At 32.0% G+C, this 274,896-nt stretch overlaps 3 protein-coding genes across 4 annotated transcripts; 2 read left to right on the top strand and 1 right to left on the bottom strand.

The window, feature by feature from the left end:
* Positions 1 to 51,312: 51,312 nt before the first annotated feature.
* On the top strand, positions 51,313 to 54,427 carry LOC131847872 (uncharacterized). Its single transcript, XM_059197561.1, has 2 exons — positions 51,313 to 51,415; positions 52,723 to 54,427. The coding sequence occupies exon 2, from the start codon at positions 52,731 to 52,733 to the stop codon at positions 53,994 to 53,996; it is 1,266 nt and encodes a 421-aa protein (XP_059053544.1). The 5' UTR covers positions 51,313 to 51,415; positions 52,723 to 52,730; the 3' UTR covers positions 53,997 to 54,427.
* A 19,689-nt stretch (positions 54,428 to 74,116) lies between these two features.
* On the top strand, positions 74,117 to 261,150 carry LOC131847919 (autophagy-related protein 16-1). Of its 2 annotated transcripts, XM_059197634.1 has the most exons (15): positions 74,117 to 74,428; positions 75,516 to 75,626; positions 77,450 to 77,615; positions 78,581 to 78,743; positions 80,166 to 80,254; positions 80,859 to 80,912; positions 83,671 to 83,830; positions 84,446 to 84,551; positions 84,902 to 85,044; positions 230,104 to 230,224; positions 232,371 to 232,550; positions 238,485 to 238,569; positions 239,276 to 239,422; positions 249,635 to 249,770; positions 259,861 to 261,150. In XM_059197634.1, exons 1-14 carry the CDS (start codon positions 74,335 to 74,337, stop codon positions 249,726 to 249,728), a joined length of 1,713 nt encoding a protein of 570 aa, XP_059053617.1. In that variant the 5' UTR covers positions 74,117 to 74,334; the 3' UTR covers positions 249,729 to 249,770; positions 259,861 to 261,150. The 2 variants fall into 2 exon arrangements, with proteins under 2 accessions (XP_059053617.1, XP_059053618.1); XM_059197635.1 differs by lacking the exon at positions 80,859 to 80,912.
* Positions 92,602 to 156,280, bottom strand: LOC131847918 (uncharacterized). The gene is made up of 12 exons (XM_059197633.1): positions 156,076 to 156,280; positions 139,608 to 139,653; positions 129,926 to 129,965; positions 104,272 to 104,655; positions 103,783 to 103,943; positions 101,632 to 101,833; positions 96,097 to 96,191; positions 95,364 to 95,605; positions 94,919 to 95,163; positions 94,511 to 94,760; positions 94,253 to 94,423; positions 92,602 to 93,951 (listed from the first exon to the last, which is right to left on the bottom strand). The coding sequence occupies exons 4-12, from the start codon at positions 104,646 to 104,648 to the stop codon at positions 93,451 to 93,453; spliced, it is 2,244 nt and encodes a 747-aa protein (XP_059053616.1). The 5' UTR covers positions 104,649 to 104,655; positions 129,926 to 129,965; positions 139,608 to 139,653; positions 156,076 to 156,280; the 3' UTR covers positions 92,602 to 93,450.
* Positions 261,151 to 274,896: the final 13,746 nt, after the last annotated feature.

Raw genomic sequence — 274,896 nt, 5'->3', positions numbered from 1 at the left:
AATCTTTCAGACTGAAACTTACGCCATAACAAGATGTCTGGAAGTAATTCTTAGCCTTAACTAAGCTGCTCTACTAGCACTTCACTTGTACGAAATCCGATCTAAACTTTATAGAAACTGTATGTTGCTACTAAATGAAGTAGGATGCCGAAATAATATTATACTGAGATTGGTCCCCGGGCACTCAAATATCGAAGGCAATGAAAATGCCGACCATCTGGCAAAGTTAGGTGCAAAAGCCGCCCAACTGGGCCCCGAACCCTTCTGTGGCGTGCCAGGATTGGTACATTCAAAAGCCCTAATATCGGGCTACTCGAACAAATACTCCAATGTACTACTGCTATTAAATAAAAATTACATATGCATGATGACTAGGGCCGTTACAGGACACTGCAAATATATGGCAAAACTAGGCCTACAACAAAAATCTGCAGATTATGTCAAATTGAAGAGGAAACACCACACAAACATACATCCTTTGTGGTTGTAGCCCACTCATGCATAAACGAAATATATCCTTTGGAAAGTTTACACTCTTTCCCGAGGATATAAAAACCAAAATAGCTCCTAAGAATATCCTTTAATTCTTGTCCCTGACGGGTCTAGGTAGCGCACTCTGAAAATGGGCGAACACAATAGATCTATGTAGGTCGCAGTGCTACAGGTGCTACAAGCACCTGACAATAGCCCAAACAACCCAAAAAAAACACATGACTACGTATATGTCTATTTTGACTTCGTACCCATAATTGTTTTACGTACGTACCTTCAAATAGTAGATTTCCAGATAAGCGAAATAGGTTATAATGGTACCAAATAACGTACAGGTATAGTTCAATCATGTCTATTTAAATACACGTCATCATTACCTGAATTTAATGCCTACATATAATTGGAACAATGTATAAATCATTAAAATATTATGTCCCAGTGCCTTAAAATTAAGCTTAATAAAGTGCGGGGTAACATAACATAAAATTATAAAGTTTATATATCATGAAGTTAATGCCTTTATAAACCTACACGTAATATTTTCATAAGTAGAAGTAGTCTCTATAACTTTATTGTAGGCTATAAATTATTATTTACACATATTAACCGTACAGACGTACGGATAAATTATTTACATTCTATTCTGGATATATAATGTAGGTAATATATTGTTTTTTATCCTTGTAAGAATGCCACATACATTATAAAATGACGGCCTCGATGGTGTAGCGATTTAGCACCGTCTTACTTCCGACGGTTGCAGGTTCGAGTAGGTATGTATCTAGTACCCATAACACAAGCTTTAGTTAGCTTTACTTGGGTCTAGATGGCTCTGTGTGAATTGTCCTGAGATTATTATTATTATAAACTATAAATAAGAATAAGACCTGTATAACAAAAATAATCATCAAAATTAACTTGCCAAATTAATTTGACTTGCAAAAGAGAAATATTTAGAATCTCCTTCTTTTGAAGTCCGCGTAAATATGGCTATTGATTCACTTACTGTCACGTAATAGGTAATAATAATATACTTTTTACTATTTCAGGATTCAATGAATGAAACAATGTGTTGAATCTGAAATATATTCATTGAACAAATTCTTAAAGTGCTATTCCATGTACTTTTTTCTTTCTATCCGCACGTACAGACAATAATAAAATGTAGTGTTAATTTTGAAGTGGAGGGACTATGTTAGTGAGTAGAATCACGTGACTCCTCCTTGGAATTTGCTATCTGACAAACGAAGGATAATTTAGTTACGCTGACCTCCAAAGAAAATTCTTTAATCTCAGGAAATAAAGCTTTGCCACAATTAAGTCAATCACGCCTGTTTAACTCGATTTCCTTTTATGAAAGCTATTACAGCCCGCAGGGACCATTCTAGGGAAGAGCTACGAACCAAATTACTTGGAGGTAGAACCAGTCAATTTAAATGTTAAAAGAGTTTCATTACAAAAATTGACAATGTAAATCGCAAGAGGGGGTTTCATAGAATTTATGAAGACATAAAAAAAGAACTGAAACTTGAGCAAATTACTTCATTTTTTCTTTGTATAATAATAGTGCAGTTGTTACGTGTACGGTGCTATTTATTCTCTTTTTAGCTTTCATAAAGACATATTATCTGCTTCTTCCTTATCCCATTTATTTAGGGTCGGTGTAATGTTTCATATAGACGTAGATCACTCGTAATAAATATATTTCATTCCTGGTTTTAATAGGTCCAAGAAAATCAGGAGAAAAAGGTTAAATTTCCATGATTGAGTTCATTACACCATAGTAATAAGCTATATTTATTAAAAGTTAGGAATTTTCTTTATAAGTACGTCTAACGAAAGCCTTTAATCAATCGTAATCAATACTTCTATTCTTTCAGGGTTCACTTTCAAATATTTTTGGATGACAATGTAATTAGTAATCCTGAATTGTTATATTATGTCGCACAATATAAAAAAATATGTCAATGACAAATAATTGTCATTTACTGAAATAGTACAAAGTAGTATGACTTTTGCCTGGCAACTTTTTAGATCCATTCTCTATAGACAGAAACGAACACGAACGAAGAAAGCACCATCTACGTTAAAAAATACAGTAGTAATGGCAAATATATGGCATTAACTATTGCTATTTCTATAAACGAATTATTATTATTATTTGCTATTTCTATAAACGAATGTGTTAAGCCACCATATTCAATAGTTTAATCTTACAAACATTTCAAATCGTTATATACATTATACACATAATATTCATTAATTTATTATACTGAAATAATTCAGCAGGTAAGCTATTTATTAAATTATATTAGAAATAATTTAATGTTAATAGTCTTAATTTTACTATGATGATCTTAAATTATCATAATAGTGAGGATATATAAATACTTTGTTTTCACTTCGCTTTTAGTTCTAAGATATTACTCGGTCCAAGTCCACTAAAGCAAAAAGTATTTTATATATTTTTGTAAAATTTATAAAACATTTTTTGCTTTAGTGGAATACAAATCTAATTTATATTTACAGCAAACCTTCTAAATTGATTTTGGAACTGTCTGCTTGTGATTAATCAGAATCCTTTGAGAAATTCAAGCACAACCCTCATTTTTTAACAGAATTAATAAATTCCTTCATCTTAATGCTTTTTGGGTCACAGTAAACAATGTCTTTCTTAAGTTTAGGGCCTGTCAAATGATGAGACAGACAAGATTAATAGAAATAATGTAGACAATATCTTTACTCAATAGGGAACCTTAATTACAAATTTATCTTAGACTGAGATTGTGGACTATAGATCTTATATTAACGCACAATCTGAGCAATTTATCCAGACAGAGATGCCATAACTGTGTTATAATGTAAAGCGCTCAAACCACGATAGAATATTAGGTACGTCTTTTATTTCAAAAGTCGATAGAAAGTTACTACTAAAATATAATATGTTTAAATTTTCTATTAATTCATTAGAGAGTACTACTAGTACTAGTTACTAAGACACTATTAATTCTATTAACAATACAAAGAAGTACAGTAATAATATTTATTAAAGCATATATAACGTTAATATGATGGAAATAATTCTCGTACCCTTTCACATATTTATATATAAATTCATAAAGATTTCACATTAAACAGAAATCAGCATTTAATAATACGGTTTCATATATAAATCATTACTTTATTATGACATCAAATAGTTGAAGGATATTGCACCAATTTTATCAGAAATAATCTTTATAAAATAGACATAATAATATTTAAAGAAAAGATTAGACTACACTTCCGAAGTGAGAAAAAGAGGTGAGGCTTCATTAATTTGCCACTTTGAAAATTGAATCGCTTAATCGCTGCGGAGCCGAGTAAGCAGCAACGCACTGGTGGGGAGCCAGTAATTGCGCCGGGACACCTTTGATGTTGCTTCGAAAAAGAGCAATTAAGTCCATCGACCTGAAGTGTTTAACTTCATATTTTAAACATTCCTTTATATACGGTAATTTCATTTTAATGGTACCATATAGCTTTGTACCTATACCATGTATTACATATTTTTATCACTTACCACTGCATGGCAAATTAATTCTTTTTTATTAGATTGCTTAATAAATGTAGCCAAAATACATATATTCAATATTTTAAGTTTCTGACTAAAATATTTAGTAAATCAATTGTTAATACTATCTTTTAATTCATACCATAAAGTTTCGCCGGAGTAACTAAAACGTAACCCATTACCCATCACTTGAGTCTGACAATGCATTATACATTTTACTCGTAAACTCCGGTAACTCTCTTGGGTTTTACCCAAAATCTAGTTTACAGAAAATCTAAACCAAATATTTCTATCTGGACAGGAAATCCTAAAACTATTTATTCATTTTCTAAAATTACATTATATTTTTTTAGTATATTTTACAGCTGTCAAACATTTGTTTTCACGTTTACAATACTCTGAAGAACATTATGTAATCCGTGTATCGCGTCTCATCATGTTCTCAATACTCAATAGAAAGGTATATATATTTCTGATGATATACCTACCTGTATAATTTTATTAAAAGTGTTGTACATTCCTATCTAGGCTAATCTGTGAATTTACAATTATCGGCCAGTTCTATATATTTTTTCTGTCATAGATAAATCTGTTATCCTGTTACACACACACTATCATTATTACTGCAGTCATATGTGTTGGTAAGTACTGTATAAAATTCGCAATTTGTTTAAATTGCAGTGCATAATTATCGTGTTATTGTCAATCACTGTTAATATTTAACACAAACAGCGCTCATTTGGTTTTTACGCTGGAGTAATTCCATTGTTATTTCACCAAAAACAATATTATATAAACAAATAAACGTTCTATAAAATATTTAGCTGACAGAACTTAATAATTACATGAAATAAATTCACTTTTGACATGCAAAAGCATAACGATATACGTGGTGTTGCATATATGTACCTATATAGACGACGGTTGCCATTCACCATCAGATGGGCTGTTGTGAGGTTTGTTTAAGTTGAACTTATCAAATAGCAGTATACGTAGTTACAGAGTACATTCTATGACAGCTATGAGTTCATGAAGCAACGTGATATTCGTGTATAGTATATAGACCGAAATGCTTTAAGCTTAAGATAAGGCAGTAACAATACGGGTTAAGAGTCCTGACTCTTGGTCCACCGAAATGACGAGTGAACGGTTTCACGGATATCACGTTACGTAAAGCATGATATTGTATGTAGAAACCTATATCTATCTGTGTTCTTTTTAATCTCATACTAAGTACTTATACCTATCGTAGCTAAAATATGTAAGAACAACTTCACAATTTAAATAGACAGGATAGTTCCTAATTTTCGTAATTTACATATATACATACGTATTAACAAAGCCATTAGAAATGTTAAGTACAGAACTGTAGTTAAAATCAAATATTCTCACACCGTTATCGTTTATAGCTCTTATAAAATCAAACATCTCTTTCAGTCCAAGCGTTTTATGTTCATAGCCATATCATATATTCGTTCGCTGGTACGTGGCCGTCCGTGTAACATTTAATTAACTAAGTAGCTTCTAAATGTGGTCGGACGGTCATCATAGCCCCGATCTAAACAGCGAATAAGTAAATGTAATAAAATAAATCCAGTAAGCCGGAGTAACACCCCGGATTTAATGTGGCTTACTGCCGCTTATAAAGCTGTGAAATGCTTCCCATATGCGTACAATCACAGAAACGCTCCTTTGGCTTACGAGCTCTACTGTGAATAAAACAGCCAGGTATGTACATATATGAAATTAGCAAACAAAATTTATACATTAAGTTTGAAAAGTGAAATCATAAAATTGATTATTTACGAACTCGATTTCGTTTCGAGTGTTTTAAGCTTTTAACTATAATTTACCATAATTTATTTGCAAATGATTTTTAGTTTGTTCTTCAAGTAGTGATATTAAAGTATGTAGACAGTTTTAATTAAACACAAATTGGAAACCTGCTATTTTGCACTTTTGTATGTATTTATTTCATAATTGGATTTACTCGTATACCAAAAACCGATTTATGAACCGATTACTTACAGACGTGAAAGTACTTAATATATATTATGGCTACATACGAGAAATTTGTAAACTCAAAATGTATTACAGGTTAAATTCATACCAGTCTTTTGTAGATACTAATCATATTTGTAGTCTTATAAGAGGAAACTAATCGTAAGTCTGCCAATGGAGTAAACCAGGTAGTTACTAACACATTTGTAGAAGAAAATACAATATTTACTTCGGGAAATTAGTGCAAAATATTTTGAAGAAGTTATATTAATTTCTTGTATCCAGACCTTCATCTACATTATTCAGAAAAAAATATACGAACTGTATAGCACATTTCATTCAAATCCGACTATACTTCATTGAGTGACAAAAATGTAATCAACAAATAGTCTCTTTGATATTTTAACCGAGTCTATTTATGGCCCAATCATATTAAGTGCTGCAATCGGGAAGTTTTCTTTATCCGATTGAAAATTAAAAACGCAAAAAATTGTATTCGAGTAGCATGCATTTTATGCTATTATATGCTGCTATATTTTATGTTATAATATACTATTATATGTATCTACATCTATCTATAAACCTCAAAGGCTTGATAAGTCGATTGATAACATACATCGACATAATCGAATTATACAATTATTCGTTCAATTTCTAGAACAATGAATTAATTACTTACATCGTTAATTTTTTTTGCCACACCCAACAACTAAGAAAGTCCAAGTACAGATGTATCCAGATCTAGTTGAAGCATATATATTATTTTGATAATGATGAACACGGAATAACTATATGTATATATATAAATATATTTATACTACAAACATACGGCCCATCTGATGCCCATATATATGATATATCATTTGAGATGTTATATACATATTATAGAAATAAGGTAAAACTCCAAAATTACTTAATGGAAATGTATATTACAAATTATAATTACAGGATTGCAGCAAATGATCAAGGGAGGTTTCTCTTTCAGGCATCAATATTAATGACTAGAGGGAAAGCGGTGATGCTTGTGCTCGCTTTGAGACAATGGAACCCCATTAGCAATAGCTGTTATAAACGAAAAAACATTTGATTTGTTTGCAAATAAAAATACTTGAGTTAAATATCTTGCACGGAGAGTAAGCTGTGATATGATGGCTAAAAGGGATCAGTATAAGAAAGGCATGGCAATGATGATTTAGATATATTGCAATCAGTTATGTGGACTATGTACATGTATGGCGTTCAGTATATGACAGGTAGAGTGCTGCTCCCAATAGAGCAATCCCTCATTCCAATATGTCAGTGTCCTGTCTGTCTATCTTGGTCAAATATATCACGTTTTTTCTTTAATCGACACACGTTTTCGGGTATATTCTAAATAATTTAAAATTAATACTACAAACACGTGTGATTAAAAGGCTTGGAGTTGAAATGAATAAAACTTGAGATTCAATTCTAGTGGTAAAATTTAAAGTAATGAATTTTCTTTAAAGTTTTAACACTAGAATTAAAGCGTCTTTCTTTATTTTATTCTCTTTTAAGATAATAATTCAAATAAATTAAGATTTTATTTGTTTAATACAAAGTATTCTATGTCTATTTCGGGACATGTGATAAAGTTTCCTTAATATCCGTTCAGCTGTTTAGTCCTTATAAAGGTAACCACATTCATTCTCTATAATTTTTTAAACAAACTAATAGGCAGACACAATTATGGCTTATTTCTAGTATTAGCATGTATGTCCTTGAAAAAAAATTATGCAAAATAATTAACTGAGTTCGTCTACTTGATCTTTTTTTTAGACTCAAAAGGGATGATGCCCAGTGATTGGAAAGTGTTTGTCATAAAAATCACGATTTACCCGTCATAGTTAAGTTCAGTTGCAGTTCAGAGCGATAAAGATAAACGATAAATTAATTTCTGAAGCCTTGTAATGCGGATATATGCTTTAATAATTGCAAAAGAGGGCCATTCGCTCCATTTATGGTATGGGTTCCAGGGAGTCATTGCGAGAGTGTTTTAAGGAATCAAATATCCTCACCGTTGCTTCTCAATACATTTATGAAAATATCATCTATGCCAGAAGGAATATAGACAGTTTCAAAAGAGTTAGTGATTGCACTAATAAAACAAAGCTTACGTAACAATAACAAACTAATTTTACCTAAATGTCGTTTGGCTAAAGTTAGTAGTTCGTTTTATGGCAATTGCGTAAGGTTTTACAATAAAATACCAGAGTCTGTTATAAATCTGCCAGAAAAAAGATTTAAATGTCAAATAAAACAGTTCCTTTGCAAAAAAGCTTACTATAAAATTGAAGAATTCGTTAACGATAATAATGTTTTTATAGAAAAACTTTAAATCCATAGCACTGACAATATTATCTGATTACATTAATAATGAGTGCGTAGCGACTTCCATGTTGATTATCGCATGCCTCTTACTTGTTATACTGTAATTATTTATATAAAAAAAAAACATCTATTCAAAAGAGCAACACACAAGTTTCTTGCTCATTCTTCTTGTGATGAATCTGCATTCCGAATGAGTGGTAGAATCAAAATATGACTATTAAAAGTGCTTGTAATGAGTGTATTTGAATAAAGATTATTTCTATTTCTATTTCTATTTCTATTTCTAATAATTGTTAATGCTTTAATATTTGCTATAACCATTTCGGGGTTAACGATTTTTTTGTTAAGTCAACATATTTTATAAGTATGTAGTTTATATACGCAATAACGTTTACACCAGTAATATATTTTATTTTCATAACAATAAATCAGTTTTCAATTTTCTTTGATATAAATTTTAATAATATATGCTATATTTAACGCCATAAACTCATAGTTGAACTCAAACTCTTAGTAATAAGTTTAAAATTATTCCTCGAGGAATATACACAAAACTTTTTTAGGGTTCCATAATTTCTTTGGTATTGTTCTGCCAAATATTCTCTGGCCTCTATATTATAAACAAAGGGATATAAGGAGTTGAGATATGCACATCGTGTGTTATTACGACCAAAACAAGTTGACTTATTGTAGGAAGCGCCCTCATATGATAAAGAATGGGGACGAATTTAACATAATTGCATTCTATAATCTGACAACAAGTATTAAAAATACAAAAATAATTATACAACAGGGTTATCCCTATTCAATTGATATAAATTAAAATTATCATTATGTTTTGTTGAATATCCTAAGAAAACTACAATAAAGACTAATCCTTAAGTTTTACTTTAATTTACCTATCTAAAATACGGAACCCGGCTTCAGATAGTAACATTGCTAGAACACTAGAGAAAACTAAATAAATAAATACATTACTGTGAAATACACTGCTACATACTAGCCACCTTATTTATTACACGAGAAGTTTTTTGTGTGTTAAAAATAGCATTATTCGAGATAAACAGGACTGACGGCTATTTTAAGTGATATTCGTTAGTATGGATTACATATAAAACTATCAAATTTAATCTTATGAGAATGTTTATTTGATGACAATGATTTTACTATGTAGTTTTTTATTACATGAAACTTCGCACTCTACATAAAATACAAGAAGAAAAGACAACACTTCTCGGATGTGAAATTAAGCTGGTACGCATCAGGAAACGATTTAATATATGAATATTATATATTGAAATACGATACAAAGAGTATTTTAATATATTTTTCGTATATATATATATATGCATACGCATATATATAAACACCTCTTTGGGCACTTTGTTGATCACGCCACAACCTACACACTTGCTGATTCCACCTTTTGCACTGAATAACTTGACTCCTATCGCGTATATCTCAGGCGGTATGGCAACGTCGCATTCTATTTTGCGATGCGGCCATATATATTCGTCGATAGTACGATATACTCGACACTTTTTTTACTAATAATTCGTGACTGAATGGCTCCGAACGGCTAAATTTTTGGTATACACAAAGACTTTTTGGCTCTGAATATATTCCAAAAATCAATTAATTATGTTGATCACTTTATATACTCGTCCTTACTGCGATACTTACTTTCATCCGAATATATATAGATACCGTAACGGTCTATCAATTATGACTTTATTAATTTACTAATGTAGATATTTTATATTCGCAATGCTCCATACATGCAAGCTCCAGCAACGGTGGAGGCAGGGTCCCCCTGCACCGTACACCACCCCGCGCACACAAACAAATTAGATATTTTTTGAATACACAAAGACTCTTTGGCTCTGTATATATATTTCAAAAATCAGTTAATTGTGTTGATCACTTTATATACTGGTCCTTACTGCGATACTTATTTTAATCCGAATATATATAGATACCGTAACGGTCTATCAATTATGAATTTACTAATCTAGATATTTTATATTCGCAATGCTCCATACATGCAAGCTCCAGCAACGGTGGAGGCAGGGGGGAGCACCGTACACCGCACCCCGCGCACATAAACAAATTAGAATAAATTAAATTCATAAGATTATTTATATATTTCGACTGCCTCGGTGGTCACACCGCTTTACATCCGATGGTCGCGGGTTCGATTTCTCGCACGATGCAAACATTTGTACTCATCGGTCATCGATTGTTTTCATCGGTCGGGGTGTTTTATATGTATATTATATATGTATTTACAAAATAAAAATATCTATTTATATCAGTTCAGTATCAGTCTGTGTTAATTGTCCAGGGTTATTTATTATATTTTTATAAACGGTTATCTTTTTCCATCGCACCGCTCGCTATCGACAGTGAATTCATAGAAATGTCACTCTAAAAAAAAAAATAGTTTTGTGTTTTGTATTTCAAATACTAAATGCAAAATAGGTATTTTCAAAATACTTTTTAAAAATTAAGTACCTTTTGAATTTTTGTCCAAACCTCAGATATTTTATTTATTTTAGGTATATCAATCATTACATAGTAATATAAAAACAAAGTCGCTGTCGCATCTAACAGTACATAAACAAAGAAAGAAGACTATACCGTAACGGCCTATGAATTATGAATTTATTATACCTAATCTAGATATTTTATATTCGCAATGCTATACATTGTAATATCCGCCTCCATTCATTGTAACGGTGGAGGGACTAAATAGTTGAATAAAACTGAATAAGCAGTTGCTCCTCTCTATAGGTACTGCGTCGTCGTCGTATGCTGTTCATTTTTTCACTCGTTTTGGCGCCAAGAGAGGGTCACATAGTCGTGGTCAAGTTAAGAACTTATAATTTAATTTTGATAACAATAGATACAAGTAAAAAGTAGGTATTATATTAATGTACGTAAGTACTGTACTTAAAAATATTTATTCTTTACTGTATGTACATTTGAAAAACTTAACACTTAAGGACTTGTACATATACACGTACATACTGCCATTTTCTCTTAAAGACATCCAGAGAAGCACTATTTATCAAAAACGCGGGGTGCACCGACCTTTGACCTTATAACACCTGATTCGCGCGTAACGAATTACATTGCTACTTTTTATCGTATTTTATAGTGGATATGTCAATAAAATATTATTATTTCTTTAGATTATGACATAATAACATAGTTTACATGATTTTAATGGAAACATACGATAAAAAAAAATCCCGTAAAATGTAAAAGATAAAAAATGGTTATTGTTGGTTATCCTTAAGAGATAGACATATACCATCACGGACTTTTTTGTTGACCTTATTTTGATACATCTCAAAGCACTAGACAACACGCATTTTCATTAAACAGTATTGTATTTTTTTATTTCTTTAACTTTAATGCACAAAAAAATTTGTACATGTGGCGGACTTAATATTTTGCCGCGTTATTTACCAGGCAACCATGAGTGGTGCAGCGAAAGATTATTGGCGGTGCACTAATATAAATAAGAAATGTCAAAAAAAGATTTATAAAGATAATAAAGATAAGCAAAATATACATTTCTATAAAAAAATAACAATATACATACATAAATATATATCTAAATATAACCCATAAATGTATAAATATTATATATAAGTAAATACATAATGATCCGATAATCAAGTTATAAGTACAGTCTCAAATTGAAAGTAAGAAAATCAGAAAATATAGAGAGAACTATATGGATATAACAGAAAGATGTGAAAAAGGAGAAGGACAGTAAAAATTACAAATTTAAATAATGTTCCCGCAATTTCTGTTTAAATGAATTTATTACATTATTATATATATTAGGCATACGACTAGCCTTATGACTGTTACTTTTTTTTTAATCTATACATCTATACATGTAAATAAAATTGGAGTGTCTGTTTGTAATATTGAAATAACCGTTTTTTACTACTTGCATATGAATATAAATACGGTACATACACCAAAATAACATATTTTACAAGTTTTGTCTGTCTGTCTGTCTGTTTGTTCCGGCTAATCTCTGAAATAGCTGGACCGATTTTGACGGGACTTTTTTTGTCAAGTAGCTGATGTAATAAGGAGTAACTTACGCTACTGTTATTTTAGAAAAATAAAATAAAAATATATCAGGTTAAATTCTACCAGCTAGTCTATAGACTACTAATCATATTTGTCCGTTATAAGAGATTTAATGTTTAAGTTGCTATTATGTTGTTGACAAAATTTTACTGTAATGTTACTATTACGTTATCCTACACAATTTGTATTATTTTGGATGAATAAATAAATAAATAAATAATAATCTATACATCTATACATTTAATAAAAATTGGAGTGTCTGTTTGTAATATAGAAAAAACCGTTTTTTACTACATGCATATGAATATATATAAGGTACATATACCAAAATAACAATTTTTATAATTTTTGTCTGTCTGTCTGTCGGTCTGTTTGTTCCGGCTAATCTCTGAAATGGCTGGACCGATTTTGACGGTTTTTTTTCCGATTGATTTAAAAAGTAAAATTGTATTTTTATTTTAGAAAAATAAAGTTAAATTCCACGCGGACGAAGTCGCGGGATCTACATCTTGTTTTTAATAAAAACATCTTTTTTGTGGTACTTGAGAATGTTGAAGCCTGTTGTTTGTAATATTGAAATAACCGTTTTTTACTATCGCATATGAATATAAATACGGTAATTTCTAGAACAAAATAACATATTTACAATTTTTTTTTGTCTGTTTGTTCCACTAATCTCTGAAATAAGAAAGTCCAATTTTGACAGACTTTTTTTGGCAGGTATCTGATGTAATAAGGATATATATTTATTTTAGAAAAATAAAGTTAAAAACCACGTGGACGAAGTCGCGGGAACATATGTATATATATATATATATATATATATATATATATATATATATATTGATGACTACAAACATACGGGATTTGATGTCCGTATATATGATATATCTTTATTTTTATATATATATATATATATTAGTTAAATTCCACGCGGACAAAGTCGCGTGTACAAAGTTGTCGGTATTCTAAATTTAATTAGCACACTGCTTTGATTCCTGCTTGAGCAAGGTCGAGGGTTCGATTCCTCGCACGCTGCAATTTGTATTCATGAGTATGATTGTTTGTAACGGTCTGGGTGTTTTCTATGTATAGATAATATGTATTTACGAAAAAAAACCTTTGTATTTATATCAATAACATAATCTTCAGCTAGCTTAACTTTGGTCTAGATGAAGCTGTGTGAATTGTCCTGAGATTACTATTATTACTATAATAAATCTTTTCAAATCAGCCGATGTTTATTTTTGCCATAATACGTGCTGTTACCATGTGATAATATTACGTACGTACTTATTAAACTATTAACTTTATTATTAAATTGTTTGTAACGGTCTGGGTGTTTTCTATGTATAGATAATATATATGTATTTACGAAAAAAATCTTTGTATTTATATCAGTACCCATAACATAATCTTCAGCTAGCTTAACTTGGGTCTAGATGAAGCTGTATGAATTGTCCTGAGATTACTATTATTATTAATTGGTACACAGGTAAACTACTAACCATACTACTAGGCCATATTGGTGTTGTTTGTTATGGTGAAAAAACTAGTAGGTATATATATAAGTTACACGTAAATAATTTAAAGACTTATTTCTTGAAAACTACTGGCTATTCTGAAATAAAACTTTAGTGTTTGTATATGTAATGTTTGCATATAAAATATGATTAAAGGAGTTGTTTAATACTGAAAATATTGTATGGAAGGCATCAATTACTTTCAGTGCATGTATAGCTTTTCTCTTTTCCTAATTATTATTATTATTAAGTTCAAAGTGGTTGAATTTTACGTAAGGGGTTTTTATACATTATTTCTAATGTACCATTTATTTTAAGTTTTTTAAACTCTATTCATCGAGACCTATCTAATGAGTCCAAACACGATATTTCTGCTGTAAGTTTTCGAAGAGTATGTTCATCATCTGATAATACTGGTGCCAGCATGAAGTCAAGGTTAACAGATAACTAATTACTTTTATTTCGTCAAAATCTTTAGATTACGTATAATAAATTCATAATATCGCTACCTATTCAAATCAAAACAAGTATTAGGTACTTCATGTACTAGTATATAAATTCATCAACACACAAGTAAATGATTTTTAAATATATTCAGAGCCAAAAAATCTATGTGCGTTTATGCCGATACGGATTCACTATTGCAGGAAATTGTTGAAAAAATATATATCGAGTATAAGTATCTACTACTATCGACGAATACATTTGGCAACAACGCATGGTCTCGGCCGGAACGGCAACATCGCATATTAGAATACAAAGATAGTGATAGAAAGAGAGAGACAGTGGATCAGCAATATCTACGGATCGTGGCTGGATCAACTAAGTGTGCAAGTGTATATAAATATATATATATATATACATTTGTCTTTAATTCAAAGGAAATATAAATAATGAACGCATCACATTTAAAACAGTATAAATAGTTAATAATTTAATAATAAGTTAATAGTTTAATAAGTACGTACGTAATATTATCACATGGTAACAGCACGTATTATGGCAAAAATAAACATCGGCTGATTTGAAAAGATTTATTATAGTAATAATAGTAATCTCAGGACAATTCAATTTCATCTAGACCAAAGTTTTAATAATATGTTATGGGTACTGATATAAATACAAAGATTTTTTTTCGTAAATACATATATATTATCTATACATAGAAAACACCCAGACCGTTACAAACAATCATACTCATGAATAATGTTTGCAGCGTGCGAGGAATCGAACCCTCGACCACCAAGCAGGAATCAAAGCAGTGTGCTAGCTAAATCGCTAGACTACCGACAACTAGCTGTACACGCGACTTCGTCCGCGTGGAATTTAACTTCTATATTTTAGAAAAATAAAGTTAAATTCAACACGGACGAAATCCCGTGTACAGCTAGTCATCAATAAAAAAACACGTAGGTATCTCTAATATATTATACACTAGCTGTTCCCGCGACTTCGTCCACGTGGTTTTTAACTTTATTTTTCTAAAATTAACCTAAGTTACTCCTTAATACATCAGCTACCTGCCGAAAAAAATCCCGTCAAAATCGGTCCAGCCATTTCAGAGATTATTAAAATATGTTATTTTGGTGTATGTACCGTATTTATATTCATATGCAAGTAGTAAAAAACGGTTATTTCAATATTACAAACAACAGGCTTCAACATTCTCAAGTACCACAAAAAAGATGTTTTTATTGTAAACTAGCTGTACCCGCGACTTCGTCCGCGTGGAATTTAACTTTATTTTTCTAAAATAAAAGTAGCCTAAGTTACTCCTTATAAATCAGGAATGAACAAACAGACAGACAGACAGACTGTACTATGCTATACTATGTATTGATTGATATACCTAAAATAAATATAATATCTGAGGTTTGAACAAAAACTCAAAGGGTAATTTATTTTGAAAAAGTATTTTGAAAATACCTATTTTGCTTTTAGTGTATAACTTTAACTGTTATGTTTTAAGTAACAATGTTTAATTATAATTAATACCACTGCGCCAACACTCCGATAGTGCAAAGAAGTGAGCTGTTTCATTATTTTTTAGTTCAATTAGTGGTCTACCTAAGTTCTGGGCTAACTGACGCCCCCATGACTCCCATGACCTCCATGACGCTCCCCCCTGGATCCGCCGTTGCGTCTTCTCTTTATTCGCTCAGTAACGTTGTTACAAAAGAAAAGATTCCCATCCAAAAAATAATATATTGAGGTTTATATATATATATATATATATATATATATATATATATATATATATATATATATATATATATATATATATATATATATATAAGTATATTAGGGAAGGAAAGTAAATTATTCTAGTTTTTACTGTTATAGTACAAAAAAAATGTGACTTTGGGACAGAATATTCACAGATCATTGGCCAAACATGATCGATTAACGATTTAGAACTTTATGTACGGGGAGTTTATCCAAGCTGCTTAGAAGCGCTAAGTAAAGTCGGTGGAGAGTGTCATTGAGACTTCCAGTTAGAAGTCATCTATCAAATAGTTTCGGACTTACTAGGTTTTTATAATATATTAAAGATATCGGATTCGCCCGAATAAATCTATTACTCAGGATAATAATATTTCCATTTTTCAACATTACTGCTTGATCCTACAAAGATTAGTTTTGTCATCTAATAAACATAGTGATAAATTATTTCTGAATTAGATATTAATATCAGTCAATCTTTTTACTGTTTGATAGGTACCTCTATTTAGAAGTACAAAGTTACTTGATCATTTGTTTTATGGATAAAAAATATTTAAACGTTGCTGTAGTTGTGCATTGTTCTTATGGATTTTCTTACAATAAATTTATAACAATCCCTTAGCTATGCGATGACCAAGCTTCACAAGGTCAGGCTGACGTTTTGACTCTGTGTCCATTGTGTATTCGTAGACGAGGGTTCGTGATTTATAGGGGGCATCGACGACAAACAACCGTGGTTCATCCATCGATTCGACCAAATTTAGCAAGTTACATCAGATTATTTTGAATATATTCTATATTTTTATAATTTAATTCAAAACGAACCTAAGACTTTACTATATCATAGTTAATATTTCTTACGAATAATATTTTTATTTTTTTCATATACTACAGACAAGATGAATCAAAAATACTATATTTAAGGTAAAATCAGTAAAATATAACTGTGTTTTAAAACAAGGTAAAGAAAAAGATTAAGTATATCTTTTTCTTAAGAAAACAGTTAAATTTCAAATTATTATATAATAAATAGTAAATTATATTTATATTTTTCATGTGATCCTTATTATTATTTATTATACTAATAATAATAAGGATCACATGAATAACAAAATTAAATTTTAAATAGAAATTCACAAAAGGGAACATGCATCTACATGTATAGTTCTTAATATATTTATATATAGGTGGTAACTGTAACCGAATCGGTAAATGTAAGCCCATAGAATGTAAGATATATAGCTTATTGTATGAGAAGTGAAAACAAACCCTAGCTATGGGAAACACAACAAATGGGGTAAAACTAACAACTTAGGGTGCAAGTGGTTCCTTGTAAATTGGCTTTGGTACAACTTCTAAAATAAGAAAGCATTACACCATTTTCTTTGTTACTTTTTATACTGACTTTGTGCTAATGAGATTTCCACGTTCTAATACAAGAAAATAATCATAAAAAACCAAATAAAAGTTATTTTTTTCACTAAATCAGTTGTATACTGATTAAGTGAAAAAAGGAACTTTTATGTATAACATAACTTCGACTATGCAGTTATTATAACTCCATCCTTGTACAGCATGTAGAGGTCTACAAATTGTTGCTCCAACAACTACTTACAGTGGGCACACCTAAAGACATAAATTCGAAGAACAATGGTTTGTTTTAGTAATTTGGTGCAAGGTGGCGGGGAGCCGACAGAGGCAGTTGTGCCGGCTGGAGGTTATGCAACTAGCGTGGTAGTTTCGTCCCACTGCTAATTAATTGGATTACGCAGCCTCTCCCATTATGTGAAATAGCCGAGATACGGCTATTTAGTGAACAGATTTTGTACGCGTGAAAACAAAGTCGATTGTTGTGGGTGTAATAAATATAATTAAAGCGAACAGTTAATTTTGGTTCAGTAACATTGATTATCATTTATATTGATGCTCTCATAGCAGAGTTGGTTAATGTTAATTTTCTTTCCCAACATTGTAAACGTGATTATTTTTTATATGTAATTTGAATAGCAAACGAGCTCACATCCCGCCTGATGGTAAGTGATAATCTTTGTCTATTTAACAGGACCATGGACGTGCACATGAACACCTTATCATGTGACGACCGTGACACCACTCAACTCATTAGAATCAAGAGTGTCACATATGGGTGCTGATTCTTGATACGGTCGTCCTCACTTCCTTATCGATTAAAACCTATCTTTCAAAACAAGCTACTTAGCACCTGAAATAGTTAAGTCCACCTCAATAGACCTACACGTAGCTACAACAATGCAAAACTAAGTAAACCATTATTATCTCAATGTCTAAAAGAACTGTCCAGTATGATCTCAATGTCTAATTGAAACCAAATTTAAAAGCGTCTTTCTTATTACTAAAAGTACAATTAATTGCTTCGTGAACAACATTCAACTCAAAGCATTTGGACTTAATTTCTATCTCGTCATTAAACACCTACCAAAATATTCCCTAGACACGGCGGAGACCTTCTAAATGAGCGCAATATCGGGTCCATTATTTCATTCAGTGTAATGGTGTGGCAGTGAAATAGGGCAAAGGACGAACAACCCGGTGCTGGAAATGAAGACGCCGTTTGTTCATAACCAGCTCGTTAATTCCATTATTACAAGTCAGAGGAGCGAGTGAACCGGTAACAGATGTGCTACTTCACTCGTGAATCTACAGTCTTCATCTTTTGACGATTCTGCCGTCATCAATTTTAACGCTCGAATTATAATTCCATAATATTAAAAATGGAGACGGTATTACCTACCTAATAAACCTTTGAATATTTAAGAATAAAATGAACTTTTCCATTTTTATAATTTTTTTTCTAGATAATAAGAACCTACCAATATATTATTAAGAAATCTGAATGGATAGGTACTCGAATATTGTAAAATACATACATTGCAAATCTTACCTATGTAATAAGATACGTGGGACATCATCTGTCATAAAAATGAGATAGAGAGAGGGGGTTAAATTTTCCCTGTATCGGCAACATTTTTCATTGACGATGTTATATAGCCTTCCTCGAAATAATAGACTCGAAATAACATTAAAATAATTATTCATATTGAACCTGATTTTTGGCGTATGCAACTTACCAAACAAACTCTCTATACTTATATTAGTGCAGATATATATTAAAATAAAAACAGTATTATTAAGATATATATTAGTTAAGATAAATGATTCAAAGTGCTATAAACTACTATAGTTATATGCATAATTCAAATAAAGTTGGATTTACGAGAATGTTACGTGCTACAGCACACGGCTTGCAAATGAACAGCAATAGGAGTAAAAGGTAGTAAAAAGTTCACTTGTGTGCTAAACGCCTCACGAGAAATGCTCTAGGGTTTTGGAATGGTGAGTAATGGTAACCGTCTGATACCATCAACACTAATTGTTTGATGGGAGGGCTGTTTGACCCAACGGTAATTACAACGTTCGTTATAGATATAGAATTTTTAATATCACTTTATTACTGCACACTATCTAAATTAACACGGAAATCGCAAATAGCGCTACCAACAGCTATGGCAGGCCATTTTATATCCTCATTGCTACTGATTTTGAATTATAGGAAAATTAATAAAGCAATACAGTTACTGCAATCAAATGTTTTAATTAGATTTACATTTATGAAATGAATTCAGTGACTTTATCGACAGTATACGTTTATGTATACGAATGTTTTTTTACATAATACCTATATTTTAGATACCAACTAGTAAACACGACATCATTTGCCTTTTCGATATATCGCGATTACAAGGATATTTCGGATGTTTTCGAAGAATATAATATGATAATAATAAATACCTCAGGACAATTCACACAGCGCCATCCAGTCCCATGGTAACAAGATTTGTTTTATAGCCAAGTGATTTAAATAAATAGATTTTTAAATACATACTTAAAATACAAAAAAACTCCCATGCTGACAAATAGTGATCATAATATACGTGATTACAAATGTTTACCCTGTGCGCGGAATCGAACCCGCAACCATCGGAATTAAAGCAATGTGCTAAACCTGAAAATGTGATATTTCTAGAATAGAAAAATTCTATTGTAGGCCTTTTTGACGGGATTGCTCGCTGGCCGGTTATAAGACATAAATAAGACAGGCAGAACAATTGACTACGGACTGATACGAAAAATACGACGGACGATAGAGACGATTTTAGAAAATATATCTTTATTATCAGGAAAATTCTCATTTCAGTTCATACCGACGACAATCTTAACAGTCCCGACAACCACCAGATTTTTCAGCAGAGTCGGGTGATCCTATACACCCGTATCACTTAAAACTATAAAATTAGCCTACAATTTATTTTATATATTTGATGTAATTTAGGTATCTTCCTATACCATATAATATACTGTTACTAAATATCATATTTTACCGAAACAACGCTAATGATAAATATAAAAAAATTGTGAGTTAACAAGAGGATTCCATAAAATAAAAAATAAGAAATGAATCTAGTTAGACAGAGAAATCATTTATTTGGTTATTACCAATTATGTATTAATAAATATGGACAATGTAGTTCGACGTAAGATTAACAAGTTGGCGTAATACAACTCTATTAAAAAGGTAAATTTAGTTACATTTAATATAATTTCTGTATGTGTCTAAATATGTAGACTATAATAAATACACTCACATTAGTAACTTTTCTTAATTTGTACCTGTATCGTTTTAAATAAATCCATTATTGGTTTTATCAATTTTATAACACAAAGAATAAAGAATAATCTATCTAGATTTACCCGCACGTTTCGTACTGTGTAAAGTAATGAGAAGCATATGCCACAGGCAACCTTGTACTAGAGACAGTATTAACCTAAGAACATCACCTATATTGTTCGTAAGTATTAACTGCCAGTAATATGCCTTATTATAAAAACATTTAGTATTATTCCAAATTACTTGTATATTTCTTGTGTATTTCCTTATTTATACAAAGCAACTATAACTCTACAGAAGACTACTCTCCTTTGAGACAGACTAGTGATAAAGGCTACCTCATTTCAAAGACATTACGAGGGAAAATTACTATTACTAAGCAATTGTTGCTTATGAATCCGTTTCAGAATATAGAACTATAAATACTTTCAGATCAGCCAGTCTACTCTGAAAACTAATTTAGATCAAACAACATTGGTTTGCACTAGCAACGTATTATAATATTTTCTATTATATCTTGTGATCAATAAAAAATCTAACTGATATTATTATAGATCTATTAAGTTTAGTCTTGTCTTTTTGAATTCTAATTTATCTAATTAAAATGACAAACAAGATGACACACCATCTGATAGTAAGCGCTAATCTTCCTTTATAAATATCCTTATAATATCGTCATGTATATGAACAGCACGAAGGTCATTATTATTATCATCGTATGTCACCGGAGATACTACTATTACCACTTCCTACTACTATTCCAGAGGACTAAACTATCATGCCTCTTATCCTGTCATTTTTGTCTAATCTACACCCTACAACAGAAGCACTATTAACGAAGCAGCTTCGCGGCTGAAAAGGGTGCATTGCAGACTACTTTTTAGTCTGATTCATCACATTTCAAAAGCACTGTAACGACAACGGATTACATTAAATTAATATTAAGATTAGATTTCAGAGTAGATATGCAGGTAGATTTGAGCTAACCCTAAGAAACTTTTTCGCGCCACCATTGTCCATAATAATTATCTGCTTAAATTAAACGGCCTCGTACCCATCTGCAGTATTAAAATAATCGTTATTATCATTGTTTCTCCCCATTCCCATCCACTTTCTCAAAACTGATTCTTATGATAATTTATAAGGGTACGTATACTGAAAAGTGCTGCCAAACTTTAGTAATAAACACTACAATTAATTGGTAATTGCTGAAGAATAGTGAAGGAAAAACTAGTTACACTTCTAACTAACATTTGTTTAGTTTTAATAATTGAATCTTGTAATATTTTGTGAATATAAACAAAAAAATGTCCTTTATTAAAAATAGTTAATAAATATCATCAGTGTAAAATTTAAAAATAGATTAAATAATTATTTTGTCTATAGATTATTAAACCCTGATAAATCTCATATTAATTTGATAGGTGTATAAACAGTCTTAACCATTGAGGTATCTGCGTCTTCTCACGAGACATAAATCCTTAGGAGATGAGGGTACTTGCCTACAACAATATCTGGATGAGCCAATTAATTTTGATCTGGGGTTCTGCCCTGCCCTTAATCTGATGGTCACTCACGCCCAAAACTTGTAATTGAATTTCAGTTTAGGAATATTCGCTTAACTTGTCCATTGTCCAATACGATTGTTCTACTTTAAAACTTTTAGAAACATGTTATTTGGTTTTTTATTTACTTACGTGAAGGCAACTAACATTTATTTTTATTGACGGTGATTTTAAATTTAAACCTTTTACTCATTATTTATACCTTTATATTCATAACTTGAAGTATCAAATTACTATCAGATTGGATGAAAACCAAAATTATGAGTTCTTAAATATTTTATTAGGTTCAATCTTATTTAGTATCCAGTTTAGAAATTACTATGGAATATATTACTTTTAAAAGAATATATGAAAATATATTACTTTCAAAAGTGGGTGGATTATTTTCGAAGTTTACTAACTTTCTTGTAAATTGTTAAGCTGTTGTTTTTTACTATAGCTAATCCAATATATTTCCTTTTTTTTATTGGGAATAGGGCCATCACATATGGGACTAGTATTCTGGAAAGCAACGTGAGCGTTTGTTATATGAGGGCAGGGACACTGGTCAGTCCCATGGGAACGATAAAACAGGAACCGAACAGCTAGATGGTTTGAATATGAATTTAGTTTTGTTTTGAATAACATTTCATGTATTACGTGCTGGAATGTAAACATAAAAATATCGTTACATAATTTTATAAAATTACAGTTAATTTTTCCAATTTTCCTCAAATAGTTCATCTATAGAAATATTTAACTAGCTCATCAGCGCAACCTCATCTGCGTCAAATTTTTCCTCGTTTTAGCAATTTTTTTTTTTCAGCTCCACTACCATTGACCATACTGTTAAATGGCTATCCGAAATAAAAAGAATATTTAAAATCGGATCAGTTATACCTACCGGAGAATACTCCGATCCTTACTCACAACCTGGACCTCTGTGGCGAATTTACTAACATCGTGCGGCAACACCGCTGCCTAGTTACGGTCTGTGTTAGTAAAAATAACAAGTCATAATTGGAGCCCGAATCTTTCACTTGTAATATATTATTGTAAATATAATTCTTATGTACGTATCCTACACCTTCCATCTAGTATATAAATATGTATATAGCCACAACTGGTTTCTCTTCACATCCCTATTCCTGGTGCTGCTGCTACGAGTACAGACGAACAAAATACATAAATATTAACGGTCTCATTATATCCGCTAAAAATATTAGTATCTTTTATATAAAATTTAATTAAATGTTTCACCTATTCTCAACTAAGTACATACTTAAAATCTATTCAAAGTCGGGGTCAAATTAGGCCCTATATACTTTTCCGGCTGGTCACGTCTATCGTTTATGCGAAATCGATTCCAACGTTTTATGTGACGTTTCCGACGAATTTAATAGCCAAAGAGATGACTGGACGAAGAGCAATAAACGGGAATAAGTATTCTTACACATTGGCCGATAAAACTTTATTCCCTAACTACTCGGATCGTCTATTAAGTTTCAGTCATTATGTATCTAACTTTACTTGTTCAAATGGCTCAGTAATAACGTCTATTTCGTATATTAATTGGACTTTAATTTGTACATTTGTACTTTCTGACACTTAGTAAACTACGTATTTAAGACGCATATAGGAGACATATGAATAAATACGACCTAATCATTAATTGAACATAATTGTCATATTAATTAGCTCTTGTAGTAATTATAATAGAGTCTATTGTTTGTTGCATACGGTGTAGAGAAGCAATATTTCAATCCAATAAGGTAGATAGTATCATAAATTATTCATTGAGTTGTAACGGGTAAGTGGCACTCGCGCGTTACGGTCGCTCTGAGATCTGGAGAGAAATCCGCGCACACCACTCACGAGGGTGAATCACATACCTAGCAATTTTATTTCGTAAAATTAATTTTTAATTCGTGCGTTACTACCGCGGGGAACACGAGTGGAGGACAATAAAACCTTATTACCTGAACTCGTCTCATTCTATTACATCGTACAATATGGGTAGCTAACCAATGATACGCGTTTGTGTGTACATAACAAAATAACAATAAATATATACCAAATTTGTGTAAGTATAATACTTAAACTTTAATATATATCTGAAATTATGAGAATATTCGTTTTGTATTATATACATAGTAATAAAATATTTTAGGTAACTTGTTTTTATTAACTAAAACATTTGAAGCATTCTTGTTATTCTTTTTAACCCACTATCTATGCCCGCAGTTTTACCCACATGAAATTTATAACCTACGCGTTAATCTGATGTATAAACTATATAACTGTAAATTTTCATTAGAATCTGTTCAGTAGTTTTTGCATGAAAAATCCATCCATCCATCTATACATTCATACTCACAAATTTTCGCTTTTATAATATTAGTAAGATTTTTCATTTACCATCCTATTTAAGAAACGGTTCTCAATTACAATTAAATTAATTAATTTGACTAAAATAGATTATATTATTATTGCTATAAATAACCATCTAAATACCCATTGAAATATACACACAAAATTTCATCCAAGTATGTCCAGCCATTAAGAGAAGTTAAATAACAAACATTCGCACTGAAAAATGGTTACGATTCTTTACATATTCATTTTCCTGTACCCGTTATAACAATTGTCTTCCATTATAATTACATATTTCGAATTACAGGATGTAGAAAAAATTAGGTAGGTACATATGATTATTACTATTATATTCACATTATCACTATTACATGACTTTGTATAAATAAATAATTCTTAATGGAATATAGGTATTTTTCTTAATGTATGTACATGATATTCATAATATTACACATAGTTTGTAAACGCACGAGGTTGGTTAAAGTCCATTTTGTTATATAGGTAGCTATAAGATAGCAGTGGCTATGATGGAAGCAATCTAAAAGGTCTTGCAAAAAGGTTTCAGTTGTTCTCATAAATCCTGCAAATGCAAGATTCTGTCACGCTCATACAATATTAACGCTAGGTGTCCTGTTATAGGTACTTACGCATAGTAGGTACCAACTATAAACTTACACTTACATCGACAGGAATCTTTCTTGAATAAATCAACTAAATGTTAGTTTATTTTATCTCTATACCAGGTATTATATTAAAGGTATTAGTTTAATATTACTAAGTTGAAAAACCTCTTGGTGAAGAGTTTTATTAGTGTTCCAATTTGTTATAACGACAACTATGTTTCATTCGTTTATTCGCCTAGTCTACTATTACAATCAACCTTGTAGAAGGGAACTGTTAATGATAAGGAATATTAGCACCATTGCCAGCAATATTATATGTCAGGTCCCCGGGATATCATAGTGATGATTCCTGGTGATTTCACCACCATAGGCTGATTGATCTATCTTCATACTTATTCAATCATCCTCTACTGATAACCGTCCAACCTATACTACTTATATGAAAATAAATAATGGTATCTGTTCCATAATTGCCTTATTAATTTATTATATTAAGATAAATCACTCAATCATGTAGATTGTCTGTTTTATAAGCAACATCAAACTCCTTTTATGTCGTGGCAGGCTGTAAGTAATGCATCGCTTTGAAACGTAACTTTAAAGTCTAGACTAAGTTGTCCTATTTTAACTTAATAATAAAAATTGACTCATAAATAAAGTAATTCAGAAATTAAAATATAGAAATTATAATACATTAGTACACAAATATATTTATGACTAGTATTTACATAACCTAATTGTACAAGTAAGAACCTAAATTATAATCAACTGTCTTTCTTATATCTTCAAAAAATAGAAAATACTAAATTCAACTTTGATCCAGTTTTTATTCGATTGTCTTTTTAATCTGAATCTTTTTTTAATTTATTTAAATACGTTATTTTAAAACGTTAAAATAATTTCAAAAATATCATTAAAATAATTTCAAAATACTGATCGAGATTATCCATAGGTGGTTTCTTGAAAGAGCTGCAATACGTTGAGATTAATGGCCTAAGATCCACAATATTAATCCGAGAATAGATTGTTGTAACATGACATCGATGTCTGACTTAGGGGTATTATATTTCACATTATTGACAACATAAGATAGGAGCTGTCGTGTTAATGTAGTATAAATTGTAGTATTTAGGAAAAAATAACCAAACGCATACATGGACGCATATTGGGGCTGACTATGCAAAATATTTTATTCCAATGTTTCGGAAAATACACTAGTATTCAAGAGTAATGGATTTCAAGCTATTGACATATAAAAGTTCCACGTTCCGATATGGTTTTCTTCACAAAATCTTCTTTCACAATACTTTCCCCTAATCTATGCAAAAAAACATTTTTATATCTCATCAGATGCGAATGTTATATTTACAAAATATGGGTATATCTCGAATTCACATACAGTGTTTTGTGATAAAATTCCTTGACGGGACTCATTATATTTTAACATCATTTATTTAAAAAAAACATATGCTGTGTTAGATATTTTGATAATAAGCACAAATCAACTGAATTAGTAGTTCATGCACAATTTTCCAATTGTAGGAGAAAATTAATCTAAATATACTAATCGACACATTAAAAACATCATTAGTACATTCAAGTTTGGACAATAAACGTCAGCATCAAATCATTAACACACGCACTTATTAAGGAATTAGTCGGTCGCTCCGACGTTACTCAACTTAGATAGGATTATCCCATGTGCCGATACGTAATTTAGTGGAAAAGGTTGCGACCCCTCTAGTTTGTATTACCCCGACAGTGATATAGGGCATTAAGTTCCCATCCCTGTCTCTCTTAACGCGTAAACAAGACAAAACCTTTCTACGTATCACCCTACCAAAGGTTAATAATTTAAGAGACTAAGCGCGGGACTCTCCTCTCCTATTTTCTACTTAAACTAAAATTGTTTTGTTTCCATCACCATTGCAATCCTCGTAAAATATGCATGTAAGTATTAGGGAGAATAACAATAAACACAAATTTTGTTTACTAACAGAATAACTAATTTACTTTAAGAAGTTAAAAGCATTCATTGGATTAATAGGAGACTGTTACTTTTCATAATATTTTCGTGAATGTGAAACTACATACTATAGAAATATTCGGATAATATTTACTCAATTACTTATGGGGACTATGAAACAGATTACATTTAAATAATTTATGTAGTGATGGACCCCAATTAGATAAGTAAATTAATACTACCACACTCCGAGCGTCTAATTTTAATCACTTGTTTCTTAAATTAGACCGAGAATCGATCCCGTTCTGCGGAGTCTCAGACGTCATGCCTACACAAAACACCAATATTAAAATACACAACTTATCAAGTTATAGAAAAACATGTTTATACGAAGTTTATATTTACGTATTAAGGTAGTTAGGCATAAAGCAAAAGTATATTTAAAATTCCTGTTATATGGAAATGTATGAATAATTCGTTCATTTTCTTAAATAGAGCAATAAAGTCACCCGCAGTAACGAATAATAAAATGGAATTACTTTATTCCATTATTTTTTCGTATATAAAGTTTGCAGACTTATACAATAATATAGTAATAGTTAACGAAGTGTAAGCGGATTTGCAAATTCGATAAGTTAGGTGAAATCGCGTGGACACGTCCCAAATAAAGCCCGGTTTGATCCTATTAACGTACGGGTAATGGGCAGAATCTTCTGACAGTGTTCCTAGTTGATACTTACATGTCGATTCGATATGGCTTATTACATTATATGTACTATTATGTCTCTTTCAGATCAGATCTTATCAGATTTTAAACTGCTATTAATTAGAGTAGATATTCATATTACTCAAGCGTATACACCGCGGAATTCATTTCCTTGTAATAAATAGTATATATAGCTTCTTACTAAAAAATGAATTCCCCGGAAAAAATGTATTTTCGAGGTTACCTATGTAGTTTAGAAAATACATATTTCTAAACTACATAGGTAACCTCGAAAATACATAAATTGTTAATATAAACTTTCAATAGTTATTGGATTTTAATATTTACATGTTTTGTAAATGTAGGTATCAATTTTGTAAAATCATGTAAAGCGAGTGGTCAGTCTATTCTCTCGTTTATGTTACGATACTCTTTCTTTTTCTCAATAACACGTAAGGATCCAAAGAGGAAAAACACATTCAAACATACACACCAGGACTTTGACATCTCGTCTTACACGCTTTTACTGTCCCTTCCAATCGATCCCCCGTCCAATTCAAACAGGGATCGAAAATGTGTAAATATTAAAAACTTAAAGCACGAAAATTAAAAAAAACAATATTTGGTCTCACGCGTGATTTAGTGATTTCTTTGTATAGTTAATATTCAATAAGACCGTTGTTATTATTATGTTTATCACAAATATTATATTTGTCAGAATATATTTGTACATTATAATGTTAATAATATTGTATAATTTCTATTAACAAATGTATTATTATATATATATATATATATATATATATATATATATATATGTCATAATGGAGAGAGGTATTGACTATTTCGAATTGGTATAAAAAGGAGGATATTTGGTGTATTAAGTCTATGCACAATGCCGGAAGTCTTCCTCTAAGCATAAATATTAAGACCGTATTTGTTTCTCCGTCCAAGCAAACTTTGTAGAAAGGTATACGAAGTTTTTATTCTCATATTAATATATATAATACATATAAACTTGAACTACGTTAAACGTAAAAACTTATTTGAACGAATTAATATTCGTTCAAATAAGTTTTATCTATAGATATATTGTATCATCATCTCTCATATCAGACCATACGAATTTAGATCTGTATATAGCCTATCCATCCATCATACTAATATTATAAATTTAAAAGTTTGTGTACCTATATCTATTTATTCATCAAACATTACTGAGTAGATTTTAATGAAATTTTAGAATAATAAAGCACAAACATCAGAATAACACAGACTATAAACTTCACGTGGGTGAAACCGCGAGATAAAAACACGAGTTCCACTTTTACAAAAACAATAATATACAATTTTTTTTTCTATCAAGACGTAGGTAATATAAATGAGACAAAATTAAGAGAGTAAGAACTATCCATTCCTAAAAAAAACCTTTCACATGGATCCAAAATTAACGTAAGTATCGAATTTAATTCTTCTTAAAATCTATATAACGTAGGTACTTAGTTGATTTTATTTACTGAATTATCAAAAGTTCTTACAACATAAACACAATCTTAAAACGATAAAAGCGGTTATTACCCAATAATATTACCTTAACCCAATTAAATTCACGTGTTAATATTGTTGGTTCAATAAACGTAAATAAACTTTGCCTATTAACACATCAAAATTGCTATTTAACAAGAGGGGAACACGTTGAATGGAGATTAAACAAGACGATACTGGTACCAGGCAACCTTCTTGATGACTTTATGGAATTAGTTTGACGAGAAATATTGGTTGGCTAGTTCGAACATCAGAAACTGTAAATTGATAACATACCATATTATAGTAAATAGCGATCGTTAAGTTATTACTTTTATATAGTTCTCTCAATTCCCAAACATACTATAACATTAAAACTTTCTAAGAAGGAGTAAGTTAATGTTATTTTTAAAATTAAATTGGTCTTCACATACAAATAGTTAAGTTTCATATTACATTGTAGTAAATTGTACACAACAAACTAGACCTATTTTGCAGTTTTTAAAGATTAAGTTATAAAGTTCATTAAGAATATTCATATTGAACTTACCTAATAAGTAAGATACGTATGCAAATATTATAAAGAGAAAGATTTGATTTATGTCTATGTTTTTATTTGATTGTTTGAATGCCGCCTTTAAAAGAGCTTAAACGTAGATACTCATACTTTTATTACAAGAAACATAGACTGTTCTATCATTTTTCATAAAATAACCAATTAAATTGATATTATCATTATATTTTCATCTACATACGTATGCTGCATTATAGGTTTGTATTTGGATGTAGATAGCAGAAATTATAACAATAATAAATATCAATCAATCAATTTAAAAAGAGATCTTACAAACATAAACATAATTAAATTTTGAACCGTTTACGTACTCATCACATAATGTAGTTACCTATTTCTTAACCTAAAAAGGCTAATTTTGTAAGATCTTTTGTGTTTGGAAAAGCAATTATTGTTTCATTAAATGTTGTAAAGTATAAAATTGCTAATAAAGGGGCTAATTATATAGGAGTCTGCGGTAGCGCCTCATTCTTTATGCATTCAGCTCGCCTTAATGCCTTCATTACCAGTTTAAAGTATTAAGCAAACTTCGTAGCTGGAAGACGTCTTGCCGAGATTTGTTTAAGTGGCCGAGGGTCTACTCTAAAATCGCGCACCGGAAATATTGCACGAAAAACAATTTCCCCTTTGTGATGAACCAACAGAATAAATACAAAATAATCTCAATCCTCTTGTGTAAACTCATTGACATTTGACTTCAATTGTTAAACTAAATATTAAATACATGTATAGGTGATTGGTGCCTAGTTAATAATATATCTATAATTACTGCCAAAATAGCTTTGCGCAAACTGTATTCAGTTATACTCCGTAAGATCATAGTGTACACTTTATTTTTAGAATATGCAATTCTGATATATTTATTTATGATTCATATTGTGGGAGCGACGTGATAATGCGATATCTGAAGATAATAATGAGAAAAGAATCCAGAAATCGTCTACAACACAATGAAAGGTATAGGTGACATAAACGTAACACTAAATAGACCCAAAATATCATTGTATCCATGCAGTGGTTACGATTCTTTTAGGGTCATTAAACCGTTAGAATAAGTACTATGGATATACAATAATTTCCTTAAGTCAACCTAAGCACAGAAACACACAACCACAGCACAGAATCTAAAGTACTTAATATGACTAAATGAATCGTCATTTTTCTAAATTAAAGCAGTAAATGCATTGATCTAATATATCTAATTCCTCCACTTCCTAAGCGTAAATTTATTAAAAATTATATATATATACAATTTTCTAATTATAATATAATAAATAAAAATTTTATAATACAATTCAATGGACAAACAATTGAAAATGACAAAACTACAAAATTTTTAGGATTGATTTTAGACAAAAACTGTAACTGGAAAACCCACATCAATATAATATACGTACAAATATAAATAAATTTATATACCTACGCTCTAAAAAAAATAAGCTGTACTGTAATTGAAGGTCTCTTCAATTCATCGTAAGCAGTCAGAGCCGTCTGGCTCTGACTGCTTACGATGAATTGAATCTGATTGATCTGGCTACGTGGGATCAACTCTTAGATATGGGATCTTACTGTGGGGAAACTCGACACTAATAAACAAAGTCTTATTAAGGCAAAAAATGCATACGCGCTATATGTAGAGTTAGTGAGTTATGTCGAGTAGAGACCATTGCATTCATGTAGACCATTATTAAAAAAAATGGGTGTATTAACGGCCATATACATTTATAAACCAGGTACGTTTATAAAAAAAGAGAATAAATTATAATAGCAAATTTACACAAAGAGAAAGGGTCTCTTTGTGTAAATCTACCTACTAAACTAAAAATGCCACCGTGTAGAACTAACTTGCACAAAATTAACTCACACTTCAGCTCCATATAAATATATAATAAAATACCACAAGTAATTCGAGAAATGCCGTTAAATAGATTTAAAAAAGAATTACACCAATGGCTCGTTAAAAAATGCTGTTACTCTTTGCAAGAATTGACCTAATATTTAATGTTCTTATTGTAATGTAATTTAATTGTAAAATGAATTGTTTAAGAATAATAATTTGCATGCCTCCTGAATATGAGCCGAACTGTTGTACCTAACCCTGTAAATGTTGAAGCAAATAGATTATCTATTTATCTATTTTCAATAGTCGCGACTCTGACACATTTTATAAACAAGCGTATTAATTACTACATCTGTATTTAGTTTTTTTATGTATTACCCTATAAAGATTTTTTATTTATTTGAGGTGGACCAAGGAAGATGAGCCCTAATAAATAATATTTTTAAAAATTGGCCTTACACTCTTATTAGCCTTTAACCAAATTATTAAAAATATTTTTTAGTAAAAATGGAGTGTTTTGTAATGTCTACACCTTAATGTAATATCCACAGTACACACAGTGGTTATTTTAGGAAAAGATTTGTATAAGCCTATTTAACATTTTATTTATTAAGCATATTAATAATACTTATAAATATTTACTAATACTACTTCAAAATACAATAACAAAAATTTAAATAAACATTATAATATCTTCCTATACGACAAAATTGATCAGTAACAATGTTAATTTCTCTGCATAAAATAACTACGAAACAATGTTAAGTTGAACATGAAATGTAAAATACTTAAAACGACCTGAAGACTCCTTTGTCATTTTGTGCAAATAAGTAAATTACGGTAACAAGCCTTATTTCCTGTCTCTTTTGCGTGTGGAACTAACGTTTCAGTTAATTTGTGTGTTAACTTTAATGGTACCTTAGAATATGACGGCATAGCTTACAAGGGGAGTTTTTCTCCCTCCGAAACAGCAATTGGGAAGTGTTAATGGCCCAGCATTAGAGGCATACTCATGACTTTCATTAGTACTGAAGCCGCAAGCGATCATGTAAGTACGTGCTATTATTAAACGCAACGTGATTGTATTGAAAATTGTTTCATAAACGTAAAGTACAGACCGCTCTCTAAGGTGACATTACCAGGTTTTTATCAATAGCTTCATGCGATCTATCACAATTATATAAAAATATACCTTATATTATACTTATACTGATAATCCCATTATTTTTTTCTTAGGACTCCAATCGAATTGCATTGCTTGTTTCTCTGTTTCTAATCTGTTTAGAAACCTATAATGCTAGGAGAAACAAGCAATCAGTTTAATTAAAATGAGTCTCACAATTCTAAAGAACTATAATCATATCTAATCTATCATCATAGTTGCAATGTAAATTTTGTGTATACCTGTGTACTGAATTTCCAATAGGCACTGGTTATGTGACACATTCTCGACGGCTACGTAATTACAGGTTTGAAAAACTGAGTTTTAAGGGAACACTGATCTATTTTTAATGCCAGTTTTATTACATTGTATACTAATATCATCATCATCATATTAACAAATGAACCAGAATATACACCTGGTCTAGTAGTAGCGCCATATGGTTATGCCTGCTCCAGTGGGTTCTGTAATATTTTTCTCATATTTGACTTGTTTTCTAAATCTAAATTTTGTCATAGGTAAAATAACTAACTATAATAGATTTGCCAGTTTACAATCTCATACTTTGCCTGTAATTTTTTGTAAATTATTGCAAGGTTTATTAGAGTGTAATTGACTTCGTATATGTTGCATTGATAAAAACATAATTACAGATGACATTTTAGAAATAGAGAATCTTTTTTCTGTAATACTGAAAAAATTGTTTTGTAATATCTAAACAGGTGGTTTATTGATGACAGAAACTATATAAAATATCTACTATGAGTCCACTTACTAAGAGAAAGTGTAATAGACATATTTTAGAAACAATATTTGATTTTATTACCTGACTCTATTAATCAAAATTATATTTTATTAACAGTAAAAGATTTTACATAGAAAGTGACTGCAAAAGAACTTGATTTTCTACGCTCTCTTGTAATTTATGTATGACGGCGCAAATGCCAATTTATTGCTGAGTAATGGCACCGTTTGCAGATCTGCAAATGGGCTAGTCGAATACGAAGAGAAATGGTTCCAGACGTGCGCACCTAAATGTATTTATAATTTATTTATCGGGCATGTTACAATCCGAATTGTTATCGCCAGAGCTACCACGCTTCATACCCAACTCGACTTTTGCATTTGAATTATGTAGTTGTAATGTTCTTGTTGCCTACTCTGATTTCACATTTTCTGTAACTGCTACGTAATCGTGTTTTTTTAAACAGCTGGTATGGCACACAAACTGACGTTCATCTGGTGAAACGTGGAAAGTGATAACCGTCGTAAAATTATGTATTTTTAGGCGACGTATATATATATACTACTATGTATATACATCGGAGACATCAACGTAATGTCCCTATTTAACTCAAATATACATTTTTTTTTTCAATCTGATTAATAAGAGACAAAATTTATGATCCATAAATGAAGTATTCATAAAGATAGATAACTATGTAAAAAACCTGACACTGTTTAACAGACTTACCATAATACATGTGCAAAACCAATTAGATTTCGTTCATTTATAAATTAAATAATTAATATACATATAGGTACTACTTATTTTTTGCGGCGGAGGAGCTACTTTTCGCTAAACCTCAAAGGTATGGAATGAGTTCTCTTTGGAGACTTTCTCATGAATACTGAATTAAAAAAAACCTTCCGGCTAAACTCAAACTTGTATCCTAATGAATTTTTTTAACACACATCGAATTGCAATCAAATGCTCATGTACCTAACGTTTACAATTAGTTTATTTTGACAATTCTTTTCAACTCAAACTACACTTCGAACTTACAATAAAAGTAATATTGACTTATTATAAACTAGTTGTGCCCGCTACTTCGTCCTAGTAGAACCTTGACCAAACAAAGGAAAATATTTATTAATGGAATACAAAAATGCCAAAGAAAAAAGTTTCTTTGTTGTAACTTCATAAATTACGTTTTTTTATACAAACTACCACCCTCTATTTTGTTTATCCCTTTTGGGTGTGTTAGGGTGAATCTCATATTTATTTATATTTAATCAATAAGCCCAAAATATAAGTCTCAAGGTTCTAGCTTTAAAAATAACAATACTTCCAAACAAATTTTCAACCCTTTTTTCGCATTAAAAAGTAGCTTATGTCGTTTCACAGGTTTAAGACTATCTGTGTATCTTTCAATCTTTCATTTAAATCGGTTCAGTAGTTTTGGTGTAAAAGCGAGACAGACAGACAATATTATCCTTACTAATATTATAAATACCTTTGAATTTATAATATTAGTAAGGATAATAATGCTGTCTGTAAGAGCTTTGCATGAACATGAATAAAAAAGAAAAACAAATAATATACCGTTATCGTGAAAGTTAAACTATTAGGCCATGACACTCATTCTCAACAAAACTATTTATTTACCACGAAAAGAAAACATTTATATAATATATTCAATAATTGTAGTAAAACCAATTGCTGTAATTTTTTTTAAATTTTAATTCTACATTTTAATTGAAACAACTATATTTATATTCCATTTAGATAACAAAACATAATAGAAACATAAACAAATGCAAAGGTCCCCAATTAAAACACGTATTCTATTCTCTTGAAATTTTACTCTGTACACTTCATTCAATGTTAACTTCATTTCTTGTATTATAGATATATAATTCTGAAACAGAAAAATACTACTGCGAGAGTACTGTTATAGTGTTTTCGCCGGTACGTACCTACCAATTTTCATTAATAATTCCACGATGTAAATTGAGCGAGTCCTGAAATGTCTAAATTCTTACTTCAATAAATTCGAATAAAATTTTGAATATTTAATCCGCACATAGCTATTTAGAAAGATATTTATAATATTTTATATTTAATTTAATAATTTGTATTTTAATTATAGACGTTTTAGTAGCTATATGAACTAAAATAATATTATATCTAAGATTTTACGTTAAGGACAAGAAAATCATTGCCATTAGGATATTAATTAATTGAAACTTTTCCTGAACTAGTAAAACACATTAATAATAACGTATCTCTCATTACAATATATTTAGGTATTTTGCTGATTAACATAAATAACTATTATTTAGCTTTAATCTTACATATAATAAACAAACATGAAATCAAAAAAATATCAATGGATATTTACCATACCTTAATTTTGTGGAAAAATACAACCAACAAACAAGGAAAACATTTCTCTGAAAAATTTGTTTACCTAAGCGGTCCCAGATTACGGTCTGTATTTATCTTGAAGATAGCCAAAGTCAAGAAGCAATTTATCCGGCAAAATGAAGTTTCAAATTTTAATAGACGGTCCTTGGCAGCTTACAAAATTCGGTCCTTTGAACCACTGGTCGATTACAAATTGCTTTTTGGAAATTTTCATTCCTTTTTACCCAAACGGTATAAAATTAAGTAAGCAACTTAAACAGAGCAATATTTTTAATAAAAACTATAAGGTATATTCTAGCTAGATTCCGAGCAGGTTACATTACGTATAACTTTACTGTTCTCTTTTCGTTCATTTATTAAACATGTGTGTTTCAACCATCGTGAAATGTAATAAGCCAGTCCATTAAGTCACTTTTTCTTAGCTCGTATAAAAACTACAGTTAGGGGAACACAGTTCTATCCACGTTAGAACGATCCTGCTGCTCTCTGCTGAAGTGACTACATACAGAAGTATCACAATGGCTGAACAATGAGTCTCGTTTAATCTAACTTTCTTTTCCCTTGGCGTGCAAACAGGAAGAATAGCCACACCCACACAAGGAAAACACGGTAGACTCTAATTAATTAGTGAACATTTCTTTATTATGATTGTGTCGAACTTCGCACAAAGTTTTGGTGATTAATGCAATAATATTCTTCAAAATGAAATGCTCCCGCTTTATCACAAATTAAAATTATTAATTAAAATGAAAAGTTTTTAAGCTCAATTCAGGGAGAGTTATCTCAACTCGGTGTACTCAAGTTATCTCAATCCAATAGAATCTTATCTTGTATCTTTATCTATACTTATTGCACGTAATAAAATCCTGTTTCTTCATATTATCAATAGTTGATTTTTATAGATTGATAGTGATAGTGTTCTATAAAAATAATAAATAATTTATTTTACTAACAGCATCTGCAGATATTTTGAGAAATATATTAAGCATTTCATTGCAATGTAACTAGAAGTAATAAAGGCAAAACTTGCATTGTGTGAATGAATAGGATTTTAAGCTCGCATCGACCACCAGCAGAATAAATATCTACAATACGAAAATGGAAGGATGCAAGTTATAAAGGAGACACATAACGAACTGTCATCATCTATTTATGTTATTATTTTTGTAGATTTTCGTTGTTATTCTATAGAAAGATTTCAGACAGCGAAGTCATAAATACAAAGTTATAGTTTGAATAAGTCATCTGCATAAATTGACGCGTTGTCGTCTGAAAACTTTCGATTCTCCGACATAAAACACTTATCTTGTCCTTTGTGAGTTACATAAAACAAAAATAAACGTAAGTTTTGTTCGAATATCAGATAAGTTTGTAGTTATATCTTAGAACAAACCAAATATATTCGTATTGGAAATATTATTCGCAAAAAATCTTTAGTAAAGATTGTCAGAAAAGTCACCTAGATAAAGTTTATCTCAAACAACAAAATCTGGGAGAAGAGATCAAGTTTTCAAGATAAAAAGACAAATAGGTAAATGTGAGCATACGTACAAGCTCTTGTAGAGAGACGACCGGCGTAAAGCCGCAAATATTTGTTTCTTTGAGGGCCGTTGCTCTTTGCTCAAAAATAGGGTTGGTATGTCAGATTTTCCTCTCCTGTAACATCATAATAAAGCGTCATACAAGGTTCCATTGTTTTAGACCAAGAAATATGCTACTACACATTTATACCTAAAATAAAAGTATTTGCGCAAAATATTACTCATTTATTGGTCCTTGATTAATAAATACTTGAAAACATAATATGGTAGAAAATACAATGGTATTAAGTCCACCAAAGGGTAACACTTTTGTACTGTGTGCATTAAATTTACGTAAATATAAAAATCCTCTACGAAAGTAATTCCTAATATAAGCTGAAACAAACCATTTAGATGACTTAATTAATCACTCTCTCATTTCACCATTTGAAAGTCATTAAACCTAACGCAGTCACTATAGAATTCATCAGGTTCAACTACAAAACTAATTATAACATATGTAGGTTTTGATATATTTGAACTATATGAATTCACTCCACTGATTATATCTGGTTAAACAAATATAATAAAAAGCTTAGATGGGTATTTAAGCATTTAGGAATCACAAATAAACACTGAATTTAAATGCGCTACTCTTTACAATTTAAAATTTTAATACTCAAAACGTCTTACTACCTGCATAGCATTTCTAACCTCCACATAAAACTGAATTGTAGTTTGATTGCACACTGTTAACTTACACAAATAGAATTTAACTTGTACTATGTTTTACTTACCTATAAATTCTTTATGATCCATCATATAACTCTGTAGGTCGGGGTGCGGGACTCCGAACTAAAACTAGTGTTTTCACCTAATCAATAAACGTTCCGGAGAGTGCATCAACGCTTCTGGAACCATTTTTCCACTAGCTTGCAATAAGTGTTGGTGCTTCTGGAAAGCAATCGATCACTAAGGAAAAGCTAGTTTAACTTATTCACTGCAAAAAAATCTTTTTATATCAAAAATTGTTTTTTTCAATATTTATATTCTGTAAACTAATGAACAGTTGCCTTATTTTTAGTATTTGAATAACAACATTAAATATGAGATATATTTTGATTAAAATTTCAAAAGTTTTCATGTTTTCTGTCTATTTATTACCACTTAGTACTTTTTTTTTGGCGGCCTCGGTGGTCTAGCGTTTTAGCACACCGCTTTACTTCCATACGTATTTACAATATATGTATAAGTATTTATATCAGTTGTCTAGTACCCATAACACAAACAGTGCTTATTGTGGGACTATGTTGGAAAGGGAAATGGCGCTATGTTGTAGTATCTATTAAAGTCGCGAAATAATTGTAATAATATTGATAACTATAATAGTAGTAACCAAAATTATTAGTAACATAAATTATCTTTCAGCAGTAATTTATCAGCAAAATAGTATTATATGGCCTGTTTTCAGTAGATTATTGACCGCGTTAAAAATCTTGCATTAGTAGAAAGCCTAAAATTAGTATCTATTCTTCTTTAGTGTAAATGTTACTATTCCAATTCTCATGACGACTGGTTTAACTATACAAGCACCAAAATTAAAACGTCTAAGAACCATTTGATCACGCCAGCTTCACACAAAAAATCCTATAATCACCAAGTCGTCGTCGTTCAAAACCTACGATACCACAGACAGACAAACAGACGACCAATTTATAATATCCTTTTTAGAGTCGGGGTTTAAAAAAAATATTAATTAAATTTTTACACTAACATCAAAAAGATAGTACGTTAGTACGGTAGTAGTAGTACGATAAGTAGTACTACCAAGATGTTCCACTCATGTATGCCTCCATCCATCAATACCGTTGCAGTTTTAACGAGCTCAAACGTCCGGAACTTGGTTTTATTTGCCAAACTGCTGACTAGATGAATTGTTTTTCGCTTAACTGTTCAATACCTATGTTACAAAGTTCAATTATTTACATAGCTGGCTACACCAAATTTTGATAATAAAATAGTAGATATCTGTATAATTTTCAGTTTTGAATTAATTTATTCCGTTTGTTTAATTAATATAGGGTATATATGATAATTAATTAGCATTTACAGATGTTACAATAGTGCATGCAACTATATTACTGGCTATTAACAATATGTGAAGTAGCACGTGACCTGTGAACATATCCCATTAAATATTGAAATTTAATTTGAATTAGCATAAAACTTGCAGTTTGCATTAGTTCAAGGGTCCAAGGTATGTAGGTATACCCACCGAAAACAATCTACTTCTTTGATTAATCTGTGTATACACCGATGCCAAATTTCATAAAAATCGACACATATTTTGGTCTTAGAATTCAAATGTACCTTACTACTCAGGCATTGTATAGTAATAACTTAATGGAGTAATATCATATTGTAAGTCCCAAAACAACCAGTCCAATGCATACCATGTCATGATGCAAATTTATCCTTTGCTGAAGGGTTGCAACAATACGGAAAACTTGTCGGCGACCCAGAAGTTTTATGCATAATACAAGCACAATTAAATTTTGAAAACATTCCAAACAGAAGTTTGGAAGCATATTACATGTTTAATATTTAAACACATTTATCTTTTAACTATCTATTCCTATATTTACAATGATTAATTCAACGGTTGACTGACGAAGTTCTCTGATCATATCGTAATTCGAACAGCCAAATATATTTTCGAAATGCCAAATTAAGAACCTATAGAGCATAACACATATCTATGCAATAATGTGATACAGAAACTAATATCAACTAAATCTTATTAAACCCGGTTAAATCTTTAAAAACTGGTTATATAAATTTTAATAGAAAAAGCTAATTTAAATACATTTTCCAATTAAGTAAATATACTCAGAATATGAACAGAAATGTATTCTTGAGTTGCAGCAACAAAGTGACTTACAATATTGTCAAAAATATTGTCTCTCAAACGTAACAAAATGTAAAAAAGTTGACTATTTTTCTTGAGAAAATAATTATATTGACTGCGTTACACTTTATGAGTGCAAAACCTCGTCATAATCATTACAAAATATTATTACACTAACAATTTATTATTTTAATATTTTTTTTAATCTAGCAGTGAAATAAAATTAATGAAATAAAATCATGAATTCACAAAGCACACTATGAACGTGCATACACCGAACCAAAACGGCACCAAATTACATTTGAGTTGCAAAACTACGAATCAATATCACTAGTAACTTGATTACTAGATTCGTCTATTAAAAATGTGTTCATAAAAGATAATGAATAGCGTTCTTTATTCAATGGATACAATCATGCTGAGCCAGACCAATGCGGGTGGGTCGATATCTTGAAGTCATTTGCGATAATTCTACTTCATCGTATTTTTAGCCTCGAAAATCAGGCTTTTCCCTCGAGTCTATAGAATAAAGCTTTGACCAAGCTCATCTATACTCCTCTAAAATCTAACCGAATGTTGTTCAAATAAGCATTTGCAGTTGTTACCTAAAATTGTTGCTATATTTTCGTAAAGTACAGACATATATTTGTGTGCACACACACATACCTTTGTGCCAATTAGGTATATATAGGTATAAGTATCAAATGTAAAATAACGTCAAAAAATATGTAGATAAAATTTAGTAGAACGCTGGGTAAAAATTCCCGGAGTGATCACTTAAAGTTAGTTTGACCTGCTAGGTCATCTATCGTCCAGCAATATGTACGTATGTGAGACGTTGAAGAGAATGTTTAAAAATTTAAAGTGGAGCTCCCGACGACATACATTGTGAGGTTTCCCGATAAACATCCCCGGGCGTCAAGCCGCTTTGTTTACGTTCTACGCGCGGCTACGTGATGTATTAGACCGAACGCGACTTCCCTAACTGAAAATAATTGTCTGTATACCACTTCATGTATTAAGTACACTACCTAAATTGACATTGTTCACAATCTTTGCTTAATTGACAGGTAACATATTTTAAAATCACTAGTATCCTGACGACTTAGGCGTAATGCCGGTTAGTCAGGGAGAGAAACACCTCAATGCCTACAATATTCACAATTATCTATCTCTTATTTGTTTTTATAATAATATCAACACTTTCGCTCCAAAACTCCCGCTGCCTCCGTTCAATCGTCCGTCATCCACTTGTCAATGTCACATAGATTACTTTGGCTCTGGCCTCTGACGTTCCGTTTCAGGTTACATGATTATTGACTTTACCATTTTTAATTAATGGTGCGTCACACGATAGTTAACAGTCGGCCATCCTGCAATAGTGTCTGGCCCAGACACATAGGTAACTGATGAGCGTAGTCATGCTTATCAAAGGATATAGTGTCTACAGGATCATATAACAAATACTTAACTAAATAAACTAAAGATACACATTACTTTCATAACATTGACTATCTTAGTATACTGTCAAAGGTTTACAATCTAAAATCAATACTAACAGAGCTAAGTTTCGGCATGCATTCAGAATGCACAAAATATAACATAACATATATTAATTTACATAATCCAAATCACCCAAAAACATGAACAACCTTTTAGAGTATCAAACAATTATTTGGCGGTGATTGACTTCTATGAGTCAGACTGTAACATATCACCATCACAATGTAAGTTTCCGATCTTATGAACATTGCATTTTTTTTTTATACCTCCAAAATAGAACTTGACATTTCTCATCATGAATATTTTAACGGATAAATTTAACATATCACATTACAAAAGGTAAAACTTAATTACCTACATATATATAGAAAAAAATATAAAGAGAAAGTAATATTCTCGTGACATAAAATTAGAACAAAATCGCTGCCTGCCTTCACCTAACCAATAGAAAATAACAGGTCAATATTATTCAAGTGGTTCTAATACCCTCAATACTACTACTACTATTTTACTTCGACGATACTCTTGATTTACCAGAGAATTATTTTAATATAACATAATTCATTGAATTTCAGTTATGATTTACTTAACAATACCATCAGCTCACTGGTAAATTAATCTATTGCACCCTTTGAACCCTGTACATTTAGGGAACTATAAATGATTGTAGATACTGATCTCAATTTTCTTTACAACACCAGTTTAACATAAACCAAAACCCACTGTTCCAGATTAATGTGAAATAGAAATAATCTTTATTCAAACAAACTTAATATAAGCACTTTTGAGTAGTCAAGATTTTTGAATCTATCGCTTATTCGGAACGCAGATTCATCACTAGAAGAATTAATAAGAAACCTGCGTGTTGCTCTTTCAAATAAATGTTGATTTACTTATATTTAATTAACAACAAGGATTAGGCGTGCGGCAATCAACATAAAAACCGCTACGCACTTAATCTCCGTTCAATCAGACAACATTGACAGCGCTATGAATTTCAAGTTAGATATTTTCTAAAAAAAAAACACTGATTTATAAATGATGACATTTATAAATTTTTCAATTTTATAATAAGCTTTTTTTTTTTTTTTTTTTTACAAAGAAAATATTTTATGACACATTTGATTTCTTTTTCTGGCAAATTGAGTACAGATTCTGGGAGTTTGTTGTAAAACCTTGCGCAATTTCTATAAAACGAATTACTAACTTTCGTCAAACGAACGTGAGTTTAGTAAGCCTACTATTCACTTTATATTTAATCGATGGTATTCGTAGCCACTTCGGCCATCCAACGTTATCGAAGGGCCTCATTCGATATTATCATAACAGTTAACATCGGGTAATATAATAAAATTAAAATCATATAAAATTTAGTTTGAGATACTTTACATACTTAAAATATGAAAGTTGCCACTGACAACTACACATTACATTTCAACATCATGAATTCAGTCTTTGTTATATTTTTCCGCCTTAAGTTGTATCACTTAATTTTTCACACCAGGTACTAGTCAGCATCTCTGCAAACACGGCTGCCTAGCTAATTAGTGAAATACCTGTTAAAACAAAACATTAAAAAAATGCCACCGCTTGCCCACTATGAGCTACGGTCTCAACAGATCTGGATTTTATTAGACTCAGCCACCGCTTGCCCGCACAAGGAGCTACGGCCTCAAACTGGTCAAATTCTCATTAGACTCAGCCACCGCTTGCCCACACAAGGAGCTACGGCCTCAAACTGGTCAGATTCTCATTAGACTCAGCCACTGCTTGCCGCCACAAGGAACTACGGCCTCCAACTGAAACACATCAAATATTTAACAACTGGTCATTTTCTCAATGAGGCATTCACCGCTTGCGCACGCAAGGAGTTACGGCCTCCAACTAGTCATATTCTTTATGGTACTATGCTATTTTTACTTCAGCCTCAAGTGCTCTACATTGCAACTCAACTATGGGTTATATGCACTCCCATCAAAATTTACTATTACTTTTTATTCTATTACATATCTTTAAGAACTGGATTTCCTGGTTCCATTTTACTATTTCTCCAACGCTTTAAAGGACTTTATAACATTTAATCATAAGTTAATTCAATTTAATTATGTACCAAATTCGAATTATATATCTGGTTGATATATATCTAGTATCTACCAATTTCTGAACGAACATGCAATATATTACTACCACATACCCTACTCCTATTATTATCTACCAAATCTTGAGTAGCATCAACAAAAAGCGAGTCGTTCGTTGTACGTCGCATTGAGCACACGCGGATCCCATTTTCTCCGTGAACTAACGTATACGGAACCATCAGCCGCGATCTCAGCGCAATCATCTCATCAGTATATCATCAAATCTAAATCACCATTTTACCTTAAAATCCATAAATCGTATTCATAGTCATATGATTATTATATTAATCTCATAATTTCATCAAAGTATTGCAAATCATTTTTCATTGTCATATCACCCGCCCGTTCTATTAGCCATTTTGCTCATAATTCAGCTTGTCATCGATTGTAACTCATCATTGTATCACTAGCATTCCTTAATCTTTCAGATCTATTCGTTCATGTACAACTCTTCACCGCGTATATTTACTGACTATTTTCCATAGAGGTGTATCAAATTTTACCTTGTGATCGTCCTTACTACAATCTTGCAGTGTAACTATCTTGTACACCTCGAGCGCTTTATTCATAATATTTCTAAAGTGTCTGTATACGGTGTCTGGGTTCTATAAATTAGCACCTCTTCTAATTTCCCATTAATTACAACAGACACATAAAATCAATTCTGAAAGGATTAATTTCAATTTAAATTATTTAGTTAGTACAATAGTCAATCCGATTTCTCCAAAGGGCGTTCAGCCACACATACAAGTGCATATAGGTGCTCAGACTAATCTATGGAATCAAATGCCCAGCATATGATTGCGTTGATCATTACTTATAAAAATTTTAACTTCCGTCGTCGTCAAAGACAACGCTTTAAATTTAATTCAATCTTATTTATCTGATCAATATCAACCAAATATTTGAAAACAACATCACCGTTATTTTTATAAACTTCCAATATCTCTACACCTGTAATTTTGTACAATTCAACATTAAAACACCTTCACTTATTTAGTACATCCGTTCTCGTATGCTATGCAAGTGACAACATCAATTCTTATATGTTGATGAGTTTACTATTAAAAGCCTTAGTTAACATTTTTTTTTACTTCAACTCAACAGTTATGTCAAAAGTGACAATGGTCTAAATACAACACATCCAATCTCATATTCCAGTCAATTGAGTCAACATGTATACCAACAATTCTTACATGCTCGTTAATTTAGCATTATACGCTTCGATTATACTCTTTTTTTTTTTTTCAACCAATTAAAATCTTAATAGATACAATATCTCAAGATTTAACAAAGGTTAACTAGAAATTAATAAAATTGGCAAAACCATCTACAACAGTAATTTATAACTGTAAACTGTAATCTATTGTTAACAATATTTAACTTTCTTATATCTTAACTTTCATTTATATCCTCTAGTAACTTTTCTTATATATTCCTGGGATTAAATTGACAGATATAGCCTTACTTCCACAACTTATATTGTCTCTCATTTTATTTGCATTGGATATAAAGGTCTCTTAAAACAGTTATAGGTTCAATAGGATCCTTTCAACTTAAATCTAGTATACCCATGTACACTTTTCAAAACTTTAATGCTCATACATTTAACAACAATCACTTGTCCTTTTGTTTTTGTTTTTCTTTTAACTACCTGTGCTTCTTAAATTTGTATTCACTATAATACCATTATAATTAAAGAACAATGGCTCAGCTCGCTAACATTTTCTCAACAAATAATTCTCTATAACATGTAAAACTTACAACTTAGACCATGCAGTATTTATTTTTCATTCTACATATATGCTATTCATAAAGTAGTTTATTATCCATCAGTAAACCATATAAAAATCTCATAAATTACGCCAGTATCCATATTCATAAACCAGCTCGTCCATACTGACTATCCATGTCTCTCTCTATGGAAGTTTGCATCCAGTCTTCTCCTGCTGTTTCCTTTTTTTTTTCTTATGTCATCTGCTTATCTTTTTTTCTGCTGTCCTACGTTTCTTTTGTCTGTCGTCTCTGCCATTTTCTTATATATATATATATATGGCTTATAAATTTTTCATTTCATTATATGGCGTCCTACAATCCAATCAATCACAATACTATTTAAATGTTAAATAGGCATTACTATATGTATTTATACCTGTACATATGATACAATTTTCTTTTGAATCATTACTATTTATATATTTTTTTCTTCTATAAATTATACTGATACTGTGCTTGTGAATCACTGTTCATCCCAACGGATACCAACATCTCACTTTCAATCTAAGTTACATTTGCAGTGATTAACTTGTGTTCACAAGATATTGAGGATTTTTCCTATTCTTTTTTTTTTTTTTTTTTCTTATATATTCCTGTCATAGCTATACCGAAATCACCATGCACTGTCCTCTACAGTACAGTAGATTCACAGAAGATAATTGGAAGCTTGCCACAGTATAAAAGTGCTATCTTCATAAAACCGACTAACTTCAGTCTCATCCTCTTTGGTAACAAAGTTATATTAAATAAAACAAATCACATGCTTATAAAGGCATAGCATAAAACACCAACAATCAGGAATTCTCATAAATATATAACGGTTGTATAGAATGGGAACGAATTTCCATGCATGGACAATTATGCAGCCTATTAATAACCACATTACCAAGGTCATCAGCAAAGTTTTCTAGAATATCCATATCTCTTTACTTTCCTAACAATCTTGTCTGTCTGTGTCTCATAATATTCCTCTATAATAATTTTAAAGCTTATGTACTTTGAATATCTTAACATTGCCTCCCACAGAGACTATTTAATAATAACTAATTAATATACAGAAACTTCATTAGTCAAATCATAAAATATTTTATAATCCTGTAGTCTACAAATACATAGAAGGTAAGTTACATAAACCATTTAAAAATAGTATCCAATTTTTCCTTTCTCCTCTATTTCACCATATCACAGTTTACATGTATTCACTTAATTCTCTCCCATCTGTCCATACCTATATACAACAAAAGAGTGCTATGCACTCATTTATTTCCATTTTCCTGCCATAATATCTGAATTATAAAGTTTATTATCCAAATTTCACAATTCTAGACCACACTGTTTGACACAATCCATGTGCTAACTTCAAGATGAGTTCATTATTAACTCATGAATGCTTTAAATCAGTTATTATCTTCTGATATACATTTATTTATATTAATATTCAATAATATACTCTACTTGTTTTTTTTTTTTTATTATCTGTACTTCACAAATATATAATACAATTTGAATTTAAACAATGATTTCCTCCTTGGTTCACATTTCAATTCCAATACAGATTTAACAATGAATCTGTCCACTTTATAGTTTCTTAGTACTGTCATTCTACAAATGACACTAAATAATAAAACTCAATGGATAACTTAAGCTCAGATCCTTGCAGCAAATCTTCAGTTCATTAGCTTATGCACTACACAAGATTGGACAATATAGCAATACATTGCAATATATTACAATAGTCTATTTTCATTATTGTGATAACAATTGTCGTATGTTGTGCATATTCATATTATAAAATCATGACATTTTGTGCAATTTACTGTATGGAGAGTTATAACTCATCAAAAGGCAAATACTCTCACTGTTGCGACTCAATATATATATCCAAACATTCTGTATGTACACAAATATTAACTTATTTCCAAAAACTTTTATTCATATTCATAACACTAATAGTAAATTTAAAGACAAGCTTGTTGCTCAAGTATTGTTTAGAAAATTCAACAGGTTTCTTGTACAATCAATAATACAATCAAGAGCCAACAACATTCATTTCTGGAGTTACCAAAAGCTTTTCTTTAGGTTAAAAGACAACTTCATAAATTATAAAACTGAACCATGTAAGAATAGTCTTACCTGTAATCTATCACTTTCTAACATGTCACATATTAATGTGGTGCTTATAAATTCCAACACTCACTTACTAAACATTGTCTCAAATGACAAATGTACATAGCTACAGGTACCTGCACAGGACCTTTAAGTACCTTTATTGATCAACAATGGCTGCTAAGGGCCATTCTAATGAATTTCAAGAGAAGCATCAAAGAAGTGAACCAATTGCTCAAACATATAATACATTCAATCTGAGCATACATATAATATATAATTCATGCATAATATGACACCTTTGAGGAATTGGATATCATTTCTAGGTGCTTTTTCAACACATTAATAATCAATATCATATGATTATGATAACCTTGAGGATCCTAATAGATCTCAATTGGATTTTATACTAAATAATGATTAAATAAGGAACTATTAATAATAATAGTTTACAGTTATTCGGTTTTTTAACATTGGAGTTTACTACCAATTGTTAGCCATTGCTATATATATAAAATTCAAAACACAGCAAGAAATAAATATAATAATTGTACTATCAGAGTTAAGTACTATTTTCACTGAGAGCTTCACAGCTAATCATGAGATAGCATCTAAAATGTCTTTAATATCTAATATTATGAAATATAACATGTTATGTTGCTGGTATCAGTTTATGTCAACAATATACTGTGTCTATCTATATTAATATGCTTTATTAATTCATTAATAAACACATATCAAAGTATCAACCAATATAATATATATACATATGACAGTGTCTCAATTTGGGAATATAACCACCATCAAGACATATACCTGGACTATGCCTGTGATTATCATTTATCTGAAATGGGTTCATCAAACATATATGTGTACCTATGTAAAGAAATAATAACAATTCTTCAATTCAATTCACGTAGAACAAACACACAAAACTGAACAGTAAGTTTGACTAATTTACTGTGAATTAGCAACAAACTCAGCAATACCATTACACTGTTTATATGTATAACATGGTATGTGTTCTCATGTTCAACCTGTATGTCAACATAGTTAATGTAACTGTTTCTAATCTGTTGATATCCTATCATACTCTATCATAGGCATTAATAACATAACAATAGTTACTCTGTATTTTAAACTAATTAGATAGCCATGTTGTTCTATACTTAATGTATTCATAATACTTCTTTCTTAGGTATATTGTATACCTCAATATCGTGCTACATGTCATGTCATTACTCTCGCAAGTTATCGTACATACTAAATCTATTTAATATGTAGAAAGCAATTCATCCAAAAGTTCAATAAAACAAGTGAGAAACTGCGTTTAATGGTATGCGTGTTATTAACGTAAATTCACTTACCACAACTTCTAGTCAGAATTACCTTACAGTCGAATTTGTAGGCGGGATTGGTACCGCTTCTGAACTTTTAAAATCACTAGTATCCTGACGACTTAGGCGTAATGCCGGTTAGTCAGGGAGAGAAACACCTCAATGCCTACAATATTCACAATTATCTATCTCTTATTTGTTTTTATAATAATATCAACACTTTCGCTCCAAAACTCCCGCTGCCTCCGTTCAATCGTCCGTCATCCACTTGTCAATGTCACATAGATTACTTTGGCTCTGGCCTCTGACGTTCCGTTTCAGGTTACATGATTATTGACTTTACCATTTTTAATTAATGGTGCGTCACACGATAGTTAACACATATGTAATTGAGCTAATGACTTGCGCAACTGAAATTTGTCATATAGAAAGCTTCGTTCAAGTCACTTAATGAGCTATCGTTAGGAATGCACAAAATTATGCTTTACAATAATAATAATTAATATAAAATAAAGTGCAGTACCTATGTATGTGCTGCTGTTTTTTTTTTATTCAATGAGGAAAGGTCTTCAAACGTGAAAGATAAAAAAATAATGAAGTTAATGGGTCACTTAACCCATCATAATAATTTTCATATCCTTTGTAATTTATAGTGCCTACATTCATACGAAACTTAATTTACACTTGTATTGGCTTTTAGGTACATACATACCTTATTTTAGGTAGAATGAAGACTTATTAAGTCTATTTAAAGAAGAAAATTCATTGACATATTTCATTCCTCTATAAAACAGTCGCTGAAAGAGCAGCGTAATTTCCTTAATTACTAAGCATATCAAGCAATTTCAAAAACTGAGAAATCTGCAAGGGTTTAATTAAATGTTGATCAAAGCTTCGCTAAGTGTGGACTCGCTGTTGAGTCGGTCGGAGTTCTAAATACTTATTTAAAGACATCCTGCAAACCCAGATATATCATTTTCAATCCATACTAATATTTACAGTACTTACATGCTTACTTTCTAAAGTAAGACTGTATATCTGTTTATTTTCATAACTAAACTGCTGATCGGATTTAATGATATTGGCACAAATATAGCATCACGCAGGTAGATATAGGATATAGGCTACCTTTTGTCACAAATTATTGTTTGAAAGCGGGTGAAATAGGGGATGAAATTTTGTGAAGACGAAATCGCGAGCTCAGCTCAGCTCTGTCCGGTAATTACTCATAATCAAGATAACGTAAGAAATATCCTTATATTTTCAATATTTTTAATAATTCTTTTATGCATTTTGGCAATCGTATACAACATAAAAAAGGTAAAGCAGATGATAGAAGAATTTATAAAACCAAATAAATATATATTTGTAGTTGTAAACTTTACACCTAACTATTTTGTCTCCGATAATAAAAAAACGGAGTAACTAACGGATGCTCCATTCGTATATTATTTTATTTGACTCTTCCGTCGATACTTGGAACTGACAACAAACTGACAAGAAGTGTAACGGTCAGGATGACATTAATGACATTTCTCTAGGTGACACTTGTCAGTCTCCACTCCAATATCCACTAATTGTCAGAGTTTGTTTACATAACATAAGTTACTAAATATTAATTTCTGTACCATTATATTCTCTGCAAATAATTGACTATACGTGTGTCTGTGAAATACATATTTCTTGCATAAATTGAATGGTAAGCATAAGTAAATAATATTTGTTAAAACGTTATTAGTAAGTCCAAAAGAGAACATTACAACACTTACATTTTTATGTTAATTGTAGAATACAGTGAATTTGATCAATAAATCAGGCTTAAAGTATTTTAATTTAGCTAATGTATTAATAGTATAATACAATAAAAAATATAGACAACAAATGCAGTTAATATCCCTGAACAATTCACAAAAACACAAGGAGAGCTTGTGTTATAATATGTAACTGAAATAAATACTAAGATTTTTTTGTAAATCAATACATAATGTACATACAAATTATTCAGACAGATACAAATAACTGAGTAAGAAAATTGAGGAATCATACATGTGATCATTGAAAGTAAATTAAATTATATTGAACTCTTCAAAGTGCATAACAAAATATATACTCTTATAAGATAGTATTTATATTTAAAAATATAAAACTAATGATGTCTATTAAATCCTTTTTATTTTAGGTAGAATAGTGTAAACCAAATTAGTAAAACAATTTTTTTCTAATGGTTTTACTGTGAGAGGTTCCAATGTAATATATATCAAGACAGAACCATCTCTAATCCTTCACTACTTCTCTTCTGATTTATAAATAAAAAAAAAATTAATGTCTGTTTGTACAATACAATAGTTAATCCATCATCCTCTATATATAAAAAAACATTTTAGTGTGTACTGTTTATGTAACTGTTTCTATAAATAGTATAAAGCAAAGTAGCTAGGTATTTTTGTTTCTATTTTCCACTTGTAAACAATGTAACAAATTTAATATGGTCAATATCAAAATATTTGGTTTCTATTCAGTACACACCCTGATCGAATACTAATTTTAATATTTATAATTATAATCTAAACGTAGTAGTATGTGAACCAACAATTATGGCACTCAAAAAAATGTTCAAGTATAAAATTTATAGAAAATCTGAATAAAATTTAAGAAAGCCTGAATAAAATTTAAGGAAGTCTAGGTGTTGTGCTGATTTGACCATATATGAAATGTCATGGATACTGCTGATGCTCGTGATATATTATTATATACACATTATTACTAAATTGACATAACAAACACATGTTTTGACACAGCATACCTACTCGTAAATTAAACACCACCTAAATGTAATACTTATTGTCGATTATTTAGTGCTTTGGCAGAGAGCCTAGCTGATATTTGCCAAAATTACTGATGTCATCTCCTGGTGTAAACAGTTAAGAGAAGTTATAAATGTTAGTGCTTAAAGTGGAACTGCAGGTCATTGTAATACACAATTAAACACAATTTTATATGTTCCAGTAATAAAAATGAATACAAAACGGAAATTTCGTGGAAATGAATGTATAACAAATATTAAAGAAAAACAAATTGAAGCTAAAGTTAAATCCATAATAAGTACAGTTTTGGAAAGATGCAAAAAGGAACACGACAGTAGTACTTTGCAAGTGCCATTGGATGAATATGTTCAACGGGCCTCCTACTATACAGCTTTTCCTAAAAACTATATATGTGCATTAGAAGATGAAGAAAGAAATTTACTGGTGAAAACTGAAGGTTTATCTATTAAACAAATAATTGGAAATTTAGAATGCATAAGTAAATTTCTTTATAACAGAACCTTGCCGACATATTCTCTAATTTACAAAACATTAAAAAATAGCATTGATATGCCCGAGTTTAATATTTATAAACGAGAAATGTATTTAATGGGGTACCACTATAAAAAAACTAATAATGGTCCATTACTTGTAGAAGATCCAAAATTTAGTTTTGAACGCTTTCATTATCTCAGTAGAATTAAAAAGTTAAGAAGTAAAGATGCAAATATCTGCTATATCGATGTAAGAATTATAAATGAGAAGCAGGCATTTGAACGTTTGACAAATCTGAAAGACTCATCAGATGAAAATAATGACCAATTTATATTTCTACATTCGATTTCTAAAAATGGTTATATAAATGGATTATGCACTAATAACATTTGTGAAGAAAACTTTACAAAATGGATAATAGATATTCTACTTCCGAACCTGAACCCGGCAACAACTATTGTTGTTGACAAAACTCTCTTCGAGATTATTTCACCATGTAAATCTATATCTCGATATGATTCTAAATATGAAATGATAGAATGGTTGAGAAGCAACAGCATTCCTTATTATTATGAAATGGAAAAACCAGAATTATATGACCTTATAAGCAACAGCAAAATAAAACCAAAGTGTAAATTAGAACAAATCATAAAAGCATTTGGCCATAATATGCTATGTCTTCCGTTGAAACTTAATAAACTTACTCCTATTGATCTCTTGTGGGGACACATAATAAAATTAAATATAAGGAAGGAAAATGAAAATTCATTATTAAGTATTAAGCAGTATATTGTAAATTATATTAAGGATTTAAGTCCGACTATGTTTGATACATTCACCAAAACCGTAGAACAGTGGGAGAACGAAATATATCAATATGATCGCTCAATTGAAAAATTAATAGATCAACAATACAAATTCGATACAACATATATTGAAGATGAGTATATGCCACAATACTTTTATGGTGAAGAAGATTAAAAACTAATTAAACTAACACCTTGATATAATAATGTTTCATTTTACCCCTATGAGTCCTTTGCCAAGCCCGCATTCTCAGAAATCTTTGGAGAGAACTACGAGTACTTCATTGTGTTATGTAATTGTGACTGTACTATTTTCATGTACAATTATACGATATCTAATACGTATGTGATGAAATTCACTTCAGTACACTACTATTTACAACCAAAATGTTATTTAATTATACCGACCTATGCTCAAAAACAAAACTTTAATAAAATATTGTAGAAATCACGACACTTCCTAAACGAAAGTTATCTCAATCAAAATGATAAAATTGATCCCTTGTAATGCGTTTTTGTCCATAATTTGTACGGCTTCCATATCTAAAGTGCAGGAGAAACTTAATGCAAAAGTAAAACTATCTGTCTCGCTTTCACGCCAAAACTACTGAACAGATTTCGAAGAAATTTAGTATACAGATAGTCTAGACCCTGAGAAAGGATATAGGGGAAGCCCGGGCATAGCGAATAACCTAGGTAAAGCGAATAAGTAAAGTTTCTGAAAAACATAGATAAGTGACCCCCCTAACTACGCCATGACAGTTGATTCAAAACAATTGGTGCTATTCGTTTTTTCTAGTGACAAAATGATTGTATTGAGTGTTTTTCTTACGACTTTCGATCAGGTTTGTTCTCATTTCATTTGTTTTTACTGTTAGCTAACCCAGGAATGATTTAGTTTTGCAGATTAACAATGTTTTTAGTATTATTTGTGATATTAATATTATATTGAGCCTGTATTGAAATATTAAGAAAAGTAGGTATTCTTAGAAATACACGTTTTGGGTAAAGCGGATAAGTTATCCGCTTTAACCCTTATAATAAAATGAATATATTTTACAGTTCGCTACAAAATTTGATGCCAGCCATAGCAGCCATACTAATATGCCTTCATTCTGTACACCAGGTCCTTCTTCTATGACAGAACATACCTGCCAAGTACTATCGACCTCCATACAGTCTAACGTATAAGAGATGAGTAATTTATCTTCAGCAACAGTTACCATTTCGCCATACGCAATATGGCCAATACCAACTATGGCTGCTTCAAAAACTAATAAGAAACGCAGATGCCAAACGTCAATGGTATTAACTTCTACACCTGTTAAAAACGAACAAGCCTTAAATAAAAAAAAAAGATTAAAAAACTAAAATCTTACATTTAGATGTCAAGAAAAAGAAAAAAGGAAAGGAAAATATGACAACGAGAGGAAAAACAGAAAAAAAACATAATATTACGAAAAAAGTAAAAGAAATGTATTCATGCCTGGTCTGCACCGAAGAGTATATGGATCCACCTATAGAAGACTGGATCCAATGCTCCAACTGCCACTGTTGGGCACATGGAATCTGTACATTGTATGATGGACTTAGCAGTTATTTCTGCGACGACTGTCAGGAGTAACAGCCTAATCCACATTACCCAACTAGCTTATTCGCTTTACCCGCCCGGTCGGGTAAAACGGATAATGGAAGAGGTTTTTAATTAATTAATTTTTTATATGAAGATATTATATTTTGTTAATATTGAACGTTACATTTGCAAAGGTGATTATATGTGCCATAAATAAAAAATAAACTATGTTCCTAAGTTGATTATTCCTGTGTTATTTTTTTGCTTTTTCTTAACTTATCCGCGCTGCCCGGGCTTCCCCTAGGCTACTCATTAAAGCAAAAAAAGGACGTAAGGGGTTGAAATAGGGAGATGAAAGATTACATTGAAGTATGGTCGTTTTTAAAGCGTGAAAATTAAATTAAATGTAAATAAATATGATATTCAAAGTTTATATAAACTTTGAATGTCATATCTATTTCACCCTTAAGGGGGTAAAATAATATAGCAGATAAAATGAAAATTCTAAATTCGTCGTGTATTCCACGGAGACACAGCTAGTTATTATTATTAAACGTGCTATATATAGGTCGCATCCGCAAAGTCGCAGGCAAAGCTAGTAAATAGTTAGTTGGTAGTTAATCTTAATATCATAAAAACTGTTTCTACGTACTGAATAGGTTAGGAATCGGTATTCAAATAGAATAGAATAGAAAATACTCCGTTATGTATAAAATTAAAAAAGCCTGTTGCCTAGTTACCTACTGTAGATATGTTTTGTTTGCTACTGTAATGGAATACTGCCTTAGTACTTTATCAGACCGAAAAACATACTAAAATTTCTTCACAATTTTTTTAAAATCAATAATGCTACCAAACACTATTGCTTAGACATATATAATAAATATATAGGTAACTAACACTATGCCCTGTAGAAGGGAAAGCAAATAATTTGTTAGCACGTTTGTCCGATTTCTATAAGTATTGTAGTTTTTACGTAAAAGCTTTTCCTGGATTTGTGGCTTTATGCATCCTCGGGCGCTGTGAAATCCTTCTTTGCCTGAATTTCAGAGATAGTGCACTTTACATTATTGTTTCGCTTATGCAAAATACGTAGGTATTAATTTATTCTCAGTCTAGTTTTATAATAAAGACAAATATTTTATCTACTATAATAAAGAGAAACTAGATATAATACAATATTTTGTCGGTATGGTAATTATTCATTTTGTTACTATTACAAGACGATTTTTTTAAACAGACTAGGTTACAATTTAATTTAAATGTAACCTAGATATTTCTGGTGAAAGATATCATAGGTAATTTTAGATTTTAAGTAGATCTTAGGTATTAGAAGTATAAGTTAATTACAGTATTCGTTTTATAAACGGATATTACTTAGGTCGGTATGCCAATTACAGAAAACATATATCTATCTGCCTTTGATTTAAAAAAAATCAAATGAAGTCCACTTTCTCGACTTAAAAATTTTAACTTTTATATAATGTGAAATTACATGATAAGTGGCGTAACATCCTTATCATCTGGAATGGTATCGCGGGTATCACTTGAGAACATGATGTCCGTAGTGCTGTTCATGTAGGTAGGTACATACCTATATAGGCGACAGTCACCGTTGTGACTTGGGACCTTGTTTATATATTGTATTCCATATTTAATATGTTCAAGACATTATACAACTGCATAAATTATAAAGAATAACTTGCTTTTGAGTTATGAACATTCATCGATTATTAAATTCAATCATTAAAAGATCTTAGTATGCTGGATATTACATATACCAACTCGTATGCATTACGTACCTACTCGTAATGTAAATAAATAATCAGAGAGGACCGACAATCTGCCAACGTATGGTTAATTGTTACAAAACATGTTTAATTTTAATTTGTTACTGCGTTGTCAGCGCTAAACGCCAGAACAGTTGAAAAGCCCGAACAGGGTTGCCAACAGTACGAGAAATCTTACTAAAATATACATTTTTTTTGACAAAAACTGATAACAAAACGAAATTTATATGGGAGTCTCGCCGCCTGCTATGTTGGTTATATTTGAATATAACTTATAACCAACCATGTGGACTTCGAATTGATGCGATTATGCGTTTGATAAGTATCTATTATATTATTATATATTTTGCTTTTTATTATATATGTAATGCATCGACAATAAGATTTTGAACTTGCGACTTTAAGGCGGACGCTGTCACGTCAGAAAGCTTATACGATAGAGATTGAGAAGGAAGTTTCTGAATAAATTTTCCATGAACAAAATTGTTTATTTTAATTTCCGGATTACTTAGATAAGTACATAGCATTACTTATTTAGCTGTTATTAGAAAACAAGGACTTATTTAAAGGAACACTCACACTTAACAGTTCTGAGCTCATTGCTATCATAGACCTTAACCTAGGCATCGGAGTATACCTACCATAGCAAGTATATAGGTATTTATTGTGTAATAATAAGTTTCGTGTGTTTGATAATACACGTGTACCTGTCCAATGTTGAAAGATGTTACTGATGTTTGTTATTTAGTTAATTGATTTTAAGAAACGGAATTGCTAACAAGGTGTCCCACCTCAAAAACCAATTATCAAAAGTCTCTTATGGTACCCAGCATGCGTTGCACTCTAGAGGATATAGGTGTTAGGTTTTCGTGGCCTGTAATTGCACTACCATATCTCAACCTTGAACCGCTATGCTAACGCATGCAACACAATGTACACAATTAAATTCAGCCAAAAAGGTGATTTCTTTAGAGGCTTCAAAAATCATAACCTAACCACATATCAATTCACATTCAAACAATATGTAGTTTTTAATTTTCAAATGTCCGGACAGGCTATCAAATATTTTGATATTTCTTTTAGCACACTTTTAGTTAAATCCACAGAAATAGTATATTGTTATTTTATTATATACAGACATCTATCTAGGTACAGATATCTATCATCTATCGTTATATTACACGTATCTCAATAATTTTGTTATAGATGTTGAGATTATAAAAATATGTAGTAGGTATATAAAATGTCTAAGTTATTTAATAGCAGGTGACAAATAGGGAGTTCTGCATATATTGTCTACCAGTTTGCGTGACCTCACGCCGAACGAACTATCGCATGACTACCATAGATCATAAACTTCAGTTTATGAATGTTTTTCAAAGACTTTTGGTTAGCAAAACTTTTGCTACAACAATAATATCAACTCATGTAGATCGATGTTACTACTTTTATGCAGGTATTGATTATTTCCTTATGTTACTTCTTTCATGAATATTTTGTACACAAACTGCACAGTCACGAGATCGCAGCAACGGTATCAATATTTGCTTTATAGTACACACCTAGAATATAAATATCAGGTAAATAAGCCCGCACACCAAACTTGCTTGGATGCCTATTATAACCTATATTCTAATACTATTTATTACATATCTATTTGCAGAAGTAAGTTAAATAGGTGCATAATTAGGTTTAATTTATACCTAAAAGTATGTTTGAATTGTTAATCCTGTGTCTAAGTACACAACGCAGTTCTTTCCACTGTTCTGGTTAATTGCGTAGGTAATTGCGTTGCAGACTTAATGCATCCAGAACAGGATGCAGGCTTGCACACTGTAAGTACCTAGATAGTGAATTATAATCTCCAACGTAGCTTCTTGTTACAGCTACCAGCAATATCATCTGCTACTGTGACAACTTGTTTATATGTATTTACAAGTACTCCAGAAGAGTTTACCGGTTTCATAATATTTGGTGTTTTATAATAATTTATATTCCACATATAACAATTTGTACGTTTGATCGGTATAATCCGGATGACCGTATATAGGTATTTATCGTAGAATGGCACAGTACATTAAAGTTACAAAATATCTTTGATTTAGAATAGGGTCAAATCCTAGTTTAACCATATGGTAAATTGTTATTGGCATTCTATACCAAATTATAAGTAGATACTCACACCTAATTGCCCATTGAATTGTTTAATGTTGTTGGTTTAATCGTTAGGCCAAAAAACTATAGCAGACTTAGTTGTAAATAGTATCTACTAAACAAGCAGTTTATTCAGTAGATAAATTATTTCTGGATTTTTGCTCTCTAATTTTCTAGACTGAGACAAAACAACGAAACTATGGATTTACACATAGTTTATCTAATAATGTTCTATATCAAAACAAATTACACAATCATCTATATAGTAGACACCTATTACACTGTCTACAAAAACAACACAAAAATGATTTGAACCCTTAAAGCAACATTTTATAATCTTTTTATCCAATAAGCCTCGAAGCCAATTTCGAATAAAGAGTGAGCAGTTAAAGCCCAAGGTAAAAACACGTCCTCGGCACCAACGCGCTAAGCCACGTACTTTTCATGTAAATTTTAAGCTGTCGGTTTTTGCGAGGATTTCGACCAAATCCGAATTGCTGAGACAATTTTCGAGCAAACTACGGCTGGTCACGCACATATAGTAGGCGGATTCCTAGCTATCGATATATCTATTACTAGATATTATATAAGTAGCTGAGTCAGGACTCTATGCTATTCCTGTAAGATATGAATTTCGTGCCACACATAATAATTTTGACAAAACTACTTACATTGAAATGAATGACCATAATATTTTAAGTATAGGTACATATTTCTATAGGTATATTTAAGTACTCCATTGTATTTTCGGCAATGATAGACAAGTACAGTTACTTATTTGTCGTAACTAAATCCAAAGGCGTCCGACATTAGACTCATTAATTTACTTGAAATTAATTATGAATACAGTCCTACGTCAGTAGGTTCCTAATACCTAACTCGTCCTTAGCTAATGTACGTAAGTACATGTCATGAATCATCATTTAAAAATAGACTTAATACCTTTTTAACAATTAAATAAAAGCAGTACGAAATGAATCATCCACATTAATATTCTAACTTTACTAATAATACTTTGCACGGAAATTCTCAGCGCTAACCATTTCACATAAAGAGGTTGTTCAACAGAAAAAGTTGGCAAATTTGTCTCGCCCGGGGCACACATTATCTCCGCTCATATTACGTTATAAATGGATGTGATTTAACAGAAGCCTCTGTGACTGTAAAGTAGAGAATACCTTTGTTAACGCTTTTTTATATGATATTTATACAATCGCATTACCTAATTATATAAATACAGATTGAATTCCATGAGCAACCACGATGCGTGGTTGCTCGTGGACTAGTGGGTATTTCTTAAAGTACTTAGGTACATAGATAGCCGAAAATAAATACATTAATAAGTTAGGTTCATAATAGTTGATTGAATATGCCTATAAACATAGGTAATCAATTCCAAAATTAATAAAGGCATATATAGAAATTTATAATTTTTGAATGAAAACAAAATTTTGTTAAACGAATAGATTAAAAAAGACTAATGTAACAAATACTGGTCAGTTTTGTTATTTTCTTTGTAAACCGGTTTTATAGGGAACCGCAATTTCTGGAATACATGTACCGGTTTTTTTAATTTTAAAATTTTGTTAAACGCATAGATTAAAAAAGACTAATGTAACAAATACTGGTCAGTTTTGTTATTTTCTTTGTAAACCGGTTTTATAGGGAACCGCAATTCCTGGAATACATGTATCATAAATTTTCTTTAGCTTTCAACGACTAGGTGCTAGAATTTATTCAAACTATTCATTTTTCTCGGAGTTAGTAAATCCTTCTGCACTCATAGTCCACCCTGCAGTCGTTATAGTCGTACGTTTGAGAGTCTAAGGATCACGGAAGCTTTGGAGATATGTCTTCTAAAGAGGCTATTTTGTTATAGACATTTTGCATTGCAACTGACAAAGTTTAGTTCAAAATAGTGTAGTTTCGTATTTAAATAAGAAAAATTTCCAACACTGATTTATTCATATTTTTTTATTTGTTAATCTACCTACGGACATACACTGAGTAATAAAATTGAAAAGGTAGTGTTTTTTATTCGTTTAATGATTACTGACTGTCGTAATCTATAATACAATCTCATACTGATGCTGGCGACGTTTTTACATAATGTGATTCCCGTGATATAAGTTGCCATTCCTAAGAATTAGAGTCATTTGACATATTCTTCAAACACCTATTTGAAGAATATGTCAAATGACTGTAATTACTAAATGAGTTTAACGTATTCCTATACAGCTTACAAAAAACGCTGCTTGGTGGCAGATCAAACAAATGTGTCCATGCAGACAGACGATTGTACCTACAAAGTTTAGGTACCTAGGCGAAAAATAAATCTCTGAAAATAAGAAGCGTCAACTCAAAGAATTACGAGTTTTGCACTGAATTATACGGGTTTTATTTTCATATTTCTACTGCTAACAATGAGCACGTTCATTATTAAGACATGGCACCTTTATCATATCCCTTGTCATGGATAGGATATGATAAAGGTGTCATGGAAAATTTCTATAGGTATATTGATTTAGATATTTTCACGGAGAATCCAACTAACAGCATGTTCTCTATTTAGTCAACTGCCATGCGTTTTCTCCTTTAAACTATCGTAGTTAATTCCTGGTGTATTCGCCAAGATAAGCTAACAGTCCAGGCCTCATCCTCGACGTGGCTAGTGGGCTCCTGACGGTTACGCAATAGCATTATCACCCAGTACAAAACCTAGACTTTATTTAATCATACGATAATATGGCAATGCCACTTATTGCTAGCAATAAAAATGTAGAAAAAATTGATTAAGTGAAATTAAAATCATAGCGAATCACCGTGGAATTTTTCTCAGAAGTACCAGACGTTATAACTTAGCCATGCTTTTTGCAAGCGGAAACATTTTACGGATTCATTTATTTTTATATGTGGTAATATACCTACATACAATTTATTATTCTTTGATTTATATAGAACAAAATATTCTCGTTTCTTTTATATTTTAGCTTTTAATATCATGGGCCACTGCCTATGAAAAATCGTCCGGAGAAAAAACCTGTATGTATTATAAATTAGATCAGATTTTTAATGTACCACTCATAAACATACTCCGATTGAAGATAAACCAGATTATATTAATATTTTTCAGTAAATCTTAGAATAGGATTTGATTTGACACAAGAACAAAATGGGGTTCCAGCACTTAGAATACGAGATTTTGAAGGTAAATAATGTAATGAATTAAATTTTAAAACTTGTATAAATACTTCAATAGTAATAAAATATAATGTTTATTATACATTAATTTAACAAATACTCCAATAGACTATTTGCTATTGAGTAATAAGAACATATGCATCATGACTATTCATCACTAGTGTCTTCACTGGACACTGCTAGTTGAATAAACCTATGGCAAACCTTTGCTTGTGCACAACAAAAATTTGCAGATTTTGCCAAGCTGAAGAATAAACGCCTCTAAACATGCTATGTAGTTGTAGACCACTCATGCATAAACGAAATATCTTCTTTGGAATGTTTACACTCTATCCTGAGTAGATAAAAACCATCGCTCCTGAGAATATCTTTCAATTATTGTCCCCGACAATTTAAGAACGCTGAAATAAGACGAGAACAATAGATCTATGTAGGTCGCAGTGCTACAGGTCCAAACAGCTGTCAATATCCCAAAACTCCCAATACACAAAATATATTAATTTATCAGTCAATTTAATTTTAAGAGCAATGAATATACACTTTTTTACAGAATCTACAGAATACAGACACAGAGCTGTTGATGGTAATAATGAAAAACCTGTAAATCCCGCTATTAGGGATGACTCCCTCAGTGATAGTGACGAAATAATTGATTCAAAAAATAATAAATATGATAGAGAAGATACCAGTAGAGAAAATGAGGAGAAATCTGATGACGACGAGAATGATGGTAACATTAATGTTGAATGTCACGGATGTCCTTATATTTAGTTGGACTACCTATAACATTTTCTTAATAACTCTGCAATACACCAAACGCGATATTTTAAAAATACTTTAAACTTTCACATTTAAATTATTAGTACTAATAATTTAAATGTGAAAGTTTTTGAATATGGATAGATTATTGTTACTCTTTCACGCAAAAACTACTAAAAGAATTTTGATGAAACTTTACACTGGGTCGTCAACCCCGTCAAAATTTTTTGCTCCTTGATTTGTAAAACCTTGAAGACCACTGCTTTACAGTAATATAGATTATATATCGGAATAACACATAGGATGTCATTTAAAAATATATTAGGTAAATTGAGTGAAATATAAACAGTGTGATGCGCGATAGATACGCGCGCGGGTCAGTTAGTAATAAAATACTATTTTTAATTTAATAGTGTAAGATTTTTTATTACGTTTACAGATTCAAATAGCAATGATAGACACATAAGTACAAAAGGTCTCAACCCTGGAGAATTTGAACCAGAAGGTGAATATATTTCAATAATTTGTTTACATATAACAGACAGCGGTTAGTTCCAACACTTTAACAGAAAAAAAGAAAAATTCCAAATTCGGACACAGTGCATTGATGCACAGGCATCACTCTACTGAATATGCCTGTGCATATGCCGATTCAATGCACTCTAATATAAGCCGACGCATATAAATTATGATTAAAACCTCTAGGTATCTCTTGCGGAATGTAATGTTTTTTAATTATTTATGAATCAATACATTTTAGATCGTCCAAATATACACGGAAGATATCACGGATATGGTGATTCAGAAGCAGAAGGTATTTTCTAAATACTTTTCTATCTTGACTTACTTAATTAAGTGATTTGTCAAAGAAAAAAGTATTCTCTCATTTTTATTATGTGCCAACAACAAGCAAAGGTACTATCACCATAAATTAACTACAAAGATACTCTCTACCTACTAGATAAATCGCTCTAAATTAATCTACTATTATCTTTATATCCTAGATGTAACTGCTAACAAGCGACTTAAAAGAGATATTTCATTAGATTTGGGGAAAAGTCTGTGAGTATACTTAACTGAGCAAACCCCGAAATATAATTTTAGAACTCAACATTCAGTCAAATCATTTAAGTCACATATACACATTATTATGCACAACTTTTAGTCAAATCTACCTATAAATATATAATTCAATTTTAATTTGTATTTAACCGACTAAAAATAATGAATCTATAATAAGATGGCATTAACTAATTACGAAGTAGATCTTGTACAAAATCTGTATCTCTGTCTCGGCTAAGTCAGCCACCTCGCTCTATACTGTGAAGTTTGATTGAATCTCAGGGTATGGAGGCATGATATCTTAGTCCTCCGAAATGGCAACCCATAAGCGGTATCACAACGGTCGACACATGGTACACATACGGGTGCTCTTTATGCATATGGACCCTACCATATCATCATCATCTTGTTTGTTATTCCAGTTATATAGAGGACATTAGGTACTATATAAATAAATAATATAACTTTTTGAATTTCAGACAAGAAAGTTCCCAGTTCTAGGGTTTAAAAAAAAATAAGCCACGTAACAGGAAGCATTGAAATATAAGAAAAATAAATTAACTATATTATTTCACAAACTGTTATAATACAAGTTTCTATTTACTATCACTATTACCACAGATAACATAATATTACATACAGATACCCCATCCCATACAAGAAAATGGTTCCTTCCTAACTCGGGCTATTCTTCGGGCTATTTTATTTCGAGCCGCTAGATGTCTCTAGATCTGAAGCAGTTCGATTACTAGTGGGTGCTTAGTAACAAAGCACGAAAATAGATGGCATAATATCTACATGACATCTGTTTTACAAAGATAGGTATATAATAGATATGTAGGTAACTGTATCATGTACCTCATTAGGGACGATTCAAGACTCAATGTAAATGTGTAAGTATAATATCGTTAGCCGACACCCTGCAGATATGGCTTATGTGCCAATGTATATATTATGTTATAGTTTATTCTACATTCCATGCCTATTTTTTTCTCTCGACGAAGATGTTGTAACGCGTCTGCGCTATACGTATAGCCCGATTTTTATACGTTTATACTCGTACGTATCAAAATCGGGCTATATGATTTTTTATTTCAATCGTTATGTGTAAGAGACTGGTTTTAGCAACAATGAATTTACTGGTATATACCTCATGTATTCTACGATGTACCCCTATAATGAGAATTCCGACGCTTATATATAAATTTCGTATCACAGTGTTAGTTGCCATATTTCTCCTACATTTTGATGAAATTTGATATGTATTCTTGTTAGGTCTGAGGTAGGGTTGTTATCTATTTTTTATACCCCTAAGTCTGGCCTAAGGGTAAGGGTGGCCTACCCTGAAATTTTTTTTTTGTATTATGGACAATTTTTTATTTATTTATAATGTTACATACACGCCTAAATTTTGGCCCGTCTTTCACCAACCCCTATTTTTAATAGCGATATTCTTACAAATATTATAAATGCTAAAGTAACTCTGTCTGTTTGTCTCGCTTTCACGCCAAAACTACTGAACTTATTTAACTGAAATTTGGTACACAGTTAATGTAGACCGTGAGAAAGGCTACTTTTTAATGCGAAAAAGGGTTGAAAGGGGAAATGAAAGGCTATATGAAAATATCGTCATTTTTAAAGTCAGATCTTGTAAGCTAAAGCTTTAATTTATAATCTTATAATTTTATTACAAATATTTTTCATGCTGACTAAATATAAATAAATATGACATTCTAAGTATGTAAAATGTTATCCTTAAGAGGGTAAAAAAATATAAGATGAAAGTTGAAGATGATGAAAAAATTCTCATTTTTTAGTACGATGAAACTTTTTTCTTTAGATTTTTCGAGTTACATTATTAAATATTTATTATTTATTTGATAAAGGTCACTAGTCCACACGGACAAAGTCGCGGGTACAGCTAGTTAATTTATAAAGCAAAACAAGGTTTGCCGGGTCAGTTAATTTATATCTATAATGAAATGAAATTCGGTTTCAAAAGAAGGAATATTAATTAAGCTAAATAGCTTAAAACTTCAATCCTAGATGAAGTTTATCTAGGTTTTTCATTACTATTATAGAAATGTGTAACGGGGGAACACGTTACTTAGTACGAAATTATGTATATTACAATAAAACTTAACGAGAATATATTATAATGATGATAACACTTTCTACTATACCGTCCATTAGTCGCGAACTTTCTGCAAAGAGGCGCGCTCCTATTGGTCGGTCGGTGCGGTTATGCGCTGTACGCTTAGATGAGTCTGAGCGCCGCGGGCGTAAGTACTTACTATGTAATATGTATACATATGGGTGTCACAAATGTTTTTATTACAAGTAATATTACTCTATTATCTAAGCCAGTAATGTGTGCTTATTTTGAACTTGATAACATTCAGAATTACTTGTATAACTTTCGATATCTACAATAATAATATCTTTGATGTATGAAAGAAATGTATGTACCTACATTAAAAGATAATTTTTGACCTGTATGAAATGTATGAGATGTATGAAAGAAATGTATGTACCTACATAAAAAGTTCATTTTTGAAATGTATGAAATGTATGAAAGAAATGTATGTACCTACATTAAAATATAATTTTTGAAATGTATGAAATGTATGAAAGAAATGTACGTACCTACATAAAAAGTTCATTTTTGAAATGTATGAAAGAAATGTATGTACCTACATTAAAAGACAATTTTTGACATGTATGAAATGTATGAAAGAAATGTATGAGTATGTACCTACATTAAAAGATCATTTTTGACATGTATGAAATGTAGAAAGAAATGTATGTACCTACATTAAAATATAATTTTTGAAATGTATGCACCGTACAATAACAATCCACGTTAAACATCATACCAGAGTCATACGCAAGTTAAAAACAAACTGCTATGATATTAATGAGAAAGGAAAATCAACTTTATGGCATTCGAGTTAGGGTCGATTTCTCCCTTTTTTTTAAATACTATTTTAATCTTACCAGTTGCCAGTATTCCAAGACAGCTACGATTCGTACTCGATATTTTAAATTATTATGTAATCGATTTTTCAGTATAAATGTAAATAACCAACGACACTAATAATGTACTACTATATTCCGTTCTTTGAAACGGAACACTGCTATAATACAAAATAATGAAAATTTACTGTTCACAACGACTCATTAAAAGCATCATCGAATAATGCGCTGTAATAAAATCCTGTTATCGATTATTCAAAAAAATCGATAATACATGTATTTATTTTTAATATGACAACACTTCATACATAAGTATTATTGGAAATAGTATTACTTGCTTGTTCGGCTATTTTTAATTTACTTAAACTTTTTTTATATGTTTAATTTACCATAATAATATATTAAGTGCTTATTATTGGAAAATAAAAAAAAGACATTTAATTAGGCCGATACAAATGATAACAATGCCATCTATGAAAGCATTTTGAAAACTTTGAGCCCCGTATTAGCACTGATTAAAGTGTAATTAAGTACTGGAAAATAACAAAATGAGTAAATATATGAAAATTACTTTTCTAAACGCATTATTTCATTTTAACATGTATATATAACTTTTTAAAAATTAATTAAACATTTTTGAAAACATAGTTTTGTTTTTTAAAACGTTTGCAAAACTCTGAAGAATTCCATCGATACCAATCACGCCATCTATATGCAACTTTTAGCAATAATAATGGCTACTTCTCACGGAGTGACACTGCTATTACCCACCAGTACCTATCAATAGAAATACGTATTCTCAAGTTTTATTTGAAGTTTCACAGCAATTTAAACTACAATTAAACTTTGGTAGTAGGTATTATATATACCAAATACATTCAATATGAGGTATATATTATTAATATCTATTTACTTACTTACCTCTTCGCAAAGTCATCTATTAAATTGTCTTGATACTTGATTTAAAATAAGGAGAATACTTTTAAGAGAGAACCAAACATTTTAATGTTTAAAATAGGCTTATTAGACCTCTGGCATTCTTATGAACAAATAAAGAAGAAGATCAGAAGAAATGCCCCATGCATTTCTTCTGAAATTACAAAAATTGTTCTCAGTAAATGTATTATAAAAATACCAAGATATTTTATTATAAAAATAGCTATTAATAAATACTACCTACCATAAACCACACCTATCTATAAGTTTCGATACAGAAACTTTACAACATCCCCACGATATAAGAGAGAGGAGGGTGTAAAGTTTGGATGCACAGACACCTACTCACATAATACTTAGACATAATATTGAATAATGCACCTACTTATTACACTTGAATCATTTTAAGACTACTTATCATACACTATTTTATGATAGTATGATACTTTAAACCTATACTTACGTAGATTTAAAGTATCATCCTATATAACATGTATAGTATTGATTTACCTCGGAGATAGGACTAAAGAACAGCAATATAGTTATTTAAGATTGTAGTATTAGAACCTTAATCATGTTAATGTATAGTGTTTTCTTATTTCTTCAGCGACGACCCCAGTGATCTAGCAGTTTAGTACGGCGCTTTTCTTCCGACAGTCGCGGGTTCGATTCCTCGCACGGTACAAACATTTGTATTCAAATAAGTATGACTTTTTGTATCGGTCAAGGTGTTTTCTAGGTAAATTATTGTAATTACAAAAAAATACCTAAATATTATATATATGTATATATCAGTTGTCTAGTACCCATAATACAAGCTCTTATAAAGGTGTCTTATTTTAATAGTAATAATCTCAGAACAATTCACACAGCGCCATTTAGACCCAAATTAAGCTTGTGTTATAGGTAATTAGATAACTGATACAAATACGTAGATATATTTTTTTCGTAAATTAATACATATTATAAACACAAAACACCCAGACCGATACAAACAATCATACTCACGAATATAAATGTTTGTGCAGTGCGAGGAATCGAACCCGCGACCAACCGAAGTAAGGCGGTGTGGTAAACCACTAGACCACTGAGGCCGTCAATTAGAGTTGTATTATTATAATTTTTTTTTTATTATTATAGGCAGTTGTATATATTAATAAAACTTTAGAAATTTACCACGAAATCAGGTAGATATAGTGTGTAGCTTTAATACCCAAAATTTAATACCTAAATATTATCAAAAGTTAAACGAGTACTGGCAAAATATAAGTCACTAATGTATGTGTGTGTGGCAATTTCTTTCAATTCTGACCTCGGTCGAGTCGCGTTCATCTGAAATTAATGAATTATTCAGAGCTGAGATTCCCACTTCGTTCAATTTTAACTTTTACTCGGTTTATTTGATTAGGTTCAAGATTCTTTTTCTGTGATTTTATAGGATATTGATTTTAGAAGCTGTTGTCGATGAGCCCCACATAAATAATGTATTCGCCACAAAACTCTACGTTTCAATGTACTGTTTTTTACATTGCTTTCATATTCAAATAGTATAAACATACAGTAATATACTTATTAAACCTAGTAAATAGGTAAGTTTTATACAGGATAAATGATAATTCCACCCATACTATCAGGATATAATTTTCAGTTTATTCCCCACAAAAGATATTAAATAATAAACTATTATATTCGTTTGTTAATATTCCTATTTATTTTATATTAGGTGATGGTTACTAATTCCATCATCAACTCATCATGTCATCAGGTTGTTTACAAAAATCTTTCCGATGAAAAGGATTAAAATGTTGGCCACAGTTGAAGACAGCAAACAGTTTTTTTTAAACTACATTTAATATGATCTTGGGTATATACAAAAACTTGGTAGATGTATATTTTTATCATTATTATGACCACACTGGTCATAATAATGATAAAAATATACATTGCGATCCTCCACTGAGGATCGCAACCGGAACAAAATGGTCTTTGTCTAGCACTGTTCAATACACTCTAGTACATAGATCTATCTTTACCTATTCGCTTAAATAAAGATATATACATCTACTTGCTATATTATCAAGACAGTTGCATAGAATCTGTAATAGGAGGTTGGATGTCATTATATAGGAGATAGCTATCACGTTGAAGTAACGACAACGTTACAACCAGCCGCCTGTCAGACCACCACCCACTTCGGTCAAACTCACCGCAAGATATTACCAAGAGAAGAGCCTGCAAAATTACACTATTAGGTTGAATAAATTGCTCGCCACAACGATTAATTCGGTAAGTTAAAATCGATTTGTTATTGTTTGTATACATGTACATTGTGAACATACTGATAATTCTGTAGTGTGCATCTTGCTTTGGGGAAGTTGCATCTTTATATAATTATTGATTTTATAAAAAAATATTATAAATATGTTATAATTATTTGTAAAATGTTACACGAATGAGTTTCATCTTATTCGGGTAACATTATATCTTATACCTCAAAACTTAGTCCCAAGACATCCTAATACATATTCTTCAGTGTCTGTTGCATCCTGCAAATCTGAATCCCTAGGCGAATATTATTCAATTTTATGGGTAGATACTAAAAATATCTATATTCCAAGTCGGTATACCTGCTGAGCCCATGACTTCGAATAATAATCATACCTACTTATTCGTTGGAATCCGATTGGAATAATGCAAACAAAGAAATATGTGAAGCATACGACAATAGATAGGTATGTAGGTACATTAGTGAAAACTGCAACCAAATGAGTTAAATCATTTCGGAAAAAGATATATTGGGTAACCATCTTTTAGGATTATTTTATTTATAATGGCTTACAATATTAGTTTTCCTATATATTATCTATGTACACAAAACAGTCACTTATTTTTTATATGTAGGTATAGATAGATTATCTACTTAGAAACTTACTTCTGCTCTAGAAAGTAGAACTCAAACTGCTTATACCACTAAAGAATAACGTTAGATTAAATTATTTACAAAAGCATAGGTAATTATAATAGATAATCTGAATTTAAACCGGCAGGAAATGAAATCTAAATAAACTGCACCTTTTAATCCAACGTTGCAGGGCGGCGAACCGGAAAACAGCATCTCTACAGTGTTTCTAGTACAACCAGACCCAAGAAAGCAGACTGGAAATATGCTAATTAATTCTCGTGATGTCAGAATACCATTTCTTTTATATATTTGAATAAGATACTCAGAATAAGAGTGCTTCTAGTGAATAATAAGACAAGCGAGTAGTCAATCTAGTTATGACCTGTGCCTCTAGTTAATAAATTAATACCTAATAATAATACGGAATAATACACACTTACACACGCAATAAAGGTATATAATTGGCTATTCGTGGTCAATTCTCCATGACTAAACGAAGACGTAATCGCGTGATAGTCGATCTAAGTTTTTCGGCCAGAAATATTGCTAGCAATGTTTCTCGCTACTTCCCATTAGATACTAATAATACCCATCCATGAATATTAATCACGCTAAGTATAACAGAATCATCAATACAATATTTGTATGTTGCTAGTTATAATCACAAAGGATAAATAAATCTTCTTTAAGAACTCAATAAATTCAAAAGAAAAAGGAAGATAAATTATCTAATCATTATTTCTATATATATCTATTAATTTAATTAATATTAACTAATTTTGTATTGTATGTTAAATATTTTATATTAATTTATAATGTATCTATGTATAAGGCAAAAACTAATTTTGTAACTATAAATATTTTAAAGCTTAGGTATGTTCAATAAACCAAATTAATATATTAAGTAATGAAGCCTGAAATTACTTGGGTAATATTCTTAGATAACTATAATTATAAGGCCGTATAATTTGTGGAGGTACAGGATGAACGACATTATGCATATCAAGATTTCATCTTCGAGGCATAAATCATGTCCCCAGCCGGGTGCCATACTACATTTAAGACAGTTTACTTTACATGCCGTATAAATTTTGCAACTACCTACTGATAATGCCGCGAGCCAAACAATCAAGCTGTCTCAAGTTCGCAAACCTAAAGTTTATTTGATCAACCATTTGAATATTTTCTACTCTGCAAGCTTGTATGTTTTGTGGTGTCGAAAATTTAATTCATATATGTACCTAATCTTGTGCTGTTTTTTTTACTAACTTATAAAATTATATTATGTCTAATGTTTCAATATAGATATATATACCTACGAATAAATACCTATATAATAAATGCAAATATGTAGCATATACCTAATTACGAAAAATGACAACCGACTGGAAAATGAAGCTAGTAAAGTATATTCTACGCTTTCCATTACTTATCCTTTTAATAACAAGAACATGCTTAGGTGCTGCTGTTAATCATCATACATCATCATTGAACTTAAACAGTCGTTCTCTCTGATTATTAATCAATTTAAAAGCTGAAGCGCGTACCTGCCGGCTCTTAAAACTTATAATTGAATTAGAAATTCGTAATAGAATAGTATCAGTCTACATTTAATGAAGACAATGTCATTGTTTCAGAATTATAAAGATGGCAGATATATATAGTAGTATTAGTGTGAAAGAATTATGCGACTTGAAATCATATTTGAAACCATAGATAATTTACGTTACCAGTTTTCTTAACCTTAGATACCTATAAAAACTCTGGAAAGTCATTTACCCAAAATGATATTTAATCGCAATGTCGTTGCTATTATTATTTAGATATCTACCGTAAAGAGTATGTTTTAACGTTAAAGAGACTTGCACAAAAGAACAAAATTTTAAAACTAGGACCAAACAGTATCAAACTTATGAGTTCAAGCATCAGTACGAAGATAGTTCTCAGTCTTTTTTCAAAGAAAAGTTTCTTCGATACTTTCATAAGCTCATTGCTTCTTTGCCAACTTCACGAGTCTTTGACTACTAAGTAGGTACCTACTAAGTCATTAAACTTCGTTTTATATTTCTACGTGCCTTTGATTAATTTTTAGTACCTACCTACTTAGCGCAGTTAACGGGGACTTTACCTATCTAATTACGACTGTTTGAACAAGCTCTCATAATTTTAAATGGCATGGGGACCGGAATATGTTAAATTATGAAATATTTACTTCCTTACAGTTGTAATTTCATTAAGTAATTCATACTTATTTAAAAATTCCACTCCAATAATGAAATACCTACTCTAAGTAAGGTGTTTAATTACTAACAGTGATAACTAAATTATTTTACCTAACATATTTTATCAATTGGAGTGGATGGTAGATAGTTTTCAATTTTGCATTTATTAATCACCGCCATTTTAGCAGTTCTCTTAGTTTTTGTTGTGTACTAGGGGTAAACCCCCTAGTCGAAGACGGCGAAAACTATCTGATATAAATATGAAATTTATATACAACGGTATAAAAAAGTAAACTAGACGCTGACCGGCTTGGTTTAGTTTACATACATTGTCTTTCTATCTGCCAATTGTTATACTACTTGTTCCGGATCTGATATTTATAGGGTACTATTAAGTATTACCAACACATATTAGGCAGGTACATATTATTATTTCATTAGTACATCTTGCAATTTTCTATACGTAGCAATAAATAAAAACATGTAAAATTGTACAAATACAGTTTTTTCTGCCTTGTGGAATAAAAAGGTAAACCAAACTTTAATAGACACGTAACGTAGATACAGAAATCTAAATTGGTTTTCTCTTTCTACGTTACTTATATTACTCACAGTTTTGCCGTCATTCTTGTCATTTTATGTGTCAGTCTGACAAATAGTGATAACGACAGTACACTGATGTTGATGTAAAAACGTCAAAATATTTCTACATAACTTTAGGAGGAGCCAATTGAAACTAAATAATCTACTATTATTTTGATTTTCATATTTAAAATTTACTGCAATACATTCAATATTATAATAATGATGTAAACGTTTAGAGTTTACAGTTTTATACTTCTTAAATAGAATAATCGCTGGTGTTGCATCATGACATCTGTTTGTTTTGATCCCACATTAAATTAATTTTTAAAAGTTTTTGATAGTAATAAATTATAATGGAGGGTGGAGAATGGAGAAGTAATATTATTCGCCAAATACAGGCAAGGAACAAGTACGAAACTTCAGCGTTTCAAGATATTATATCTTTTCGTAAGTAACATAACCTTTTTAGTACCTTTGTGTAGTTGTTGACATTATTTAATTACCCAATATATGTATTATTCTTAATGTTTTTTGTATGTATTAATTAAATATTGTCATAACTGGATATTATTCTTAATAATTGACCAACTTCAAAACATTGTTATAATTTTGATAATGTAATATGAAAATTTAAATTAATATAAAGTAAATTCTTGTACTTCTATAATTAGAAACTCCTGAATTAGAAAATCGTATTCTTTAGTATCTAAGCAGCAACAAAATCATCATAGTTTTTGTTGATGGAAGATACATTATTATACCACATTATCTTTATCTAATGTAAATAAAGTAACTAACAAGCTGTATTTAGTAGGGTACAGTAAACATCATTTGCATCTATTTCACAATTGCCTGTCACTCGAATAAAATAAATTATTCATGATACATACAGATAGAATGAAAACAAATTAAAACAGTGTCGGACTTTTAGAATGTGTTCAAAATGTCAAACAGATTTCTGTATTATTTGCCTTTATGTGTAATAAATCATGAAACATTGTTATAATGAGCTTACCATTATGATAAGTATATTGTAATATTTATACAGTACTGTAAACAAAGTATTTATTGATAATGTTCCAATGACAATGTTATTAAAATTGAATCATCAATTTAATTATAAAATAAATAAATAATTTAATTAAAAATAACATGTTATTGTATTGATAATATGTGAATATATTTTTAATATGGGGGGCTATTAAAATTAATTCATATAATCAATTACCTAAAATTTTGCTATGAAATATTAATTGCAAAATTTGCCATATTTGATCAATAATATACTTCTTGTAAATAAATAGAATACTTCTCAATATTATTCATAATGTCTATATAAATTAACATAATATAATATGATATATATAATCAGTACAGTAAGTGACATATAATACCTTTTTTATAAATGCAAAGCAAATTATTGACTAAGGATACTAATTATATTTTAATTAAATTAAATATAACTTTAAAAACATAATTTAAACAGATATATGTGTACAAAAAATAATGTGTCAATTCTTTACCCAATTTTCAGAAAGTCGACTGTTTGATAATGTGAATACACTTAAAAATGAAAACCTGCAACTGACTTTGATCAATGAAAGAATCAAATATTCTAATACAGATAATGTGACATCAAGTGGAGGTTAGTATCTTTATATAATAAAACCAAGTAGACGCAGATAACTGTTAGCTGGTATTTATTAAATTACGCTAGAGATATTAATGCAGTTTTCAGCAATAGATAGAGTGATTCTAAGTTACATACTACATGTATGTTATAGTATTGAACAAGCAGAGGAGTTTGAATATTCAAAGACAGGATTGTTTGCTAGTGTATAATAATTACTTGAATTTAATTAATAATTCAAGAAAATAAGAAATAGTTTAAAATGAAATTTATTTTATACTACTTTTACGTAATTGTAATTACAAATATGCTAATGGTCCATCCAATGGTAGGTGATAACCATTACATATGTATATACATGAACAGCACAAACATTATGTCATCTTGTGACACTTATGCTTTGCCGTTCTCATGTACCAAGATGTCATGTGCAATCTGTCATTTTTATTTACTATCCATCCATTTCAGAGTAACAAACAGACAGGCAGACAGACAAAAATTGTAAAAAATATTATTTTGGTGTATGTACCATATTTATATTCATATACATGTGGTAAAAAAATGGTTATTTTAATATTACAAACAGACACTCCAATTTTATTTATATGTATAGATATTGTTGTTACTGTCTTGATGTAGTTTACCTTTATGGGAAATTTGATTGGGTATTTACAATTATACCTTTATGTATATATATATATATATAGTATTATATATAATACCTTTGTGTTTTTGATCAATTTAATCTCCTAATATTCAACTTTCATTTTTTATCACTTTATCCACTCTATCATATTTTGTTCACCATAATAGTCACTAAATAATAGTCTTATCTCATTACTCATATTTTATTGAATCATGATAAATATTATAAATGTAAAAGTGAGTTTGTTTGTTTAGTCAATTTAGTCAGTAATGTACCAATAGGTTACTATTACTGACTACATCAGTCATCACTATGCCACATTCTTCCTTATCCAAATGTGAATAAGCAAGAACTTATCCTTTTATATCACTAAATCTATTTACACGATAATATACATATACCTATAATATTATTGTATTTAGATTTTGTCAGTTACATATTACATATTGAAATAAAAAAAATATGTAAATATTAAATGTTGTATTTTTAATATTTACATATTTTTTTTATGTCTTCATGTAATAAAGAAATATATCTACTGACAATGTCTACCCTCATTATATTATTTATAAATAACTTCGTGTCAGAGTTAATACTTAAATATTTTTTATATTCTACCTACAATTTGTTTTTCATTAAATCATACTGACATTATTTTTTGACAATACATAATTATTTATATGCAATTATTAATTAATTATATACATGTAAATAATGGATAAAAGCATTGGAGATTGGGATGTCGTGTGGACCGGTATGTAACAGCATTTGTTCTTTTCTCTCTGCAGAAAAACGGATTAAACAACACGATAATAGATATTTATACCAAATACCTATAAAAGTGTAATGATCTACTAACTTATATATTTTAACAACTACTAAAATAACAGCTAAATAAGTCAACTGTGACTCATTTTATTATATTTTATATTTATTTGTGTATGAAACAGTAAAATATGGTATGAATATAAATTAACTAAGATTTGATTTTGAACATTTTGGATATCTGGATAGACGTTGTTGTCTTTATTACACTACACATTCTTTATATTTAACTGTAGGTGAATCCTGATGCCTGAATGAATGGTGTCCTGTTATTATTTGTGGAAAATTGTCAGTATACTCTATAATAAAATTACATATAGATGTTTATTTCAATAATCCTTTTATGTATTTTTATATCACTTTTCAGCCACTGCAGCCACTGAAAAAATACAAGTCCTGGAGCATAAAATTCTAGCGCAACAAGAAGAATTGACTTCTTTACATAGACGCAGAGGAGAAAGTGCACAACAGATAATCAATTTAAATGACAGGGTACATGAGTTAGAAAGACAACTTCAGAATAAAGATGTCATGTAAGTGTTATTACCTAAAAATAATAATATTTAAAAGTGCTTTCATAAAGAATTTGGTTAGATATATAAGGGTCGTAGAAATTAAAAATATATATAATCGTTGTAAAGCTGTTTTTACCCCAGGTAGGTAATATTCATAGAAATATTTATTATATCTATTCCCTTGTTAATTGATATTTACTGCAACAATCATAGTTGTTATTTTAATATTGTTTAATATAGTATAGTTGAAACCTTTTTTTTTTTTTTGTAAACCACGTAGATGGCAATCAAACATATGGCCTGTATGATGGTAAATTATTACCGTAGCCTATGGACACCTGAAACATAAGATATGTCACTTGCGCGTTGTCGACCGTTAAAAAACATTAATGTAAAATTTATAATATATAAATATATAATAATCATAATCTTGAAAAACCCTATGTTGTGGTCCCTAGAGAAAACCTTGGCAGGTAGATATTTTCACAAGTGTATGCGGATGGAAGCTGCCCTAAAACCGCTGTCCGAGAGCACTTAGGTTGCCTGTAGAATAGAATAGAAAATCAATTTATTCAAATAAACTTACATTGAAGCACTTTTGATTAGTCATCACATTTTTTTCAACCTATTTATCATTCGGAAAGCTGTCTCATCACAAGAGCATCAGCAAGAAACTTGCGTGTTTTAAATATTTTTTTTGTTACTTTACACTTTTAAGTTGAAGTGTGTGAATACAAACTACCAATTAGCACTAATTCAGTTAAATACTCAAATGGAGAAAATAGTGAATGAACAACCAACTGGTTGAGAACTAAATAAGAGTAAATCAGTCGTAGTGATTAGAGCAGACCAGTCTCTACAAGCAGCACCCATTCACGAGTATGACGGATGAATTACCTGTGTTAATCAATTCCCAATTGTAATCTGTCACCAATGTATATCACTAATATCTATGACTGAAGATATCTCTGTTCATATTTCAGAATTTCAGAAAATACAGCCATTACAGCATCTTTGAGAGCTGAGATTCAAATGTACGAAAACAATATGGCTGAGTTACAAGGGTTAAATCAAGTGCTAAGGGATGAACATCAAGCTTTACAGATAGCGTTTGCATCAATAGAGGAAAAATTAAGAAAAGCTCAGGTTTGTAAACCTATTTTTTACCATTAGAAGTGTAAAAAATATATATTTGTACCTAACTGGATACTCAGAAACAGCATCACATCATATGACGTTAGTATTACCATTCCGGAGGAAATATGTCTAGCTAGCTTACCCTGTAATTTTATTGTCTTATACAACCGAAACTATTCAACCGAAACACTTCTTACAAATTCAGCTACTTGGCGGCTAAAACAATTTTTCTGGAGCTGGTAAAGTCTACCTCAAACCTGCGTTTTTAACTAATTAATAATAATAATCTCAGGACAATTCACACAGCGCCAAGATAAGCTTTCTAAACCTTGTATTATGGGTACTAGATACATTGATTTTTTTTTCTTAAATACATATATGTATATTATACATAGAAAACACCCATACCGATACAAACAATTATATTCATGAATAAAAGTATTTGTGCCGTGCGAAGAATCGAACCCGCGACTATCGGAACTATGAACATCGAATCGGTGTGCTTAACGCTAGACGCCACTGAGGCCATCAACACATAATAATAAGTATAATAATTAATAGTAAAAATATTGCATCAGTACGTCGTGGTACTATTTTGTTTCATCAGGCGAAGAAAACTAGTCCACCCTTTGTGTGTGCTATTGTTTATACAACGTACATTATTTTTGGCATAGTTAAGTTTTTATTTTAAAAATATTTATTCTGCTGGAACTTTACATTTTATAGCATCATTTAAAAACTTGGCCACATGCCAAGATATTTCGTTAGTTACATGTAGTTATATACAGGATGTTTTCTATGTAACTATGTTACACTTTTTTTGATATTATGTTTCCTGGGGGGATTTTTATTAATATACGTAGATATATTGTTGTATAATAAAAAATAAAGTAACAAACTTATTTTTTTTTTAATTAAGAGGAGGAGAAGAGAGATTTGTCATGAGACCAATTGTGTACCAACATTAAATTAATTCAAATTAGTTTAAATAAAGTAAATACATACAAAAGTAAATATTGTAGTTCATATGCTAAACTAGCGATCCTCCCATACTTGTCAGAGTAAAATTCATTACAAATTTAAGAAAAACCTAAATTTGATCAAGCTGTATCTTTTACGAGCCTTACGCTATTATAGTTGTCTATATAAATTGTTTGTTGACTTATATCTGCATAGTTATACTCAGTGTATTCGAAAACTTTGACGATGAGTGACATTCCATTTTTTTAATTTACACCGAAATATTCTAAAATACCTTTGAAAACTACATAAATAATATATATCGATATTATGAAATTTATCCTTATGTGACTATTAGTTAGGTTTCTAAATATGAAAAAATATTTCAATCGGGTTAGTTATATAACTTCTGGTAGTTAACTTTTTCATTGTAATAGTGTAACTTATATTTTTTTAATACCGTTATTACAGGATGAAAATCGAGCGTTAGTGGACAGATTAATAAAATATAAAGCAAAAGATGCAGATAAAATGAACGAAGAGAATGAGCATTTTCTTAAGTAAGTTCTGAGCCCTTTTATATATTTTACACAGCACGAATTTTTATTTCATAAATGTAATAACAATTTTTTTAATAGTTGATTATATTATCAATCATTATAGATTAAATGAATTAGAGTTTTTTTTATTTATTTTGAGTCTTTTTTGTATATTGCATTATTTTTATGTGTATTAAGTTTTTAATTTGAAGTGTATGTATTAATTCGTCCGTTTTACTTGATGCGTATGTAAGTTTTTATTAATTTGTATATTATTGTATATTGCTACTTGGAATAATGTTTTTTGAATGTGCATTGCAATGTAGTTAATGTTTGTTATGTTCATGTACATTTAGAAAGTAGTTGATTATTTATACGCGGAAAGTTTAGTACACGTATTTATGTAACGCAAACTGAAAATTTTGACTTATTTAGTTTGCACTGCATGAGTACATTACTTCTTACTGTAAAAATCCTCACTGTACATAATAATATTGTAAATTTCATGTATTATTTTTGTGACATGTGTTGTAATTAGAGTGGGTTATGCGTGTGCCAGGCGGCTTAGAATGCTTGCATTTGTATCCATAATTTGTTTTTGCTTTTTGTTTAATTTCTTCAACAGGTCAAGCAACCCTACCGCGTTTTTCATCAACACGTTTGGTAGAGTTAGTTTCGGGTGAGTTTGGCATAATGTGAATGAGAATGTGGTGGTTTGATGGAATTGTGGCGTTCATTTTTAAATTGAACATTTACTTCTCTATACAATCTGCCGTGTATGTCTTAACTGCACTCTGAAACTGACTCATTTTTTTAAATATAAATACTTTCAGTCTGTTCACATGTACATCATACGGGGTAATAGTGTCAGTTGTTTATATTTATAGTCGACTTTCAGTGTTATCTTTGGCAGATTATGTCATTACATTACCATCCTATCATTCGAACATTCATATTGGATTTATGCCATCAAGGGTCTCATGAAAGTATAGTTTTTTATTTTTAAATTGGGTCACAAAATTCCTATTTGTAAGCATTCACTGAGCATGTAATAAAGCTAAAAAAGGTTGTTTCTGTAAGTATATTATTATCAAGTAACACTTTAAATAAATAAATACGTTATTTACTTATCCTTGTATATAATCATATACAATTCAGTAGTTTAACTTTAAAAAGTTAACTTCATTTCTATTATAATCTACTTAACAGTAACAGAAATCTAAATAGTGTATACATATAAATAAATGTCATCCATTATACTTGTATATTGGATTTAAGTAAATGTATTTAATATAATACCTTTTATTTCATAGGGAGCTCAAAATATGTACATTTTTTTTTATATATGTGATATTATACAATTTTTCGAATTATAATTTCTAAATTTTGGTGTTTCAAGACTTCATGGGGTGTATCTACAATAATTTGGTGGATTTTGTTAAATGTTTCTATTTCATTGTTCATTGTCCTACTATACTTCACATAAAGGATCTTTTCAGCTACTATTAATGTGAATAGATGGAAATTTACAAAATTGGGGTGCTTCCACGGAAAAATGTTGCGTTGTGATTGAAATTATTTCTATCTCACTCATTTTGTTTGTTTCACGTTTCACTTATTTTAAGCATCGCGCGATTTCATAAATTATCACGTACCACTAGAATCACGTGTGAATCGTAAATCAGAATTCGAACCTGATTTTCTAACTCGATTTGCCCCTCCAACTCACTTATAAAAGAATCTGGGTTTTTATAAGTGTCGATTATATTTATTATACTTATATATTATTGGGTTAGTAAAGCTGATTCCTGAACAACAAATGTTTTTGCATGTATCAGTTGCACGTGATTTTGCACGTCTTTTTTTAATTAAATGTAATTATAAATATGCACGACTCAGTTATTGTGTAGTTATGATATTACCTATTCGAAATATCAAAAATGTAATAAAAACTTCGCAATAAATATTATAATAACACTATTATATATCGTACCAAATGTTTATATATAAATAATAGGTTAATAAATTAAAAATATTGTTTCCCATTGGTCAATTTTTATATTTCTGACTGACTCTCTAATGATGGAAACTCCTATAGCAAAACAAAAATTATTGTATTATTATATAATAAAGGAAATAAATAGGGTCAAAAACCGGTGGATATTATTAATTCGAATTTAATGGTGTCTTCACTAAATACCAATATTTTTCCTAATAGTATAATATTTTACGGCTACAAAGTTAAATCGTTTAGACATAAAAGGGAGAAAAATATGTTATTTAAACTTATGCATAACATAAAGTCAGAGGCAATCTTGAAGCGGATGTGGGGGAAGTGAAATCGACACTCGGCGGGCACACTAGGCCGATTTAGGAAGCAATTTCTCTGAAGCTGATTTTAGTGTTATACAAGTACGATATGGTTTTATTGTTATAGTATAAGTACATGTGAGCTGAATTTACCAAGATATTATATACAAACATATGTATAGATTTATGTAGACACCACCACAATAATTTATTTATATATGGATCTTTAGCCACTATGGGGCCGTTCAAGTATTACGTAAGCAGATTTATTATAATTACTTAACCCCCCATCCCCTTATCAGCAAAAGTAAGCAAATTTCTTACCCCCACCCCTTGTTTACTTAAACATTTTTTAATTAATGTATTGTATATATTCGGAAAAAAGTAAATGACTGCCTATGACGTAATCATCATCAAGACTCCCCCACCCCCCATGTCATTCAAAATAAGCAAAGTGAAAACCCCCTATAGTACGTAATACTTGAACGGCCCCTATCCTAATGATATTACGTAACTACATGGAATAATCTAGATATAATCAGCTTCTGCGTACTGATGCCGTGGTAACAGCAATAAATAAATTTATCGTAGTTTTTATTATACTATTACGTTAAAATAAATAATATTATTATCTCAGGACAATCCACACATAACGGTATCCAGTCCCAAGCTAAACGTATCTTGTGTTATAGATACTAGACAAGAGAGTTAGATACATTATTTTCATAAATATTATACATACATAGTACATATACATGTATATACAACACACAGACCTATACGAACGGTCATACTTACGAATATAAAAGTTTGTACCGTGCGAAGAGTCGAAAATGCTCCTATCGGAAGTAAGACAGGGTTCTAAAGTGCTAGACCGCCTAGGTATTATATATAAGAAAGCCTCGGTTATGTTATAAAAATAAACTGAAATATATGAAGCAATTTATGATGCATGATTTAATATTTTTATAATCTGTTTATTACCGATAACTTGTAATGCATGGCATAAGAGCCTTAAATAATTCTTTGACCGGTTTATCGCCTTGCATTAAATGCTTTGTAAGGCTACGCTTAAAAAATATTAATGAGAGCGCAAACACTGAATCTAAAATATATGTCCTTTTTAGAAAGAAAAGTGATAAGGTGAGAAAAGAACTTGAAGAAGCAGCGAGAGAAAGTGGCAGCAGAAGTAGCGCAGAATCACCTGGCAGTTCCTCTGAAGATAAATTGATTGAGTCTATGCCGTTTTACACGACTGTGTTACCAACTAAAGTCGCTTTGAAATTCGTAAGAATAAATTTTGCTCATTATATTATTATACTGGAGAGACGACTGATTGTAATCGCAGAAGACATAATGCCCTCATTCTACTGAAAGCAAAATTACATTGTATCTCGTATTAACCAGCTATGTTTAAATTTACCTTTTTATATAGAAATAAGAGAAAAAAAAAATGAAATAAAAAAAAAGCGAACAAGAAAATCAAATAAAAGAAAATAATATATATAAAAAAACATATACCAAAAACAACGATAAAAATTAAAAAAAAAAGCGTATCCACCACTGGCATCAAATTTTGTATTAGCTGCTTGACTTCAGGGAATACGTGTTAACTGAGTTTTGCTTTTCTATGAGTATTCAGTTCCGTATAATATTTTAATATTTTTTTTTATAAACCGTAATTACTTATGATATTATTTAAACAATACTATGAGAGATAAACAAAACAATAGATTAGATATTATCTCTCTTAGAGATAATATTAAAAGGTATATTTAAGCAGTATTGTTCGCTGACAGAAAATTTCTTGTAGTATTAATAATATTTGTTTATATAAAATCAATTTTCAATTTTAGTCTTATAGATGTAGTAATTATAGCTTATTTTCAATCTTATGTACAGGATGCGCATGACGGAGAAGTAAATGCCGTAAAGTGGAGTCCCACAGATCGTGTGGTGGCTACAGGAGGTGCTGATAGGAAAGTTAAATTATGGGACGTATCAAAATGTAAGTATTCAAAATTTATGTATATAATATAAAAATTAGAAGTTGAATTTTTTTTTCCTAGTCGTTTTCGAATACGAGAATATTCACATGACGAGGCAACTTGGAAAAGGGTTTATTTCAAGTTTTTCCTTCAATGTACTGTTGTATTGTGTTTGGTTCCTACGGTATCCGAGATATTACCTACCGTAGGTAACGTAGGTAATATCTCGGCTAAATATTGGCTAAATATTGGCCAAGAAGGTTCAAGATTCAAAATCAAGTCTTAAAATCCTCAAATTAAAAAAATCAACATACCCATAATTTCATATAGGTATATAGATAACCATAATGTTTAGTCCATATTTCCGTAGCTATGATCGAAAATAGAGGAAACCTGGTTGGTTCGAATGCTGGCGTGATGTCAGTAGACTTCGATTCGACCGGCGCGTATATAGTAGGCGCTTCCAATGATTTCGCGAGCCGCGTGTGGACTGTAGCGGACCAGCGGTTAAGGGTGAGTGATTTATTATAATAATTATTAATTGAGATACTCTACTATCATCATATTCTATCAGTAGTTAAGCTGTGCTTTTAGACGCAAGCACCGCTCACCAGTTCGGTCACCAGACCCCCTATACAACGTCGGAGGAGATGTAACCGTATTGCAACATCTTTATTTAATTTTAAGTACTTAAGAATAGTGTTAATATAAATTCCTGTTTGAGAAATAAAATTAAAACCATATAAATTACTTGTTTTGTAAGATGTGTTTCAATTAAAACATGAGTTAAGGCACTGAAATTACAGGATATGGAGGTAGATTTTAGTTCTCTATCAACGCAAGAGTGGTGCTGTGCTTCAAATGATGAAAAGTGTGCGGCTGTACTTAGTGCCGTTATAGCGCAGTGCAGATGACAGTAAATGATATAAATCTTAAAACGTAGGTCACTTACTAGGTTTCTTATATTCAACATAATTGAATGTCAAAAAATGTACTGAATTGACTATTACATTGGCTTTGATTACAATAAATAATAAAATCCTTTTACAGTAAATAAAGCTAGACTGTCAATCGTTGCCCGCAATATTTCGCAGATTTTGTATTGTGTCAATAATTTGTGAAGCATAGTTGAAATGCTTTAAATGTTTGTATAGTCTAAGTACGTCGTAATAAATTTCCTGAATAAATGACTGAAGCACAATCTCCATGTTTGGTTTCTTATTACATATATTTTAATTTGCAATTTTTGTAGGTTTTTTTTATTTTTGCTTTGGTGCATTGTTACCAATAAATATACAAAATTTGACGACTAGAATGGTAATAACATTAATATATATTATCATAGTTCAATCTTTTTCTATGACATTCCATTTTTTTTTATTATTCTTCTATATTATTTCATATTAATGTAAACCAATCTACTTCAACCGTGAGAATAGAGTCGGCATCTCCACAAGAATATAGTTCATAATTGGATAAGGGAATAGAACAATAACAGTGTCCGTCAGTTTGGACATTATTATCGAGCACGGGGGGCGGGGTCACGAGCACGAACCTCTATTAGCGGGTTGTTAGCGCGCGTCGGTGCGTCGTGATCTCTACTGATCACTTCCGACGTTGCGCGCGGATGTTGCAAACTCGAATTGCGAGTATTGGTTTGTTCTTTTTTAATCGGGGCCGTGACTTGGTCTTACGATCACAATTATTATAAATTATCCTAATTAATCAACTGACTTCAAGCAGGACGTGCTTATTAATCTGTTTAAGGTGATATGGTTAAATTATCCATACGATTCTGTATAGAACGTAATGTAAAATTAATTCTATTGACACTTTTGGTAGAAATGTCAATAAAATTAATTATATAGTTCGTATTTTTTATACGTATTGTTAGTCTTAATTTTTTTTATTTATGTACTATTAATTATTCTCATGATAATTAATAATATTACGTAATTCTTAATAAAATCCGAAAAATGACTTCGTACACAATTGGAATTCTTATGTACAGATTAACATACGTTATTTTGTGGGCTGAACAGTAACTGCTAAAACTTGTCCTCCCTCTGCATCTCTTTACAAAATTATAGATTTAATCTGGTCATTCTCCTTTAGGAATTACTTGACTATTCTATGTGTTGAGTGTTAATAATTAATTGCCTAAGATAATACCCTAGACAAACCACAATACCAATACCTGCTTATCTTTGTTTTATAATAAGACGTAACTAAAATAGTATTCACGTTCCTTTGTTATTATTCCTTTCTTCAATACTCGATAATCCAATCAGGAAATTATGCGTATTACAATGATAATATAGTCAATAACCACAGCAAATGTCGTTTACGTACCACCCACTTGGATTCCTGGTTCGATTTTCTCGTCATCACGAAATCCTATACAAACATGCAATCAGGACCTTAAGATCAACAAATTGGAGAGTCCGCCCACTCGTTTGCTGTATTGCGAAGGGAAAGAATTACTAGAAGGGCGATGTAAGCGTATTTTACTTTGTATAATCAGTTCGCATTGATGATATTCGAATGCTTATTTATCAACTCACGCTTTTTTCACTTCTGGTCAGACGGAGACTATAAGTCGTATGTATGTTTGTTTCGAATTATTAAATTATATTTGTATACAATTTACAACTACGTTATAATGAGTATAACATATAGGGACTGGATGTGAATGGGATTAGATTTTTTAGTTTAAATAAGTATAATGGCTATATAACGGTGCCGTGTAACAAAGCTGTTAAATACGATTTTAGTAAAAAATAAAAAACAAATCTAGACGCTTTATTCTTATTAATTAAAGTAAAAAATTAAGTCTATGTATCTACATATGTCATTCTTGCTATAGTGTTAATGATCATTCCAGAACTATACATCTGGGGCATTTACATGAATCCACTGTTTATTTTTGAATCAAGATATCCATCTTGACCGCATTTGTACAAGACTGTCGAGAAATCGAGATGAATTAAGTTTTGAGATTACGTTTCATTTTATCCTCAATAGTAGTCGCAACGTAATGATCAGTAATAGAGCCATTAAAGCACTCCCCTGAGCGAAAGTTCTCCCGCCGTGGCATTATTTTAATTTATGGATGGTCTATTGAAAAATATATTTGCAAGCTATTTTTGCAAATGACTTTTTAATAGTTTCATCTCGTTTAGTTTAAACAAAAATAGATACTGACGTATAGTAATCACTAGAAACGAGATTCATCATTATCTAAACTAACATTATAAATAGGTAAAAAAATGTAATGGATTTTTGCTTAATGGATAAACATAAAAAATACTTAACTGATTTTAAAAATCTCTCACGTAAATATGTTTTTAACAAGTAACATGGATTTAAATACTACTGTAAAATTTTGGTATTGCGGCATTAAATACTAGATGATTTCAATTCTGTAATTATTATTACTTGTAGAATTATGTGTATGCAAATTCGTTTTCTTTTATTTTCAAAAATATATAAAATTTATTCGTCTCAAAATAAAACTATTATTTCTATAATTGTGACAATTCAATTTACTAATTTCAGTGTGTAATTTTTGCCTAAAATCAGACTTATACATTAGTCAATAGTCAGTTACGTACTTGTAATATGATTACAAGCTCACGTGTCAGTCTATTAGAGTATTTTTAGAGTATTGCTATAAAATTACAATATCTGTTTGTTTCCGTGGAAAGATTCTTACAAAATTGTAATATTATTGTTATAATATTATTGGCCCTCAAACATTTAATTTATTTTGCTAATCATATTACAGTTATGTTTTAAAAGCCTTTAGACGATTAACGCAGTCAGCTCTCCTGAGTTGAACACGTCGTCACATTTTTACTTCTTATATGTATCTATAGTTCAATAAAATCTGCTTGGCTGTATAAGGCAAATATTTGTAATAATACTGTATCAATAATAATAAGTTTTGCGTATAAATAAATTAATTCTATTTTAATGTTAGGTTTTAATTATCACAAGTAATACTGAATCTCATTGATATTCATTATTAGATATATCTCTTATACTCGGAGCTAAATAAATATTATTCAAAAGTGAATAGCTCATTAAATTAAGGAAAACCCATTTGTATACTAATTTAGAATGTAAGAATTTTGACTTCTCTGTAGGTATTAAGGAAGACGAAAGGCTACCATTGTCTCCGTTTACTTTCCTTTTCCCAGCGAAAGTATGTGCTAGTTCTCTTTAAAAGGCTCTGTTAATGCGCATTTACCACAACAATAGCTCCGTTTTCAAGGCAAATCCGTAGTCGACTACGCTATTTATAATAAATACTTACCTATTTCGTCGTATTATCTAAAAAAGCGATCTAAATTATATTTATGTGTTCTTTTTATGTTGTTATTATTACACAGCAAATTGTCATCATCGTGATATACCAAAGTATATCTATATGTATCTCAGGTTATTAATGCGATTAACAAAAAGAATTATGTATAATTCATCCTCATAGTAACATCGTATCTAAATGTAAAATTACACCGTTAATCTTCCTTAATTAAATATAGACTTTACTGAGTGTATTTGCTTACATCCGATTTCCATTTAGTGAATCATGGAAAATCAAATTTTTTTTATGTCTAATATTTATTCATAAGTAATAATTGTTATCGGGCGCCGTTGTCTAATAATTAATATTGGAATGACCAATACCAAATATAAAACACGGAAAAAATTTCCATGATCACTAAAATTATCGTATTCAAATCTAACAACGTGTGCTTCATCGGGTGTTAGATCAATTTATTATCTAAATTACTCTCAAATACCAACGCTATTATAATTTTTTTGTCCATTCTTAATAATATTATGATTTAGCAATAGACTAGCGTGTATAATGTAATATCATATATTTTATATGCATAATATATACATATGTACTAAAGCAAAATGTAACAACCACTTTTTATATTTTGCTTGTTACTTACAATTTCTTCTATCAGACAATATTTTTCTGATTGTCCATATTATATTTCAGTGTAAGTACTAAGTGACCAAATGACTTCCTACTCTCCTTATGAATATAAGAATGTAATGAATGTCGATTTAAGAATGTAATTTCTTCTATTAATTTTATAATCTATTCCATTGAACGTCGAGTAACTAGCTTGACTCACTTATTGTAATGCTTAATCAGATTACATATTTCATAAGAACCGAAGCCGGTTCAGTAATATTTTATCTTTGTCGCGATACCAGAGACACGATTCTGTACATAGCCTCATTTAGTACCAACGACAAAACTGAGTAAAAAATCGCATAAAAGGAGCCGATATAGAACAATCTTAGCAATCTTTAAGATACCCTCTTAAGATCCAAGGACTACTCGCAACGAATGTGTGCATTCCCTATAAGGAATTCTGAATATACTAGGACTTTCCAAGTAGTCTGTTGACAGGTGACTGTCTATCTTCGATTACCCGTTCAATTTTACTTTTCGATCGTTTCTCTCCGCATGTGCCCGATTCGATGGTGGTCGTCTTCGCTCTTGGTGTTCTCCTTATTTCATGAATATTTTATATTATTGTAAACGACTTTATCTTTGCGACAATGTTGCGTATACCATTTGAATTTTATGTTATAAGAAAATTCCTGAAGCTATTGCTATTGCCGATAAATATAAATTTGTATCTATAAAAGTCGTATTAAATTAAATGCAATAAACATTTCTTGTTTTAAAGTATTTCTCGCAGAGAACTGTGCGGCATTTAGAATCTGTAGAGAGAATCGCACGAGACAGATCTTTTGTTAAGGAGTCACTAATGGTTGCACTTTAAGAGCGGCACGTGTCCAGAGTCGCGTGCCGCACACTCGCGCTCTGATTTAATCTCGGACACGAATGCGACGTGAGGCGTGCCGCCTCACACTTGATTGTTCGCACAAACTTAACCTTAAGATGCCATCAGATTGATGGAGTCCATTACAAAGGTTGGTCAAAAGGAACGTGAATTTTTTACTGGTATTTTGTTATAACATTTCATTTTTAATAATTTCTCTTAATAATAAGTAATATTTTGTGATACCAGAAACTTAAGGAATTTTCCTATTTAAGCACTTAACTTTTTTGTTTTTTTAAGTTTATAATTTCTGTCAATTACTTGTTTTGTAACACTTTATTGTACAGTAATAAAACTTGGTATTATTACTTGTATTTTTTCGTTTTGTTTATTTATTGAAATTTTACTGCATTTGTCTTGTTCGATTATCCCAAATTTTATTCATTTTTGAAGCAATACAACTGATAATAAATGTTGTTGAATACATCGTTAAAATACATCTATTTACTGATTCGATATAGTTATGATATAAGATACTATGGTAATAGCTGAAACAACGCGCTCTTTTAATAATTTATTAATTTGCGTTATTATACAGTATTTTAATTATTTCATTTCCAATTAGTAATAATTCTGTATTTTCGTAATGGTATTTATATATTTAGTAGGTCAAACAGACTGCAATATTTTTCTACCACTCTAAAAAAAATTTCTTATTGTAGAAATAGGAACGACAAAACAAATAGCTCGTTTGATTGTGATTTTAGACCTATATATAGAAGTAATGTATAAATCTCTTAAGTTTATGTTGTAAGTACTTAATTACAACTTACAGTTATAATAGAATAAAAAATATCATAGTGAAGTATGCTCGTTTTTAGTGTAGTTGGTATAATTTGATTTATAAAAATATTTAGGTGTTTATTATTCTGTAGGCAGTTTTTTAAAACCGATGAATGTCTTGTCATGTACTCTAGAATGAGTAATTGAAAAATAATGCAATTTACTATACTTATTTTTAAACTTACGCGTTTGATACACATTATTAATGTACTTCAACGGGTTTTAACACAGATATGAGAGAGGCATACCTTAAGTAATGATTTTATTTATCATAAAATTATTCATGTTAAAACCCGTTTAACACGAACAATACACAACACCCGTTTAAAACTATATTAATAAAGTGCAATTTACGACTCAAATTAGAGCATAAACCGTACATATTACCATCAAAGTTATCTCAGAAATTAGGGTATTAATTTTAATGTTTTAAAAATGACATCCATGAGTCGATCCCGCAGAAAAAAATACCTTAAAATGACTAATTCAAATGTTTAATATTATGTGTAGATTTTTTTTTATATATATCTGTCTTTAGTTTTGTTGTGTCCTTAGTGCATGTCTATATTACAGATATAACATAGAATTTATCACTTGCAGGTAGAGACGATTTCAATTGCTAATGTTGAAATTCATGTCTTTAACTTCTTTATATACCTACTAACTTTCACCCCTTTATATTTATTTAGTTACAAAATAGATTAACTGTTTTATTTCTGTTTCATGTTCACACTAACATAAATACTATCTTATTACTTGTTTCTATCACAGTAAAATCTAAATACTTACGATCAATAGTTATGGTTTTGCGTTGACAAGTATCCAATTATCACCAAGACTGCTTTTTTTGTGAGCATGTGTATTCTAAATAATAATAATAATATCTTAGGACTATTCACACAGCGCTATCTAGTCCCAAGCTAAATACTTGTATTATGGGTATATCATCAATCATACTCATGTTATACAAATATTTGTGTAGTGCTAGAAATAGTATACAAAGTAGTTAACGTGGAAACAAATTTTCGTAATATTTTCTGTGTACATTGTCAGTATAATAAATTAGCATATACACATTTTTTATGTCTTGTTGAACACGAGTCTCTCTCTTTAGTCGACAATTGACACATCCTATATTTTATCTACATTTCAAATATATTGAGATTCTATACTGGCTCAACATTTTTATATAGGCGACATCTCACGTCGTGTATGAGCTCTTATTAAATAATGTGCATTCACATATAGTATCATTGCATGCATTCACATAGATATATTATCCATTTTTTTATTATGCACATTCTTAACTATACATTAAATTGTTGGTTTTTTTAATAGTGTGAAGACTATTTAATCAACTGTAAACACTAGAGTATGATTGTGTTGGGCAAATAAATAATAAAACAAAGAAAATGTTTCCTGTAATTTATTTCGTTTTGACAAATGAAAACGGGAGTAAAATGATTACAACGTTTTATTACATTTCTATATCAGTTGCAAGGCACAATTATCTTAATAAAATAACTTCACTGTTCGATAGCTGCTTCTGTCATAAGCTACTATCTGTTTAAATTCTTTATTTATATTAGGAATTTATTTTAATAGGTATAACTCAATCATCAAATATAAATTACGTAAAAAAGAAACTATCCTAATTAAATAAATTACGATGTCGGGACGGCCGTCAATCCATCGTCACATGACTTAGGTCGCACGTTCGGTTATCTACTTAAAAGGTACTGCATTTTACTTTTTTTATCTATCACTATAATTAAAATCAGGCTTATTCTAGTTTTATAAAAATATGGTACAATACGTTATCGAACTTCCTTTTGGATGTCCGATCGTAAAGTGAACGAATGAGCGACGTGTTCTTGATAACGACACACGGCCACGGTCCCGGAGACAACACCGGAGATGGGGACAAGCGAACGCTCTCGATCATTTCACACACACATTATACAATCACACTAAGCATCAAGTTAACTTCTTTCATCCATCCGCAGTTGTGCGCGCTCTACTGGTCGTCCCCGTCTCCGTGTCGTGTGCTCCCGCTACCCTCGCCCGTACGTAGCGTATGATGCGGGAGATTTCCGACACTACCATTAAATAACCGCTATCGCTGTCCTACGTTTCGTTAAAGGTGGACGTGTCACTCTGGCAAAACGTCGGCCTTACGAGCCAGGACTCGACGGGGGTTTTAAACTAATAAATATACTACTATTGCGGACGCTGATCACGTCGACATGTCTTCAAAAATTCAGAAATGCCTCTGGTGCGCACGAGAGAAACTGGCATCGTAGACTTTGCAAAGAGCGGACGGTGCGTTGGGTCCAGGAAGTAGTTCGGCAGCCTTGGCAGCCGCGCGTCGTCGTTGCCAACTGCAAGTCCATGCAGCTAGAACGACTAGTTGGGCTGCTAGAAAAGCGGCGGCTGCAAGCATAGCACCAGCGGCATTTACACAAGTAACATCAGTTTCTCTGATGTACACTGAATCTTCAGTGACGTTCTTGGCTCGTTGTTTATCAAATCCGAATTTATCTGTGATTTGAATTGTTTGCACAAGAAGCATGTCATCGGTGGGAGCAGCGGGCGTCGATCGCCTCCTTCTGCGTCCATAAGATATCACAGAGCGAAGTTCGTTCGGGCCACCATCACACTGGATTGGTTCACAAGTTGGCATGCAAGGACTAACCAAAGCACGGAATTGTACAACTTCAGATGAGGGAAACTTGAAAGCGTCGAAGTGAGATAATAACGTCTGTAAAGAAAACAACCATTTAAAATATATGGTAAATTCTAATTAAATCAGTTTGGATTTCATACTATAATTTATCTATAAATTATTCTTAATATCTAATATACATATAATGTAATATACTACACAAAATTTATTCCAAGTTTATTATTATTATTCACGATATGATTTAATATTAGTGCACGCAATTACCACGTTGAATGTGAATAATAGAGTTAACATAAATTATAGTCATAATTTTCCATGTCATTGAAGTTAAATATTGCTTATGATTTGTATTGGCCCATTAAATTTGATTTCTTACCTTTCCACTCAATGCGGATTTCAATACAGGTCCCATAATGAAGTCTTCTGTAGGACAACCGTCGCTATCGATAAGAACAATTTCGCTCGAGTCAACTCCGTCCATAGCAACAAGCTCTCGTACAAAGATTTCGAACGGTGAGTTTTGATCAATGATTTCAAAACGTAAAGCCTGTTAAAAGAAAATGTAATGTAATGTTTTCACAGTCCAATGTATAAACTATATGTAAGTACGTATAAATATGAACTTTATATTTACCAATGGATCTCCGACTTCAGCAGAAATAATTGTATCATCTCCACTCCTGTCTGTTACACGCATAGCTACATTGGGCGAGTCAACAGTGACCTCCTCTGTTAATCCTGTCTTAATGTCACCATGGATTCCGAGATCGACTTCATTGGCCACTGTTTTATTGGTCAAATCGTATTGACAAGTTACAGCTAAACCAAGATCAGAGGATGTGACAATGGTGTCGTGATGTTGGATAACAACATCATTCAGATATCTGAAATTCGAAAAGCAAATTACTCAATAAATAGTCAACAATACTATAACATATTACAAATTAAATTCAGACAATTATTGTGATTAATTTCATAAACAGCTTTACAAATTTTCACATTTATAATATTACTACTAGTATCCTTGTTTATAAATTCTCACCTGCCGAGACCGTTTTGCTTAACGTTGCATTCAATGTTGTTGTATCCCATAGGTAACTCAAACTCTAGGCTCTGCTTGACATCCACAACACAAGAGTTAGGACTACCTTTTGCGTAAATTTTACCATCGAACAACTTGGAAGTTTGAATGCGGGCTACCATGTCACCCGCACGACAATCTATGGACACATTGTAGCACGATGAAAGTTCAAATGTAGCCGCTTCGGGTACCTCTAAATATGGATCCTAAAAATAAATAGATATATTACTACATTTAAAAACATATTAAATGTTTTATTTATCAATATATTATTATCGTTATATATATAACAAACATACATTTATTATATATATAATAAACATATATATTGATAATAATATTAGTATCCTGTATATTTTTTTAAAAGGTTTCAATAATGTTATTGAATGCAATACAATCAGTATACCTGAATATCTGCTAGAGTAGCTCGTGAATGATGAGAGAGTCGACAAACATGATCACCAGTGTCACCATGATCATACGAATGGCATCTAAATGGTGAATTCAAACACAGTTCTCGGCACTCTTCAACAGTTTGGACATCTTGATATACGGAGTCCACAGTCTTTAGAATTCGGCCATTCATCTTCTTAAATTCACACAGCTTAGTTGGTTCTTCGACGCAGTTATTTTCCAAATAATCGGTATCTTAAAATAAAAAATAATGTTATTGACAAATAATTCATAGAAATATATTTAAAATCATTAAAATAGAATATACTAATTAGAAGAAATCCGATATCGGCTGTAATTGTTTATATAAATAAATATTTAACAATTATTATTAGAGCGATGAAACAAGTAGGTACAACAACTCTTACTGAAAGATGCTGTTTGTTAGTTTGGAATTTTACATTATAAACTGAATAAGACATTGAGTAGATCTGAAAACCGGATTCTATCCTGTTCCTAACTTTCATTTATCCATAAAGGAATAAACATTGCAAATCGGAGTCGAACCTGATTTTATGATATTATAATCTACTTGCGGTAGTCTTAGTCTTAATAAGGAAACATTTTTTAGATATTGGTTATATTTAGAAAAAGCACTTAAATAACTCGGCAGTATGCTCCAATACTCTCTTAAGGCAATTACTGTAATTGCTGAGCTTTACATCTTACAATTGGACACGACATACCTTCATTTGGTTGGAATGAATTGGTTCCCGCCAATGTTATGCGGTCCATATTCGACAATACGCATTCCCCAGTCTTGTTATTGTAGTTTGCTGATCTGTAACAATAAGATAAAAACAACGTTATTATTATGTTTTATACACAGCAATCTATCTCATGATATGTATATATTACATAGGTACCAGTATACAGTAGATATATATTTGTCATGCACCGAAATATATTATTATTATTATTGAAATAATGACCTATAAAAACGATAATTATTATGAAAGCATATAATAATGCAAGTTAAAAGGAAGCCAGCATTAACAAGAACGTCGCGTCTTTTTCAAAAACTCTTCTATTAGAAAATGCACTACTATAATTCTTTAAAAACTATATAACATACATTCTCTTGAAACATTTTAATTGGCAACTACAACTATCTCAATTACTGTCCACATTTCCTTAGGTTCATGTCTGTTGCAAAGCTGGTTTAAATACAACCACAATCTTAGCCCATCATCAACCATATGGTTGATATAACTGTCACTTATACCTGTATTTATTAAATACTACTTATGTACCGCGAACTCATCTGCGTGACAGCAATATTCTGAGATACGCCGAGATAAAACTATACTACTTCATCCCGATTACTATTTATGTACATTAAATTTTGGTACTATAGGCCAGCTATTAAGAAGCCAATAGGTAACTAATAATTAAATTGATTTTCAAGTATAATCGAAACAAATATTTTCTTGTACATAATTAATTTTTGGTCGTAAATTTTAACGTGCCTTATTCTATATTTTTTATTTCATATAGGCTCTAAACAGTTACAACTTGCTCTGTTTTATTTATTTATGATACGATATCAATAAATAATAATTCTAACCCAATATATAGTATTACTTGCTACTCGTTGAATTAATTTCGCATCATTGCTTAGAAGGTACATAAACACACCAGAAATTTGAATTGTAATGTAACGCATATCAAACGATATCGCTTAATTTCTCCATTATATCAGTTCTGTATACAATCCTGCACACATCAAATTCACATTCAATGCCATTCCGAAGACTGGTTTAAAGCAGACTCATCTATCGATATTACTTGCCTTAATCTCATCTCATTTTGTTAGTGTAGTTGTATTATCTTACAATGTTGTAGATAGTATTTCGCAATTTCGCGTTCTTATTAAATTTTCCTGATATAATTTTTAAAATCTCAACAAGAAATGATTTCCTAATTGTATGTTTTTTCAAATTATAACTAATACTAAAAACACTAATTACTAAAAAAAATATGCGGTAAAATAATCCTTATTACTTGTTGGTTTTATAAATACGGCTTTGACCGTTCCAAAAATTTGCGCATCTGATTGGAAAATCTGATTGTATATTTTAACCCGTAAATCACAGTACCTATTCTTTATATTATTATTTCCATGCTTTTGCACTGGATGTTATTACAAATGGGCATAAATTCAAAGTAGCTCTTGAGTTTATGATTGCGATTATTCCACTACTAGTAGCCGTTGTATTCATTATAGACTAGGCAAGTTGAACGAATGCATCGTCTTCATCGCATAAAGATTTATATCCAACTACGTATCATTTATTATGCAGTAATACCTTCCTTGTATTTATGACAAAAACTTAGGATGTTGAACCACAGAGACATGTACAAACGTATAGTACATATACATATTTCATGAATCCTATAATTAAAAGGTTATATTTTACATTCCAATAAAATAAAATAACTTCGGTTGTGGTGGTCTGACGCTAGTGATCAAAGAATAGGCCATTTATGTAGACCATAATTTCTATTACTTATAATTTAAACCACCTAGATCGTCCGATACCCCTTCAGGCGCATCTAAATGCGATCAAAAAGTAATCCCTTGCAATAATTATTATACTTATTTCTACCGAGCTCTTTTCTACTATCAGAATTTATTTCCCACGGAATAAAATATATTTGGATTGTACTGTTGTTGTTGTATTATAAATACAAGAGACTTTTTCTTCACTCTTTATTTTCATATTTTAGAGCTTATGAAGAATCTGTGTATGTACTACTATTCGTACATATCTATCAAACTATCGTAGAAATAGGAAACTATAGGGCAGGACGCTCCCACTGCAAGTGGCAACGTTACCTCACTACTTCCCACTGAATATTTGCCAAATGTCGTGACCGCCGACGATCGCGATGTGCGCCTCCCGGGGTGCGCCGGGGTTCTCTTTCGCTGCCTCAATGGAGATATAACGATTTGTACCCAACGGTACACGTGTCCAACAAGTTCCAACAACACGCTTATAATGCTTTATTTGCAGTTTCGTGTTTTAAAGATTAACTTTTTAGGATATTCTGTCACAGTGTAAGTAGTGCTATATACATATAAAAGGGACGACACAATATCTATATACTTTTAATCCACTTTATACAGAATACTAGTATTCTGTTCCTAGTAGTGCATTTTAGTCCTCACTTATGAAAATGTTTTATGAGTAATTTTCGTATTTCTATAACACATGGTATATGTATATAACTATTGCTACTGAAAGTACACTAGAGTTAGAATGTACAAAAATGAGTTCACGTACACTGATTTAAAAGGTTGGCTACCAAACTCGAAATATTTCGTATAATGAAGATTCCCGACCAATATAAGAGAAACAACATAGAAGAGAAAGAAATAATTCTAATCTAAGTCACCATTCACTATTTGAAACGTTATTCGTTAGAAATACCAACTTTTCGTGGTTTGCTTCATTAGTGACGCAAACATTAATAATATTGACCTCAATTAATTGTATGATACCTACTTGCGTTCAGCACCATCACGCAAGTAAATTCGCAGAACGTCGCATTGTATAACTGTTTGGCTTCACGGTCAGGACCTGAACACCTAAGAGAAATACGTGTACCGAATGTGAACGACAGAGCCTAGGACTATTTATGTTAATGATATCAAAAACCGTACAAGGAAATAAACACAATAGGACAGTCGTGTCTTACTACATTAGATGTTGGAAAGTCTGACCGTGCAATTGGCCTTCCTGCTTTGTATATAATGCTCGTTTGCAGAATTCAGAAACAGAACGGTTACAAGAGGCCGTGACTTGTCCACTAGAATGATGTTCCGCGAGGTTCGCCATTTAAGGCAGCCCCTACAAAGCTAATTGACTAAATTACTTAGTCATTAATTAAATTAATGACAGTAAAATTGCACTGAGTATAATCTTAAGTCGTAAGCAAATTTGTAATAATTATTAAAATACTAAAATTACTGTTTTCTAGCTGTTCCTACAGCTTATATTGTTTTGCCCTTCACCGGCGTACAAAAGCATTGTGATTAGTTTCAGATGTACAAACTATCGGTATTTGTAAATTGACTGCATATTTATAATTCTTCACGTGATTCAAACATTACTATCGCTTTCTAAGTTGTAAGGAATTGTAATAAATCAGCAAAGAATAAAAAGTTTAACACACGACATTAATAATAAATAAACTTATAACTAAATAACAATACAGTAATCATAAATGTTGTTTATGTCATAGTGACACAGTATGTTGGACATGTAAGAAGGAAAAGACGTGACCCACTACGTCCATCTTGTTAGTGCAATTGTGATATGCATGGCTGAGTTGTTCTCTCTAATGATGCAAATAATTTGTGTATAATTCCGTGTAAAAATACGATAGTACTTATTATGTCTTATAAGTTATCGTTAAGTATGTAAATACCTTATAAAAATTCTTTATTACTTTTAACGTGACTAATCAACGTAATTAATTTCAGTAAAAATATCTTATATAATGTTAATTATGGTCCGATTAAACCGCAAAGAGATCAAGGAGCCACTAATTAACAATTAAAAGGTATTCTGTGTAAGTGGTGATCGGTGCATTTCTTTCTTTATAGTTAGTTACTGGGAATAAATATTCTGAGCTGCAGTATTGGCATACTTGTTATTTTGCGCAAGTGTTGTAGTTCATTGTTATTCTACATTTTATTATAAGCTAAGAAAATAATATAGCTAAAATATTTTAGAAATCTAAAAGGTGTTTCTCGCAGAGATACTGTTGACAGCGTGCTTTCCATTTTCGGTTTGCTGGGCAACAGCAGGTCAAATATTGTTTTACTTAGACACATCTATATATTTATTATATATGTATTTGACTGTTGGGAATTTATTACTGTGGTCGGACAATGGCTGTTGCTTGCCACCTGTCGTGTACTGACCTTTAAGAATGCGCTTTACTGGAGATAAAACATCGATTGCACAGAGGAAACTATTTATTTCTATAATAAACCATAAGTGATTTTCATAGAAATAAATATTCACAAAAAATACACTCACCATAAGCCACATTTAATTTTCTTGAGCAATATTTCTCATTTTAATGCTTAATCGCGTTAATAGCAGCTATTTTAAATGGTCGGGATAGTTGCACTGTTGTACACGGGTCGTGTCGGGCCAAGAGAGCTTGCAGGTCATTCATGGCTCACTCCGCCCATAGAAAGCACTACTTTGAACATTCTTTGTAATGCCTTTATTTATCATTCTATATAATAAATGTGAATAAAAAATAATTGTAACGTGTAAATTTCTTGTGGGTTTATTTGTCGCATTTGTGAAGTTTCGATAATATAATTTAATTTTCATTTAAAGTTCTAAACCCGATAAACTCATTTCTAATATATAATAATGCATGAGAATTGAATACGTATGTAAATAGAGACAAAAGTGAAGACGATATTGGTCAACCATTGTCTACATAGATTGGGTTTTCAGATTTCATATACGCTTAATCAAAACTTTTTAAACGAAATAGATAAGATATATAAACACTGAACTTCTATCCATGCTACTGGGTTTTGATAGTATTATTATTTTAATTTAGCGATAAAGTGTGTAAAAAAACAAAAGTAACCAAACGATTTAAACTACTCATACCACTTCCTCCTGTTGTTGTGGTTTCACATAGATGCATAAATTTCATATTTATGTTCACGAGTAAAGTGTAAATCTGTTTTACTGGTGTATTTTATATCGTGCAGGAACTCTCTACAAAGTGCACCTATTTATATGAAAGTATAGATAAATATGTATAACTTATATTTAAAAAACGCTTTAGAAAAATGTTTTTTAAAGAAGAAAAGTGTTTTTTAAATTCTAATACATTCTTTTATTATTGTATTGCTTGTATGCTCCGTGGCATTTATATTAATTGCGTGCGCATCATTTATCATATGTGGTTATAATCTTCTGTGTAAATTATTACTAAATTGTATACTTTATAGTAATATTTATCGTACGGACTAAAAAGTGAATTAATGAATTTACCGACGAGTACGTATTTTGAATGCATTGATCAATTACTGTTGTTGTTAAGTTTTGAATTAAAGAAAGTGTAAAACTTTATCATAGTTAATCTTGAAGGCAATAATAAACAGCCACTCAGCGTAATCAATGAACAGTGAAGTAAATATGATTATCAGAATTGTAAATAATGTAAATTTAACGAACCTGCAAACAAACTCGTTCTCGCCGAGGCAGAGGTCAAGGCACATTTGCCTGGATCCGACAGTGTGTGTCCTCTTGCCTCTCCCTTTGAGATGGTAGCCGCGCACGCGATCAAAGCACCAAGCTCGCTCACATGGACGTACGCCCAAACAAGACTTCTGAGCATATATCGTGAACACCGGAAATTGAGACTTCGTTAATGCACCTGCAAAAAATAAAAAAGATATTTATTTTGTCTATTTGCAGGAATTTACATTATTCATAAATATAAGTAATATATCTAAACATATATAAAGTGTTTTTTTTTTATTTTATTTTATTCTTTATTGCACTTTAAAAGAGTGTACAAGAGGCGAGCTTAATGCCATATGGCATTCTCTACCAGCTAACCTTTGGGTAAAACTAGAAAGCGTTGTAAGGCAGTAATGGCGAAAATTTGTGATATTAATACTGTAATAAATAATTAGCTAAACAAAATCTATGTACATATATAATTTATGTTATATAAATATAATATATACTTTAAATATACATATATATATATATTGAAATATATAAATTACACAGAATAAATACATGTTACAGAATAAATGTTAATTGAAAGATCACATGAATGTTGCACAATGTTCGTATTTCACTTTAATATAAAATGATTTCATTTGACATTGATAGAGTTTATACGTATAATTAGTAAAAATCACGGGATCTTGCCACGTTTTATTTTTATTGCTGAGTTCTCGATATTTTGGTAGTGTTTCAACCACCATGTACACGGGTAAACTGATCAGAATTAGTAATTATACGTATAAATAATGACCGCGTCAAACTTAAAACAAAAAAAATAATAGAGTTGTTATACTAAGATTTTCTAAACGTAAGCATGGAATATTTTTGTATAACTAGCAGGCTACTGGTATTGTAATACACAAATACTAAGTACTCGATATAGTTGTTCTTAGTGGTACCGACACTCTAGTATTACGTGTATGCGTTTTTGTGTATAGTTCAATTTCTGAACCAATCAGTGCTTAAACAACAAGAGCATGCTTCGTAGCATGCCAAATCCAATGCAATTAATATACTTGTACGAGTATCTATCCGAATCGATATCTACACAGGGGAGCTCGTGCTATTCTATCATATATATATTTCTTATTAAATGTAATACTGTTTCATAAGAAAGGTCATCAATCAACACATAATGATTGTATGTTGTATTTGTTGCAAGTTGTTTGGAATAATAACATGGTCAGGACATTTACTTATTTACATTTTAAATATTTGTAACATTTAACTATATTAGTTTAACGTAAAATCAATTTATATAACAACATTTTTCCATAAGATATAAGTAATTATTAACTTAATATAAAATTTGCTTATTTTGAACATGTTTTTGTTTTAAACTATAATTCAACATCAATAATTTGTCTATAAACTAAACGAAACATAAAATTAATACAACTACACAGATTAAAGGTCAAGGCGTGTTCTACTAATTCTAAGCCCGGTCAAGTTTTCCTTTTCATGGTGAGAGTATTTTTTTCCCAATAAGGCCTGATGAACGAGTACATTCATGCCGTTATTGGCATTCAAATGATGTGTTATAGCAAAAAAAATCGGAACGCTTCGCATGTTTGAGCTCACACCTCTATGTCGGACAAACGAGAGTATTGCCGGTATTATTGTGCCACCTGCTCTGTGTCCCGGTTATAGCATACACTAACATGCTGCTGACTGCCGTTATTGTGTGTTTTTTACTCTCTTATTTATTAAACCTTATTCACAATCTCACAAGCACGTACAAGCTAATTTATATCTTATTAGAATTGACATAATAAACAGCTATGATTTTTAATAATAATATGAAGTCCATTACCGACAACTAAAAGTGCACTGAAGTATGTGTTTGAGAATAAAATATGTAAATTTAAATAACTGTATACCATCAGTTATCGAACTTGTGGCTTTATGTTTTCATTGAAAAAAATATGTCCTTGTATGTGTAGGATTAACATCACGTTTCAAATATAATCTGACAACATAAAATTAATGTGGCATGTTGCTCTGAGTGATTAGTTTTTACGAATGTTTACAATTATTTTCTATGTTAAAAAATTTATATGTTTCGATTTGTTTATGAATATCACTCACCTGGCAATTGGTCAGCATCAGAGCTGAAGAGTACGCACAGTCCAGTCTCGTAGTTTACGGCGCGACAGGTGTCGTTGGCCTGACACTGCTCAAGGCAATCGGTCAACATCAGAGTGCCGGGGATGTCGTCTAGTATTTGCGATGGCGCCGAGAACACATATCTGTATGGGACATATTGACAAGTCAGGACAAGTCACATGTAATACATAACTAATGACCTCCACTATCTGAGCCGATCGCTTGTTGTAGCTATAAATAAGATTCGAGATCGCCTGCCAAATGAATCCATATGGCAAAAAGCACATTCTTGAATAGAATGTTTTACTTAGATGTTTTATTTTATGTCCCCAAAATGTGAATTCTCACAAGACAATTGATATCCTCAATATATTATAAAGTATAAGTTGTGTGAATATCTAGCTATAAAATGCTATAAAAAGTTTTTATACCACATTAATAATGTATATAAACTAAACCGATAAAACTTACCCTGTCACAAGTTCAAATCCTATCATTTCCGGATCACATTCTTCTAATGAATTTGCGGGTGCTGATGGAGCTGATGCACCACTAGGCGCTGATGGAGGCACTCCACCTGATGCCGTTTCTGGCGCAGAGGCAGGTTCTACTGGATCTTCTGGCACCGTTTTGGGAGGCGATGGTGCACCCGGATTCTTATAATCTTGAGGTGCCGCTACCACTGCCGGTTCTGAAGACGCTGACTCTACAGCGATATTGTCTTGCGGGGGTGCTTCAGCTGCTGACCTTAACGTCCCTTCAAACTTTTTAGCAGCCTCCACTGTATAAGCTACTAGCACTATACTTATTAGAATCCGCATTGTACTTTCGGGGTGCCGTAGCAACATTTGTTATCTGTAACAATAGAAAGTGTGATTGAAAACAAGCACAACAACATAAAGCAGTAATTGCATGAGAAACTTAGAAATTATTATATATAAAAGCTCTCGAGTTTATGCACGCACGCATTCATCGATGATAGAGAAAATCGTCCAATATCTTGTAGCCGTATCAAGCGTCGTTCGCCGCAATTCACGGTAAGATCTCCTGCATTGATAATTTCTTACAACAATTTGTGGCTTTTAAGCGACAAAGTAAATTAGTATATTCTAATCATGTTGCCAGAGAAACATAAAATACTATTTTATAAAATTTTTAAAAATAGTCATTTACGTTGTAAAGTTTTCTAATACGCGCACATTTTATCGTTAAATTCGAAAAAGTTGAGAACTCCATATACAGTTTATATAGTATTATTAGAGTTTTCCACATTTATTTTTACTCATGGTGTTCATTTTTAGCATTAGAATGAATCATGTAAATGTTGGGATGAAAGGTGAAACAATTATGATAGCTATCTAAGGGCATTAACATCATAATTGCCACTGTTCATAATTAGCTTACACTAGCCACTGTAATATATGGCACGCAATTCACTAAAACCATCATAGCAGGCGTATTATTACACAATCATAGCTCTGGTGTATTTCTTTTTAAAATTCACGGTTCATGTGAATCGTGAAAAAAATCTCTATCGACAATTCACATGAAACAATTTGATCCGTCGTTACCTTATTAGATTTTTGCAATGCCAGTGCATATTAGTTTAAGCAAAAATAACAAAGAGGAATATTGCGGTGCTGTTTTGTGAATAACAATTTAGCTTGATGTTGTGGGAATCGTTTCGTTTTTTAGTCGATATCTGTAACAATATGCGAATAGATAGTCGGTCGCATTACGTTACGCTCACGTTCGACGTACAATGTCCATAACGGTCTAAAATCTCGTTGCGTCCATTTCGTGCTCAACGGTACTACTTATTCTGATTTATTGTAAAAATGTATTTGCCACGCTTGACGCCGAAATAACAAGTTATGTATTGTTATCGTCAAACGACATCTTGCGTTTCTTATTAACTTTTTTATTGCCTTTGTAATTTAACGATATCATTATATTGAAAGTTAAATAGTTTATTATTGCCATTGACAGTGCATTCCTACTATATTCAGTGTTAACAAACATGTTTTGTGATATTGTTGCTGTATCACTTATCAGTATCTATGCAATTAATGTATAATTTTGTAATGTATAAAGATATTCTAATAATAATAATTATTATTGAAAGATAATAATTAGTAAGCTTCATTATGTTAGTATGAACAACTTAATATTAAGTTTCTAAAACAATAACACGTTTTAATATAATTTTCGAAAGTATTGGCGAAGTTGATGACTATTCAAGAATTAATAAATAATGCAAAATTCATACACTAGGAGACACTGTTAAGAAATTATAGGAGTTCCGATCAAGGTGAAACTCAGCGATTCTCTAGCATGCCCTAGGCATAGTCTGACCTACAATTTAGTTGTACTACCAATATTATAGTCAGATGTACATAGTATCTTACATACACTCCCTCAGATCGATATTGTTTTGAGAAAACAGTGATCCAAAGAATTATAAAATAAGTTTTTGCCATTTTCTATGCAGACAAGAAAATGTTACGATAACCATTTGGTAGTCAATTAAAATTATACATTTCGTTAATAATTAGCAAATGTACCTCAATGTCAAATATCTACAGTTCGAAAACATGTTAGTAACATTGCATATTCTGTTACATTTCATACGCTTTGTTGTTATATACACTTTGTAGTTAAATGTTGGTAGTAATACACATCTATTTCAGGATAATTCACAATATTCAAATTACGAGTCGATATCGATGGATTTACACGGTAATGTTACCTCATCACAATAACATGTCGACCCGTATATAAAGGTCGTGTGCCACAAACAAGTACAACATGCGATAGCGGGTCATCCAACCGAATGACCGACTAAACTTATTTTACTACTAGTAGACCGTCCTGACTTCACCTGGATAGAAGCTTATATGTTACTATAGATATATGGTTTCACAATATACCTTGCAAATCAAAGCAAATTGTGTCATTGGGATAATTTTTAACGTATGTACATGAAATATAATTCTTGGTTTTAATCTCTTAAAATCTATTGAAAACGAAAAGTGGTATGGGAATAATGAATGTTTAATCTATTATGACAGAATGGTACTGTTTGAGATATATTCTCATGCTGGACATCTTTACCAATGTGAATGTGCCGGCACGTTGTGCTAGCCCGAAGCCTCGATCAGATGGGGTCAGCGTATTCAATGAGCCGGATGCCTCCAACCTGCTATTTACGTTTCACCATACTAGTACCTACCAGTTGGCACACTATGGACGTCGTCTTCGTTTTCTTATACGCTATTGCTAGTGATAAACCCTTATAAATAAAGTATAATAAATCTTACATTTTGTCCTATACTAAGTTATATTTAGGACTAGAAAAAGAAAACGGGCAAAGAGTAGTAGTATGTGAATAAAAATAGATAAGTAAAAACACGGACCTGTAATTAAAATAAACTGCAATTTATTTAAACGTCCAAAGCTTCTCTTTTTATCCTATTCCTATAAAAGGGGAACTTTATAAGTCACGCGTGTAGGGTTTATCCAAAACATCAACTGCAAAGACAGTAATTGATTGATATTACACCTCCATTCTCTGTTAGTCATCAGTTTTATTGCTCTATCTACATAAACGTGGGTCGATGATCTGACACTACGAGGTATTTGATCTATGCCCGTACACACTTACCTATATAATTTCTATACGCTTGTCATTATAATATGTGCCTTACGTAAAAGCAACACAACTTATAACTGTATAATATAATTACTACAGCTATGAAAAATAGAATTGTACGAGTTGTGCGTAACTTATTGCTTATATTTGCATGCGCAAATATAACGCAAACAAGTATTCTTTATTTTTCATATTAATATTGTATGCATGCTACTAACTCTACTGACATACTGACATACGACTACTAAATATACGTTCTATATATTTAAAACGCACAATAAAATCTACAAACACTCCATGCAGTATTTTTCTTTCACTATTACTTGAAAGATTATTTAAAAGTCACAATATTATTTTAATATTTAACATTTATTTTTTAATGGGTTTCTGGACCTATGCATAAATTCCGTAAGCAAAACAAAAAACGAATGAATGTTAAGAATCTTGAATTCTCTTTCTGTAACCTATTAGTTGCGTTAAGATCAGCAGTTTTATCGATGGAGTATAAGATTTACATTGAATGTAATTGCGGCGGTGTTCGGCTAACATCAGTGATTTCTTCGCGGATTGACGTGGGTTAGTCGCACTCCACACGTACTAAGCATCTGTCTAGGATCAGACGTCAATGTCTTCCATTGTCAAGTACTCTCACTTTAATAAAAAATCGCTTGCATATATCCCCGTTGTAACGCTATTTTAATGTGTACAACCTGTATATTTATAAGGTTCTAATGCTTTATTGCGCCTTTCAAACTATAATAAAGTTCCATAGGACTTATACACAACATCAAAGTTTGTCACGACTCTAGGTGGATAGCGATAAATATTGAACTGTTAGTGACAATGTAGATGCATAACCATTGTGTTCTCAGATCGTGATATTTATTGCCACCCTAGTATGCAATAAATATTGATAATATAATAGAAGTATAAAGATACATTACCAAGTTCTATTACAAGTTTCTTTAATTAAGTCTACAACTTATGTGACACATTACGTGTGTTCAGGATGGCAATGCTAGAGACTATTTATATCTATTGCACTTTGCTCATTTTAGCTATTCTTTGCTGACATTAATGCTTTTATATTTACTGAGCGAGAAAATTAATACATCGCGTTTAATTCTTGTTACTTTATTTTGAGCACCGGACACTTTACGAAAACGACATGTTAAAGCGAAACAGAAGCTTGGTATAATCTTCTGATAGGTTCATATAATCTAAGTTCTTACTTACCTACTATACACATCTTGGCAATTTACCTATAATTCCTTAACATCTAATTTCGCTTTCGAAGAAATTATCTATATCGAAGAGATTGCAAGGAGTCAGCGCTAGTAAATTGGTCATTTAAATTCAAAACTCTTAAAGGACTTCTAGATGGTAAGGTAATATTTATAGCCTATTACATATTTCTAAAAGAAGCATACGTGGGTTACTTTTTAATACCGTCGGCTTTAGAAATATATCGAGTCCCAGCATATTCAAACAAGCTATTTGTTTACATGATTTTTTGTTATAAAATAATAAATATATATAAACTTCATCTATACCTTAATTCCAATATAATATTAGAATATATAATATAGTAATACTGTATATGCCAGGTACACTCGCTCGAGAGGTTAGTAGGTTGATATAGTCACTGCAAGCCTATGTCTTCACAATTTACATTAATGAGAAGACTGTAATTTCTCCGATCACGATCAGTACAACACAAACAACAAGACTACGTGATCGGCCAACTAAAGGATTTGTTCTATGTAATTTGATTAAAATCAATCAACAAACCGGGTTACGAAACGAGATAACAAGAGAATTGTCTATTCTTCTTATTATATTATATATTCGCTACTTTCATTTCCTTTTCATCTATAAAAAATATATACTTACCCATCAATATAGTATTCATCTAAGCTGGTATTAAAAGGCTTCCTATGTTAGGCGAACGTATGGTACAGCAGCCATATTACATTCGAGGGATGGCGGTGACTGTTTTCCACCATCGTTGTAAAAATAATAGTCATTACTGAACCGCCACTCTTATCTTTAAAGATATTGTAGTTTGAAAGATAACAAAGTAAAGACATTATACAGTTTTACAGATATAATATGAGAGTAGCATTCATTTGGAGTATAATCTAAATTTTAAGTAATTTAGGTCATTTAAATACGTAAAGTAATAGGAATAAAAAAGTACTAACAGCTTATTGACGGTTATAAGTTAATATTTTACATGCAATGGATTAACAAGTATTTTTACAAAATTACATATAAAAAAATCGCAGTTTTTAAATATAAATACATACATTGAGAATTTGATATAGTGGAACTTTTAATTAAAAGTTTCCACTGTAGGACATCACATATTAAAAATATGTGTTCATGGTTAGAATGTTACTACCAATGATTAGATCAATGAAAAACGTGAGATCACAAATTACCAGCGTATAATCCCAGCAAGTTTTCTCCGCGATTAATCATGCTAACTCAATGAGGGACTAGAACCTAAATCCTATAATTTAGCTCATTGTTCACGGCAGCATAGATTCAAAGCGGCATTCAGAAGTAGGTTTTCGGTGCACTTTGCGTATCCGCATCTTGTAAAGCTTTCTTTATTTTTTTAATATATATTTGGAATGGAAAACATTCTTGAAGGGTACCTTACTCTCACTTATTTCAAATTTAATTAAATATTATTAAGGCATAGTACCTTTTACCAAATCTATACCATATGTACCTACTAACCACATTTAATAGGATATATTTTAATAATAACCCACTTGTTACGAGCGCCCTTGAGATTAAGAAGTGATTTTACTGTCAGGCAGATGGTAATGTGGCGAGTGTCTTGTGGTTACCAGCCATATTATCAACAGCGACATCGCAATTTATTTCTATTTCTGCTTACATAGTTCTTTGTGGTGTTGTGCGCAATTATATTCATTTTAGCTCGTCTGATTACATTCAATGTGGTGTTTTTATTTGCAATCATCTATTTTTGTCATTTGGTGTTGTTTACGAAATGATGCATTTGTAGCATTATAAAAATAAAATAAAATACTTTTCGTCGTTCGTTAACGTAGTAAGTATGATAACATTATATGGAAATTAATTAAATAATGTGTAAAAAGCACGAAATTCAAGCTGTAATCTTATTCAAGTAATTTTGTTTTTAAATTACTGACAAAGTATATGCAATCTTTTAGAATAAGTTTCTACATCTCTGCAGTTCTTGTATTTAATATATCCTGGCCAAGCTGATCATTTGTTTGATTGCATCACTTATGCTAATAAAATATATTTTATCGTCTATGTAGATGGGTCGTGGTTCGTAAATTTCGCCTAATACTGGTTTGTGTTCTGTCACATCCTTGTAGGGCTACAGTCCCATTGGCACCTGTTTACGGCAAAACAAAACTGGTTTCATTATACTACTATCCCTACAACATGTGTGTTTATAATACCTTGAATAGTCTATAGGGACACAAATTTAACTCACGGACACGGTAAATATTTATGATTTGTATAGGCATTGCAAAAGTCTGTTAATAATAAAACATATTCAATATTTGTTTAGTTAACTTAAATAGTCCTTATATATAATAACTTATTCATTTATGAAAAAATAAACATGTGATACTATATTGTTAATAATTATATAGTAGAAGACAATTTTCGTTGTATTGCCATTAAGAGTATAACAGTTTTGTCATAAAAGATACTCAATGTTTTTATTTTTTCATTTATATTAACTAATTTAAAAAATAATACAGGGTTTTTTATACCACTAGTCAGAGTCGTAAGTGAAAACGTAATAAATTTTGCATTCTGCAACGATAATAGATCTTCAATTATTATAAAATTGATCAATTCTAAACAATTCTGAATATGCGAATGTACGATTGACTAAAGGTAAACGCCCACGTCCCGAAGCGACAGCGAGTAAAATGATCGAAGTTACATTTCACACTAAATGAAATAAAGCAATGAGTGTTTATAATAGAAGAAAACTGGTGCCCCACGGGCACCGACAACGCCCGCGCATTGCTACGCTTTACTAGCTTCTTTTATTTCTTGATGTAATCTGTAATAGTGCTATAAATAGACAATAATCTTACACAAATAGCTTCATCATTAATGGCTTAGTATTTTTTTTTATATGCTTTCAGCATTCTATAATACAAATGATGATGACCTCAGATTATTATCATTTTATATATTTTTATCTACCTATATACGAAGTAACTATTTCTAAACTTATGTAATGAGTAACGTATTATAAACTTGATATGTAATTGCAAATTAAACAGTATTTTCCGGTCGCTGAGTAAAAAATTTAAATTATTAGCAGAATGCTATTTGTTATTACCATTTTATTGCAGTAAAACATAGTTGGCTATGTATAAAGATTGCACCGTCTCATTGACGATAAGCTGGAGCCTTCTGTGATCATTGTAAAATACCTAAGTGATTACCCGTCGTCGGGTCCTTAGTGTACAAGTCACATAATGTCTGATTGTCACACCAATTTAATTGTGTGCAACGGAAAGGCGCCCGTTGGCATGTCAATTGCAGCCTAATTGCAGAACTCATATCTCTACAAAAGTACGCCCGATACGCAATATTTCATTGTACTGTATTAACGCTACTAAACGTTTACATTATTCATCAAACATTGTTTCATTCATGTATTTTTCTATTATTCTTTACCAAATAGTTGTTTTCCTATTTCATAAAAAAATTTACAATTTTACTATTAAATCATTAAGTGCAGAATTAAGTAACTGCTACACTGCGTCGGAACCTCTAAAGAATAGCACGATGCAAAGGACACCGTATCCATATTAATCTGTGCTGTGAAGGTGTGAAATTGCTTGTAGTAAATACTTAGTCGGGAAACCAATAATATATTTATTCCTGTTGCGTTTATCGCCCTTTCACAGCCTTATTTGCTCTTGGAAACATTTCCTGTTTTCATCAACTAAGAAATGGAACTCTAGCCCCTTCGCGTGTAATAAGTATTTTCCAATAACCAATGTTTCAAGATTGATTGTAATAATAAATTAACACTAGCAATTTCCCGTGACTTTGCATACTAATGTACAATTACATTATGTTCCCATGGGAATTTAAAAAGAAATGCTATCTTGCTAAATGTATTATAACGTTCGTCAGGTAGCTTTGAACATATATTTAATTTAGCGACAGTATTTTAGTCAGTTTCTTCTTTAAGAACAGTTTATGGGACGAGTACATAGACGAGATAACCTAGGTATTCACGAATGTAAAGCTTATTAGTCTGTCACCATTGTTATTATGTCTCCCAGAATTTCATATAGTGGGTATTTTGTCGAAATCCTATTACGCAAATGACACGGTCCGCTCGGCGGGCGTCATTGCGGCTTTGCCCGTGCTGTAACGGAATCATCAATCATCTGTAATTTGATTTCTATGCTCAATTATTGCGTTCGCGGAGGTCGAGACGGCCGTGCACTCCACTTCCCAGTACCTACTTAACTTGATATACCGATATATTTTAATAATAATATTACGCAAACAACGACATCTGGTCGCAGAAATACTTGCGATACGACGACCATCGCTGCCGCCGATAGCATTTCATTCAACACAACTAGATTCAATTGTCGCTACTTTTACAATTTATTAAAGTTAACAATGATTCCGATGTGATTGATGTCATGCGAAGCGAAATGGACGTGTGCTTTTAATATCAGCCGCTATGTCACGTGGTTACTATCACGAATTCTATTGAGCTGGTGGCGCACGAACGTTTCGCAGTCTTAGTTAGTCGTGCCGCATGAAGTTTGAAAGGAACGTAAAATTCAATTCAGATTAAACTTGGTGACTACACAAAACGCATTCTATAGACTTATTATATTACTCGTACGATGTAATAAAAATCGAAATGCAATTACTACTCCACCCAAGACTAATTTACTTGGACTTTTCTTGTCATGATTGTTATACGTGACATGACATCCATTTTCATTGTTGTTGTCTGTTAATGGCTTGATGCCTCTGCTTCGCGTAAGGTCGTCCACAATCTGTATTTTGATATTTAATCTATCAGTCTGTACAAATAAGGTTGGTTGTTTATTTTAAATAGGATGCAAAAGCTTTTTATATGTACATATATATATATAAATATTACATTTCTGAAAACAACCAAGAATGATATTTGTTTGTAAATGAGACTTTTAAGTATATGGAATATTTATATTATATAGAGTTTACAATACTTTTCTAAAAGTATATTGTATATTAACTTCCATAATAAATTTACACTTGTTTCACTTCAGTTTTGCCTTCACTTTTTAAATTTGTAATCAAATATTAGTTATATTGCTATTTGAATATGCATAAGCACAAGTCTAAAATTCAAACTGGCATAAAGCAATTGTTGTAGGTCAGACGACACAATAGAGTGACGTGACGCAGCACCAGACATGATAATCACTGCTAGTAGCGCATGACAACAACGGCGCACGCGCACCGGTCACGATTGTCGACGCCCCGGGTGACACTGCTGACTCCGACGCATACCGCAGTTCTAGACTACGCATGTCCGACCTTTTGACAATGATCTCTATATGATATGTCAAACTAGGTAATATTACACACTCATTTCCTTATCTATCACTCTTCATGACAGTCCTTTACTACTAATAATGATATTAAGGACAGCACTTAGGAAAGGCTTTGAAACCTGTCTATATTTTATATTTTTTACTGACATATGCCAGTAATGTTAAGATTAGTATTTAATATCTTGACATTAATATCTTCAGTTAAATTTGTGTTGCATGCTCGAATGTATCGAATGATAATGATTTAGGCATCATACACCCGTTTAACTGTCAGACAAAGTGGTGCAGTGTAACGGTAGCGTAGGCGCCGCACGTTGCGCATGAACACACTCGTACTCTTTGCCTCCTTAGCTTTTGCATCATACCAAAATTATCATTCAAATTCAAATTCAAATTCAAATTCAAAAATCATTTATTCATGTAGGACATTTTAGCATGAACGTCATATTTTTACATTATAATTTTATTTTTTTCAAATATAGATCCATCTGGCAAGAAACTCAATTGAATTACTTTTTTTTTTTAAGCCAGTTTATTTACAATGTATATTTATATAGGTGTCTATGTCTAACATTAAATGAAAATTCAGTGCATGAACAACTATTGCCATGAACACTCGTCATTCAAGTAATCGTTTAGTGAGTAATAGGCTTTGCTCAGTAAATATGATTTAACAGATGTTTTGAATTTATTTAAGGGTAATTCCAACATATCCTTTGGTATCTTATTGTAAATTTTTATACCTATTCCCATAAAAGACCTATTAACTTTTTCTAAACGATACAGCAAGTTTGTCTTTAAATCTTGTATTAATATTATGAACATTGCTGTTTTTTGGAAATAAGTCAATCATTATAAATAAGTCAATCATAGTTTTAGTACAATATAAAAAATTCTTGTGTTTGACGAAGTCCCGATTACCGATATTTTCTCGATTGTAATACGCGATACATGTAATTGATGAACAAACTTTTTTTGTTAAACGTACATAGTCCTTATCCTTATATGTATTATCCGATAATAGATTTATTTTTTTATTTAATAGTACATTTGCGGTTCGACCAAATTAAATCCTCATTGAAATTAGTGTTTTACCTTTTTAAAGAGCTTCATTCACTATCTGCTTTCAAGTATAGAAAATTGAAGGATTCATTCGTCCATTCTATCACAGCTAACTTTCAACATCATTAAATTACAGTTTTGTTCTACTCATATATGTATGAACGATTTCAATGAATACCTACATTTGTAGCATATCGACTAGTAGTAAAATTAATTATAACCGAATCAATTTCGTAAGCCGGATAAGTCCACTACGCACCAACTGCTTTGTATCTCCTAAGTACTAACCTATCGAAGCATTATCAGAATACAGCAGCTCCACGAACCCGTACTCGTAAATAGGTTCTAGTATCACGCTGGTGATACATCCTTCGATACGGAATGAAATATGAATAAATGTTTTAACATGCAAGAGTTATGAAGTATGATAATAAGGATTACGGCCGCCACGCAAACATCCGAATAGCAATTAAGCACCATCTGATTTAAACACGCGATGTGGTATTTGGAAGATAAGTTATCAAATCAAATTGTATTTTACTATCAACACACATAAAAGATTATTTCACCGTAAGGAACTCGAACTGTCCATAATAATAAATTCACGTTTAATCAGATTGCAGCCTAGCTCTAATTAAAACAAAATATGAGAATAATATATAGTTAGCTTTTATTATGCATAAATTACACAGATGTCTTCCCTTACATACCTACCAATACCGTATAATGTTACTATAATTTTGGAATACATCTACATACTTTCTAGTGATGTGAAATAAGATGCAGGTGAAAGAAGAATTTCTATAGTAAAAATGTTCGTTAAATGTCTCGGAGTTGCGCATCGAAGTTACTTTAAGTAATTAATAAAAAACTCCTTTAAATATAAAATGTTCTCTAAACTAAGTATGTCCTCTATTTGATGTTAAAGATATCACATTGAAATTATGACCTACATACGAAACTTGGATATATGTGTGTCACTAGTATTCATATATAAATAAAAATATTTAACTTCAATTTATTATTACAAATTGCCTTTAATTATTTTTTATTTGATTGATGAGATTGAGTGATTTGCTCAGAGATACAATCGTAGTTTGAGTTCTGTTTAAAATTTATATTAATTGAATGTGTTTATCCACTGACAGACATGCCGTTCACATAGCGAGAGTTGTTATTAAACGTTTTAATTTCGGTGAGTAGTTATTCCTACTTGTTGCACAATATTCTTTCATAGTTGAAATGAAATGCATCTATCATTTAAGATTGGCTGTCATATTCAATTTTATTGCTATGTAGACAACCGTTAAGCTTTTCGATATTGGAATTGGGAAGTTGACCAAGGTATATAAGTAGGTACATACTTTTAAGTACACTCAATCTGACAGTTACTTCGCGTCTACGACGTATCCACTACGAAATTACGCAATACGTGATGCTGGTACTAATTATACGCGTGGTCGCCATCTCTGTGGTACACATACGCTATTCCATATAACGGCATTTATAAACTCGTTACCGAACAAATTCATAGACGTAGGAATAGTTTTAAAAGCCACAATTATCGAAAGTAATCTCGCAGACACGCTTGCCGCCGTCCATGTAATCAACGTTCCTGTTTAACGGTTAATGGTGTTGTCAAATATTTTTTTTAGATTTGCGTGTTATTCTCAGGTGATTGAAACTCGTTAGAGTGACTATTTTTAGCTCTTTGAAGACAAATTTTTTCGTAAACAATCATTACGTACCTGTTATATTTCAATAACAATAGCATAATCATACCGTCATAATAATATAACAAGTACCTATTTTATATGTGATTATGGTTTAATATACTTGAAGATTATTTATACTGTTACATTTTGAATTTTAATCATTAGAAGTAACTAAACTATAGGCACTCACTCCGCTTAATTTCCAATGTAAATGGAGTTGTCATCACGCGAGTGTTATTCAAAAATATAAAGAAAGCGCTTTTATAACTATAGGTTTCTAATCAAAATTTGTTGTCAATTGCATAAAAGTAATGATTAATATAAGATTGCTAAGGCCTTAAATTTCTATGACACTATATGATACCAGATTGATCGAGTGAATCTGTTGAGTTGTCATGACATGTCATAATCTTAAGGCGTTAATTTGTTAGGTCGATCAGTCAGTTTCAATTAAGACTAAGATTTTAACCTGATTGATTCACATGGCCGCTTTACGTGACAATTTGTCAAAAACCGACCGATCGAATTAACCGATTGTTTGCCAGATCGTATTATACGTAGATGCTAACAAGAACAAATGAAATGCATACGGATTGATGCACTCCTTTTTTAATGTCAGTTAAAATGCGTTCCATTTACAATGTGGTTTTTCCTTCTGTGATATGAGACGAGTTAGTGGTGACATGTTTATTGCTGCTTCTTATTTTTGCTGTCGAATATACTTCAAAAGCTGTCAATCAATCAATCAAAAGTCTTTCCAGTTGTTTTCTTCTATATCTATATGAAATTAAGTGTACAACGAATAAACTGTTGTCACTCTTACAAATGTTAACCAATTTTACAAGTCCTACCTAATTAATTAATATTTACATATATGAATAAATTTATCCTAACTGACTGTTCTTAGATTTGGTCTGTCGTCGATTAAGAAAGAATTTTGTTGATGTTCTCGTAGGCGAGGGGTATCCTCGCCTAGCTAGCTAGTTTAATTTATTATTGCAAATTACAGGAAGGTCAGTTACTTTTCCAATTATAGTGATTTGCCTGGAATTAAAATTATTTTAAATTCTCCCATACAATGTTCATTTGAGAACTTTTGACACGTTTGTAGGCGGGCAAACATTTGTTGCGAGGCGCGATTCAGAAAGAGCAGGCGTGCTCAGGCGGCACTGCGGCCGGCGGCGACCACGACGCTGCCGCCTCCGCCTACTGCGCACGCTGCCATTGTTCCTTTTGCGAGCCGGCACACCCGCATATGATGCACCATGCACTTCCAATTAAATCCTACTTTATAGCCATACGCTAATTTTATTCTAATACAATAAAGTAACTACAACTCCCTCTACATTACTTTAACGTGACCTCAGATTTTATCTATATAAAACATAGTCCATTTAAAACTCTTTCAATATAAGGTAACATTAAGATAATACATGATACTATATAATAAATTAGGTCTGAAATGGTTATACAAGGTTTTTTCTACAAAATCACTGATTAGTCTAAGCACATCCTAATTAAAACTCTTCCTTGTTTTGCACCCAAGTAAAGTCAATAACCGCAAAATATGTTGAAACTATAAATAGCAATCACAATGCGATTTTCTCTACTAAATCTGCAGTTATATCCGATTGACACGATCTACAGTCCATGCAAATCCGTAGGTGCGAACTAGGGGCCATCTGTGTCACATTAAGCTAATATGTAATTGATTGACTTCCCGGTGTACGGGAACGGCAATACACTGTCCCATTGATGTTGGATGCAAAAACGTTAATGTTGTAACGGTTATACAAGTGAGACAGGTTTTATGGCATGCAATATTATAATGGGCACTTCTGCTTCTCATTCTTGACAAATTGAATGGACCCTATCAATCGATGCAGTGACAGTGTTGCGACCCAGATCTGATGCCCAACTGCACCGCAACACTCGACCACCATTACAATACTTATTACTCATGCATATAATTAATCAATCACGCTATCTTCAATCTCCCTTTCTCCATAAACATAAAAGTAACGTGACGTTAATAGGAGATAGTATGTGGAGTAGGTTGAATAGTCGTGTCTGCCGTTATACGTTTTATTGATTATAATATAACTTCCACAAATAAATATAGCTAAAAAAAATAACTATGCTTTAATTATTTCATATCTAGCTGTGTTACAATTGTCAATCATCCGACTTGGATATTTAATTGCGAACTAATGACGGTTATGCCTCTTCCGTTAAAAAGAAAAATTGTACCGCCCATAAACAATTAACTACGAAATCTTAGGGTACTCTTGGTTTTGTTTCAGTCCGGGATGATTAATGTAAATAATAAATAGTAATCAACGGCAGTAGGCAAAGCCAAATACATCATTCATCTGATCTGAGAGTTGGTAACGGTATGCTTGGTGTGATAATAGACTTTTTACTTGGTTTTGTTTGCGTTCATTATTTTTGATGCTCTACAATTTAAACGGCGGAAGAGGTTCCGTTGCTCGTGGGAGGCTCACATTGAGGATAACAATTGTTGCTCCTATTCATGAATCTTTATCATTCGGAAATCAACGTTACTAAATAGAAATTTGAAAAACACGTATTCTCTGTTCTATATATTTGTAGTAGATGAGTATTTTATATTATAAAATACACAACTTTCATCATTATGTTGAGTACAAAATATACGCATATATATATATATTCAAAATCACACAATCATGCAGCTATGCGCGTGATCTAAAGACTTACATTTAGTTATTAACAACTTTTATTTATTAACATTTCCTTTTCTGCATGTTATTTAGTTTTCTAAACGACGTAGGTATATATATATAATAGATAAAGCAATGATGAAACGAATGTTTAATTGAAGTTCACCCACTATTCTTACATAAACTCAAGATCCGTGCATAGCCATAATTTTACCGCCATGCATATAAACTGCAATTGAACTTATTATAGGAAATCTCAGTGAGGGCAGCGATGTGCGAGAACATGGTTTTTATGGTGTAGGTATAACGATAGTTTACCGGAACAAGCTCGCACGTAATTTAAGTGGAGCGATGTATTGCGGCCGCACGATGAGACGCGAAACGATGTCGGCGCGCGAATCCCGTTGGGGCGGACGCCATTACCGCCCACCACACCGCGCACGCGTAGAAAAACCGACCCCAGCATAAAGATGTCGCTGGGTGATAACATTGGATGGACACTTGACAACACCGCCTTCTCGCCGTCCTCGACATGTTTATCTTTCGAATCGAGAGCTCACTGCGAATATCCAATTATGTTCTCACAGATCCCGCCATCTGATCATATTTACGGCACACCGTCTCCCGACATCTTTACATGCAAGGTGGCTATCATGTTGCGGCCACAGGTTTCTAAACAACAGTCGTAAAACAAACGAGAAAGGGGAGTTATATGTCGGCAGCTTTTACAACCAGATTTTTACGTTACGTACATTTTAATGTGACATTATAACCACCGTTAAATACAAGTCGTTTTGATAGATATCAAAATGCTCTCATAATGTAACACTCGATTCGGCAGTTTATGTCGAAATAGTGAGTTTCACTGTCAGTTTAACTACAACGCTGCGAAGCGGGCCAACAGTGGCGTCTCGTGACATTCTACTTTTTAATTGAATAATATACAGTACTGCTCCGTATTTTCTGTAGTTCTTGTGAGTATTATTAATCTTTAAATCAATTCATTTTATAATTTGGTACAATTTATTAACTACTTTCAAAATTACAGTGATTAGTAGTTACATTTTCAGTCAGACTGAAAACAGAGAATAATTTATCAGTCTCAAAGACATTACAAAACCTACTATGTGGTAAAACATACTCATAATTTTTATCACAACAACATATTAGTATTTATCACATATTATCTTAATTTAGATGAAAAATAGGACAAACTAGATATAAAGTAAATATTTAGTTCGTAATAGTAAATATTTGAGCATAAATTAAAACATAAGTTTCACGGAATTCTGACAGGAAAGGCTGAATCGGTTGAAATGAATCTTCTTGTGTATATATATAAACAAAAGATCCAATAGAGGCCGCGATTTGTTTATACAAGTTCCGGTTAATTGCTTCCGCAGTAATAGACACTACTGCAGCTTTTGTCCTATCAGCGCCACTCTCAAAAACGTATTGGCAATCAACAAAACAATTATTTGTAATCGCATATTCTACCAAGCAAATTATCATATATAAGTTGCTTGGGAGTACATGTTATTGCAACTAATTGTTTAGTTACAAATACTTATGTTTAAACATTTCTGTATTTTATGTTTCTTCTCATATTTACCTGTAAATATCATCATAATAGACATAACACTATAATTCAAAATCATAACTTAACATCATTTGATTTTTTATTAATTTAATGGCAAGCAAAAGTAACTATTGTTTAGATTGCTCGATACATCTAAATCCAGACATGTGTACACCCAATAAACGTTTATTCTATTTGTTTATTTTTCTTCAGTTATTGAATTATGTTAAAGTGTATGTAGTGTATTAATGATTTTTTGTTCATCCTAAAGGTTTACTGGCAGATAATGCTTCTAGATTTAAGTCCGCCTTTTGTATCATGTTTTATCTGATCAATAAAATTATTTAAATAAATAAATGCCCTTAAGCAACCGTATAAAAATTACAAAAGTCTGGAGGCGTAGAAAGTAACCGTATTAACCAGATGATTAATATAAAAAACTAAAAGCGCCGCAGTGGGTACTCCATAATGTGTTATCCAGAGTGGGTTAAAGGTAAGCCGTATCATGCGGCGAATCTATACAGGTCGGCTGCAATCCATTGTCAATTAAAAGCCCCTGGCGCAGATCGCGACCGCCTTTTGCTTGTTCTTTAGTCTATACAACTATTGCTTCCCGATGCATACCCTACGCCTCAGGGTGGATATTGGACGTGGACATTTCCTGTATTGCTGCTAGTGTGTTCGCTTTAAACTAATCTTTATTCTGACCGTTTGCTAAATTAACATAAATTCTATTTGATATGAATGATTCTTGAATATTACAGTACGGTCGAATAGAGAAACAATATAACGTGCGCTATATTGCGCCCCTTGCAAATTTCAATTGAGTAATGAAATCGGTTTGTGGTCACTCAGTAAATCTCGGAAACAGTTACAATACCTACTATAATAATAGATAAATATCTTACAACAGGTACAAATACGAAAAGTGAAAAGCCTGCAATTGTAATAGACTTGAATAGATACATAATAATATTTTTTCTATAATTTAGATAAATATGTAAGAGAAGCAATGTCTCAAGGTTTCTAGTCTTCATTCGCCGCAGAATATTTTCGATCCGGATTTCAATCGAAATTCGGCGATTTTATATTATTTTTATATATAATAAGATACTATGATAATTAGCAGTCTAAAGAAAACTGTTTCAATTATGTATTGAGATTCAATATATTTTAAAACGAAATAGTTGAATCACAAATTTAATTAATATTACATCAAAATATTGTTGAAACTTGTTCAGATTTAAGAACACAAGAAATAATATGTATTCATTAATAAAGCTTTAGTAATATTTTTTATAGTATATACATTTACATTTACACATTTGGTATTGATCATTATAAATAGCTATTTATAATTCACTAATTGATAGCTTCAACCTGTGAATTGATGATAATAATTGAACAATAAGTAACATGAAGCACTAATTCACACCTCATAAAATCTATTTGTCGAATGTAAATGGGCTTTTGAATTCTATTAATCAGTATTTCAATGACTAAACCTATCGATAATGTGAGTAAAGCTAATTTCTCTCTATTTGTAATGTTTAACGTTCGACCATTACGTGCATAATGTCCTAATGCGGGCCACGACCTGAACAACGTGTTTAGAGTTATTTTCAACTTACCAGGATTTAAGTGTGAATGATTCTAACAATCAATTCTAGATATAACGAGCGCCAATGTCGCTTCATTTATATCGGCACCAACTCTGTAACGTTCATTAAGTAAAGCGATTTATATATATATGTGCTAGATATAACAGACGTTTGATTGAGTCTATAATAAATCTATAGTATAGTATATACTATAGATTTATTATAGACTCGCTTTACTGTTATAAAGTTGCCTCTTAAAATTAATATAAATGTATATTAGAGAAATGTGTGTGAACATGTGTAAAATATTCATTATCAGTAAGACAGTTTTATATATTATAGATCTATACCTGCCATATAAAATTGTCATATTGATAAGATGTAATCTATCATAATGATCAAAATCAAATCAATCTCTCTTGGGTTGTTGAATTTAACTCACAGTAACTTTGCTAATGGGGCTAAAAATTAGTAAAATATTCAAATTTGCGTATTATAGGTATGCATGGTGCCTTTCCCTACTATACATCTAATGTACAAAATTTTTATAAATATATATATATATAATAATAAATACAATCGGAGACTTTTTCCCAGAGATTCATGGAGTCACGACGATATATTAATATAGAACAATAAATTTAATATAAAGTACTTCTTCGGTTTTTAATAAAATTGAAACAACGGCTTTAGTTAACCGTGTTAAACCGGTATTACACTTGACCAACTTTATTTTTGTATTCATTTTGACCCATTGAAATATTTAAGCCCGCAGTCTACACAGACACGGCTCACTGGACATTTTGTAAAGCAATAGACTATTCAGTATGGCGCCGTAATAAAATTGTTTTATTTCATTAAATCTGGATTCCAAAGTATCTAATAGTGTCACAGGCTCTCAACTGTACTGTACTTACTTGTTACCATACTTTGCAAATTTTTAAGGATCCGCTAGTCTCATTAAATATTTAATCACACTTTTTTATAAAAAAATGTATTTAAGTTTTGCTCTTACTTCTACTAATACCAAGAAATGAGTATTAGCGTATATGAGCGTATTTAAGGCGACGCATTGCAAATATTGACCTCAGATACCTTAACTTTTCTCAGCAATTACAAATCATTCGGGGCTGATATTTAGGTATTTCATTTTTCAGATCTTTGACATCATATTGACAGTTCTCGTTACATGATTGATTAACTTTTGTAGCAGAGAAAAAAATCTCAAAGATTGGTCTTATAAAATATATGTTTGATTCGTATAAGAAAACGGGACTGATTTAAGACTCGAATTTTCCAATATACACTATACTAAATACCCACATAAATAGTACAATTCAGATGTATATAATAACCAATAGTTTTTATTTTAAACAAGATAAACTGTTTTTCCGCATAAAAATCTCTTGCTCACAAGTTGTTTTGTATGAGAGTTAGAGCAAGTCAGTCAGTCCCCGGCCCCTGCCAACGTCGGACCTGTGCTTAGCGCGGAGAGCTCGCCTGAGAACGCGCGCTATCAAATCGTAAATTATTTCGTCATACACCCGCACCATATTATAGCGTACGCTATAGTATGGTGCGGGTGACAGTTACTTATTTTACATTTAACAATTACTGTATTTAAGTTAATACAGTTAGTAATGATTTATTGTACATATTACGAATGTAATACTAAGTCATAATTTGTAAAGTAGTGACAATTAATTGTTAAAAATGATAAAAAACTTTTAGTATTAATGTAAAGAAATGGTTAAGAAAATATAAACAAATTTTACATTATTTTGATTTCGTAGTTATTTATAAATAAAAATAGGGCACTCCCATTATCTATACATATAAATAAAATTGGAGTGTTTGTTGGTAATATTGAAATAACAGTTTTTTACTACATGCATATAAATACGTTACATACACCAAAATAACATTTTTTACCAATTTTGTCTGTCTGTCTGTCTGTTTGTTCCGGCTAATCTCTGAAATGGTTGCACTGATTTTGACGGGACTTTTTTTGGCATCTGGCTAAAATAAATAGTCTTGTACGCCGTTTGGTAGGCTTTTACATTATTTTATTGTAAAACTAATTTTATTTTTTATTTCTTAACTCAAGAAGTTTTGTTTTGCTTAGATGTTTTTTTATTTCGTTAGTTGCTGAAGTAACAGGTACAGGTAAATAATACTTATTTATGCAATTACCTTTCATTAGACGTTAAGAAGAATTTTAAAATGTTGATAACTGTTTATCTAGAACAGGGGTGAGCAACCTTTTTTATCAACGGGCCAATTTAAATTTTAAATATTTTGACGGATCGCACCTAAAGTAACACTTATTAATAATAATTAACAAAATTATTTGTAATGTAATGTAATTTATTTGTAATAAATATTTACATGATATTGAGACACAAAACCCTCAATAATGTAGGGTATCCGGCCTTTTTAGCAATATGTCCCGCCAAACTGGATGGTCTATCCGGCTATTAGGATTGGCGAAGTGACAACCCTACACCCAAAGAAAAAATCGACTGACTCATTATAACAAAGTAAAATCGTGGAGTCGTCTATGAATTTATACAAAAATTAAATATTGCTGTAACTTAATTCTTTTACTATTTCAAGTAATGTAATCATTTAGTTACCCTTTTTACATTTTTTACACTATTTAATACTAATAATATATAATATTGAATCCAAAATAAAGTATTTTTTTCTCAATGTTACTACATATTTAGTGTAATCAAAAAACTTATTGATTGTCAATAATTTCACAAAAATATTATTTAATTAATCATTGTTGTCTGTCCGACTATATGTTGGAGTATCACATAAAAAATTGTGACATATTTTCAACTTTATTTTCTCCGATAAGTACTTTTTATCTGTAGTAAGTCTAGGTAAGCACTTGTCTTTGTAGCTATGGAAAGAAAAACAAAGTAATGCTGAAATATTTGGCTTCGATTATACTATACAGGCTGTCCCAGAACTCAATTTCAAGCAGTGAGAGAATTGATTGTAACCATCATGAGAAAAATCAGAAAAAAATCTATCCCATGCAGTTTGAAAATTAGGGGCATTAAAGAAAAACTTAGAAATTTGGTCAAACTATAACCATTATTCGGTCATTGTGCTTAATTTTTATTATTTTTGTTCATTTAAACTTTGGAACCATAAAGCCAAATAACATTTCTAGAATCACAGTAAAAAATAATGACACAATTGCCCCAAGTTTTCTAGAATTAAGACTATTTGTTAAACTACATTTAAAATTTTCATAAATTGTCGAGTTTGAAAGGCCCTCTTTTAAAAAAATGTACTAAAGTGCCTTGGCAAGTGCCATTAAAAGTTCGGACATTTAATCAGGATTGTAAATGTATAATACTTGTTAGTTTCATACTAAAAAAAAACGAGAAAAAAACCTCAAGTAACCCGATTTTTGCTAACCTATTTTACTCCGTTCAAATGTTTCTTATTCACACAAGCTTATAGTAGTAGGTTCTTAATTTTACGGCAAAATGATAAGAGAAATGGGTAGTGGACATGTTGTCGTGAGCGAGCGAGACAGATGTGCCACCCAGTGAGACGGAGATGCGTCGTTTAAACGCGCGCGAATGAAACAGATACAGTCGCCATACCAAGCAAATGGCTACGCTACCAGTCTGACACCAGTTAGTACATTTTGCTCATTCTGTTTCAGCTTCAGCTCAGCCTACTGCGCGTCTTTCCGTATTCGCTGTTGTTGGCTTCTATTTTGGACTTGGATTTTTGTGAATTGAACTTGTTGATTCCATACCGACAACTTTGGGTTGTCTCTTTTGGAATTGGACTTTTGTGTTGGTATCCTTGTTATTTACTTCACAAAAAATTGCGAACAAGCACCTCATTTATGAGGAATGCAGATGCAATGCAATTGCTGCCGCTAGGCTTTATCGTAAAAGATATCCAAATTTAGAGCGCTATCCAGATCCCTGCTTATATGTACCGGCCGCACTCACGGAGGGCGGCCATTTCCCGAATCAAATACGGGCTGGAGGCAGAACTCGCTTTCCTTAGTAGGAAGAAGTGTTGCAAAAGGTCGCAGATGACCAAAGTACATATTTTCGTTTGTACACAAACGAAAATACTTTTCTTCTTTTTTTTTTTTTTTATTTTTCCCGTTATTACTTATTGTAATAGCACAGCACATCGTATTTTACAAATACCCGAAATGCATCCGTTTCACGTACAACGAGTACAAACTTTTCTTCCTCAATATTATCCTTATTTAAATAAACCTAAACTAGGATAAGATTTTTCTTTATTTTAATTATTTTACTTACTTTTGTTGACTTTGATAAAAGTGGCGTCTTATCTGTCTCGCTCACTCATGGCAAACATGTCCACTATCCATCTCCCTTATTGTTTTGCCGTAAAATTAAGGTACCTTGGTAGGTCCAAGGAAATAAATAAATAAAAAAGTGAAATAATGAAAAGTATTATATAAATTTATTAAAACGTATGTATTAATACGTGAAGTAATAACTTTGTATCCTTTTTACGAAAAACAGCGCGGACGGATGAATATGAAATTTCGCGTACTTATAGTTTATATAGAAAAGGTTTGCAGAATAGTCATATTTTTTTATTTAAATTATGCATAAAAATATAAATAATCATGTTCAAACCTATAATTATTCAATAATTTCATTTGTATGAAGTTAATAGATCTTTTATGATTAGGTTGTAATTATTCACGTCCTTTTTACATGTAATTAAAACTTAATATTTATTATAATAATTTATAAATTGTAAAAAAACTGTAAAAGTTTTTACTATTTTGTCATAAAGTGTATATCTTTACGTACTTTACTTACATATAATGTTAAATTACTTACGCATTTTTAAAAGTATACTTTCTAAAACATAAAGAAATAATGTCCACTACGCGTATCAAATAAATAAAATTAAAGTCACATACATTATTACAAAATTTAGGTTTATTGTATCAAATATATAATATATATAGATTTTTTAATTGATATACCTATCATTCACAGAAACGCAGACTTACTGTCTCTTTTATAAAGTAACTAACCTTCGTATATTTTCACATTTCATTTAACGTAAGTACGTTAATGTAGTATACATTAAAATATCTAGCTGTTTCAAAAAAATGTCGTTGCCAAATAAATAAACGTCGTAATTACCAATTACAATATATACGAAAAACACAAAGATTATTTTTTTGGTGTTTCTTTCAAAGATAGTAATAAAAGCACTAGTTTACGTTAATTATAATCACGGGAATATGTAACTCTACCTCAATATTTCTATTTAATTCTTTACTTTAAGAATCTTTATAATTAATTCGTATCGTAGTTAGTTCCACTGTATTGTAAATTCTAAAATATCAATGTGCCTTCATAAATATAAATTATATAAACAAACAGGAAGACTCCGTAATAGTTTTGTTCAATTGGGGACCGAAGCTTCGTCTACTTGATTCACGCGTTACATTGCGACACGGACGCGTGTTCGTGATATCGTGGTACGGGGAGAGCGAGCGAGCGCTGGCCGTCGATCGGCGACACGTAAAACTATCGGGGTGCATGAGGTGCGCAGAGCGCGGGGCCCGATTTTGAAGTAATAGTTTATCACGGCGTCGCCTTAAAGAAAATAAATATTATTTACTGTAAAAAAAGTGTTCCCGAATTGCATGTTATTTTTTAAATACATTTTAATACCATACTAATATTTCTAAAAAGTATTATATTACTGCCTATTACCATAAATTTATTGCTTATCATTATTTCAAAGAGAAAGAATAGCATCGCTAAAATGTATGGCGTACCGTCTATTCCCCCTCAATGATATGCATGGTGATTTATGAATCACATATGCCTACGTAAATATAAGCTTAATGTACTTAAAAATCAAGCATGCATGCAATGCACCAGATACAACGCGATGTAGGCCACTATTTCATTCTTCACTCAGGAAACGGTAAAAATAACAGGATAACTTTTTAAGCAACCAGTTAACTCCGTCGCAGATATTTAGGTACAAACATACTTTAAGTGCTGCCCTTTATATTTAGATTAAATATGTTGAACAGCTTAATTATTAATGCCGTTAAGTTTTTTTTTATTAAGATTAAATACCACTTTAGTAAAGTAACATATGCATACTTATATTTCATCAGAAATTAAAGATATGTGTTTTTCAGTAACTTTACTTAATCAAAGGACTTTCTTAGTTTAATTATTTTTTTGTATATTATTCGATAATTAGAAACTGATCTTTTAAGCAACGTGATTATGTTTCACAACAAATATATTTTTAGTTCTAAAAAAATAATCTCTTTCGACAACCGGTTGAGAGTTTTAAATCGTCAAAAGCTTGCCGCTCTGTAAAACTATGTGGTAGCAATTTAAAACAATCTTCATTATTTTCACATTTTTAACGTACAACGGGATTCGTTTGATAACCAGTTTCATAATACTCGCGCATCAATTTTGGTAATGAACGCTGCATTACACGCTCACCTGATTATTTGCGAGTCACTACGCACGTAGGTATTACCAAAAAATCTAACTGTAACTCTGTTTGCACTTCGTTGCTCTCCACATACTTTTATTCGTATCGTAATCGTATTCTTAGGTAATTTGACATTATTATGGTGTTACATTCAACTGTGTACCGTTTTGTTCTGTTATTTACTCAGACCGCAATATTTTGTCAAGTATGCCGTAAATTAATGTAATCATAATTATTTATTTTTAAATTTATAAATCAGTCGTTCTATTATAGTATTGGCACAAAAGAGTATAAATGAACGGTTATTTCTTGATTGCCGAAAAGTTAATACTTATACTAGAGTGTACGTAGCGTATCTTTATAATAACGTTTAGCAAAAATATTTCTATCTGCATTAGTATATCGATTTAGTTCTAAATCGTGTTTTAATAATATTTATGAAAACTATACGATTTTATCTATATATATTAACTTCGCAATTATATTTTTAATTTATGAAATTATTAGTTTGCTCCGCATCTCACAGCAGTTATAGGAACGTATCCGTGAACAATCGCCCGCTAGAGCAGAGCGTGTTATTTTCCGTAAATTTGCTCTAAGTGCTTCCTCGACATCTAATAAGACATAATGACGTGTTATTTCTGAGGATTCACGAATTCCGATCGCAGAAAGTAAGGTGGCACGGTCACTAACCTGTGAACTATACCACTATCCTCTATCGGGCGCCGCCGTCCTGTGAAAAAGAGAAAAAAAAACATTAATTACACAGTTAGTTCTTGAGCATTATTCAATTACGACCTACTGAATTATAGACAGATGAAACGTAATCACACGGTGTACTCGCGGAATTCTACATGCGTGTGTATATATGCTTAATCGTGATTCTCATTCAGGAACCGTCTTAGTTCCCAGTATCGATGTGTAATTACGAGCACTACGGTCTCAAGTATTTCCCGGAATCAATCCAATAATGAACACTCTTTTCTATTTACATAGAAGCCGCAGACATAGTCGAGTGAAGCTATTCGTATCAGAACACTCTACGCTAAGTGTAGATGCGATTGTTCACGTGTTTATGATCATAATAACATCAGATAAACGCAAACCTGCCTATTATGTAACACGCTATCTAAACTATCCTTTACTAACTGCAAATACCATAATAATTTGTGGGAACTTGAATTTAATTGAAATGTTTGTACCTATTGTATTTGTGTGTTTAACTTCTTGGTATAAATTCTCGGTCTACACTTAATGATGGCAATAAATAGCCTAAATAATTTTAGATATAAATATGTGGTAATATATTATATTTATTATACTAAATGCTTAAATTACCCTTTGTGTCCCCATGGTAATTATTTTATACTACGATGATGGCAAGCATATGGGCCATCTGATGGTAATATAAAATAAGTAAATATATTAGATAAAACCGATACAGAGGGCGACACGGGCTTTAAATTGTTATAACATAAAGTGATTATTGCTGTTTAAGGTGAATATATAATGTGATAATAATAGTACTACTCTTTATATTCTACAGTATAAATATTAAGAGCAGACGTATTTCCTGACATGTTGCCATGTGTATATTTAAATTTCTAAATCTTTTGTATTCCTAAGAGACTTTCTCGTTTGTTTAATTTACATATTAACAGTATCAGCGTACCCATACCGTTTGTCGTACGACACCTGAATAAAATATATTTAATGATAATTTCCATTTTCTTTCAGGTAAAACTGCATATTTTTTTATTGGCCAAGATAAAAATAACTATTTCAGGTATGTAATAGGTTTATGTTTATCGATAATAAATTGGGTGGATTTTTGTGGATTAAGAAGAAAACCTTTGTTATGCAGAAAAATTAAATAGAATGAAAACCTATGGAAATAATTCTTGACATGTTTAATTGATGTACATTTCAAATGTATATACTAATTGTAACCCCAGGACAATTCACACGGCACCATCTAGTCCCCAGTAAGAATGTGTTATAGGAGTACAAAACGGATAAAAACATCAATATTTTTTTATGTATGTACAAAGAAAACACCCAGGCCAATACAAACAATCATACTTATGAATACAAATATTTGTACTCTCCGAGGAATTGAACCCGCGTTCAACGTAAGTAAGGCAGTGTGCTATATAATATGTATATAATTACACCTATTATCTGCCTGACCATTTAAAGCTTAACTGCTTCTTATTCAAGACTCGATGGCGATCATTCCTAAGTGTATAGTTATTTACAATTTACTAGCTTCAGACTGCGACATCTTCGCTTGACCCAAATATCTTTGATTGGGATAAAAATAGCATATGTAAGGAGATAGGCTATTTTTATAGCAATTAATGAACAGAATCACAAAGAAGGCTCTATATTACGTCTACGTGTAAGCTATATTTGACAATTAACTAAACTGTATAGACAAAAGTAACAAAAAACTCTATATCACATTCATTCTATGAGTATTTTACAATTAGTAACTATTGTTAACTGTTGTTATTTTAAGATTAGGTAATTTTAATGTATATAGTTGTCCGTTTAAAACATTAAAAATACAGCTTAATTATTTTTTTCACAAGTCAACGATATTTTTATCAGTATATCTTACGTAAGATACTTTGCTATTATGATAAGTAAAAATCGTCTCAATTCTCTTAATAGTCATTGTTTATTGTCCGTTATGTATCTTAGTATTCTCAACAATGAAATGAGGACTTTTTATGTTTCCGTTTCAATTGTAATTAAAGTGTGGTTAGGTATAAAAAACCTATTTGTACGTGTCACTTTACATCGACCGCACGTCATTTAAATAAGACACAGGCCACTTATCTTATGCCAACTCAATTTTCTCAATCTGTTCCATTAATCAAATCAGAGCACCTGTGTATACATTACATCATTTGCAGTACACTCATCACTTCCCACGCCTGGGTACGTACATATAGAAAAAGTCACTGATCAGTCAGTAGCTAATATTCTTGCCTCGTCCACGTGTTCATTGAACCTTAAAAAAACTCGTACTCCCATAGATTGTGTGGCTAAGTAAGCACGCTCGACTGGCTTGCAATTGCAATTTCACAATCAAATAATAGATAGATACAGGCAGTGGCAGCCAACAAACCAAACTTGCATGAATTACATTTCACCGCTGGGAAGATAAAAATAAAATGGGCGTGAAATTAATATTAATGAAAATGTTATTATTATTTTTATGACTACTACCTGCGGGTTTATTTTATTTTCTTTGAGTCCAATTAACATATACGTAAATAGAAAGATTCATTCTCTCTAGATTAAAGATTTTCATATTATCATATTAATATCTATTATTTGTTAAATTATTCAACCTTCATAATATATTGTATAATATTCTTAAATACATATTTAAATATTTATCATTAAGTCTATTTCCGGTTGTAGTTTTTTCGACTGCTCCTAGGCTTAGATACTAATTGTTACTGCAGTTATTTATTGCAGCTATTGTAACAAAGTAAATAACTTGTATAAATAACTGTAATTAATTATTTCAAGACTATTTGTTTAGGATTTGGGACCAAAAATATAAAACAAAACGCTTATTTTTAGTGGTCGTCATTGGTCGTTTCGGTTATACAGAAACCCTCTTATTTAAGCACGAAGGCACTCAGAAAGACTCCATTCTAAATTATATTCATAAGAATCTATTTGTTTACTTATTTTTATGCAAAGTTATACTTAGAAGACGAATTAATATGAGTAAATAGGCATATGTACAGAAGTACAATAAATACTACTATGTACTTAATACTTACTTAGTACTATGATAGGTACTTAATAAAATATTCTGTGTACATATAGATCTACTTATATCCAATAAATTAAGGTTAAGTGTATAGTTACTTCATTAAAAAAACTACTACGTTAGTTTATATATAGACTTTACCTATAGACAACCAATTATTATTAATTTTATTTGTTTGGCTACTATTCCGATATTGACCTCCTGTTTTGTAATAGAATATATTTTTAGATAGCCATATAGATTTATACAGAATGAACCGACGGCCTATGCAGATGAGAATGGTTCGAATTAAACACAATGTTATCAACTGCAGGTAGTCCAGGTAGTCCCAGACCTGTGTTCTTGTAATATATAATAATTACAAGTATATTTCCAGAAAATGACATACAACTTCATGTGAAATTCTAAATAGCAAAAAACGCTAGACGGTCATTACCTTTTAGTAGATAAGTTCCAGTTTTCAATCCAAATAGATTCAAAAGTAGCAGTATTTAAATAAATCTCAGTCATGGTGCTTTCTCTCATCGTTCAATCTATTTGACACACAAATCGCTCCTTCAGTGCAGAAAGGATGGCCCGTTTCCACCACGAACACTAATGTTTCTAATACTCTTCTCTTACTTCATCCATCAATGTCGCGACCACCTACTGACATTCACACTAGGATCGTGAGGAAGTGTTTTTATCGATAATACGCAAAGGAGCTATTACTAAAGGCGCACACGTCGGGCCTTTCATGCACTGTTTTAAACTAGTTTAATCTTGAGCAGTAAATTTGCAGTAGATAACGCCAGCTAAAGAACATGGACGTTCTTACTTGAATTCGTGCTTCTATATATTACTGTAATCAGGTGCATGCGATTTGATTTCGCCACTTGTCAAGGATCCATAAACATTCACGGTATACTACCGCACTTTATCATAAAATTAAGTAATAAACTTTTAACTTAAAGCACGATTTCGAATTACATTTCCATAGCACAACAAATAGTTTTACTCTTTTACGAATGTCCTTTGCACTTGTTCGAAGAAAGGAAGTGGGGTCGACAACCTGTCAATATTGACTCATCTCAAAGCGGTATGCGCCTAAACACACATTTACTACCTACTTAAGTCACCAGCACAGATGTTACAAATTTATTACACCATGGGTAAACGTAAAAATAAATAGGGCTCATATTTCACACATTCAATATGTTTATAATTTTAAATTCATATTTAGTATATATAAATCATAATATACTTTCTAATAGTGGTGTAGGGTAGTGAGTCAGGAATAGGTACGCTAGACATTTCTGTCTGTCTGAAAGTTCAACAGTTATCTTATCTGCAAAATGCTCATCACAAGATAGAGGTATTATGATAAATACTCCACATTTCTGCAATATGTCACGTCCCACGTCCGCTTCTGTGCTTAGGCTTTGTCATAAAGTAACTCCAGTCTCGTTCGCTTCTATACATACGTTACATTATTCTTACATCACGCGACAATGACTAGACTCAGGCGTTTCTGCCGCTCTGTGACCCTTCATTAAGTTTTTAGTCAGTAGAGAGAAATTTTTGCATCCGTTAAACTCATATTCAATAATGTTGAAGTATTTCATAACATAGGTACCTAATACGAGGACATGTATATAACAAACTTCATAATATATAAAAAGGTAAACTGTAATAGGTATGTGTATTCTAAATGTCAATGCTCTGAATTAAAAAAACTATATCTAACTGAACATTTGTTTGAAGTTGCGTTTTATATAATTCGATTAACTTTCGTAAATCAACCGTGGCCTTGCATCGGCAGGGGAGACCGCCACGCTATTTTACAGCTGAATCTACGTGATGCCACGCAGCTTTTAATGTCATCGTTCGACTGGATTGGATTGCTATGTCGACGTTTTTCAATGGAAAACGTGATTTTGTATCAAACCATACGTTCGCTATGAATCTATGAGTAGGCCTGGTCAGTTTGGTTAGTACAACTGGAATATAAAAAACTACATACAGGAAGGTTTTCCACAACCATGAAGAGACACTTCTCTGAAAAATCACTGATCTGACTAACGTGATCATTAGTTATAGGTTCTAGGGTGTAAAAAAAGTCTCTCTCGATGACTATCTACACAGTACAGTGATACAATGTAGCTAGTGGATATCATATCAAAACAATTCCTTATAATACAATCGGTACAGCTGCGACTTATAAATTATCAAAGAGTAAAATTCTCTACTCTACTTCATAGTTATCCCATTAATTAAGAAAATGTGTCAAACTATGATTGAAGCGACATTGATTATTTTAAACGTTTTTTGTTGAACTTGTATGTGATGATACAAAAATAAGTGATACCAAATACCTTTTATACAAAGGTCTAGTCCCTTTATAAAAGTTAAAAGTCTGTAACCAAGTCGAACTTTCAGCTGTTATGTGACACTTACTCTAAAACTTTTACCTGCTGGCTACAATTGACACATCTCAAGGACAGGAGCGGTCACCGTAACTGCCTGTGTACAAAGTAACTGTATAGCTACCGTACGACACGGACCGCCTACTACCTTGTCGCTTCTTAACCACCAACGGGAAATGCCGGCCAACATCACCATCGATGACGATATCGATGAACTCTTCTGCCAGTCACCGCATTCAATTTCCTGGAGGAACCGCACTGTTTCGTGACCGCAACGCACAAAAACAAATGAACGTCAAAACTAACAGGATTATTTCATAGTTAAGAATCACATACGAAAGTAAATCTTTCCCGTTGAAATTAGCTCGCCAGACTTCGCTTGAGCCTCCTCATTTTGCATTCTACAGACATACTCTTTCTGTGTCATTTCTGTTCGAGTTATTTGCCGTGGCGGTTGCTAAGTGAAATCGTTGCGACGATCTTTTATTCTCCTTAATGCAAGTTGTTTCGGCTCTTGTTCGGGATCCTACTGTGACATCCATTATAATTCCGAATGAACGTGGAAGTGTACAAAGACGGCTTTGTGCTCGCCATAAATATTTATGAGTAAGTGTCCATTTTCTACACACGTGGGCTGGTGGATACGCACGGCATTGTCGTCCTAATTGGACGTCTGTAGGCGCAAATTTGTTTTACATTGACAGAAATGTCTTATTTATATTACGTGTCTTTGTTTTTAGAGCACTTTATTATTATTATTCTTTAAAATATTTGCAATTTCTCTGTGAAATTTCCTATACATTTATTCCCATTAACATTAGTATAGTGATCTACCTACTAGTGACCTCCTTGACATCAGATAGATTATATAATGATAAATTTATTGAAGATACTGATCCTACTTTCTCTTAACTAGTTTGTTGAGACCTCTAATAAGAAAGTAAAACCCCGCTATGCTAGCGCTCGCCCGTGTCCTGATGACATACAAATTGTTACGATATATTATGCAGAAATATTGATTCTACTATAATTTACCTACCTTTTCTATGCCAAATAACCTCAAGTCAACCACCATGCCGTTCGGTTAGCCAAGTATTAGCAGGTTAATATCATCCTCTTATGGAGATAAATGTGTGCTTTAGTAAGGCTTTAATTAATATGTTTGCGTATTAAACATATTAAAGCCACTAAAGGTTCAAAACTTAAATTTAAAGTTTATCATTTTTCCTCTCTAACTGTTTTTTTAGAATATATTAATCTATCTAATCGATTCAATTTTTATCACAAATATCATTACAGATATATTGTAATTATATTCCTGCAACACTTTTGTCGATTCGAATTGCTTATTAATTATGTATTATAAAATCTATTAATCACAAAATGTAGTCGATTATATCTATATATGGTGCCCGTGGTCGCCAGTGACCCCAATGCTATACCTGTATAGCCGCATATTCTCCGTATGTGGTACACGGGAACGAACGGTAGTATGACTGGCCAGTCGAGCACCGTGTCGTATCCACTCTGCCTTCTGACCTTCTGCATGTTTTTGCTCGACATACCTATTTCTTGTAAGTACGAGTATGGTATGTTTGTTCCGATTCCTACAGCTATATACTAGTAAGTCATTAGTGAATAATGAGCATGAATCGCTAGTTAGATGTCGGTTATACGTTTTCGAACTTCTAAGTATTTCTCGATGCCTGGCTGTATATATTGTATATATATGTATATATTGTATATTTTTATACTGTATCGTAGCTAAACTTGAATAAACTGATATTTTTTTATAATATTTGCTATCATTATATTTGCATTTGGTCTATAAAAAACTGTCACCGATCTTTTTAAATAAATTAATACATACATTGAATAAACATATGTATATTTATCACGCGATATTTTCCCCAAAACATGCCGATGATACCTTTTTGTAAAACTGATTAAAGTCATCAGACAGACATCGTCGTTACCTTTGTAATTATGTAAAGCCAATTATTCGTCGCTTTATGTTGTCCAAAAAAAATCACCAATTGTGTGTCTTCGATAAAGGTTCGAAAATTGTTTGTCAATAAAAAAATTACGAATGGAACATGAACAAACTTGCATTACCGATCACGACGTCTTAGCAACACAGATGACCTACATACGAGAAATTCTGCCAACACCGGCGACGACGTCACGTTTCCCATGTTTAGGATTGTTTATTGAAGTCATGATGTGACCTTAACATTGTATTTTACGATTGTCTCGTCACTGGTCCGAGCACTGACATTTCAATAGGGAAGGTGAGCGCGGGTCGCGGCGTGAGACGCAGCACGAGCGCCCCGGCACGTCCTGCCCGCACAGCTAACATCCGCGCCCATTCCACACCAATTGTGCCCTACTGTGAGCGTCACACATAGGTTTGGTATGGTATATCTTCGCGACTGTTATCCCTGATAGGATATTAAATGCTTTGTCAATCGTCAGACGTCGTGGTAAGCTCAACATTCGGTATACCTATATTTTGCTCGTCATATTTTAATTCAACGCATGTGTAACAACGTTTGGAGACACTACACATATCTCTCGGATTCATTAAGTTTGTTACTAATGTTTCCATCACCGGAAAACAGTCATTAAAATTTATTCCTCTCTCCTTCTGCTCATTGTTTATAGTTCAGTTTCAAGAGTAATCTAATTGATTCACGACTAAGCATCTATAAGTAATCGAGATCGACTTTGTTATAAGTATTTCTAAAGTAACTCTGCAATACAGCGTAATTTAATCTTTACTATAAAGTCTATTTTAATTTCCGCGTTGATATGTCCACTATGCTTTAAACTGAAATAGGATTAATTTTCAGTTGAGCCAAGGCGATTGCATTCCTGGCTGCCAGCGGAAGCTTATCGGCGTCAGTGTTGATTTAAATTTGCATCTCGTATATTCGAGTCGCCGCGTCGATTGTAGGTGCTCACGATTTAACGCTGGTATTAATGCATTATTCAGAGGGGTTTTCATTAGACTGTCGATATCGGTGCGCAAGATCGCGCTCTCGTTAAAATGTACGGATGGCATGACGAGTGCTCGTATTGAACAGGTACTCACAGCTCGGCCCATGTCAAGCACGCGATGAAACATTGCGGTTCATAGATATTATTGACACGACTAAAACATACTAGTCTCAATATTACCTCACTAAAACACGCAAAATTGAGTATTACCTACTGCACATTGTTGTGAATATTTCATTCTAATATCCATGTACCGTTTTCTACATATTCAGATATGAGTATCTACAGGCATAAATCAACGTTTACAGTAAAATATTAAGTGTTGTATATAACTAGGCACTGTGACATCTCTTTCAAGAGTGAAAGATCATCATAAAGTATTTAGTAGCTGTGAAGGGTGTTTTCTAAACGCACGGTTGTTTCATAGCTTATTGTTAATGAATGGCATATACCGTTTGTTGACTTATGGACTAAGCTACCTACTCTACGCAATTTACTAACATGCTTAGAATGAAGAACCTTGCCCTTTATAATGTCACACAAACGTTTAACACAGCAGCAAGACTAATTAAAATCCTAGTTTATAGCTTAACCAGTTTGAAAGAAACTGGTGCGGTACACGAAGACAGGTTTTCTCACATATGATACTAAACAACACACTCGCGGATGTGGTATACTTATGTACAGTATTAACCAGTGCACATCCTGTACATACATTATCCTCAATAATACTGCATCAATCGATTATTAATTTTAACATAAATAATTAAATACTGCTGTATATTATGGTCTGTTTTTAAAAGCAATGTATACATTACATGGATTGCTATAATACGATATATTTTTATTATTACATTCTTTCAAGTATGCTTGTTATAGTTTCATACAATCTTTTTACAGCATTATGCAGAAAAAAACTAGCTATGAAAATTCCTAGTGCATCTTTACTCTAACATATTTAACTGACCAATAAGATTTTTATCTCAACATCGGCGGCTGGTACTAACAAGCCGCTAAAGTAGTATAAAATTTTATATACCTTATAAAACATACATTGAACCAATCTCATAACTGACTGCTTGTAAATCCCAAACTAATAGAGAAATACGAAGTCATTGACACGTAATTAACAGTAATAATAAGCAAGATAATAGTGCCGCTATGTAATAATTACCTTGTCGACGCCTCGACCCCAGTGATGTCCGTCTAGCCTGGGACACCTGCAACAACATACGTGGTTCTACATTAATTAACTGTACCATATAATATTACTTCACATAGGTAATGACAAAAAATTATACCATTACATAATGAATAATGCAATATTTTACTGAGATTGCATTTATATCCTTTATTACTGATCATCACAACATTAACATCTATGAGAAAACATTAAATTAGTGTTTTAATACAAGTTATTCTAAATAATATGTAGAACAGTTCATTTCTAAAGTGGTTTCGGAATGAATAAGTATAATGTAAAAAAATATGTACATTTTAATATTTACACATATAGACTATTTTTATAAAATGTATTTTTTGTGAGTCACGTCCACGGCCCATTGGACATAAGTTTTTTTTTATCTAGCAGGTACTTGTAACATTCTAATGTATTTTATTTGTTATTACTGCGTTGTGATCTTTTGCTTCAACATTTTGTAACCTTTAGTAAATGTGGTTTGTTAGTCAATACATATTACAACATTATTGTATTCTTTTGATAGTGCTAATAGGAACTGGAACTGAACTAGGAGAAAGACTGATGTGAGTAAAATGTTGAATGTCTAAGTAGAATTTAAATCGAATCTGTTTCTGATATAAAATAGCGATCCATACATTCATGTGTTTGAAAGTATTAAGTAAGATATAAATGCAGTGTCATACATATAGGCATAACGTCCTAGTTTGTAGTAATGAACACGTCAAAACACTGCTATGAGAGGCACAGTATTTACTATAATGGCCTAATATTGAATCAACTTGTAAGAATAAAACGACATTGGCAACACCTAACAATAAAACCGGAAATAAAAAATGCACTGTATAGTATATACATATGTATTTAACAATATAATGGTTTAAGAAAATTAAAATAATAGACAATATCATTTTCATTTAATCAGTTCGTTTAAAATATAATGTATTTCCCCGCATCCACGCCGTCCATACCTTTAATAATTTATTATCTGCCCGTTTTGGTCTTATGTTAGACCAAAGGTGTTGGACCACCGCTTCCTCTTTTTCAGACTATGATGATCATATCTTAGTGTTTGAAGAGTGCGAACGTCGTTAATCGAAAGTGAGATATTCATCACTTTTTTAAAGCATTAAATGTTTTAAAAAGAGCCTTCATGACATGTAAGTTCATAAGTAATGCTATTATAATATTGATAATTATTTTAATAACAAAATAATTATTATGCTCTCATTGGTGATCTTCATATTTGTATCTTTTTTTTACCAATTTTAACTGACCTATTGTATGCTCTTGGACATGGAGAAACTTATCAATAGATTTTTTGTAACAACTTTATCCACAATAAAGATGTTTGTATTTTCATTTCAGTTCAGTGCAATTTAGTCTTATTTGTTTATTATCTTTAATACATAGTCATTGAAAAAGGTTATATATACTCTATCGAGACTGATCTCTTCGGATTTCGCATAATGACGTGCCTGTGAACCAACTGTCGTGTAATGTCGGACGCATTCATGTAAACAAAGCACAACACTGACCGGGTTAACCTTGAATGGTAAATGTGTGGAGTTTCGCTCAGGAAAAATATGCCATTGATGCAGGCAAACAGCGTGCGTGCCCCGGATAACGGTCATCACAAACCAAATAAGTGGTTTAACACCGTACGCAGAATGATAATGTTTACGGCGACGATTATCACGCGATCGCGTTGCCCTATCGACAGTGACCTAACGCCTCAAACCCACTTTCTAACGTTACGTCCTTGAACTATAAGCGCAATCGGAAACATATCGCTATTCTTGTAGTAGTGAATAATACTACTTTTACTACTATATTCTCAGTGTTATTTCACTTTCTGTATCAAGCTACGTAAGCTTTGATAGTCAATTAAGATCAATGATGCGATAATAGTTACAATATTGCTACATTTAATGTACCCAATTACAGTAGGGTGAATGTCGGCGCTGGCATCCGCAATGGAATAATGCGCTTTTAACGAGATCTAGTTGCGGTTCGTCAGTGTTCAGATGCGCTCCTCTTCGCGGAACACCTCAATCCGCTTTGTTTACGTTGCTGGGATCGAACTCGCCCGCGGAGTTCGATCGCATCCCAAACGCAATAAACCTCTAAGCAAGCTCACGACTCCGCAATGTCTACCTCTTTATCGCCTCCACCGAATACTATGCAATCTTAAACGTATTTTAATAACTTCCACCCTCCGGTTGGTATAATGGGCTCACCATGCAAATGGTTCTACCCACAGAGCACCGTTACCCACTGATATCGACGGTAACGAACCGCTTCGTGAAATAAAGAAAGGTAATAATCGCGAGCAGGAAATCCGATAGCCCCGTAGGCGTCCACCGACAAACGGGTATGACGAGGTCTCAGGGCCTCCATTTTAAAGGACTTGTCCATACTCTTATTACTACAGGTTGCTAATCATTCTAATCCATCCAGTTTAATCAACTTAAAAAACTTGAATCATGTTTAGAAGAAAGTGCCCCTACAAGTTACTGAGTCCGATCCTATCTTAGATAGAGCAAGGTGAGGTGAGTCGAAGTGAAGTTGATAATGTGGATTTGAAGTTCCCTTTCGTGATATGGCAGCGCTTTCGCTGTCGCGACTCTGTGCTCTGACACCTGCACTCTTCCTTTCTACATCGCAGCCAGATACAAATGCAAGTCATTTTGAATATGTAGCAACTGTTAATACTATTTTTCTTCAAATATTTGTTTATTCATTTCATCTAAGGCATTTAATTTTTAATTTATATATATATATATATACTATTAACGCTGATCAGATTTAGAGTCACTAATACATATATTTCTCTAAACAATAAGAACATGTGATTGCCCTGTGCCATACTTCGAATTAAAATATTATATGACTAACATTAATTAAAATTTATAGCTGCTAATGAACAATAAGTATTTTTGATAAGTGTCAATTGAAATGCCGCTTCATCATCTATCGTGTCGGCTACTATTACAAAGATTAACAATTTTCTCACGTCCGCATCGAGATCGAGTTAGGCGACGACAACCTCTGCAAAAAGTAAGTTGGAAATCTAATAGAGTTTGTGGCAAGCCGGTTATTTATGTTATTTTTTAGTTTCTCTGATGCTCAGGAGAAATGCTATGTAACGCTCGCGAACGAAGACGTAGCAACCTGACATTACTATAATAACTCAGAGCCGCCCTTCTGTCATTACTCTGTACACTTTCCTCAGATAACTAAAGGGTGAAACGAAAACCTTTTTTTCCCTTTTCAAGGGCGTATTATTTACGATTGCATTTTATGTATTTCTCCGGCGCTGGTGGTTACTGTCAGTAGCTAACGAAGTTTTGATGACGAGCCTTGTTGTAATGAGTATGTTTTTTGTTTGTATTCATAATTATATAATTTCAATTTGCATTACGTGAATCACGTTATCTGCAAATTGCATAATACTAATTTAAAATATGTTGTCGGTAATATTATGAGGCAAATTGCGGGAACGCATTATGAAAAAAAAGTTGAATGAAAGTAGACCGTACCTGCACTCTAGGTGGGTTCGTGACCATTGCTTTGATAACAGGTTGCAGTCGCAGGATTATTTCACAATGATTGCGCTCTACCTTTTCATTACCATAACTTACCAGCTCACTAGAACGCATTACTTGACCTTTAACATACATGCAAATACTAAGTACATTGTATCCGCCTGCTTGATGAAGCTATAAATCTAAGATAAGCGCTTAAGGCTCGGATATAATTTCTAGTGGACGAAGAAATCTCTAAACTTTCGCAAATCAATATTTTATCTATGTCAGACTCAAATCTTTTTGATATTCCTTATTTTTATTAAAGTACGTCTGAACTAAAACTAATGTGTATAATTATTATGGTTATTTATTTGAATCCGTCGATATTTGAATTCGGTATGAAAAGCTGTACTTTAAAAAAATATTTACCGACGCGATCAAATAAAATAGCAGTAGAAACACGTTAATTATGTAAAGCTCAGAAATATGAAACCAATAATGTACTAATAATACACATTTACTTATTGGAATAAGCAATTCTTGCATTACGGGCAAGCATAATGTACACATATGCATGTAATTGAAGTCGAAGATGTTTTGAAAAATCTGTTCTTTTATTGGGTTTAGTATTTCATATTTATTTGTATTCGGATGTATTTCTCTATGAAGAATGTAATTTTGAAAAAAGAAATGCAAGTGAAGCCGAGTTGAGCAGGTAGATTTTTTTTTGTTATATATACAACCATATGTTTTATGTATGAACAAAGTAAAACATCATAAAAACGATTTCATGATAATTAAGAAGTCCGTTATAATTAATCCTATTCCCACTACAATCAATAGAAAAATCCCTCGCTAAGAGTTTTTCTTACGACGTTTTGTCCTTCTATGCATCGAAGTGAGGTGTTACATAATTGCTATAGAATGTGGCAGTTATAGCGTGCTAGTTCCCGACATGTCGGCGGTTCCTGTTCGCATGTGAACCGTATTTATTATAATTACGTCGCTCGGCCGCCGACTCCATCCTATCGATGAGACCGGAGCGTGCCAAGATGAGTCTCTCGATAGCATCACTCCAGACTTCAATTATGTTCAAGCTCACTTACACTGTTGTAGGTCTGACATAGTATGAAAACTTTGTTTTTTGAATGAATAATAATATTTTTCGGAAAAGTCGTTTTCAATTCCATCGTCGATATCCTATACGAGTTTGCTATATCGGACCATTTATGCGAGGCATTAATTGGAGTTGCATTGTCAATAGTTTACCGATTAATGTAAGCGATCGGCCTCTATGTGGGCCTGTTTACGTTAGTAGCGCTATCTTGCAGGCAATCGTAACCTCTTCCCACATAATTGGTGTGTAGGCGCGGCGGCGGTGGCGCGTTATCCTGATCGCCGCCCACCGGCGACGAAGCGACGCCCGATTAGATAGCTCGGCCCCCGACACCCGAACCGGGTAACACCTCCTAATATCAATGGTAACTAACTTTTCTAAGCGAAAAATAAAATATTCATATTACTCAAATCCTGTATTTTTTTACCACATACAATAAAATAATTACAAATGATAATAAAACTTAAGTTACACAATATGAGGTATGTATGTTAATAAATATACAAGAAATGTGTAAGATGATGGATTCTATTATCTTAAAATTTACTACATTATCTTATAATCATTCCTATATAAAATCAGTTTTAGAATTTTTAGTTTACTACATTTATTTATGAATATTTACCACTGTCGAAGCTACTACAAAATATTTTATAAAAATAACATTATTACATGTCACTTGTAAAGGCAATTTTACTCGACACTTCTACACACAACAACAGTGTATTATCAGAATATAATATGGGGTCGTCGAAAACTCACGCACAATTACAACTAATAGATGTGAGACGATAAGGTCTCGGCGGGTGCCCCCGATGGCCTTCGTGGATCGAGCATGGCCCCGCGACAGTACGACGGAGTCAGCTCTCATTAGCGATAAGGAGTGGCACTCGCTGGCTCGTTACGCAAGACGAGATGCCCCAGACGCTTCATTAATTGCGTATTGTCGTAGCTCCCGAACAACGATCACATCTAATAGATCGTCTGTGTGATCTCACGACGTCCTATTTCCGCCTGCTATGCGCCAGCGAGATTTTCTTGTATGGTCATCGTTAATAATAATAATATATTGCGAAATTAATCGGAAGCATCGATGATAGGCGTGCACGTTCCGCCGCCAGGATAAACAGAGATAATCGCAGGGACCGTTAAGTTGATTTAGGGCGTCGGTTCCGCCCTTATCCCATTGGGTTCCGAGACAGTATGTATATATCTACCACTAAATATACTTCGCTCAATTACCGTTGTCTTATTGTACGATGTAGTATCGTACATTCAGTCGACTCTATATTCTATTTACTTTTAGTATTAATACGATTATTAAGATCGACTTCTAGATTTACGGGAATGTTTCTAATCATGAACGTCTCGGTAATTTAACTCTGCTTGCTCGCTTATTATTCTGGGCAAATTATTGCAAACTTATAATTCACTTTCTAGTTACCATAAGCCTGACCGCCCTTTGAGTTTTACGGCAAAATTTTTGTTTGAAGTTTTGTTCCTGTCTTGACTACCGTAATATATACTATTCGAATAGAGAGAAAGGAAACTATTGACGTTTACTGTCTGTTCTATTACAAACAAATAAGACGAAGTGACGCATACCTCTATCGGGTAAAATACGGATGACGTTAATTGACGAAATGCAGAGTGCTAGGGCCTTTACCAGCTTCTGATTTATTCGCGCGCAATACGCTACTCAATTTGCATTGGATCTATGTAAAGCGTACACTCGAGTTCTCGTTACCGTGATCTTAAATGTCTTTAACACACTCGGTCTAACCAATAGTCACGACTACGAGCTGGAATACTCTCTTTTTACAAATGAAAGTCTATCAGGTATCAAAATCCAAATAAACATACCACTGCTGTGAATTATTGTTCTTTTGTAGTGTTGTCATCTTTGTCTATTCTTTATATAATTTTTATTATTTTTATTTTTTATCGTTTAGGAAATTAAGGGTAAATTTATTCTTATATTTAACGAATTATATTGCATAAACTCATTGGTAGTTACTAATGTTATCATGTTGATCAAATGGCTTTCTATAATGGTACTTTAGAGCTTCCTGTCGCACATTTATAATAGTTTATATTTTTATTGACTAAAACGATAGTATCATATTTATTGTGAGGTTTAGCACATCCACAGTTATTGCCCTTATTTTACTGTATTTACACCGTGCATTTTCTTTAACTAATAAAGATAAGTATATTTAGTATTATTATTTAAGTTTACTCTTTACAACACATCAATATAGCTTAAAATGCAAATAAAATTATGGAAAAGCTGCTGTAAAAGACCGCATATCTATTGCGGCGTAAAATAGCGGCGCGCGGCAAATGACATTCCTCGTTCACGGCACACCAAAAGGTGCACAACGTGGTTCTTATCTAGGTCACACATCGGTTTTCACTAATAGTAGTGCTGATTGTGAAGCAACAGACTTCCACCGCAAGTAATCCAAGAGACACTCGAAGCCAGCTAATTTGCGGATCGTGCGTTTCAGGCTGCGGTCACGCGCGTGCCCACCGCAACCGAATTCCGCTACCAAGAAATGCACCGACTCGTCCACTGTCCGATTATCTTGCTACTTCTATTTTTTAATGAAGCATTTTTCAAACAAAGTTCATTGGTCGTTTAATAGTCTTTTAATATAGAGATTTTTAGGATATACCAAATTTATTTTTAAAAATGTCTGTTTTATTACCACTTTTTCAGTCTTCTCTTTCCATATAGGTCCTATTTTAATAAATAATTAAACGTTGTGAAGTTTAAATTCATTTAGCAGTAAAAATTATTGCGGCATTACAGAATTTTGCTAAATATCTAATTAATCGCCAAGTTAAAAAAAACTTCTACCTTAGGTTGTCATTATTTCTATGCTATTAATGTGCCGACATACACCATTCAAGTCAAGCGTCATTAATTTATAACTCAGAATAACCCCATTCTAATATTTCAATGAGTACCTACACATTACAAATGTAATAATATGTTCATCTATCATCGTACGCCCATTAATAATTTAAACATAAATTATTTAATTACATCAAAATTATCACTTTGCGTTTCTACATCCATTTAATGGACCCATCAAGACAATTATGCAGATATTTAAGTGGCAGGTGAAGTTCGCCAACGATTAGTTCTTCTATCTATATACCATAACAGTTTCAAAAGCAGCTCAAACAGTATACGGACTTTACACAATAAAAAGTCATAATTAATAACCATTACTTTATGGATTTGTATTATTCTTTATTTAAATCCGCTGCAATTATCATGTGTGAGACAAATATTTAGTGCGGGAACCTTATCACCGCTACCGGAAGCGCTAATAACCTATCCCATTAATGATTAAAATTCCGACCGTTAGCGGATCCTATACCCATAACGCAACTCGTGGATCGCCTCTAAAAGAGGTATCATCAGGTAATTAATATAGTTTGGAAGCTTAGTGTTGACGACTGCGCCGGTGTTCGGCGACATATACTGGTCGCCGAACAAAATAACACTTAATTCATTATGTAATGAAATGGACATCCGCAAAATTTTGTTACTTAGTCTCCTACAATTGTAAGATCATCCCGCATAACGTTTAATAAAAGTCAATATGCCGTGTAGGTTACACGTTACATCTGATTCTATACATATTCACCCAAAAAGCCCGCCTTTTCTCGTCACTCGAGCAAAAAACATGTATTGTAGTCGATCGATTGATCTATACCAGTGTCACGGTGCTAGTTTTTAGCCGGGAACGCGGCCGCGATCAGCCGGCATTGTGCGCGTTGACACCCGCGCAGGTTGCATAATGTGTCAGCCGTGGGAGCGCGCGCGTACACGGCCCGTTATGCGACGCACGCCACGGTACCGTTCCATTAGTGATTTTATTAGACGATTCGCGTGTATCGCCCGTAATCAATTTGAGCACGTTGAAGGCGTTGTAACTCGCTCCACTTGCAGCGTATTACAGAGCATAAAACTCTTTACAGCCACGTTCTCCATTTAAGCTCACACGATGTTTCGTACCCTCACTGTGTAATGTAGGACGACGATCGTATGTCTAATCGTAATCGAATTGTAAAAGGAGGACGTTTTCAATTTTATTTATTTTCATACATGCAATAAAAAAATATATAACACATTCTGAATCAATTTTGATGATTATTGCCTACCTATACGTTTACTCCTTTACAATTACTGTCTCGAATGAAGTCGGTTTTTTGTACATACCTAAATAATGTTAACCGTTTATTCGAGATCTTTACATTATAGAGTAGATGACTCACTGTTTGCACCTGATTAGCTGTTTTGCATAATGAAGATCTTCTTTTCGTGTTACATATATTTATCTTGGTTTGTGTAGTCGTTTATCACCTTGACCGCGAGCTATGCAACGGTACTCCGCTTTAAGAATTATTTAGTTTTTTAATTTTTGGTGGTTTTTACAAATAAATATTCAACTTGTTTACTCACTATGGTTTCAAACAGGTCTAAGATAGCTATTAATTTTGAAAACTAGATCTCATTAATGCGAAGAAGAAAACTACAAACTGCCTTCTAAACCTAGACCAGATATTCTCGTTGTATGTTGTTTACCTACTTTTTGTAACATACTTACGGAATAACGTTGCGTTTATGTGAAAACATTGCTATGAAATATAAATATACACGGTATTTTAGTAGAATCATGTTACTCGTACACAAATAATAATCACTCATGCAATTTGACGAACCAATACTATATTTTGCAAAAAAAAAATTTAGTATTCATTAATATCATTTGTTTTATTTTATTAGCTTTAAAATTATGTAAACGTATACTGATATAATGATTACTTTTAGAGGAACAATTCAGTCTTTGTAAATAGTAAAAAAAAATGACTGTAAATATATATCACAATTTTTTTCTTATTCATAAATCAGAAAACATAAGAGTAGGAAAACTAGAAAATAATTAAATCCATAATAAAAATATCTACATAATGCAATCGTAAACAAAATTATGAGATTTAATATACAGCTGTAAATTTGTGTAGGTACGGGAAGATTAAATATATGTTTACTTGCCTGAAAACCGTTTAGGGTTCTGTAAAAAAGTATTTATAGGAATCGGCGTTTCCTAATACTGCACAGATATATAATTATATATATATTTATTTAGTAATCATAAAAGTGAGCAGAACCAAAAATGTGGCTAGTTTATGAGAAACGTAAAATCATGAAACTTGAATTATGGCTGACATACATCAACATATATGGAAATCGAAACCATGGAACCCCTTACTATGATGAAACCAATTATCTTATAATATCTTAAATATGGAGATCATTAAATTTATTTGTTGCCTTTTACTTTTCACCAGCTTTATAAATCAACGGTGTAAAATGTGTCGAATGCTTACTCATTGTGAACACCGTCAGTAAATGTAGGTTTATAACGCCAGATTTGGCGCCAGTGAAATCGGGTTTTTAAATACTGTCTAATTTATAGCTGTATCAATATTTGGGCATTGAATCCATAACACCGATGACTCAGTCGTCTATTCACTCCTACGCTTATTGTCTTCTCTGCCACAGGTTGGATACATTTGCATAACCGTCTCATATAATACAGATAAGTGTCCATTATTTTTCGGTTGTCGATACCCTCGTATATTTATTACAATATTGGCATATAAATGTCAAAATGTACAGTTGATATTGAATTGATTGAATAAACAGGTGCGTATTAACACCAACAAAATTTTAATAGATTGTTTCTTAAATAATTATTAATGTCAATGCGATATGAGACCGACAATATACCGTTATTTATAAGCTCGCTAAGAATTTTGGTCTCACCGACGTCTAACTAGAAAGACGAATCCCTAGCAGCGGGTCGATCTATCGATAAAAAAAGTAAAACACCTGTTAACGGAAGAATTGTCAAAAGGCGCGGGCGCACGCTCTCGCAGCAGGTTGTTCACCTCGTCGCGACGTAATTAAAATCCTTCATGGAAAGCACGCCTGATGGAATCCATCCTGACCTCGCGCACGACCGCACCGTACCGCCCTTTAAACGTTGCTTTATAAATAGGAGCATTCAGACCGGGGTCTCCACCGACCGTGCGATAAAACTGAAGCTAAGCCGAGCGAAACTAAATCATCTGACATATTACAACTCTCATATTCAACTTGGATAACGTACAAAAAAAGTTGACACGTAACAGCACAGATCTGAACTGTACTACACTTACATATTATTATGAAATAGATTATTAACAAGCAAGGCATAAATAAATTAGTATTACGATAAGCCGCTTTTACGTCTGGTAGTATGCGGACGCAGTTAATCAGAAAGTTGTACCTATACTCTTCGATTTTACAAAGTAGTTCCAGTTTTACTAGCTTATGGGGACTTCCTGTTTACTGATGATCACGGTGTATTACAAAGTTATAGTAAATATATTGTAAGTGTATAGTCCTTTTATAGTGCTACTATTTCAAGGCAAGAGCGAGAATTTGACTTATGACTGTATAGTTTTACTATGTTAAAGCAATTTAATTAATTATTTTTTAGTCATAGTTTGTTTTTTTTTTAAATGACAAATATATTGATGCGACACGTGATGGAAAGTCTTAATCGTTGTCTGTAGATAACCGCCTTACACTATGTTAGATTTGATATGCAAGCCGTATCGGAGATAATACCGGCTAAACATGGAAAAGTGTGTCTTTTGCTTACATTTATACGATTAAACAGCAGAACAGGTCTTAAAGAAATTTGATATGAACCATGGACGGTCTCAGGCTATATCAGGCTCTCAGTAAAAGCAGACAAAGTCGGGGGACGTAATAATAAATATGTATATTGATCGGCAAAACAAATATTGATCAAATTACGACTACTAGGTATACCTTAAACCTTACACAAACCAATTATATAAGTTTATCCATATTTTTATATACCAAAATTATGTTTAAGTAACATGTATCTTAATCTTATCTGGAAGACCCTTGTAAGTGTAATCTGTGGCTAATTCTGTGAAGCTAATCGGAAAATCGGAACGCATTCTCGCCTTGTACCCGATAATTACGGGTGGCGTGTCACCGACTCTCGCGCAGTCACGAACCATCCACCAGTTCTCACGTGACCTTCTTAATTATATTCACGGGATGTCCGCAACGGGGTCAACTGTTAGTTATATTCTGCTAATATTATAGAACAAAAACTAAGATTACATGATGAAACATAAGTGTTATTATAAGCTGTACCCGCAACTTTGTACGCGTCGTTTTCTCCTCTTGCCTTCTTTTCTTGTACCGCAAACGGATGCGTGAACTATATAGAAAATTGCCGCACTAAAGGCAGTATATTTAACAAATTTGTTATAATTGCTTACAGTAAATTTTATAAAATATTATATGTTTATATTTGTATTTTAAAAAATGTTTATTTAAAAACAAATACTTCACTAATTATACCCACTAAATTCTTTGTATTTTTAATAATCCATTGTTCCGAAATTCTCACCGCTGCTCAGTGCAATAAAATTAACTAAAATACATGCAAAATAGTGTTCAATGTGAGTCATGTATGACATTAAGAAACGCTCCAGTGATTAGAACAAGTTTAACAAAGAACCGAAACTTAACTACATACAGTCATCCAGGCAGTTAAGATCAGATCCATGAGAAAAATACAGAGTTTACTTACTGATGGATTTCTACTGTTAGGTATCTACTACTATAACTTTTATCAAATTTTCATTGTTTTATGTCATTTTTATACTGTTTTTTAGTATTATAAATGTGATAGTAATTTTCTTTATTATCTACTAGCTGCACCCACGACTTCGTCCGCGTGGTGTTATAAGTACTTTATTTTTCTAAAATATGATTATATTTCTAAAATAAAAGTAGCCTAAGTTACTCCCAATTACATCAGCTACTTGTTAAAAAAAAGTCCCGTTAAAATCGGTTCAGCCATTTGAGAGATTAGCCGGAACAAACAGAACGACAGACAGACAGACAAAAATTTTAAAAAGTAGTTTTTTGGGGTATGTAGCGTATTTATATTCATATGTATGCATTAAAAAACGGTTATTTCAATATTACAAACAGACACTCCAATTTTATTTATATGTATAGATCAGCGGCCTTAACAATGCATCTAATTGTTATGAAATTTTCGTTACCCTTAGGATTTAAAATTTAGGATGCTGTTGGGTAGTTATTGAGGTTGTTGTACCTGTTACAGTTGTTCGCATTAAGAAACATGAACGGTGATGGCTTGTTGTTTTAAATAAATTTTAGTCAATTATTACAAACTCGTGTATTTTCTCTATGATGTTTTCCAATATAATAATCGGAATATTAAGACCAAAAATTAAATGTCATTGCCGTATAACCAGGCCTCTATATGTCTATCTCTCTCTCAATGAAAATGTCGTGGTTTGTAAAATGCAAAATACACTGTGTGTCAATAATGTCACAAAGTTTCTGACTAAAACACTGGTAATGAAAACACTGATGGCAACCAAAATTAATTCCAGAAACTAGAGGTTTTCCGCCCTCCTCATTGAATTTAATATGCCATTATTTTGAACTTTCTTTATAAACGCCTATTATGAAATCTAAAATTCAAATTTTATTAGTTAACTAAACTAACCTTTTTTACTTGAAGAATAGTATAACATTCCTCTCCAAATAAAAAAAAATTAGTAAACCAAAAATCCTTTTTTTGTATTGTATGACAATGACTTAGCAACAATTTTTTTTGCAATTATACATATGCGATGACTTTTAAAAAACTACAAACTATAATATAAATAAGATTTCTCTACTTTTTGCCGTAACTCAGTTGTCAGCAAAAAATTACTCTTATACAATAATAATACTCTTATATTATTGTAAGATTTCACTTTTTTCAAGATTTAATTCTGATTTAAAATTTGCTTTACGTAATTCAATCTTCGTTTTTTTTGGCTTAGTTGTATCAAAAAATTCCTCTGTTGTATAAAAAAAAACATAGATGTTACAATAACTATTTTTCGACTGAACTAGCAACACGAGGAAAGAAATTATGTCTTCCAAATGAATAATACCAATGTTTTAAATGCATGTCTTTTTGCGTAAACGTAATGATTATGATAAAAAAATATGATGTGGCTAAGTGGCGGAAAAAGTCCTACGTGATTGACTGATTTTGGCTTTGACAATAATTATGTAGGTACCTAAATGAAAACTGTTTGATAAGAGTAAATATGTATAAAAATAATAACATGAAAGAGCTGTTACATTTAAATTTTATAAAACACCACCGACTAATGTGAAACTTTACTCAGTAATATTATGTGTAATTGCTATTCGATCATTATTACCGGAACAATTATAAGTGCACCAAATAAATCCACGTCTTTGTTATCAACCTTTATAAGTAGGTACATAATGACCTCCGACCCTGAATCGTGCTCGAAATCGTTCGTTAGACCTTACCGGCCCACGAAAGCTACTAGTTGTTCTATTTGCCATTGCCAACCTAGATAACTAGCTATCTACGTCTTTAATAAGGTTCGATTCTCGTGGGAAAAGATTTTCTCCTTGTTTTCGTTTTCAGTGATATAATTACCTACATTTTATATTTATATATAATTTGTTTATTATTAAAGTTTCAATATTAAACTAATAATATTCCGAATAAGTGATGAACTCTATATATATGAAGTGAAAATAAACAATTAAACGCAGCAGGTTGTTCAGTATTGAGGAATGATCTGAATAAGATGGTAATGAAATAAGGAGAAAAAAATCAATATGCAAATGTGTACTTAATATGGAAAGCGATTCCCAAAATATGGTACACAGTAAGCCTTACTAATTTTCCTATGTTTAATATTTATTTGATATCATAACTATTTCTTTTATTAATTAATTTAATTGTGTAATAACTATTTTAATTATAATTGCTGTATTAGAAAGAGACTAAGATATCTCTTTTATTTGCGGTCCACAATCTTTAAATAGATGTGGACTTTACAATATACATAAATGAATTTTCAGGCGAATACTGTTTCCGTAAAAGGGGCATGATCGTTTCTTTTACATTTCTAACGACATATAATGAGTTTCTTCATAGATTCCGGTTCCTTGAGTCGTGTTTCTATTAGCAGGACATGAGCTTGTGTATGATAAATTATCTTAGGATTTATTCTAAAAATAAAGTCCAGAATAAATGTTATTTTCAGTTTTACTTCTAAACGTACCTCTAAGACATGAATCTGTAAAAGACTATTGTCCAACCAAAGTTTTTGCAAAAAAAATTCCTTTTGCACTTGTAATCTTGAACTAGTAGGTTTTAATGGCCCATGTCCATTAAAAAAGAATTTATGACCGAAACACTTAATAAAATCTATAAATTCGAATTTACTTCATTCGTCTTCAGCACGCAAGTTTTATAACAGGTCCTTAAAATCTTACCACAGTTTTATGAGAGAATATATTTTTTGTATAGAAATAGTTCCTTATGTTCCCAGACACAACCCCGTGTAATATTTTCTTTTAATTGCCTTTCTATTGTTATGTTTCGAACACAATCTTTCAGTTACCTCTTATGATGTTAGTAAATTCCCGTTGATGTCTTTTGTATGAGACGAGTGCTGCATGCGTCTATATTACTTAATTATACTTGTTTATACTTATTTTTGCATTGTATTTATTTTTCCTGATTGTATATATAAATATATAAAATGTGTACAATCCGTTGATTAAGTATGGTTTGTATCTAAAACATATTTTTTTATTATACCTGTATACCATAATATAATATTATGTCACTAGAGTTATTTATAGATATATTAAAAAAATTACATTATAACTGTTTAATGTTACATAACTTTTAATACTATAATCTTATTTTTTAATTATATATTACTTATGATATACCTAATTGCGCGATTACGAAGGAAACTAAACAATTTATTCCAAAGAAGTACAAATAATATTATTAATTAAAGATTAATTATTACAAAGACACCAAACGAAGCGGCTCTAAATATAGCGCAGTGGTATTATTGCTACACGTATGGGCACCCGAGCTTATCATTTTATACACGATCGAAGACAAGTGCTTTGCTACGTAAAAACTTCGATGTCTTAACGGTACATCATACCGTAATATCCTACTCTTTTTATTTTCAATATCATTTTATCATCATAACATTTCATATTTTACATTGGTTATATTCCTCAATTATGCATTTTGAAGATTTTTGGTTAATATTTTCCCTCCGGTGGTCGAACATATGTGTTTACGGTTTTGTGCTGTATCCGTATAATTTTAAAATTGATTGCCGTATGCATATGAACGTGGCATGAAAATGCGCACATGAAATTACTTTCTCATTTAAATTGTCCATTGCACAGTGTTTAATAATTTTATCCTATATTTTTCAAACAAAAAATATGTTTACCTAAATGTTGCTTTTACATTTAACTTTATTTCGGTTTTACATAAGTCTACATTTCATAAAGTTTGAAAGCATATTAATTTTACGATTATTTGCTACTTATTTTTCTCATGCTTGAATACTTTTCTGATGATTACACCTGTATACCAATTTAGTATAAAATCTTTAATAAACCAGTTTATTGCCTAGATTGCCCTCTAGTACCACTAGATCTCTGCGTCAGAAAAATAATCAAAAGAACATCGTGATTTACAATCCTAATTTTCTTTCAAAACTTTAACATTTTTTTTTTAACTGTTCAATCCGTGTATCATCAATAGTCTTATCCTCGATCAGTACATACCTTTAAAGGATCACGATAATACTGGAAACGTATTGTCAGCGTCACGTGATATATAGTTCAAACAAAATCAACACCTAGTTCATGAACTTTTCACTGTTCGTATATCACAGGCGTCGCACAGTCCGAAGTGACGCGAGGTGGTTGACAACGATGGTCGCGAGCCTAGTGTCGCGGCCACTCTCGTCGAGACACTGAACTTGCTAGAGTGCGCCCCAACGGTTATAACATAACACGTCTGACGTAACCTTAACCTTGCAAGAAGAAGAGGAACGAGCCGCCGAAGGACGGAGAGAGAGCGCGATACGCTAGAGAGAAAGGGAGAGATGGCGCTGTCCGCAGACGCGGACGTCGCGCCGCTTGCGCTTGCGACGGACCAACCGCGGACGCACCCGCTCGCCACATACGTCGATATGCTTTTCCCATACAATGCCATTCAAATCTCACACATTTTTTGTTTATTTTTTATTCTTTGGTTTTGTGTGCAACAATATTTTAAAAGGAAAGATTCCTTTCACTTGCATTTATAATAAAAATAAGTAAGTAGAAGTTGCTATTATATTGTTTTTATGTTTAATCTTTTTTTATTTGAATTTAGAGCCTCTACTACCCAAAGGTGGTGTGGTACTCATGACTTTTATGATTTAAGATATCATGCGACATTATATATGCGCAAATTATACTCTTATATTTATATAAAATTCTCGTGTCACATTTTAGTTAGTTAGTTACCATATTCCACCGAAACGGTTGACCGATTTTTATGAAATTTCTTCAGATTTTTATGGAAATCTTTTATGTATATTCAGTAGGTCTGAGAATCGGCTACTATCAATTTTTACCATACCCATAAGGAATAAGATTTGTCCACCCCTATTTTTTTTTTGCTTAAAAAATACATACAACCCCAAATTTTCACTCTTCTACCATCAACCCCTATTTTTAATAGCGATTTTATTTTATATAGCAAAACAACGTTTGCGGGATCAGATAGTTTTATATATAAGTTTTCTGTACTATATAAATAAAATATTAGAAAATATCTAATAAATACAAATATATATTACCCTGATTATTATTATTATTATTATTATCTATTACTTACATTAGTAACTATCAGTCCTGTAGTCATCTGTGCTATTACTTTAAAATGGCGAACACGAGAACTGTCATAATGCTAAATATTGGTACTCTACGAGCATAATTGCAAGTGTCGGACACTTTGTCTAACAACATACCTAACACGCAACTGGAATCGCGGTTCTGATCTTATTCAACTTAATGCCCTTATTTATTTAAAAACTATACATAAGATTTCAAACTGCTATTTATGAAGAATCCTCAAAATGGACAAACATAAAAAAAATATATCTAATTACAACTAAATCAATTATTATATTCGACGATATTCTAGTATTACTACACTACTTAAAAAGATATTTTTTTCTGAGAATATATTTTACTAGCTGTAACCCCCGAATTCTTGTTACCAAACCTTCATCTGGTATTTTACCTCTTACAGATTATTTTTTTCAGATATTATAAACGAAAACGTATGTCTGTCCTCATAATACTGTCTATCATTATATTAAATTTCATTAAGATCTGTTCTGCTGTTTAGTTATGAATAGGTATTAAAAAGAGAGACAGACACACTTTCGCATTTATAATATTAGTACGAATTAATAATGTTAAGTTATCACGCATATCAACGCGTGGTCTTGTTTCTACTTAAAATTACAACGTTCCGCAATGTGACCCGCATCACGCATTCGGACATGAAACTTGGTACCATTCATGACACGCCATATTTCATATTACTTCGGAAATTTTAACTAAGAAAATTTCTTTATTACACATAAGGCCCTTGGCTTAAATACGTAAGATACACGGCGAAACGCGGTACATGTCATGTTTACTTTTCAGTATCTAAACTTGCACATTTGTCTAAACGTATATGTAGGTATATATATAGAAACGTATATATGTATTACAATTAATTCATAAATTTCTTATGATTAACTATTAACGATCACAATTAATTATCAAAAAAATATTTTTAAATTTCGTTATTAAATATCGCCGTAGTCTAATCGAAGTCAACACAGTTTGTTGGAGATATAATACTGACCATCATGGAAAATATTTTATGTACATCTCTCTTTTAGATCTCTCCAATTTTTCAAGTATGAATGCATAAACCATTATCATGTTAACATATTTTAATATTTTCCTATTTGGTAAATCTGTATTACCAAACACATAAACTCACAAGTATTATAAGTAATTGTAATATACATGACGTACTTTCAGATTCTATTAAAACAGTACTAAATACCGTTGGATGTTAGCATGTTAAAAGACATCCGAACACTGAATGCACTTACATACCGTTTAATTTTTCAAAACATAATCCCAACAACTCACTCAATCTAAAGTGACAGTCATCAAAAAACGAACATGCAATCTCCATTCAGTTCGTCACTATACGTCACATTCGAATCTTATTTCACTAATATTCCATTAATTACGACACAGGCTCTAAAATCTTCCCCGTCTGCTGCTGAAACTTTACTAACAGACAATGTTAGCAAGTCATCAGCTGTATTTAACTTTAGACATACATCATCAGTAGAAATAATGAAAATATTCAAACAGCTTAATAATAAAAAAACAGAGGATCTATGGGGTATATCTGTTAAAATACTAGATAGTATAATGGAAATTATTGCGCCCTCTCTTGCTTTTATTTTCAATAAATGTATAGATGAAGGTAAATTTCCTAACATAATGAAAATTAGTAAAATCATACCGCTTTTTAAATCTGGAGATAGGAGTGACCCAATAAATTATAGACCTATATCTATACTCCCAGCACTCAGTAAAATTTTTGAAAAAATAATCCTTATGCAGCTTGTCAGTTATTTCAATTTAAATAATTTAATCCACAATAGTCAATTCGGTTTTTCCAAAGGTCGTTCAACTACAGACGCAGGTGCAGAGTTGCTTAGACACGTATTTGCTGCATGGGAAACTAAAATGGATGCGATAGGTGTTTTTTGTGACCTTTCTAAGGCTTTTGATTGCGTTGATCATAATACATTGCTAAAAAAACTTGCTTTTTATGGCGTCAAAGACAATGCTTTAAATTTAATAAAATCTTATCTATCTGATAGAATACAGAAAGTGAAGGTTAGCAACGCTACGTCTGACGGGTCACTTGTGCAAATGGGTGTACCTCAAGGATCTATTCTCGGTCCATTTTTATTCCTAGTTTACATTAATGATCTCCCATATGCCATGCAGGATAGATGCGGCATAGTATTATTTGCAGACGATACTTCATTGATTTTTAAAGTTAATAGAATGACTAATAACTATGACGATGTAAATAGTGCTTTGCGGCGTCTCCTGCACTGGTTTACAACTAACAATCTTATGTTAAACGCTAAAAAAACAAAATGTGTTAATTTCTCTCTGTCTAAAAGTTTTAATACTAATTGCAATATTAAATTAAATGACGAATCTCTGGAATTTATAGAATCTACTGTCTTTCTAGGAATCACACTAGATAATAAAACAAAATGGGGTGCACAAATTCAAAGCCTTGCAGCGAAACTAAGTTCAGCAGCTTTTGCCGTGCGTAAGGTTAGACAGTACACTGATACTGATACTGCTAGATTAGTCTATTTTAGTTATTTTCATAGTTTACTCTCTTATGGAATATTACTATGGGGAAAAGCGGCAGATATTAAAAATATATTCATATTACAAAAACGTGCCGTTCGAGCGATCTACTGTATGAAGAGTCGTGACTCATTAAGAGAGAAATTCAAAGAGGCAAATATTCTCACCGTTGCTTCTCAATTTATATATTCAAATATCCTATATGTTCATAAAAATCTTGACTTATTTCCAAAAAACAGCAATATTCATAATATTAATACAAGATTTAAAGACAAACTTGCTGTCCCCAAGTATCGTTTAGAAAAAGTTAATAGGTCTTTTATGGGAATAGGTATAAAAATTTACAATAAGATACCAAAGGATATGTTGGAATTACCCTTAAATAAATTCAAAACATCTGTTAAATCATATTTACTGAGCAAAGCCTATTACTCACTAAACGATTACTTGAATGACGAGTCCATGGCAATAGTTGTTCATGCACTGAATTTTCATTTAATGTTAGACATAGACACCTATATAAATATACATTGTAAATAAACTGGCTTTAAAAAAAAGTAATTCAATTGAGTTTCTTGCCAGTTCTTCTCAATTGGATCTATATACCGAACTGGACGGTAGGGAAAAAAATAAAATTATAATGTAAAAATTTGACGTTCATAAGCGGCTAAAATGTCCTACATGAATAAATGATTTTTGAATTTGAATTTGAATTTGAATTTGAATAAATTATTATAATCTGTCATTTCTATCATAATTACCAACAATGCAAATAAAAATGCTATTCAAAATAAATATAGGACAAATTTAGTATGAGTTCGCCTGTGACCCTCACTTTCTAGGGTCACAGTCCTTGTGACCCTAGAAAGTGAGGGTCACAGGCTTAATTATTCACTATTTAACGTATTCCTTTAGTTTCAAAGCGAATACTAATGGCGCTTTCACTTGCATATTATTAGGAAGTAGATCCGTCATTGATACGAATGGGATGCCTTCATTAGTGCAATCTATCCATCTTCGTTTCACATCGATTTATCATGACTCCTCGCTGTCAATTGATTACATCATAAAACAATGTTCCCAAGATCGGCCGACAGAAGTATGTATAATGTGGTTATATTATGTTTCCCATCATATTTCCGTGCTGCCTATTATGCCTCGGGTTACGATGCTTCTCATTCAGTTATTGGCTTGCGATATATATCGTATTGTTTATAATCATCTACAATTATGAAATTGTGTCTGATAATCAGTGTTTCCGCAATTTCTTCTTTTAATTTATGTTACATTCGATTATATATTGTTCTTTAGAATTAAGTTAGTATGGTATTTACCAAAATATAACTATATTATTTTATTGTAGTATGTAGGTATAACAAGTAAATATTTATAAGAAATTTGTTTTTCCATAAAGTAGAATAAATTTAAAAATCTTACGTGTTCATTTTATTGTTTCTCACAAATTAGATATCATTATAGCAAATATATAATAATTAGCTCCAATAGCGGAATTTTATTTATCGCAAATTAACTAATAACTTCAATGAAATTTCTGTGTATAAATATTCTTGATGTAAATAAATAACAACAGGGATATATCTATTCTCATTTATGATATCTCATTTCCGTGTAAGAGTAATAATGAAGTAAAATATAAATAGCTTTATTTGCGGATCCGTTGGTAGTGGCATTAATTGCAGGCGCAGATATTAAGCCTTACATCATGTTAGACATGGCTGTTGAACAGAACTGGTGCTAATGTTTTACACTACACGAGATTTTATTGTCTTAATATTTCTCTGCAGTGACGTTAGATATTAGCTCCTTACCAATGAAGTTGCTATTTCATACTTCGGAACTGGTTGGAGTTAAGTCCATTATATTATATTTCGACTGACAAATTGAGTTTATGTTACATTAAAAATCTTGAAACATTTTCTTTTTCATTCTCTTCAGCTTTTACAAATGACAAGAACACTTATGATTTCGTCATTGAAATATGTCCCCATGTCACCTCTTTATTAACGTTACACTTGTCATCCGAAGTCCTCTTATGCTTCTAGCTCCTGTATAATAAAAAGTATTTTTGTAATAAACGACTGGTTATTGGTGTGGTAATGGATATTTTTACGCCGAAGGTGTAGTTTTGTTTTGATCATTCTCGTAGACTAGTACGAGTAGTCTACATTTGAATCCTGAATGCTAAATGTAATGCAAGTCGCCTGAGGTAAAAATATTAATATGCTACCGAATGATGCTTTTCATCTCCTCTTAAAAAAAGAATAATCATTACCTTTCATATTTAAATCGAATATTGTAGAATCGACTCAAAAATGACACGAATTCTGAACTTGATCATCATTAGTCGAAATATAATCTAAAAGATAGTCGAAAATGTTAGTCGTTTGTTTGGAAATCTGTATATTTAAGTCGTACATATTTCACTGGATTAATTCTACGTTAGAAATGGTTTTACATGCGATCAATCCGAAGCCAGTATTATTAAGGACAGATGCAACACTTATATATATGACTTACGCTCTGTAAAATCAAAATGTCTCTTGTGTCTAAATTACAAGTGATCATATCGGATTGCTAAAACTCATTACTTCATTGCTGATTTCTCAAACACCTTTGATTTCCAGAAATTCGCAAAATATTTACAGATTTCGTACGTTATTGCAAAGGAATCAATTAAATATGTAATAACAATTTTTTTACACTATATCTTTATTTCAAAATAAAAATTATTTATTTTGCTTTGGATCTTTAGTAATGATCTTTTTTATGACTAATAATATTTTATGCTGATAATGTTTGTATGCAATGGTAGCTAAACAAAGAACTTTGAAGTTTAAACATGTATAACACTGTATCCTATATAATAAATCAAACAATTTTGTACTTAACGTACCCGAGTAACCATAATCAATAGCTTATATCCTGATGTAATGCATGCATGCAATAGAATACAATAACAAAACAACATCTGCATATAAATAAAAACTTCTATATTTCTTGTTTCTAATGGCAAATATTCGTGACTGCGTTTAGATGTAATTTTATTAATAATCTAGTACCCAGATTTGCGTGAGTAGCAATTTAATTCACAATCCCCAAACCATGATCATAGGTCATGACCTCTGCTTTAGGTGGACGAACTGAACTCTAACCCTGAATTTGTTACCCCAAGTGCACGGTACGCAATAGGTAACTAAAACTAATCAAATAGATTAGAATAGCATTTTACTTTGATGAATATACAAATATTCATCAAAGTAAAATGCTATTCTAATATCCATTTTGTGCGAGTGTATTTTAAGTAAATTCCGATTATATATATATATATATATTCTGAATAATAATCATCATCATTTATTTAGCATATCATAATAGAGAGTGACAAATATAAATGAACTTAAAAGCTAATATAGCACTATGCCATAATGAAACTACGGAAGATTTTCTTGCTATGCTAATAGATATATGAATATATAGCATCCATGAGATTTTTACATTTTAAAATTTGCCCATAACACCGAAGATTCTTATATATACTTTCCAAGAGCATTTTATAAATTGTCACTAGGCAATTACTGCACCATAATTTGTAAACCGTCCTGTTAGTCAGATATTTCTCAAAAACAATGCAAAATCTGATATTTCAATTATACTAAACCTAATCGATATTTCGAAAATTCTGCATTTTTGTTGTCAAAATTTAAACGTAACTGCCTACTAACTTCCACCCAATGTATATTCCAGTTAATAATGATGACACAAGTTGTCAACATATATAAGCTGATTCTGACATTACATCAGAAATGAATTTAATATAGGGATGGAATTATAAACAGTAAAGTATTTGATATGCTTATTGTGTGTTCTTTCATATTAGTAAAAAGTGAATGTAAGTTGTATAAATAAAACATGTTTCTACATATGGACTCGATGACTATGTGCGCTCAATCCAAAGTTCTGTCTAGTATAGGTACCTACATTTATTATTCATTCAAAATTATACACATTTCTTCCTTAATTTCTTTTTTGCAATATTCCATTGCAGGTAAATAGATTGATTACTTTTGTTTTTACTACAGTTTTTAATGGTTTTGTAACAGCTGCAATGAATCCTAATCTTAAACTATAGTTATCTAATATCTTATATAGCAAAATCAATTATTCATCATAGTATAAACAAAAATAATAATAACATAACATGCACAACAAAAATGTTAAGGTTCCAAAGGTTATGTTGTGATTCGTTAAGATTTTGTTAAATTAATTAAAACACCCTTGTGGTGCGGAGCGGCTGGCATTGCGTAACATACGCACACAGAAATAGAATCTCTTCCTAATTGTAACTGGATGAAAATATATGGTACTGTAGTACAAAAATTTTTTTTTCGTCATGTGCTATTCTGAATACTAGAAAGACTACTTTATTTTCAACATATAAGTTGCAATGTTCTAAGCCATATCCTAACCAAGTTCTTGTTTTTACGTGGCAAAACATATTTCTATAAAAAATAACCAAAATAAAAACAACATTACTTTACAACCACTCACTATTTAAAATAAATGTCATTTATTAGTCTCGTTTTGTAACATAAAAACATTTCCATGAAGCTAATAGAAGTCATTGGTTACATGCCACCATCATAGCTCGAAACGCCTGCAGGCTTCACTGCTACATCCCTTCTAATATTTGTGTTTCTATTCCTTTTTCTTGTAAGTTACATGCATATTTTCCTTAATGCCATCTCTCCTCGCACGCATACAGAGCTGTTTTAATAATATAGATCCAGTTTTTATTATTCAAAGCACATAATACTCGTACCTTTGAAATATAGCAACGTGAATTTCATTTTATGTCACATAATAAAACATATTTTTAATTACAACTTTTAATGAAAGAATATTTACAAAAATATTACTTAACTTGTCGATTGAAATTGTATACATAACTGTTGCTTTTTGTGGGGATGTCATCCATTGGCATGAAAACTTAGTTCTAAAAAGTTATTAACTCTGAGTTTTACTAGTAAAAGCAGGTCTTAAAAGAGATATATGCAATATTTGAAAGATTTAATAAAAGGGACGAGGGAAGGATTCTATTCTCCATCCAAAATAAATACTATGTATGGACACAAATAAACGATTGGTTATAGCTTTATTTTAATATTAATATTCATAATATGAACAGGTAACAGGCACTTATGCAATTTTTTTTATTTTAATAAGATTTTATTATATATAAACTTAACATATCATATCTTAGAATAAATGTATATCTTCAATGAACCCTCGTAGAGAATGATAAATGCACAAAAAAAATTTGACGTAGATACTTTATTAAAACTGTAGGTTGTTTTATTACGGAACATTTAAGAATGTTATTTTTTTTTATTACATAAAAGAGTAGGGCCGATGTAATACGCTATGAACTATCACCCATTCGATGGGACCACCAAGTCAAAGCAGCGGTAAGCAAACTAAAGTGTACTAGAATGGCAGTCAGTAGAAAAAAATGGCGAACTGTCGTAAGGATCACAACAGCCTCTTACTCCACTACATATAGACCATGAGCGTATCGAATAAAAAGACGACAATATTAAAACCAAAATCGAAAATCAACTCAAAATTTAAAATATTATGTAGCATATATATATAAAATGGAATAAAAACTTTATTCAAATTAACTTGACTCGAAATAGTTTAGCATAGTTTTTTAGCTTCTACCATTCGGTATGTAGATTTAGTAAAGAAGAATGGATGAGAAGCTCAGCGGTAGTCCTTTCAAACAAAAGTTAAATAAAAGTAAAAGTGTAATTATAGATTTAAACGAAATCTTCTTTCTATAACCAACAGTTCTAATAATCATAACAATCGTAACGCATAGCGGTGTTTCTTTGAAGATGATTCGGCTTTGTATAAGGAATATTTCATTTCTGAATGAACAAAAACAAGACAGGTACATAAATTTAACAATTGAACTATGCCTGAAATCATGTGCGACTAATAAACAGTTATACATGCAATTTTTTATGAACCTGTTCTCAAATAAATGTAGCATTAATTCGCAAACTCATCAATCTTCTCAGCTGTAAGAAAATAAATTATTAAGCACGTATTTGTTCAATATAAATTGATATTTGATTACAAATTACATGTATTATATTCTTGAAAAAGTAGTTCAAATTATTTGCAATACTAATTCTAGTCCATCTCTTTATTAGATTTAATTGTGTGAAATCATTAAATTAACTACGCACACAGCTGTCTAACAATGTAAATAGTTGTGGCACATACAAGTGCATTGAAAGCTTTACTTACGTAAAAGCTTCGAGTTGTATATAGTCTTGCGGTTAGTAGCAATTAAGTTTGAAATAATTTTCCCGTACATACGACTATGATACGCAAAGAGTACCCGCGTTCATTACACCTAATTGCAATGTAATTATCGGCTATTGAAAGCGGTATGCGGTGGCTGTGCCCCGTGCCGGTACACACGGCCTTTGTTTTATGTTATACGCATTTGTAATTAATGTTGCATTGGTTATATGCTAACACCAATAAATAACAATAATTGTTATTTGTTAATGTTGTATATCGTAATCAATTACATGTTATAAACCATTGTTTTGCATTTTATTCTAGAAACTACTGCAACACTACAGTGGATAACTACAATTTGTCAAAAACGAAGAGAAGTGGAGTTTTCAAAAACGTTAAAACATATTCTTTTAAAGATAATACGTTTCCCCTACTGTCATAATATATTTTTCTATATCGAATAAGTTTTGATATTTACAACAACAACATATTTCACGAAAATATCACATGTGAAAGTTTACCTTCGTAAATACAAGGAATATTTTTACATGATGAATGTCTTTTTATTCATAGAATAGAAAATCATTTATTCAAATAAACTTACATTGAGCACTTTTGAATAGTCATAACATTTTTTTTTAATCTACCGCTCATTCGGAATGCTGTCTCATCACAAGAAGAACAAGCAAGAAACTTGTGTGTTGCTCTTTTAAATAATTTATTCTTACTTACAATTTAAGTTTAAGTGTGTGAATACAAACCACCGATTAGCACTAATTCAATGAAATAATAAAATAGAAAAAACATACAATATACAACAACTGGTTAAACAATTAATAAGAGAAAATAAGTCATAGTGATTAGAGCAGACCAGTCCACACAAGCAGCACCCGTTCACGAGTATGACGGATGAGCCAGCCACCACTGCGCTCGACCATATTTTAGGGAGCCTAATGACCCGGCCCACCACGCCGCCACAAGTCTGGATATTTTAGTGAGCACGACTACTCAAAACACCAGACCACGTCATAGCTACTCACAATTGCCATCTGATGGTTATAGTATTCACATTTCACATAAGAATGCATGCGGCAATCAATATAAAAACCGCTACGCTTTCATATTTCTAAACCTAATAAAATACCATGGATTAATATTAACTTGGTGTAAATGTAAAAACTACACTAAATTAACTATACCTGAAGTTAAAACACTGCATATATATATAACATATAACGTTAACTGCTCTTTACTGCATTTTACGTTTTTGTGATTTGACACCTCTGTAAGGATTAAGTCATTTGATTTGTCGGATTTAGACGACCTCCATACCACCATGAGGCATTTATACGCCACAGAGCATTTCAATTATAATGTTCTTATAATATTTAGTCATAAATAGCATGAAAAAAAGGTGTTCGTCGTTTAGGATTAATGATATGAAGATTTAATATGTTCTGAATACTATACAAGCGGTAGTTCTGATGTTACTTTGATGTATGTACATTGATATATAATTATCTTCTTTTACTGGTCGCTGTCGTTTCGTAACTACGTCCGTAACCAATCTCAATCACTACCGATGCAGTTCAATCACCATAAACAAAATAAATTACAGCTTAGTAAAAACACAACGGCACTATCGACATTATTATATTAGGCACTAATTTGCAGTAAAACCTTTACCCTATAGCATTTATCCTGGAAATGTTATTAATGTTATTGTTAATACTTTACTATGATATCATCTGCATTGTTTTGAAATAATTGCGGATATACTAACGCTGGATAAGAGGTAGTATACTTATATCTCATTTTGTAGTAATAGTTTTAATACCAGATTTATCATTAACAAGCTGTATTCCGTAGTTGTGCTTACATGAATTTATGTATAAATATCCTGTATGTCCAGGATACTATCTATAAAAAATTCAATCAAATCATCATTGAGTTAAAAAAATACAAAGAACTGCAAATTTTCACATTCAAAATTTTGTAGTAATAAAAATGAAGCAGCTTCACCTAGCTATATACGAGTACAAATAAATAAGTGCGAGCCTATACTCGATTACACTCACATTTGTACAGGGCCGTTACTTCTTAAAACCAAACTACAAATGTGTTGCTAGAAATAAGATTATCTGAAATTAATAAAAATAAACATTTAATAATTCCTATTCATAATCCTATTTTCTTTCATTATGGGAGAACTTCGGAGTTGATATATAAATAAATATTGCTATGCTACTTTATAACTTCTCGATATAATAAAAATAATAACACTTATTTTGAACACAATTGCTTCAATTCTATTTTGATAGTGTTGCCATACTTATTTGCTGGTCTGAAAATTGATATCCACCTCAACTATGCCGGCGGAATACGTTTTCAATCACTCCAGGAAAAGACTACGGGCTAATCATAAGACACAAGTTATTCGAAATCTTTTTTTAAAGTTTTGATACATGTTACTTGTATGTAATATTATTTTATCTGTCCTACTAGTATGCATGCGGATTAATAATTATATGTTGTCTAAAAATTCTGGCGTGTTAGACCACTATTTACTTGACTATACTTTACAATATTAGATAAGGTAATAATTATGTACATTGGTACTATTGTGCGTATATACTATTAACAACACTTGAATAAACTCACGTAAATTCACAATTTATCTTCATGAAAAATTTTAATTTAGAAAATATTCCTCTTTTTTTTACCGTTACCATATCAATGTTGGTTATGATTTCTGTATTTATTTCCTTTAGAGAAAAAAAACTTGTTTTCTATATGAAATTCGTCTTGCAATTTTTTTATAACGTCGTTTGAAGTGTTGTTGATATATTTTATTACAAACGAATTGCGAAACGAAGCGAGTTAATTATTGCTTTCATTAAAGATAATTAATAATATTACATATTTTTTTACGAGAACAGTAAATAATTTGTTTTAATGTTATATTCTCATATTTATATCTTCCTGTTTTTATGTTGATCATTAAATAATTACATAGAATGCCGTAATATTTTTAGATACTCGTAGTAATTTAAAAGAACTAAATGCCCAAAGAATTCTTCCGAATTAACTACTACTACTACTACTAGTACTACATACTAGCGTCCATACTAACGCATACTAGCGATATATCTTTCGGTACGAAACTTCTATTCCAAAAACTATCTGTCGATATTTCGATGCAGATGAATATCAAAATGACAAGTGTTCTCACTTGTACAAATCAATGTGTCTACGTCTATTCAACAATATTTACTCATATTAATGAACTATCTTCAAATAGGAAAAATGGGCGTTTTATTAATTTGTTCTTTGTATTTTTATAACCATTTCTGGTCCTATTTGAATGATGCTTTGGACGTTTCACTTATTTTTGTTTCTGCCTCTATTCCGTAAAAAGATTTAATTTTCGAAAATTCCACATTTTCTTTTTACTTTGTATAAGTTCTGTTGCCATACGCTCAAATGTGTAACTGGTTTATAATGTAAATTTATTTTTGCAACTTTTGTCTTCAAACAATACAAGTTTTAGAACCAATTTCCACGGTGTCTTTCTTTGACAGCCTCATTGAATGTAGACAGTATAGCGAGTTGAATATCCCCACTGTCTGCAATTTTCCATGTCTCGTGATCATTTTTTTGAACTACTATGAAGCCTTATTCTGAATTGGTCATCAGTAATCATCTGAATTGTTTGCCCAAGTTCACATAATCATTTTAATACAGCCGATCTAAATATCTAGAACCGTTATATTAAGATTGTGATCTCTATTTTAGACAATAGTAGGAAGTTGTTAGTTCCTAAGTGCATAGTGCGTATATAAATTTAATTTAATGTAATTCAGATGATTTTCGTCGTAATATATTAAATTTTGTTAGAAGGAATTTCAAGAGTACCTAACTATTGTTCCATTTAGTAGGAATTGTGTTTGGATACAAAACGACGTATGTATATCAATTTCACTTTTCTCTCATCTAATACTGTGACATTTGTGTCACGATTGAGGTCGCACGTATCAACAGCTGCAGCATGACATGTGTGCAAAACGTTGATGTTTATCTGCACAGAACTATACTTTTCTCGGCTTTTATATAAATTACTGTCCACACTTCACGCATTAATTGAATGTGAATTACCACCTATGATATGAACTGCTTGCTACCTGCATTGAAAATTAAGTTTAAAATAGTGACTTCTCAACTTTAGTAATAAACACTAAAGTATATATTAGTATTTCTAAAAATTTGTGAATGACCAATATTTTGGCTATTTATTAACCAAATTACGTGAATAGTACTAAAACATTATTGTTTATTATTATTTATTATTTGTATATTATTATTTTATTATGTCAGTTTGCTTATTTTCTGCAGTAATTCAAAGAATTTAGCTGATCCTATGTATTTTTTAGAGAATATTGTGTTATTGTATTCTTTCATCTTACTATAAATGCTTTACTTATTTATAAATAATACGTACGATACCATATATTTTCCGTTGCCATGAATAGTTTAAAAAAAAATTTCTTGGCGGATACATACCTATGTTATAAAATAAACCTGTGCTCTTAATTTCAGTTTCTTCACAGTTTTGGATTGTTTGATTCACACTTTTGAAATTACACAAAACCATTCTAGCAATCGACAAAATTTGTTACAAAATAAATTTCAAAAAGAAAACAAATATATAAAAATCTTAAGATATATGCCTTGAATACTTTTTATCCAATTTCTCCAAACTAAAGCCGTAGGTTATAACTTGTATTTTATATAAATCGTTATAAATATAATAGCCGCTATCAACTCCACGATAAGTTGGTCTATTTTTCTGTAATATAGACAGAAGGAACTGTATAATAAATGGCAGGAAGACGCAATGCACTTTATGAGCGAAGATGTATTTTCATTTGGCAGTTAAATCATTTTAACAGCATATTGCTTTAGAGTTTAAAATTAAAGCGGCAGATGTTAGCCATGGCTAGTTACTAGAATTAATTAGGTGTGTTCTAGAATACAGTCTCATTAATTTCAACTTGGCTTAGTGGAAAACGCGCCGTTTTCGCACTTTGTATGTGGAAGCCGAATTACCATATTTAAAACATATATCACCGTGTGTCCATTCCAAATAGCGCCTGCTCACACTTGTCCTTGTAAAAGTATGTGGTACTTAGAACAGTTATAAATTAATGTTCATTAATTATATAAACATACATAAATAAAAACATGTTGTAAATTGAAGCCATACATGGCAGTATGACCATTATTTTAGTTTTTATTGTAAAAGCAGTATGATTTTATATCACTCATGAACATTATAGCATTCATAAATAGTTGAAAATACTGCATCGGATAAGGAACATAATATTTGTTCTTCTGTATTTTATCACTCTCTAGTGGAACAAGATTTCCTTGTTTTTATTTATGTCCGCACTTAAACACTTCCTTCCCTTGTAAGGCGGCGTCTTTAAATTATTTTACTGCAATTCGTACAAAGAAAATCCCTTAGTTGTTACATATTTACACCATACAAAGTGGCTCCTGATCTGTATATACGATATATAAGTTTGTGTTATAATTCTACTATTAATATGCCCCTTATACCAGGTATTACCGATAACTACGGATAAACTATACGTATAGTCTTCATATATAATATTAGTGTGTTTCTTTTTTCAGGTAAGTTATGGAGGATTGTATTGCAATTCAGTAACTGTCACTGCGAACATTCTTTGAACTAGTAAGTACAGATATTTAATACTGATATCACAACACTTACATACTCTTTATTTATTCTATGGCATTCAAGACCCAGCAGCTGTAAGCAACTACGTGTACAATTTTAAATACACTACATAATATTTTAAAACAGCAAAAACATTTTGTGAATTAAGTTTATAAGTGGGCGATGTAACTGTGATATTTTACAGAATGTTATCTGTCAAGTTTTCATTACAAACACATTCCGCAACGGCGTTGATGGCATCTTGATTAATAAGCTACAAAGCACAAGTAAATTAATCTCTGTATATGCAAGCTAACCCGCGCAATTTCACATAGTTCACATTTTCCCCTCTTTGCAACATTTTTCATTACTGCTCCACTCCTATTGGTCATAGCGTGATAGTATATGGCCTATAGCCTTCCTCAATAAATGGACTATCCAACACGAAAAGAATCATACTCTTCGAAGCAATAGTTCCTGAGATAAACACATCTAACGAAACAAACAATCTTCAATTTTATCTTATTAGTGTACATATGCGTGCTTTAATAATAAGGTTTATAGCCAACAGCCCGTTAAATAGTTTGTCACGATGATAATGAGTGAGATGTTATTATCTGTATTACAATTGTAGTAGACAGTTGCAGTTGTTCTCACGGCAGCTCATTACAGTTTTGTAGCATGTAGTTTCCTGCCGGTCCGCACATGATTTTATTTACCACGCACCGTTACTGGCCGGACACTAACACACTGAGCTAGACAAATTCACTCCACTTTCCATTTTTCACTGCCCATTTTCTTAGATACACGGGCGTCGTTTGTACCGATGATTCGCGGAACGAAATATGAACAGTCAACTGACGGCATAACCCACTTGTAACACGAATAAATCGTTTCGACACAATTGCTATAATGTTATTGTGCGTATCGTCGTTAACATCCTAATATAACCGATTTTATAAACGTACCTACTGTACTCAATTACACAGTATTTATTTTTTATGATTCTGAACATATTTTCTTAAAACAAATGGAGTTTCACCCGGCTGGAGCTAATACAAGGGCTACAAATTTACTTAAAATTAAAAACAATATTTGTAATTGTAAATGACCGTCAATCAATTTAAAATGTAAGGGTGTTATTGATTCATCAGAGTTATTTATCTCGTATTTTAAATATTTGCGTTGATATATTTTTCCAATTAAGCTATATATCTGTATATTTGCATATATATATGTATTGTACGTAATTATTGATCAGAGGTGTTCTATTAACGACCTGGAGAGCCAGCTTTAGAGAGTTAAAAAGATAATGTAATAATAATATATCATATAATTAAGAAAAATTGGAGATAATTTAATCGTAATATACAATTCAACAAACAGTGTCGGCCCAGAATAATTGGTAAGAACGACGGGTATTAATTATTCTAAATCAATTATTAATATTTTATCACCATAATATATTTATAGTTTAACGAAGATCATATGCATGATCCATTAACTTTATTTACGTATAACTGGCTATTAAGTGCAACAAAATTGCGAATGCTTTATTCCTATCCAAGTATGGTAATAGCATCGTAGATTATCCCCCAAAGGTCCTTTATAAAATGTACTAAAATGTATCTATCCCTTCTGTAAACGAACCTCCTGTACTGTATACTTTTAACGTATATTGCTTAATCACTGTAATTAACACTCATCAACTAGTCCTACTAAGCTGTCAGCGCTTTACAGCAATCTGACTAAGCTACTACTGTCGTTGATGATCCACCAAAGGTCGTTTATCACGTCTACACACATTTACTCGTCTCCGTATACGTTTTCATTATGATATTCTGTGAACAGACCTCTTGTACTTCATATATATAAACAACCTTACTTGATCACGTAATTAAAACTAACGAACCAGTAAGACTTAGTTGCTGGCATTTCACAGCTATGCTCAGCTTACGTTATATTCATACAACACAATCCTTACAGTTAGATAACGTCTTGAGAATTGGGCAATATCACCGTTCATACAAGCAATGTTTTTCTATATAGACACTCATTACCATTAGAATTATAATCATTATTATTTTGAAATCGATACTGCAAATATATTTTGTTCACAGTATATAAGTGCAACAGATTGCACTGCATCAAATTATAGTATCATTAATAATCCACCAAACATCAAGTCAACATACTACAGCACCTATATAGTAAACGTTTCCATTATTTTACATTCCATACACTTAAACTGTGTGCATCACTGTTGTCACAAAAGGTGTGATTCTGATCCGCTTGTGCTACTTGACACAGAAATAAAAGAAAGTTCGATTTCTGTCGGACTGATGGAAAGGACAAACACGCATGACTCACGCGAATCGAATTCACTAATTCGGTAATCGTAAATTATTGTTCCGATTAAGGGGTGTGACTGCACGCTATCATCTAGGTCCCATAGCAACTAATATCACATTTGAATTGCATTCATTGTACCTAGCATGTTAAAATACCAATTGACAAACTTTATACACAAAATAGTAGAGACAGACCTAAAATCCCTAAAATATATTGTAATATTCATGAAATTATAAAAAAACTGTCTAATTCACGGTAACTAATTTCACAAGAGTTATTTGAGTAAACTGATCAGAAATATGATACATCATTCTTAAGTTGAATACAACAAATTATCTTCATGTAACGTTATAACAAATTAGGTGGGCAATACACTATCCTAACAAAATATAATGTAAGAATTACAAAACATGATATAATTGTACAGCCTTAACAGTAATTAGCTATGAAGCCAAATCATACATCACAAGAGTGGACAGCCAGGAATATTTCCGCTCCATTAAACTTGTCGCGCTTAAATACTACAGCCGTAAAGCAAACATCTAAATTGTCTGATTGCGAGCAATGTTGCAAAGATTTATTATAAACCTCTGTATACCTGACTGTTTAGATTTATTACATTTGAACAAATTATAAATTCTTCTTGAGAAAGTAATAAGTAGTAAGTCATTGATTTTGATTAGCCCATCAAAAAATAAGTATATATTATTAGGCGCCACACTGCATCCGAACAGCAGTGCTATCATGTTTCACTCTTTAATCATTAGTATATGAAGAAATTATTGATATTAAATGTATAAACAATTTAATTTTTTATCAATTCTCTGACCTATAAAGTATAAATAATTTATTCAAAATAATAAAAAGTCATTTATGCAATTATGTACTTAGACACTTTGTCTTCACTTGCGACCGTTACTCATTAGAGACAGGCGAAACTAACAATTGAGCGACAAAGTTAATCATATTTGTACATCGTAAGTCAGTGAAGTAAAAGATTTTATCCGTTATACCAATAAGGGACTTCGGCGCAGTCATTATTTACCTTTTAAATTAAACTTGGACGAGATGCCGTAGCTATTCCCACCGTACAGTCACGTATTATGCACACAACGAAATGAAAAATAAAAACAGACACTGTGCATACGAGAGTACCACTGAAATTTATTGCGGTACAACTTAATGGGTAGCTATGTGCACCTATTTGCAAATGATAATCGAGCCAAATGCAGGTTTGTAATTTTTCTTTCGTGGCGCTCTCCGGTTGGAATGTTATTGTATGATGCTCCTCATTACGTAAACCTACATAAACATATTTATAATATTAAGCTTCATTAATTTTAAAGAGTAACACATCGGTACTTAACTTTATTCAATGTTGTCTCCTATTTTAGTCATTAGACTGTAGATTTTTGTTATAAATTATTTATAAAACAATAAAAACGTATCTACTGCAAAAACACCGTATCAAAATTTGTACCCATGCCTTACCAGTCATTCACCGTAAAAAGTGGTGACATCTCACTTACCTATTACATTGGTCCACTATTTTAACAAAAAAATATCTGTTTATAAGTTACACTTAAAATATAATCTGTAAGCTCCTTTTATGTTTGTACTTAAATTTACGGCACGCCTGATGGTAAACAGTAACCATCTCCTATATACATGAATAGACTACGGACATCACATTATCCTGTGATATCCTTGATACTCGTTCACGTGTGTTATTCCAGACGACTAATATTTTCATGCCCCTTATCTTATAATTTCACTGCTTAATCTTACTGAAATAGGCAACACAGAGGTATTCAAGCCAACTTCATTTCTTGTACCTACATATAAACTAATCCTTATAGTTGCATTATATCTGCCTTTCTGTTTGTGGACCATAATATTATTAGCACCTTTGGTTTTGTCAACAACTAGACTTGTCAATTGTAGCTTAAATATTTATAAAATATCACAGAAATAACAAAATTACTAAACATTTATAAGAAATATATTGATTGAGATAAACATTCTATCTTTACTATTTATCTCAAAAGTGTCTTTTTCTATTAGACATCTTACTGTCATAGATATCGTATAAACCATCCACAATAGATTCAAAAAATTTAGTATGTGTATATATTTGGTGGAAACACGATGTAAACGAGAATCGATTGTTCATTTCGTAGTGTATTTTTTGTATAACGCAATTTCTGTACCAAATTTGCTTATTATTTTAAAATTATGTTTTCTTTGTACCGCGCTAATATGTTCCAGATGGAGTAATTGACGCCATATTTTATGTAGCACAGAATATTCTTGTTTCATATCAACACTAATATACATAGTTATTTAGTTGTTCACTTCGACCGTAGAAAGCCAACAAATTTATACTTAATGATAATAGAAGAAAACAACTTGCTTTATATGAAGTCTCATAATCTATACCTAAGGCATGTTTCATTATGATACACCATCTAGAAGCTAAGATCTAAACTGAACTCTCTTGCTCTAATGCCTGCTTAGAAACTGGGATCAGCTTATTGTAGTCACGTACCGGTAAATATCTACGTGTATTCTTAAACTTACTTAGTGGTATCTCGAACTGTGAAATTGAACAACATTTTGTATTGGCTACGGAACCCTATTCACGATACGCTCTTGGTTGGTTAGCTACTTTTTGTCTTTTTTGCAATACCGAAAGAAAAATTTTCACCGTCACTAACAATCTTTTTTAACAACAGTTTTTACTACTGAAGTGGCAAAAAAGATGTGACTACCGCAGCCTAAAATATTTTATTGATTGTCTGTATGACTATAAAACAGCTGGATATCTCCACAATTCATTGATATACAAATTAAAATATTAATTGCAAAGACACGCAACCAGGTGATTTGAAATTCACAACACTTATAAACTATTTTAACTGGTTTATTTTGAGTTATCGAAGTTGTAAATGTCAATGGGTAAACGGTATGATAATCTTATAAAGTACAGACCTAAAATTCTCCCACAACACCAATTAACTTTGATCAATAAAGGCGTTCCCAAATTAGAAGTCTTGTTGACTCTTTCGTTGTAGGGCACCCACACGTATTTATTCAGCATTGTACGCAAAACAAGGTTTTTTATTACGCATGTGCACTTTGCTGTCTGTACTTAAAAACATAAAGGTCGCGTCAATTTTTTTGGTACAAAGGGGTCTCATTTCACCCAGTTTTAAAAGCAAGTTCTCAAATCTGTTGTTTTTTTAGTTATTAGTAGATGTCTCCGATTTCGTTTATTAGTAGACGAAACTACAAGGAACGCAATTTAAACCATAAAAATGAAAAAATGGCACAATGTTTTATAATATAATAAATGTTATAATATTATAGAACAATAAATGGTTAAAAACAGTTGAAGGTATATCAAAATCCAATATAAAGGTTATAAGTTATAAAGAAACTATAAGTAATTAAGGGAGTTTCTACTCTCTTTTTCTGAAGACAGATCAATTTTTTTAAATGAGTTCGAAATCTATTCTCTAAAAATTCATAATAAAGAACATTAAACAAAACTGAAATATTAGGGTATGCGATAGATATCGATTAAGTTTATACATGTATATATAAATTAATTTCTCCATATTTTGATAAAGTGTTCTTATGCATTAAACATTGCGAGAATGCGTAAAGCTTTGAAGGAATATAATTTGTTTAACACTGCATGTAATTTTAATCAACTTGTTCAATAAATTATTCATCTTTATGTTGACGTGATACTTTAATTATATAAAAATAAGAAATGGTTCTGCTTCTTTATCTTTCTAGCCTGACAATGTCTAAAACCATTTGTAAACTTAAAAATTTATTGGATTTACGTGGACTTTACACATTTATGTAAATACAGCTTACACAGCGGGCAGAATTTATTTTATATTGTTAATAAATCATGATTGAATTAATTTCTCTTGAAAATTTACTCATATGTATGTCCAGTGGAAATAGGAGTACATATTACGAATGAAAACCACATGGTGCGACGGTAACCATTCTTGACGGAACGGAATGAACTCTGCGCAGGACGTGTAACTATAATGAAACTCTTAAAACTTACGCATATTTTCATGTTATGCCAACGGTATGTACAAGATAAAGAAATATCTAATTTGTGCATTAAATTTATTTGAAATAGTGTATATTTATCCGTTCATGCGATAGTGCGAAGTTTCATGAAGATACTAGTATTATACAAATGTTTCTGGCATGTAGGCGGGCGGTTATATTATTATTGATAAATAATTCTAATAACTGAGTCTGCGACGTCGTAGCCGTATAACTTTTTTGTTTAAAAACCGATTGAAAGAAACGACAACAAAATGTTAAGTGAAGTTTACCGCAATATAATTATTAGTGATAACCGCATCCAAAATTATTAACGGGTTTCTGAAACTGTACACTAAAGCACACACAAACAAATAAAATATCTAATCATAAATGATTTGAGTTCTATTACATTGACAAAGTCTCCCAATAATAGTTCTTATACTATATCAATCATGTATCAGCCATCACTTACATTTTTAGGTACCTCGTAGATACCTCGTTATAAACTATATAATATTATGTTATCTGTGTTATAAACCCAGTCAGTATAATACAACTAATAAGTAACATATTTGCTTCATAACAATCAATATCCAAATATGGCATCTACATAGTGATTATAATCTTACATTAAAAGCAACAAAATCTGAGAACGGTACTCTATGGGTTGTAGCATTATATTAAAGTACGTAATGCGCACCTACCGAAAGTGCAATGATCACAAATTATAGGTATATAAACTTCCTCGCAGCATACCATTAGCTCTTACTTATTATGTTGGCGAATGTTTGCGACTACCGTTCTTGCAATATCATTTTACGACTTATTTCATATCGGTTTTATGCTCTGTAAATAAATCTGCAACATATAGGTCGTCAAATGATTGAGAACGTTCTCAATTCAACTGCATTTTTCGTGTGTTGCATAAGGTATCTTCACTAGTTCTGCACAATCTAATTTATATTTATAAATAATACCCATACGCCTAAATATTGGAAGAATTAGAGATTGTTAGGGACTAAAACAGTTAAATATATTGTATTATCAATTGTAGGTATGTATGTAGTGTAGTAAAAATATAATTTAGTACAGCAACAGTACTGTTTTAGTAAAGTTTCTTTCGTTAAAATGAATGAAACCTTTTAGTTTGAACTAAAAGGTTTCATTAATTTTATCAACTTTGCTGTTTGTGATTTTGTATATCAAAATGCATATTTAATGTTAATTATTTAATTGTTGCAATTTTACTCTCGTCTATGAAATCTTTATAGTACAAAGTATATGGCTATATGATCATGTCGTAATTTTATTAGACAATGGACTACAATGTCTATACCGATTTTTTTCAGCGATAACAATTACTCAAATGAAGACAACAGAGCGTGATTTTTATGATTATTGTAGTGTTACCTAATAAAAATATATATCTGAATTACACTTTAATAACAATTATTGCTAAATTATTACAAAATAGTAAGGTGTCTTTCTCGTGTTAGTTAGTACTGGAACTAATAGAAAATCGCAATTGTTTCTTTTTAAAAGGAATATTCAATCTACCAAGCAATAGTGGTGTCTTATTCACTAGCAGTGTAATATTATTAGACTGTGTATTTGTTAGATAATTATTAAATATTTAATAACAACTTGTTAATTTGTCTTTTAGTAATTTTACAATCCTTGTTGTGATGTATGTATTTCAATGTCATGTAATCAAAGTGTGCAAAGATAAAAGTATCTTCATCAGTACTCGTAACGGAGATAATTTCTAATTTATACAAAAATCTTTGTTATAATTCTTATTTACTACTTTATTAAGTACATACAATACTTTAATTTTTAGTTTTACTAAAAAAATATGTATATAAACGCAATTGTAATGCTAGAGAGAACTTCAACTGTCTGTGTAAGAATCATATGAAAACAACAGAATAATATATATTAACATTAATTTTGTTGTATTATTAATGCCCCAGCTATAGATATTGAAGGTTATATTGTAAATGGTAAATATTTAGAAGTAACAACATAGAAGATCTGTGCGCAAAATGTATAAAGTTATACAGATCTTCTATCTTGTTACTTTCCATCACCCAGTTCGGTTACGATGGACCATTTAGGGGTTATTTTCTTACTAATAACACGACTTGAAAGTTTGAAGTTGACATTTCATATAAATTATATTTTGTACCACAGTATGCGATTTGATTAAAAAAAATCATAACCATTTCTCACGGCGAGATTAAATCATTATAATATTCCTCACATATTCAAATGAAATATTACGATTACAGAAAGTTTAAAACGGCGATATCTGTCGTGCTGTTTTTTAAACTATTGCGTTTTAAACACATTATGATATATGTATGAGATAAGCTCGAAAAAAAGGAAATTTTGTACTAATATTAGCGATCTGTCCCTACTTCGCATGAGTTGCATATTATTCATAATATTACACCCAACGTCCAGTATAAAATCATATAACTTAAGGGGAATATTTATTCATTACAAAAAATACAGTGATTCTACATTTACACTCTTACTGTAAAGTTATAAAACTCTGACTAGTTATAAAATTCGGTTGTCGAAATCAATCAAAAATATAATATACTTAATGTAGGTCTTTAGTATACAAACATTGGGATTTTGAAACTACTAGGAGTGGCAAACAAGCTATTTTTAATAACCGTTGCCAATCGATATGAATCACTCTGTGGACAGTTGTGAGGAAAAATAAATTACTTACTTATTATCTTACCGTTTTCATGGGCGTGCCACAGACCACAAAATTCCGTTTGTTTTTCTTAATGATAGAAGTAGTGACTTTGTCCGAGCTTACACCTCTACAATATTTCAGGTTTTTAAATCAAGAAACGAATAGATTTATATTTATATATTTATATTTTATATTTACTATTTATTATATCAAGTATATATAATACAGTAATCATTCTTAACAGATTAATAAAGTCTTATCGCTTAAGCAATCTCTTCCAAACAAACTTTGTGTAGATGAAGGAAGACATGAAGTGATTATGCATAAATAAAATAGTAAAATTAATAACCACTGAATTATATTAAAAATAATCATGTCTGTCGAATGATTATTATTAAGCTGTGGTGCTGTACATATAGCCACATGAAATCGACGCGTAAGCAATATATTATATGCATGGCTTGCACATCGACTATTATTATGACGTGAATATATCGAATCCTTCAGAGTACTATCATTCAGGACTCCTCACTTATTACTTGTTTATTTAACTGATATTATTGATGCGAAACTTAGTTCATTTAGTTGAATTTTAAGTTACAACGACCACAGAATTCGATATATTCTTAGCACTTGGAATAGATAGTTTAAGATACTTTTTTACCGGTCAATCATAGTCACATAGATCATTGTCTACAAATTGAACGGCAACAGTAGTGTTCTTTTATGAATTTCTAGTTCGGAAATGTATCAATTACAATCATGCCTGTTTGGAGAAAGTAGGTGCACCATACGTTATTTGATGTAACGATCTGTCAGTAGGTGGCAATTACTCTTTTTCGATAGTGTCCACATTTAGATGCCGACTAATAATAGAAATCAATCTAGTATAAGGAGAGCAGTGGGTAAAAAAACCGCTAACCGAACTTCGTGGCGGAACGTCGATTCATTCATTACGGAGAACTATAGCGGTCGCTTATTTGCACTGTGGAACTTATTCAGGAACCCGCCAATTTCGACTACGCTATTATACACTTACTTTTTTATAATGATATTAATAGGAGTAATATAAGACATACAAGTCATATACATTTAACTTTGCGAAAGGATATGTGGTCATGTATTCCATACTGAAAAATTGAAGTGCATTCGTATGATAGATAGAGAAGGAAATGCTGTAATCAGTTTTGGTGATAAATATTTTATACGAATTAAGTTATTTAATTGTCTCCTTTTACACCAGATTTACCAAATACACTCATTATTTAATTCTATGATACGCACATTTAAGACTAAAATAAAAAATTACAAAAATATACAAAAAAGGTGCATTTAAGAATGCATGAAGCTTTCTGTCTGTTGCATTTGAGTTCTTCAGTAATCAACGTTTCTGAACAGCACCCCTATTAAATAATTTTATGGGCGTATATGAAGGAAAAAAGGCAAATAAGTAAGACTAGCGTTTAATTATTTACATCAAGAAACCCGTAACTAATAAATAAACAGTGTCTAATGACATTTATATGAAAAGTGACCTGAAAATGTAGCACCGTAGTGTAGATTTCACTAGTTGAAAAATGGAAATGGTGGAACTATTAACAGTATAGTAAAATATAGTTATTACACCAGCTGACTGTTTACGACATCTCTGATAGCATATTACACCCATAGCTTTCAATCCAACTTTTACTACGCCGGAACCGACTTAGTATCTAAGACTTTTGACCTTCAATGCTGTCTCTCATTTCTTACAAAGTATTAGTTATTACACGTCCTAATGCTTACTTATTAAACAAGTTATATTTAGTAAATGATTTATAATCAATGACTGAAAAGTGAATAACATATTGATCAATGAATTTATTATGACTGTGGACCTCGTAAAGGACCTCATATAAAGATCTATCGTTTTTGCAATCAAGTATGTATCATAAGAATATTTTAAAAACTACTCTTTTATATATTATATACATAAATACTACCGATTTTTTAACGGCTATTGAGTATTACTACTCATCATACACAATACAATTTCCATATGAACTATTTTTTCATGTATTTTTTGCACCATAGTAGTGGCAAAGAAGCTTATCTGAAGGTAAACGTTTACTGTAGCCTATAAACGACTGATACATGTGTTTGAATTCGTGATTATTAATAAATAATAAATCAAAATTGTATTGTAATCTTACACTATTTATAGAACCGAATATTCAATAGGAGACGAACGCATAGGCTGCGGTCAGTGGATCGTAGCCGTGGCATTGCGCAGGGCGCTGGCCACTGGCGACGCGAACGGTGCACACCGACCACCGCTGACGAATGTCAATGGCACGCCGGCACCGTTACTCGATCTCGCGTTCGCCGAATTAATTCGCCAATGGAAATTCGCACTACGATTGATTCCTGCATTGATCGGCTTAATGAGAAGCTTGTTGCTTCGGCGCCGGTGCCCGTTATCGGGCATCTCACCCCACGCCCTCCATACCCTGACATGTATCACTAATGCAAATAAGCTTGTCATTCACCGTGTAAAAAGTATTATTACACGTAGCATCAACTGAGATCAACACGGTCAAAGACACGGAATACATACTGTTGAAAACAACACTACCTGCCGCGTCGGATTGCCGTGTAACCATACATTGATGTTGAGAAGTGGAGCTGTCGATAATGAGAGCGCACTACATTTCTTCAATATGCGCTGTAAATTTTATTGATGGGATAGCTCGTTAATCCACGCGCCCGTCTGAAATATCACGCTGTTATATTATATGCTATTTGCATGACTCACTGAGGCGCACAGATAAAAAAGATATCGTATCTCCTTGTCAGCACCCATCATCGACAGAATAAATAGAAATGCTTGTCGATCGGCGCCTCACTTTTACTCACACCAACTGAATAATCTCGGTTTCATACTGATATATATCTATGTTCTCTTTAGCTATTCTTTGCGAAGGCATTTATTAGTATGTAATCTATATTTTCGTAAAATTTTAAAGTAATAATTTATATTTAATAAAGTTGAATGTCTCATTGCCCCGATGCTTAATGAACTCATAATTTTATTTTTGAGGAAGTCCATTACTTATTACTTTGACTTATGAATATGAATGTGACAGTTTTAATATCCGATTATCGCTCTGGTGATGGTAAAAACAGTTAACAAACCTTTTTAGTCAGAGAGGCTGCGTAAAGCTTACTGTTACAATCGCTTTAAATAACCTTTATGAAATGTGGACCATTCGAATCATACATATGTTTACAGGAACAACAACAATTGATAACTCTGTAATATAATAAACTCTGTAATTTAAATTTGTTACATACACTTTATAATAAAAACACTGTGTTTTAAAAGATATCTACCATTAATAGTAATATCTAAAGTGAAAAATGCAAATACTTATGTAGTTATTACCTAAAATTACCTTTACTACTTAATTTTTTTACCAATATTTCATTTTCTTTAGTTAGGTGTATTATACAGAATCTGTTGAAATAAGTTGTGTCTATTGTATTGTACCATCTTTATGTACTTATTTTTTTTTTTATACTTTACACTTTAAGTTGATGTACGTCATCTCCCTTCACAATACATTTATGAAAATATCATGTATACACTCAAAGACTGTACAAGTAGAAACATACGCAATATAAATAAGCTTATTTTACCTAAACGCCGCCTGCACAAAATCAGTAATTCATTCTATGGTAATTGCATAAGATTTTATAATAAACTGCCAGAATCTGCATTAAATCTGACAGAGAGGCAATTCAAATCTTATATTAAACTATTTTTATGTAAGAAAGCCTATTACAGGATAGACGAATTCATAGATGACAACATATCAAGTAAATAATTAGTTTATTAGCATACAACGTTATAATTTAATTTTCACATTGCTTTCTTGATTTAATTGATTGATTTTAGAAATATGAAAGCGTAGCGGTTTTTGTATTGATTGCCGCATGCATTCTTATGTAAAATGTGAATACTATAACTATCAGATGGCAATTGTAAGTAGCTTTGACGTGGTCTAGTGTTTTGAGTAGTCATGCTCACTAAAATGTCCAGACTTGTGGCGGCGTGGTGGGCCGGGTCATTGGGCTCCCTAAAATATGGTCGAGCGCAGTGATGGCTGGCTCATCCGTCATACTCGTGAACGGGTGCTGCTTGTAGGGACTGGTCTGCTCTAATCACTATAACTGATTTCCTCTTATTAATTGTTTAACCAGTTGGTTATATATTCAATATTTTTTCTATTTGAGTATTTAATTGAATTAGTGCTAATTGGTGGTTTGTATTCACACACTTAAACTTAAAAATGTAAAGTAATAATAAAATTATTTAAAAGAGCAACACGCAAATTTCTTGCTCGTTCTTGTGATGAGACAGCTTTCCGAACGAGCGGTATATTAAAAAAAATGTAATGACTATTCAAAAGTGCTTCAATGTAAGTTTATTTGAATAAATGATTTTCTATTCTATTCCCGTCTCTGTGTTCAAAACATTTTTTTAATGACATGTATCCTTTTGTTAATAATCTGTGCAATAAAGAATTACAAACAAACAAACATTTTCATAACAAATAAAAAAAAATCGCTTTATCTACTCGTATTTAGCTAAGAAAATCAACCCAACGGAGTTACTTTCACATTTATAATTTTAGTTTGGATAAATAGCATTACATATATCAAATATATTAGTGAAATTCAAGTGAAGATCACTTTGTAATTAGCGCTCTACATTCTAGTCACGAATGATCTTAACAGCCTGACGAAGCGCCACCTAACACATCAATTAAGCAACTTTAATTCTATCATCGATCATCCGCCGTCCACCTTCGTCTGAGGTCAATATCTTTTGGCAAACTATCTCACGTCTACTAGTTCGTTGAATATTAATTAAACTGGTTTTGATATTTTTATATCTATGTAATAATCTGCATTGGAATAATATTCTTTGTTGCAATTCACTTTGTAATAAATAAGAGCAAGTTATGTTTGTTTCTTGTTTTGTGTTAACAGTTTTGTACGTGGTATTAAAACAAAGCACACCTTGATGATAGCTTGTCGCAGGGTAACAATTATGTGGTTGTGCCTGGGCTTCAATTATTGCTAAACGATATGAATTTACTAAAGAAATAAATTAATAGCACCGATAAAAAGAAACCCGGTGTCGTAGAATTATAGATGAGTCATTGAGCTCCCAAGTGAATAGGTAAGTTTATGGCGCTACCTGTGTGTACCACCTGCAGTCTGTGCACCGTCTTTAACACGCCGACTGTATTGAATAACATTATATTATGTATTTTCCTTTTTATAATTGCTGAAGAAAAAGTTTTAATTTTTCATTAAAATTTATATTACAGATTTGTATTATTCCTAGTTATTCAAATTAAATTGTAATTAAAAGTGTATTAAGACAAATAGCGTACTTTAGTGTATTCTAAACTGTGTTATTCAATATTTTTTTATTCCGTTAAAATATTTGTGACTGCCATTTTAACCGAAACCGACTAGTAAATTACCGACTGCCAAAGTAATTAATCTACAAGTAATTTCTACTATAATCTTTTCTCGAAAGAAACATATAACGCATCATATTACCATCATTAACATCAATAGTTTATTAGTACACAGACGAGTAAAAATGAAATTACTCCAAGTTGTTTTGAACTCAGTATAGGTGTCAGTCAACAATCCATAACTCTGATAGACACTTCTAACGGTGCTTCGGTCTGAAATTTGATTCTTGTCAAAATCAGCTGTCTAAAGTAATAGGAGCTTATGATTTAACGTATGTTGTCTGTGGCACTACAAGTAACCGCATGTAAACTTGTCACTATGTAATCGGAGCAATTTATATTTGGCGCTAACTGCTACTGGAATTAAAGTTATAGAAGCAGCCTACTATCCGAGATATTATTTTAGAACGTTTGCACCGTTACATTGGCCTATTAAATTTCAATAACTGTTGACCTTAGAAAAACTGTTGAACTTAGTTTTTTTGATAAACTATATTTGTTAAGTTAAAATATTATTAATAAAAAAAACTATTTAGACATAATCTACAACAAAATATAATCCTGTTTTGCTTTACAAAGTCACTTGTTCTTGAAATTCTAAACATATTTATAAGTGCAATGTACTAAAACACTTGTTCATTTAATTTTGGCAAAGCATAGCCAATCATTTAGTGTAAATATTATAAGATACGACACTTCGTATCGGCAACTGCTCAATACGGCCTCATTGCGTAGCGTTCATGCCCACTTTTATTTTATTGTTAACGGCACATTTACTGCATGAATACTTTCTTAATAATTAATGGAAATGAATTACTAGCTGCCATTGTCCCCATTTATTTACATGTTTTATAGATTCGTGCCAACGCAATCGATCACATAATCAGGCGCAGGTCATACGCACACCTGTCACAGCTTTTAATTAACATTCGAAACAATATTTGCGATCCAAAGTGTCAACTAAATCTATTACATACAATTGTACGTAATTTATTTCACTGACACAGTTACACATTGATACAATTATAAATTAAAAAAAATTCAGAACTAACATACGCTTAAAGTAAAGCTAAGTATAGGCTGATTTGTTTTTATGGCAACTGCTTGCAAATTTCATTGATCTTTATCAAAGAAAACAAAGTCAATTGTTTGAATTCAAGAAAGCACAGGCCATTGGGCGGCGCCAACTTGAATGTAATTAATTGGTTTTATTAATTAGATACAGTTAGGTGCTATGGATATAAAAGCATATATGTATTATTATTATTATTATATTCGTATATATAATTGATAACTAATTCGTCCATATTTGTGATATATTGATTAACTTAATTAAACCATGTTTCTCCAAAATACTACAACTTGCAGTTTATGTATGTACGTATACCCAATTTCGTAACGACTATTTTGGAAGTTACAGCGACAAAGTCATAATAATTAACTTTCACATTTTTAATATTAGTAATAATTATATAGGGTATTTTAAAGTTCTATCAGTTATTTTACCGTATTCTCACTGTGCTATCGCTTGTTCTTATTTTTATTACATACTGTGCATTACTTTTAAGAACCAATTAACTTATGTCTTCCGCTTATCAATTTTATGTCTCTTGTCACATTCACCTCTATATTCTCATCCGGTCGCAAACAAGTTTAATCAATTACATCGGTACTTTGTAAAAAAATGTCGACAAAAAATATTCAAATCAATACTTTACGTTTTTCATTTGCTATCAAAATCAATGTTCAATCTCATTTTAATTATGTTGTGATGTTAATATTCTTTGTAATTGAAGTTCGAAACATGAACACAAAAATTGATTAATTTTACAAATTAAGTGATTAGTTGTTTCTAAAATAATATATAGGTATATTATATTGCAGATTTTTTTATTCAATTGTATGGCTCTCACTGTGCTACTTTTAGTAAAAGTATTGTGTATTAATCCTTATTGTAATTGGCGAGATAGAACAGGGGGCCGCGTATAAGGACCCCAGATTAACTACGGGCAAACGGCCTTGCGCGACGTCCTTGCCGCCCGATGGAAGAATCCCTACTTCACACCTCTCTTTCTTACGTACACGAAACACTACAGCTGTCGCATCTCACACCGCGATGTTCAGAATCGCCGCCCTTCGCGATATAGCCCGTGATAAGTCGCTCCCAACGACAGCTCTCGCATTGCTATTACAGGACAAGTTTACCATGGAATTTTACGTAACAGAACTACCATAAATATAAAACTACTATAAACACTATAATTCCTATTAAAATTCTGCTTTTAGTGTAATATCTTAACTCTTTTTAATTTCTAAAAGAGACAGATATGGAGTTGTCAATAGTTTTATAATATCCTCTAATATTTATTTATTGATTTTATATTTAGATTGCCTTAAGTAGGTCTCTTCCAAGGAGAATGTATTTACTCGACATATATATATTTCAAGAGGCTTATAAAAGTACCGGATAAATTATTTGTTTTTGGAAATCTAACCAGAAAAATCCCCTATGTGTACTATAAAAAAATATTTGACGGATTTATAGAGCTGCTTAATTCGGTCACTAAATGTGATAACATAATATCAATCGCATTACAATGTCAATAAGAACATTATTATATGGCACTTCTATTCAACTTAGTTCTATGATAATATTCGCTTTCATTTTATTTTTAAATTGCGTCTGAATGAACGTGTCTTATTGCGTTTGCGTTATTATTAACCAAAGTATTTTTACCCTACTATAGGTACATTTTTGTATCGTGCAAAGCGGCAGACATTACTGCATTTTTTTTCTTTTCTATATGCAGTTAGATTAGCAAGGCCGACCGGATCGATTTAATTACATTGTTATAGAGCTTGTACTATAAATTTTAACGGTGTTTAACATTTAAATGTGCCATAAAAGCAATAGTTATTTACAATTTGCAAGCTGATGAATATTTAGTGGGGAGGCGTCCAGGCGGCGTGTGTACGTCAGTGGTACCGCGGGAGCATGTAACCGCCTAATGAGGAAGATCCTTATGGAGACCGCATCGTGTTAGAAATTCCCTAATTGTACGTAACTAAATCGTTGATATTCAAAACGCAAGCAAGCCCACGTCCAATTAAATAGACTTAACGCAACGACGTAGTGGCCGGCCAGGCTATTACAGATCACGAGAGAATACATTATTTAAAAAAAATATTGATTACCACACTCCATGTTGCTGTCTCCCTATATTTAATTTTATTGCGCGCTCCTTTAGTAAATTTTGCTTTATGAAAACTATTTTATGCAGCCACATTATGGGCATTAGCATATCATTATCTTTTAAAAGCATATAAACGTAAACGTTGAAGAATGTCGACTAGTATAGTTTGATGAAATGTAAAAAAACTATAGGTAAAACCCTATATTCTGTGCTACTATTAGTTATAATATAGATATTGGGAATATGAGACCTATGGAAGTCTATTTAAAATAAAACATATATATGACAATCGGAGACTTAAATATAATTTACAAGTAGTACAAATAAATAAATTATAAATAATATAATACTATAAGTATACTATACTATACTATAAGTATACTATACTATACTATAAGTATGCAAATAAATGCTCACTTAAATCCTTAATCATCGGTAAGTCGTTGTAACTAAGTAAATAATTACCTACTAATACTTTCCATCTCGTAGATATCATAAGAAAACTTAATATTAATTTATTAACTGCAAAAAAATACTAAAATGTATTACGAAGCGCACCCATTAATTAGATAATATGGTAAAAAAGTATGTAGGTAAAAAATATCATCCTTTCTCGCATACATTCCATTTATAAAATGACTGTAAATGAATTTGCATGATTTTTTATTACTATATTTACTAGTATCCTCCGGGCTTTGTAGGTTAGTTGGATGAGTGCTTAGTGCGCAGCCACTCGCCGCATTCTCGTTAGCGCAGCTATTTACAGCAACCGACTTACATGCCCCGCCAACTTATTACTGGCGCCTCATTGAATAATGAAAGGATCTTATGTAGGCTAATCTATGTCTCACTTTTTTGTACAGCACGAGAACTTTTAGTCCTTTATATCTATTTAATAAATCCTGTCTCAATTATCTTTAGACATTTTTTATTTATGTAACTGAAATAGCAAACAAGCTTATTCTCTACCTAACTAAATGTGTGTAGCAACCGTGTATATACATGAGCAGCACCTCGAATACAGCATATGACGTCCATAGTACCATTCAGCATTACTATTCAATAGAACTAAAATGTTATTTGTTGATTATGTTCTACAAGCACCACCTTGATGTATAAATAAAATATTTTTTGGAACGTTAAAGGTATCGGCATCTGTAGGTCTAAAGAATAGTCTTTTTAGTTCAAGAATGAGAAATTTATAAAAGGGCTGTTAGTTCCAACATCAATGATTGATTACTGATGTTACTTATTCTAGGGCGGTAAATAAATTAAAGCAACTTCATTCATTTTATGGTATAATAATTATACCATTCTAGGGTATTTTACGCCAAATTACACTAAAAACCTTTTAATATTTACTACTGTTATTAGTTCCAATTAACAAGAAGCTGTACTAATAGATTAAGAACCTTGCCTAGTCTAATTTGAACCCACTATATGTTCATTAGTTGCTTAAATGTCTATCGTAAATTTCTACTAATTTGAATTAACATCCTGTCGGTAACATTACTATTAAGATTTTTAACGTAATATTCGTATATTGGAATATTAACATTTAAAGAAGCATTTGCTTTTATATTTTTTCAATTCATTTTTGTTTCTTCTATTATAGTAGCTTTCTTGCAATTATTTTATCTCTACTCTATGACCGACATTCAAATAATGACCATAAATTCAGACCGACATTGTACAACTAAGGACTTCCTTTAACAGAAAATGCCCCAACCTCTATTAGCAAAAATGTGTATTATATTATACTTTGTTATCGGTGCTATCTTTCTTCAGCCTAATTAATGCCATTATTTTTTTTTATGTTGGTAATTTTTAATCATATGTAGATTAGTAGTTTATTTATACTACCTATATGAGACACGTGTTAGTTAGATAGTAGTATTGTGGAAAATGTACTACAACAAATATGAACAATAATAGAAAGTTTTTCTTTTCTACCTATATCCTTCAGACGTGCGCATAATAGAAGATATATTAATATATTTATAATGTAATAAATGTCAAACAGTTTACCTACTACGCATAAGTTACAAAAATAATAGATTCTACAAAAACACTAACAAGGTTACAATCAAAACTTCGTAGCTTCACTAAGGTCATACAATAACTATTACTCTAGAAACAATTACACATTGTGCCCACATTAAATTGTCCAAAAATAAAAACGAACAATTAGACACAGCCAATATTCGACTGTGATGTTATCACCAGTGTTCCAGTTTTCAATCGGAATGTTCTGCAAGAAGCTATACTTAGCTTACTTGTGCTTTTAATGTGTCTATATAAGGAATACGCCGAGAATGGTTACATATTCAATAAACTACATATTATATGGTACGTGGCTATTGTATGTTATATAAACGTAATTAGTTCTTTTTACTTACTCATTAATTTTATTTATATTATAATAATGCCAGAGCGCTCTGGCATTATAAGTATATGTAAGATTTATTGTTGTATATTTAATCAAAATATATCTGTATTAATTTAATTTCCTCCAAGTTCCCGTGCCTACTTCTGAATTTTACCAATGTAAAAATAATTTTCAGATAATTCTTATTATCTCCTAAATAATAACAGAATGTTTTCATATTTAGAATTTCTAAATGTATAATAAATTTATTTCTATATGCTGATGTAATAAAGCAAAACCAACACCTCTTATGACACGTTTATATCTCGAACTATTCTTGCTTATTTTTTAATAAACTACATTTTTTTTAAATTTTGCTCATTTTTAATTCCATAAGTTATCTTATATTTTAATTAGGCATATTAAATTTTCATTATATCATTTTGCATTATAATATGCAAAAAAATATGGCAAAAATATTTATATTAATAATATATTCACAATCACAATAAAAGGCGGGTAATGGCTGAAGCGTTGCAGAATATCTCTTATTATTTTAGTTTATTACACGACTAGCTGTCGAGCTGCATGTTCGAAAATAACACACGTTTAACTGCCATCCAATTGGATAATTATCACTCGTATAATAATACTCCACACGAGATTACAGTATATAACTTTTTTCGCTTATTATAAAAATGTCCGCACATGTTGAATCCTGCCTATGATTAATGTGTTGAAACGCGTGACATGTTTTAAATTAAGTTAATATGCACGTTTCATTTTTCAATTTATTATACAAACACCTACAGTGTTCAACTGAATCCATATGGGAGGAGTTTTCAATTTGATATGTTATGTTGTGGCCAATTGAGAACCGTATCTGAGTATTTTTTTTTAATGAAACTATTTGCTTTCATGTTGATTTCATTTTAACAAGTTTTATAATACAAAAGTACAATTTGTCCCACAAAACTACTCATCTAGATCTAATTCGTGCCATGTATTGATGTGAGAAGCCGAGATAGGAATGGTAGTATAATATTTTTCCGAAGAGATTATCAACATACATACAGTTTTGACAATGATGTCACATGTTACACATGCAATAAAAAATACAGTGGTGTTGGGAAATTCCTTCTTTTAGTAGTCGGTTGGAAATAAATCAAATTGTAATAAAAGACGTGACATCATCTCCATAAACAAAGTTCCGTTCAGACGATATGCGCCTATGCTTATGTTATGCAAATTAATAACTATGAAAACGAATTATTAATTAAAGGATTTTTTACCGATGTGACCGCTCGTACTGTTATATTGCCTTCTCCAATGTCATTTACCCGTTATCCGTTATAAATGTACATGGAATAAAATTAGGTGGATAGAATAATAATTTTAAAGCTTTTTGTATTAAATATATTTAATTCGATTCAATTCAATTCATAATATCTTTATTCGTGTAGGTCTATCACAGACTCTTATGATATATCAAATCTATTGTCAGTTTGGAATGATTTCGAGATGAAAAGAACTGACAAGAAACTCAGCTCGTATATCTATATTCTTTTGAAATAAATGTTGTAGATGAATGATTGCAATATATGTATATTCGTATATCTACTCTGTGTTTTAAAGATGTACATAATATATTTCAGATATATAATATACAATATATAAATAGCATGGAACATACGCACGTATATAGAAAAGTGCAGTCTAATTGAGAACCCTCATTCGCCATGTAAGTTGACTTTGCACTCCAGACGGCATTCTGCGTCCTCATATTGCCCCCAGGTGCCGTACTCGGTCCCCGCTCATTACTGCCACTACAGACCCATATGTGCAACGTTGGGAGGGCTCGGGTCTGTCATTAACCATCCTAGCCTACGATCACTCCGATATAAATCATGGTAATGGCACATTATTCTAGATACATCGGCGAAACACCCGGGAAATGCGCTCAGAGCACCGATTACATAGAGCTCACTGACGTAATTGCGCCACTCATTGATACCTCACGAAATGTAATTAGGCTTTGTTCCAGCTAAGTGCTGCACGAAGATCCCCGCACTCATTGTGCAATTTCGTTATGGTATTAAGTAAATGATGAGTTAGGTACAGGATTCTTCAATGACCCCGCGACGAATACGTCTCGCGCTCACTGGTCTTGAACCATGAAAAATTATGTAATTTCAATCAGTATATAATGTTAACTTTAGAACAATTAGGACTAATTTTATGTTTGTATGTATACCTAAATAATGTATCCTTAATTAAAAATTACTGCAATCATTGGAAGTTATGTAAATAGTAGTTATATTGATTTCATTATAACATACTGTTTTTAAATTTTCGAAACCGTATTTATAATTTACAAAGAAGATGAAGAATCATATGATCTATATATGATTCTTATCTTCTTCCTGTAGGTATGGTTGGAACATGTAATGCGTGAAATACCTCATTCCCAGTAAAAGAAATACTAGAAGTATTAAGACTAGAATACAGAATCATTTTTTAAAATTAAGTTTTCAAGGTATGCGATTGTAATGAAACCAAAAACATAAATTCCATTAATTTTTAATATCTTCGGATAATAATAAAAATAAACCACATTACACCGTTAACCGACTGTTTTCAAACAAAATAATATTACTATAGTCAGATGTTTTGTTGTTACATATTGTTGATATTTCTCTTTAAATTACCTACAATCAAAGTAACATTTTCCGTTTACTAACGAGGTCTAATGTTAGAAACGTTATAGACAATACATACAGTGATCATGACACATTCGTCTCTCCACAAACCATCACTCCATCTGCATCAACTAGGTTAAACGCTCCCTAAGATATGTTTTCATGCACAAACCTTCTCAAATACGTACAGAAATGCCTGCTTTAACCGTTATGAGTTATGAAAGAGGCTGTAACGTCGTGAAATGTTTTACTGCGCTAAATAAATAGCATACCGTCGAGTTTGAGGATATAAACCTATCGCACTAAGGCTTGGAAGTCTGGATTTCTCAATAAAATGTACGTAGCTAATCATTCATTAGGCTTTATTGCAATGTAATTGTTCATTGAAAAATACCTGCGTTTTATGTGTTGTCATAAATTGTTATTTACAATAACTAAATACATAATAGTGAAAACTTCAAGAATGTTGTTTTATATGTTTTTAATTACTGTGGTATTCTTATGAATTTGAAGAAACTCAATAATATTAGTATTGCTACAATATAAGTATATCTTATATATATGTTTAGATAAGGTTGTTTTGGCCATAACATAACTAACTTTCCTGGATACCTCCAGGAAAGCAATTGCAATATATCAGATCAGGTAGGTAGACCTGATCACGCAGTCCACCCTGAAACTATCGTGTTTTGTCCAGGTTAATTTGTCGCATTGTGCTAACTGACATTACTCTTATCGTTTTACCATTATCCTCTAGGGCCCAACCATCGCATAGGTAGCACCACCAGAGTCGCACCATTCCGTAATCATCTAGATAAAAAAAATCATGGATAAGATATAATCGCCACTACGACTTGTTATAAAGAATATACTTTTTATTATAAAGAAATCTCTTAATTGTTTTCATATTATCTAGACTTAAATTATCCTATTTTTATTTCATCTTTATAAAAGCTGTATGTAATCCGTGCCCCAACCTACTACTTTACTTAATAATTTCGTTTCACAGATAAGATATAATCGCCACTGGACGTAGAGACTTATTATCATAATATAGCCTTTTAATAGTTTACATATGTCCTTATAAAATCCCAATTAGCAGTATTCCAGTTAACCATAAAAGTCCGACGCATTGCCATTGATATCGAATGTGTTACTGTAAATCAACTGTCTTGCGTGGTTTTATAAGATGGATATCGTTTAGAAATATGTGTCATGCCGTTAGCCGACATCCATGGATAGGTATAATACAGTTGTACTTATGCTATTCGGAACCACGATAACCTATCGCCCTAGAGAATGAGCGTTGGTGGAGATGCGGCAGGCATTATCGTGTCTAATCAGGTTCGCACGCGGCGCGGTGGCTAAATCATCCGATTATTGATTTCCGATGTCGCGGTCGTGATCGGGCGCGGGATTCAGAGTGCGGCGTGACAGTGCCGCCATTGTCGAACCCGACGGCGGCGCGCGCGCATACTCCGTGATTAAACGCTTGTAATTCCAACAATATCATCCCAGCTGTCGAACTCAATGTCAACTCATCTACAGTGGAACGCCACTCAAGTTATTCGTTGGTGCTACCATAGATTTGATCATTGCAGTAGTACAACGTATTTGATGTTGAGTGATACCAATCCTTGTGAATACATAATTTTTATAGGTTCCTCCAACATATAATCCGCCCAACTTCGTCTGCATCACACTTACTCGAAATTCATTATTATATTTCGCATAATTTACATTATATATTTTTAAAATATAGCCTGTGTTATTCTGATGTATAAGCTATGTTACTGTAAAGTTTCATCAAAATCCATTCAGTAGTTATTACGTGAAAAATAACAAACATCCATCCATTGATTTTCCATATTAATTGCCCAAGTATAGCATTCGTAATAGACTTAACATTCAACAAGATCAGCTATGTACTTTATGTTTTTATGTTCGCAAATTGAAGACAGGGTCACATATAAATCTCTGGAAGAATTATTTTCTGAAATATTTTGTGTTTACCTAGATTTTTGCCTGTGTCTAGATTAATGTGATAATAATGATTAATATGTATTGTTCGAGTTGCAAATATAATAGTCACTGTAACACTATCATCTTTTTTTTTTTTTTTTTTTTTTTTTTTTTTTTTTTTTTTTTTTTTTTATACCACTTAGGTGGCAAACAAGCATACGGCCCATCTGATGGTAAATGGCTACCGTAGCCTATGGACGCCTGAAACACCAGGGGTGTCACATACGCGTTGCCGACCCTTAAGAAACCTTAATATACCCTTCTTGAAAACCCCCATGCTGTAGTCTCTCGAGAAAACCTCGGCAGGTAGTTCATTCCACAATCTAAGTGTACGCGGGAGGAAGCTCCTCTGAAACCGCACTGTACGAGACCACTTAGGTTCCAGCGTCTGGATGAATTCCCTGTCGATGGCGAGCGGTGCGATGGTAAAAGGTAGCCGTAGGCATCATGTCAAACAATTCATCAGAACACAGTCCGTCGTATATTCGGTAGAGCACACAAAGCGATGCGAAGTCTCGCCTCAAGCTAAGTGGTTCGATACCGTTTGAGAGATTGGGAACATGGACAATTCTCATAGCACGTCTCTGAACCGAGTCAAAAGGACCGAGCTGGTATCCAGGTGCTCCTGCCCAAAGAGAGCAGTACTCCATGTGCGGCCGAACTTGCGACTTATACAATAGAAGTCTCTGGTTCGCAGTGAAGTATCGCCTCGCTCTATTCAGCACACCGACCATTTTGGACGCCAGCTTGACCTTCTTACATCTATCGTTAAACTTAATTATAACTACGCACTTAATATATCTCATATATACCAATAAAATAATTAACACTACAATGTGAATACAATTTAAAACCATTTATTTGCTGGTCTGATGGTTTTCTCACCGACAACTCCCATTAACTGTATATACGTACTTGTGTATATCAGATAAAGAGCCTGTTCGCAAAATTTTCTTCTTTTTGCACACTTACGCTGCATTGGACAATAATAGGGAGGCGATTTCCCGCGACATGAGATCATCTGATGGTAACGAGTACTGAGTTGTCGTTATTAAACCCCATTGTTGTGATGCGCGGTAAAAGAGCGCCCGCACAATCGGTTTCTTTCTAATGTTTCCTTTAAGGAGACGCCAATTGTGCATTTATGGTGTTCTTGACTTACTTACAGGGTAGATGCGATTGTTCCATTATCGCAGCGCTTAACAAAAGTAGGTAGACCAGACCGGGGAGACGCCGCGCGGTAGCAACGCGATGGATGCTCTTTCGCATTTGCATGAGGAATTGGATGGGCACGCCCGGTATCGTTGTGCGGCTTATTTCTCACGCTACTCGCGGCCACTGCACGCTCTCGCCGCCTCCTCTCACCTAATGGCGGCATGAGCACGCTGCCCCTGTTCCAATATTTTTATTTCTAAGAGCAAAGCGGTTTCATTAAAGCAAAGCCGCTTCATTCCGCTCGGTTCCTTATAGGACATTAAGTTCCATGAAACCATAGATAATCACGAAACGCTTATTAGAGTTACTACACACTGAAGCAATCGATAGTATTGGCTTTGAAACTAATAGTTTATAATAAAAACATTAATATTGTGCAGTTTTACCGAGTAATTAATTGCCATCGCTGATATTTCTCCATAAGGTAATTAAGAAGTACATCTCAGAAAACAGTTTTAATATGCGTCATAAATCTACGCCGCGGGATTACCCATACATAGTATCTAAACACCCGAGCACCATAATTACACAATTTGAATTTTTTTAAATCATAAAAGTACTCATAGTTGGTGATCATTTTTCACTATTAAAATACACGTTCGATGAGATTCACCCGACGGTGAGCAATAATTGTATGTTGCACTGATAACGGGACATTTGGTACTATGCTCCGAGAGCCGGCGCATACGCAGGTGTAACATGGCTAATTACACGTTAAAAATGTTTTTATTAGTTGACCTAAATACATTGCCTAGTAATGGTTCACTGCCAATTATTTTATTAAATATGTATTGATTGACATATGTTCATTTAATAGAAAATGTTACGTTCGTGGTAGGCACTATTTATTTTTGTGTGCGATTGATACGCTTCTTGTTACGGTTTTCAGGTGAACAGCCTTCTCGTTTGCAGTTTCAATCATAATGAAATATTTTAGTATAATAAACAATAAATAAAACTGTTTCTATGAAATTAAATAAAACTTTAAATAATATCCTTATATTATTTAAAGTTTTATTTAATTATTATATTATATTATTTAATATAATTAAATCCTTATTTAATTATATTTTATATTACAACTGAGTTTTAATTACTACAGTGTACTAGTCAATGCAAGTCTAGGAATCAATACAAATATATTATGAATTATTGAAAATACAAGATTATTCAATAAGACATTATTCAATACTTTTGTGCTAATATAAATGCAAATATGTAAATAATTTAACTGTCACGAAAATACAATTCAAGCAATAAGTTGTCACTATATTTTGTTGAAAATCTCAATTAATAATAGTGTGAATCCTGAAAAAAAATCATTCTATTTATTTATTCATAATAAAATTTAACCTTAAGTCTTTTATTAATTCCAATGAGGGTCACATTTTCCCATGAACATTTATTCACCAGTGGTCGTTATACGATGGCAGCAAGCGCTGAAATCCTTGTAACGTATTCCATGAAGTCGGAACCGTGCACGGCCAACACAGCCTGTGCGACTACAAACTGCCATTAATATTGTACCTTAATATGCGTACAAGCATTGTTCCTTGTACATACTTTCTTAATGAGGGCAGGCGGAAACGAGAAGAATTCAGCAGTGTCGTTATATAATGTACCTATGTACAAATTACGCTATTTACATCAAAGTGTTATACTTATTATAGGTGTTATATTATACTTGGGGGAGATTGTAAGTAATGGGAAATAATGGCCCCATTGCTAGCTATATCACGTCAGGTCCATACGGTCTTTCTAGAAATTATGGTTAATTCGACGGGAATTCGTTACAATGGGCTGGCAGATTTGACTTTATCCTGGTTCTATCAGCCTTCATTGGTACCATGCAAGGGTATCCCGGTAGCGCAGGCGGATGGACCATTCCATATTCATCAATATAAAACATATATATACAACTTTGGACAACCCATTCAGTCCCTGTTTAAATGTGACACTACTAACCAAAAAATACAAAACTATATTTTATGTCGGATCTTATTACATAGTATCGCGAATATTAGTTTCTTACTGGCATTTATAAAAGCTAACAACGTCTACAAATTACTTGTAAAAGTGAGCTTATATTACAACATTTAAAATACTGGTACTCCGTACACATCTGCGATGTATAGAATAAGAAACTAGCTTTTTTTGTAAATAAACACTCGCATGGTCATAATGGTGGACGTAGGCACCTGAATAGTTGGAGATCCGGCTCACGGCGACAGAATGATTAATGACTGTCTTCCTTTTTCCTCTCCCTTACATTAATAGTCTGTAAAAACTGACACGCAAATTTGTTAAAATTGCTTAAACGGTACATACCATAGTAGGCGTTTTAAATAGAGTACTAAATATAGGACTAATTAATAACAGTCATCAGAAAAATCGTTCTCTTGCTCGAAGTAGACTGCATTAACATTATTGCCAATTGCCAACAGCGCCAGGTTACATGTAGTGTTGTTTATTTTGGACCTTCCATTATCATATTTCCTCAGCACGCGGTGAGTCCGGTTTTCTAAAAAATTAAGTGTAGGTTTCCATTTTAGTAAATACTTTATGGCATAATGAAAGCTGTCTAGACATACTTATTAGTGAATCTACAAACGCGGTGCACTAATGTAAGTAACTTTAGTTAATTATATATACGTTTTGGGAAGCTTTGAATTATAGTGTTAGCATAAAGTAGGTACGCCTTATCGGCGTACATAAAATTAAGTTTTATATCCAAAAATAAACTCAAACTGCGTCCGCAGTGACTAAATTGAAATCATAATAAAATATAGAACCGCATTATGTACTAGCTGTATACTATTTGGTTAAATAATTTAGATATTCCATTATAAATACTTAAAATATTATAATTTTAAAACAAAAAAAAAAATGGTTTGTTTAAATAACGTTTTCTTAATTACTTTAAGAAACTTAATGAACAAAATCGTCATAAATTTATATTATACCTTTATATTAATATATTCTATTTAACCTATACCTTTTTACTTCTTATTCCTTTTTATATAAATCTGTAAGTTTTTTTTTTATGTTATACTAATTTAGTTATTTATAATAAATGTAACAATGGGCATATTTTTATAAAAATTCAGTATTATTTCGTTATACGTAAAATAATAAAAAATAAATATACTAAGTAAAAGCCCAATTATAACCTTGCTAAATTTAGCTAACAATGCCATTATAAAGTTTTTTACAAGTTTTTGTGTTCGTATTTAATTAAAACCTCCCAAAACTAATTTAATTTGGGCTCACTGAAATTGGTACACTATTATTAAATATATAGCACAATTTTATAAAGGTTTAGATTTACGTATATCTGTTGTGTTATACGTATATCTGTATCTTTTACAATAATTCATAAATATCATACTGTGACTCACAGGGATACTTCATAAAAACCTCAAGGTAGAGCGTTAATGAATAGGTTAATCAAATATGATTAACTAATCTAACTAACTAATAATAACTATCACTAATAAGTGACTATAGAAACTATAAATAAATATAACAATACAATCCTATCTAGCGCGTATTCATTTGTTTCAAAATTTATATAGACATGAACATATGATTGTATGGATTGAATAGTTTGTTTTAAATCGAATTATGTAGTTACTTATAATTTTTATTGGTCTATGTAATGTAAATTTATATTCTTCTCTTAGCTTTACTGTTAGTTTTGTTCAATTTAAACAGATATTTTTAAATTGAGCAAAACTAACAGATTTTAACAGATATGATATTTAGAACGAAACGGGTGCTGTCGCAGAAGCGTGAGCGGAGGCGAGTGCGGGCACGGGCGCGTACTAGTCGAATGTAGAGGCTAGCGGTCCGCGCAGACGCGATGGCATCGCGGTCGTGCGCCACCGCTCACGGCGGCCGCCGGCGCTCGCGTCGCCGTGACTTATGGCCCCCGCGCGAACTTCGATCGTCCGATTGAATAATAATATCCGATTCCCGTACACCGAATTTATGTTAGGAAGTGAGCAGTGTCCCGTATCAACGGGCGAATCGACCGCGCCTTACCGCCCGCAATTTCCAGCCCTGTCCCTAGGCGCTGATGTACGGTACGATATTCGATAAATAAATTTTCGTGAAGCGCTGTTCCCGCTGGACGTCGGCACTCGGTCCCCCGGCGTCTGGTCAGGACCTCACCGCACCCACAACTCATCGCGGCTAACTGTCGGTCGACGTCACGTTTCACTGCTATGATTACATTAAATTTCAATATTCCCATCACCTTTTCTAACCTCATAACAACAACGTTCTTGGACAGCATTATGGGCACTGTGCAATGAAATAAACGCTTCATTAATTTAAATTCTTATTATGGCAAATTTTAATTGCCATTATTTTCTCACGTATTTCTATACTACAATATGACATCCTCTCTAGTTTTATAGTACATATCTATAGTTATGGGTAATTTAGCAACCTAAATTAAATTTAAATTACTCTGAGGCGAATACACTACAATATAATATTTACGTCGTTTCAGCCATCTAAATACTTTTCTAAACATGTTACATTTCTCATATTACGTATGTATTTTATAATATACATACTTGTAAAGTTAACAAAAAATGAGCAACCAAAACTTAGTCATCAGTAAACCACAATCTGCGGTGTTATTTCGCATTCGATAATGTACCAAAATTATTTACTATAAGTGCTAAGTTCATCTTCTGGCCACTTACCAAATTACATTAAGTTCAATGCACTTCAAATTTTGTTGTAAATTATGGGTTCACACATCTAATGTTTTCACTTGAGATTGTAATCGTGACCGATGTACCTAACAGTCTTCTCATATCTACATATATCGATGCATGCAGGAATTTAGTTGATTTTTACCGTTACCACCCACCATCTCCGTTCTTCGGCGAACCTGTCATTAAGACAGTTGTTTCATATTTAATTTTATTCTTCCGACTTTATTCGAAAGTCACGCAGTATACTGATAAATGTACGGGCATCATAGTATTATTATGTGCTACTGACATTAATTTAGCAACAATTTTTACGTGACATTGTAATGTACTATTTTCAGAAGTACAAATTCTTGATAATCAAAATACCGGTGACGTCAATAACTACAAAATCTTACTTCAATATGATGTCTCTCATGAAATAATAATAGACCATAATATGTAATCCCACTAAGTTTTAAAATATTGTTTTAGTCCTTTCATTACATTCACAATTTCTTCATTTTAACATAGAAATCAATATCAAAAATCGCAAGGTAAGTACAGTCGCTGCTGTGTATTGTAGTGTTATTCATGTTAAACCTATATCTATCGCAATTTTATAGTTGAATGAAGATGATATATATGTAAAAATATAATTTCAACTCGTATATACCATAAATTTAGCTTATACATATATCATACTAGTTTTTTATTAATATCCAAGTTTCATTTAGAACCTACAGTGCTATCAGACATATCTAATTTTAATATTAATAACCCATGACAATTCACAGAGAGCAGAGCTTGTCTTATGGGTACTAGACAACTGATAGAAAGTACTTAAGTACATTTTTTAAATAAATACTTATATAATACATAAAAAACATCCAGACCGATACCAACTATCATACTCATGAATACAAATGTTTGCATCGTGCGAGGAATAGAACCCGCGACTATCGAAAATAAAGCGGACCGTTAGACCACCATGATCGCCATAATTCTTCATCAATCGGCATTTTTAATTATAGAACATTCTGTGGACCTTCTACATATGATCATCATTCACCATTACAATAATAAGTATACTCTAACTCTCAAACCATACAGTACCGTTTTATTTACCATGAAAATATACTGTATCTCCTTGTATTAGTATCATATCTAAAATAGACTGTCTACGTATAAAATTTAACTCGTAAATGTAATCCCTCGAAATTATATGGCGGGGAATAGAATTAGTCATGTTTCATCGTCAGTAATATTACAGCTTAGAAACAAATATGTCTAGACGTAGACTAGAGGCTTCGACGAATTTCATTCACTTGCGGTACTCGACTAGTTTCTGGGTACACGCACGCACGCTATTCTTTAAGTATAATTATTATTTCTACAACAGGTACATTATCATTATGTCATAACGGTTGAATCAATTAAATGTGATTAAGTCAAGCAATGTTCTCGGTCGATCACGTTCCTACAGAACAATGTGCACCCATCATTATATTATTGGAATATTTTATGACATGACAGAGCCTTAGTACTCGGTACTGCAATTCTATCCCATAAGATATTTGTTATATAGATTTTCATAGACATTATTGGAGAAAACAGTATTAGTGAATTAGAAACAAGATTAGTAGTCAGACGTGTAAAGCCTGTTCAGCCCTTTAAAATTAAGCTTACACATTTGAAAATATTTGTTTTTTATTTATATCTAATAAGTCCAAATAATTATTATGACAACTGCTAAATGTTACAGTAACATGTGTTATATTATATATCAGATTTTATAATAGATTTTGTAGTATAAATATATAATATAGAGATTTGTTGATATTTAAACATAGGAAATATGAGTGGTCTTGCGTTGCGTTGTCACTTTACGAGCGATTGTCCCTGGTAACCGCCCAGCGCGCCATAATTATGACAGGCCCCCCATTGAATAGGTTGCGCCCGTCGTTTCATAGTGTATTCGAAGTATTTGTCTTTATAGCTTCATTGATTTATATTAACGTTAAAGCACATTCGTAATGGCCATTTGTAAACGTTGAAATGCATTTGCATATCAGATGCGCAACCATGATTACAAAGGCGTCGCTAACAGATTTTACCTCTGTTATCTGCGTTCGCAAACAAATATCTTTCCATTGACGGAAAATATTCCAATGCTTTGGAATGGTTAGACTCCATTTGATTCCCATTTAGCCGGGCGGTCATTGTGTGACTGTAGTATCAGACGGCGTCTCATCGGCGTATCGTAGAAACATTAGCATTATCAAAAGGACCGCGGGCGTCATGGTCATATCGGTGGGGACACTCGACGGTCGCGGAAGCGCCTCTTGAAGGCAAAGGCCCCGACAGACGAGCGGCGATAACTCAACTCTGCATACCGCAAATACAATCGAGTGGATACTACCGCGGTGGCGTATCGCAACGCCATTGCTTTTCTCTACTATTATATTATGATCTTAGTCAATATTATCTTCATTCTATTGATATCTAAGATTTCATGCAGATAATTTCATAAAGGCAATGTTACTAATAAACAATCGATAGTCTGATATACTCAGAACTACTATTATTATTTTTCAATCATAACAATTCCCAAATACTACCATGTAGGTACATATGTGTGCATAGCCGTATTTAAATACCAATTTAATCCACACAAAGTTAATTTATACGTACTGTACATGTAAATGAGGTGTTATAGCTACAGTTTTTTTTAATGTATATGACAAATGGTTGCATTTGAGTTGACAGCGGGGTGTATTTATCGGTGACGCGCGTCGGCAATTGGCTATTGGCGTAGCACGGAAGCAGCCGAGCACCGGCACATGCCGCGCCGTTACCATTTACAACCATTAATCGACCACTCTTAATTATCAACAGTTACAGCCACACCACATAGATTCCAACAGTCCGCCTTGCGGAATACACTACTCTAGCTGACTAAGCACATTTAGTAAATTAGCTATCATGTAACTGATTCCCGCGTCGTGTTCCAACACACTTTTTATGCTGCTTAGTTGGTATGTTAACAGACAATCTAATAGGAACTAGGAACTTGACAGTGATAACCATCGCCTATGTTGACCCTCTGGTTAAGGAATGACGGACGTAATTATGTTACCTGATTCTGTTCTGAAGAACAGTACCAGTTTAAGGTAAAATTTAAAACAAGGTAATTTTTAAAATATGAATAAAACTTACGTAGTATTAATTATTTAATTGTGGAAATCAAATCAAACAATTAAATAAATTATAAGACCCTATTTAAACAAAGTTACAATTTCTGACTATTACACAAATGTGTAGATAAGGATTTAAATAAATGTAACTGCGTCTTCGGTTGTCTCAATTTGTAATGCTAAATTAAATTCTAAAAAATGTAAAAACTTTTATTGAGAATAAAATATATTCTGAATCTAGACATTGAAAAATTGACTTTACTTTTATGATTGTAATTGTAAAAGTATATTTTAAAATATTCTTAATTTTACGTTTAATGAAGTTCATTATTAAGCGAGCAATATATGTGGCAAGATGTATATGAATTAAGTACGTTATGAAGAACTACTTAGCTACTCTAATCAAGAGGCAATTAGAGAAATATCTGCATAAGAGGCAGCGGTACGAGGGAAATTTTTCACAGTTCCTGTTTGTTAATCTCACATTAGTTCAGAAGGCGGCGAGCGATCTCGTCAGAGAGTCGATCTCTCACATGATAGGGCGGCGCCTGATATTTGATAACGTCATCTTAGTCTCAACGCTACCGTCCTCTAATTACAAACTACCGCGACACTATACCGCGGATATAAACATTTCTTTTTGTATATCAACAAATCTTTCTACTAGTATTAGTTATCGTTACATCTACATAATTCAAAACTAATCTGTAAAATACCTATTTATTTACACTTTATGTAAAATAAAAAACCATTATCAAAGAATTTACAACTGACGACATAAAAACTGGTCAATTTATTTGTTTATTGTTTAAATATTTAAAAAAATAAACAAATAAATTGATAATTAATAAACAAATAGTCAATAAGCAACGCATCATAATTATTCGTTTTATAATATCTAAAGTAAAAACATACTACAGAAATTATTGAAATACTACTGTAAGTATATTTTATACTAAAATAAAATATGAAAATTTCAATAATCAAGATTACTTACATAGTGTCATTTACAATGCAATTTGCAGGCAACCGCGAAGTATCGCTGATGTACCACTTCTTTTTTTGACACTATTAATTTTTTGTTTAAATTTACTAATTCTATCCCCTTCCTTCCTCCTAGAGTAAGCGTTTTCTCATACTAATTACATACTGCTATACATTTAATCTTAATATGTTCAGAAGTTTTATTTTGTAAACAGCTTTTTGCAAACTCCAATAAAAAGCTGTAATAGAACGACACTTAATTTAATTTATTAGCCATTAATGATGCTATTACAATCAATACTAGGTACCGATTTTATAAGATGCGATCATATAAAACTTTTAATTACATTATTAACATGGCCTCCCAGGATATATGATATAACTTACGTAGCTGGATATTAATTTAATTGAATAGTCGTGTTGTACAAGACTCAATTCAATGCATGGAAGAAAGCGTAAGGACACACGACAAACAATCCACGGCTAACTTCTTCTTATAAAACATCTTGGGGACATAATTGCATTACATAATTAAATCTCTCTAAACACAATCCAACCTTAGGCCTTGGTTAACAGAAAGTCTTAGTTTACGCTGACTCTACAGCAGACCACATCCGCCAACAAAGCTACCGTTCTATCCTATCATAATAAAAACCATTAAACATGTTTTAAATTAAAATTAAGACATCACATTTAATATGTAAATGTTTTTTTATGGAAAAGTTATTACGCTTCAACATGCCGATGATCAGTATAAATTAATATTACATTTTATAGTTTACGCCCTATAGCCCAACCTATCATCGTATTCACCAATTTATTGAACGGTTTACAGGCACCAAATATTTTTTATTCATAACTTGCGCGCTCGGTTCGTTCAACTCCCATCAATAAATATTGTTTGTTTCAATCGTTATCTGATGATATTGTACTATTTACCATTGGTAGGTCAATCACTCGTAAGAACTCGAAATTATAACCCTCAGGGAATAGACGGTATGCGTTGAATACCAACAATCATACTCTTTAGAATAGAAACTCAGTAGTCTCCTTATCATCTATAGTTGTGTGTTACTTTTTCAAGTTCACTTATTGATTTAATATATTAATAACATTATTATTATTATACATAAGACTATCTTATGAAAATACCTGTGGGTATCTAATGTTACCGACTTCCACAGTTGTTTTATTAGAAAAAACTTATTTGTTTACTTGTTATTAAACCAAACAAATGAAAGAATTAGTGATCGATGTAGTAGTGTATCCTAAATTAGATTAAATTATATTCCGATAGATATGCATGTCAAGTGACGTTCATTACAGGGAGAGTACAGTAAATTAGTATCGTCTTTGATCCTCTTAATTGAAACATAATCTATATCTAAATATTACTAAATTATAAACGCGAAAGTTAGTCAGTATGAATGAATAGACATATGGATGGATGTTTGTAACCCTTTCACGTCAAAACTATTGAAAGGATTTTCATGAAACTTTACAGTAATATATTACTATAGAACCATAGCTTAGACATCAGAATATCATATATGAGGTTATAACTTTTATACGGGTGAAACTGCAGGCACAGCTAGTCATTATATAAGTCACCTACAGTGCCAATCAACCATCTGGCCATTCAAATGTATAATTCAATACACGTGCTATCAATAACGCAATGCCAAACTATGGATATAACAGTATGTTTTCGCTAATTAGCGCACCATAATACTAGAACTTTGTGATGTATTTAATTAACGTCACTTTCATAGCAGCATTTTCAATATACCCTACGTCAGATCTTGTTTCAATACAGCAAGTAAAAAGGCTCAACTACCAATATCACAATAAACAGGTTTTTTTATTACTGTTCATGTTATCTTTAATTATCTAGCGTATCTATTCAGTACATGTAACAACTAGTAGTAAAGTCGACCACCCATACAGAGATTACAAACCTCACCACATGACCTCAACCTTACATAATCTGTAGCTAACATCCTGGAAATAGTAATAAATATTTATTTAAATTAGTTTCCTTAATGTAACTAGAATTTAGTTTCGTGTTTAAATAAATATTATATAAAATACATATCTGAAATGTGTAGTAGCATTATGGCTAGGTAATGAATTAGTGAAACCTACAAATCCACAATTAATATTAATTAATAACTGATATGAATGTAAAATTTTATTGTATCAGAAATTAATCAGTATTCTCATGAATTGAAGTATCTTTTATTCAATGAATATAATATTATCACTTCTGAATTTATTAGGCTATAGTTTTGTTAAAATGTATCTAAGTATAATTTGTTTAGTATACGTGACGCTATGTAAATATTTATTTTATATTAGTAGATAACTACGTCATTGTCTTAGATTATCTCATGCAAGTGGCTGTGGATACAGTTTTGGATTCCTTTGCCACTTGTAGGCTCTTTCCCGTCCATCTCTCATCAATGCTTTTTGGCCAGTCACACTATTATTTCTTTCTATTAAATAATCTTTATTACATTTTTGACCGCATTCCTCAGCGTTCATCCATTCAGCATCTATGATATAAAGCATAGAAACTGGTTTTACACTGGAGCAATTAAGTTTTTACGTAATTATTTATAACATTTATGTTTTATCCTGGCTGCAATTTTGGTCGTGTGTAGACTCGTTTACCGAGAACTTAATTTTACGAATGAAACCCGTTTCTTTTTTGTATTTTCGTTTGAGTACTTAAGAGAAGTTCAATACCTCAAACTATTTATGAAGCACATAATATATATTCATTTTGAAGGTCAATTATGTAGAGTGATTAAGCGCCGTCTCCTCTTCTAACAATGGTTATTATATACAGTTACGAAAGCTAAATACGCAGGCGTGGCCATTCATTTTACGCGACAAAAACTATGATAAATTACCGACAGGATCCTGAAAGTTCCTTGACATCGTGTCTCGTCGATGGGCGACTCCCAGTCACATACACAACTTGCGTTATCGACCTCCAAAGCCCGTTGTATTAGTACCGAAATCAATCGTGACGCCGTTTTTATAATAGATAATTTTTTGTCAGCTTATTTATTTGGTTTCGCCGCATGTTCGGCCGTGCGCAAAGAATTCCCGGTTTGAAACACTGGAAATACATGTTGTGAAATAGAATACAAGTTATTATGTAAATCTAGTTATTATATATAATCTTTTTATTAATTGCTTGTCACTCGATAAGAATATTTATAAATAATGATAAAAAGCTACAAGAGCGTCATAGCCTTGTGACTTTCTTACCCCAACTTAGATCTCAAAGAAGCTTAAATAAATTGAATCCATCAACAAAATTTTGTGTATCAGTTTGTAATTCTAATAGACTACCAATTCTAATGAAACCTTAATGATGATGTTAGAAATGCTAGGTGTACAGTATGCATTGATTACTCACAATCATAAGTATAACTCTTAAGACAATAAAAACAAAACCTTATTGTTCTCTATCATTTTTATATCAATCGTACGTAAATTAAGAATTTTATACCTAAGTTAAGTGATATAAAAACTACTATTTATTATGAAATGACTAAAATCAACTATTATGTTGATTTTACAGGAAATCTAAATGACATATAGCTATCGAAGATGTTGAACAAAATTAATTATTTGCTTGTCTAACTACAGTTACCGGTTATATAACAATACAATAACTCTTCTACTTTTTTTTTTATTATTAATCATGTCATCAATTTTATAATCGACACAAAGTCAGTATCAATGACCATTTAAATGTTTTTGTTCGGTTTACTGCGTGACGGATCGGACGAGCGTGCTCAAACAATCCTCGATTATGTCTGGTTTCACGCTCCTTGTCTCTTGACAAATGATGTTTTTACTTCCAAACGCTTTACGCAGTTTTTCTTGTCCACATCCTATCTAATATTATAAACGTGAAAGTTTATGACAATGGATGGATACACCGATTTTTTTATCATGGATGCCGTCTGCGCTAATGGTATTATATATAGGCAGGAAGGAAGGATAAAGGACCATGAGGTCAGGTCAGTTCGCCCATCGTGCCCTAGGAATTAACCATACTTTCCTTGGAAACCACGTTGTCCCCAGTCCGTCCGTCTCTTGATGCATGGAATATTTATAAGTTTGTTACACTTTCACGTAAAAGCTACTGAACTGATTGGGATGAAATCTGATATATAAATAGATTATATCATAAATTTACATATTTTATCCGGATTTACGCGAGTTAGATTGCAGTAGCTACAGCTAGTTTTTTTAATAACTGACATTATTTTGATAGTTTCATACTATCATTAATAGTTAAACAAGTTTTCTTATTGTAAGCAACTGACCGCAGTCACGGTAGACTACTTTCGCATACTTGGCATCTTGACGCCGTTCATTCACTGACTATTCATGTCTTCAAACAATTATGTAGTAGTTAACGTCTCTCTTCCCACGATTGTATCGCTAAAGTGAACTGACTTTGCTTAGATTTATGTTTATTTATACACCATCACCTACCTGATGCCTGCTGATAAATAACTTCGCTATAAGGGACAGTACAAAGTACAGTTACAATATTATAAATAAGTCCTGTATATTATACATGCATTGCTTGCAAAATGCGAAGTAATTTTTCTTATCTAAATATGACCATCGAATCAAGTACGAAATATATGATAACAGGTAAAATTATACAAACAAATTTGGAATTTTTCAAGAGGTCGCAGACGCGTAGTTTGAAAGCGGTTAATCTGATTTCTCTCGAGACAGTTTTTAAATAAAGAGAATTAGCCTAAGTACTCGAGCATCATTGGTTTTTCTGTAAAATCTGTAATTATTTCAGTGATAAATTACCACCTATAAATTATACACCTATAAATCCTTGATCTCAAGGCTTACCAGGTTACCAGTAAACTATCGGACTTTCATTTATAGTAGTATTAAATAGTACTAATAAATATTCTTAAAAACTATAAAATTATCAATACAAAAATTATGAAATCACTTTCGATCACATTGTATTATTATATAATCCAATTAAAACACAGCTTAAGCTGTAAAATATATGATGTTATCCTTTAACATACAGACAAACACAGACTGACGACTATACCTAAAAGAAATTATAAGCTCCAAACTCCGTTTAAGCTTAAAAAAATTATTTGTACATTAGTTTTGCGGACTGATGCCGTACTCGTTACGACTATAGATAATAATTGAACAGAATTGGATGCCTAACAAGCTGACTAGATAGTAAGTGGTTACTGTCGCCTATATACATGTATAACAACGTCACTACTTTTTTTTTATACTACTATGGTGGCAAACGTTATCATGTGACAGTCGGAAAAACTGAGATGTTATGTATTGCCATATATTGTAATTTACCTTCAATCGAAAACATCTTACTAAGTTAGGTGCTGGATTATTGAGAGTAACTCTTTTGTGCGTTTGTCTCAGTTGGTTGGTTGCTCATAATATCCTCAGTATGTAGGTACTAACATGAATGTAAGTTTGGTTACAAAATTTTGGCGTGTTAGTCGCCCTGCCGTGTTTGCTTGTTACGCCCCGTTAATTTGATGCGGAGGCAGATGCCCTCGCGCCGATAGCTGAATGCCCATGATCCCGCGCCGTCCGCGCGATACTGCGAAACCCAAGCATAAAGTATAAACGACGAGCGATAATGTCACTTACACAGATTTCCAAGCTATTGAATTTATATAAGACTCAGTTGGTTTAGTTTACAATCTATATTCGTATTTTATTTAGTTATACATTTAGTCGTGTTAGGTAATGAATACGGTTTGAAATTTTTCATTACTTAGTAGTAACTTGAGTAGAGTTCCATGCAAACATTGATTTTTGTTACATTTGATACATGAAACATTATAAAACTAAATTTTACATTTAGTATGTTTTAGCAAAGTGTTTGTAATTATTATATCACACATTACATGTATTAAAAATGTTAAACTACATATATTTAAGATTATATTAAAATAATTGTAATCGACTAAAGATAAAAGTGTGGTTCTTATTTATAGTCTAACGGCTTTAACTTGTAACTTGAGTAAAGAAAGTCAAACACAAGGTTCTCAGTTGATTTGCATGTTGTACCAGTAACGGTTGCGAGATAACACTTTAATTCCCAAGATCTCACTTGAGATCTACTATCCTACATATCTCACAATATCATTCATCAGCAGACTTCCTTTGAACTTTGTTTACCTTAAATAGCCATAGAATACACAGATTTACATCGCTGAATATAAAACTTGTGACACTAATCCAGCAGTCATAGTTTCGTCTGCTATGATTATAATCTATAACACATTTACCACATGTTATGAATTCAAGTTTCAAGCATAGCTTTGTATATGACTTAAAACTGTAAATCGTTTCTTTTGGTGACAAGTGATAATTCCAATATGTCAGGAAACAGTCAATCAGTGGCCTGTTATTACATACGGTTGGTACACGAAAAAGTCAAAGACCGTTTATATATTTACGGTCGCAGCTTCCAAGTCGCCCACGACGTAAAGCTACGACTATTAGATACGGTAGGTCACTGATAGTCGTGCCAAAATTCTACGCATACCTACAGGTTTCTGAACGTTTTGTTACCAACATGCATATCGAAATTCTTTGAAAGGTGTAGGCATGTGTTCCTACGATAAAATTGTAGTCACTCATGCAAGAAAACGTTATTGTGAGCAATGTAGTACTAAGTAAAGAGCTATTGCAACAAATCTGTAGACTGATTTAGGATTCGTTCACCCCGCGTTACGCTAGTTGGGTGCCTGGACTGCGCATTGTCTCACACGCCGCACATATACGAACGATCCTTTGTTCGTTACACTTTAGCTACACTGTAACACAAACCATGAGCGGAACATTTGGCACCAACTTCTAAACGCAATAGGAAAGGTTACGCACTCAAATTCTTATTAGTTGAATCCATCATTTCAATCCATCAAATACGCCGAATGTTCCCGATTGATAGATTTTTTAAAAGTTAAACAACTAATCTGACTTCAATCTGACGAGATTGATGAATTTAACTGATACGAATTTAAGCATTTTAGTGCCTAGGTTATATTACTATTTTATAAAGTCCTAAGTGCAAGGACTTAATAAAAAAGTAATATATTGAATTAAGGTCACCAGATATCCTATACTGACGGAAATACCGACTCAAATTGTTTTTATTTGGACTCCAGTTATGTGTTATTTCTGCCTTATTTATATTTATTGTCAACTATCTAAATCAATATCAAAATTACTCCGAGAATTGATAGAAACAGAGCTCTGAGTTTAGCACTTTTTGACTAAAGTCGCGAGATTACAATTGAGAAATAACATATGCCATTTGTATCAGATTTACTTGTATTGTAAGACCACGGTAATTATATTGACAGGTCGTACAAATTTCACCAATAAGACATCTACAAATTTCGAGTACATTATTATTATGTTATGAATTTACAATCTATTATAGTCGCGCTTATTAAGAATTAAATAGTTGTAGCATGGATACAACGGTAGATTCTAATGCCTAATTGTACCTATTTCCTGTTGCTGATCTGATCATACATTTTGTAGTATTCAGCAACTTTCTCTTAGAGGAAACAATTTCTAGTATGGATTAAAATCCCGATTTTACTTTCTCATATTACGAACGTATAATTTGGTGAATGGTGCGTTAGAAAAAAGTTGATACAAAACTTAAAGAAAACAATCAGAGCTCATCGTTTTTTCTTCTCTCTGTAAGCTTCATTGATCTCCGACAATTATTATAATTTTGTTAATGCATAAAACTTTTACCAGCTCATTGTAAAAGTGGACAGTATCTTTACTTGTTTGAACTTTATTGCTTTATTATTCATTGTAAGACAGCACAACAAATTATCCTAAATAACCTTTCGTTTCGAAACAATTTCAACAAAGATTTCATGGATAGCATTATAATGATTGTTATTTCGTAAGTACATTCATAAATGTGACAATATTTGACATCTAATATAATTGAGACTTGCGACAGTCTTAATTTAGTTTTTGTATAGTGTTTTAATTTTCTTAAGTTAACTACTATAGACATCTTAACATTTATTTAATATATATCTATTATCGATATATCCTATCGTATTCATTTATTATTCCGGTTCATTACAGTTTTGCATAATGTAATCAAAGTTATGGGCGGATAATTAATATGTGTACAATTGAACGAAATGTTCTTTGAAATTTATATTTGACAGTACACTTTAATTTACACCCGTGATAAAGGATTACACACATAAATGGCAAGGCCGCGGTAGTCGCCGTGAATGAACTCGTAATGTCTTCATTAATCGACTACTCGCAAAAAAGGAGAAATATGACTTGGTGATAAAAAACGCAAGTGCTAATAGTCGAGTACGAAAAATAATACAGTAAAATATAAAAACGTGTTCTAAATTGTAGGCAATAAAATAAAATGTATATCTTCCGTTTATGAAATTATTTTCGATTTATAACATAAGTAGTTTTTCATGTCCCATTTTAATGATCTTATACCATAAACTCGTTTTCACTTTTCGTTCTGTTTCTGACACTTTTGTATTATATTACTAAGTGATTTAAACGAGGTCTTGTTTGGTCTATGTCAGTATGATTGATGGGAACAAAATATTAATTATTAGCATGAAAACATCAACGAAACTTTAAAGACGTTAATCTAAAACGTTTACAATTAAACGTTGAGATTTAAATTGATATTTAATTATCATGCATCATTGCATTTAAACTTGGTTGATGTGGGAAAGCATAAGTGTTTTGTTCTCTATACGAGTACTCTAATATGGTTACGTACTTAACAGTACATATTAACTAGTCTAATGAAGACAATGGGTTGTTCTATCAGTTACTTAGCACTCGCACGCTGCCGCCCGATATTGCCATTATAAGCACATTAAGAGATGTTGTTGGCACGCCATAAAGGCATTACCACCATCTGTAACACGGTCACATCGTTTCTCGACCGCCCAATTTTGGTTTTTACCGCATACTTGACTGAGCAATTTTACATGAGCGTGCGAAAACTGTTTTGAATGATTCGGTCGTAGATTTCAGATTTATTGAGTTACGACGATCTCAGCACCAATAATTGGATTTACTGTTTTCAATTTAAAAAAAATAAGCAACTCGAAAAGTGCAATAGTTATTAGACTTTGTGACCTGAATTCTTACATGCATTAATATGGACTGCACCGTTGTGAATAAATTCTATGTACCTACCAATCAACAAACTGCTTTTCATTACTAAGTGTCACAAAGAAAGCACTTTCGTGCCGATATTGTTAAAGATTCTAAATGTAAATGGTGGAACTAGTGAGATATTGCCATGCTAAATTAAATTTACAATGAGCAGGATGATGCTCTCTTTAGTAAGGAGTACGGAGTAATGTAGGGATGAAATTAATAATTTTCGTGTGGTGAGTTCACGACCCCACGTTCCCACACATAAATCGACGGTGGTTGTCGCGTCGTGAGCACGCCTTCCTCCAGCGGCCGCCAGCTTCGCTTCCCGGCTACTGGGCCTCAGTCGTATCGTGTTAGCGCTGTAATTAATAATGGGAACTCGGCTCCATTATGATTCCTTGAAATAGCTACTTGCAATAAACAAGAAATGTAGAAAACCATTATGTAGATGAATTTAATTGTTCTAAAGTCTTAGCTCAGTGACCATGTGAATAAATCTAGAAAATGCCAACAAATTGACAACAATAGATCTAGATGATATATTCAAGAGTAGATATTACCACATTATCGAGTCGGTACATAATGTTTTATGTAAATATAATGGTAATAAGTCTAAATTAGGTTATTTTTATACATACGATTGTCACTTAGTATACATTACTTACTCGTACTATTTAGTATTCTACAGAGAGCAAGATTAGACCAATTGAAGTTACAGAAAACCAAAACTTAAAAGGAAAAGTTGTAAACAGTAAATAAAGAAAGTCATTAAAAAATGATGAAGGTCATTGGAGCAATATCACAAAAAATTTTCGCTGTTAAATAAATATTATAAAGTAATGTCAGATTACGTTTCTAAATAAACCTAACGATTCATCGGCCTCTCTAGTGGATTGTCAAGCGTGCCAAGCAACTACCTCCTCAAACAACAACAACCTCGGGCAACTCATATGTATATATATATATATATATATATATATACATGGCACAGCAAAAATTATCTATACCGTGACAGTATATAAGCTCATGTATACTTACTTACATACATGTACAAATATTAGATATTTAAATATGCATGTAATAGGTATTGTTGACAAATAGATAATTGTTTCTGTTGCTGGCAGCTGCCTATCTTCTTCTTTTATATAAATATATGTATATATATATACATTATTCATAAATTATTTTTTGTAATCAAATTTTATATGTCCTTTTTTAAATGTATTATTGTGACCTTTTTCGAGACGACGAGTGCATACCCATAATTATCTTTTATCGTTTTTCTTAAATAATAATAGAAATCACGCTCTTGTCATAGCTTTTGTATTACTTGCTTGAAATAATTAGGTATTATTGTTTCACGGTCTCGGTGGTCTAGCGGTTTAGCACACCGCCTTACTTCCGATGGTCGCTGGTTTGATTTGATAGCGCACAGTACAAATATTTATATTCATAAGTATAATTGTTTGCATCGGTCGGGGTGTTTTCTATGTATATTATATATGTATTTAAAAAATGTATCTAAATATTTATATCACATACTAGAAGCCTAACTTTAATTCAAAGAATTTTTTTTTATTTCTTTTTATATTTAGGGACTTTTGTACCATCTAAGTACATGTCAGTCCCATTGTACCCTAAAACCAATCACTCCATTACCTCACCAGTGAACAAATTGCCTTAGCCGCACCGCCCGAAGGATCGGCTAAAACAGTTTGTATGGCACCAACATCTAATATATTTATTTCATGGTCTGACGTTATTCCATGTCGTAGAATCTCGATCCTGACACACTCCATCAGCAAATGATATACATCCTCTATTGTACTTACTGTACATACTTCACAATTTTGTGAATTGCTTTTTTTCATCAAGTAAACTTTGCCGATGGATAATGTCCAGGACGGAGTCTATGCATTTTTTCAATGTAAGAACGTGTACCCTTCACATAATTGCACTAAGGCACCCGGGGAGGTTCTTTCTGTGTTCAAAGAATTTGTTACTAAAACTTTAAAACACAAGAAATATGAAGTTTTTAGCTTTGTAAACTTTTTAAAAAAGAGTCATGGCAAGGATACATCAGTATTTCGAACCGCCAAGCTGCTTTCTTTAGAAAGCTATTTAGGTTAAAAGATGAGTTCTTATGTGTAAGTGACTTTACTGTTTCATAGTGAAGTTGCAGGATAAGAGGCATAAAATGTTAGTTCTCTGGAATGGCAATCCATGAGTGGTATTGCGAGCGTCACATGATACCATGAAGTCCGTAGTGATGTTCATGTATATAGGCGATGGTGACCATTTCAAACAGGTAAGCCGTCCACCTATGCGCCATTTTGAAAACATAATAAAAATAGTTAATTAAGGTATAACTTTATACCTTACTTAATGCTAACTTTATAAGATAAGTTCAACTTCTTGTCATTTTTATTTTTCTATTTTCTATGAAAGGTATTAAATGTCACTTTTACTTCCTTTCATTTTGTTCCGTATGAAACTCTAAATATTGGAACAGTTTAAGGCATACTTCATGGAGGTTGGTTGTGCGTGCTCGGGAGATAAAACAAGGCTAATCGCGACAAATATACTCAGGCTTTTACTGTTCCGCTACACCGCATATTTTGTTAATTGACTAACAGTACCGCGTTTTGTAGTCAGATTATTCGAGTTATATTTTAAGCCTCCTTGTGTTGATTTATTTAGCCACTTTATGATACGACACTAATCACATAACTATAAAATTCCCTCTATAAATTTGCCAGCCACAAGGCATACTATTAAATTATAATTATAATTACAATGATATATCTCTCGCACCTCCAATTATTTTGTCGTTTATGTTAATTATTGACATCATGAATTTTGCCATAAAACGTTCCATTTCATTGTATAAAATAGCATAAATCAAAAAGTTTACTAGTAAAAAATATTATAATTTGTATTATAATAATAATACTACTATATAAGTAATATTTATTAACTTCTTCATTTTATTTTCTATTTTATATACTAAAAAGATAATACAGATTTAAAAAAAATATATTGTGTGTCGGTAACGATCAAATAGGTGGTATTTAGTCTTTCATTCATAATATGTGATCAATTCAGACATAAAACAACCGTGAATAAATTTTTATTCCTCCGACTACAGGACCACGTGCATTAAAGTGAAATCGGTTAATGAGTATGTATTTGTAACAATATAACGGATATTGGTTTATTTTAATGCTTAATAAATGATTTTGTCGAATCTGGTGTTTACTCTCATAAAGCCGTAACTGTAAAAGAGATTGTAATTTATATGTCGTGACTGAAAAATGTTATCAATTCGATGTGGGGTAACGAGTGACAGACACTATTGAAATTTTAATAAATACTTATGTGAAAGTATTTATTTATATTAACCGAATTTATACTTATATATGAGATGTCTTTGAAGTTAGAAGTATCTTCATCACTACATTAATTCAAATAACGTAAAGGTAGAATTGCTTCAAATAGAAAAAGGTTGATATATGACTAAAACGTTGAATTTTATTGTAAGAACCCGTATATAACAAAAAAATTATGTCCAAGCACGCCTGTTGAATACCTAACAAAAATCAGTTAAATGCCTCCAACGTAGATGTGTAGCTAACATTATTATTTTATTGTGTTTTTTACGATATCTATGATATAAAATAGTCGCTTTATTTTACTTAAATTGATTCCTAATAGCTATTACATATTCATAAAGAAATAGTTAATTAGCTATTTCTTCATGTATCTGTAAAGGGATACTGATGATATTAATTACTGGTATGAAAAATCGTTGAATTATGTTGAATATGAAAAATCTTTATTAGAAATAGGAAATGTGTATAATATATAATACATATAGGTCTTAAAGGTAGATTGATTACAATCAATGATATAATTGCAACTCAAGCAACAACACGAGTGTTATCTTTAATGAAATTTAAGTGGACGTTTTAGACCTTTATTCTACTATTATTCATAATACATAGAAATATATTATTGTACAAATACTGAATCACATCGATGAAGGAAACTACTTGACGTTACAAAACCTATTTAATGAAATCAACCCTTATGTTTCATATAATAAATGTCATGTCGAAAGTAGTTTAAACAATTGCTAAATCATTGTCCACAAACTTATGACATGACTCCGAATCGAAATTTGGCTAGAGTGCGTTGGTTACCACGAAGCCGAATTTACTTAGATAGTTGCAATATACCTATATTTAAATTTACATATGTATGTGTAAGTGTATGTTCCGCCAGTAGCAGTAATCATCATTCTATACTGGTCGCTTGAGTTTACATATCCTTCGCAGCGCTCGCATTTCAACCATACTTATTCTACTTTCATCTTATTTAGTCATCGTTCTTTATATTTATACTTAACCAGAATTTTAATTTCAGAACGTAATATAATTTATATGCTGTTACTATGTCAAATATAAAAGAGATGTTAACAGATAATATAAAACCACGCTTTGCTCTTTCCTACGACAATAAAATTCTCTATAGATTTGTTCCAAATTCATGGGTAAATTGAACGGAAAACATTAAATAAATGTATTCGATAAATTTGTAATACCAAATAATATACATTTTCGTCACGAGTCATATTCCACATGAGAATTCGATCAATTCTCAGAAACCCAATGACACAAAAGCTTAACATTTTATTTAATATTATTTTAACCCAAATACTCATATTTTGAAACAATAACTACTATATAAATGTATCTATAATAGTACTGTTTAAGAAGTAAGATATCTAATAATAAGAGTAATCAAATAATACATGACAATGTATATATATTTTTTTATTTACTTTTCTATAATACACGATTTTTAAATAATATAGGGTATATAGGTTAGACACAAATAGTCAAAGGGCTCCAGATGGATATATGATTTAATGTTTGAGTTTAAATATAGTATTATTGCAATGATTTTAAAATGCCATAATTTATGATCTAAGCTTTTTTTAATCTACAAATGTGGCTTAAATATAAATTATACTTAATTTTTTCAAATTATTTAAAATCAACTCATTCATCTTGCCGTGAGTCGTAATAACTCGCAAACTTAAATTGTATATTAGGGGAAACATAAATAATGATACCTATAATCATAACACCAGTCTGTAATTATTGCTAAATACCAACATTAAATTAAATGGCAAAAAAACCCAGTGCGAGCATTATTCTTAGCACTGCAACAATTAGAATCAATTTATTTTTTGCAGTGATATTCCCTAAAATTATATAATTCTCACGCGGCACAATGACCGGCGAATTTCTGTTATACCATTTAATATAATTCATCTATCTTTTCCGTATGCAAATTAATATCCATTTAATTACTTGAATCCGAGATAAAGATCCACTAGACTTATCATTCGTAAATGGGAAATGAAATTACCATATTAATAATCCATTTGGCTACATTAATTAAAATTGCTCAGCAAATTGATTTAACAATGATATTAATATTATATCTGCTGATCAAACTTTGCTCTAGCTTATTTATATGTGCCGTGAATTAATTTCACAGTGTTAAATATTATATTGCTAATTGCTTGCCTAATTTTGTCCTGTGTGAATAGGGAATATGAATATTATGTTATTATTATTTCTTAGAACTTAACCCATAACTATCATTTACCTTATACAACGAACTCCTTCCAAAATCAAAATTGTTTATTAATGTAGGATACTTTTTGCAATATATGCGTGATTTTTTATCACTATCCCTACCGTCCAGTTCAACTAAAACTCAAGAGATACATTTTGTTTTCAATTACGCGTAATGACATAATATGTTTATTATATATACAGTTTGAGTTGTCTTTTTGTTGATAATGGATGTCTTGATGTCGGAGATACAAGAAGAGGCACCCTGGTGCATGCATTTGCAGATGACATTGTGCTCGTTGGTGAGGAGGGAGCTGAGATACAGAGTAGATTGGCGATGTGGCAGCAAAAGCTGGAAAGTGGTAGCTTAAAGATTAGTAATTCCAAAACGGAATACATGTTTTGCGAATTTGGCGGTATTTCTGGCTCTGCAGCCATATCACTAAATGGAGCTCCATTGCCGATCTGCTCCGATTTCCGGTATTTAGGTTCACTCCTCCAAAGCAATGGCGAATTAGACCGAACCATAAAGCACAGGATTAACTCAGGTTGGATGAAGTGGCGGCAGGTTACGGCGACGACGTGCGACTCACGAGTTCCCCTTAAACTTAAGGGCAAAATTTACAAGACCATGATCCGGCCTACTATTTTGTATGGATCAGAGTGCTAAATAAAGGCGACGGATGAGAGACGACTGCATGCAACTGAAATGCGAATGTTGAGATGGATGTGTGGTGCGACGAGGATAGACAAGATAAAGAATGAATACATCAGAGGAAGTATGAAAGTGGCACCGATGTCAGAGAGGTTAAAGAGTAATCGTCTATCGTGGTATGGGCATGTAATGCATAGGAATGAAGATCATATCCTAAGGACGGTGTTACATATGAATGTGGATGGTTATAAGGGTAGAGGAAGACCGAAAAAGAGATGGATGGACTGTGTGAAAGATGATATGGTGAGAAAGGGAGTAAATAACGGAATGACTGCGAACAGAGATGAATGGAAGAGAGAAACATATTACGCCGACCCCAAATAAATGGGATAAGGAAGAAGCAGATGATGATATACAGTTTGAGTTGTGATATCAGTTGAAGTTAGTCAAGCAGTCCTAATATTAATTACGTACCAATTTATGCATATTACACGTACTGACAAATATACATATGTATATATATATATATATATGTATATATATATAAGTACCTTATACAGAATTAGAGGTCAAAGAGGTCCGATTGGATCAATGCCAAGATCGGCAGCCGCATTTTCTAGCCGGATTCTTATGGCGATCCTTCGCTCTAGAAATCAAGTAAGCCCTCACACCATCAATGATTCAACGATAAAATTGTTTTTTAAAGAACCCTTATAGAAGTTCCATATTGAGTCCTCACACCCGTTCCAATAACAACCAGTGCAAAGTTTAGTCGTCAAGTGTCGGTTAATACCTCATATTTACGCTCTTTGCATTACCTTATATTTCGCGGTTACGGCAGTAGTTCCAGGCGTAAATGCAGATCCCGTAAACCGTCAGGGGGTCAAGCTGTCGCCGCAAGCAGTACTAGTAAGGGTTCGACCTCGTTCCCACGGTATCGGTGATTACAATCCTTATAAAAATATACAGTCTCCAAAAACAACTAGAATAGAATAGAATAGAAAATCATTTATTCAAATAAACTTAATTTAAGCACTTTTGAATAGTCATAACAATTTGTTTTTTATCTACCACTCTGAAAGCTGTCTCATCACAAGAAGAACGAGCAAGAAACTTGTGTGTTGCTCTTTTAAATAATCCTTGTAAGTTTACATTTACAAGTCGAAACGTGTGAATACAAACTACCAACAAGCACTAATTTTTTGGTCAAATATAATCATGCAATAAGATTAAATCAGTCGTAGTGATAAGAGCAGACCAGTCCCTACAAGCAGCACTCGTTCACGAGTATGACGGACATCACTGCGCTCGACCATATTTTATACCCGGCCCACCACGCCGCCATTCTTTTTAAGCATGAATATTTCCACACGACCACGTCAATTTATATGGTAGTTACAGTATTCGCACTTTACATAAGGATGCATGCGGCAATCAATACAAAAGCCGCTACGCTATCATATATCAAGAAAGCAGTATGAAAATTAAAATTAAAATTATAACGTTGTCGTAACAACTATTCTATCCATAGTATAATACTATTTATATTTTTAGGAAACAGTTAACACACCTAATCAGGTGGAACATCATTGGTAATATATTTTTAATGAATATTAATAATTTTGTACGAACATAACTGAGGCATAGCGATATTTAATCCCAAAGCTAAGAAGGCCTTGCACTGTACATACTAGACAACAAATGGACATACTTAAATACATATTTGTTCGCAAATATATTCTTATTATGTACATAAAAAAATACCTAGATCAATATAATTTGACATACTCATGATTACAAATATTTGAATTTTAAACGAATCGTGACTTCAATGGATAAAGTCAATAAATATGAATCAAATTACAATTTTTCTCTCACTTGTTACATATTTAAATTTGTACATTAATATAGATAATACAGGATAAAATACGGGTAATTGAATTATATGTATTTTTTAAGGATTAACATTTTCATACGATTTATGTGTCTTTTATTTTACCTTTATATCTGACATAATAATTATATGAAAAGTGTATTTCGAATAAATAGACACAATCTTTTTATAAGAATCATTATAACAAAAAAGATCAGATTCTGAAATCTAAACACTAAGACTAAAAAGGACTTAATGTTCTTTACATATTATTCAAATAGTTGACAGGTTTTTGAAATTCAACTTAATCTAATTTTACTATACAGTTTTGTCGTAACTAACTACTGCGGTAGTTTAAATGTCATCAATTCAATAATATAACGCGTTTATTATTCAATAATAGCAACAAACTTGTTTTAGAAATAGGTTATGACTATATGAGTAGTAATAAAGAAATCTACAACTTTATTGAAGCTCCGTTGTAAAAAATACCGGGAGCTCATAAATAACATAATCACGTCAAATATCCCGCTTTTATAATCTGTACAATTTATTAAATTGCTGTATGTATATTGAAAAATACATTAACTATAATATAAAGAATCCATCCTAACTTATTCAGAAGTAATTGCAAATACATACAGAGGTACAAAAATACCGAGATTTAATCTTGTTTGGAATGAAAAAAATCGTTTTCTTATTTGACATAGGTATTTTTTTTCCTTATTGCGATGTACTCACTAATATATTTTCTAACACATACAGCAGAATTCTAAATAACAAGGCGCGCCCCCGCGGCGGCCACTTGTTGATTACATCAGGTTGTCTCTTTTCATATCGCGCACACTCTTGTGATTTAACCACCACCTGTCCTTGTTTATGTAGTCCTGATAAGCGCCAACTAGGAAGTTAAATGTACCTGCCAGATAATAAACTCTCAAGTTTTCAGTTTAACCATAAACTCAATAATGTGAGCGCTACCGTTCTGCATGGCCTGAATACAGTGATCGTCATAAACATTATCTGTTTGGATTTAAAGGGTGTTAATGAGATCTCTCAGAATTTAGATCGTATCAAGAAATACGGACAGGCAATTTTATCAAAAAATATAGAATGTTGTCATAAATTTTATTTTTAATGTAGGTAGTTAAGAATGTTTTTTATAATCTTATCTCTTGTATATCTTGTATCGCTATATATATTATATTGGGTTAGCCTTATTATATAATATTGCACAAGTTGCAATAAAAGACAGTGATGTTTTCAGTCAACGCAATATTTATTTCCTGACTAATGGCCCGCGCTGGCGTCGTTTTGGTATGTAAAACATTAAAACTAAAATTTTCTTAAAATTACATAAGAGTAGCTCCCAGAATCAATTATTAGAGTAGCTTTAGACTTAATGTTATTTAGTTATTAGCTTACTAGTTTTGAGGATAAGCTCATTATGAAGTCATTATTTTAACAGACATTAAAAATCGTCTAAAGTTCGTCCATTCATATGTATCACACACCCCATCTGTTCTCACCCGGTTAGTGCGTAAAAATTTACACATCTGGTTAGTTTGATGTACTGATAATGAATCTATATTCATTTTCCCATGCCTAGATAGTTGACCAGCATGGCAATGAATGGCTAATTTTTTTGCCTATCAAATATTAATTTCGCCACGATCAGTTAGGAAATCACTAAACAAAATAGAAATCACTAACAAATCCATTGCATATTTAAAAATATTAGTAAGGACTCTATGAAATTCAATCGCAAAATCTTGTAAAATCTGCATGATATGTAGATAAGTTATGCTCTAGCATGCGTTGACCAAAAGTCGTGGTTCGTACACAGATGCACATAATTCCTTTAGCTAAGTAATAAGTTGTGTATTTCTATACGGAAAACCACAGACTGAATCACTAATGAGAGAGCGCAATTTAAATCAACGATTTATAAGGAGTGAGTTATTTTGCTGGCCGCACGTACGATATTTATACTTTGAAACGGCCACTCTGATATTCAAATTCACAATATTGAGATAAATATAACGAGTGCCTGATAACTAACATTTAGATATAGGAGGGAATGTATAGTTGAATTATATGAACAATAATGATGAAATTATTGGCCCTATTTATTAGATTTTTAATTATTGATATGTATACCGACCTATATTATGGTTATGTTTGACTATACTGAACTTGGAGTATATAGCATCGTGTACAATGCAGTTTGTAAGGATTCTCTTGGTTTGTAAAATAAACCGCCTGCGTTTTTTTGATCTTACGCCTTGGTGATTTTTAAGGTAGTAAAAGGACCTTTATTTCTAAGAAATGGAAATACTACGGGCGCCTTAAATCTATTTTCTAATTTACGTAGTACACGTATACAGGTCAGGTGTCACCGGCATCAGGTGGTTCCTCAGTTTATTTTCCATTCCAGTCACATAAAACAAGGTTGCTCCTTGTAGCATACAAGGCACATATGACATCTTTGTTACTAAATAAGTTATGGCAAGATCTTACCATCAGGTCGGATCACTACAGTCTACACTACACTTACGTTACTGTTGTCATTACAAATTGCTGAGATGTGGACTCGTATAAACGGTTCCATTTCCTTCTAGAAATTGTATGTTATATGAGCTCGTTAGAAGTCGGCAGGTCTTGTCCAAACGATATCGCTTAACCCCCTCAATTAGTGTGCCCCACTATCGCGCGCAATAACCCGAAAGCGGGAGCTTATACGCGCCCCGCACTCGTGACGCGACCAACTACTAAATGAGTGTACTCTTAATTAGCCACTATACTATAAATTTTAAAGCGATGATAAGGTCCCGTTGTGCACTCACTGGGAACAACGTTCCGACTAAATGGCGCTTAACGAATTAAACTCAATTAATTCCTCCTCACCGAGAATTATCGTCAGTTAATTTTATTAAATAGTTTCCATAAAATGCAGTAAAAAGTAGGATCAAGAAAAAAGAACACGAGTTATTCCCCCATAAGCGCTATTTGAGACGTATCGAGCGATACTTCAGTCAGTCATGTTGGCTTTTGATGTGATGTCATTTATTACCACAGACAAATTGACTTTTTTCGACCTTAAACTCAATTTAAATACCGTTTTAAACTTTTTAATGAACTGAAATTCGAGGCGCGTGGTGGAATTTCTGTGACGAGTCAGTATCTATATAATTACTGTAATAACATGTAATGGCTCGTCTCGTCATGACTAGCAAATTTGCGAGGACTACTGGTAAACGGTACATCGGCAACCGAGTGAAGAAAGGTCGTTAGGCGGGCGGGAAATCGCTTTAGTAAGCTATGTAATTAATAAGATGCCTTTTAACTTAGATTTTGAATACAATGAAATAAAAAAATGTCAAGCTTTATACAATCTTCATATACAACAAAAATAAAAATGCAAATATTATCTAAAATATCTTATGTGTTCAAGAGAATATCATTCTCATTTATTTCTGTCAAAAATTCGCTTATAAATCGTAATTTTCAATTGTAGGAAATAATCCATGTTTGCTTAAAACCAGAATATTGTGTTCTCACAATGTTCTTACTGACATTACCTCTTGTAATTATCATGTATTGTATGTTTTGTCAACAAACTTCATAAAGAATAGCTTAATTATATAATATATTCTCTGAAATGTTACATTTGTGTGTTAAGCGATATCACCATCAATTTTGTATAAATTATGACTATTTTTATCGATACAATTAACTCCTACATCGGTTCAATTAAAATTTTGTCGAGGATGCATTTAATATTGTTTCTTCTTTAAACAAAAGAATCAACCCACCCATTTCTCCTTGAATATGTGAGTGTTTGCTAAACATAAACGCAATGAAACTTGTCGGCCGTACCGCCCGATAACGGAGCGTTTTGTCTGTAATTAAGAGTAGTGAGAGTGGGTCAGATGTCCAGTCGCATATTACCGCAAAGTTATGGAGACATTTTGAGCGTGTTGGAATTGTTTAACTACAAGCTTGTCATGTTCAGTTCTTACGTCGTGTTATAAATCTATAACAGCTACGCTACGACTTTGAATAGAATGTTCATTAATTTATTACAAACAAATTAAAATAGTCAAGCTACATATAAAACAGTTCTCACGTTTTGGTACATTTCTTACATGAAAATAATACAAATAGGAATCGCGAGTTCATTTGACGTTTTATTGAACCTAAGGATTGTTCACACAGTATGACATCTAATTAATAGATACTTTAAATGCAAATAGACAGCACAGCTACTTCCCTCGTGAGCGGACTATTCGGCGCAGCGTAGTGAAGCTGTTCGTTGTGATCACGAGGCCATAAAGCGAAGACAATAATCGTTGTTCGTGGTTCGCCGGGAGCCACGTGTAAATGGCTCTCCAATGCCGGCCGGTAGCCTATTGAATAGTCTCTTCTATTTTTTATTAGACTGTCTAGTTAGTATGGATTTTTTAATACTCCTCTCTACGTATTTCTGTGGCATCTAGTATTTCTTTTATTTTTATGTTTTCATTTTACAGGTTAAATTGTCTTATTTTATTATTCTACACGTATATTTTGTTTGTATTGTTTTCATACGAATAAAGATTTTATCTATCTATATAATTATAGATTTCGCCTCTAATATATCTCATTACAAACTTATATTTAACTACACTTGTTAGTATGTCTCCACAACTTGTAACTGAAAATTATTAATATGATGATTACATGATGATGAATCCATAAATGTCAATCACAATTTACACATAGAGCTAGATTGTAAGTTAATTCATAGAATAACGAGTTTATAAAAAAATAAGTATGTACTATACAGTCATAGTCTTTATAACGTCATTTATACAAAAATCCCAAAACGCATAATATCTTGTATTTAAATATTATTTTACAATATTCATATTTGTTTGTAATTGTACATCATCATTACACATAGTATAAAACAAAATCGCTGTTGCTGTCTGTCCCTATGTATGCTTAAATCTTCAAAACTTCGCAACGGATTATGAAGCGGTTTTTTTTTAAATAGATAGAGTAATTCGAGGGGAGGGTTATTTGTATATAATACATGCGTGTGAAGCCAGAGTGAGTAGCTAGTAGCATATAAACAAGACATCGCTGTGGTTGTACTATTTCAGAATTACCGAAACCACAATAGGTTAGGTTGTGAACTAGAGATTGCGATAGACATAATTATTATTAGCATTAGAGCAGACAAATTTTTGTAACCATTTTCTTGATCCTTTTTTACGTACACGGTTACAACTACGAAAATTAGTCACGACTCTAATACGCTCAATGTATTGTCTATCTCTTGCTTTAGTACTTTCCTAGTCATAAATTCTTCTTCCAATCTAATTTTTTTTCTAATAATCATCATAGAGTCAATGTTGACTGGGATATCATCAGAGTCAATTGAGATAGTAATTCAACGTTATTCGCCCCCTGCCATGTTGGTTTCCAGTCATTTGCAAAATGTTTGTTTTGTTTTTTTTTTTTTATTTGAAATTGCAACTACATTTGTAGGCAGTTCATTTTTATAAGGTTTTATTGAAAAATTATCTATAACTCTAAACCTGTGTAAAATACCACCAGTGACTATTAATTTCACCAAGGAAATGAATGAGTTTCTGACGACAACGATTTAAATATAAACGTTCATTAAGCACAGCAATAACTTTACACTCATAGCACAAATCGCCAACATCCGTATATAGTTTAGAGATAATTAAAATGGCTAGTTGTAATTGTTTAACGTGTAATTAATGTTTTGCAGCACACGCTGACTGGGCACAGTGGGAAGGTGATGGCAGCTAAGTTTCTTGGTGAATCAACCAAGGTGATCACCGGTAGCCACGACCGGACACTCAAAATTTGGGATCTCAGGAGTAAAAGTTGTAAGTATATAGTTATATGTATACATACATATAGTTATCAATATTACATTGAATTTAAATGTATATTTGATTTAAATTATTTTATAAAAAGGATTATAATAATATCGTGGTACCTAAGCGATTTTTTTAATGTAAGGATGTCAACTAAGCAGTATATGCAGGTATTGCAACAACAATATATAGTATATTGTTGCATATATTAATTATTGATTATTTTAGAATTTGATGTATGTGTCTCTAATATTTTAAACTAATATCAAGTCAAAAACATGGTTCACATTACTTCATCAAGTTTATTGTAATCTTGAATTTATTAACTATGTAATAACACCATAACATCATTTACACGTACATAACTAACTCTCACAATAGCTTTATGAAATCAGCTGTTATCCGCTGCTGAATTTATTTTTATTTATTAAAGAACGCAACGCTTGTCGTCAATCTGGCGCACGCCCATATAATCTGCAGGAACTAATAAAGGGTATGAAACTAATACGAACCAATAGGAATTATTGCGAGTAATCGAATTACGGCCATAATCGTTACATACCAATACAACATCGAGTTAGTTAAAGGACGAGAGAAACATGAGACCAGCGAGGAAATTTGTACCCATAAACACATTAAAATTATTGACGCTTGAGGCACCATCTTCCTCTATAATTAGTTTTACTATAGGTCATTAGGAGCGATGCTCGAGCGATATTCTACTCGAAATTGTTTATAATTATCTAATCCGCACATAAACTATATTTCTCATCATCAAAGTTGTAATTACATAGTCTAATAAACTAGCAAGTTTGTTTATTGGTTTCATCGTCAGCTTAAACATTTAAGTGATTTATTTTTTTATTTACTTAATCGGTTAGTAACTATTTACTTAGATATATCAACCCGATAGATCAAGTATGATGCTATAAGGATTCAATAGGCAGTTGTTACATATACACCCGTTGATGTCTTTTATACATACATATATACATTATTACCTTGGACCGCTAAAATTATAATATTTAAGCTTTTTCTCTTATTGAATTAGCACAGTTCTGTTTGCATAAATTCATATTGTAACCTGCTATTTGAGACGTTATTTAAATTATAGTAGACAAGGAACGTTAGTAGAGTTTTATCACGAATATAAGAGGAAGTTTTCAATTCGATTGTTTTTTTTTCCATGTCATAACTTTTTCTACGTGAAACAATTTTGATAATTCTTTAGCTGGCATCTCTTGCAAATTTGATTTATTCTGTCTAGTACGTTTGGTATTATCTTTCATAATGCGATTGAAGTCAGTTTTTTCGTGGCCTGAATAGAACATTATTATTATTATAATAATTATAAGTAAATATGAAACTGTATTAGTAGTAACCTACTGTTATAGAAACTTCTTTTTCATGTTGTATGTAGAACACATTCAAAGTTAATGATTATAGAAACAAATAATATTGAATACCAATGTTGGTTTGCAATATCCATAGACGCCTGACCGCTTCTATACAATGTTAATATCGAAATGAGACCGACTTTCACGGACTAATTCGTACAAAATTAATTAGATATGCAAATTAGGTTCCAATTAATTAATTTGTACGTATAATCGATTTTCCTCGTTCATTTTGTTAGAGTTTAAGAGTTTTAAAATTCACTAAAACTGTTCTAAACATTCTATTTTTACATTACATAATAAATTATCTTGACATTTTGTTTTGTGGAAATAGTAACTTCTAAAGTTAACGAACACTCTTAAATTATAATATTAAATATATCATTATGACATAGGTCTAATTGTTCTCGACGTCCATGCTAGTCTGCTATATTTATTCCTTAATAATTATAAAATAATTTCTGCTTGTTACATTAGAACTTACAAAAATAAAGCCTCTACCATTTTAACCCAAAAATGTAATAGAGAACAAATACGTTTTTACGTTTAGAATATTAGTAATTATTTGCTTATTAAGTTCAAAATTGATACCTTATCAGGTACGATCAACTTATTTACTCTTCCAATTATATAAAAAATATACATACATAAATGTAGCATTAGCCGTACGTGGAGCGAACATCCTTTACGAAGTTCAATATTACTACCTGCATGGTGAGAGTATAGCAAGCATTGTAATAATATTATTATATTAACAGGTACAGAAACAAAGTTCGTAGGATCATCATGCAATGACCTCGTGACGTCGGATGGTGCAGGCTCAACAATAATCTCCGGGCATTTCGACAAGACGATACGGTTCTGGGACATCCGTACAGAAATGTCGGGGAACCATATAATGCTGCAGGGCAAAGTCACGTCACTTGATCTTAATAGAGGTAAAATAACAACCTTTCAACATTATACTCTTGGCCACAAGAGTGTTACTATAATTATTAGTAAATTTATGATCAAACATTTGTACGAAGCTGTTATTGTTGGCAATTCTAAATACAATGATTCTATTATATTTTCCTATGATCATATCATAGGAAAATATAATCAAATTTACATGCATGATACATAGAATGCCAATTAGAATGCTTTAAATTATCTTATTGGCCTGACTTCCTGATTAAAAATGGATTAAGGAAAGTGCAGCTTAATAGAACCATTTAAGACTCTCAACTATGATTCTGAAGAGTTCAATACTGTGCAATCCAACTACAACTTTCTTTTAATATTTCAGTGTTTTTGTCTTTGTTGATGTGTCTGACAATCTCTCAAGGGAGGAGTTAAGTATCTCTGAAACTGTTTTATATAAGACAGTGTACGAAATTTGATGAAACAAGAATTTTATGAAATAATAGAAGTCTTTGCATATATATATTTGTCTTTGTCTCTGCGATTGTTTACAAATGGCAATATTTACATCATAATTTCACGTTTTTAACTTGCTTCATAAAATAGATATCAAGAGTTATTTATAGCAGAAGTAGTAAGCGAAGATATGAGCGTACCTACCCCGGACAATGCCACCGTTGTCAGAACTACGGGCACTCTGCCCGTAATTGCTTCGCTCGCCCACGGTGCGTTAAGTGCCTAGGCGATCACGCCACCGCAGATTGCGGCCGTAGGCCCAATACCCCCACGCCCCCCAGTTGCACCCTCTGCCTCACAGAGGGTCACACCGCGAATTACCGCGGTTGTTCACGCGCCCCACGTCCCGCCAAAAAGAAGGCCACCCACACCCAGGGCAACCGTGCTCCGGCACGTGCCCCCCGCCAAGGCTCAAACACAACCCGAGCCACTCGTACCCGCCCCTCTGCCTGCTAACAATGCCTGGATTAAACCCCCGGCAATTGTAAGCAAGGTAGCACCCAACCCGCCCGCCCAGAAAGCCCCGCCCATGCCCATACACAAACCCGTCCCCAAAACACTGCCCGCGGCCCCCAAGGCCAACGGCAGCTCCCTCGCGCAGGACTTCGCATTGGTCGCTCGCTTAGCCAGCACCATCGACCCTAACGAGATTGCCCTTCTAGCCTCCAAGCTCCGCCTGTATAAGGAGTCGCCCCAAAATAGGCTCGCAGCCGTCTGCGAGCACATCGGCGTACTTACCGCCATCCTCAATTTTAACCTGTAATTATGGGTACTCGAGCTCAGAGAGAAAAGCCTCGGTCCGTTCGAACAATTAAAAAAACAAAAAGGAGGAAATCGCCTCCTTTCTCACTGACCACCAAGTCGATATTCTCCTCGTGCAGGAGACCCTACTGAAACGTTCAGTCCGCGATCCTAGAATCGCCAATTACAACATAGTTAGGAACGACCGCACCGCCTGTAGAGGCGGCGGTACGCTCATATACTATAAACGGTCCCTACATTGTATACCGCTACAAACACCGCCTCTCACTCATATGGAGGCCTCCGTCTGTCTTCTCGGCATGACCGGCCACCGACCGCTCGCCGTGGCATCCGTATATCAGCCTCCCGGCAAACTACTGCTGGAAAGCGACCTACGCGCCCTCCTAGATATCAACAGCGCCACCATTCTGGCTGGCGATTTGAATTGTAAACACACCCGCTGGAACTGCCACGTGTCCACGACAAACGGCCACAAACTAGACAGACTAGCCGACTCGCTCGAATTCGAGATAATCGCCCCGCTCCGCCCTACTCATTATCCCCATAACGTGAACCACCGACCCGACATACTGGACATGGCACTGCTGAGGAACGTAACCCTACGGGTGAGCTCCCCAAATTCCATGCCGAGCTTATACCATCGACCGGTAACCCTCCTTTTGGGCCCTCCGCCCGACACGCCACTACCAACCAAAACAATAACAGACTGGCAACGACTCGAGAAATCTCTCGAATCGACCGACACACCGATACTCAACCGTATTCCCGACGTCATAGAGTCCACCGAGGACACTCTCATTGCGATCGACTCGCTTACTAACCACCTGCAGTCGGCAGTCAAGGACTGCTCCAGGGAGGTACCGGCGACGGACGACCGTCGCTGGCAGCTCCCCGATGACGTAAGGAGGTTAATAAGCGATAAGAACACAGCCACTAGAGCGTACGATCGCTACCCCTCCGAACCGAACCGGGTGCGCCTGCGAGCCTTACAGCGTAGCGTTAAGGAGCGCATCGCGCAGATCCGGGACGGCCGGTGGGGCAAGCTCCTAGAAGCTCCTAGAAGTACTGGCGCATAGCGAAATCTCTCAAAACCGACCAACATACAAACGACATGCCCCCGATAGTCCGACCCGACAACACTATAGCCTTCTTCGACGAAGATAAGGCTGAGTGTCTAGCGTCCAACTTAGAAGCCCAATGCTCCCCCAGCACGCTCCCAGTCGAGGCAGGTCATCTCGAGAAGATAGACACCGAAGTCGAACGCATCGCGTCCACCCCGCCTACCGAATCTCTCTCACCAGTCACGCTTGATGAGGTCAAAACGCTAGTTAAACAACTACCTATCAAAAAATCACCCGGCTCAGATGGCATATCGAATAGGCTAGTCAAAAGTCTGCCATCCCAACTTTTAGTGTTACTCGTCGCTATTTTTAACGCGGCGCTGTCCAACGCTATATTTCCAGACAGCTGGAAAGAAGCCGTGGTCATTGGCATCCCCAAGCCCGGTAAAAATAAATCCGACCCGTCCAGTTATCGTCCTATCAGCCTCCTCAAGGCTATAGGCAAGCTGTACGAGCGACTCCTCCTCGCCCGCCTAAAGGAGTTTATATACTCCAAAGGCCTGCTCATCAATGAGCAGTTTGGCTTCCGAGCCAAACACTCCTGCGTCCATCAAGTGCACCGCATCACGGAGCACATTCACAAAAACACTCTGTACTTCGCCACCAAGTCCCCCAAAGGCGGTACAGGCGTTCTATTTTTCCATGTGGCTAAGGCTTTCGATAAAGTCTGGCACAACGGCTTGATTTACAAGCTTCATCAGTTAGGTGTCCCCGACAGGCTAGTACTCATTGTACGAGATTTCCTGTCGAATCGCTCTTATCGCTACCGTATAAACGGAGTGTTATCCGACCCGCACCCCATACGAGCCGGCGTCCCTCAGGGCGCCGTCCTCTCTCCGATGCTCTACTCGTTGTACACCAACGACATCCCTAAATTCTCCGACTTAAAAGTCGAAATATCGCTGTTTGCCGATGACACGGCTCTCTTTACATCCGCCAAGTCCCGAGCGACAATAGCCAGACGGCTTCAGAAAGCCGTAACGATACTGGGCGAATGGTTCCGTCGGTGGCGCATAGAAGTCAATCCCGAAAAAAGTGCAGCAGTGTACTTTAGCAGGGAATTCGACTCCATGAATCACCCGATCGAACTATTCGGCCAAAACATCCCGTGGGTTTCGAAAACGAAATATCTCGGCGTCACCCTAGATAGGAAACTAACGTTTCGTCCTCACATCAAGCGTGTCCGCGACCGAGCCGCCTTTATACTAGTAAAAAATGTCGCTTCGCAACAAGCTGACATTATACAAGGCTTGCATCCGTCCCATCATGACCTACGCTAGTCCCGTATTCTCCCACATACCCTACTGTTTAATCAACAGACTACAGGTCATACAGAATAGGTTTCTGCGTCGAGCCACCGGTGCGCCGTGGTTCGTTCGCAGCGTAGATCTCCACCGCGATCTTAATCTGCCCTCCATCAAGCAGTTTATGAAGGAAGCGTCTCGACGCTACTTCGACTCTGCCCAATCCCACCCTAATCCGCTTATAGTCAGTGCGGTCGACTACGCACCGAGGAGGAATATCCGACATACGCGACAACGTCGCCCGAGGCACGTTCTCATTGACCCCGACGACCCCATAACGGCAGGTAACCTCCCCACGGGCCCACCCGTTCCACCCCGACCACACTTTTACACACACACACACGACACCGTCCTCGCCGGCGAAGACGACGACCTCAAACACACAATATCGCGCATTCAACCGGGCGCCTGCGCGCGCCCGGGCGCTCCACACCGGCGCCCCCGGTCGCCCCTCCGATCGACCCCCCGTCCAATTCAAACGGGGATCGAAATTACGACGGCCTGAGCCGAGGTTCGAACCCCTAGTGGTGCCCTCAGACTAAAGTCGTATCCGTCGGGCAGGAGTTGGCCTTCAGCCGCTCCATAAGTCCTTCCGCGGGTTTGGAGTGCCATCTGCACTCGCCCCATAACGTCCGGTGAAGCTGTAAAGGCCAGCTACGGCCAACAGCATTAGAGTAGTCCGAAAAAAAAGCGAAGATATGGTAGTACAGGTTTGATAACATGAATATTACACATCCACTTATTATTTTAAGTATACGCGCACCTAAAAACTGATATTAATGAGTGCACTCAACATAGACATTCCAGATGTTAATCTTCTTATTTACACTACGAAATATACAGGTTACTGATTGCTACCCATGTCATGATGCATCTTAACATGAATAGATCTGATCATTTGACGTATTCATATTTTCCATATGAACGCACCAAAATGTATCAATCATAAAAATGAAATTACTTTGATTTGTATTACGCAATCCACACACCGTCCCGTTCTTGGAGTTCAATCCCCTCATTTCTTCCCGTGTATAAGAATTTAAGTCTAATAAATTGTTACATAAAATGTCCATACCACTTAACAACAAAGTAATGACAATAAATTTAAAGGCACCTTAATTACAAGTTTATAGGTGCTTTGTTAGGACTACAGGGAGTTAATCAAATATTAGTTAATCTTTCCTGTTGATACTTAAATGATAGTTTTAATATGCAGTTACGTCGTAAATGGCGTTAATTTCAATAGAATGGAGACCAGTATTCAAAGTTAATTGAATACGTAGTATATAATTCGTGTCGACATAACAATGTGACGAGTTGCCCGCCACTTAATTCCGTTACACGCCTCTCGGCGAACCCTTTTTTGTCAATAACGGTCGCTCACAAAACGTTAAGACTGATACTTTCAATCAATCGTTGCCTCGGTACGTCACTACGTACGGGACTGATTAAATCACGTCGATTTCGTCGCCGGAGATCGATGGACAAATGAATAGGGAGACGGTTCACAGTTAGTGATCACGGTCGGTCCAGATCCATCAATGGTATCGACCATCTATTTGCTTTGCAAAACATTAGTGTGCCGCGATGAGCCACTGCGTTGTATGTCACCGAATACGATACGATTGAACATCACCGCGACGTGACACGCATCCAACTTAGCTATACAAGAAAATTAATAATGATTTAAAGAAATGATCATTAATCTCTTTAAATCGTTATTTGATAATAACACTTTATATCACAAATTGTTGTCTTATTTTTTCTTAATGAATAGCACACACGTTGCTATTTTGAGCAATATAATTAAAATGAAAGTAAAATGGAAAAGCATGAAGTTTATTTAGTTGGCTGTTATTGATGACTTGAATTCACTAGAATGGTTTAATAAAACATAGCGTGTGATGGTTCAATGTAAAGGGATGTATATACTATTAGACACAGGAAAATATTGTTTACCATGGGTATAGTAGAGAAAGGTTTGTTAGTACCTTTAAGAAGGGAATTATTTCCCCTTTTTTAGTGTCGATAACAATTTTTTTTTTTTATTTGGGCCATATGCAAACTATGAAATATTTATTCATTCATTTTATTTATCACTCTTTATTGCACCTGAATTGAAATATAATTAAAATATTTTATAGAGTATGTAGGTACAAAAAACTTAAGCGTATATATATTATGAACATACACGTTAGACATAATATTCAACTAAAATAAATATACTATTCGTAGAAATAAACAACTTAAATATGTTTTGTTTCAGATAGCAACTATTTATTGGCGTGTGTACGGGACGACACAATACAACTAATAGACTTACGGATGAACACGATTGTCCGTTCTTTCAGGTAACATTAACCAAACATATTTATGACTGTCTGTCCCATTGGTCTAATGGCACTAATCTTCATAATTTACTTTTAGTTGCAAATAACGATATATTGTCGTGCCAAATCTCGCCACTTTCGTTTTCTGTTTCCGCGTAATTATAGTAAGTAAAAAGTGACATTCCTAAACGGACTGTCACTTTTTTGTGACAGTTAATGTCCCCATGTTGTGACGTATCATTGAAATGAAAGATGAGTAACTGGCATAATGACCATAGTTACCAAGGGCGAAATGATAAACCTGTGATAAACGTGCAAAATATGAAGCTAGGAATTAAAAAAAATAAACCTTACTGGTATGATATAAAAAACAATGTTCTTTTAGCTATTAAAGATTCTCAATTTTTTATGTAAATTCTAAACTAAAGAGGAGATATGTTTCGTTTCGAATCAATCATCTGGGGTATACCCAGTATACAATATTTGGGAAATTCCAGTCAGTAAGACAATTTGTCTGACCTCTTGCTAATCGCTATCGTAAGAATGGAGTGAAGTTGACAAAGAGTAACATTGTATAATGAGGGTTTAGAGAAGTCACAAACTTCGTGTAAAACAATCATTGAATCTAAGAGCCTTCCAAGCCTGCATTTTGTGACGACACTTTTAAATTTTAGTATAAAAACACATTATAACTTTAGAATGCAAGAATTATTGATGATGTTTTCAGCCACGAGTCTTTCAAAGTAGGATGCGACTGGTCCAGAGCCGCGTTCGGCCCCGGCGGGAGACTGGTTGCTGTGGGATCTGCAGACGGCGCTGTATACGTATGGAATACACACACTGGACGGGTAGAATCAATACTCAAAGACCACTCGTGAGTATAAGTATATACATTAGTGTGTAATATTATATATATAATTGTATAATCATTCAATATTATAGCCCTGGATAATTGACACAGCGCAATCTAGTCCCAAGTTAAGCAGAGCTTGTGTTATGAGTTCTAGACAAGTAGTAGAAACATTTAATTCTTTTTTTTTGTAATTACATACAAAATATATATAAAGTTCTAATGAAATTTACTTCACTGTACTTACATTTCAGTAAGCGTAGACATACATGGTTTGTAATATGAGCGTCGTGTCATGTAGTGGACCCCATCTTAATAACATTAATATTATTTTCTAGGATCTTACTCAGTGTTAAATTAATTAATGTCGAATTTCGACCACTGGATAAGCACTGTAACAGTGGTTATCCAGTGGTCGAATTTGATATCAATTCGATATCAGTATAAATATCAGTAAAATAAATATTTAAATTAAATATAAACATGTCTATAATAGACATGGATATCAATAGATGTGGCGAGTAGCACAATTTGTATGAAAACTGATCGTGCTATATTTTTGCCACTTACTGTGATATCACAAGCTTTTATACGTTTTTTATTGAGGGCAAATCCGCTACCGCGTCAAATCTTTATTATATATATACGAATTCTGTTTTTGTCAGCCGTCTAAACTTTTTCTACGCCAGTTTCATGCAGGAAGTTAATCGAAATTTAACTTAAGTGCGACTAGATAGTTTTCGTATTAGCACATATGGCAAAAAGAATTAAAAGTAGCTGCAGTTACGAATCTATGCAGGCTACTTTGCTTTTTTATACACCACCTGATCAGGGAAGATTGCTGGAAACAGAAGTATCGGTAGAAGGCGACACTCTGGATGAAAAACATGCGAGAATGGTTTGGCTATAATACAACCTCTCCCTTCAGAGCAGAAGCCTCAAAAATTAAAGTTCCCATAAAATATAAATAAAAGAGATTCTACAGTCACAAATTAAGTAAATATATCTTTGTTAATTTTTTATTAATCATCAAAACAGGCGAAGTATAATTCATTATTTATATTATTACAAATAAAACTGACTTCAGTCGTGAAGATTACAACAAAAAATAGAATGGAAAAACGAATAGATTTTCTCCTTATTCATAAATAATGAAACGAAAGAAAGAAAAATATAACTAATTAAATAGTAACAAATTATAAGATATAGAAAAAACTTTAGTCAATTGATTGTAATTAATCAGACTTGATGCTTAGGTTATTAATTAGTTCCAACTCGTTAAGTTGCTCCTTCCTGTTAATAAATTAAATTTATTGTTATATACTTTTTAGTTCTATAATTGTAGCTAACATTAAATATACGTAACAAAAAAAATATTGAACTTGTAATGTTATGTAAAATCATTATATATACGTAAAGTTAACCTTAGCTTTGTTTAGGTAAGAATCACATAAAATGATATAATTCTAAACAAAACTCTAAATACAGCTTTGCTAGCTTACATAGACTATGAACTGGGCAACTGATAGATATTTTTGACTTTTTTTTGTAAGTTGATAAAAATTACATCATCTGCCTATTGGTGGCATAATTCAGAACTGTAATACTTATGTCAAGTTTTGAATGGTTTCATTAAACGTTAAACGGAATGGAAAAGCTTCATAAAATGTTTTTACATATGTCTAAAATTAGGTTTAGATTTTTTTATATATTTAAAATACATTATTTTCGACTTATTATGGAAAATAAACCTGCCCTCTTCTTTATTCTATAAAGAAAAATATTAATTACGTAATTATATTTCATAAATATAAATACGTACTGGACGTATTAGAAAAAATAATGGGTCATCATGAATCAGTCGCATTGTACTGAACTAAGGGTGTTAAATTATTTAATAACAATTATTATTAGAATTAATTATAAAAATATCCGAAATGAAATCAGAATAAGCGCCCGGACTCGCGGTGTGTTCAAACCGGGTGGCCATTGAATCTTTACGTACTTGCGATGCATCTAAAATAATAAAATATATTCGCAAGCCAGTGTTGTTTTGGCTTACAGTAAGCTAGCAACGGCTCTGGCTCCTTGCATCTAAATGTTAATTACAATCAGTCTTCAATAACATTCATATATGGAACCGTTTAATCGATACTTCAATTTAATTGTTACAATGTGAAAATGTTCTTATCTGTTTGTTACCATTTTCGCTCCTAAACGGCTAAATGTATCTTAATGAGGCGTGAAGATAGATTCAATTACGAGGAGGTACTTAATCTATCTTTTATATCAAAAAAAGCAGAAGAAGTCTCAGGTAATAGCAAGTTAACTATAAAGTAATGCGGTAATTATTTAAATAAATGTATTTTCACAAGTCCATTAAAGAGCAATGAGTAAAGATGACTCACTTCCAATATATGCATATAATATACATTTAACTCAGATATTGATTACAAAGTTTCATATCTTTTATTTCCAGAAAATAAAAGTAGAATCCATTTGTATTCATAGGTTTTCTCTGTTTCTGTTATGTATTTATAAAAAAATATATCTATGTATTTTTATTAGTTGTCTAGTACCCATAACGCAAGCCCTGCTTATCTCGGCACTAGATGGCGCTGTGTGAATTATCCAAGGATATACCTTGGATAATTCATAAGGTATTATTATTATTACTATCTTATCATAATCATTCTCAATTAGTGGACACTTCAAAACTGTTAATTAATCGCTTGATGCATTTATGAATAACATGGTACCAGTAATTACAGCTTTATATTATTAACTTAACATCCTGCTTCCTATTTATAATTTTATAATGTCTTCGATGTGATATTATAAATAGGAAATTGTAGTCTAATATAGTTTCAATTAGGTTCCAATTACTGTACCTGAAGTTACAACACTATAACTTGTTACTTGTTATGGATATTTGTTTTTAATTAATAATGATCTAGTAGGTTCTAACGCACTCACTGCACGCTATCCTACAGAGTAAAGACTAGCATATGTCTAAGATTATAAGCTACCTCTAATTGACCTCCAATAAATATTATAAAAATTATGGTTATTATTAGATTATTATAATAAGTTAATATTGAACAGTGTTATAACGTAATAATCAGTCTCTTTACAATTATATATTTGTTAAAAAAATGTATATTGGGAATAATATAAATTAATAAATAATAATAATATTTATATTTATAAAATTCTATCTATATCTATCTATGTCATACCCGTGTCCGTTAAACAAGATTTAATTAGACAGTGATTATTTTTTATCTACTTTGTAATATTATTGTCTACTTTCTTGAGGCTGTAATTTGTATATATTTTTACGTTTATCGAAACGACTGCGAACAGTTTAATGTCAATTTAATGATTCCCGACTTCTGATAAGAAATCCGTTGGAAGAAGCCACTGCAACTGGTTGCGCTACCAAAATATCTTGCTTACAATCACATCGTGTACCGTTCCCTAAGGCCTGACCCTAGTGACATCCAATAAGTGTCAGCGAACACATATCTGACCTTGAATATAAAACTGGAATTGTCTCTCGTGACATCGAATAGTTTTCCCGTAACATTTTGCATGGACAATTGAAATCGTGAGGTCAACATTGGCTCAAGTTGTATTGCTATTGCAAATTTCTCTTTCCCATAGCGTACGCGGTGTTTTACTTACACTAAATTAAGCTTCTACACCTGCCTTGGGGACTACCTGCCGAGCTATAGAAAGGGCGATAAATGTAACACGCTATAAAAAAACCAGAACCAGTGCAAGTGAGTTTCACTCGAAGGAATAGGCACTGGTAAATATGTTAACTCATTCAACCATAGTATATTGTTATTTCTTTACATTTTTTTTATAATAAAATAGATATTACAAAGTTAGTTAGTACTAACAGTACAAAATGTTTAGTAAAAAATGTTACATTAATATTCATGACCAATTCAGAACTCAATCATAATCATTCTGATGATTATGATTGAGTTGAATTCTAAATTGTTAATAAATTCAGAATATCTTGGCATCCTTAAAGATTTCCACAAAAAAGACCAAATGACAAAGAATCCCGATAATCGTTGATGAAATTCTCTAGCATTCAATACATTCAACACATAAAAATATTTATCATTTTGAAAAATATATTTGCAACTTATATGCGAATATTGTAGCGACTTAGTTACTACACGCAAATTCACGAGTTTGCGTTTCGACTCATACTTCTTATTCTAAGATGCAATCAGCGGTCTCATTCGTAGGTACAATGTGGAATGGATGAATGGAATAAATAATTTCTTTGTTGGAAGGACAAAAGTAACGCGGAAACATTCCTACACATCTCAACATACATATTTTTGCTTAGTAACACTTGCCCTCAATGTTTGTGTACACAGTTTAGCTCCGCGGTCACTTTATAGCCGCACTGTCGAGTCTAATTCAATATTGAAACAAACATTACTACGGTTTCCCTGCATTTACTTTCCGATATACCGTTCCTACATAAAACTCTTATCTTCTCCGGTTAAAATCAATTTGAACTGAACAACAATATCGAAGTAATGTAAGATGAGTAATAAAGATTGCTTTCGTTTTGGTCCAGCTATTGTTTCGCATTTCATATTAAGAGTATCGAACGTTGAGCTTTGCATTAAATTAAAGCTATTTAATATATTACTGGCTGGCGTGAATATTATTCAATTATTCAATTTGATTTTACAATAATATTGATTACAATAAATTCCTTCTGTTGTATCAATTAAATTTAAATAGTTTTATTTATTACATTAAAATCAAATCTCCTGATTTTTTTTTAAATTGAATTCGCTTTCCCATTTATTGTAATATCTTAAATAGAAAATGTGACTTTTTCTCTGCCTATCTTATAAAAAAAACCTTGATATACACTATACATACTTTGCTCGACTTACAAAAGTATTATAATAGGTTACTTATATTTCTTAAAAATAATAATAATTTCAATAAAAAAGTACTTATTTAAAATAACTATAATGTTATTTTTGCTCCAATTAGTTATTTAATAGAACACGGGTGGTTTATTACTCGTGGCGCGGTTTAATGAACTCTGCATAAGGAGAGACGTTTCCGGAAATGTACAATAGAGCACCGATGTCGACGTGACGGTCCCTCGGCGCATTTGAATGTTATCTGTAGCCTGAGTCTGCACTGCGCTCACCGCCCGTTTGCGGACCGCGCCTGCGCCCGCGCACTCGCGCCCAGCGTGCGCCTTGCTCGGAAAATTAACAGGAACAAGTGCGACACGCATAGCTTAACCATATACTGAATGGTTGACTCGTGCCCGATGTATATCAGGTGTTTTATTAATTAATAAAGGTATAATATTTATTAATGCGTATTATACTTTTTTAATGTCGTTTATTCCAACATTTGAAATGTCAAATCTTATAAAAATACAACTTTGTAGTTCAAATACATTATCTTGATTAATATCTATAATTGACTTAGAAATCTCAATATTCTTAATTGAATTATATATTAAAAATTAAAATTGGTTGTAAAATTCAGATTACTCCAAAAAATATTAAATTCTAGTCTTAATCCTCTGAAGCGACATGCCTTTGATTATATATATAATAAGGCTGCAGGGCTCGTTACTACATCCTGACTATTTAAAGCAGACACGGAACGCGGAGCAGTCTTCTAAGTCACAACGATAGGTATAGCGGCCCCGGGCAGTACACGCCACGACGCGCGCGCACTAACATCCTGCGACTCAGTCACAAATGTTTAATTATATTCCCTCTCGGTGTACGCTAAACCTATTGTTGTCCTCGAAATAGTTGACATTTATGATCTTGCTTATCGTAGATTTTGTGGCGCTTGCATTTATCTTGAGCGTCTACGGGAAACAGCGTTGTCAGACATCGTTGTAAACGTAGACGCAATAGTTTATTAATAATATCTAATATGCTCGTTAGTCATTTCTTTTTTCTTTATTTAACCACACATTTAAATTCATTAGATGTTTCTGCTATTTCTTATATGATATAGCTAAGTACAGTCTCGCGTGCACTGAAAGTAATAATTCCCATGGTCAATTATAATGCATTCACACATTCTTAAAGTCACGATCGTTCATTTAATGATTTTTACTGGTATTTGATGGGAGAGCGTTTTCTATATAAATTTATGAATATAGTATTCACATAATTTCTTTCGCTTTTGTGTCAAATAACATTTGTGCTAAATCTACACCATTCTTTATTAAACTGAGAAATGGGTATTAACCAAAATCGCAGTATTATATCTACAGAGTTATCATGATGCCCTAGAAACTAGAAATTTCTTTCAGATAAAGTTTAATTCATAAATTTAACTACATATTTGTCTTATTATTTTCTTCCTAAATTTCCAAAATGGATTTTTTATTATGATTGCGTTAACTGTGAATTGTGATAAAATTTGTACCATGGTATAATGTACATATATATGTTATGTGAAATACATTTAACTCTTTGGTGACAAAATGTATTCTTAATCAGTCACAACATGGAGAAGAATATTAAATATTGTATTATTATAATAAATATTTATAATTATTTTTTTATATACGTGATTTCTTTGATTACGAATTCGTTGTGTGATTGTATATTCAAGATACATATGTTGACACAGTAGTTTTTCGAATTACTGAAGAATGTTGCCGATTGTGTATCTAGTGGATAGACAAGCAGCTGTAAGTGCAGTAACCATGTTCCTTCAGACATTGTATGTTCGTTAATCGCGGACATTGGAGTGCATGCTTTTTGTATCGGAAAGGCAAACGACCGCTACGGATAGGTTCTTGAAATTGCTTTATTGGGTAACCTGTCTCCGAACACAGTAGGCGTATAATGCGGTTATGAATCAACGCGCGACTCGAATAATATATACGCTGTCTTTATTTACGAACACATGATCAGGACGATACAAACCCACTGCTTACACTTCATGCGCCAATTATATTTTTCACATAGAACAAATCGATTTAATATACGTCATAAATCCAGTCTGTAACTTATATACGTTTTGCAAACTTAATTAAAGTTACTAACTTTTTAATTAATGCCCTATGGGTTTGACTACAAAATATACACGTCTCAATTTGCCTTTAACGGGTAGTGAACCTAATTGGATTCAAATGATTTATCTGCAGCAATAACTCATAGTAATGAGAAACTAACAATCCTATTAACTTGCAGCCCAATAAGAAAACAATTCCTAGTTTTCTTCTGCTAGATTTGTTCATTGTTTACGTTGCTTCCTAGTAACCATATTGGTTATTCGTAGCGATGCTCGTTATACGCTACCAGGAGCGGTATGTGTAAACGAGCAGAACAAACCCGACGCTAATTCTTGTTTATGAGGACCCTTGCTCCGCATAGATACGATGTAAGGCCTTAAAGCGGCCTCCGACAATCAAAGCCACGTAGAAATAGCTACCATTCTTGAAATGATATGTACCAGTTGAATCACAGTCCCACCATACCTATTACGATAAATCGACATAAATATGAAACCGATAATTTGAATACCGCTCATCTTGACCGCTTTCCGTCGTCCGTCTTCTGTGAACTAATTTTATTTTGACTCGTCTATTTGTTTTTTGCCCGGTTATTAAACGCTGTACATTAATAAAACGATAGGTATCTTTAAGTGCTTTTAGTGACACAGATTTTTAATGGTAGCGAAATTTTTTAGCTTCCTATATGTAGATATATACCATCCTTTAGTATATGAAATTAGGGCAACTTAAAAGCGTTTGTAAATTCAATATCAAATGGTGAGTTAGTAATATTTTCACTAATAAATATTATGCAATCTGTGTTTTTACTTTAAAATGTTAAGTGCATTACACTATACCGTAAATTGTATAAGTAATAAAAATATTTATTTATTTGTTTATTTTAGGAAAATTAACGGTGTACTTTCCCATGTTACTAATCATATTAAATTGTCCTATGTCAATTAATAATCTAATCTAGCCAATACCTATATACATACTTGTCATATATGACTGAAAGAAAATGCCTTCATATCTTATTTTCGTCATATGTACATTTTCTTTAAAAACCTTCAAAAAAACATATATGAACAAGTATGTATATAGGTATTGAGGAGTCTTTTTTTCAACGACCGAAGTCGATTAGATTATTAATTGACATAGGACATATATTAATATGATTTATGTAACATGGTATCTATAGAAAATATATGTACATAACACACCACTTAATTTTTAATCTATTTGTATATTGTATAATGTCTTGTAATAGTATAATTTTTTAAATATTTATATAAACATTCACGTATATATGTATTTAATTATAGGAGCCAATAGAATATTAGCGCTGCAGACTTATCTGTAGCTTCATGTAGAGTTGGCTTCCTCTTCATCATTGCGATACATAAAGCCACCTCCATTTTTATTTTATTTTGTAATATTATATTTCTGTATTATTTAATCTGTAAACTTTATTTCTATTTATAAAATGTATCATGGCTATGTAATTGCATATGCTTGTTAAATTAATAAATGAATAATATCTTTGTTTAGGTAAAACGTCAAATTGTGAAAATAAAGTCCATAATAAACTGCGTGAGATAATATCCCGGCCGTTATTCGTAGTGGAGCGTTCAATTCTAACAAAGGAGTTCATGTTTATGATAAATCGTCAACTTTAGGATTATTCAGAGAAGTCGCATTTGATATACAATACTTTGCTCCTACGCAATGACATTTTCAATCACATTCAATATTATGCGAACAGACCAATCCAGTATAAACAATTAAATCTTATCCATCGTTGCCTCGTATTTTTTATGATAGATATCTACCACAAAATTTTCAAGTGAGATTTTATTGTAGTTTTTTTTTATTTATTTAAGCTTGCATACAATATTGTTCAATTTGAAACATAGTGCAAAAAACTTGTATTAATTAGCAAGTTCCAATTTGAAATTATGGCAGTTGAATGATTGGTTGTGATTTTAGCGGTGGTCCAGCAGAGGTGAATGCTCGCCATTTGGGACACCTACTTTTTACTTTTTGTTATTGTTCGAGTATCTTCGCAGACTTATTGTAATAAATGGAATTATAATTTAATTTGTATTAGTATAGTAATGAATTTTAGAGTTTAATAATTATAGTAGGTAACAAATAGCTTTTTGTTGCGGACTTACATGAACCTTCAACAAACAACTCTTACGACTCTCTTTTCTCCGCCAAAACTTTAATATTGTTAATATTGAACGCAAAATTATAATATTAATTAAACCTTCTGGATTTAATATGAATAGATATAAAAGACTGACAACTATACGATTATTCAAGGATTCTTAAGATAATAAAATTATTTCTTTAATTAGGAAATGCTCTTTGACGTATTTATAAATTTTGGTACAATTAATGCTCGCGGGTTCGATTCCTCTCATGGCACAAACATTTGTCTTCATGAGTATGATTGTTTGTATCGGTCTGGGTGTGTTCTATGTATAATATGTATGTATTTACGAAAAAAAAATATCTATGTACTTGTACCAGTTATCTAGTACCCATAACACAAGCTTTAGCTAGCTTAACTTGGGTCTAGATGGCGCTGTGTGAATTGTGCTGAGATTATTATTATTATTATAATAAATTTTATCCAATCATAAAATAACTATATGATCGTTACGTAATATCATTGATACCAACTAACAAGTATACCACCTGAGTTAAATACTTCATGAATAAAAGGTAATCAATGTATTTCAATTTTACAAGTTACGCGTCATTAACCTCACTTAATTTTAGAAAGGTCTTTCTAGGAAATATAACGGAATGGAAAACGAAAATTCTTAACGGCAGAATCTAATTATATATTTTTAATATATTATAATGAAATGGTTCACACGGTATACAAGGGGAGTATAGTATGGTAATCAGGAGGGGTCGAGAAACTACTGATCATAGAATAGTATATTATATGATATAGTATTAGAAAATCATTTATTCAAATACATAAATTTAATTGAAGCACTTTTGAATGTCATGGTTATTTTTTTTACTCTCTACCGCTCATTCGGAAGGCAGTCTCGTCACAAGAAGAACGAGCGAGAAACTTGCGTGTTACTCTTTTTAATAATCATTACCAGCAATCCCCTGCTTCCCCTCCCACTTCCCAATAAAATATTACTAATGGATATATTGATGATAATTTAATGCAGGTTAGCGGTGACGGCCGTGTCGTGGCACCCGCAGTCGGGACTCCTCGCGTCGGTGGACCGGGGCAAGCGGGCACTCATCTGGGGCGATTTGTGACAGGCCTGGGAAGCGCCGCGCCCCCCGCCGCCTCTACAACAGGTTAATAAAAATAATCATCTGTAACAGCCCCCGTAAATCGATGGAGACCACAACAATTTTAGAAAGTATTATTGATGTTACCGACACCTCTACCGTAATGCGCGGTAACTGTAAAAGAGTTATTTTTTATTTTGTTTTAAGTAAAATATATTCTGCTTTTGAAATTTTAATTGGTTTATTAAAGTGGGAAATAGATTTTGTTGCATGTTGTATAATAGTAGGATAGGACAAATGTAATATGTACATATGTATATCGAGTGTTACTTATTTGATTAAAATTTAGAATTTAGAACGGCCCTATATGTAAATTGTTTGTCAAAAAAAAGAGAATATCATAAAACTCTTATATTGATAATTATTTATTTACATAACCAACAACTGCTTGAGATATGTAATTGTTCGACATTTTTAGATTAAATCAAAATAGAAGTAAAAATTTGCGACCTAAATATTTTTATAAAACAAAATAGGACAACTATATTACAGATTTTTTATTACAGGATATCTTTTACAGATTTTAACTTATATATATATAACAATAGTTTTCTTCCCTTTGTCTGGAATAATTCATTTTGATAGTGGTGTAGACATAAACTTCGTTGAAATTGATCAGATTATTTTTTTAAACTATTCATAAATAAGAATTGATATAACAAACTTAAATTTAATTTTTTTAATACCCAACATATTTTTAATGAAATTTATACACTTTTACATACTATATTATATAATGTCTGCATTCGCGTAATATCTGTATATATATTCAATTTAACATTACTAGAATCCTTTATATAATATGTATAATACAGGTTTTTCATATAATTCCATAAGAATCATCAATCAAAATTAATATAACATAATATTTGAACTTTTGCAATGTTTTACTAATATTTACTTCAAATTTTGGCCGGTCGGTCGACAGTGGACTGCCGACACAGCTGGCCATTCTTTTATTCAACCTTCCGACACCGGCCCAACTCTCACGTGTGCACAAGCGACGTGGGGGTCAAAGGTTTATTGCAGTCTACACTCTTGACACCATGTTCTGGTTTTGTAGCGCTATGACGTGACTCCACGCCGTAGACTATTTCCACTTCACAATGACATGGACATTTATTTAACTGAGAATTTGAATTGTTACATAAGTGTGACATTAGAAATGTCATAAATATTTGGAGAAACTACCTCTCTATGCCAGTGTGTGTGTATTTCTATTTTTCTACCACTTTGCGGAATTTTGTACAATGTTCAGTTTTATATTGTTACCATCTCAACCATAGGTCATTGACACGGCATAAGGATACGTTGTAATTGTTAATCAGAATTAATTTATGTGTTATCTACGCTACTTTATTTTTATACCGTTATTAATATCTTAAAAAATCATAATGATCGGTTTTTGTAAGATAAAGTAGCCGCATACAAGTAATTTGAATTTTGTGAGCTTGTTTTGTATTGTAGGATAAAACATAACATTTGAACTTCACTATTTCTAAAAAAATATACAAATGGTTATGGGATTATTACATATTCATTGAAAATATTTAGTACAGAAGTAGTTGAAATCATCTCTTACCCATAAATTGGTTATTATTTTTCTCATTTGTTCGGTTTTACTAAATACGTAGTATGACTGCCAGTATTTAATTCATATGACTAGAATATTCATTTGTATAGTAAAGAGCGATTAATATCTGTATATTTTTAAATACAGTAAACAGTTTTAAATATTTATGAATATTTACTTAAAAATTGCTCTGTAGCAAAGTGTTAACATCAATCATGCAGGTACATTATCATTAAACTGTACCGACGAAAAATTTGTTTTTGATGGTAATAAAGTATTTGGAATTCAAAAACAAAATATAAAATGTTTTTTAATATTTTGACGGTAGAGCAGCAATATTTTAACGATATTTCATGCCTATAGTTCTAGTTCGCTTTCTGAACACTTTTTTAAATAATTTATATATATATATCCTTTAACAAACGATTTCATAACATTGATTTTAGAAGGCATAGAAAAATTAAGAAACTTGAAAAGTTTCAGAAAACTTTAGGACTATTTTAACGTTTGCCAAACTGGACTGAGTTATTTATAAATGGTAATATATCGTAAATGACTTCGATTATAAATGCTCTTAATAACAATAATTTATAAATAATAGGTATACAGCAATATCACTATTTTGGTCTACATCATCCTCCACTTATTTCATCTAAACCACGCAACGGATTTTAATATGGTTTTCACTATCATGACAGACGCTGTATGTTAATATGTATATGCATACGACTGTTACGAGGTACAGCCATTCATCGAGAAATATTCGTTAAAAGCCTATTACGCATTACTATTACTCGATCACATTACTTTCAAATTATTATACATACCATACTTTAATTTGGATGAACTGACCTATATAAATATATTTTTTCACGTATATGAGAAATAATATCATAATTATTTAATGTCGGACAAGAATGTTGCAAAAAAATTAGTTGATGGATCCACATGTACTAACCTGATTATATAGTCCGAGTTTCTCTTTGCTCCTATTTCGAGTAAGAAACTGTAAACAGATTATATCGAGCATAGCTGTCCATTATAAATGACCCGAAAATATATCATAATGGGAATAATTGCGAAACACATATCTCTTCGTGACATTAACCTATTATAACCATCTGTAATTTTACGAACAAATTACATAAATCATATTAGATTAAGAATATTCTCAAGCTTGTAATTTGGATAATTACAGTCTTTTCATACAAATAGATATAAATGGAAACGAAAAAAAAGAGTTATTATAGCATTTTCTTAAGATCGACACAAACCTCTTCTTTAGCTTTAATGTACTGTGTTTAATTCTTATATTTTTGGTGTATATAAAATCAGTAAAAAGCATGTATTAATTTGACCAATTAACTACACATAAATATATAATATATATATTACATACAAAAAATACTATATACTAAAATGTTTATCAGGTGACTATACTTCAACTATATTTAAAGTATCGTTTATAAAATATTAAAGGAGTAGGTACCTAACATCCTAATTAAAGGATTAGCGCGAAACTAAGTAAACATTAAGTTTTGATTATAAATTATTTCTACAGGTACAATTTTAGATAGCTTTATAAAAATGGACAAAGACAAATTAAATATATATATAAAATTGTATCTGAAATTATTGTTTAAGTAATATGGATGGATAAATATCTGAAATAAATGATAATAATAATAATAAAGTTAAAATATATAGTATCTGAAATTATTTGTAAGGATCAGTTAAATCATAAATATACAGTATCAGAACATCGAGTTTACACCCTAAGTAAACCCTAATCTTAAATTGTTAAAACGCTATAAATCATACCGGTAATGATATTCAGGAGTCCTTGACAATAAGTATTATTGAAGCCTCTTAGGTTTATAATGCTTGATTGATCGCTGATGTACGCTTTAGATTCCACGTTCACAACAATAATGCTATTTAAATAAAATATTCTACTGAATTCCTATTCAATAATGTTCTTAGTTTTGGCACTAATTTATCCAATACTAACTACCCGCCCCAGCTTCGCGCGGGTGTACGTGTATTAAACATATACCTTTCTCTAGAATAACTCTATTTATTGCTAAAAAGTGCATTAAAATCTAGAGGTTATATTTTGTATGCAAAGACGTATATACTAGCACGCTCGACATCTTCCCTCACTACACTGATCAAAATAAGAAACATGCATGGACGGATTATATATAAGTCATTCATATTATTCGTCTACCATACCATCTATGCTGCAAGTCTTTCCGCAATATTAGAGAAATATTACCAAGTACCAATATTTAAATTTCCATTACCTACTCTCTTACCACCTCTCTCTAAAGATATTGTATTTAGAAACTTCTTTTTACGTATAATAACGTCCAGATGGAGTAATCAGAGTTATTTCGTCTGACATTGTGTCGAATGTGATACTAAACTGAGCGAACATATTGTCACAAATGTAAGGAAAACATTTCTATATCATGAACACAGGAACAAAGCAAAAGTAAACCTTTAAAGTGAACATATAATATACATATATAGAATATATATTATTCTATGTACATTATATACCGCCGCAAAAAACCGTATATATTTCATAAAGTAGATGTAGGAACTCTATTTGCGTATTCTAATTCTATTTTTGAATTGGTTCTATTTTGTAATTAATATATTAACTTTAATCTCATTAAAGCGTCAATCACATTTGTATCGCTACTTATTTTCTTACAAATTGTCTGTAAGTCATCAGCCGACCATACGGCATTGTCAACACTAACAAAGATTTCGTGCGCTTACCATCAAAGTAGAGTGTCTACACATTTGCTACCCCTATTGTTAAAAAAAAATACAAACCTTGAATGTAGAAATTTAAGTATTGTACATTGAGACACAATACAATACTGGCAACAAGTGAAAGCGTGACTTTCAACTTTCATTAAGTTTTTGTGTAAGTATATGTATGGACCTCGCGGACGGTCCATATTGTCTCGCGACATGAATCTGCCGAACTATTCTAGATAAAGGTGCCAGCGCACTCGTTCGTTCGACTTATCGAGAAGACGACGTGACTAATTTAAACTTTCAGTTGCCTCTTCATTACTTTTCCGTGTTATTAATAATTCATTAATAATGCACTCACCGCTCAGTTATGCACGTTGGTCTCTGGTAATTGACGAGGTTAAGGTTATTGTAGTTACATCTCATTTGATTCTGTGGCTGTCTATAATTTTATTGTTCTTATTGCGGGACAAATAAGAAAAGAGTGATATAAATCTGCTAATAATCCAAGTCCGCCATTCCTTTCTAAGCCTAATAATCCATGGTAATTAGCTCAGAAGTTTTTTCAGATTGCTAGAGTTACTTTTTTTAACAATATGATATGCATTAATAATTATTATGCATAATAATTTATTATCAAATTCAGAATAATTCTGAACTCTGAACAAACCCTTCCGTATCTGACTACATATCACCATACATAAAATTGCCATAAATGAATGCAATTAAATATTTAATATAGGTACTGCTTTCAAACGTTTATCTATCTTAGCTTAACGTATTTAACTAAATGTAGTTAGCGGCCGTACTGTCAGTCAGTCGCAACAAATTCTTGGATAATATGAAACTAGGTGATGCTACGTGCCTCGCACGTGCCAATGGTCTGCAACGCGTTAAGAACTGTGACGGCTAGGCGCTACAAGGCGACGATGTCGACCCACAGATCTGCTATTCATTTGATAAGACCGTTGGCAGTACGCGGTGGACCGTTCACGAACCGTTTGTCGCCAAAATGAAGCGGAAAATTTAATAGTCCAGCGTGCTGTACGTGATCAGTGTCGTATTTTTATTATTAAACCACTTGACGTCCCACTTTCATTTCGCATCGGGAGAGTACTTATTTGTGGATGACATTTGGTTTCTTTTTATATATTTTAATTAACGGCCATACAAAACGTACGACACCTCGAAATTCCATACCGACTTGGCATAGTTCTACGAGAAGCACTTACGCTCGAGAGTTTCAAATTTATGAATGAAATATCCAGCGAAAGTTTTTTAAGGACATATAATTTTTATAAAGACAATTTTATAAACTAAATTTGGTAAATAGTTATTCTAATAAATCGGTTTAAAAATTTTGAACCATCGTGACATAATCCATAATCGTGACCAATGGTTTTTGTGTTGTCCCGTAATTCAGAAATGCTTGAGCAGTTGTGTAGTCATATTACTTAATCTCTTTATTTTTTAATCTTATTCTTTTTTATTCACTCCTTGATGTACAGAAAATGCTATATATAATAGCATTAAAGTAACACAATAAATAAACTACTCCCAGCTGTTTTAGATTTAAATAGAAAAATTTTGTGATGATATTGTTAATGATAATACAATTCTCAAATTGTAATTAATAAAAACATAAGAGTGTAATAAAAATCATAGCAGTTAAGCCTAAAACTTAACATAGCTCATAACAACTATGTACTTGACGTAATATACTAAAATATAGTATTATTAAAACTCAATAATTTAGTAGTAGTTTCCACGTAATGAAGATGTAATGGCGACACTACATTTCGCCCCAAGATGCTATAAGAGGCGATTAGCGGAACAAATCACTAATATATAGGTGTGAGAAAGGGAAAACTTGAAATAAAATCATATAGCAAGCGTCTTTACCATCGTGATAATAGTGTATCCTTTTGTGAGGAGAAGCCCGTGGCAAGTAGTGGGCCGCTAATGGGTTGATATTATGATAGTATCAGAGTTTAGTTTAAACTGAACCATAATGAGTCTGTCTAAACAAAAGTAGTAATAAAAAAAAAATTTTTTTTTTTTTTGTTCATAATAGTTAAAATTAATCTCCAACCGATGAATAAAATCTATGAGCGACTAATCCGTCCACGGATTAATAGAACTGTATATTTTAAATTTTTATTTTACTAATAAAATAGAATTTTAATGCGAAGGGTTGTAATTGATCTCTACAGTAATTCCAGACGTACGAAGCAATATCAGGGTCTCTAGTCTGTAGATATTGTAATATTGTAGAGAAATAACATTTGATTTTTTTTATGTTATATTTACCGATTTATAAGCATGTTTTACATGCCCACAGAAAGCTAAAATATAAAGTTGTATATCATTGGCAGTGCTGCGGGTATGAAGCAAGTAATTGTTATTTCCTTACTAATATTCTAAATGCGAAAGTAACTCTGTCTGTCTGCCCGCTTTAACACTGTCATGCAAAACCTACTAAACCGATTTAAATCAAATTTGGTACACATACAGTCAATGGTAAATCCTGAAAAAGAAATGTAATTAACATAGACTAATAAAATAGGCATTTTAATGCGAAGAAAAGGTTGTAAAGGGTTGAAAAAAAAGATGGAAGATTGTATAGAAGTATCGTCATTGAAGCTTGAAACTTATGCAATGACTTCGAATAATTTTAACGTTAAGTGGGTAAAATAAAATAGGGGATGAATGTTTGTATTGAAATTCGTCGTCTATTCCATGCGGACGAAGGCGCGGACGTAGCTAGTTCATAATATGTATTAGATAAGTAGTACAACTAAAGGAAAAATGTTTTGTAATCACGTTAGACAGGCGGGTGGCGACATTGGCGACGCAGTTGGCGCCGAACGCTGCGGTGATACCGTTGCGCTTTGCGGGTTGCTATAGTTTCGGCGTAATGACCCGCACAGGTGGTCACCGCACGAATGTAGCAGGTCTTAATCATCCACGGTTACCGACAACACACCAAATAGAATTGTACCTATTATATTGAGAGTCGTGTCAGTACAAGGAGGATATCGATTGGCTTTTATAAATTTTGTAAACTTTAAATCACGTATCAACAAGAGTCTATGTCGGATATATTTGTATTATTCAATTATAATAACATTTAGAATATATATTAATTTCCGAAGTATGTAAGTACCCAAACATATATGTATAAGCAATCTCAAAATATTTTCCACTCAAGTATATTTTTTATGTATTTGGCATGGCTAACAGTCGACCCGTCTGAGGGTATGTATGAACAGCTAATCTAAAAAGATGGAGTCAAAATCAATATAACAATATTTTCTAATAATATATAAGATTAAGATAAAAAAAACCTAATGGGCAATTTAAATTAAGTTCTATGTAGATACGTCATTGAAAGCTAAAAACGAAAACTGGTTTATTATCTTTCAAAACTTAACATGTGTCTCTGCTTATAACTGATCAGCAAAAACCACTTCATTAAATTGATTAAAATATATTAGCATTTGTTTATCACGGCATTACAAATACATTTGACGCATTTTTTGTAAAGTGCACGCTCGTTGTTAGACATTTCTATTTATCAGCAGTTTTCTGCATAAATTTGCTACAATCTCCTCGGAATGTTTTAATTATATGATTTGAGTAATTGGAAAAATAAATAAAAAGTAATATTAATGGTAAAGGTAGTTAAAAATAATTTCCGTGTACAAAATCTAAACTTAAAATTATGGTTATAAATAATTTATAAGTAGAAGCACGAGTGGAATAACAAAATACTCCGTTTCAAGCAATATAACGGAATACGATATACTAGCATACTACCTCTATTTGAATTAGGATATAAAGTATCTCACATTAGTCAGAAATATGACCCATCTGTATACTAAACTTTTTTAAAATCCGTTATGTCGTCTGATCATCATCAAGTGGTAACACCCTAACATCTTCGTATTTTTTCCCATACTGTATAATTAGTAATTTTGATATAACATGGATGAGTTTTATATATAAAGCAACAGAAAAGTTTTACCAAAGTGCGTGATTATTATTTTAAGTTCCTGTTTTTATCGAAACAATCATTTGCAAAGCTAGAAGTATTAGGTACATTGCTAAAAAATAACGTTATAGATAATTGCGACCATATATATAATATGTTTTAACTTTCTTATACATTATAATGATAGCAAAGTTTACACATATTCGCACACTAATTCATACTATCAATTTTACCGTAAGGCCGACTCCTCAGTTACCGAGTATCGGTTCAATGTTACCGTTTTAGGAAAATAATTATATTTTTTACAAACCTACTAAAGCCAGTAGTCGACACGCAACATAAAGTGAATTGACGGGAGGCGGGTTAATAGCTGCTATTAGTGAATAGCTCTGAGAAATCGGCAACAATGAACACGAAAAATGCCTATGTCCCATTCATTAATTTTTTTTCTATCCACATAGACTTTTTTTATGTGTGTCAGTTCTTTTTCTTATTCGTCTGTAAATAAACGGGGCAATTTGGCCTCGGGCGCGACTAATATCATGATTAAATTATTATGTTCGCACGTTTGTGTGCTATCACTATATCATTTGCGTGTAACTTTCGAACGATTTGCGTCTATTATGTTCATTTGGGCAATAGACAATAGTAATATCAAATTATTTGCACACACACACGCGCATATCTATATATCACTTCTCTTATTGTAAACTTGTCATAAGATTTGAATTAATGCAGTTTTAATGTGGGTACTTCACGTCGTTGATTTATCACATAGTTTTTGTTTATTGTAATAATTTAAGACATGGTCCCAAAAAAACAACTTCAATCGTGATGAAATTACTGTGAGACTAACACGAAAGTAGAAAATACCGGTTGCAAAAAGTTATATCGAATTCTTTGTAGTAATTATAAAAATATGACGTAACATATACATGAAGAGCATATAAAAAATGAGATACAATTTTGAATGCGATGGGGACCAACGATGACCTGTATACTTTTTAATTAAAAATACCTACTCGTACATATACAGACAGTTATACATATAAACTAAATATATATTCTATATTGACACCTCTTTAAATATCTGATTATATACATTTGTAGTTATTATAAGAAAGTCGTTTGTAACACAGAAACCATAGGAAATTTTCCGATTTCGATCAAATATCACAAACATTCAAGATTTAAAAACCACCCACTCTAACTGTATTTACCAAAGAATCATTCAAATTTGGAACTTCCCTACATGAACATGTAGGTATCTTTATTTATTACATATATCCTATAAACGAACATATTGATATTCTGAACATATATCCTATAAATGTTTACAAGCAATTTCTTGTATATATATAGTTAGCAAACAAATAATTAAAATTACATTATAACCCACGCATCTTACTCTTTCTATGTCCATTGCTGAGTAACCACTACCGACGTCGTGTTACCCATAAGTTTTTAATCAGATATTCAACTTTTACTTACCTAATCCTACTTATATTATTTAAAAATATTTATCAGTTAAATCTTTCTTTAAACATAGCTTTCACCGGTCCGTTTAACAGTACACGATAAAATTCTAGGCTATAAAATTCCTATTTGTTACAATTTCTATATAACTTGTTTTATCTCATTTACTCGATCCCACTTTACAATAGAAGTAAATTAATTCAGAAGCCTCATTTCTGCTAAATACAAGCAAAACCCGTTAAGAGAATGACTAAATATCTAATTTGTTACTTCTTTTGCAGTCAACCAGACATGGAGAGGGCGACGATGGCGATTCCGAGAGCGGAGAGGTGTTCGACTTCCTACGAGGCATCACTACCGATATACTCCATCGGTTCTCGTAGTGTAGCCGGCGATGTACATGCAACATATTAGCGTCCCTAAATTTACGGCCAACGATGTCACTCGCAATAAACACCCAATGAAGTCCTTGGATTGTTTCCGACTCCTATATTTATATAAATTTCGTGGATACTTCCCTTTACTATTGGTGATATGTGCCTCATGAGGCCAGGTAACAAATTTTTGTACTTTTAGAAATTATAAACATTTTAATGTCGAATGGAAAAACGTATGAAATTCGCGTATATAGAATCCGATACCATGATCGTTAACAATATATTCTGAGTTAAAAAAATGAAATGCATAACTTGGTTATATATACATTTCCATACGGATATAAGAAATGGTAAATTTATTACAGGAACAAATAATAGATGTAATTCATCTTTCATGTTTTCTGAGAAGAAAATGTTTAAGGAATTTAATTTAATAGGTCACACACACAGCGTATATAATAATTTTAATTTCACATTAATAATATGTATTGGTAACGGTGCTATGCGTTACAAGTTTTTGGCATTGTAATTTAAAAGAAAGCCACTATGATTCACCTAACTTTTAGCTCTGCACCGGAGGTTGTCAGATTCGAATTTAACTACGGAAATCGCTTATTGTACTGGTGATTGCACATTTAATATATAGATAAGTATCTATGTTATTTTGCGAGTATCGCTCTCGCATTGAAGCCAATTTAGTTTTTAAGTCGTCTTCCGCAAATTAGACATAATATTATGTAGTCTCATTTCATTCCTTTTTTCCAACATAAGTTTTTTTGGAATCCTTTCTACTGTTATTGGCTTATAATAATTCAAAATTGTTTCGTAATATGCTCATTAATGAAACTTATGTTGATATTACTTAAGGTATTCTAGTAATGGTATGGTTGGGAACACGTGTATGCTAATAAAATACATAATGACATCAACTTTGCGTAACGACAGTGCAAGTGATAATTAAAGCTTGTAAATTAAAAATAGCAAGCAATAAAAGTCGCCATTTTCAGCTGAGACATAACGGGTTTTATAATCTTGCGATGTAATGCCTGTTATATATTGCTCTTCTTAACTAGCTGTTGGATACTTCTACAAAATAAAAATATGTTACAACTGTATATCAAAATTTTAAAATTAATACGGTGGTTAACTCTACCTGGACAATCTATGTGGACAATCATGCTACTTGAATCAAATTTGGAGATGTTTGGTTGAAGTGTAAAATAAAACAATCGTACTTCACTCGCATTGGATACAAAATAAGAGACTGTATAAATACGACGAATTTGACGACGTCGATGATCTAGCGGTTTAGCACATCGCTTTACTTCCGATGGTCGCGGGTTCATTTCCTCGCACGGTACAAATATGTTTATTCATGAGTACGATTATTTGTATCGGTCTGGGTGTTTTCTAAGTATAGTATGTTACGTGCAAAAAAAATCTAAGTATTTATATCAGTTGTCTAGCACCGATAACACAAGCTCTGTGTTCTTGTTAATTTTGCAGGATTATTTATTATTATTAGGAAAAAAAATACATCTTACAAAGAAATGCTTGCACAAGAAGCTCGATGAAACTTAAAAAAATGATCAACTAAGCGGCAAAGTTTACTTATAGCGTGATTCAAGCCGCGTGATTGTCTAGAAATCTCTTAGCATAAATGTCGATCGGATGAGCCACCACAAGCCACCACAAGCCACCTGCACTTTCCGAACGAACTCTCTCATTAGCAAACAATGAACAAGCCTCGGCTACTACGCGCTGTACAGTTCTAGAGCCCGGGTCCCATTACCTCACAAATTATATCGTCTCAAAACATATCTTTATAACTGTTGTATAATACACAAAACAATGTCTGGTATTTGAATGTAATTTGAATACTGAAGTGTTTATTCAGCCATGTTTAGGCATATTATTATTATTATTATAAAATCAAACTTGTATAAATAAAAAATAAAGTCAAAAGTGGCAACATCTAATATTTTACTACTGCGTTTAATGTGTATAAACATAAAACGCAGAACCTTAACAATTTAAAAAGATGTCATCAACATAATTTCTAACAGGACTCGAAAACTTTTGAATTATTCATTAAGCACATATATCGCCGTATCTCGTAAGAAATAAATAAAGAAGTGGCGCCACACAATTGCAATTAATAATATCCTTTCCATTAATAATGCAACGTTTTATAGGATATAGAAGTTATAGTTTGAAACCATGACTATATAGGCTATATAGCCAAATATTGCTGCAGTTTTTAACAGCATACAACTTATTAAGGCTCTTTACGTGACCCTATAATCAAAAGGAAATCCTTATAATCAACTAAGAAGAGCTGTCGCTTCGTGTACCCATCGACCGATTTTATTCCCACCGTCATACCGTCATACTACTCCGTAATCCCTGATTTTAAGACTGTCCACTGTTTAAGTAGTAAAACTTGTACCTGGGTTTTAATGAGCCTACTATGCACTGATTTTATAGTATCACTATCATTTATAACATTTAAAAAATATAATTCAAACTTGTCCAAACATATGAAAATGTATCTATCAGTATAATATATATGTCTCTGTATAATAATATAATAAAATCATATCAATGTGAAAATACACTTTCCTATAGATATTCTCTGATGATGATCATGAACAATGAACATACATGCAAAAGAAACTTTTAAATATTACAAGCGGGGACACGGGCTTCTAGTGTATGCGGCGATCAATAAACTGCTGAACCGATAAGAATGTTACAAACAAGCGGCTCGCGCTGCACACGCGCGGCCCGCGGGCGACACATCCATAATCCAGTGACGTGTGTTTTGACAGCTAAGTTGGACCACTTTTTCACCGTCAGTTTTTACCTAGTTTTTTATCCAACAGTTCAACGATCCCACCGTTACATATACGACGTTATTTTCATATATAATAACACGTATAAGCAACCGCTTCATTTCCCCAAACTTCTGCCACGGCGAGACCTAGAATGCGATCAAAAAACAACTAATCCGGCGCCGCCTTTAAATTACGCTTCGTTAACTTACGTCTCAGCTAATAATAGTGTTCGACTAATTTGCATAAGGACTATGAAACGGCGCCTCGTCTCTCTACATCACCGTTTATCTTGCCAAAAAAAATGTGTCATAGCCTACGAGAATAACTATTATGTTTTAGTTGCCAGTGTCTGTTGTATTAGTATATTTTATTTTTATAATGCTAATGTCAAACAAGTTGACGGTTCATTTGATCTAGACCATATGCTTACTGATATCGTAAGAGCGCTCCTCAAAAACGATGGAAGCGAACTAGAACACAGATCTATCACTCTTAGTTCGTTTGATAAGCTACTGATATCGTTAATGACTTGCCACTACAAAAATCACGTTGAAGGGCACTATATTTGGTCAGCTTCCTATCTAAAAACTGATAAAACATTACACATATTCGCAGCATTGTGAATAACTAGTCATGTAAGCGTTAAATTGTTAGATTATTTTTCTTTTAATTTGTATGTGTGTAATACAGTTAAATTTTATCAGATAGTTTTTCTAACGGTACATATAATATATTATGATATGCAGAAAAAATCTATTACCAACCATAAATATTCAAATCAAGAAGGCATATTATGCATACAAAAGAGATTATCTAGTTATATTTGTCAATACGTTTTACCTACTTATGGTATTATTGTCAATTATTGGTCATTTATCAAAAAGAAAGTTAACATAAAATTGTGATACTACGTTTTAGTCTTACTATCAATAAACAGTTGTTTCTAACTTAGAAACCTATTTCTAACAATGGAAAAGGTCATTCTTTCTATTGCAATAAGATTTTTAATTTAATACTCTTATTTTAATAATATAGTAAACTATATATGAGTAATTTTGTGCATTATAATTATGTAAAATATAATATGTACTATATATAGCATCGACGAATTAAATTTGGCCTATGTGTGTCACAGCGTTGCCCTTTTACTTACCTTATTTTAATAATTTTCTAGACTGCAGTTTCCAATACCACTAACAAAAGTGTAGTTGTCTTCATTATAGAGTATCTAAGTACTTCCTGATATTCAGATGGTATAATGAATAAAATGTGCCTTTTGTTAGTTTTTAAGAAAATAAGTACTTATGCATAGTGATTATACATATTTATTCACGTATGAGACACGAATAAATATAGAGTACCAATGTCCATCTACTGAATAATTTTTATTATGATTTGTGTAATGTAATCAATTCATAGGTTTATGTTAGTTATTTTCGTTATGTATAAGTATAATATAACTTACTAAATTAGCTTTACACAAAGACTGTTGTCAATAGAAAATAATAAAAATACAAATGGTACATCACACACTAAATAAATGGACTTAAATAAACAGCTTTTATTTAGCATTAAGGATTTAATATATAAAACCTTTTTTTTATACTGACAATATACTCCAACTCAAATACGACGGCATATAAAATGTGTCTAACATTTTAAAAGTCTAATTTCTGTGCATCATTATTTAAATAAGAAACCTTAATATAATGCCAATTACAAGTTATGTGTAAGATTGTTCTTACATGGCTCACATATGTATGTATATCGTCATATTTGAAGAAGAGTATAATGATAGAATCTTTTGTAAGTATGTGAAGACATAATAAAATATAGCATGTATTTTTTACTTACAGCTATAGTCATTGCTGTAACAATAAGGCTTTTTAGTGTCTATACATTTAATATTTTTATATGAAATGTATTATATTGTACAATACAACTGTTTATAATTGGTGGATTAATTCGGTCAGTCATTATGTAAAACATGTAGGAGTACCTACCTACATACTGAACACTAATTCTAAGACGTGTATATTCAATATGGATATAAATATGTGTTATTATTTCGCACTCGTTTTATTTTAAATTAGTTTGTATTATTTTTTGTTCAATTCCGCAACCACTCTATTGTTGAACAGCATATATGATTAAGTTCGCACATTCATTGAAGTCTTGTCAAATTAAGATTCATTTGACTCCGAGATGACCGTTACGTATGATTTATTCAGGTGAAGTTATTAACTCGCACCATTACTTAGTACCGCTGGTCATCACCCATTGACCCAGCATTTCTCCAATTAAATTACCACCGCAGGGTAAACGTTTTAGATACGCGAAACACACATGGAGCGTGGGTGCAAGGGAGGGATTCGCCTAACTATGGGAAAGATCGTTTGATAGTCATCTCCTCTCTAAATTAAATTAACGATGTACCGTCGTATCCTGGCGTAAGCAGATATCTCTGAATATCTAAATTCTAGCGGAAATACAGTGCGATTGTACTTGGTACAACTAATATCACTTACTGACAAAACCTTTTTAGAATTCTGTATAAATTCTTGTATAACTACTTACCTACCTCAAACAAAATGATCCTATATCAATTTGTTTGAGGATATGAAATTCGCTCATAATATGTCATAATTCCTGTGAAAGAGATGTGATCGCAGACAGGGGCTTCTCTTTTAATATGAAATATCTTTTTTTTCATATTTCAACATAAAAGCCTAACGCGTAGGTACAAAATATTTACAAAATACTGAAAGGATTTTTTTTAATTACTGTGGGTTTTACCACATGTTTGACCAATATGGAATTGGAGAGAACAAACATTATTACTAATGTGGATTGTTAGAAATGCACCCTGTAACGTGGAGCTTGCCTTGAATAGGCTAATTCACTTGACTTCGTTGGCGTAGGCGGGTCCACCATACCATTATCATCCATTAAATATATATAAAAATAAGTGTCAACCACCATACTCTATAATCTATGGATCCGTTGATATGAGAAACAAGATAATTTAATTAAACGTTATCTACTCGTTAAAGACAACACACGTATGCAATATTCTTATCGAATCCTATCAATATTCAAATCTAATCCAGGGTGGATAACCCTGGATAGGATTTCATGTAAGTACACCAAATAACATATCTATTATTTTGTATTGTTTCATCACATGATTACTCGTGCTTCGCTTCGGGTTGTCTTATTTTACCAATATTCAGATTGAAGCAATGATTGTGGCCCATTATTGGGCATATTATTATCATTACAGTCTACCACTTCGCACCAGAGGTCGTCGTACTTTGCAGAACTCTTTTCCAGATGACTTTTTTTGATAAGAAACATTTGAAACTGTTTTAAAACTTGAGTAAAATACAATTTATGTTTGATTTTAAAAATAGATTTATTATTTAACAAACGTGTAAAGTGATCACAAAAAACGTGAGTAGTTACAGTAGATTATTGAAGACATAACAAATTTTTACCATACGTTTAAAATTTAATATATTGTACCCAGGCATATGTACATATATACCACCTATACAATATTTTGTTGACAAAAAAAATACTTCGACACTATATAAAATTTGTAAAAAAAATGTAAAACAGTTGTTTTATATACAAATACGAAATAGAAATTAAATAAAGCAAGCAAGGCAATGCAATGCGTAAAAAAATATTATTGACTAATTTAAATAAAGTAGAATAAGTGTTATAAATTATATACATACATACATCAGACATATATAAATATGTCTAATGTATGTCTAATATTTGATGTATCATCTAATGTTATTACAAACCGCAACATTAACAAAATAAATATTATTGTAGTAGCTAAAATTAACATCATTACAATGTACCTATTCTCGTTGCCAAACCTGTTAAAACATAGGCATGTGCCTAGTTATACATGTGGCTTTTGGTAATTCTTTCATTTTATCGAGATAACATCTTGACGGATGTATACATTGACCATCATTACAATGGTCGGTATGTTTTCCTCTAATGGACAAAACACCATCGGTCCGAGTGAAATGTACGCCCAGCAGACACCTATTGATGATCCAGCGAAACCGATATGCAAAACAAAAATAACAGTATTCGCACATCGTTTGTATTAGTTTTTTCTCCGCATCCACAAAAACTATACAACGCAAACCTATTAAGCTGAGCAAATTGAACATAGCGTCGTAATTATAGCGTGCAATATTTAGGTAGTAATTACGGAGGTCGAGAGACGGATAATTGACAGGTGTAGGTGTTGCGCTGTTTGGCCGCCCGTCGCCGCGCTGACCCACTCCAAACTGAGAAAGCACCCGGTGGCCCACTACTTACATTTAGCTGTCTTGCCATAAGGACTCTTAACCGCGACGCGGTCAGTACCAATACTCATTTCATAGACCACAACCTACATCATAGCCTTATATATTGACCCGTTCGCAAATAGAAAAATGCCTTTGTAAACTAGCGGAAACAATGCAGCGCGGAGTTCATTGGCAAATCCGTTACTCACTTACACGATATGAACTAGTGATCCAAATTTGTTTATTAATTAATCTAAGACTGAATTGCCTTCATACCTTATTTATTAGATGCGATGCACAGCATCATAATTATGGCGGTAAGAGAAAGAAATACCTAACGTACACCTACACAAAAAAAGAGACAAGACCTTGGTAAAGACTTATATTTTGGGCTAACCTACTTCAAAACCTACATACATATATATTATTTTATTACAAAACAAAAGCAACATATATATAAATAGTTATATTTGTGTATACTGGCGCTTGTAAACGCAGTACAATCGCCAGCTATTTTGGATACAGTTTTACAGAGTTATGAGTTTATAATCTAGTACCTATATCTCGAAGCGGCTTGTCTAATTAGAATGTTTGCGTACGAGGCGTGGGCCCCGGGATAACGGTCTACTTATTAGACACACTTGCCTTCCAATTGAACGGCTGATTTATCATGTATGTCTAAAAAACATTCATAGCCGGATTCGAGACGAATGTCAAGTTGTTTTTATATGCTGTCCCAAAATTAACTCTTTTTCTATTTTCATTTCTATAAAAGACAAACCGAAAAAATTGCCACTGGAGAGTCTTAGATTTTTATTATGATTTTCACGTGCATTTAAATGCAACATGAATTGCACCTAAAGCTAGATATTAATTTTTCTAAGTCATTGGAAATTTAAAGTTTTACATAAACAACAAATGCCTGAATATGATATATATATATATAATATGATATACTTTATTCTGACGGAAACCTATTTTCCATCAAAATACGTTGTTATACGTATGTAATAATATTGTTATACAGTTATTATGTAGTCAGTTATATCAGAAAACTGAATATTTAGTTGCATTCCATTATAATCATAGCAATGCTGAGTTGCAGGCAGTTGGTTGACTTGAGTGATGTTCAACTGCACAAGACAAAAGCGCAACGATTTTGAGGCAAATCGTCGAATCGTGACCAAGTCGTTTAATCATAAGCATCGAAGCTAATTAGAGTAGGTCGCGAACCCCTGAGACCAGTAATGAAAATCACAATTGAACCTAGTTACTGTGGAAAATTGCACTTGGCATGGAATTCCTCGACATTATCAGCCATTCTCTGTGGAGATGCTGTCAACTGACTAAAAGTTTACATCTTTTTCCCTCGTTTATTGCATGTAAAGGTGCCCTCTTATATAAATAAATAGTATGGTCAGTACCTACCTATTATTATTCATTTGTTAGTAAACAACTAAACACATTATTTTATCAAAATCACTCACTAGCAATAAGTAAATAAATAAAACAGAAAACCCTTCTATTTTCTATTTGTTCAATTATGTACGCATAGTTGGATTAAAGGACATACTAAGATTGTTAATCTATAGGTACGTATAAAAATAATTAGGAGCTACAACTATCTACAAAATACATATAACAACCGCGAACAAAACTCAGAATGAAAGTAAAATGAAATTTAAAAATAATTGTTTGTTTTCAGTATATCTATTTATGATTACACAATTTCAATTCAAGTCTTAAACTACTTCTTAAATAATCTACAATCTTCAATAATTTTTAAATAATTATTTTATTTAATTGAATAGATTTATTATTACGAAGTTAAGTATTATTAGTAAGAAGAAATAAATCTATTCATTTAATTAAAGGACTAGTTTTAGCCAATAATAAAACAGCATTTATTTAACATAATAGTATATCAACGCAACTATTGAAAAGATTCTTAATGTGTAAACAATGCAGTTTTTAATAAATATCCCCTAATTTGGTTCAATATTAATGAAACTCTCTCATTATAAATATAATTTAATTATTATATAAACTAAACAAAACATTCATCCAGTTCGCAATTGTCGCGTTCTAGTAACTGGTACAGCATTTAAAGTCTCTTGGATGAGCTGGTAAACAAGAGCCGGCGCACCTACAATTTATAGCTTAAGCTATAATTACTTTCATATAGAGATAATATTGTTAAATCACAGAAGGTCATAGAGATCGGTTGCTATATTAATTCCCGGAGGAGCTGTTTATGATACTTATTATTCTATAAAACTGTCAGCTGTAGGAAATTATGCCGTTGTAATACTAGTTCTTCGTTCGGATGCTGTTATATGAGTACATCTATGTGACCTAGGTTTCAATTAATTACCAATTATCTTATCCGTGGATACAAGGCTACGAGACCGGTGGTATTTTTTCAGGTATGTAAAGTAAGATTTTCAGATAATTGACACATCATATGTGAAGAGAAAGAAAGTTTTACTGACATGTCGTTATGTTCAGTCACTTCACTCCAGTATTTAGATAGCATAGATATTCTTCCGTATAACGACTTACAAATACTTATTATAGAATGAGTATAAAATAATTACAGAACAATCAAGAAACTGTCCGACCTACCCCAATAGACAACAGGCATGAGGCCTAGATATGTATGTAATGGTGCTAAATTTCATAATACATATATTTTTTTAGGTAGCACAAAACTTTTAATATTATAATATTGGTGAAGCTCTACTTAAAAATGACAAATGCCACAATAACACTACAACTACACATACACACGCTTTCAAATATTCCTTAAGTACCGATACATAAACTATGACAGTATGAAATACGTACAAAATAGACAACAACTACCACGTAGGTTTCTTAATATATAATGATAACCTGCATCACCTATAACCGCTTGATTATAAATGAGTTAACCTTTCAACAAATCACCAGAATTTCATATGTTATAAATAAGTGTAGCCACATTCACAACCTATCGTAAACTAACAAAATTATAGGGTCTAAGCATTCACGCACGCGATAATCTGCCAATTAGTACACGGTCCTTGTCTGTGTAGTCTGGTTCGTAGGAAATACTCGGATAATCATCTTAATATTAGGCGGCATATTTCTCTTCATAGGTAGCGAGTTTATTTGACTATCTGAATTGTGACATTCATTGAACAATCTTGTTATTAGTTATTGTATTATCTGAATGATAATACAATCCCTAATAACAAGATATCTGAATATCTGATGATTACTGAAAACGAAACAGCAACTTTGGGAAAATATACAAATAATAAAAAAGTGTATATAAGTTATAAATAGTCAGCATTTATAACTTATATACACTTTTTTATCATTATTCTTCTTATTTAATCATTACTCTTTAATTAAATTATGAAAATACTATACATAAATAACTTTGCTTTGATGTACCGTACCTTGTGTATGCACTGATAGCAATTTCACGTTTGCAGCATTATCATTAACCATCTTCCATGCTACTAGGTTAATACCTAGCTGTTTTATATAATTTAGTGTTCCATTAAACGTTCTAGCGGAGAAAATGTCATTTACGTCATGAAATGAAATGATAACGCCTTTAGTCTGTGTGGAACTTGTAGGCTATCAGGTTGTGGAGCCCCGTGGCCCCGGGCAACAAGACTGTGCCCCTGACCTCTGACAACTACTACCTCCTCCGTCGTTCATTTTGTTCCCTCCGCGTTTTGTTTACCTACAATCATCGTATTACCGTATGCTTTTGCCTAACACTTACCACTTTGCTCTTTGAACTTGGACATCGCTTCGCAACGTTCTTGGGGATGAAGTGAGTATTTATCAAAAATTAAGTTGTCATCCGCTATAAGTACACATGTTCTATGTTATTTTCATTGAAATATAGACACGACTATTCTAAATTAAGTGTGAGCAAATTGTGTTGAATATTATAAGTACTTAGGTGCATATAATTGTTTTGTCAGAGATAGAAAAAATCTATACTTCGTCTAGTCAACCCTCAGATCTGAAAAATACACATAAATTCCTTAGACATAGTGCGAAGACTAGATTTTAATCCTAGGAAAATGAAATCACGACTATTAAAAACTAAATAACCTACAATCAAATAAAGATTTGACCCATCATCACTAAATTGTGTTCAGGAATTGTGTTGGAGTTAGATATAGAACATATTTTATTGTTGTATGAAACAGGATCGTTATTCCAGGGTTAGGTTTTCCTCATAGTGCCACTGGTGAAATGGCGATCATCGAAAGTGGTTTAAAAACTATTTTTTACTAATACCAGAGGTAATATAATATTACATACTAATTAGTACTCAAGAAATTTACTGAACTCACCCGTAATCATGCTTATGTCATTTATTAGCATATATATATATATACATCGCAATCTTGTGCGAAGACCCATTGTATCTGTATGAAACACGAAAGTACACGTAAGTATTAAATTCCTGGAAGTTAGTTGATATCCTGATGCGGTTGAACCCATTATCCGGCCAATATCATAGGCATACAAGAGTGGCTATGTAACGACGTAGGAAGATAGCTATCTGTCGTGCCACATATCGTGCTCTCTAGACTCGACTTCCCACGCAACGTCGGTTGACCTGCTGTCTACCTCTGCTTCCTTGGTGCCAACTGCACCTAACACTCTGAACTTTCTGTAGTTACTCCGCTTTAGTACATGGCCAGCGTTAATGTCCCCGTTATTTGTGCGATACTACAGTCCCTTATTGTAGCTAGTACCTTCGTGTGGGAGCTACAATTAACTATTACAAGGAGACTATAAATCACATCGTGTAGTATAAATCTCTCAGACACTTGTATAATAAATTTCCTATAATAAAACAAATTATCTGCCTAATTAAGTATACTTATAATTTTACTTGATTCTATTTATAGTAATTTATTTTCATATGAATTGATTGTTTTTTTATGTGCTATTTGACATCGATTTTTTCCCAATAAAATTCATTATAATGAGGTATATGAGGTGTATATAATGAGGAGATTATATTTACACTGAATACAACAGAAAATAGAATTGAAATTCATTTTTAATGTTACACCGCCTATATATCCTACTGTGACGTCTAAATCTAATACTACGAACTCTATTCTTTGTATGAGATTCTAGGATATGGGGTTATTAGTAATGGGTACTTTTGGCTCCAATACGAGAAATGTAGGTACTATATCAGATCGACCTCCCCGCGGACACCGGGAAGCCCCGTGGTTAATTCCTTGTGTATAATAAAATGCAAATAATAGAATGCAAGTTGTTGAAATAAATGGTGTAAAGTCTGAGGGAACTAGTATTAAAATGGGTGTTCCTCAGGGCTCTATTCTAGGTCCTTTCTTATTTTTAGTTTATATAAACGATCTTCCTTATATGGTAGAAAAGATAGCTGACATAGTTCTGTTTGCTGATGATACTTCATTAGTATTCAAAGTCAATCGACATATTGATGATATGGACGAAGTAAACGGTTCTCTCTCTTATGTTTTAAAATGGTTTACGGCAAATAATATGCTACTAAATGCAAATAAAACTAAATGTATCAAATTTACTCTCCCCAATGTAAGGCCGGTAGATTCAAAAATCGTATTGGACAATAAATCTATTAATTTTGTTGACGATACTGTATTTCTAGGTATCACATTAGATTCTAAGTTGCAATGGGGTGCTGATATTACTAAATTGGCGAGTCGACTTAGTTCTGCCGCTTATGCGGTAAGAAGAATTAGACAATTAACAGACGTGGCAACGGCTAAACTTGTCTATTTTAGCTATTTCCATAGCATTATGTCGTATGGTATTTTGTTATGGGGCAAAGCAGCTGATATAAATACAATATTTACTTTACAAAAGAGGGCCATTCGCTCCATTTATGGTATGGGTTCCAGGGAGTCATTGCGAAAGTGTTATAAGGAATCAAATATCCTCACCGTTGCTTCTCAATACATTTATGAAAATATCATCTATGCCAGAAGGAATATAGACAGTTTCAAAAGAGTTAGTGATTGCACTAATAAAAGCTTACGTAACAATAACAAACTGATTTTACCTAAATGTCGTTTGGCTAAAGTTAGTAATTCGTTTTATGGCAATTGCGTAAGGTTTTACAATAAAATACCAGAGTCTGTTATAAATCTGCCAGAAAAAAGATTTAAATGTCAAATAAAACAGTTCCTTTGCAAAAAAGCTTACTATAAAATTGAAGAATTCGTTAACGATAATAATGTTTTTATAGAAAAAGTTTAAATCTATAGCACTGACAATATTATCTGATTACTTTACTCTGATTAATTATTGATAATGAGTGCGTAGCGACTTCTATGTTGATTATCGCATGCCTCTTACTTGTTATACTGTAATTATTTATATAAAAAAAACATCTATTAAAAAGAGCAACACACAAGTTTCTTGCTCATTCTTCTTGTGATGAATCTGCATTCCGAATGAGTGGTAGAATCAAAATATGACTATTCAAAAGTGCTTGTAATGAGTTTATTTGAATAAAGATTATTTCTATTTCTATTTCTATTTCTATTCGCTTCTACGGGCTAACGAACCTGACTTTATCCTGATCATATCTTCCACAGCATACATGGTGAGATAAAATGGATCATTAGATATTTATTCTTAAAAAAATACTAATAATTAAAATACTGCATTTTTCCTTGTTTCTCATTTCACATGTAGGTAAGATTAGAAGCAAGCGATATAATAAAAATACCATTTAATGCTTGATTGAATAATTATTATTGCTATTTATTAACCTTACAATGAAACTCTATAAAGATAATATGTTGATCCTTGGGCATTTGCTAATATTATACCATGTAGGTATCATTGGTGTTTGTGGGACTTATCTGCCACTTTAAGCATACTCATTGTATGGATATGTAACTTATTGCACCCATTTTGAAACAGGCGTCGATTCATTCAATTATATTATTTAAATTCCAACGTTCCAAGGATAAAATACTGTAGGTATTTCATTCAGGCACGGTATTTTATTAAGTAGACATTAATTTAAAATAAAAATAGATAAATATATGCCTCAACGAAAAATAATTTTATACAAGTCACAAAAGCTTAGGTACCTACCTACCAATACAAGTAGGTACCTTTCTAGCTTCACGTATTGTATCACACAATACATGGCCAGACGTGGCTGTGGAGATTGTTATCATCGGGAAATCACAGTAACAAGTAAACGCGATGGCAATGGGTCCTAGGTACCTGGTACCAAATTCAATACAGCGCGGAAGTGGCAGCGATAATCCGGCCAACTCTACAGATCGCGATATTTACTTGTATGCAAATACGGCCCTTACCGTGCGACTGCGCGCCCAACAGCCTGATGTGATAATAGAATGGTCTCCTTATAGAGTGATACGGACATGCGATACACGTGTAGATACGGTCGATTGTCGGGACTTTTCGTAATGCAGACAAAGGAACATAACTGCTGTCGCACAATACACCCCGGGCTTGTTTGTAATAAGCAATAGTTCTATTATGGTCGGACATTACGGTGTAATACTTGAATTTATCTTACCTCTAGATGGATAGTTTGAGGAATTTCTCGTTATATTCCATTTCAGTGGGTACTTTCATTAATGTTCTTAATTATCCCAGAAAACAAGCTATTACGACATACATACAAACAATCTTTACGTCAAATTTCAGTAATATCCGCCCGTAAAAACTAACAAACAGCTAGGTAGAGACACTTAATTTTTATCATT

This window comes from Achroia grisella, unplaced genomic scaffold (genome assembly GCF_030625045.1).
Source record: "Achroia grisella isolate CSIRO2021 unplaced genomic scaffold, CSIRO_AGI_Agris_v1 utg544, whole genome shotgun sequence".
Lineage (NCBI taxonomy): Eukaryota > Metazoa > Arthropoda > Insecta > Lepidoptera > Pyralidae > Achroia > Achroia grisella.
The sequence above is the reverse complement of the archived record's forward strand: the minus strand, read 5'-3'. Positions and strand labels throughout refer to the sequence as shown.

Excerpts from the sequence above, each read along its gene's own strand:
- LOC131847872 (XM_059197561.1), top strand. The coding sequence starts at position 52,731 with ATGAATACAAAACGGAAATTTCGTGGAAATGAATGTATAACAAATATT.
- LOC131847919 (XM_059197634.1), top strand. The coding sequence starts at position 74,335 with ATGGAGGGTGGAGAATGGAGAAGTAATATTATTCGCCAAATACAGGCA. Across the intron at positions 77,616-78,580 it reads CTTCAGAATAAAGATGTCAT|AATTTCAGAAAATACAGCCA; the intron begins GTAAGTGTTATT and ends TTCATATTTCAG. Across the intron at positions 83,831-84,445 it reads CTAAAGTCGCTTTGAAATTC|GATGCGCATGACGGAGAAGT; the intron begins GTAAGAATAAAT and ends TCTTATGTACAG.
- LOC131847918 (XM_059197633.1), bottom strand. The coding sequence starts at position 104,648 with ATGTTGCTACGGCACCCCGAAAGTACAATGCGGATTCTAATAAGTATA. Across the intron at positions 96,192-101,631 it reads GAGAACGAGTTTGTTTGCAG|ATCAGCAAACTACAATAACA; the intron begins GTTCGTTAAATT and ends TTATTGTTACAG. Across the intron at positions 95,164-95,363 it reads CTACTCTAGCAGATATTCAG|GATCCATATTTAGAGGTACC; the intron begins GTATACTGATTG and ends ATTTATTTTTAG.